Here is a 288,358-nt window from a genome sequence, read left to right on the forward strand (position 1 = left end):
ATGTAATCACATGTCAGTTCTAGTGTAATATATTGGTCCAATGAATACCCGTTTATCATCTGCATTTCTTCTTGGTGTAGCAATTTTGATGGCCAGTAGTGTACATTGTAATTTATTTGGTGTTTACTTTACTCGCTATCTAGTTACTAAAACAGACTACATGCTTCACATAAAATTGTACACTTCGCCGTAGAATTAATGGATTACATTTGAAGCCCGCTAATTCTCACGAAGTGCGACGCCGAACTTTGAAACTTGGTGCAAAGGTGCATACAACCTTCCACTGTAATGCTGCAAAGGTATGGCGCCCTGCGACATCACTCTCGGGTTCGACGACGCTTACAAACAGCAAGTAGCCGATATATGCGAAAAACTAGCCAGAGATCGGAAGTTCACGTCAGGTGTAAAGTGGTTAATGATGTCACATTGGAGTGAAAGTTCACCACAGTTCTCCAGAACGCCGCCGTGGACGTGTCACACGGCGGAAACGTCGTCACACCCACTCTTACCCACATTTCATCCCTTGTTTGGACGCCTCTGCGATGGAGGTCAGAACGACGACGTAAAGCTTTGAACTTACGCTGTTTTCTTACGAGTGGCGGGGTAAACGTTTCAGGCACACCGTCGCTCAGAAGCGACACGGAAAGGTCTCAAGGGCTGGCACAAAAGGGTGTCAATGAAACCACCTCTTTGCTTGCGACATTGGTTACAAGACATTTCGCAATCCAGAATGACAGTTTGCAGTGCGTTGTGCGACAGGAAGACGTTCTGGACAATCTTTGATACTGCTGACATCTGCCTGACGCTTCACCTCTTCCCTAACGCCATCGTGGGGGAGCAACCGCATTTAACGTGATCTCACTCCTTTGATGTGCAGTGAGACTCCAATTTTGCTCTAGTGTACAGGCTGGAACCACAAGGGACCGTTCAAAACCATTCGACCACACCTTACTCCTCTCCACCCCCTCCTGTTTGGCAACAACCTCGCAGGCACCCACCCACATTTATGACGAAGAATTTTAAAAATGTGCCTTCACAAAGAAAACCTTCGAGCTGCTGCTAGGCACCTACATGTATGCAACCATTTGATACAGCTCTGGTGTCAGTTGTCTCCCTGCAGGCGCCTTGCACTACTATGAACGTTTTCCCTGCAAAGGCACATTTTCAAAATTCTCCATACATGTGGAGGAGGGGTGGGGGGCGGAGCTGCCATGCCACGGAGATTATTGCAAATCTACTGGACTTTAGAGGGACCCTTTGCCGTTTCTTTCATCTATGTGTCAGTGTGACACCCCTCTGTCTCACGCCACAGGAGGACGCGGAACATGAGCACTGAAAAATGACAAGATCACTTTGCTGCTTCAAATCACGTTCAAATGTCGTCGAATGGTTCTGAATGGTCCATAGTAGTTCCACCCTGTACATGAGAGCAAAAACTGCGGTCGGACGTTCACGTTCAATGGGTTTGCTACGCCACAATAGCCTTACAAGAGGGTTGACGCGTCAGGCAGATGTCATCAGTATCAAAGGTTGTTAAGAGCTTCTTCCTATTGCTCATCGCACTGCAAACTGTCGTTTTAGACCGCGAAATGTGAGGGGAATCAACGTCCCAGGGAAAGATGTGGTTACAGTGACACCCTTTATGCAACCCCTAACCTGAGGCATCAGCACGTCGATTCTGAGTGGAGTGAGTGTTTTAAATGTTTTCCTCGGCCAAACGTAAGGAAACAGCCCGATTGCATCGCTGGGTGTCGCAGGTCTGAGCTCCATCGCAGAGGCGGCAAAAGAAGGGATGCGAGTAAGAGGGGCTGTGACGATTTTCCCACCGTGTGACATGTTTGCGGCGGAATTCGGCAGATTCTTGGCGAAATTTGATGCCAGTGGCACATCATTAACCCACTTTACACCTCACATGAACTTCGGAGGTCTGGACTTTTTTTTCACACGTGTCGACACGCTGCTACCTGAAGCGTCGTCGAGCCCAGAGGTGACGTCACAGGACGCCACGCTTTTGCACCGTTACAGAGAAAGGTTGTCGGCACCTTTGAGTCAAATTACTAAATTATGCGTCGCAGTGAGAGATAATTACGGGGTTTCGAAAAAAAATTGCCCTTTAATTCTGTTGCGCAGTTTACGTACAACACTTTATATATTTACTTGACTAAAACGGTACACAAAAATATTGTTCTCCATTTGTTCTAGTGGAAAACTTTTGGTAGGTCAAGTTTTGTATACACACTTTAAGGTATGATCTTAGAAGTAACAGAAATCACAGATTAGTAAAAGTTGCTAAGAAGGTCAACAACTTCTCCTTAACACATTCTTCCGAAAGAAAATAAACAGGAAATTGACTTGGGAAGGACTACTTGTTACTGAATATGAATATACTATGAGAGCATTACGAAATTATAGTCGATCGTCTTAACCAGTTAAGAAATTCAATGTACAATGACTGAAAAGATCCCGGGGGATACAAACACAAAGTCAGAAATAAACAAACTCATCAGGCAGGAAATAACAACAGTAGATTATTTACTTAACAATAGGTAGGGACGCCTGAAAAAGTTAAGTAACACGTTTGACATGTTTGTCAAATAATACTTTTTTTTCCCTTCAGTCATCAGTCTTGCCGGCCGGTGTAGCCGTGAGGTTCTCGGCGCTTCAGTCTGGAACCGCGTGACCACTACGGTCGCAGGTTCGAATCCTGCCTCGGGCATGGACGTGTGTGATGTCCTTAGGTTAGTTAGGTTTAAGTAGTTCTAAGTTCTAGGGGACTGATGACCACAGATGTAAAGTCCCATAGTGCTCAGAGCCATCTGAACCATTTTTTCATCAGTCTTCTGACTAGTCTAATGCGGTCCACCAAGGATTCCTCTCCTGTGCCAATCTCTTCATCTCCGAGTAGCACTTACAACCTACGTCCTCAATTGTTTGCTGTCTTCCTCTACAGATTTCGCACTCTATAGCTCTCTCTAGTACAATGGAAGTCTTCCCTGATGCCTTAAGAGCTGTCCCATCATCCTACCCCTTCGCATTGTCAGTGTTTCCTCATATTCCTTTATTCTCCGTTTCTGCAAAGAACCTCCTCGTATCTCACCTTATCAGTCCACCTAATTTTAAACATTCGTCTGTAGCAGCACATCTCAAATGCTTCGATTCTCTCCTCTTACGGTTTTCCCACAGTTTATGTTTCACTGCGATACAACGCTGTGCTGCATTCTCAGAATTTTCTTCCTCAAATTAAGGCCTATGTTTGATACTTGTAGACTTCTCTTGGGTAGGAATGCCTTTCTTACAAATTCTAGTCTGCTTCTGATGTCCTCCTTGTTATGTCCGTTGGTTATTCTCCTGTCTAGGTAGTACAAGTCCTAAACTTCAGCTACTTCGTGACCATTAATCCTGACGTTAAGTTTCTCGCTGCTATTATTTCTGCTGCTTCGCATTACTTTAGTCTTTCTTCGATTTAGTCTCAATCCATATTCAGATCATGTAATTCTTCTTCAGTTTCAGTCGGGACAGCAATGTCATCAGCGAATCGTATCATTGATATTCTTTCAACCTGAATTTTAATTCCACTCCTGAACCTTCCTTTTATTTCCATCACTGCTTCTTCGATGTACAGACTGAACAGTACGGGAGAAAGACTACATCCCTGTCCTACACCCATATTAATTCGAGTACTTCGTTCTTGGTCGTCCATCCTTGGCTCTTGTATATATTGTACATTACTCGTCTCCCCCTGTAGCTTACCCCTATTTTTCTCAAAATTTCGAACACCTTGCACCATTGTGCACTGTCGTATGCTCTTTCCAGATCGACAAATCCTATGAACGTGTCTCGATTTTTCTTTAGTCTTGCTTCCATTATCAACCGCAACATCAGAATTACCTCTCTGGCGCCTTTACCTTCCCTAAAACCTAAGTGATCATCATATAACACATCTTCAATTTTCTTTTCCATTCTTCTGTATGTTATTTTTGTCAGCAACTTGGATGCATGCGTTTTTAAGCCGATTGTGCGATAATTTTCGTACTTTTCAGCTCTAGCAATCTTCGGAATTGTGTGGATTATATTTTTGCGAAAGTCAGATGGTATGTCGCCAAACTCATATATTCTACACACCAACGTGAACAGTCGTTTTGTTGCTACTTCCCCCAATGATTTTTATCTTAGGTCCCCCAAAGCTCTCTTAAATTCAAATTCTAATACTGGATCAACTATTTCTTCCAAAACGACTCCTGTTACTTCTTCTATCACATCAGACAAATTTTCGCCATCACAGAGTCCTCTTTACACCTACCCGCTCTCTCCTCTGCGTTAGCAGTGGAATTATCGTTACACTCTTCAATTTTATCACCCTTGCTTTTAATTTCATCGAAGATTATTTTCACTTTCCTGTATGATGAATCAGTCATTCCGACAATCATTTCTCTTCCGATTTTTTCACATTTCTCATGCGGCTATTTCGTGTACGTTTCTCTGCACTTCCTATTTATTTCATTCCTCAGCGACTTTCATTTTATACTCCTGAATTTCCCTGAACATTTTTGTAGTTCCTTCTTCTATCGAAGTTAAGCGCTATCGGGTTGGCCGGCACTTGAATTGGTGACCATCCGGGCCACCATGTGCTGTTGCCATTTTTCGGGGTGCACTCAGTCTCGTGATGCCAGTTGAGGAGCTACTGGACTGAACAGTAGCGGCTGCGGTCAAAGAAAACCATCGTAACGACCGGGAGATCGGTGTGCTGACCACACGCCCCTCCTATCCACATCCTCAGCTAAGGATAACACGGCGGTCGTATGATCCCGATGGGCCACTTGCGGCCTGGAGACGGAGTGCTTTCTCTTTCATCGATCAACTGAAGCACTTCTTCTGTTACCTATGACTTCTTCGCAGTTTTACCTATGTTTTTCTTGCCAACTTCTTTGGTTGCCCTCTTTAGGGATGTCCATTCCTTGTCAACTTTACTGCCTTTTGAGGTACTCTTTATTGCTGCATCTATAGTCTTACAGAACTTCAAGGGTATTTCGTCATTCCTTAGTACTTCCATATCCCACTTCTTTACGTACTGCTTCTTCCTGACTAATCTCTTTAACTTGAGCCTACTCTCCGTCACTACTACTTTGTGATCTGAGTCTATATCTGCTCCTGGATACGTCTTACACTCCAGTATCTGATTTCGGAATCTCTACCTGACCATGAGCTGCGCGGTCTGTGGGCGCCTTGCCACGGTTCGCGCGGTTCCCCCTGTTGCAGGTTCGAGTCCTCCCTCGGGCATGTGTGTGTGTGTGTGTGTGTGTGTGTGTGTGTGTGTGTGTGTGTGTGTGTGTGTGTTGTCCTTAGCATAAGTTGGTTTAAGTTAGATTAAGCAGTGTGTAAGCCTAGGAACCAAGACTTCAGGAGTTTGGTCCCACAGAAACTTACCACCACCTGACCACAATATAATCTAACTGAAATCTTCCCGCTTCACCCGTCCTTTTCGAAGTACACCTCCTCCTCTTCTGAGTCTTGCACAGAGTATTCGCTATTACTAGCTGAAAATTATTGCAGAACTCAGTCAGTCTTTCTCCTCTCTCACTCCTTCTCCCCAGCTTACATTCTCCTGTAACCTTTTCTTCTACTTCTTCCCTCACAACTGCGTTCCAGTCTCATGACTATCAGATACTCATCTCCCTTTACATGCTTTATTAGCCTTTCAATATCCTCATGTACTTTTTCTATCTCTTCATCTTCAGCTTGTGATGTAGTGATGCACACCTGATCTATCGTTGTCGGTGTTGGTTTGCTATTGTTTCTGATATAAACAAACCTATCGCTGCACTGTTCATAGTAACACACTCTTCTAGTCCTGTTACACAATCTTCTGTTGATGCTGATATTATCCTATTCTCATCTGACCAGAAATCCTTGCCTTCTTTCCATTTCACTTCACTGATCCCTTGAGCCTTTGCATTTCCCTTTTCAGATTTTCTAGCTTCCCTACTATGTTCAAGCTTCTGACATTTCACGCACCGTCTCGTAGAACATTATCATTTCGTTGGGTATTCAATCTTTTCCTCTTCGTCACCTCACGCTTGCCTGTTCCCTCCCGGAAATCCGAACTGGGGCTATTCCTGAATCTTTCGCCAATGGAGAGATCATCATGACACTTTTGGAATTACAGGACACATCTCCCGTGGCTTTAATGCAGTGGTTTCCATTGCCTTCTGCATCATCATGCCATTGATCATTGCTGATTCCTCCGCCTTTAGAGGTAGTTTCCCACCCCAAGGACAAGTGAGTGCCTCGAACATCTGTCCGTTCCTCCACCCTCTTTGGCAAGGCCGTTGGCGTGATGGGGGTGACTTATTATGCCGGAGGTCTTCGGCCGCCAATGTTTATTATTAATCAAAATGTAAGCCGTGGCGAGTTTCGAAGCCAAGACCGAGGACCTTTCGATCACTAATAAAAGACGCTACCACGTTTTTTTTTTCTTTTTTTTCATTTTGTTCATCGTTGATCGTTGTGTTTGTTCGTTGCGGACGTCGCATGACATCCGATAAAGTTCGTTCGTTGATGTTTCGACTCAGTTTTTTTATTACAGAGACCAACCGGCTCTCTGACCGAACAATCTGAGCTACCGTACCGGCTTACCACTAGACCATGTGCGCAGTGCCATACTGCTCCAACACCTTTTATAATTTGAGAACTTGCTTCTTTGTTTTTCTAATTTCATTGTTCTCTCTTGGTTACTGTATATATCGTGCATTACCTCTCTTTCCCTATAGCTGAGTCGTACCTTTCTCAGAATTTCGAACATGTTGCACCATTTTACATTGTTGAACGCTTTTTCCATGTCGACGAATCCTATGAACAAGTCTTAATTTTTTTTTCAGTCTTGCTTCCATTATCAACCGCAACGAGATAACTGCCTCTCTGGTGCCTTTATCTTTTCGAAACCCAAACTGATCGTCATCTGACAGGTCCTCAATTTTCTTTTCCTTTCTTCTGTATATTATACTTGTCAGCAACTCGGATGCATGACCTATTATACTGATTTTTCGATAATTCTGGCACTTGTCGATTCTTGAAATTTTCGGAACTATGTGGATGGTATTTTTCCGAAAATCTGATGGTATGTCGTCAGTCTCATACATTGTCACTTCCTCCCATGATTTTAGAAATTCTGATGGACTGTTATTTACCCCTTCTGCCTTATTTGATGTTAAGTCTTCCAAAGCTCTTTTGAATTCTGGATCCTCCATCTCTTCTATATGCCGTTTTTTCATCTATCACGTCATCAGATAAGTCTTACCCATCATAGAGGTCCTCAGTGTACTTTTTACCCTTGTCCGCTCACTCGTCTGCATTCAACAATGGAATTCTCATTCCACTCTTAATGTAACCACCCTTGCTTTTAATGCCACCGAAGGTTGTTTTGATTTTTCTATATACTGAGTCAGTCCTTCAGACAATCATTTGTTTTTAGATTTTTTCACATTTCTCAATTGGCGCTTTCACTTTAGTTTCCCTGCACTTCCTGTTTATTTCATTCCTAAGTGACTTTTGTTTCTAGATTTCTGCATTCCCCGGAACACTTTTGTACCTCCTTCGTTTGTCGATCAGCTGAAGTATTTCTTGTGATGCCATGGTTTCCTCGCAGCTACCTTCCCTGTATCTCCGCTTCTCTCTCCAGCTCCTGTGATTGCCCGTTTTAGAGATGTCCATTCCTCCACAACTGAGCTGCCTACTGAGCTATTCATTATTGCAGTATCTATAGCTTGAGAGAACTTCAAGCGAATCTCCTCATTCCTTAGTACCTCCGTATCTCATGCTTTGTGCATTGGTTCTTCCTGATACTCTCTAATGCTTCAGTCTACTCTTCATCATAACTAAATTGTGATGCGATTGTGAGCCTATAAATGCTGTTGGATACGCCTTACAGTCGAAGGAAAAAGGAGAGCAGGTACGAAAGTCAGAACATCCGAAATTGATTGCAAACCTTGTGTTTTCAGTAGACTTGATTGCACGTTGCCCACAGTAAGACATTGCAAGTTCAGAAGAAGCTTATTTCTGATTTGGTGGGGATGCATGTAAAAACCAAATCGCATTGTGGAAGGAACAAATTCTGACAAACACCATTCACTTCCCTAAGCTCACAGGCGTCAAAGAAAATTCGACGTTTGAAGAATTTACAAGGAGAGTTTCTAAACGTTTTGAGGTCACTGTCAATCTTATATCTGTTTACGATCTGTTTTAAGGACCGTTCAGTTGGAAGTGTCCCTGTGCACGAGCAGATGGAAATGATTGATCCCAGGATAGTAGCCCTTTAAAAGATAAATTCTTAGGTGTTAAAATTGTCAGGTAGGTCTGTGCTGTTTTCCTCAGGAAGAGTTCCGACATCACCATAACGAGTTTGTGAACGTGAACATATGTGTGTGAAGACGTCATGATTACGGGGCAATCTGAGTGCGAGAAACCTGTGAAATTGCCAGCGTCTGTCCGTATGCCGACAATGTGTAGGGGAGAGCGGGGCAGCGCCGTTCAGTGGGATAATACCGCGCATTGCTTTTTCCAGTTTTCTAAAGGGAGGAAAGAGCGCTGCATAGTGTTGCCGCATAGTTAGTGTTACTTAAATATCGATAAACTATTGATTAATCGATAGCATCTTCATTATCGTCACTATCGGTAGTTTGGTTTAAATATCGATAGTCCTATCGTTTATAACGTAATTCTTTTTTAATTGGCGCCTGAAACATTGTCGGTTTCTATTATCTCCATGGCGTTTGGAGTGTAGAGGGAAAGTAGACTGTATCAAGCGTTTAATCAACATCAAATATGGTGAGGCTTCAGCCAATCTATGTTGTTTATAAGCTGTGTTGCTCGCTGTGGTGGAGGGGTCGTGAGAGAGGGGATTTTGATCGTGTGCCTCTCGTAGCGATCAGATGCTTATGGCAAGACTACACACGTAAATAAGACGGATTCGTGAATGTGCGTTGTACAAATTGTCGTCTTCAAATGTTTGAACTTGCTTACTTGTAGCAAGGAATACAAATGCAAAGAAGACTGTTGTAATAAGACGCATTTAGCAGAGGAAAAAATGACATTTTAAAGATTTGTTATGTGTTTGTAGTTGCACTGTATAATGCATTTTAAAATAAATACAATTATTAACGTTATTAATTAAACACAACTGCTACTGTCCTCTTCTGTTACTGAGTCCTCGTTGTACTTACAAGTGTTTTCAGTTGTACATGTTACCCTGCAAGGTGATTCGAAAACGCAAAACACTGACGCAGTCTCAATGCCCCTATGTCATTTCTGCTTTTGTAGAATCACAGATAATGTTCATATGTTGGTTGCCGTGTTGTGTTCGAATAGCGGAGCTTCTTTCTCCAAGGACACACCAGCTCCCGCAAAACGGAATATACTAAAAGCATAACCCGTCGAGCGTCAAGTTTTTTTACTTGTTTGGTGGCTGTTTCACCCTGTTTTGCCCACTGCATCAACTTAACAGTACAAGATAGTTTCAAAGAAGAAACGTTTTCCAAAATTTTATTGAAAACAAAGGCTATTGTGACATCCTTTCATAACTCTACACTAACCAGTAACGAACTGCGCAATGTTCAAAAAAGAGCAAACCAAAAAGAACCGAGACTGATACAAGAGGTGCTGACCCGATGGAACAGCTCATGCCACACAGTCAAAAGAATTTTGGAAGTATACAGTGAACTTGAGATTGCGATCAATGAAAGTTCAAAAGCACTGCCCACCCTCACAGCAGAAAATTTCTTAGCTATACAAGTGATAATAGTTCTTCAGCCTTTTGAAGTAGCAACAACAACAATCTCAGGGGAGTCATATACTTCACTGCTTCCATAATTGTACCTCTTGTACGAGGTATTGCGCAAAGTTTTCAGGCTTGGAAAGCACCTTAACAACTAATGAAGGACGAAGTGTTCTGGATTCCTTGATTAAATCAGTTAATGAAAGAGTGAAACCATTTAACACATTGATTGTTAATATCCTTGTGAAATCATAAAATCTTAGGTTTAAAAAACTTGTTTCAGGAAATTTCAAGAGGCATAAGACGCTGCACAAGTACTTCAGAAAGAGTATGCTGCTATCATCGCATCAACTACAAGACTAATACCTGAAGCACAAGCTCCGTTGAGCAGTGCTAATACGTCTGCTGATACATCTACAGTTTGAAACTGGATGATCATTTTTTTGCCGAGTTAGCAACAGCGCAACATCGATGTTACACTAGTCAGTGATTCCATAACTGAGCTGCATCATTGTTTTGAAAAATCTGTAAAAATCTGTAATAGACCTACATGTTTGTGTATTAGAATATTATGCAAAATCTAATAGTATGTTGTGTATAGTGGCCACTAAACTTTTGTGGTGTCCAGCGACTTCGGTTCCTGAGGAGAGGCTTTTGTCCAAGGCAGGATAAATAATTACTGAAAAACGCAACAGACTAAAGGAGAAGAATTTAAACATATTTGTATCTTTTAGTGTTGTATTTTAAACAACAGATTATAGGACAAGGATTTAAATACCTCACTTTTTATAAAAGAATATTTGCTCATCTTGTATTGTTGTATTTTAAGAAATAAAAATTCTTAGGAAGCCAATTTTCATTTGAAATATGTGCACTAAACAATCGATAGTTAATCGATACATCGTTTGCTTTTATAAATAATAATGATAATATCGAATGAATCGACTATCGATGTTTAAGTAACTCTAAGCAAAGTATAATGAACTACAATGAGATCCAGAGAGGTTGTGAGGTTTAATGGCACAGTCGTGTTCGACAGTTGGTTTCATTTGATTTCGACTGCTTTGTTATAGAATCAGCAGATCACAAGCGTAGCCGTAAGTAACGTATTTTAGTAGTAACAATGTTTAAAGTAGCTCGATTTAATTGCGCATTTCCTGGTTTAAACATCAAAACTTAGCAGTTAAACATCTTGATTGTTGGGTTAGAATTAAAAATGCTGGGTATGTTGTCATGGGGCAATAACGCGCAGGATGCGCGTTATTGCTCCATGATTCATGCTATTGGCACATGTGGTAATTTGTTTTAATATTTCCATGAATTATATTTTTGGAAATGTGTGCCCTCTTATGACAGATGGCGAGAAAAGAGGTGGAACAGCTGCAAACTGGTAAGAGTGGACGGAATATGAATTGAGCACTCCACGATGTTACAGAAATTGGAAAGCACAAAGAGGCGCTGTAAGATTGTATGGAATACCTTTTTCTACTTTCAGAGATAGCTTAAAAACTGGAGACTACGGTAGCGTAGGCTTAGGAAAAAACCTACATTTTCTAAAGAACAGGACAATGACGTAGTTAAGCGCTAAGCATATGCTTTTGTTAGCAGAGACATTTTATGGTACACCTTCAGTGGAGTTGAGAAAGTGTAGGAGTATGCTGAGGCAAGTAATATCCCGCAAAATTTTAATAAATCATCCAAAATTGCTGGAGAGGATTGGTTAACTGGTTATCTTATAAGAAATCCGTCATTTATCATTCGGAAACCTGAGGCTATCGGTCTTAAACGGATCTCAGCTTTTAATACAAATGAAGTTAAACACTTATCGAACATCACTGCTGTAACGGACGTCTATAAGTACGATGCCTCTAGAATTTACAAGTTTGATGAAACGGGAATATCAACCGTTCAAAAACCAGGAAATATTTTAGTGCCCAAAGGAGTTGTTAAGCAACAAGCTGGGAGCGTGGGAAGAACGTTACAGTGTGCTGTGCAGTGAGTGCCAGTCGACCAGATGTGCTTCCCATGTTTATTTTTCTCATCTTAGGATGACCCCGATGACCCCTGCCCTACAGAGAGGGGGACCACCAAATTCAATATAAGGATGACAAAAGATCTATATCCAAAGTGGTCGAAGCATTTTGCTAACTTTACGAAGGCTTCTAAAAACCATACCATTCTTTTGATTTTAGAAAATCACACTAGCCATGTGTCCCTAGAAGCCTACAACTTTTGCCCGGATAATGGAATAGTAGTGTTAATACTACCACCTTATTGCTATTACAGGCTACAACCTCTAGATGTAGCGATTTTCAGCAGGTTGAAGATTTCATTTAATCAAGAATGTGACAATTTTGTGGAATTTAACCTCCACGAGAGAATAACACTGTGTGACATCTGTCCTATCTTTAGCAAAGCCTTCAAGAGGATTGCAAATGTTGGAAACAGTATCTCTGGCTTCATCAAAACAGAAATTTTCCCTCTAGATCCTACGAAATTTAGTGACGACGACTTCATGCTTTTTTACCCAGAAGAAGAGACAGCTTTAAGACCACCAACTGATGAGGATGGCAGCGCTAAAAATGATGAAAGTGATGAGACAGTTGTAGTTTGTTCTTCAAGGAGAGCGACTGGTGTCCTCGATGATGTTGATAAAGAACTGCAGGTTCAGCCTGTGGACGGGCTACAATTCATCCTCTTAAATTTAAGAAAAGTGCCAGACAATATTATTCTCAATTTTCGCTTTGAGTCCTAACACATTTCGTTTAGAAAAAGCTGCAGAGAGTAAAAACACAAAATTAAGAAAGGAAAATATAAGAGAAGGCAAATTATCTTTAGAAAAATCAAAGTTACAGTCTAAGAGAAAAAGCAAGTTCAGAAAGGTTGCATCAAAGATAAGATCTCAGAAATCTGTCGATGGAACGTTTCTTTTGAATCTTCATCAGATGATTTAGACAAACTCTGTAGTGACGATGAGATGGACGACATTGATCCTTTCGGAGAAACTCCTGTTACAAGAAACAGTGAAACATTAACTGACAACGATTCCTTTTGCCTACTCTGTGGAGAGCATGGGAAAAACAGGGAGCTCTGGTTTCGGTGTGTTTTTTGCAGTGGATGGTTTCATTCAGAGTGTAGTGAATGTGCCACTGCTGAAAAGTATATTTGTGACTATTGCCGTCGAAATAGGCGTTAAATGAAACAGAGATATGTTGAGTCATTATGTTACAATGTTATTTTACCAGTAAAAGGATTTTTGATTTTTTGCTCTCTGTCGGAACTTAATAAATTGTGAAGTCCACATTTTTAGATTGTATAAGTAAATCGATTTTAGAGTTCGAATATTTTTCAAATGTTTTATTTTTACGGAGTTTCCGCCATTTTATGCGCTATACTGTGTTATTCCTTACTCTGCACGTTATTACCCCACCCCCTCGCGGTAATACGGTGCAACGTGACATTTTTGTAAAACACCTGTAGAAGTGTACATGGGTTTAAAATACCAAATATCGAAACATAAACATGACGGAATTGATTACTTGACAAACTAAGATGTTCACAATTCCAGTTTGGTTCGAAAAATAAGAAATATTTAAATGTCTTAAGTCCACAGGATTTCCCCATTCTACCCTACCAGATAAAATTTCAGTGCGACTGCATTGCCTTCTAAATAAGACCTGTTCGCAGTTTGCTCCTATTCCTGGCGGGAGTGCACAGCTAGGCTGAGCGCTGTGGCTTTCGTGTCTGGGCACGCCTCACGAGCCGAACTCTGTGCCATCCCTGATATAAAATGTGTGTCTCTTGTCGAGGTAGACAGACAGAAGTTTCTGAAATAGGGTTGTGACTGAATTATCTCCTCGCCCTTTACCTGTGTAAACTTCAGTGTGTAAAACATATTCTATTATCTAATCACTTAAGGTAAATAATTAGATACAACATTTACCAGATTTGTTTTTTATACGACATGGAAAATAGTTCTACCCCTAAATCCACATACATACTCATCACTAATAAGATTTTTTCAAGTGAAAAGAGATTCTGGAAACTAAAAAAGTAAATGGTTCAGCAAAGGTCTGATTTTATGTATGGAATTATGGTCAGTTTCATTTCTTGTAATATATGAGGCATCGTCATTTATAAGCAGGCAAGAGTGAATACTGGAGAATCTATTCGATGCCAAAACTGAACCTGACAACGGCGAGGAAACAAGGTTATTTGTCTACAAGAAATCACGGAGTCTATTACTCTTCTTTAGGCACATATAAATTATAACAGAAAACAACAAATATAATGAAACAAATATAATTCTGGAAACAAATATAATGGTTTCGAACAAGTTGCGACGGTACAAAATATTTCAGAGACAAGTTAATCCAACTGCGACCTTACCATACAATAGCATCACCAACGACGACTCGACCAGACACTTTGGTATGAGCGTGCACGGCCTAAAACTTTAGTTTTGCTTGCTTGAATTATGAAGAGAGTGGTTGGGCTTCTTCGCTTTTAAGCTAAAATCTTAAACCGTTATTCATTAAAACTTTTATTAGTAGAACAACAATTAGCGAGAATTAAATATAAATATTAAAATAATTGGAATATACAGCGAATGATTAAATTAAATCCTGTAAGATAGTAACATGTACTAAACCAGATTGTTTAGAAGTTCAAGGCAAACGTTAATTCCAGAAATAACTACATAAACATGCGAATGGTGTCCTTACACACATAAAATTCACAAATCAGTTGAATAATAGCTAATCTGGAAGAGCATGTATGAGTCGTTACATAGATAAAATTGATTAGCCACTTGAATAATGGTTAAACCAACAGTACCAAAATGCAGTTATGTACTGTACGCAGAGCATTTACACAGTGTGCATACATATAATAAGTTCATGCAGCAGTGCATTAAGTAACGAAAAACGCTAGCAAAGTTATGAACTTCGTCAGCTAATTCTTAAAGCTCATTAGAGCAAAATCAACCTAACAGTCACAGTAAAGACTCAAGTTCATTAATCACTTTTACTACCACGACAAACGGCTAACAGTTTCGTTATACAATTAGAAATAATGAATGCAACGAAATATTGAAGTTCACAGCCTTCAATCGTTTAAACAACGATAAAGTGCGTGTGCTCGCAGAAAACGATCACTGAAAGCAACGCCAACATCTGTAACTCTCGACAGAAATCCACGGCTCACTCCCATTAAAAAAGTTCAACTCGCGACCACCAGAAATTTACTAAATCCAACAAATCCTATCTTGGACCATACAGCGCTCTCTCTGTCCAAACCTAACTCTTCAACCTTACCAGACAATGTTCACCAACAAGAGACCACGAGCACTGCTCTGCACATTTAAATGTGTGTGAATTCCTAAGGGACCAAACTTGTGAGATCATCGGTCCCTAGACTTATACACTATTTAAACTAACTTATGCTACAAACAACACACACACACACCCATGCCAAAGGGAGGACTTGAACCTCCAGTGGGAGGGGCCGCGGAAACCATGACATGGCACCTCAAACTGCGCTGCCACTCTGCACAGCTCTGCATATTCCTTTATGCTTTTAGTGACGTTATTACTACTGAATAATTCAATACATATATTTACCAAATGACCACCACTCAATTTTATATACACATACACACACGCTAGCCTCTTCCCTGCAGCTGTGCATGCATATGTGTTCAACACTTACATTGAACACACCACCTCCTCCCCCTTTCTATATCTACCTCCTCTTTGCTGTCTGTCAGCCTCATACTCCCATCTCTACCTCTCTCTCTCTCTCTCTCTCTCTCTCTCTCCTCCAGCCCATTCCCTCTGTTTCTTTATTTCCTCCTTCTCCTCTTGTTGTACATTTTCTGAAACCCCTCCCTCTGACCATATCTTCCTCCCCCTCCCTCATTCCATCTCCTCCTATATCCATCTCAACCTGTCCTCAGCCATTTTTGTTAGCATGTGTAGCGTCTGCAATACAGTTTAATAAATCAGGCTGATACTACTCCCACAATAAGCTTCTAATGTAGGGTAGGCTACACATCAGGGGTTCGAAATTCATTTATTTGCCCCTGATATACAGGCTACTATGCAAAGCGAAGGAAGCTGGTCTTGCTGCAACACAACACTCCTGCCATGCAGGGCAGACTACCTGTTGGGGATCAGAGAGCATTTTCTTACCCCTGACATGCAGGCAGCACTGGAAAGCTAATTGATTAGTCAGGGGCTGTGTATATATGTATATATACACAATAGGAAGGACATAGATTTAATTCTCATGGTCGGTTTGTGGCCTCATATTGAAACATTTGTACTTTATTTCAATAGATATGAATAAAGTCACGTGTACTTCACTGCACCTAGAGATATAATGTGTTCAGATTTAAACACCAAACTATAAATCTATGCTAAAACATTGAACTATGGTAGGTTATAAGTAAGGATTTGTTCGAAAGAGTCTGGGATGCTCATGCTGAATTCATACTATGTTTATAAGAGAGCAAATCATATTTATAGCACAATTTCCAATATACATTCATTAAATTGTTTATATTTGTATGAGACTGTAAAAGTAACATGTTGTCATGATTACTGACATTTTCAGCTTTCATAAGATGTATAATAAATGCATATTGTGTGTTTGGTTCATCTGTTATAATTTTTACAAGCTATAATTAAAAACATCAGTAAATTTTAAAGTATTATGTTCAGAAACAAGATTAAATTTGCTATGTGCCCATCTCATCATTGCAGTTCATTTGGTGTATGTACTGTTGCTTTTTGTAGCATGTCTGTTAGGAATATCAAGTAGTTTTCATAGAATATTCATCTCCACATTCCTCCATACCGCTGCCCTTATCTTGCCTACTTTGTTTGCCACGTCAAGGGATCTCCACTTGTCTTCTAGCTCACAATCAGATGGTGCTCAGGCTGCAGCTGCACTTTCCAGACTGCTGCTCGGTGTCGTACCACGGCCGTCAGCCATCTTATCACATATACTATATACTCAATGATGTCAACGCAAGTTGCTTGTAATGCTAGAAAGTGAAGGTTGTCCTTTGAGAATGCCAAAATACTTTCAGAAATATCCACAGAATTGTAGAACCATGCAGAGGCCAGTTCAGAGCACACCAAACCAGAACAGAAGCCATGAACACAATGACAGCAATGTAAATGGAGGAAGATGAGAGGAACTTGGACATAGAATGTTGAGAACACCAGCACCACATGAGTTGTGCACATGCTTGGGTGCCAATGTGTTAGCTGTGCCAAACACAAAAATGAATGTCAAACTACCCTTGGAGTAGATTCTTTTGTATGTGTATTATTGTATTATTTTAGACTAATTATAATGGATTTTGCAACCTCCTTACAAAATTATTATTTTTTCTTCTGTTAGCCGTTCATGTGTAGCTGTACTAGAGGCAAACAGTACAATGTCATCAGGAAAACGAAGATGGTCCAAAAATACTCCACATAAGGTATTATTTCTTGTAAATGCACGTCAGGAATACGAAGTCCGAAAGGCTGAATTCAGTTTTCAGGTGTTGCATCACAAAGGAGAGTCAAGGGAAGCCTCAACCATTCACCAACTGTAATCCACACTGTATCAGGATGTGCTGTGGCATTACAATCCAAGCCAGCCTAATCACCTATTGAGACACGTACATGAGCACTCGAGAAGTGCCCATTAAGAAAGACAAGGGCTACAAATAATTAAAATCATATTCATAATACTACGAAATATCGATCCCTCTTGTGTAATTAACAGGCTGAGGTGCATCAAATTTTGGTATTAATTTTATTTCGATATATGCATAACTTTCCGTGCACATTAACACCTCTAAAAAATCATAGAGAAAGGAAACAATGAAGCCAGATTCCTTACATAATATAGATCAGTATTCCAGAATCAGATCTCGTATACGATCATTGTGAGAGAAGTTACTATTTTCATCAAAGTGGTGACAATGTTTAGAATATAAAAATCTGAACGCCTCCTTCTTCAGAGTGGCGTCTTGGTTTTTAAAAATCGTTCACTGAGCATCAGGCGACACAAGACATCTCTTGGGGCGCCAGATTCATAGGGGTGCTAGGGGCGCCACAACTGTAAGAGTATATACGGGAAGTAACAACTAGCAGTCTGTAGGCGCGAAGCTAAGATGGCTGTCCAAGTGCAACATTTGTATACAGTGCGTATCACAGTTCTTAGTGAAATCTGACACGGGGAAATTGTACTTGGAGAAAGGCGAGGAGAGGATAGAAAAACCGATTTTTCTCGAAAATGTTTGCGAACCGGCCCTACCTGCCGTCAGTGGTACCAAGGCAGTATCCGAAACATCTGAATAACAAAACCATTATCTCTTTCTGCGTCCCAACAGTAGAACTTGGCCACTGACGCTCTCAGCAACTGGCAGGAAACCTTATTTTAAGGCCAGAAACTTACTGAGAAGCTGTCACTTTACCAAAAAACTCTGGAGCATGGCCACTTCATCCCACTTTCTCTTCAGACAGTATTTGCAGTTTGATTGTGTTCACAAAAGGCGCCAATGAACATCGCTTTGGCACTTGCTATCTAGAGTCTCAGTCCCCCACCCCCCCCCCCCCCCACCCCCCACCTCACTCATACCATCCCGCACCTCTCTTCCCTATTCTTCGCCTCGAATAACCCCGCACCTCTCTTCCCTATTCTTCACCTCGATCACCTTTCTGTCATGTGTTCAGTTGTCTCTTTATTCTCTTCGTTTATCCAGCTATCTCTTTGTTCTCTTTTGTTTTACCTTGAAATCATTCCCCAGCAGTAGTACCAGTGCAGAGGTTCTATATTATCCGCCACCTTGTAACTACCTGCTGCTAGTATCAACAATGCCTCTCCTTTATGTGTTTTATAAGTGTTCACTTGTCACTTTCTGATGTGATTTCCTTGTTGTCTCAATACATTGTAAAGACTGATTTCAACAATGTGTAAGATCCTAATTTTCAGTTGATGAACTTTTAAACGATAATCTTTTTCTTTCTATATTGTAATCTGCCTATCCCCTCTGCCTATTAACTAATCAATTTGGAGCCCCCTGTAAGTAGGGCCGAATTCGACATATGATCAAGACAGATTTAAATTGATGAGTTGGCCAATGGACAGCGTAAAACGTGGAAGTTCTGTCCTCCCTCCCTCCCCCCTCCCCACACACACCAGGAAGATCATAAGTTCCCTTTTTCATGCCAGAGAGAAAATAATTACTTCATCCATCCACGTTACAATGTGCTCTTGCAAAGGAGTTCAGATCGCTTTAACTCGTGAAGGCTCGACAGCTAGATGGTGTACCTGCCAAGTTTTGCACGAAATTTGCAGTTTATTAGCTTCAGTCTTAATCTTAGTTCACTGGAGATACGTCAGGCAGAAAATTTGACCTACCAGCTGAAAGAGAACACGGGCGGAATGATAATCAAAAAAAAGGTTGAAGTCACAAAATTCTAGAACGTATTCTGGAATGAGACACAATGACTTATCTGGAACAATAAATTTCCATGAATTTTTAAGTGGCATATAATTCAAAACCCTAGTTATGTTCTTTGCACATAATATGTAAGAGATATTACTATAGGTCTTGTGGATTAATTCGATGTTTCTGTATCTTGGAAAAGTTTTTAATTCTGTATGGCCCTTGGCAAAGGAATTACTTTCATACAGACAAGAAGCTAGAATTGCTACTGGATCAGCACTTCTTAATAGTGTGACTTCGCTGTCACATATTTATATGTGATGTAGGTTCATTTTTGCCACCATTTTGTGGTTCATTTTATTTAGAGTATACAGGGCACGTTTGTAGGAGGAAAGATTTGTGTTTTTCTCACTGGGAAAATGTTCTCTCAGCATGGTTTCTGGATCCTCTTTGTCGGCAGGGGGCAGTCAGTGAATCTCATTACGAAGGCTAAAGGTCCCCTGGGAGCAGGTCAGTTTTCATGGAAGGAACGTTGTGGCCTGCTTCGTGCTTTTCTCTGCAGAGCCAGTGCCTCTCCTAACGCTAAGTGAAAGGGCTGTGCTGCCACCACCATCTGCAGAGAATAATTGAGCACGCCATTTTTGCCTGTCCTGTTCAGAGATCAAAAGACGAAACACCGAGATGGCACAAAATCAGCGTGGAAGGGACCATAGCTTCCACTACAAGGTTAAGCGTACCCAGTTGAACTCAGTCCCCCTGCCAGCATGCTTGGTGCGAAGAAGCTGACCAATTAATGGGACACTGCTGCATCCCAGTACCAACCTCTTATATGATAAGGTACATTTTGTATACCAAAAGTGGGAAGTTTCTACTGTTTTCCTCGATTTTTCATGAAATCAGCGATATTATAATTTGTTACATTGGCGACAGCATTGAGTTGTCCCCTCCAAATCGTTTTTTATTTAAACTTCAGAGTTATGGAGGGAGATCTATGTTCTGTAGTCAATCGATCACTGTCCACAGTAAGGGTCACTCATTTCTGGGCCACTGTTTGGTGCTGATGGGCCTGCAGAATGTTGATTTTTCAGGAAATCTCAGTGTCATAATTGTAGCAGTGCGTTCCATATTCTGAGCATCTCATTACTTGCTTGCTTTCCCACCCAACTTACCTTACTTAATTTGTTTATAATTTGTGGCATATTGTTGTAATGTGAACATTGATTTTGCGAGCCGATCTTCTTACGCTTTCTCCATACAGTCTTTTGCATTTTTTGGTACCTGTCACAGTGTTAGTGTCATTTTGCAATTTTAGAAATTTAGTACTTTGTTAATTTTTAATTGTGGTTTTTGTCAATCATTAGAGCAAATAAATATCTGTTAATCAGTCTTCACTTAGATTCCAATATCCTTTACATTGTCCTACAAATCGTCCATGGTTAGGCGACCCCCAAATAATAAATATAGTCTGGTGCACCTCACTGTGATGGCGTTACCATCGTGCAGTGACCAAACTCAACGATCAGTTACATTAAGAATTCAGAGCACTCGATTTTCCTGTGTGATCAAAAATTTGTTTTATAACGAGCTCTGCGCTTACTATGCTCCTCCATTCTTATCCAGAAGCGGGATGCTGCTTTCAATAGAAAGAACCTTGTCCTGGGCCTAGAGACTCTCCATGAATTGTAAATAAATATATATCTCAAGATGGACCCACAGGAGACTAAATAAACAAACAATGCAATAACAACTAATTGTGAGGTAATGCAATTTTATTTACTATTAAAAACAGTCTTGATCACGATTTATTTATCAAGGTGACCGGTTTCGACCACTACTGTGGTCATCTTCAAACCACTGAGTGGGAACCTCTTTCTGTTGGAGAATCACTCCAACAGAAAGAGGTTCCTACTCAGTGGTCTGAAGATGACCACAGTAGTGGTCGAAACCGGTCACCTTGATAAATAAATCATGTTCAAGACTGTTTTTAATAGTAAATATTTATAAGACATTGATCACTGCTGTTCCCGTAATGCATTCAAAAATAATGCAATTTTTATCTATACTTTCTGTATTAAATACCACATCCATATTTACATTTATTAATTATCAATAAATTACAGTGTAGCTTTTTTATCAGTATTGTTTTTACTTAATAAGAAACTCCATGCTTCCACTATTCAAGAAGTAAGACAGTGTGGATATCAACTTCTTATGTTGTCATCTCTTCTCTCTAGATTAAAAGAAATCATCTGAGTTCTCAGTAGCACATTTTACAGACACTATTCAGTAAAGTTTTAGAGAAACTATCTATAAACAGTTGCTTTACGATGTGAAAAGTTTCAAAATATTTGCATTTTAAACATTTTTAAAGTATGTATGATCCAACTACGACTTAAAAAATAACAGCTGGTTTTGTTCGTGTACGTAAAAGATGGGTGAGATGAATTTTAAGACTTTGTGGATGAAAGTTATTTTTATGTGAGGTATCTACAGCATTGGTGTCAGAATACTGTAGACATGGAGGGCGAAATGTGGCTGATTATCGGTATGTTGAATGGCTAAAGGTGGTGTGGAAGTTACGCAAAGGATTTTGTGACAGAAGAAAGCAAGGATGGTCACAACGGGGATCTCAAACTGAGATTTTGGTAAAAGAAGAAGAGGGAACGAGAGGAGCCCTGCTGTAGAGAGAAAAAACATGACTTTGTAAAAGCTGGAAGAATATCATAATTAAATAGGAGAAGGTGGTTAACGTTTTATAGGTAATGTGTTTATGTATACAGTTCAGGAAATGTATTGGTACAGATGAAATGACAAGTAGAAATCGCTGAGAGTAGAGATCATTTTAGGATTTAGAGAAACATAGTAACATAGAAGCATTAATTTTACTATGAATCAGTTGAAAAAGTTAAATCAATATTTTTAGCATTTGCAAATTAACAAAACGCTTTTTACAAAGTTTAATGGATTACACTCTTGGCAAATCTCTCATTATAATAGATAAAATACTCTGTATGACAGGTTAACTACAACTTCTGCAGAACAAAAGCTTGACTACAGTTCAAAGTGTAGGAAGACATGAAAGGCAGAAGTTGAGAACGAAGTGAGACATGAATGTAGTATGTTCTGCACTTAAGTCAATCTGTACACCGAGCAAACAGTAAATGAATCAAATAAGAAATGCGATAAGTGAACTGAATTTCAGAGAAAAAGCTTTAATGTTTGCTGAGAGAATTGTAATTCTGTTGGTTACAGAAAGAGATTTGGATAGCATCTCAAAAGGAGGCTAAAAACTAAACATTGATAAAAGTAAGACAAGGGTAATGAATTGTAGTCGAATTAAACTGTGTAATGCTGAGAAGACTAGACTGGGAAGCAAGATGCTGAAAGCAATAGGCACATTCAGCTATTTAGACAGAAAATATCTGAGAATGGCAGAAGTAAAGAGTGTAAAATGCAGACTGGAAATAGCAAGGAAACAATTTTTGAAAAAGAGAAATATGTTAAAATCGGATATTAATTTATGTGTTAAGTCTTCTCTCGAAGTATTTGTTCTTTTGGTCAAGCCTAATACAAAAGCGAAACATGCACAATAAACCATACAACAACAAGAGAATGGGTTCTGAAATGTTTTAGTACAAACGAATGCTTAAGATTAGATGGGTAAATAAAATAACTAAAAAAGAGATACTGAACTGAATCAGAGTGGAAAGATTTTTGTTGGAGTCAGGGGAAGCGAGAAAAGGAAGGTTAAAAACCGCAGTGGGAGACCAAGGTACGAAAAGAGTAAACAGGTTCAGATGGATGTAGGGCGCAGAGATAAAGAAACTTATGTGGAATGAACTAGTGTGGAGGCTTTGAAACCAGTTCAAACTGATGACCACAACAACATTGGTGCATTGTAGTACTGGATTGAAGATCAATAGGAAATGATAAGATGGTTGGTATCAAGTCTGTAGGAAATGTAAGACAACTTTGTAAGTTGTGTAGGAGATTTGTATTGGTTTATTTATCAGTTATGTGCATTTCCCCAATTAGGGAGACAGGCAGTTGCCAAATTGTCACTCTTCAGTACCTGATTTATAAATTTACAGCTCAGTCTAAAAGATTGAAGGAGGTAAAATAGCTGATTTTTATCAGAAGATGATGGTGATGTGCATTTTTTGCATTATGACTGTGGTATGATGGGGTTTCTGGTAGGTATGGGTGAGGACTGAGGTGTAAGTATTGGAGTGCGTATTATATGAAAAAGGATGTTGGATTTCTGTATGGTGAGGAACTGATTCGTCAGACGTAGGTGGGATGATACGAATGGGACACTAGCAGGGCAAGGATATGGAGAGATGTAGCCTTTTTTGGAATGGGACGGATAGGTTATGGTTGGAAGAAAGGGTATACTGAAGAGATGAGGTAAAGACTTTGGAGGGAAAATTGACAGAAATTATGTTCCACAAGGTGGAATGTTTGTAAATGAAGGGATGGTGGAATGTGATGACTGACATGTAGCAGGAGGCTAGTGTCCTCAGCGATAGGGGAGACTATGGGGTACTGGGACTCATGTTTATGGAAAATTTAGGAGAGCTGAAGGTGTTCTTAGTGTTTGAGGAGGTGTGCGTATTTGGTGAACTGGTACAGCATACAAGTGGGAGAAGTTAGTCAGGTACGGTAAGTAACATGGAGCGCATGTCATTCCAGGATCTCGTGCGACTGATAAAATTGGCAGAAACAGAAGTCCAAGCTACATTATGTTCATGGGGTTTACCATCCATGTCAACCTGATTACTTGTTTCAGGAGTTTAACATATTGTGGGCTTTGGGATTTTTAGTAGCCCAGGGTCCAGGTTAGTTTTTGAATAAATGTTTGTCCTAGAAATTTTACTGTTCTGGTTTGTTGGGTCAGGCAGTGGTGATATGAATTGTCAGACTAATGGGTGATTTTTCCTATAATTATTGCCTGGGGTTTTGCAAGATTGATGGAAAGGTATCACCGGTTACTCCACAAGGTGAAGTTGTTGGGATGGAGTTGAAGGGTCCATTGAGATGAATGGAAGGTAGGATGATCTACAAAGAGGGCAGCGTCTACTGGATATCGAAGCATGTACACAAGAGGGAGTTCATTTGGATCGTTGACTGAGTATAAGAGATAAAGGAGCGGTGATAGGACGGATCCTTGGGTCACACCTGCAGTTTGATGGATAGTTAGGGAACAGTGTCACTGATTGTCATTTAGGATGAATAGTTAGTTAGGAAGAATGCAATAGGCTGGATGTAATTGATTGGAAATGTGTACTGTTGGATTTAAAAGGTAGACCAAAATGTTAGATACAATGTCAAGACTGCCAAGATTGCATGTACTGACTATGGAAGGTCCCCTATTATGAAACGGTCGTAGAGGGTACAGTAGTACGTAGGGGTGTTTCCTGACAGTAAGCGGCAGCCTAGGTGCATCCCTTGTGGGCGTTGTCCTCCTGGAGGGGCTGTCTCTCGGTTGCGACGCCTCCCCCTGCACCTGCGTAGGGCTGCCCACAGGGTGGGTCCCAGGGCTGCTGCTGCGCCGTTGAGAAGAGCACGTACATCAGACCGGAGAACGACACCAGCGCCGCCACCACCAAGAACACCACTCGCCACTGTTCCGGCGTTTGCTGCACAAAGGGATGCACTCAGTCACATGTGTAATAACAGCCACGGCGCCAGCTCCATCACACGAGACCGGTACGTACAAAATACACACACCAGTCAAGTACACATTACTATTATTATAAACAACATCGAAGTTCAAGTACTATATAGTTTCTGCTCAGGAACAGGCCATGTCAACACCACGGGGTTATTCCAAGGAAGTGTACAACACAATGTGGACAAGATTATGTGTAACTGTCTGTGGTACGCCGCTTCAGTCTGCTTCCTGTGGTCGAGGACTGTGCTCTCTCAACAATTTTTACCCACAAATTTCCTTTCATTACCAAATTAACTGTTCATCCCCATCACTGAGTGGTCTGCACTGCAGAATGCCATATGAGATGTCATGGTTCGATTCCGGCTGCGTCGGAGATTTTCTTCATTTTTGGACTGGGTATTGTGATTGTCTACATTATCATTTCATCCTATGAACATGCAAGTCGCTGAAAGTGGCGTCAACTAAAAAGAATTGCACCAGGCGATCAGTCTACCCTTACAGGAGGCCACAGCAATACGTACATTTCATTTCACTAAATTAACTAGTCCTTGACACCCAGGCTGTGCCCTATCAAAGTGTCGCTCGTTAGTTACTCGATCTCCTATCTGATACTAAACATTCTTGTGTAATACCACACATTAAAAACTTCTAGCCTCCTTTCGTCTATACTGCTTACTGGCCACCTTTCACTTCCTCCCTAGATGAATCTGAATATATCAAATAATGTGTATGTGGTGGCTGTCCTTTTCGGACGTGTCAAAAAGAACAGACACCCCACATATAATTGAGGTATGATGGAAAATGATTCCTTCAGTGCAGATGCACGCAAAACTCGAATTCTTACAGGAATCGGCAAGATGCCTCGAGTTGTGAGGTTGATGAGCAGGGGCACTATATCAGTAGTGTGTGATATAAATTGACAGTTTGGATTTGATAGGAGGCGTGTAAGGATCGTCCATGCAGGTGTGGTGACCACTGTGTCCATGTCCAGATGGCGCAGTGATCAGGGCATTTTCCCACCAAGCAGGGGTCCTAAGGTCGAGTATCGATCTGGCACAAAATTTCAACTTGCGCCACTGATCTAATTCAATGCTCACTGGCAGCTAATGTCCTTAATTTCTTTGTACCTTTTGTACAAGCTACTACACATAGTTCAAGTACAACATACGAAAATCGGAATCAGTTGTGCTATATTTCAAAACTAGTGAGAAGAAGGATTTGAGAGTTCACGATGAAACAACGAAAAAGGGCTTAAGAGAGAAAAGGGTTCCCCAATGTTTATACTCTTATGAGAAATTGAATTACCTAGTATCACATAAATCCCCCTCCTCTCCTCAAATTATCCTCTGATGACTGGAGCATCGTGTCCTAACATGGACTCAACGATTACTGAATACGTTGAACAGTCTTCCTGATGAATGTGACCTCAACCGTCACCTGCATCTCATGGAACGAAATCAGGTGGCATATGGTACCACAGCAGCACCCTCACATCCGTGGAGAGCTCTTTGGTATTCTTCGGCCCCCCCCCCCCCTCCAGACAGCAATATGGAGTTGGCAATTATTCGCGCACACCACCAAGGGCTTTGAGAGCTTGCGACTCCAGATGTCACCATGAACATTGCCCTCATCGAGTGTCATGAGCAACACCTCTGTCAGTTTTGCTCACGAAGACTTATGCTCTGCAGATCATCTCATAGTCAGTACTCAGTTTTCTGTGAAGAAATACCATCTTGCCATACTAGTTGTCGCATACTCGCTAAAGACATGCTATCCTTTGGGCTCCACTTTGACTGTTTGTTTATAATCACAGACGTCCACTAACGAGCAGTTGCCTCCTCCTGGAATCTGAGGTGCACTTATTCACTATTAGCGCACTTTGTCCCGTGCCAGTTTCTTGGTTACACCTCTCCCTCATCATATGCACAGCGTTAACATAGAACCTGTGGTAGTACCCTAAGATACGCTGACAGCTGCGAACCACCTGCATCTCTTCATGCTTAATGTCTTCCCTGACGACGATGTCATCTTTCAGCAGTATAACTGTCTGTGCCTCGGAACCAGAACAGTGATACAGTGGTTTGAGGAGCATTATAGTGAACTCACTCTGATGTTACAGCGACCTAACTTATATGGGTGTTGCCATGTATGGAAGTGAAACATGGACGATAAATAGTTTAGATAAGAAGAGAATAGAAGCTTTCGAAATGTGGTGCTATAGAAGAATGCTGAAGATTAGATGGGTAGACCACATAACTAATGAGGAGGTATTGAATAGGATTGGGGAGAAGAGAAGTTTGTGGCACAACTTGACTAGAAGAAGGGATCGGTTGGTAGGACATGTTCTGAGGCATCAAGGGATCACCAATTTAGTATTGGAGGGCAGCGTGGAGGGTAAAAATCGTAGAGGGAGACCAAGAGATGAATACACCAAGCAGATTCAGAAGGATGTAGGTTGCAGTAGGTACTGGGAGATGAAGAAGCTTGCGCAGGATAGAGTAGCATGGAGAGCTGCATCAAACCAGTCTCAGGACTGAAGACCACCACAACAACAACAATAACAACAACAACTCATATGGAACCCATCTGGGCTGATATTGAGCGCCATCAACGCCTACGTATATCAGCGGCAGAACCCATTCCCAGTTCCCACAAGGACACACCCTCCAACCTCCTTGCCTATTGCACATCTAATAACAACAGTATTTTAGCTCTTATTGATACACAGGCCATGTTTGTGACAACTTGCGGAGAATTTGACATAGCAAAAAGTCTGAAGTAGACTGAAGAATATGGACATGTCCTCCTGTAGATGTGTTCACCCATGGATCATCTATGGACTCGAATATGTCAGTAAGAAAGAGGAAAGACCGGTTTTGCCTTCGAAGAGAGGGAAAAGAAGTGAGACATTTTGAAATCGAAATTTTACTGTCTCCAGGACTTGGCACTTCCCCTGATCTCTGCTTGGAGCAACACACTGAAACTTGCAGTCACAGAGTAACGAATTCTGCAGCCAAGCTGGAAAGACTGTACACAAATAGTTGAATCCTAGACTGTTAAGATTCAATCCTACCTGTGAAACTCAGAGTGGGTGTGAGAGGTTTTCCACACATCCAGTCGATTACTGGGCATAGGTGACCTTCGCACAAACGAGCCAAAACACGTCGTTCTACTTTAATTATGCCAGTCAACTTCAAAGAAACAGATTATTACACGTTCATTACGACCACTGCCCACCGCAATGTTGGACGCCGACTGGTGGCGTTGCAAGCACGTGAGGCAGTAACAGAAATAAGTATGCTGAGCAGACATGGACGGGGGCTCAACCTAGAGAAGATAAGGGCTGCAAACAGGGATGTAAATTGAGACAAGCGACTTAGATAATGGACAGATTATTATTACGCAGAGGCTATGATCTAGTGTCTCGAAAACGGCGAAGCTGTTCGAATGTTTGTGCACTACCTTCGTGAGCATCTACGAAAAGAGGTAGGATAGTGAATCTACCTATAGGCGCTAAATGGTTGGACGTCCACGACTTCTCACAGAACGTGTGGTTCGGAGGCCTATCTGCTCTGTAAAGCAGGATAGATGGTGATCTGTGGCATCTTTTCCAAAAGAGCACAATGATGGTGCATGCACAAGTGTTTCGGAGCACACCAATCATTGTATTATGTTGAACAGGGAGCTCCGCAGTACATCACCCCTACGTGTTCTCATGTTGGCGCAATGACTGTAGTGGCCTCGGGAACACCGGGATTCGACCGTCGATCAATGGGAAAGTGTCAGCTCTTCGTGTGAATCACATTTTTGTTACACTACGTCGATGGTTGTCTCCACAAACGCCGTCATCGACGTGCGCGGCGGCTCGAAACGTGCAGCGCGGCAGGTGGGAGCTGTATTATCCTATGGGAGACATTCTCCTACGCTTGTATGGGACCTGTGGTAGTAATCGAAGACATGCTGACACCTACAAACCACATGCACCCCTTGAGGCTTGAGGTCTTCCCTGACGGCAATGTCATCTTTCGGCAGTATAACTGCCTCGGAGCGAGAACATTTCTACAGTGGTTTTAGTAGCATTATAGTGAAGAGTGAGATTTAGGAACCAGGTTTTAATTTTAAGACGTTTCCAGGGGCAGATGTGGACTCTGACCACAATCTATTGGTTATGACCTGTAGATTAAAACTGAAGAAACTGCAAAAAGGTGGGAATTTAAGGAGATGGGACCTGGATAAACTAAAAGGACCAGAGGTCGTACAGAGATTCAGGGAGAGCACAAGGGAGCAATTGACAGGAATGGGGGAAATAAATACAGTAGAAGAAGAATGGGTAGCTTTGAGGGATGAAGTAGTGAAGGCAGCAGAGGATCAAGTAGGTAAAAAGACGAGGGCTAGTAGAAATCCTTGGGTAACAGAAGATATATTGAATTTAATTGATGACAGGAGAAAATATAAAAATGCAGTAAGTGAAGCAGGCAAAAAAGAATACAAACGTCTCAAAAATGAGATCGACAGGAAGTGCAAAATGGCTAAGCAGGGATGGCTAGAGGACAAATGTAAGGATGTAGAGGCCTATCTCACTAGGGGTAAGATAGATACCGCCTACAGGAAAATTAAACAGACCTTTGGAGATAAGAGAACGACTTGTATGAATATCAAGAGCTCAGATGGAAACCCAGTTCTAAGCAAAGAAGGGAAAGCAGAAAGGTGGAAGGAGTATATAGAGGGTCTATACAAGGGCGATGTACTTGAGCACAATATTATGGAAATGGATGAGGATGTAGATGAAGATGAAATGGGAGATATGATACTGCGTGAAGAGTTTGACAGAGCACTGAAAGGCCTGAGTCGAAACAAGACCCCCGGAGTAGACAATATTCCATTGGAACTACTGGCGGCCGTGGGAGAGCCAGTCCTGACAAAACTCTACCATCTGGTGAGCAAGATGTATGAAACAGGCGAAATACCCTCAGACTTCAAGAAGAATATAATAATTCGAATTCCAAAGAAAGCAGGTGTTGACAGATGTGAAAATTACCGAGCCATCAGTTTAATAAGTCACAGCTGCAAAATACTAACACGAATTCTTTACAGACGAATGGAAAAACTAGTAGAAGCCAACCTCGGGGAAGATCAGTTTGGATTCCGTAGAAACACTGGAACACGTGAGGCAATACTGACCTTACGACTTATCTTAGAGGAAAGATTAAGGAAAGGCAAACCTACGTTTCTAGCATTTGTAGACTTAGAAAAAGCTTTTGACAATGTTGACTGAAATACTCTCTTTCAAATTCTAAAGGTGGCAGGGGTAAAATACAGGGAGCGAAAAGCTATTTACAATTTGTACAGAAACCAGATGGCAGTTATAAGAGTCGAGGGACATGAAAGGGAAGCAGTGGTTGGGAAGGGAGTAAGACAGGGTTGTAGCCTCTCCCCGATATTGTTCAGTCTGTATATTGAGCAAGCAGTAAAGGAAACAAAAGAAAAATTCGGAGTAGGTATTAAAATTCATGGAGAAGAAATAAAAACTTTGTGGTTCGCCGATGACATTGTAATTCTGTCAGAGACAGCAAAGGACTTGGAAGAGCAGTTGAATGGAATGGACAGTGTCTTGAAAGGAGGATATAAGATGAACATCAACAAAAGGAAAACAAGGATAATGGAATGTAGTCTAATTAAGTCGGGTGATGCTGAGGGAATTAGATTAGGAAATGAGGCACTTAAAGTAGTAAAGGAGTTTTGCTATTTGGGGAGCAAAATAACTGATGATGGTCGAAGTAGAGAGGATATAAAATGTAGGCTGACAATGGCAAGGAAAGCGTTTCTGAAGAAGAGAAATTTGTTAACATCCAGTATTGATTTGAGTGTCAGGAAGTCATTTCTGAAAGTATTCGTATGGAGTGTAGCCATGTATGGAAGTGAAACATGGACGATAAATAGTTTGGACAGGAGGAGAATAGAAGCTTTCGAAATGTGGTGCTACAGAAGAATGCTGAAGATTAGATGGGTAGATCACATAACTAATGAGGAAGTATTGAATAGGATTGGGGAGAAGAGAAGTTTGTGGCACAACTTGACCAGAAGAAGGGACCGGTTGGTAGGACATGTTCTGAGGCATCAAGGGATCACCAATTTAGTATTGGAGGGCAGCGTGGAGGGTAAAAATCGTAGAGGGAGACCTAGAGATGAATACACTAAGCAGATTCAGAAGGATGTAGGTTGCAGTAGGTACTGGGAGATGAAAAAGCTTGCACAGGATAGAGTAGCATGGAGAGCTGCATCAAACCAGTCTCAGGACTGAAGACCACAACAACAACAACAACATAGTGAACTCATGTTGATGTCTGGGCAATCAAATTCGCCTGATGTAAATCCTGTGAAACCCATCTGGGTCGCTATCGGGCACCATCACCGCGCACTCAAATCAGTGGTCCGTTATTTACGCGAATTACATGACCCGTGCATAGACATGCTACATACCTCCACAAACCTATCAACGAACTGTCGGATCCGTGATACTCACAATCAATGATGCATTTCGTTCCAAAGCCGGACAAACAAGCTGTTACGTAGATGGTCATATCGTTTTGGCTCATCAAGTGTAAAATTACAGGGTCAGTCACCAACATGATCAGATGTGGAGGTTTGTGGGTGAAGTGTTACAAATAGCATCAAAAGTGAAACATTTTTAAATCTGATCAATTTTTCCCACTTTAACAAGTATTAATCAATGAAGTTTTTACTGGTTACTTTTGTCGACATCCTTCAGGAAGTTTTCAACAGTTCTGACTTTTCATGTTCCTGATTTTTAACTTTTAATATCAGCCTAACATTGTTATATGACTGAAATTTTTTGTGAATATTTTGCAGCTTTATTTTCTAGTTCATTCGATACTATGAATTTAATTACACCACTGGCCATTAAAATTGGCACACCACGAAGATGACGAGCTACAGATGCGAAATTTAACCGACGGGAAGAAGATGCTGTGATATGCAAATTACTAGCTTTTCAGAGCATTCACACAAGGTTGGCGCTGGTGGGGACACCTACAACGTGCTGACGTGAGGAAAGTTTCCAACCGATTTCTCATACACAAACAGCAATTGACCGGCGTTGCGTGGTGAAACGTTGTTGTGATGCCTCGTGTAAGGAGGAGAAATGCGTACCATCACGTTTCCGACTTTGATAAAGGTCGGATTGTAGCCTATCGCGATTGCGGTTTATCGTATCGCGACATTCCTGCTCGCGTTGGTCGAGATCCAATGACTGTTAGCAGAATATGGAATCGGTGGGTTCAAGAGGGTAATATGGAACGCCGTGTTGGATCCCAACGGCCTCGTATCACTAGCAGTCGAGATGGCAGGCATCTTATGCGCAGGGCTGTAACGGATCGTGCAGCCACGTCTCGATCCCTGAGTCAACAGATGAGGACTCGCCGGCCGGGGTGGCCGAGCGGTTCTAGGCGCTACAGTCTGAAACCGCGCGACCGCTAGGCCGCAGGTTCGAATCCTGCCTCGGGCATGGATGTGTGTGACGTCCTTATGTTAGTTAGGTTTAAGTAGTTCTAAGTTCTAGAGGACTGATGACCTCAGAAGTTAAGTCCTATAGTGCTCAGAGCAATTTAAACCAATTTTTGATGAGGACGTTTGCAAGACAACAACCATCTGCACGAACAGCTCGACGACGTTTGCAGCAGCATGGACTATCAGCTCGGAGACCTTGGCTGCATCGCAGACAGGAGCACCTGCGATGGTGTACTCAACGACGACCCTGGGTGCACGAATGGCAAAACGCCATTTTTTCGGATGAATCCAGGTTCTGTTTACAGCATCACGATGGTCGCATCCGTGTTTGGCGACATCGCGGTGAACGCACATTGGAAGCGTGTATTCGTCATCGCCATACTGGCTATCACTTAGCGTGATGGTATGGGGTGCCATTGGTTACACGTCTCAGTTATCTCTTGTTCGCACTGACGGCACTTTGAACAGTGGACGTTACAATTCAGATGTGTATTGACCCGTGGCTCTATCCTTCATTCGATCCCTGCGAAACCCTACACTTCAGCAGGATAATGCACGACCGCATGTTGCAGGTCCTGTACGGGCCTTTCTGGATAATGTTCGACTGCTGCCCTGGCCAGCACATTCTCCAGATCTCTCACCAACTGAAAATGTCTGGTCAATAGTGGCCGAGCAACTGGCTCGTCACAATACGCCAGTCACTACACTTGATGAACTGTGATATCGTGTTGAACCTGCATGGGCAGCTGTACCTGTACACGCCATCCACGCTCCGTTTGACTCTATGCCCAGGCGTATAAAGGCCGTTATTACGGGCAGAGGTGGTTGTTCTGGGTACTGATTCCTCAAGATCTATGCACCCAAATTGCGTGAAAATGTAATCACATGTCAGTTCTAGTATAATACACTCCTGGAAATTGAAATAAGAACACCGTGAATTCATTGTCCCAGGAAGGGGAAACTTTATTGACACATTCCTGGGATCAGATACATCACATGATCACACTGACAGAACCACAGGCACATAGACACAGGCAACAGAGCATGCACAATGTCGGCACTAGTACAGTGTATATCCACCTTTCGCAGCAATGCAGGCTGCTATTCTCCCATGGAGACGATCGTAGAGATGCTGGATGTAGTCCTGTGGAACGGCTTGCCATGCCATTTCCACCTGGCGCCTCAGTTGGACCAGCGTTCGTGCTGGACGTGCAGACCGCGTGAGACGATGCTTCATCCAGTCCCAAACATGCTCAATGGGGGACAGATCCGGAGATCTTGCTGGCCAGGGTAGTTGACTTACACATTCTAGAGCACGTTGGGTGGCACGGGATACATGTGGACGTGCATTGTCCTGTTGGAACAGCAAGTTCCCTTGCCGGTCTAGGAATGGTAGAACGATGGGTTCGATGACGGTTTGGATTTACCGTGCACTATTCAGTGTCCCCTCGACGATCACCAGTGGTGTACGGCCAGTGTAGGAGATCGCTCCCCACACCATGATGCCGGGTGTTGGCCCTGTGTGCCTCGGTCGTATGCAGTCCTGATTGTGGCGCTCACCTGCACGGCGCCAAACACGCATACGACCATCATTGGCACCAAGGCAGAAGCGACTCTCATCGCTGAAGACGACACGTCTCCATTCGTCCCTCCATTCACGCCTGTCGCGACACCACTGGAGGCGGGCTGCACGATGTTGGGGCGTGAGCGGAAGACGGCCTAACGGTGTGCGGGACCGTAGCCCAGCTTCATGGAGACGGTTGCGAATGGTCCTCGCCGATACCCCAGGAGCAACAGTGTCCCTAATTTGCTGGGAAGTGGCGGTGCGGTCCCCTACGGCACTGCGTAGGATCCTACGGTCTTGGCGTGCATCCGTGCGTCTCTGCGGTCCGGTCCCAGGTCGACGGGCACGTGCACCTTCCGCCGACTACTGGCGACAACATCGATGTACTGTGGAGACCTCACACCCCACGTGTTGAGCAATTCGGCGGTACGTCCACCCGGCCTCCCGCATGCCCACTATACGCCCTCGCTCAAAGTCCGTCAACTGCACATACGGTTCACGTCCACGCTGTCGCGGCATGCTACCAGTGTTAAAGACTGCGATGGAGCTCCGTATGCCACGGCAAACTGGCTGACACTGACGGCGGCGGTGCACAAATGCTGCGCAGCTAGCGCCATTCGATGGCCAACACCGCGGTTCCTGGTGTGTCCGCTGTGCCGTGCGTGTGATCATTGCTTGTACAGCCCTCTCGCAGTGTCCGGAGCAAGTATGGTGGGTCTGGCACACCGGTGTCAATGTGTTCTTTTTCCATTTCCAGGAGTGTATATTTATCCAATGAATACCCGTTTATCATCTGCATTTCTTCTTGGTGTAGCAATTTTAATGGCCAGAAGTGTACATGACGATTCAGTCTAAATCATAACCCCAAAGAGTTGGCATCAATACTTGTGTTAATAATCTAAAAACATATGCTTTACATATGCTAGTTAAGTGCTGTCGTGATTGGCTAGCACTTTGACGGAACACCGTCTGGGTCTGCCGAGTGCTGTTGCCCTTTTGAGGCCAACTAAGAAGATACTTTATTGAAAAGTAGCAGCACCGGTCACGAATACTGACAATGGCCAGGAGAGCGGTGTGCTGGCCACATCTGGTGACGCCTAAGTGCTGAGGAAGACACGGCGGCCGGTCGGAACAGTTGGGCCTTCAAGTTCTGTTAGGACGGCATTTGCTTGTTTACAGATGCCAATGATCTTTGGGCTGCGAAGCAATCTACGTGTAACAATAACTGAGTGGTTACTGACGCAACACGTTTTGTGTAGTTTGTGTCAAATCTAATGGCGTTCCACTTTCTCAGACTCACTGAATCATAAACCTTAAAAGTGGTAATTTTAGAATATTACCCCTCTTTGATAAATTTCTCCAGATAACCTCGTTTCTGACCCTGTTACTCTAACTTTGTCAAGGATTGGTCTCTCTTGGAACGCTCCTACACCAGTTGTTCCTTTAGCCTACGACAGCGTCGCTGTAGGCTTTACGATTTTTGTGTCTGTATTCGGTTTGCTGCAGCTTCTACAGTGCTACTGTAATAAACCTGTGTTCGGACAAACTACGTCTGCTATTTCCCGTGTGGGATTACAGGCCCTCATTATGATTGTAACTGCAAAGATAAAACTACAGCGTAAAAACATTTCACAAGCTTATCACAACGTAACCTAGTTCCACTAGACCTAATGCACGCATTACACTTCCCAGAACCGTGAAACGATTTACAGTAACAAAGCTAAAAGATGTTTACTACGGAGGAAAGTGTCTTCATTTGTTTACTGCCTTCTGTAGGTCGTTCGTAATAGCAAAGAGCTCGCAGTAGAAGAGGTTTTTCACAGCAGCGAAGAAAATCTAGTGTTCGTAGCTGTTAAGGTTGCATTTTAGAACCCATATTTACTGGACTTTTTCCTGGTTTTGGTCCATAGTTTTACTTCTCAGTATATGGAATACCTTTTTACATCTTGTCTATGTACAAGCATCAGCTATTTTACTAAACTTCCACCCAATCTTACGAAATTAACGACGCATTCTGTATGTGAAGATATCAGCTCTGTCAAGTGACTGCTTCTGCCTTGGGGAGATGTTATTAGAAAGTAAGACACGTTTGGATTGGAGAAAACTTGAGAAAGAAATTTCTCTTGTCTTTTCCAAAGGACTTTTCTCGACATTTGTCTTTAAGTGCTAAGGGAAACAGCAGAAAACTATGTAAATCTGTGCTGCGGTCAGTGTTTGCAGGACATTCTACATAACAAGGTAGTGTAACTAGATTTTTAAGCTCGGCTTTAAAACGTTTGTAATTTAATTCGTAATAATTTGTGAATTTGGTTCATAACACCTAATTCGGATTACAGGGTTGTCTGAAGATGATGAATGAGAATCATAATCTTGAAAAGTATCACGACCTGTCGCATTCGCTCCAGCATACCAGAAATTGGCGCACTCATTTGGTGCTGCAACAGTTCTACAAGGGTTTTTCATCGAAACTACGACAGATACCGAAAGCGATATAACGTAGATGTCAACTACATACTGTCATTTTTCTCTTTATAAGTACTGGGGAGCCTAGGAAACGTTAGTATTTTCAAGACTCGAATAAGGGAAAATCATCATGTCTCCTTGCCTTGATGGAGAAGGGGCAGCGTCTGTACAGATATTGTACATACGGCCAGCGTGGCAGGGCCCGAATATCCACACAAAAAGAAGACTCGTTCCGTTGCAAACAACCTCTTCAAGGGTGGGTGATAAGGAGGAAACTTGGGCATTCTCATGACCCTTTCCTACAGGCGGGTGAAACTACTATGGTCAACGGCATAGGACGCGGAAGGCGGATCGTTGTAGGCCCTAGTGGTGCCCCTTTTCGGACTGGACGAATCTAGAGTGGAGAGCCGCCAGTCGAAAGCTTTCGTAAGACAAGAGATAGAATAGAAGACTGTAATTTTTCCACGGTGTCACCACCATTCGCTACACAATTTTGACAATGATGAACAAGAGCCGGCATGCCGTGCCCGTAAAAACCGGAACCAGCTCAGGCTACCCTCTGCCTTAAAGGCTTGATGATGTCACGTCATCGAATATGTTGGCCTCGGAGTCCATCTTTCGTGGGCCCAAAGAGACGGAAATCTGAAGGTGCTAAATCAGGATTGTACGATAAATATTGCAGGGCACTCGAGCCGAATTTGGCAGTCAGTTCCATGGGCTTAAAACTGTTGTGGCGCCTACCGTTGTCGTGTTACTAGTGGAAGTTTCTCTTCTGCTTTGTCATGACTCTCGAATTCAACATAGTGAGTGTTGTCTTGTAGCGTTCTGAAATGACACATGCTCAGGAGCCAAGAGATCCTAAAGAACCATATCCTTCTGGTCCCGGAAGGCTGAACACATCACTTTGCCTGCAGATGGCAAACTTCTTTCTTTGAGAATTCGCATCTCAAATCAAAGGACTGTCTTTTGGATTCTGTCTCCTACTGGTGACACCGAGTCTCGTCTCTGGAGTTAGAAAATCGTCACTTTCAGCCTCATATTCATCGAATCAATTATTTTTGTTATGGGTAAGAATGTGCAGGACTCATCTTGCACACACATTGCGATAACGAAAGCTGCATAACACCTTGTCTAAGCCACTGCAGGCAACATTCAGTGGTGTACACAATTTCTTGGACGTAATTGTCGATCGTCACGGATGAGTTGGTTGATACACTTCATTTTGAAGGATGGCCGGTGAGAGGTGTCGGCCTTGGCGTGGCCTGTCGTGCACATCCCTTTCATCACTACTGAAACGCAGTACCCTCCACGTTACATTGCGCATGTCTGCTCGAGTCTCTCCACACACTTTTAACAAGCTTCGATGGATTTGCGTTGGCGCAGTTTGTTCAGCAGTGAGGAATCCAATAATCTAGCGACTCATCTCTGTTTTGTATGCTCTTCGACGTTAGACGCCACTTTTGAACGCTCCCCCATTGCTCTTTTCTGTCGCTTGGCAACGAAAAAGACATTACCCTTAACGGAAGATTCAGAAATTAGCTAAACCAATATAATCTGGTTCGTATACTCAAAATGCACACACACACACAACCACACACACACACACACACACACACACACACACACACACACAAAGGAAGCATTAGTTACGGAAAGGTCCTCGTAGAAGTGTCGACTGACATTCAGAAAGATGTGTGAACTAACTCTAAGTGAAGGTAATGGATTGTGTTCAACAGTTTTGTTTAAAATTAGTTATAGTTTTTATTTAAAAGGTGAAACAAGGTAAAAATACTTTAAGACATTTCTGTTTGAATATATACGATGACAGAGGTCAGGTATACCTTTACTCAGTTTACAACATTTAACGTTTACGGAGATCGCTTTCATTGCACACAATACCCTTTAGTTCAAACTTTCATGAAACAGGATGGGCATGAGGAATGTGCAGTTTTATTTCATGATAGTCTCGGGATTCATGACCAACAGGTACGCCCCAGTGGAAATGTTAACCTTATTAGAGAGTTCTGTATTCAGATCTCCGAGTCCTCGAAAAGACTGTACCGAAACTATGGCCGTTGACTCGTCTTCCAACAACCTGACGGCTAAGTGGTGGTAACCATCTTAGGCCGCGACAGACCGTCGCAAGGTAGCCTAGCTACTGGACACTGAATGAGCGATGAACTTAAGACTGCGGCAGACATTAAGGAAATAACGTGTTTCCAAAAGTACCACTTGACGTACTGCTTCAATACTGGATAGTATAGATGTACAAGCGTCAGCTATTTTACAACACTGTAAAACAAAACGTTAACCTTACCTGAGAGCTAATTAGCATTCGGCAGAACGTTTTCTGGTCATACTTTTATCTGCTTTTGGAAAAACTGGTTTGGCTCGTCGGCAACTTAAGTACTACAATTACAAGACCAGTAATAAAAAGGACAGTTAAATGAGATATAACGAAGCAGTATGCAACCTGAAAGACTGCCACCCACCTCTATTATGAGTTCAGTGTCCCAAGTTTTTGCAGTTCGAGTTACTGGAGTTCTCATGAATTCTTTAGTAAGTTTTACCGTGTTGTTATTATGTAATTTGTGTCACTGCCTGAGTTCATCGGCGAAATAGATGATAACGGTGTTCTAATAGGACACAAAAGATTATATTGTTAACAAATAATCCACTCTAAATCAAGTTTACGTACAGTTGTTCATGATGGAAACTGAACTAAATGTAAATTTCTGAGCGAGCATTCTTTCGAACAATGCTCAGATGAAACGGCCCTCAGTCAGTTGGCACAAGATACTGACAGGTAAAATAAATGCATAAATAAATATTGATCTCATTTTCAAAATCATCTGTATAATTTTAAACAGAACCAGTTCTTCGATTAAGCGAAATAGGGGAAAAATAATTTTTAGCCTTTCAGAGCGAGTGAATATTGAAGGCCCAACAGTACCGACCGGCCGCCGTGTCATCCTCAATACTTAGGCGTCACCAGATGCGGACACGGAGGGGCATGTGATCAGCATACCACTCTCGCGGCCGTTGTCCGCTTTCGTGATCGGTGCCACTACTTTTCAGTCAAGCAGCTCCTCAATTGGCCTCGGGCTGAGTGCACGCCGCTTGGCAACAGCAGTCGGCAGGCCCGGACGGTGAGTCATCCTAGTCAAGTCCAACGGCGCCTAACTTCAGTGATCTGACGGGAACGGTTGTTACCACTGCGGCAAGGCCATTGGCTTGACAAAAAAAGTTATGTGATTAATGTACATATCGTTTGTAGATACTTGTCTGCAAGCGTGATACACACTGAAATCCCCGCGTCACAGTACCAAAGCACGCCGCCACAGGAGATAAAGCAAAATGGCTGTGCTCATCGATGGAGTGGTGTAACACCTGGAAATACGTTTTAGGCGGCAGCGAAAATATTGTAGCTGTGACATGCCGATCAGGATGATTTGTTTAGTCATCTGTATAACTACCCCTTATACATGTCATCTTCAATAAGTACGTCGTCCTTCACCGGCCACAGAGGAATTTTGCCAATGGTTTGCTACACTAACTGCCAACCTATTATTTCTTCCGTCTTGTCTACAGCTGGGGCTGCATTTTAATGACACGATACAGCAAATTTTCACAACCATCATTTATGGGAAGATGAAGATCCTTAGGTGTCAGTTAAGGTGTTGGAGGTTAATATATGGGTTTGGGTTGTAGGTGAGAGTCTGGTTGGTTCGCACGCTCACCCTGCTTGTCTAACAAGTGCCATCACGAAGGATTTTTGCAGACCTGCTACAGGATGTAAGTCTACAAATAAGAGGAAACAAGTGGTTTATGCGTGATGGGCCACGACCACGTTTTACATAACACAGGTGGAGTTGCACTGGATGGTACTTCCGAGCAGATGGATAGTTTGGAGGTGTGTGGGAGGAGGGTCGCAGCACATTTTCGCAGTTGGCCCCAAGACACTGGGGCGAGACAAGCAAGGTTCAAATGTTCACTCAGGCAGCCAAATTAAATCCTATACAGCAAGTCTTCATGTATGATGGGAACTGCTAGTTTTGTCCGTAGGCGCAGTTCGTCGATGTGTCCAGGAAGTGGAGGAACGAACGCTGTCTTTGTCTTTAACCAAATACTCAGAAGTTCATTGGAGTTACATCGCGTAGTCATGGAGGCCAAGATATAGTTCCACCATGTCCAGTCCAAGTCGGCACATTCCTACGGAGATACGTGACAGTTTCTTGATGATAATGTGGTGGCGCGCTATCTTGCTCTAAAATAAATTCTGTGCCCATATCCTGTTGTACTTGAAGCATTAGATAATGGTCAAATACGTCCATGTACGGTACAGCTGTTACAGTTGACTCAGTAAGAAAGAAAGTACTGTAAATCTTGCTACAACTTACGGCGTAAAAAACACTTACCTTAGGGGAGTCCCGTACATGTTCGAAACAATTGTACCAATTAATAACAGTTTTTCTCTGAGGTAGTAGCTTGCGATATTTAGTGTCTGAAATGTAGTGGCGGGTTTGGATTCACTGCGTACGCACTGCACCGTTATACACCTGCATGATTACTGTAGCAATAAATCCTTACGCATACCACTTAGCGGAAACGTCGAGAACTAACAGCGTTCGGCGCGAATAAAATTTGAAGACGTTCTGCATTCTGTGCTCTATCAAACATTTCTGTAACTTAATTTATCCTTTTCACAATGGAAGGTTACTTTTGCACAACTAATTTATAAACACCTTGTATTCACTATAGTATTCAACCGTTCCGGCCACCCACCTTTACAAATAGCCTGCATTCAATGAGATTTCGTCTCCTTCTGCCCTGCAGTGATTAATGTTAAATGGCTGGTCTTCTCAGGAATCTGGTGCCAATGCAGTTTTATTCATTGTTGTCGGTAAGAACACTTCTTAGTGTTTGGCAACATGGAAAATATCTCCGCACCTCCCTACCTATCCCTACCTCTTCCCTGCCCTCATGTATAAGCTGATCTCATCCTTCCCCAAATCTCCCAATCTCTCTCTCTCTTTTCCTCCCTCTCTCCATAGATGACCACACTACACAGAGGTAAAAGGTGTCATTGGACAACGATATGCACATGTACAGATAGCGGTAGTATTACGTACACAAGGTATACAAAGGCAATGGATTGGTGGAGCTGTCATTTGCACCCAGGTGATTCCTGTGAAAAGGTTCCGACATAATTATGGTCACAGGACGGGAATTAAGAGACTTTGAACGTGGAGTGATAGCTGGAGTTACATGCATGCGACATTCCATTTAGGAAATTTAGGGAATTAAACATTCCGAGATCCAGTGTCAAGAATGTACCGAGAGTATCAAATTGCAGGCACACATCTCACCACGAACAACGCAACGGCAGCCGACGTTCACAAACGACCGAGGGCAGTGACGTTTGCGTAGAGTAGTCAGTGCTCACAGACAACCAACACTGCTTGAAATAACGGCATAAATCAATCACGGACGTACGAAGAAGATTTCCGTTAGGATAGTGCGCAAAATTTGGCGTTAATGGCCTGTGGCAGCAGACGATGGACCCGACTGTCTTTGCTAACAGCAGGACATCGCCTGCAGCCCCTCTGCTCTAGACGACTGGAGAACCGTGGGCCGGTCAGATGAGGCCCGATTTCATTTGGTAAGAGCTGATGGCAGTGCAGCAACTCGACGTGGCATGGACTCAACAAGTCGCTGAAAGTCGCCTACAGAAATATTGAGCCATGCTTCCTCTAAAGCCGTCCATAATTGTGGAAGCATTGCCGGTGTGCACGATTATGTCTCGTAAACGTTCAAAACTAAGCAAAACTAAGTCCGACACGTTATTTGGTGGTATCCCATCACTCTTGTCACCTCACTGTATATAAAGGGCGTTTCAATATTTGTAGCACAGATTTCTAGGGGTTGCAGAGGATACTTAGTAGATAAAGTTTTAATAACTAATCAACGTCGAGAAAAATACCGTCTGAATATAAAATAAATTTACGGATAGGTTCATTCTCAGATCTCCCACTTCACGGTATGCGCAAAAACTGAGAAGACGGCGCCGCCGTCAGTCACTGTTGTAATCGTGGCATCACACACCATTTTCATCATACTACAACAACGATACGAGAAACTGGTACGTTGCAACTAGGAGGGCTGAGTGTGGTGCTCCACGGAGGCGCCGCACTTTCAAGAGCACGTCCTTCGTGACGTACAAGAGAACCCGACGACGAGTATCCGAAACGTTGTCTCTATCATGCTGTTGGGCAAACAAATTAAAGCTCGTTGTCTCCGCTGTGTGCGTACCGCGAAGTGGGAGATTTGAAAGTGATCCGATCTTCAAGCTCATTTCATAACCAAACAAGACGTTTCTGAACAAGGACTCCTTACCAAAACTTCGTATACTAACTCCCCTCTACAATTCCTAGCAGTCTATAATAGGAATTGTGAAACACCCTATAAATTATACACTGCATACACTAATGGAACGCTATCCATCACTTAGCCTTAATATTCTAGAATAACTAAACCATTCAGCGATAGAAAATCCTTAATCGCTTATCTTATGACATGAAGTGCCTAACATGTAATTAATATAAGTTGAAACATCTTAAATTATATCTACTTGCCCATTCATCCTGCCAACAAAGAAAAATTGCAGAAAGTGAGAGATATCGCAGTTAGGATCCATGGAACACGCAAAGAGAGGTCGACATTGTGAAGTGCAAGACCTCTCGTTCGATGTAAAAAGATACCCTAGAGGCCCTAAATTTGCAGATTTCAATTACAGAATAAATACAGTAATTTGTTCTTACATGCAATTGTACTTACAGCCTGGTACGTAAGATGGCCCACCATGATTGGCGAGATGAAACCCGGTGTCACACATATCATGTTCGTGAGAGCCAGCAGGATTCCTGCAACACAACGCCAAAGGTGAACAGACTAAATAAAAAAATCTTAATTCACAATGGCGCAATGTTACAATTTAGTAACTGTATACAAGGTGACTTCTTCCATCGTGTTCAAACTCTAGGAATAGATGGATGAGAGGATAGGGAAGTAAAAGGTCTAGTGAACTTATGTCAGGAAATACATGGTTTCCATGCTAGTGACCATTTATTCAATCATACATCGTTACAGAAACTGATCTAATAGGCGCTGTAGCATGCAGTATGCACAGTTTCCTCCTAGAGGGTAGTACTGTGCCTTATACGTAAAGCCCAAGCGCCCTTTCCTGCCACTGTAATTGGTAATGTTGTGTCTGAATCACTTCTCTTGCTGATTCACTTTGTAGTCGATGTGATACAGTGTTGTACACAATGGTTCCATATTCGAATCGACAGCTTGCCAATATGGTGCTTACTTACGGAAAGGAAAATGGCAACGGGTGGCGGGCAGTAAGGTTGTATCAGGAGATCTATCCCGGCCGACGACAACTACAGCATTCAATGTTTGCAACAGTGTTTCGCCTTTTGTCCGAGACAGGGTCGTTTCAGGAATCAGGAAGTCGTGAAGGATGTAACCGAAATGTTCGGACATCAGACTTGGAGGAAAATGTGATTAACACTGTGGCAGGAGACCGCCGTGTCGGTGGCAGGCAGTTGGCCCAACAGTACAGGGTAAGCCAGACGATCGTGTGGAACATTCTCCATGACAATTGTTACTACCGTTATCACTTACAGCTTATTAACGGCAGACTTTCCATGTCGGGGGCAGTTTTGTCACTGGTTACTTCACCAGGCGATCACGATTCCGGGGATTTGTGTCATCCACCCTATTCATAGATGAGGCCATGTTTATAGGAAATGGTATCTCAAACTTTCATAACAATCTGTGCGATAGCATACAGAACCCCCCGTGGTATAGTGATGGTCAATCACCAGCGTCGGTGCAGGCGGAACGTGTGGGCCGGAATAGTTGGCGACCGTATTTTGGGACCAGTCTTCCTTCCACGCCGTATAACATTGTGAACTATCGGTGTTTCTTGCGGATGACTTTGCCTGCCCTGCTAGAAGAAGAGCCACTGATGATTCGAAGGGTTATGTGGCTGCTACATGATGGTGCTCCAGCTCACTTCGCCGTTAACGTGCGGTTGGATCTAAATGGTGTCTTCCCTGGTCGATGGATCGGATGACGGAGGCCTAGTTTCATTGCCTGCTCGTTCACCGAATCTCAACCCATGCGATTTCTGGTTATGGGGCCATCCTAAGAGTATCGTGTACGCAGAGGCCATTCCAGATGTGCAGACACTGGAGAAGGTTTAAAACAGAAAATCACAACTACACCTGCGTATGAACATAACAGTTGGTAGGAACATACCTGTAATATACTATTTACAATGGTAGGCCCTGGTGTCAACGAGCTAAGAGCGATTACATAAACTGAGGCCGCTGTTTACATGCACTTGTTCAGCAGACCTCGGTGTGACAGGGCTTGGAACGCCCTCTATGTGACATGTGTCACGCGAAGACTTAACATTACTGGTTTTATAACTCTTGTGCATTTGTGAATGCCGTGCGGTTAAAGGCGCTGCAGTCTGGAACCGCAAGACCGCTACGGTCGCAGGTTCGAATCCTGCCTCGGGCATGGATGTTTGTGATGTCCTTAGGTTAGTTAGGTTTAACTAGTTCTAAGTTCTAGGGGACTAATGACCTCAGCAGTTGAGTCCCATAGTGCTCAGAGCCATTTGAACCATTTTTTGCATTTGTGAATCATGAAGTAATTCAAATTTAAAATGTACGTAAAACACATAGCAGACGAAGGGGGAAGGAAACATCTAAAATGCATTGGCGTATTGCTTTTAAAAAACAAACTTACAAAACATAAAACAGATCGATAACAAGTTGTCAGAGTGCAGGACAGGTAAAAGAGAAAAAGACAATGAAAAAGAATAATATATGAATATCATGAAATGAAGAATAACACAGGTTTTTTAAAAAACGTAATACCCACCATCTGGCGTGGGAAGTTAGAATGAGACAAGCGGAACTAAAAATAAAAAATTTATCACTTTGCCTTTCTATGGTCCCATTAGCAATAAAATTGCCAGAGTATTCAAGAAGAGAAATATTAATGTAGGTTTCTCGACGACGAACAGACTAGGCGTGCTTTTAAGGAATCAGGTGCTTTGCATGAATCAGGTGTTTACAAACTTATGTGTGCCACGTGTAACGCAGGTTACATAGGGCAAACCGGAAGAAAATTAGAAACAAGGTTCAGTGAGCACGTTTCACTTGAGAGGAAAGATATTGCGGAAAAGTCGAATTTCGCAGCCCATCTGGTAGCTACTGGTCATACAACTCTAGATTTGACATCGAAATTGAAGTTGTTGCACAAGGGTAAAAAAGGACGCTTTCTCGACCTTATGGAAGAGATGGAGATCTTTTGCCATCTGAAATCTCCAGATATCGAGAAGCACACATTTTTGGGAATGCTTCTCCGATTTCCTACGAAAAAAAAGTCAACAACTTGTTGCCAATTATCACAATTAACAATTCGTAGTCATTTTTTTTTCTTTATTGTGATTTTAACACCTTATACAAAGGCGGACTGGCAGCAGCACAATACGCCGCTCTTCAGCCTTGAGTGTTGCAACAAGTAGTACATAAAGGTGGCACAGAGTAGACAGTAATAACGGTGGGCAAAAAAAATGTAGACACTAAAAATCGAAAAAACATGTAGCCGTTCACGCTGGACGAGAAACATCACTAACACTGGGCGACACGATGCACAGAACATGGATGATGGCGACGGCACGTGAACGGTGGGGGCGTGACGGCGAACAACACTACACACAAACGAAGGCACACACACGAAACACTGACGGCGATGATCTCCGGCGCGCGAATGTTCACTGAGCGTGTACGAGTCCGGGGACCTGCCAAGAGAGGAGGTGGAGGAGGAGGAATGGGAAGGGGAATGGGAGAGGGGGGAGCAGAGATGCCATGGGCAAAGGAGAGAGGGGGAGGGAGGAAGGGGGAGGGAAAGCCTGGTGGAGAGGGGTGGAGGGAGGGGGGAAAGGAAAGAGGAGGGAAGGGAAGGGAGGGTGCCTAAAGGAAAGGACACAGGAGGTGGGGGGGAGGATCAAATTTGATAAGAGGGGTAGATGGAGGGGACAAGGACATCATCAGGGAGGGGGAGCTGGCGGAAGCCACCTTGGGAGAGGGTAAGGAGGGTGGAGAGATGGAGACCGGGTGGGACGTGGGAATACAGGCGCGGCAGCGGGCGGGGGTGGGAGAGGATCGGGGACACGAGCGGGTGAGGAGGATCAAGTTTACGGGAGGTGTACAGGATCTGTATCCTTTCAAGGAAAAGGAGGAGGTGGGGGAAGGGGATGAGATCATACAGGATCCGCATGGGGGAGGGGAGACGGATGCGATAGGCAAGGTGGAGAGCATGGCGTTCAAGGATTTGGAGGGATTTATAGAAGGTAGGGGGGGCGGAGATCCAGGCTGGATGGGCGTAACAAAGGATAGGGCGGATGAGGGATTTATAGGTGTGGAGGATTGTGGAGGGGTCCAGACCCCACGTGTGGCCGGAAAGGAGCTTGAGGAGACGGAGTCGGGAACGTGCCTTGGCTTGGATTGTCTGGAGATGGGGAGTCCAGGAGAGGCGACGGTCGAGGGTGACGCCAAGGTACTTGAGGGTGGGAGTGAGGGCGATAGGACGGCCATAGATGGTGAGATAGAAATCAAGGAGGCGGAAGGAAGGGGTGGTTTTGCCTACAATGATCGCCTGGGTTTTGGAGGGATTGACGTTGAGCAACCACTGGTTGCACCAAGCGGTGAACCGGTCAAGATGGGATTGGAGAAGGCGTTGGGAGCGTTGCAGGGTGAGGGCAAGGGTGAGGAACGCGGTGTCGTCGGCAAACTGGAGGAGGTGGTCGGGGGGCGACGGCGGCGGCATGTCCGCCGTGTACAAAAGGTACAGAAGGGGGGAGAGGACGGAGCCTTGGGGCACACCGGCGGAGGGGAAAAAGGTGTAGGATTCGGTGTTATGGATGGTGACATAGGAAGGACGGCGGGAGAGAAAGGAACCGATCAGACGGACGTAGTTAATGGGAAGGGCAAAGGTTTGGAGCTTGAAGAGGAGACCGGAATGCCAGACGCGGTCATAAGCGCGTTCGAGGTCAAGTGAGAGGAAGATGGCGGAGTGACGGGAATTAAGCTGTTCGGAAAGGAGATGAGTGAGGTGAAGGAGAAGATCGTCGGAAGAGAAGGATGGCCGAAAGCCACACTGGGTGACGGGAAGGAGGCGGTGCTGGCGGAGATGCTGGTGGATGCGGCGGGTGAGGATAGATTCTAGGACCTTGCTGAAGACCGAGGTAAGGCTGATGGGACGGTAGGAGGAGACGGCGGACGGCGGTTTGCCAGGTTTAGGGAACATGAGGATACGGGAGGTTTTCCACAAGTCGGGGTAGTAACCGGTGGACAGGACTACATTGTAGAGCCTGGCCAGGGTGGAGAGGAAAGAGACAGGGGCTTCACGAAGGTGACGGTAGGTGGCACGATCGTGACCAGGAGCGGTGTTGCGTTTTGTGCGGAGTGTATCAATGAGATCCTGTGTAGTGATAGGGGCATTGAGTTCCGTGTGTGTAATGTTGTCCAAGTTCTGGAAACCAGGAGCGAGGGGAGGGACAGAGGTGTCAGTTCGATCGCGGATATCCAGGAAGAGGGAGTAATCGAACTGGGGATCGTCGGGGACGGAGAAAACATCGGAGAGGTAGGAGGCAAAGTGATTGGCCTTACTAAGGGTGTCAGGGAAGGGGTGATCATCGTGGAGAAGAGGGTAGTAGGGGGAGGGTTTAGTCCCAGTAAGGCGACGGAAGGCCGACCAGAACTTGGACGAGTTGATTGGTAGGGTTGCATTTAAACGGGTGCATGTCTGTCGCCAGTCCCGGCGTTTCTTAGCCGCGAGCAAATTACGAACATGTCGCTGGAGTTGTCGGTGGCGTCGTAGTGTGTCCGGGTCACGCGTGTGGAGGAAGGCACGGTAGAGACGACGAGATTCACGGAGGAGGAGAACGGCCTGTGGGGGTAAGGTAGGACGGTGGGGGTGGATGGCGACAGTAGGAACGTGGGCCTCCACGGCCTCAGACAAGGTCTGCTGGAGAAAGGAGGCGGCATGGGTGACATCGTCAGGGTGGTGGTAGGTGAGAGGGTGGCTATCGACCTGGGTGGAAAGGGTATCCCGGTAGGCATTCCAGTCGGCTTGGGAATAGTCGTGGACATACTTAGGGGGAGGATCAGTACGAGGGTCGGGGCGAGGGCGACGACCGTCTGAAATGGTGAGGAGGACAGGGAGATGGTCGCTACCAATAGGCTCCAGGACCTCCACCGTTATGCGGCCAAGGAGGTTGGGGGAGGAGAGGACAACATCAGGAGTGGAGTTGGATTCGGGACGGGTGTGCTGGGGGATGGGAATGAGGTCGCCTTGAAGGGAGGAGAGGAACCGATGCCACCGCCGTAACTGGGCGGCGGAACGACTATGGATGTTGAGGTCGGCGGCAATCACGTAGGAGGAGAAGGTACGGTCAATGTGGGAGAGGAAGTCGAAGGGAAGAGGAGCGTTGGGGCGAACATAGATGGTGGCGCAGGTAATGGTAAGGCCGGGGAAGAAGACACTAAGGATCAGGTGTTCAGTGGGGTCGGGAAGGAGAGGTTGGAGCCGAACGGGGATCTGGCGGTGGTGCCCAATGGCAACTCCGCCACGCGCAATCGGGAGGGGATTATCGGAGCGGTGGAGGAGGTAGGGCGAAGTGTGGACTGTGTGGTGGGGTTGCAGGAAGGTTTCATTGAGGAGGAAGGCATCCACGCGGTGGGTGGCAAGGGTGTGCAGGAAGAGGTTTTTGTTGGCGGGAAGGGAGTGTATGTTGTTGAAAAGGATACGTTGCTGTCGCGCCATGACTGGGATTTAAACGAGGGTGTCAAGACGGGAGAAGGTGAAATGGGCCTGGTTGTTGGAGTAGGTGGCGTACATCTTGAGTTGGAAGATGGAACGGGCAGCAAGGGAGATCTGCTGGAGGGTGTGAGGGCGCTGAAAGGGATGAACATTCTGGAGGACGATGGTAAGGAACCTGATGACGTCCTCAGCGGTGGGGGGGGGGACGAAGGGAATTGCCAGGAGGGGTGGGGGCGTCCAGGGGACGGACAGGGACGGTGAGTTCAGGAGTGGTTGGAGGGGGTCGGGCTTTACACTTTTGGGAGTAGGTGGGATGGGGGAGATTGCAGATATTGCAGGAAGGAGGGGATTGGAGGTTAGGGCACTGCCGGAGGAAGTGCACTTGCCGACAATGCGGGCAGGTGGGGGCCTCGCGGCACTCAGCTGTGGGGTGCGCGTTATAGCGCAGACACCTCTAGCAGCGCAGGGATTGAGGAGGGAAACGGGAGGGGTCGACCTTGTACCGCTGGTTAAAAAGGAGGGCACCCTCCTTCAGGAGACGGTCAATGGAGGGGGCGTGCTGAGAAAAAACCCGCATAAGGCGGGTGGGGCCGGCAGCGTTATGTATGCGGCGAACCGCACGCACCTCCAAATGGGGATGCGCCTGGAGCTCCGCCAACACCTCCTCCTCCGTGATCACTGGACTAAGCCAAGTGATCACGGCGGTGAGAGTGGGCGGGCGACGCGGAGGTTGGGGTTGGCGGGAGGGAGGTGGTGAAGGAGCAGGAGTGAGAGAGGCATGAGGGCCAAAGCGGGTGACAGGGATGCGGGAAAGGAGGTATGTGTGGAGGGTGGGGCTGGGGGAGGAGATGAGGACCGAATCACGGCGAGGAGTGAGGAGGGAGATGGGGGCACCAGGACAATGCTGGCGAAGGAAGAGGGTGAGGTTCCGGGCTTCAAGGAGAGAGGGATCAGGACGGGAGAGGAGGTAGCGGTAGGAGGAGGGGGTAGAGGAGGAGGATGAGGGGGCAGGGACAGGCGGGGAGACATCCATGGCATCATGGGTGGGGGAAGGAGGACGAGGCGAAGCCTTTTTGGAAGCAGAGGGAGCAGGGGTGCCACTGGGGCGCTTGACGGCGGTGGAGGAGGTGTGGGGGATGGGAACAACGGGAATGTGGCGGGGAGGGGCAGGTCCCGGGGCCGGAGTCGGCGCCGGAGATGGTGACGGTGACGGCGAAGGCGAAGGCGACGGCGACGATGACGATGACGGTGGCAGTGGCGGCGGTGAAGGTGAAGGTGACGGGGAGAGCTGGGCGTGGACAGTGGCCCGACGGGCCACCACCCGAGCCGGAGCTGCAGTGACAGGCAGGGGAAGTGGGGGGAAAGGATCAGAACGAGAGGAGCGAGAGGAAGAAGCGGGAGAGAGGGCGACAAAGATAGAGGGTGAAGGGAGAGTGAGGAGAGGTGGGATGGAAGAAGGGGGGTGGGACTGGGCACACCAAGTTATAGTGGTGGAGGCAGCGGAAGGGGAAGTATAAACTATTGCGGCGGTGGTAGTAGTGACGGTGGTGGTGGGGGCGGACATGACGGTAGAGAGAAGCAATAACGAACAGAACGAAGAGGAAAGGACAGAAACTGGGGACAGACAAAGACGAAGACGGATGAAGACGAAGACGGCCGTAGACCAGGGTCAGGACGGCGGCGATGGCGGCGGCGGCGGCGGGCACCGGCGGCGGCGGCGGCGGCGAGCCCCGGCAGGCGGCGACGGCGGCGGAGGCGTCGGCGGCGGCGGCGTCGGCGATCAGCAGGCGGCGGCGGCGGCGGCGGAGAGCACCGGCAGGCGGCGACCAGGCGGGGGCGGCGAGCCCCGGCAGGCGGCGACGGCGGCGGTGGCGAGGACCGGAAGGCGGCGACCAAGCGGCGGCGGCGGCGGCGGCGGCGGCGGCGGCGAGCACCGGCAGGCAGTATGGACGGCAAGCAGACGACACGGCAGGGAAACGGCGGGGATCTTCCACGTCGAAGGTGCACCCTGAGAGTAGCCCAGGCAGTGAAACTCTTCGATGAAGAAGAGAGGGAATCCAACCCTCGAATGTTTTGTAGTCATTGCTTGTTAACCCTTATATACAACGCCCCAGTCATAGTTGCTACGAGAACACTTACAATGGCCGCTATTCCAACTATCTCAACGCACAGACACACATGTTTCGGTTTGTTCTAATAACATTACTAATTTCGGTTTTTAAAAAGTATGCTCCCTTTTGTTCCTTAATTTTCAGAACTTATGGACGCCTACTGAACATAATTTCACTACAGTCGACATCTCTTAGGCGTTGACACAAAGTGATATGAACCGGTTTTCACTTTTACGTAATTATTTTAATGTATGTTAACAATTCCTTTTCTGTTTGAATAAGTGCTGGTTATCGTGCATAGCCTATTTTTAATTTCTCTAAAGTACGATGTATATTTCTGGTATAAGTGGCACTATTACCTGTCCTTCCTCATGATGGTTTCTCGATGTTTGATGTATACTACTTGTTCGCACCTTATATTTTAAATTTATTTCAATAACACAATTAGAATAACAGGTACTTCTTAAGTCTGCTTTTATTTCATGTGGGTCCCACTGCTACTATAAGTTATGTAAAATCAAATTATTTTATTAATATTCAAAACCGGTTGCTTGGCAATTTTATTACTGTTGTATCAACCTGCGAATGTACGTATGGGTTCTGACCCAGTGCTTATGCGGAAGCGTACAACCAGTGATGGGATGAATGATATGTACATTATCACGTCGTTAAATATGATAGCAAAATTGTTACTCTACACCCTCAAACCTTTTTTGTTGTTGTAATGAATATTGTTTAATGACATTTGAATTGTTACTTAGTGGTATTTTCGTACTATTACTATTTTTATATATTTGACTTCTCAGTTTTAACGTAATATTTACGTAAATCGAGAACGATATACTTCTAACTTCCCACGCCAGATGGTGGGTATTACGTTTTTTAAGAAACCTGTGTTATTTTTCATTTCATGTTATTCATATATTATTCTTTTTCGTTGTCTTTTTCTCTTTTACCTGTCCTGCACTCTGACAACTTATTATCGATCTGTTTTATGTTTTGTAAGCTTGTTTTTTAAAAACAATACGCCAATGTATTTTAGATGTTTCCTTCCCCCTTCGTCTGCTATGTGTTTTATGTACATTTTAAATTTGAATTACTTCATGATTCACAAATGCACAAAAGTTATTTTGTGTTAATATCTCGCAAAACCAGTAATATTAAGTCTTCACGTGACACATGTCACATAGAGGGCGTTCCAAGTCCTGTCACACCGAGGTCTGCTCAACAAGTGCATGTAAACAGCGGCCTCAGTTTATGTGATCGCTCTAAGCTTGTTGACACTAGTGCCTACCAATTTAAATAGTATATTACAGGTATGTTCCTTCCAACTGTTATGTTCATACGCAGATGTAGTTGTGGTTTTCTGTTTTATACCTTCTGATCGTTATGTGAAAAAAAAATCGATTTTGCGGATAATAAAACAAAAAAAAAAAACAAAAAAAATACGACCAATGCTGTTTCTCCTTCCAAGATTTCTGTTACGCTGCACATAGGCATGTCTGTGATATCGTGTCCGCATATACTCTTCATGTGTTGTTTTTGAAATACTGTTTGTCAGTGCGTTTAATTGTGCCCATTGTTCTTCGTCTCTTATTGCTGTGTATATATCTATGTACCTGTGGAATCTAAGTGTAGTGTGTATCTATTGTTCGCGTATTGCCCGCAGAAAAAGACAGTGTGTTCTGGGGAACCTTCTTCCCCGCATGTGCAAGTAAGTGTCTGCCTCAGACTCACGCGAATTAAGTGCGTGGGATAAGGTCCGTGTCCGGTTAAGAAATGTACCATACCGCGGCTGGGATCGATATGTCTATTTCTCAACCGCTCCATTATGTAAGGGAGGAAGTCGTGCAGTCTACGTCCCTTATCACTTACATCCCACTCACCTTGCCATGTATCCAAACGCCAACTTTCAAGGTGACGTATCGTCTCTATGGGCACACCGGTTATTGTGTGTACCTTATCTAGTCTCCCCACCTTTAACCAGTACCTTGCAGCTCTGTATTTGATCGTGATATCTATGGGGCATATTCCGAGCACCACACACAGTGCATCCGCTGAGGCGGTACCGAAGGCTCCAGATAGCCTAAGTAGTACACTTCTCTGCCCTCGTCTGACGGATACTTTGTTGGTGACCACGTTCAGTCTATGTGCCCACGTGCTAGCTGCAAAGCTGCGTACTGATTCGAAGAGCGCACAGTGGTATGTACGTATGACTGGTAGAGGTAGTCTGTACTGTTTTGAATTTAGCCTCACCAGTTTGTGGAGTATTTTTTCTGCTTTGTCTGTTGTTAGCATTATGTGTTCGTGGAAATTCAGTTTTTTATCTATGTGTACCCCAAGATAGCGCGTAATGCGTGCTCGTATGTTGTTTGTGTCCCCAGTTTTAACCGAAGGATTCCTTTGGAGTGATCCTTTCAGTAAAGTGTATGTTGTTTTGTTTTCGGCTATCCTGAGGTTGTTGTTGTGACACCACTGATTAATTATTTGTAGTAATCCATTGGCTTTCTCTTCTAACTGGGCTCTGTTGTTTGCAGTGACTACAACTAATAGGTCATCTGCGTAGGCGACAATTCCGTCTGACCTGTCATCCCCATCCAGAAGCTGTAGGAGGGGTTCGATTGTTATGTCCCAGAAGATGGGGCCGCAGATTGACCCTTGAGGACAGCCTTTGGTAATTCTTTTAACTACTTTCCGGCTGTCCATCTGCCATTCGACTACTCGGTCTTTACAGTAGTCTAGAAAACTGTTGTACAGTGATTGCGGTACCTCCAGATGTCTTAGCCTCTGAAACAGTGCTGGCCACCAAAGATTATCAAATGCTCCGGCAATGTCAATCATTATTGCCATGGCGTATTTCTGTTTTGTGGTGTTAACTATGTGCAGGGCCTGGTTGATGGTATCATCTATTGATCTGCCAGATCTGAAGCCGAACTGGTGTTGGCTCATACCCCTGAGAGCTCTGTGTGTTAGCAGGCGCTTACACAGTAGCTTCTCCTGAATCTTTGCTAGGGTGTTTATTAGGCATATTGGCCTGTAAGTCTTTGGATCTGAAGGATCCCTGTCCGCTGATTTCTTAATAATGACTGCTTTGGAGGTTTTCCATACTGTAGGTACCCTGCCCAGCCGTAAGGGATCGTTCAGTAACGTTGTTAGGAACGGGGTGATCTGCGGTGTTAGTTTTTTCAGTGTTTCCGAGTGGATAACATCTGGTCCAGGTGCTTTTTTGTTTTTGAGCTCTGAGATTGCTAGCGCAACCTCTTCTTGCGCAAAAGGACAGGTGACAGTTGCAGTGTTGTATGGTGTGTGTAGGTTTTCTCTTAGTGTTGCATGATATTGTGTGTCTGTATCGATAACGTCATCAGGGAGCAGTTTATACAGCAGAAACTCCGCTGTATTCCTCCATCCCCTAGTCATCGTGCCGTCATCCTGCCTTAGCGTTCCCAGAACTAGTGGGGTTATATCTTCTCTGTCAGTATTTTGTATGGTTCCCCCCATACATTATGCTCTGTTTGTGTTGTTACAAAAAGCTCCCATTGTCTACGCGTGTTGTATAGGGTCTGTCTATATGTCTTGTGCATGCATATATGCTTCAAGTCTTATTCGTCTGTCCCTATCTGCTATCGCCCTTTGATACAATTTTCGTTTGCGTCTTGCGTCTTGTTTGAGTCTCGTAAGTTCGTTGGTCCATGGTACTGGTGAGCAATTTGTGTTCTTTGCTGTCGGTATTGAAGTGTTTTGTGCATGTTGTATCACCTGCGTTAACTTGTGTGCTCTATAATCGATACTTCCATCGATGTTTTCTAGATCGTGTCGTTGGATAATTTCCGTTAATTTGTTCCAGTCTGCTTTGTGCAACAGCAAGTGTCTGGTGTGTGATTTGGTCATTGTGTTCTGAGTGTGAGTTAGTGTGTATGTTATGACATTATGATCACTACTGGTTATGTTGTCGTGTACAGTTCAGTTTGTTACGTATGCCATTGCTGCATTATTTGCTAGCGTGAAGTCGATATTACTGCTCGTACCATCGAACCCTGCATATGTTAGTATAGGTCCTTCCGTATTCATTACACGTAATTGTGTTTCTTGTATTAGATCGGTGATTATGCGTCCTGTCATCCGTTCTGAGTTCCAGAGGGTCGATCTGTAATTAATGTCAGCACTTATCACTAATTTTTTGCCTCTGGCATACATTACTAGGTCTCTGATGTAGTCTGCATACGGCTGTATTGGGCGTACATGGATGCAATAACCCATGTGACGTTCCCGTTAGTTATCTCTATGGTAACCAAGTGTTGATTGCATAACTGTGTTACCTTAATTATTTTGTAAGTTCTATTTAGAATTACTATTGCAGCCTTACAGTCATTGCTGCCTGTTATTGTGGTAGCAGGTTTTGGTAGACATATCAGTTGCCCGTTTCTATTATAAGGTTCTTGTAAGCACATGTCTGCCTGCAGGTCTTGTGCTATTTTAGGGATTTCCGCGCTGACTGTCGTACTGTTTTTTGTATTATGTAGTAAGATATTCATTTTTTGTCTATGTGTTCTGGGTGTTTTACGTGTACAAAACATTTACTGCAAGTCTGTGAGTAATCAAAATATGTTCGTCCGTGTGCTCTTACATGATCTATATATATTTTGTCCAAGTCGAAAGATTCTGACCTGCGCAGGCAGACCTGGAGCATGAGATCGAGCAGCGGCTCTGCTGATGCAGGAATATTTTCTGTCTTTAGGATGATTCTGTCTGTTTGCTCTGTTACTGGAAAAAAGAGAGAATCTCCCTTTGGATGGCACAATCTAAGTAGCATCTGCTGCGCTGTCTGCAGTATCTCTTTTTTCTCTAGCCTACTTAAAAGTAATTTAAGTTCTAAATTATCATAATCAATTGCTGTTGGTGCTGGTTTCTGTTGCGGTCTCTGAGGTGGTACTAGACGGATTGTGGCTTGGTGTTGGCCGCTGATTGCGGGACATTTTAAGACCTCTTTGGGATGTCACGCAGTTACTTTTCGTTTTGTCACACGCCTCTTCAATGCTGTCTGCCTTCACACGTTTTTCACTGATGTTGGTGGTGCTTGCTGGCGTGGTGTCGGCGATGGTGGTGATTTGTATGGGACTGATTGTATGTGCTAACCAAATACTGACAATAAAAATTGCTGCCAGCAGCAGGATTAGAAATTTTTGTCTTGGGTCGAGCAACACAGTAAACGCGTTAGTGACCTCGGCCAAAAAAGGCGATGTTTTTTTTTTTAATTCATTTCCACGATGACATAATACATATTCGAAATGATTGCAATTTATACGGTATCAGGCATACATCTCATGCAAGAGGAGGGAGTGTCACGGATATGACACAAGAGATGGGGTGGTGGTCATTAAAACAGACTTTTTCGTTGCGGCGTGATTTTTTGCAATATGTCAATCAGTATCTTTCTTCTGCGAATGCGAAAATATTTGTTTGACTCCGACTTACATAAGGAGAAGTGACCATCTTAATAAAATAAGAGAAATCTGAGGTCTCGCCGCAAAATTTAAGTGTTCATTTTTCCTACGTGCTTTTTGGGAGTGGAACGGCCAAGAAATTGTTTGAAAGTCATATTTCTTCCGAGTACTTGCATGTGAATTGTAGAATAGTGATGTACATATGGAATGACGAGACAGAGAGGTTTACAGAAACGAATGCCTGGGCCATTTCGCGGTCATTACGCGTCGCATTTTTCCCTAATGAATGATTCACATTTTAATTTTACAGGTGATAATTAAAATAAGAAAATCAGCCAATAGAAACAATAGTCTGTAACGACGCAAGGCACTGCTTATCACAACAGACATAGGTAATGGCCAGCAAACTGAAGTTAGACGTAGCCTTGCATTACACACATATCACACTTGGACAAAATAACAAGGCACGGAACAGCAGTAAGCGGGCGAAAGCAAGCAGTAATTTTTCCAAATCTCAACGTGCAAGCGACATAGAACTACTGATAATAGACAGAGGCCTGCGTAATATACACAGTTTCAGAAGTGTGTTAGGCAACTACCCTACCTGACTGCCAAGACCGATGGCGGGTGATTCATCAATAGCTGTATTAATTATTCTTGACAGTCAGTTAAGCGCATGCAAAAGAGATAATCAGCTAAATGAAGCAGGTTGCTGTTCCTACCCTCAGACAGATAGCCGCTGAAGATCGATACAGAGGTAAATGCTCAGTAGTTAAAATAATTCAGATATGAGGAAATCTACTGGCGGTGGCAGAGATTGGTTTTCGGGGCAAGGGCGGATGCACTCATCCCAGCAAGCTCTCTGAAAACTTTTACAGATGAGAATTATACGAGGGTTGGAACTTTAATAGTGGCAAATATTTATTTACAGCTCGTACAAAATAGATACGTGTTTCAAAGCTTTACTGACCTTCAAAGTAGTCACCAGCATTGTGTAAAAACCGTTGCCAGCGATGTGGAAGTCGTAGGACACTCTTAGCAGTGCCAGTTGTGTCGACAGTTCGAGAGGCGCCTTCTATTGCCTGACGAATTTGTAGCAGTTCTGAAGCCGTGATGTGTTTTCTTCAGTTTAGAGATCGAGTTGAACTCGCGAGGGTTTAAGTGAGGGAGCACTTAGCAGCCTCATGAGTCAATCACGTCAGTAACAGCTTTGCTTGGGCATTGTCCTGCAAAATGATGGTCAGGTCCTGCAGAAATTGTCATCACTTCTGTCTCTAAGCTGGTCATAGGTTGTATTCCAAAAATGAACAGCAAAGAGACAGAAGTGATGACACTTTTTGCAGGACCTGACCATCATTTTGCAGGACAATGCTCAAGCACGTACAGTGCAAGATGTAACTGATTTGTTCGACTGATGAGGCTGCTAAGTGCTATACCACCTACTGCACCCCCCCTGTCTAAGGCCATCGTGAGTTCAACTCAATTTCTAAACTGAAGGAAACACTTCACGGCATTCGCTTCAGAACAGCTACAAATTCATCCGGAAATAGACCGCGGCGCTCGAACTACCAACACAACTGGCACTGCTAAGAGTATCCTAGGACTTCCACATCGCTGTCAACGGATTATACACAATAATGGTGACTACTCTGAAGGTCAGTAAAACTTTGAAACACGTATCTATTTTGTACGAGCTGCAAATAAATAGCTGCCACTATTAAAGTTCCAACCCTCATATATATATAATGTTTTCTGCAATAAAAGAAGGGCAATAGCAATGAGTTACAAAGGAAACTAAAATAGTTACAGGAAACGGAGTGTTAAAATAATAAATGTTGGTAGTTAAGAAGAAAATAATAGAAAGGTAGGAAAGAGATTATCTCTTTTAGAGTTAAAGCAAAATGTAACATATAAATTCTGGTTCATGTTGTTGCTATTCCTGGTGGAAGGACCTCGGCAGAAACGTCGAACCTGTCGCACCTGATGAAGAATACAAAATTATGTCTTATTTTGCTACGCATGACTGTATTTGTTGCAGCTATCTAAGAAGTATTACTACTTATTACATCTTTTAATTGCTGCTGTAGGGCATGCCCATTGCACTATTTGTAATAGTATACCTACACGTAATTCTATATGTTTGAACATGTGATTTTATGTTGTATGATTGTGCGCATGATGGTATTTCCCCTGACTAGTGCCACAGGCGTGAGGGAAGCCTCGGAACTTCGAGCCTCACATCCCCGTACGGCGTATTCCTTAGAAGTAATGAGTGTCTCTATTCCTATATTAGTCATTTTCCTTTAGATTCTTTTTCAAGAGAAGCTTAGATACACGAACCAGTCGCATGCTATGTCTGCTTTGCTTATAATTACCTTATTTATCTACTTTAGGTGTCGTACTGCTTGTGTGTGGCGCAGTGGTTAGCACACTGGACTCGCATTCGGAAGGGCGACGGTTCAAAAAAAAAATGTTCAAATGTGTGTGAAATCTTATGGGATTTAACTGCTAATGTCATCAGTCCCTAAGCTTACACACTACTTAAGGTAAATTATCCCAAGGACAAACACACACACCCATGCCCGAGGGAGGACTCGAACCTCCGCCGGGACCAGCCGCACAGCCCATGACTGCCGACGGTTCAATCCCGCGCCCGGCTGTCCTCACTTAGCTTTCCCGTGATTTCCCTAAATTGCTTCAGGCAAATGCCAGAAGGGTTCCTTTGACAGGGCACGGCCGACTTCCTTCGCCATCCTACCCGAATCCGATGAACTCGCAGTTTTGTCTCCTCCCCCAAATCAATCCAATCCAACTCAACTCCTTGTGTTATGAGTATGTATCAAATGTTGTCGTCGTTGTTGTGTTTGTCATTTTCTGTATCTGCATCTACATCAGTTTCTATGACAGTGTCTCGATCCCGTCGTCGTCTGACTGTTTCAGATCTGCCGTATGGATTACCGGTCTGAAGACGTCATGCAATGTTCTTGAAATCATGTCAGAGATACTGCCTAGAACACACCGTTTGTCTATGTCTTTGATGTCATTATATTCTGTCTCAGGTCGTACTTTTGTAAGTGTGTTGCAGTGTAATGCCGCGCGTTCAGGAGACCCATGTCTCACATGTGCATGTAGCGCTCTGCCTAAGGCCTGTGCGGTTCAAATGTGCTGCGTACGGGCTGCGGCCGATCAAACAGTGGACCATGCAGCAGCTTGGATCCGGATGCTTCAGCTTCAGCCGTTCCCGTGCACTAGAGAAGGAGAAAATGCGACGGTCTTTGTCGGTCGTTCCCCAGTCCCTTTGCCATATGTTAAGGCGCTAATGTTTAATTGACACATATATGTGATATTTCCCCCCGTTATTTCTCGAACATTGTCGTGCCACCCCTCTTCAGCCAGTAAGCCGCTTCTATGTGGCGGATAGCGACGTCAATGAGGCAAGTCCCCAGAACCACCAAAGGCTTTTATTGATGTGGTGCCAAAAGCACCCTACATTCTCAGTAGTATGCTCATGTGGCCCCTGCTCTCTTTGTTTCTTTAGGTCACAAGACACACACAGTACGCCTACGCACTTTCTGCAAAGCATACTATGCCTTCATAGAGAGCTGTGTGATATGTTCGTAGCGTCCTCAAACGTAGTCTGTATTGTGTGACTTTAGCCTTGCAAGCTGGTGCGTTAGTTTCGCCACTTCGTCAACTCTGTCTGATATGCACATTGAAAGGAAGTCGTTCGTTATTATGTATTCCTAAATATCGCGTTATTTGTTTCATTTTTATTTTAACGCTATCCATTTTAATAATTGTGTTCCGTTTCAGTGCCCCTTTGAGTAATAGATATATTGTTTTGTATGCAGTTATTCTGAGTTTGTTGCTACACCAATTACGTATGAGAAGTTATGTAGTTTTGTTTCCTAGGTGTATTGGTGAGTTTTCTGATATAACAACTAATAAATCTTCTGAATAAGCGACTACCCCGTTCATTCCGTCATCCGCATCCAAGCTGTTTAAGACTGGCTCGACAGCAATGTCTCAAAATACTGGTCCACAGGGTGAGCCTTGCGTGCGTCCTTTCGGTATTTTCTTGACTATATTTCTGGTGGCAATAATCTAGTAAGCTGTTATACGTACAGGGCAGTTGGTAATTGCATCTCCCTCAACCTAACGAACAACGCAGACCACCAAAAGTGTCATGTCGATTAAAGTTGCAACTGCATATTTATCGTTTATCGTTTGTACTGTTTCTAATGCGCGGTTGACTGCCTCAGCTATTGATCTTTTTTCCGTAAAACAACACTGGTGTGGCCTTAGGCCAAAGAGCTGCCTGTGAGATCGTAGTCGATTGCAAAGAAGCCGCTCTTGTACGTTAGCCAATGTTCTTAGGAGGCAGACTGGTCTGTATGTTTTGGGGTCGTTGGGACCCTGTCCTCTGACTTCTTAACAATGACCACGTTGTCTGTTTACCAAAAAGCAGAGACTCTTACTTGCTGTAAGGCGTCGTTTGGCATGTCCACCACAAACTGAGTGAACTGTATGACAGTATTTTTAAGAGTTCCCGAAAGTATTTCGTGTGGGCTGAGCGCTTTTCTACTTTTTTTTAGTCTGTCTATCGCTAGTCCTACTTCACGGGCGAAAGGGATGGTAACACTAACACTTTCGTAAACATTGGTCATCTGGTCACTTCAAGGCCGCATGGTGGTGTTGATCGTGTGTTTCTTCATCAGGAAGCAGCTAGCTGAGCAGAAACTCTGCCGAGCATCTCCAGCCCTGTGACGTCAAACTGACTGCCTTTCTTAATGTTGACAGAGGTGTTGGGGTCTTCATTCTTTCTGTCTGTAACTTAAACGCCCCCCCCCCCCCCCCCTACGTTGTCCTCTATTTGTGTTTCAAAAAAGTAGTCGCAATGGTTTTGTCTTGTTATGTTTAGTTCTTTTTTGTATTTTTGTTTCTCGTCACTGTACACCTAAAGTCCGAGTTTTCGCTCTTTTGTTGTATCGGCTCTTTGGTAGTATCTTTTTATCATGTGAATCTTTCGTAGTCTTGTCCACTCTGCAGACCATGGTAATTTATGTTCCGTCCGGCTTTTGCTCGCGGAATGGCTCCTGACTGCGCGCTCTCTCTTTATTTTTTTATTTTTTGGTAAGTCTATTAGAACATGGGTGTTGTAGTCTGCGCTACGTCGGATATCGTGTAGTGGAAAATCTTCTCTGTGACTCTGATATTCTGCCAATTTCCCCTACCTAGACGTAATCCCTGATGTTGTGAGGTCGTGGTGTGTGTGTGTGTGTGTGTGTGTGTGTGTGTGTGTGTGTCCATGTACGTGTCTGTATGTTGCTTCGTCCAGTACTTCCCATTTTGTTTAGTGTACTAGCGAGTTTTTGTTTGTTAGTCATACATTACTGACTCCTGCAGCGTTGCTACAATGTGTTGGTGCTTGTACTTGCCTCGTAATACAAAGAGGTTGCACTCATTTATGATGTCAACTATTACATGTTCTCTAGTATTTGTTCTATCAGCATTGCAGAGTGTAGAGCGGACGTTAATGTCTGTGAGTATTAGTAGACCTATGGAAAATTTTGCATCTTCTCTGCTTAGGTCTGCAAACGGTTCGATGTCGTACAAATTCTGTGCGTGCACTGAAGTGTCGCGACCGTTTGGCTGTGGCTTTGTGCTACCAACAGTGCTGTGTAATGTTATCATGAAGGTCGTGTTTGTTACTGCTATTGCAGCCTTTGCGTGCTTTGCCCTTGTGACGGTCGACGGTCGTGTAATGTTTTGGCAGCCCTGTAATTTTTCCACCACACATGTATTGTTGCCGGAGACAGAGTATATCCGCTCCTGCTTCGTCCAGAAACCTACCAAGTGCGATGCCTACTAATGAATTCCTCATACAGTTTAACTGTATAATCTTGAGAATGGAGATTTCGTGTTAGAGAAACACTGAAATGTAGTCTCCTTGGCGTTGAGGTATACGCGTCTGTGTGCTCTTACAAAGTAATTTTGGACTTTCTCTTAGATCAAGCTCTCTCCCTTCCGTGTACATGTTACTCCCAAGAGATCGCAGAGTTCAAGTTTGTCTGTTGGGAGGTTTACATTTCGGAGAATCGTGAGACGTGTAACTAAGCTCAGTGCCGTTTGAAATCTATCTCTGTTCTCGAGCCTACAGACACGTATGTAGGTTTTGCTTAGTGTCGTCATAATCAATTACACTGGTTTTGTCACGTCCATGTTTCTTATCTGCGTCTGGTGGTACGTCCTGATGATTGTCCTTATTAGTTAACAGTGGGCCTGTAGAATCTATATCTGTTTATTTGTTTGTGATACTCTGCATGTGCTGATAATATACGTAACACAGATGGCTGCAAAATGGTTCAAATGGCTCTAAGCGCTATGGGACTTAACATATGAGGTCACCAGTCCCCTAGACTTAGAACTACTTACACCTAACTAACCTAAGGACATCACACACACCCATGCCCTAGGCAGGATTCGAACCTGCGACCGTAGCAGCAGCACGGCTCCGGACTGAAGCGCCTAGAACCGCTCGGCCAAAGCGGTCGGCACAAATGGCTGCAGATTGTCTGTTTGCATAGAGTGTATTTTTATGTATTTATATGTCTGTGTGGATCTCGTGGCTGCATGTGTGTTTGTGGCATCTACACTGCTGTTACCTTCGTTCCAGCTAACAGTTGCTGGCGTTTTATTAACCTTTGATTTGTTTGTATACTGCTCGCATGTTACTGATATGTCTATTACAGGTATCTGAATGTGTTGGATATCTATAGATCCTCCGTAAGCAAAGCGAACTGGCTTTATGTGAGTCTACATTTATATATACTTATTATACTTTATTATATTATTTATATATACTTATAAGAAGTCAAAAGGCATAAGATTGCATGCTCTGGCAGGCCATTCCTCGTTGCACGCAAAAGGATAATTTTTTGAGGAAACTTTCCCATCAGCACAGCAATCGTTTCACGAGATGTGCGACATCCCGCACCATCTTTTTGAAACCAAAAATCGTCATTTTCATCAATAAGAAGGAAAACCAGATCAGAAAGCACGTTTCGGTAACGGTCGCTGTTCTCATCATTTTCAAAAGTGTACGGGCCGATCACTCTTCCTGCCCAGGGCCCACACCACACACTCGTGGGTTCTGGTTGCATCTCATCTTCCACAGTCACTCGCAGATTTTCATTACCCCAAATTCAACTGTTCTGCTTATGGACGTACCCACTAAGGTGTAAGTGTGCCTCATCTAAGAAAACTATTCTTTTTTGAATTTCTCGTTCTCCGATTGTCGAACCAAGACTCATTGAGGAAACTGATGTCTCTTTCCATGACCTGCAGGCTTCAACTCTTGTGTAAGTTGGATCTTGTACGTATACATTTTCAGATCCTTTGAAAGGATTTCATGCAGTGAACTTGGTGATAAATATAATTGTGTGAGCTCGTCAGCGAACCGATTTTCTGGGGCTTACGGTCACATTGTCACGCACGACACCAATGTTTCCTTGGGTTCGAACAGAACGTTGTCGTCCTGTTTTCTTAACGTTTGAAGCCGAGTCCGTGGTCTCCAACTTCCGGATCAAATTCCGAAATGATGGTCCGGTTGGACGAGCATTACGTCCGAGTGTCGCAAGCAAATCACGAACAGTTGCGGCGGGGTTTCACTGTTTTCATAACACCTTTTTTATCATCTGAATACGTTGCTCAGTTCATCTGCTGCAAAACGAAAATAAACATCAAACAATAATGCTCACCAGACAAAAGCTATCAGGCTACTAATGGGAAGGATCGCAGATAACAAACGAAAAAACCACGGCTGCCAACGATCATATGACAAAATGGCGCACAATTCAAATTCGTTCTTACTTGCCGGACACCCGTTATTTAAGTAGAGTTGCGCTGTCCCCTCCTGTCCTTAATTCTAAGTCTGCTTCTCCACCACGACCGTCATTAAGGGGGAAGCCGAGGCGAACTAAGGCTGCAGTAGAAAAAGAAACTGACTTTAGGCAAAGGTTAGCATACCGAACTGGGTCACAGGGCTACTCGTTTTAAGCCACTGAATACAAGTCCAGTATCTTGGAGGATGCTGTTCATAAACGGCCATTTTTCATCCTCTAAAATATGAGTGCGAGCCGTGGGGGAAACGCTGGCGCCAATGATTCTCTATCAAGTCGGGACAGCAATTCAGGTCGTTTTAGCATGCGTGTTTTCTCTTTGGTTTTCCTCCTTTGGCCACTACTTAAGCGCGGCGCTTCCGACGATGTGGTCTTGGTTTTCCGCTCCGGGGCGCTAGAGGTGGTGCTTGCCCGTGGTATGGGCATGGGTTATGTTGTGGAGTCTCGCACTGAGCGCTACGTGGAGCGTTGGTTCCTCGCGGCGCTGTGTTACGATTTGAGAAGTGAGTCGGCGCCTGACTGGTGGTGATGGACTCTAATGTACTAGCAAGAGTTTATATAGTACAACTTGATGCTGGATGCCTATGTACTCTATGTGGAGTCTCGTCGCTTGCTGCTACTAACGATGGGCACCCGCTATTTCCTTTGAAGTGGCATTAGAGGTCAATCTGGCCGTAATTTGTGTTCACAGCCGGAAACAGTGTGTGACTGTGATTATTCCCGCTGAGGCGGAAATAAGGAATCCACTCTTAGTTCTGGTAGAAATATTTACTTAATAGCGGTGTTCAGAGCATAAAACACTGCCCAGTGACGAGAGTACAAGGCGTGAGTAGTGTGAAACCTGCGTGAGTCATTCCAGCACAGTGCGCAGGCCATGTCTTGTATTAAGACACTGGGTTTCTAAAGTACTTAAGCATCTTGTGATTTATACTGTGGTCTCCATTTGAAGGGGCCGTCACCTCCGTGTCTTGTATTATAGTTTTAATGTTCTTGGATTGGCAGGCCGTTAACTTCTCCTGAATTTATGTTCGTTAATGGGAGGGTTGGCTGTAAAAATTTCAAATTATGAACTGTAAGAAGTGAATAATTTTCCAAGTCATTTATTTGAGGTTTTCTGTCTGTTAAGGGTGTTAAATTTAAGGGGTCATAACCTTGGAATTAGTGTTTTGTGTTGCCTCTTTTCGTTTGGTTATCTGCCCCTGTTTTGTTTTAAAAATGTCCCAACCTACAACCAACCACGGGCACAACCAGTTCCGGACTCACCGATACACGTTCAAAAAAATGGATCAAATGGCCCTAAGCACTATGGGTCTTAACATCTGAGGTCATCAGTCCCCTAGAACTTAGAACTACTTAAACCTAACTAACCTAAGGACATCACACACATCCATGCCCGACGGAGGATTCGAACCTTAGCGGTCGCGCGGTTCCAGACTGTAGCGCCTAGAACCGCTCGGCCACGCCGCCCGGCGACGGTCTATCCATCTGAGCCACCGAGGGCACAGAGGATAGCGCGACTGCAGGGACTTATCCCTTGCACGTTTCCCGTGAGACCCACATTCCCAACAGTCCACAACCTACATTCATAATGTACCTAAAGGATATTTGCCCATTCACTCATTACTCGCGCCAACTAAGGTGACGACACCGGTTGGCAGCTGAGAGCTTTGATTAATTATCATTTCTTTCTACAGAAACTGCATGGTCATAATTGGTATCTGTCTTTCGGAACAGTTACTATCTTTATATAGTTAAAGGCTGCCCGGGAATTGACCTTCTCCTGTGCGAATGCGCACACTTTGCTCGAACTCTTACGGGAATCGTCACCTTAGTTGGCGCGAGTAATGAGTGGATGGGCAAATGTCCTTTAGGAACATTACGAATATGGGCTGTGAACAGTTGGGAATGTGGGTCTCACGGGAACCGTCAAGAGACAAGTAACTGCAGTCGCACTATCCTCTGTGCCCTCGGTGGCTCAGATGGATAGAGCGTCTGCCATGTAAGCAGGAGATCCCGGGGTTCGATTCCCGGTCGGGGCACACATTTTCAGCTGTCCACATTGAGGTATATCAACAACACCTGTTGGCAGCTGAGGGTTTCGATTAATAATCATTTCTTGCTCATATGTTGCAAGATTGTGCTTGATGTCTATCTTACATCAGATCATTACGTAGATGGTTTCGTTTGTAATGAACCTGCGACTCTGGCGAGAAATTCAGTTCGCTTTACATCCGCTTCAGGCAGCAGCGGTGGCTGCCCCCCTGGTGGGTACATACCGCAGTAGCTGGGGCTGAGGTCTATAATGGCGGCCAGGGGCCCCGTGGAGATGGCGCCGCTGACGGCGACGGCGGCCGTGATGCAGGCGGCGGCAGCCACGCCACTGCAGCCGGAGCAAGCCACGCCCACCAGCAGCGCCCCCTGCCCCAGCAGGTCTGCAACAGCAGCAGCGCGCGCCGCTGCGTGTCAGCTGCCGAGGGGGGCGTAGCAGTGCTCCAGACTGCCGTCCGACTCTTGTCAGCTACGAAGCAGTGCTGAAAAGTGATGTCTACGAATTGTTTATTCTGTTCTCAACATCAGGTGAGGTACTGCATGTCATGCATGTTATTCAGTCGGCTTTTCCCGTTTCGCTGACGCAAGTTGCAACCCTCTGTCGCAAGACGGCTTCGAATTGCAGATTGTTTCATGGCGGTGTGTGACGTAAATATGTTGGGTGGTTGTTTCAGCTGTATACTAATATACATTGATAACCTTGCACTAACCGAGAGTCGGAAAGAATTACAGGACGTACTGAACGGAATGAACACATGTAATGAGCACAGAATATGGACTGAGGCGAAAATAATGAGAAGAAGAAATCACACAAGCGGTAAACTTAACACCAAATTTTGTATCACTGTAATGGACGAAGTGAAGGAATTCTGCTTTTTTGGAAGCAAAACAGCCCATGACGAACGAAGCAAGGAACATTTAAGGAGGAGACTAGCCCAGACAAAGGACAAAGAGGACATTCTCGGTCAAGAGTATTGACAAAAAAACGGCCTTTATTTGAGGAAGACATTTCTGAGAACGTGCATCTGGAGGACACTATTTTATGAAGGTGAATCGTCTGTTTGATAAACCGAAAAAGACGAGTTTTTTTATTGTCTTCCACAGCTCTGATAAATATTAGCAACGGCATACAGGGACTGGACAAATATGTGGAAATACCACAACCAGAAAGCCTAACACGGTATAGGAAACATTTCGAGACTCAAAGCAGCTTCCAGTCGTCTCGGAAGGGATAAATGCAATTCCTGTATGGTTTTTCCTGCAAAACAGCGGCACGTTCTGGTAACAATGATGAAGGTGGATGGTGACCACGCGCCATTCTCTCCAAAGTAGACCACAAAGGGACAATAACACGGAGATCTGGTGACCATGGCGCCAATGAGAGATGCGGCAGTTCTTCGTCGTGCTTACAAAGCCAGTCCTGGACCAAACCAGTTCTGTGAACAGGGGTCCTGTAGTCTTGGAACACACCATCGCCATTGGGGTAACAAATGGCATGAACCTCATGAGCCAAATCATCATCATCATCATCATCATTATCATCATAATCATTTAAGACTGATTATGCCTTTCAGCGTTCAGTCTGGAGCATAGCCCCCTTATAAAATTCCTCCATGATCCCCTATTCAGTGCTAACATTGGTGCCTCTTCTGATGTTAAACCTATTACTTCAAAATCATTCTTAACCGAATCCAGGTACCTTCTCCTTGGTCTGCCCCGACTCCTCCTACCCTCTACTGCTGAACCCATGAGTCTCTTGGGTAACCTTGCTGCTCCTATGCGTGTAACATGACCCCACCATCTAAGTCTGTTCGCCCTGACTGCTACATCTATAGAGTTCATTCCCAGTTTTTCTTTGATTTCCTCATTGTGGACACCCTCCAGCCATTGTTCACATCTACTAGTACCTGCAATCATCCTAGCTACTTTCATATCCGTAACCTCAACCTTGTTAATAAGGTAACCTGAATCCACCCAGCTTTCGCTCCCATACAACAAAGTCGGTCGAAAGATTGAACGGTGCACAGATAACTTAGTCTTGGTACTGACTTCCTTCTTGCAGAAGAGAGTAGATCGTAGCTGAGCTCTCAGTGCATTAGCTTTGCTACACCTCGCTTCCAGTTCTTTCACTATGTTGCCATCCTGTGAGAATATGCATCCTAAGTACTTGAAACCGTCCACCAGTTCTAACTTTGTTCCTCCTATTTGGCACTCAATCCGTTTATATTTCTTTCCCACTGACATTACTTTCGTTTTGGAGATGCTAATCTTCATACCATAGTCCTTACATTTCTGATCTAGCTCTGAAATATTACTTTGCAAACTTTCAATCGAATCTGCCATCACAACTAAGTCATCCGCATATGCAAGACTGCTTATTTTGTGTTCACATATCTTAATCTCACCCAGCCAGTATATTGTTTTCAACATATGATCCATAAATAATATGAACAACAGTGGAGACAGGTTGCAACCTTGTCTTACCCCTGAAACTACTCTGAACCATGAACTCAATTTACCGTCAACTCTAACTGCTGCCTGACTATCTATGTAAAGACCTTTAATTGCTTGCTGAAGATCTGGTCCTGACAACCTCTAAGAGGCCTAAACCCACACTGATTTTCATCCAATTGGTCCTCAACTAATACTCGCACTTTCCTTTCAACAATACCTGAGAAGATTTTACCCACAACGCTGATTAAAGAGATACCTCTGTAGTTGTTACAATCTTTTCTGTTTCCATGTTTAAAGATTGGTGTGATTACTGCTTTTGTCCAGTCTGATGGTACCTGTCCCGACTCCCAGGTCATTTCAATTATCCTGTGTAGCCATTTAAGACCTGACATTCCACTGTATTTGATGAGTTCCGACTTAATTTCATCCACCCCAGCTGCTTTATTGCACTGCAATCTATTGACCATTTTCTCCACTTCCTCAAATGTGATCCTATTTCCATCATCAATCCTATCCAATTCTACCACGAAATCTGAAACATTACTGATCGTATTTTCACCTACATTGAGCAACTCTTCACAACATTTCCTCCATCTGCCCAAGGCATCCACAGGATTCACCAGCAGTTTTCCTGACCTGTCCAAAATGCTCGTCATTTCCTTCTTACCTCCCTTTCGAAGACTGCTAATTACACTCCAGAATGGTTTTCCAGCAGCTTGACCCATAGTTTCCAACTTGTTTCCAAAGTCTTCCCAAGATTTCTTCTTGGATGCTGCAATTATCTGTTTGGCTTTGTTTCCTTGTTCAACATAACTTTTTCTATCTACCTGAGTTCTAGTATGTAGCCACTTTTGATACGCCTTCTTTTTCCTTTTACAGGCTGCCTTGACTGTGTCATTCCACCAAGCTGTTTGCTTCATCCTACTTTTACACACTACTGTTCCAAGACATTCTTTAGCCACTTCTAGTACTGTGTCCCTGTACCTTGTCCATTCCTTTTCCAATGACTGTAATTGACTACATTCAACTAACTGGTACCTTTCTGAGATCGCTGTTATGTACTTGTGCCTGCTTTCCTTATCCTGAAGTTTCTCCACTCTTATCCTCCTACATATGGACCTGACCTCCTGCACTTTCGGCCTCACAATCCCAATTTCACTGCAAATTAAATAATGATCAGTGTCATCAAAGAATCCCCTGAATACACGTGTGTCCCTCACAGCCTTCCTGAATTCCTGATCTGTTATTATATAGTCAATGACAGATCTGGTTCCCCTGCCTTCCCAAGTATACCGGTGAATGTTCTTATGTTTAAAAAAGCAGTTTGTGATTACTAAGCCCATACTGGCACAGAAATCCAAGAGTTGTTTCCCGTTCCTGTTGGCCTCCATATCCTCTCCAGATTTACCCATAACCTTTTCATACCCTTCTGTTCGATTTCCAATCCTGGCGTTAAAATCACCCATGAGCAGAACACTGTCCTTGTCCTTTACTCTAACAACTACATCACTGAGTGCCTCATAAAAACTATCCATCTTACCTTGATCTGTCCCTTCACAATGCGAATATACTGACACAATTCTAATTTTCTTGCTAGACACTGTCAAATCTATCCACATCAGTCGTTCGTTTACATACTCTATTGCAACTGCGCTGGGTTCCATTTCTTTCCTGATGTAAAGCCCTACACCCCATTGTACTATTCCTGCTTTGACTCCTGATAGGTAGACCTTGTATTCTCCCACTTCCTCTTCTTTCTCACCCCTTACCCGAATGTCACTAACAGCTAAAACGTCCAGCCCCATCTTACTTGCAGCCTCTGCCAGCACTACCTTCTTCCCAGAGCAGCCCCCATTGATATTAATAGCTCCCCATCTCATTACCATTCGTTTGCCAGGTCGTATCTTAGGAGTCCCTGGTTTGTCAGTTAGAGGTGGGACTCCGTCACCTCCAAAGGTCCGAGGCATTTTGCTCTGATTGTTGCTGCATCATATTTAAAGTACCGGGGAAGCAGGTTGCTAGCCTTACTTGCCCCGGGTCCCATTGGGTTTTACCCCTAACGGTTGAGGGACTAACCGGTGGATTTGGTAGTCTTTGCCGTATGAGCACAAAGGTGACCACGACTCAGAATATGTCCGAGATGCCCAGCCTTATTCCAAAGTAACTGGTATCCCGACTGTCGGGACCACTTACTTGGCCACTCATACGTTGCCCGTGGTTCATGAACTAGGACATGACTACAGGAACCCACACCATGAGCCAAAATGGTCACATAATCGTTGGCAGTAATGCAACCTTGCAAAATAACATTGGGGCCCATAGAATACCACGTTATTGCTGTCCAGACCATCAGCAAACACCCGACATTTTGCACTCTTGAAACAAAAACGCGGCCAGAAGTCTTAAACAATGTGAAACGAGTCTTCCCGACATTGCTCCACAGTTCATGTTTTTTGCCTCCGTCACCACGTTTACTCGTTGCTGGCATTTGTATAGTTGATGACTGGTTCTGGAATATCAACTTGCCCTGCAATTTCCTGCCTACGGAGCTCCGTTCGTATTGTTTTGGTGCTAAGAGGTCTCGCGAGTGTGACATTCAGTACTGCAGTGACTTTTGCAGCTGTCGTCCTCTTATTTTTCATCAAAATGACCGTCTGTCACGATCATTGAAAACACACTTTCGTCTGCATTGTGGCTTATCAGATATAGTTTCTCTGCTTTTCGTGTGTGCGGTATAAATCCTCGATGTGGTGCCTAAACACCAAATAGTCCGTCTCCCTTCGTTGTGGAATCACCGACCGTACGAGCAGCAAAGATTTGCAAACGTTCGAGTTCCGACATGATGCGCTCACAACCACACAGAAAACTGTTCTGACTACGACTAACACTTACAAGGTGTTGAGAACATTGTGCAGATGTCAATGGTGGTCAAACACAACAGCGCAACCTACAGGCATCACTAGCGTCTGCATTTATGTTCAAGCACACATTTCTGGCGATGATTCCAGAATGAGATTTTCACTCTGCAGCGGAGTGTGCGCTGATATGAAACTTCCTGCCAGATTAAAACTGTAAGCCTGACCGAGACTCGAACTCGGGACCTTTGCCTGTCGCGGGCAAGTGCCCTACCATCTGAGCTACCGAAGCAAGACTCACGCCCGGTCCTCACAGCTTTCATAACAGCGCTCATTCCGCTGCAGAGTGAAAATCTCATTCTGGAAACATCCCCTAGGCTGTGGCTAAGCCATGTCTCCGCAGTATCCTTTCTTTCAGGAGTGTTAGTTCTGCAAGGTTCGCAGGAGAGCTTCTGTAAAGTTTGGAAGGTAGGAGACGAGATACTGGCAGAAGTAAAGCTGTGAGGACCGGCCGTGAGTCGTGCTTCGGTAGCTCAGATGGTAGAGCACTTGCCCGCGAAAGGCAAAGGTCCCGAGTTCGAGTCTCGGTCGGGCACACAGTTTTAATCTGCCAGGAAGTTTCATTTCTGGCGATGTTTCCGTACTAGGGCTATTCGGAAACTAAGGTCCAATAGGTCGAGAAATGAAAACCACTGTGAAAATTAAAAAAATGTTTTATTTGCAGCAGTTACTACACGTCCCAACTATTCCTCCAACTTAGACATTAATTGTCGCGTTGTACCTACGAGTACTTTCCAATACCCTCGACACTTAAGCCAAGCGCGCCGCTCAGAATGGCCGCGCGGTTTCAGGCGCCCTGTCACGGATGGCGCGGACCCTCCCACCGGAGGTTCGAGTCCTCCCTCGGGCATGGGTGTGTTTGTTGTCCTTAGCGTAAGTTAGTTTAAGTTAGGGTAAGTAGTCTGCAAGCCTTGCGACCGATGACCTCAGCAGTTTGGTCCCATAGGAACTTACCAGACATTTCCAATTTCCTAGGCATCTACACGTGCTCACTCTGTGGTCAAACCTGAAAAGAGCGACGTGACGAGATCAACGGGCGAGCTATAGACACTGCCAAACGCATCTGTGCAGAGTTTTACTGACTTTTCGCTGTGGTTTCCATTTCGCGCCAGATCGTAACTTACTTTTCGAATAGCCCTCGCACATTTTGTCCAACCCCTATGTTGTAATAAGTGAAGCCGCTCTATAATTTTTCTACGTTATTTTAATATCAGCTTGACTTGTGGAATATGCCGTTCCTACGCAAAAGAAAAGAATCGAAGCGTCTGAGATATCGTGGTACAGAACAGTCTCAAAATAAAATCAGGAGGTTATCCGTAGAATCGGCGAATGAGAAAAGGAATATGGCTAAAACTCTAAGGAGTGGTCGAGTGATTGGACATGTGTTAAGACATCAGGGAATAACCTCCATGGTACTAGAGGAGACACAGAGGGCAAAAACTGCTGAGTTTGACAAACATTGGAATACTAGTATATCCAACGAATAGTCACGGACGTGGACTGTAAGTGCTACTGTGAGATGAAGACCTTGACTTAGGAAGGGACTTCAAAAAATAAAAAAACAAAACAAAAAAAACAGTGAAAGAACCTTGCGCCTTGCTTCCTTCCAACGTCTGTATTAAACAATATGCTGTGTAACTACAGATAGTTGGGAGAATATACACGCCATACTCCCGCTTACACTGAACGTGAATACATTATGTTACGTCATCTCATGGAGAGGTTGTTTTCCGCTTTGACCTCGGGTCCAATTATGGTCAATTTTCTACAGGAAAGACGTACCTGGTGCGAATTGTCCGCGGTGCTGATAGTGCTTATCGGAATTTAAATGTTTTAGTGAAAACTATATGTTGAGGATACCAATTCGTTTAAAACAAAATTTGTGGACTCAAGAGGCAGCTTAGTGCTTGTTTGTATCAATAACAGAAATAACTGGAGGAGGAGAAGGGAAGAAAAGAAATGAAAAGGAGGGGATCGCCGCTGTCAGCTGCATCGGGACATTACGTGGAATCAGCGGCGACGAATGAGAATGTGTACAAGACCGGGATTCGAACCCAGGATCTCTTGCTTACTAGGGAGGAATTAGGCTACCGTTAATAAGGATACATAAATAATGAAGAGTAATCGGAGCAGCGAAGACGTCCGCGGTGAAATTTAATTAACTGAAAGAACAGACACCATGCACTCATATAATATCAAAGGCGCTAATACCACAGACATCGTTACTAAGGATACATAAAGAATTAAGATTAATCGAACTAGTAGAGTCGTCCGCGGTTAAATCTAATCATCTGAACACCTTAGTTCCTGTTGGCACAGGAATAATTTTTGTGCTGATGTGAAATATGCTCGTGAGTTTAGCGGTGGCGATTGGAGAGGGGGGAACGCGTGCTGCCTGCTGATGAAGTGCGTCTGTTCTGCACTTAACAATGGATAAAAAAGCAGTTTGTGCCTGTTTTATACACAAATTATAGGAGAGGGGTAAGTAAAATATACCGTCCTTTAACAAGACGGTAGACATTCGAGTTGCCTCAAACAACAAAAATCGAACCACCAACGTCTGTCAACAATTGCTGCTTCATAAACTGCCTATGTAGAACTGAGATTTTATCCATTATGGATGTGGAACACTGCGACTGTGACGAATAAAGCTTATCAGAAATGACTGTAGCCAATCACCTATTGTTATGGCAGAAACAGCTATCGGTTTCGAATCGCCGGCCGCGGTGGCCGAACGGTTCTAGGCGCTTCAGTCCGGAACCGCGCGAATGCTACGGTCACAGGTTCGAATCCTGCCTCGTGTACGGATGTGTGTGATCTCCTTAGGTTTGTTAGGTCTAAGTAGTTCTAAGATGTAGGGGACTGATGACCTCAGAAGTTAAGTCCCATAGTGCTCAGAGCCATTTGTACCCTTTTTGATTTCAAGTCAACAGCGATTCATCATCAGATGGTATACAGGCCTTAAAGTTCGTTTGTAGTAGTGAAGGGGTCGTGGTCTGGCCCTGTTTGCAGCCATGGGGTTAACCTTGGTGCACAAGTCACTTTCCAAAACATACTATGCAGTGATGTGTAATTACCATAACTGGAAAACAAACTATGTTTCCATAGTTACTTGTGCACCAAAATTGTCCCCATGGGTGCAAATAGCTCTACACATAAACTTCCAAAATGTTAGACATATGGCACAGATGCAGAAACTGCAATAGTGCAATAAAAACAGTGACAGCTACAAGCGAATATGACATTTGCAAAATTTATAGAAGCTTTGGCACGTAGTACAAGAAATTAATAATTTCATTTAATGCGGTCTGCTTTATACCACTGATAGATTTACACATGTATTGTTACTAATGAAAATCGGTTGGCGCTGGGGCCACATGACGCGGTAAGAGATGTATATGAGCGGAGCAGAGACGAATGGGATATCATTCTAGCGACGAACGACAAGTGACGCAAATGCGAAAATCCGCCGACTTAAGCGACTTTGACAAAAGCCAGATTCTTGTGGCCCAGTGATTCGGAGCGAGCACCTCGGAAACGGTGAAGCTGGTTGGCTGTTTGTGTGCTAATGTTGTAAGTATCTATGCAAAGTGGTTGAAGAATGCTGAAACCACGTGTAGGGGACAAGAATTTAGACGTCCATACCTCAGAACATAGGGATCGGAAGCTTTCCCGCTCTCCAACGCAGTATAGGCGACAATCTGTGGCAGATTTGACGAGAAAGTACAGGGTAGGCGCAAGCAAAAGTTTTTTGGAGCACACCGCTCAGCGCACAGAATTGAACATGGTGTTCTGCAGCAGAGGACCGCCACGTGTTCCCTCGTTGACCCAAAAGCATAGTCAGTTATGATTACAGTAGGCATTGGATCATCGAGATTGAACCACAGATCAATGGAATCGTGTCAGCTGGTCGGATGAATCCCATTTATTGTTAAACCAGGTTGATGGTCGTGTCGAGAGAAGTCGTCATATAGGCGAACGGCTGCTTGAAACATGTAGTGCACCACGGACACACGCCGATGGGAGCAGTGTTAGGTTATGGGGGACATTCACCTGGGCTTCCATGGGACCTGGACTAATCGAAGGCACCATGAGAGTAGTGGACTATGTGAACCTGTAACCCCTTATGCTTGATTCCTTCCCCAATAGCGATGGCGTCTTCCAGCAGGATAACTGTTCGCCTCAGAAGGCCAGAATCGTGCTGCAATGGTCCGAGGAGCATGATGGTGAAGTCACGTTGATGTCTTTGCCATCAGATTTGGCTTATCTAAATGTGATCAGACCCAACTGGGATGCTATCAGGTGCCAGCTATGTGCCCACAAACCAACTGCCCGTAAATTATGGAATGTAAGCATCTGGTGCCACAAACCTCTGGAAACCTATCAAGTACTTGTCAAATCCATGGCATGCAGAACCACTGCTGAATTGCGTTCCAGAAGTGGACCAACAAGCTTTTAAGTAGATGGTCGTCAGGTTTTGGCTCGTCAGTGTAGGGGGGGGGGCGGGGGGGAGGATAATCAGTGAGAAATAATTTCTCGAATTTCCGCAGAGAATCATAGGTTGACTGCGGTCTTGATGGGGTTCCTGAATAACAGTGTCACAGTGGTGCTGTTGGATGCTTGAAGTTTAGATGTGTCTTCTGTTTTGATGAGGAGTCAGAAGAGCAGGGAGCTGTTGATTTAACAATGTCATTTCTGTTTCTTTATGCAGTTTGGTAAAACGATAACACATATCACTTGAAACGCTTCTATGAGTAGGCAGCATGGTTAGCTTATGTCCTGTGGCTTAAAAAATGTGGAAAAATTAAATTACTTACCATAAAGATACACTTTTTAAATAGTAAAAACTTAAAATGAGAACAAATGTTTTCTGTAATGTGTAAATGCACTAATACATACGTAAAATTTAATAGTATAATAAACGTGTAGTTATATCCACCGCGAGCTGAACTTGAATGGTGAGTGTTGACTGAAAGATTCAAGTCGAACAGCAAGATGAATTCGTGAACGTGCTAAGAATGCTATGAGCCGAATGTAGTGAGTGAACCAAGAATGAAATGATAAAGGCGACCTCTGACTTGCTCCACAAGAAGTCTGGAGCCATGAGTGGCTGCTGGGAGCCCCAATGAACCAAGACCACAGTAACTCGTTCGTCATCTAGATCCAAATCAGTGAGTGAGCCAAGAGTGCAATATCTCATGAGCCATCTGTGATCTACTAAATGGTGAGTCGGGAGTAGTAGGGAAGCCAAGTACTTTCATTTAGCAGAGCATCTGTCATGGTGAAGGGCCAAATGAGCCAACACAGCACCTTCATCCCAGCTGTCGTTTCAAATCAAAAGCAAAAATAAGGGTGGAAAAGTGTTTTCTGCATTAATGCAGTGCTCTAAGACCTTTGTTTTCTACTGTTTTTGTGACTAACAAAAGCTGTTTACAGCAGTAAGGTAAATAAACCCATACATAACCCTTCGAATGTACTGTATTTTCCTGCACCACAGTCTGTCATGGTGACTAAAGAGCTGCCACTCCTCTTTTCTGAGTCATTGATCACTCAATCCTAGAAGGGAATAAGTTCAGAACTGGATGTCTAGTGCAGGATTATGGTGCAGGCTGCACAATTTGTTTCCATGTTATTTGGTGAGGTAGGTGTCACCGTCAAACACTGGAACACGAGAAAAGGGGTTTGATATCTCGGTGTCTGGAAATAATATATAATATATGAAAGAGGTCAGAGTCAGTGCGAGATCTTTTACGCAGAAATACGGTGGGTTTGTTCCTGTCAAGAAGTTAAGACGTATTGTGGGCTGAGATGGGTCAGTAAAGAGCGTGAGTGCCCTGCAGGTATAAAGACGTCAGCCAAGCATCGTGTGCACCATGATCAACAAGGAATTTCATGACGGTTCACACGACAGGTAAAACAAACGTCCATCATCCACAGGCACCGCTCTAGTACGTTACATATGACGACTGTGGTTTACTAATCAGTAAACACAGACTAAGAGCGTGACAGTGTTGATGACAGATCGTAACTGATGTTTGACGCGACAGTCACGTTCCTCCATCATCGTAAATCTCAGTGTTGACCGCACAATCACGTTCATCCAATATCGTAAATTTCAGTGTGTTACGAATAACATCGCTACAAAGGATCAATCACAAAGCCAAGGGAAAGGCCGCACAATGAGGACGAATGTGATATAGTCCTCACAGTTTGTGAATGTTTTCTATAGAACCAGCAGCGTGTAAATTGGCCCTAAATTGTTGTTACTACGGTAATGAGGAAGACTCTTTGTGAATTATTTGAATGAAAACTGCAATCCGATGACAAACCGACGAGTTGTGCCCTCTTGTGTATTTTACGGCTGTCGACAAATCGAAAAAGCTTTCTTTGTACACTGAGATTCCCGAAGTGAAATTTCAGTTACCTGAAAATGCCAGCGTGATGATTCGAGACACCCTGCATTTTTACTGAGATCGAAAACTACTGTCCAAAAGTGTCATACTGTTTCTAAACGTCGTGTATTGTCAATATGTTTTTGTTAGCTTAGCAAGGGCAACATGCAACAAGTTAGTATACAAAGTACTTAAATCTCTTGCTGGATACGCTGTTGATACGATGTTCTTATTTAGAGGCAACTGTGGCACTCACTTGCGAGAAATGAACACTAAGTCGTTATATCAGCTTTCATGAAATCTCAAAGAAAATAAAAGCTCTCAAGGATGACTGCCAAGTTTTCACAACCAAAATGAAAACATTTCCGATGACTAACGTCCTTCATCTCACGTAAAATTATCTCAGACCTGATTAGTACAGTGCAACAAATTGTGTAATTGCTCTGGTTTAAGTCGAATATATTCTTATGATTTAGCACGGTTTTCAAAATATGCTACTGGTATTTAAATGATGCATTCGACGGGTACTGATTTATAACAACACAGCCTAATGGAAATCAAGAGTGAATTCGTAAAATAAAATTTAAAAAAGAATGCTGACTCCTTCCCAATGATAAATAACTACCTTAAGGCATACTCACATTGAGGATTTATCAGTTGGCTCTGTCAGTTCCTAGCAGTTTCTACCCGATATCCTAACCTAACAACACCAAAGAAAACACTACAACTACACGCGTTTGAATTGTACTCGTAAGAGTTTGCATAACGTTTTGTCATATTACGTTAACACGATGTTCGAAAAGGAATTACGTTACTTACCATTTTGCAGGTTGAAGACTGACTGACGGAATACACGAAAAACACAGCCACAAAACAGACGAATGAGGACTTACATATAACGGCGGCAGACTTCCTGAGCTTAGTCCTGGATAAGAGGCCCCTCTTGAGCAGGCAATCACCAACAGAGGACACGACCAGCGAGAACATCGTCCTGCAGACGTGTGGCAGCCCTGTCAGAAGACCGACCTGTGGAAAGTGAACACACGAAATGTCTACAAAAATCATAAAATTAACAGTGTAGTAAAGGCAGATGACTGACGTGTACTAACGTCTACGAACAAAGAATTAGCCACAAGATCAGGACGAACAGATTACTAATCTGATGAAAAAGATTTTATGTAAATTAATAACACATTCTAGCGGACAGCTCTAAATTACCCGAAGGAACTCCCATGGAGAATAAAACGGGTATGCCAAAGGTACCCTTTAAACATGAATTTGAAAATTTGAAGTTTATCTCTCACATTTTTTTCAGCTCTTCTTGAAACCTGTTGCAAATGGAACGTGTACACATATAATTTTTTTTTTGCATCACCTCGGTTCCGAGAGTTTCGAAAGCTATACAGAAAATTGGGATAGAGATCAACATAAATATCATTTCCGCCCTTTTCATTGCTCATGGAAACCTCACATTGCATATTGTACCATCATACAGCGAGACATGCAGAGGTGGTGGTGATCGCTGTACACGTGGTACTTCTAATATGCAGTAACACGTCCTCTTGCATTGACGCATGCCTGTATTCGTCGTGGCATACTATCCACAAGTTCATCAAGGCACTGTTGGTCCAGATTGCTCACACTTCAACGGCGATTCTGCTTAGATCCCTCAGAGTGGTTGGTGGGTCACGTCGTCCATAAACAGCCCTTCTCAATCTATCCCAGGTATGTTTGGCAGGGTTCATGTCAAGAGAACATGCTGGCCACTCTAGTCGAGCGATGTCGTTATCCTGAAGGAAGTCATTCACGAGATGTGCCTGATGGGGGCGCGAATTGTCATCCGTGAACACGACTGCCTCGCCAATATCCTTATTTATTTATTTATTTATTTATTGTTCCGTGGGACCAAATTAAGGAGAAGTCTCCATGGTCATGGAACAAGTCAATACATGAAATTATAACACGATATTAGAAACAGAATAAAATGAAATATAAAAAAACATATTCAGGTGACAAGTCGTAAATTTAAATAAAGAAAATCAACAACGTAACACTGGAATTTGCTTAATTTTTTAGCTCTTCTAGGAGCTCCTCGACAGAATAGGAGTGAGCCATGAGGAAACTCTTCAGTTTAGACTTAAGTGTTTGGGGTACTGCTAAGATTTTTGAGTTCTTGTGGTAGCTTATTGAAAAATGGATGCAGCAGAATACTGCACTCCTTTCTGCACAAGAGTCAAGGAAGTGCATTCCACATGCAGATTGGATTTCTGCCTAGTATTAACTGAGTGAAAGCTGCTAACTCTTGGGAATAGGCTAATATTGCTAACAACAAACGACATTAAAGAAAATATATACTGTGAGGGCAATGTCAGAATTCCCAGACTATTGAATAGGGGTCGACAAGAGGTTCTCGAACTTACACCACATATAGCTCGAACAGCCCGTTTTTGAGCCAAAAATACCCGTTTTGAATCAGAAGAATTACCCCAAAAAATAATACCATACGACATAAGCGTATGGAAATATGCGAAGTAGACTACTTTTCGTGTTGAAGTGTCACTTATTTCAGATACTGTTCTAATGGTAAATAAAGCAGCTTTGAGTTTCTGAACAAGATTCTGAACATGGGCTTTCCACAACAGCTTACTATCTATCCGAACTCCTAGGAACTTGAACTGTTCCGTCTCGCTTATAATATGCCCATTCTGTCTGATCAAAATATCGGTTCTTGTTGAATTGTGTGTTAGAAACTGTAAAAACTGAGTCTTACTGTGATTTAGCATCAAATTATTTTCCACAAGCCATGAACTTATTTCATGAACTACGTTATTTGATACTGTTTCAATATTACACACAAGATCCTTCACTATCAAGCTGGTGTCATCAACAAACAGAAATATTTTTGAATCACCTGTATTACTAGAAGGCATATCATTTATATAAATAAGAAACAGCAGTGGCCCCAGCACCGACCCTTGGGGAACGCCCCACTTAACAGTGCCCCATTGGGACTGAACATCACTACCACTCTCAATATTGCGGAGAATTACCTTCTGCTTTCTGTTCTTAAGGTAAGAGGTGAACCAATTGTAAGCTACTCCTCTTACTCCATAATGGTCCAACTTCTGCAGTAATATTTTGTGGTCAACACAGTCAAAAGCCTTCGTTAAATCAAAGAAAACACCTAGCGTTCGCAACCTTTTATTTAATCCGTCCAAAGCCTCACAGAGAAAAGAGAATATAGCATTTTCAGTTGTTAAACCATTTCTAAAACCAAACTGAACATTTGACAGCAAATTATGTGAATTTAAATGCTCCAGTAACCTTGCATATACAACCTTCTCGATAACTTTAGCAAACACTGATGGCATAGAAATAGGTCTATAATTGTTAACATTATCCCTGTCTCCATTTATATAAAGTGGCTTCACTACCGCGTACTTTAATCGGTCAGGAAACCGACCACTCCTAAAGGAAAAGTTACATATATGGCTAAGTACTGTGCTAACATACATAGAACAATACTTCAGTATTCTGCTAGATACCCCGTCATATCCATGAGAGTTCTTGGTCTTAAGTGATTTAATTATTAACTCAATCTCCCTCTTGTCAGTATCATGGAGGAGCATTTCAGGTAACAGTCTCGGAACACTTTTTTCTAAGAGCGCTATATGATTCCCTGTTGGGACTAGGTTTCTATTTAGTCCACCTGCTATATTCAGAAAGTGATTATTAAATACTGTACATATATGCGACTTATCAGTAACACGGACATTCCCACTACGCACTGATTCTATATCCTCGACCTGTCTCTGCAGACCAGCCACTTCCTTTACGACTGACCATACGGTTTTAATTTTATTCTGAGACTTAGCTATTCTATCTGCATACTACATACTTTTTGCCTTCCTAATAACATTTTTAAGCACCTTACAATACTGTTTGTAATGGGTTGCTGCATTTAGATTTTGACTGTTTTTAAAGTTTTGATATAATTGCCACTTTGTTCTACAAGATATTCTTATCCCTCTAGTCAGCCACCCAGGCTGCCTGTTTGTGCTAGTACCGTGTTTTGAACGTTCTAACGGAAGGCAACTTTCAAAGAGCACGAGAAAAGTCTTGAGAAAAGCATTATATTTATCGTCTACTGTATCAGCGCTATAAACATCTTGCCACTCTTGTTCCTTGATAAGGTTTACAAAGGTCTCTACAGCAACTGGATCAGCTTTCCTAAACAGCTGATGACTATATTTAACACGTGTTGCAGCACAAAAATCTTTGAGTTAAAATTTGTGCATCATGATCTGAAAGGCCATTCATCTTTTTGCTAACAGAATGCCCTTCTAGTAATGAGGAATGAACAAAAATGTTGTCTATGGTTGTTCTACTGTTCCCTTGCACTCTCGTTGGAAAGACTACGGTTTGCATAAGATTATATGAATTAAGGTCTACCAGCATCCTCTTCCTTGCACAATCACTTATACAATTAATATTGAAGTCACCACATATAACTAACTTTTTGTATTTCCTATAAAGTGAACCAAGAACCTCGTCTAGCTTTAGCAAAAATGTTGTGAAATCGGGGTCTGGGGATCTATAAATAACAACAGTTAGAAGTTTAGCTCCGTTAAATTTAACCACACCTGCCAAAATGGTTGCACTATCGGTCGGAGGATGGTATCCACGTATCGTACAGCCGTTAGGGCGTCTTCCATGACCACCAGCGGAGTACGTCGGCCCCACATAATGACACCCCAAAACAGTAGGAAACCTCCACCTTGCTGCACTCGCTGGGCAGTGTGTCTAAGGCATTCAGCCTGACCGGGTTGCCTCCAAACACGTCTCTGACGATTGTCTGGTCGAAGGCACATACGACACTCATCGGTGAAGAGAACGTGATGCCAATCCTGAGCATGTTGCATGGTGTCGTGATTGCACAGATGGACCTCGCCATGCTCTGAGCCATAATCCGTAGGCAGCGGTCATCCACTGCAGTAGTAGCCCTTGGGTGGCCTGAGCGAGGCATGTTATCGACAGTTCCTGTCTCTCTGTATCTCCTCCATCTACGAACAACACTCTGTGACGCCTGGACACTTCCCTTGTTGAGAGCCCTTCCTGGCACAAAGTAACAATGCGGACGCGATCGAACCGCGGTATTGGCCATCTAGGCATAGTTGAACTACAGACAACACGAGCCTTGTCCCTCCTTCCTGGTGGAATGACTGGAACTGATCGGCTGTCGGACCACCTCCGTCTAATAGGCGCTGCTCATTCATCGTTGGTTACATCTTTGGGCGGGTTTAGTGACATCTCTGAACAGTCAAAGGGACTGTGTCTGTGATACAATATCCACAGTCAACATCTATCTTCACGATTTCTGGGAACCGAGTTGATGCAAAACTTCTTGTGATGTGTGTAGAATCCTGCACACTTATCTACAAAATGGCTAATAAAGTGTTTGCTCTGGCGTAACCACAAGGGGCGAAACGAGGAAGAAGAACACAAGAGAAGAGAAGGTGGTGAAACGACGTTGGCCAATGGTGCACTGCACCACGACAGGAGCGGCCTCTAGAAGAGGAGAATATAAGCGCCGCTTCTGCCAGCCTTGACCGCTCAGATTGGCTCAGTATCCGGATAGTATTCGCACAGGCCTAGCAGAGAGTGCTACAAATAGTTGTTAGTAACCCATATCCATTGTTATAGCGAAGATCATTACTGTTTGCATGTTGCCCATCGCTTGTGACACCACTGTTATTTCAAAGTTAAGTATTAAGTATTATTGAAATAAAACTACTAATGTTATTTTTTTAAATTGTTGTATAGTATTCTGAGAACGCAGCATCCCTTAGGAACCCTATACGAGACGAGTGGGCAAGACCCTACAGTTTTATTCAGGTGAAAAAGATTTTCTGTGTACTGTCCACTGACTGAATACTGCAGGTCCATTTGAATGAATCGTATTATTAACTGCAAACTGGTAACGTAGTATATGCACAGTGTTGGCAGAGCTACATTTCCGAGGAGCTTAAATATCTGCACATACGGTGTTAACGAGCTAACACCGAAGTTTGTACCTTGTCGCAAAGTACGTCTTGAACAATGATCTATCTGTAGATGGTGATTCAACACTTACAGCTTGCAGCGTATCTGAAAGTTATTTTTTATCACGTCTTTCTGATCGCTTGATATAGTCAAGAAATGTAGCTCGCGGTTCAGTTTAAAAGTTCTGGCAGCAAAAATAAAGATAATATTGCCAGCTCGTCTGTACTTGATCGCAGTACAAGAATTGAGAGAGACAAGAAAGCGGCCGCCATAAGACACTACGAGCTGGAAGCGAAATACTATGGTGTCCTGCTTTAATTTTGAATTTTGGTGCAGCATTATTTGTTAATAAAATATAATTCTCCTTTTAATAATTTTATATTTCTATGTTCGAATGAAAAACTAATACGTTCATCTCTTACATCATAATTATATACTGTACACCAAATCAGTATGTCACTAAACAATGTTCCTTTGTACTTTTGTCCAGTCTTTTTAACACCTAATTTTAGACTGTCGTTAGAGTTATGCTACTATATGTAACGCTATGAAGATTGCTTGTCCGTTGTTGATTTGTTTGGTGTTACTCTGCTTCCGTCCATATTATTGAAACTACGAATTAACAGCAATGTTTTAAGAAAAGAAGCTTATGTTTTAGTGTGGGTAAGGAAGGAATTATACAACGGCAACGAAAGCCGTCATTAAATTATTCGATTGACATGGTGAAGCATTTAAAAAGCCAATCCCTGTATGTATACTGAAGAGCCAACGAAACTGTATTGAAATACAGAGATATGTAAACACTCAGAATACGGCGCTTGGGTCGGCAACGCCTATTAAGACAACAAGTGTCTGGCGCTGTTGTTAGATCGGTTGCTGCTGCTACAATGGCAGGTTATCAAGATTCAAGTGAATTTGAACGTGGTGTTACAGTGGATGCACGAGCGATGGGACACAGCATCTCCAAGGTAGCGGTGAAGTGGGGATTTTCCCGTACGACCATTTCGCGAGTGTACCGTCAATATCAGAAATCCGGTTAAACATCAAATCTCCGACATCGCTACGGCCGGAAAAAGGTTCTGCAAGAACGGGACCAGTGACGACTGAAGAGAATCTTTCAACGTGACAGAAGTGCAACTCTTCCAAAAATTGCTGCAGATTTTGATGCTGGGCCACCAACAAGTGTCAGCGTGCGAACCATTCAACGAAACATCATCGATATGGGCAGCATGACACAAAGCTTTACGCCTCGCCTGGGCCCGTCAACACCGACATTGGACTGTTCATGACTGTAAACATGTTTCCTGGTCGGACGATTCTCGTTTCAAATTGTATCGATTGGACAGTCACGTCAGTAGGGGACTGTTCATGTGATGGAGGCTTTGTAATGGTGTGAGGTCGGGGCGTGCAGTTGGAATGATAAGGAATCCCTGATACGTCTAGATACGACACTGACAGGTGACACGTACGTAAGCACCCTGTCTGATCACCTGCATCCATTCATGCCCATTGCGGATTCCGACAGACTTGGGTAATTACAGCAGGACAATGCGACACCCCACACGTCCAGAATTGCTACAGAGTGGTTCCAGAAACGCTCTTCTGAGTTTAAACACTTCCGCTTGCCACCAAACTCTTCACACATGAGCATTATTGAGCATGTCTTGGATGCCTTGTAGAGCGCTGTTCAGAAGAAATCTCCACCCCCCTCGTGCTCTTACGGATTTATGGATAGCCCTGCAGGATTCATGGCGTCAGTTCCCTCCAGTACTACTTCAGACATTAGTCGACTCCATGCTTCGTCGTGTTGCGGCACTTCTGCATGTTAGCGGGGGCCCTACACGATACTAGGCAGGTGTACCAGTTTCTCTGGCTCTTCAGTGTAAAAGGCAATGTCCTGACTGACTGTCTCATCATCGACCAGCCCGAACCGCTAAGGATGGCTGCTAAGGAAGGCGTCATTTATGAAAGGATTGTTCGAAATTCTAACCCTAAGAGAGTGAAATAGAGGATGAAGAGTTTCTTGAAAAATGTCGGTATTAAGGCAGTTTTGAAGCTAGATCTACGAAAATTGGTATTTGGTTCCTCTGTCAGAAATAAAGATATACACATGTCAGCATTTTTGGAAATTTAACCTTCTGGTGGTGAAATAGTGAGTGAAAGATTTTTTGAAAATATGTCAGTATTAAAGAACTACTACACTATTTTTAGAGCCACATCTATGAACATTAGTATTTGACTTCTCGGTTACCAATAAAATAAAATACGGGTTTCAGTATTTCTGGAAATTCAACCCCTAAGAGAGTGGAAATGGCGATGGGAATTTTTTACCAAAATATTTCTTTATATTCAAAAAATTTTAGAGTGTAATTTTTGAAAATTGGTATTTCACTTCTCGGTTAGATGTAAAGAAATAATTGTTAGGGAATGAAAGATACTATGGAAATATCTCCGCAAGAATGCAAGAGGTATGATCAACAAAAACTTTGGACTCTAGCTTCCAGAATAGCAGAAAAGCAGTAGAAAGTATGGAACTGTAGTGGCAACTTGTCCCGAGAGCCTGTGCTTGGCCACTGAAAGCAGTAGCTGACAAGTCTCAGTGTGGCAGTGCGGCGCTTGGGGCCTAGCATGGTGATCTGGCTGAGCTTGTTTTACATCAGTGTGGTTGGCCCATGAAGTTGCTGCAGTGAATACATTTTGGTGTAGAAGAGTTGCACAACTGGCAGCCAGCGTCGAGTGGCCGTGAGAAGCGGTTGACAAGTGTGTGGTGCATCACCGAGGCTAGGCATTAGCGCAAAAGTTTAGCTTCTTTGCTGTTGATGTGGGTGGCCCAGGATGTGCTGTGCTATTTGCCCTTACGTGTAATGGAGGACAGGTGATCACTGGTCGGCCAGAGGCAGCCACTGTGGAACAAGCTGGAATCTCCTGGCGAAAGTGAACTCATCTGGGAGGAAGCTCAAGAGGGCCACATGGAGTCTGAGCTGATAGGATAGACGCAGCAAGGCAGTCAGGTTGCAGAACTACAACACTGGATGCGACCTGCTGCTGACATGAGGAATAATTTTGCTGGAGTAGCAGATGGTGTTTGCCTCTGTATATCCGGAACATATGGCAGCCGGGAGCCAGGACGTGTTTCCTGAAGAAAGAGTTCATTGCAAAAAGTGGCAGGCTGTACGTAATCTGTTTGTGGTGACCTTTGAGTCTATGGTGGCATCGGTATATTGCGAAGATTTTAAATTGGTGAAACAGTGGGACCACTATGGAATCTGTAATTTGAGTAGCAGTGCCTTGCATAAATGTGCTGTATTTCGATGAAACCTGGTGGGGCCATGTGGGCCTGGATATTCTAAAGCAGTGAATTAGGTGAGAACCTGTGTTTTAGTGATAAGCTATTAATCATTCAATCTGCCTTTCTTTGTGCCTTGATAACTGATGTACATTTAGTTATTGTGTGACTGAAGATTGTACATGTTGGCTGTGTTATATACCTGTTTCTGCTTAAGGTTTTGATCCTAGTTGGTGTCCTTGTGCTATTTTCTTGATAAATTTGTGTTGTCCAGCTTATACTGGGTGCCCTGTTTAAGTTGATCTTTGTGTGATGAAGCATTTGTATTGGATAATATATTTTTATTATATTAAAATTTTTCTGATTGTATATTCATTTGTCTCCTCTTAAAGTTTATATCATTACTGCAAGGCTATATCTTATTTTCCTGATTTTTATATTATTCATATTATAAATATTTTGACGGAAAGTAAAACAGAAGTGGCTTATGATGTTACTCAAGCTAGTGCAGAGGCCCTCTGCTGTTCGTTATCTACATAAAAGGTATAGGAGACAACCTGAGCAGCCATCTTAAGTTTGTTTGCGGATGACTCTGCCATTTATCGTCTAGTAAAGCCGTCAGAAAATCAAAACCAATTGCAAAACGACTTAGAAAAGATAACTATATGGTGTAAAAATTGACATTTGACCCCAGATAATGGAAAGAGCCAAGTCATCCACATGACTGCTAAAAGGAATCGCTTAAACTTCAGTTACATGGTAAAGCAATCAAATCTAAAGAACGTAAATTCAACTAAGTACCTAGGAACTACAGTTACGAACAACTTAAATTGGAAAGAACACACAGAAAATGTTGTGAGGAAGGCGAAGCAAAGAATGCGTTGAACTGGCAGAACACTTAGAAGCTGCAACAGATCTACTAACGACACTGCCTACACAAAACTTGTCCGTCTTGTTTTGGAGTACTGCTGTGTGGTGTGGGATCCTTACCAGATAGGATTATGGAGTACATCGAGAAAGTTCAAAGAAGAACAACATGTTTTGTATTATCGAGAAATAGGGGAGAGAGTGTCTCGGACATGATACAGGATTTGGGGTGGACATCATTAAAACACAAGCATTTCTCGATGTGGCGCGATCTTCCCACGAAATTTCAATCACCAACTTTCTTCCCCGAATTCGAAAATATTTTGTTGACGCAGACGTACATAGGGAGAACCGGTCACATAATAAAATAAGGGAAATCAGAACTCGCTCAGAATGATATGGGTGTTCACTTTTTCCGCGACCTGTTCGAGAGAGGAATAAATGACAATTATTGTGAATGTGGTTCGATGAACCCTCTGCCAGTCACTTACGTTTTATTTGCAGAGTATCCATGTAGACGTAGATGTAGACTGTTATATACGAGGTGTTAAGTCATTTGTAAAACTGAGCATGAAATCCTCGTTTGTTTTTTCTGTGGCATGTGCTTGGGAAATTGCGTGGTTCATTCTGTTTATAAAATTAAATTTCAGTTGGTTATGAGTCCGCAACCCCAAACCAGTCTTCACTCCCACCGAAATCCCGTCCCACATACTTTATACAGTCAAACCGCTGTATAACCATTACCAATACAACGATTAACCCGGGTATAGCGATGATTTTATATGGCCCCGGCTGGTTTCCTATGTGTAGCATGTTAATTATCCCTCATTACAACGATGAAGTAAATTTAGGAACGTCCTATTACAACGAAAACAAAATTTCGAAGAATTTACTATTTCCTACTTCTAAGAAGCTCTCTGTAGCGGTAGGTATTGTTTATTTAGCTACTACACTTCCGTCGCTTCATTTCCAGAAGCCTCGCTACATACTGCAGTACTGTATTTATTCTAGCGATAAAGAGAATAGCGAACAGCCGCCGCGAGCTGTGTTAAGCGTCAAACGTCAAAGAGCTCCTTTGTTTGAAAGAGTGTTTAGTTTGTCCGTTGTTGAGCTTCAGTAGCAGACAGAAGTGTTTTGTCGGGCTCATACGCAGCTCATCTCCGCGATTTTTGCAGTCTGTGAATGTTTTTAGTTGATGTAAGCGCTTTGGACTTCGCTAAGATTTGGACAACGCCTGGAACTCGGAAACAAGGTTGGAGACAAAAATGGAGGTTTTCAAAGACATTGATAACGGAATGAAACAAGTAGACTTAACAAGGAAGTATGGACTTGAAAGATCAACGTTAGCTACATTCCTTAAATACGAAAAGAAATTGAAGAAAGTTTTGTAGGTGACAAACGTAATCCTTCAAGAAAAAGAATGAAGACGGCTGCTGCGGGCGATGTGGACAGTGCTACACTGCAGTGGTTTAATTAGATGCATGCACAGGACGTAGCAATTTATGGTCCGTTGACATGCCAAAAAGCCTTAGATTTCACTAAGTTGCTTGGCGATTCCAATTTTAAAACAAGTAACGAATGGTTGCAAAGATTTAAGCATAGGCATGGGATCATTTTTAAAGTGATTTCAGGAGAAGAAAAATCAGCACCTTAGGTGATGCAGAATTTTGGAAGAAAAACCCATGTGTCAACTGTCAGAAAAATACAGCCTTGAATACTTGTGCAACACAGACAAGACGGGATTGTTTTATCAACTGGTGTCAGACAAGACGACTGCCTTTAGAGGAGAAAAGTGTAAATAAGGGAAACAGTCTAAAGTACGCCTAACTGTTCTTCTTTGCACCAAAGCAAACGCTGCTGTTAAAGGTTTCAGTCAGCACAGTGATTTAGGCACCTTCTTTCCTCTGAGTTGATATCACTGAGTGATGGCCGCGTATACGTCAGAAGCAGACTTCAAATCCTCGATCAAACCCATTGGTGGTTTCTGTAAATCACTCAGAATGAGCCGGCCGTTGTGGCCAAGCGGTTCTAGGTGCGTCAGTCTGGAACCGCGAGACCGCTACGGTCGCAGGTTCGAATCCTGCCTCGGGCATGGATGTGTGTGATGTCTTTAGGTTAGTTAGGTTTAAGTAGTTCTAAGTTCTAGGGGACTGATGACCTCAGATGTTAAGTCCCATAGTGCTCATAGCCATTTGAACCATTTTGAACTCCGAATGAATTTTGGGGTAGGTCTGTAAAACAAGCCTCAAATGTTTCCTCCACTGACCACTCACCATTACAAACCAATGTTCCCCAGCTACTTTCTACCCCATTACACGACATTTAGGTTCCAAAGCAGCATTCCGCCCCCTTAATGCCAATGGCTTCGCCACAAACTACGGAAATCATGAAATAATTGTATAAATCGTCTGCTGAATAATTACTAGCAGCTTTGATGGAAACAAAGATCCCATGAGCGTTAAATTTAGTTCGGTTTGTCCAACAAAGCTCAGTACGGTGTACCAAAATTTTTATTTACTGTGTGATTATTATTTTGCCTACTATGAAATTAAGACTGTGTACAACGCCCAGTTAGGACATATAAGTATCTAATGTTTTGGTTAACCTATCTGTTAGTGCTAATATCAGCAAATATTTTAAAATGGACTGTACTTGAAACACATGTACCATGAACTGAGCAATATTTCACATCCACAAACACTGAGGACCAAATTTTTGAACAGTTTCAGGCAAGCTGCACTTCTTACAATTTTGGTAAACATTTTTGGAAACAGTGATCAATAGAGTATTATGTTTTAACTAAAAGTCAGTCTTGATCACAACACTTATGTCTCAATAACATAGTTATTGTTAATTAAAATATAAGCTGCACTTCTGTTTTCAAGAGCTCTACAGTATGGTTGAGCGGTATTAATACTACTTTAACACAGACCTAACAGCTTCAGTATGTCAGTAGCTATTATGAACACTGGTCATAAAGAATAATACCCCTTTACATGGTATTACTTTTTGAAAACTTCATTAGCAATCTTCAAACCTGTATCAATCATTGTTATTCGCATTGTGTGAAGCAGCTTTTCATGAAGGTGTGTTAACTCTATTATTGCACATATCTGTCAATATATATATCATGCAAAGCATATGTGTGTATTTGTGGGATCTACTCCCAAATCCCTGGATCGATTTCAACAAAATTTGGTATAGACACAGTAGGCCCCACGAGTAAGAAAATTGTGGGAGATACAACCTCCGAGCTGCAATAGGAGCACACATATGGGCAAAAGCGTGTGTCTTCCAGCCCCTGTCATATACTCTGCCCTGCATGACAGGCAGGTCACGTAGGTGTGATATCGGTCTGCCAAATAAACATGCATTGCAGGCCAACCTACATGTCAGAGACAAGAAATTGTTTTCCAGGGCGTGACATGTAGGATGCCTGCACGACACACATGTTGTGTTGGAGTAGTATCGGCCTTCTTCATCGATGGCTTTACATTGCAGCCTGTATGTCAGGGGCAAATATGATTCTCAAGTCCATGAAGTGTAGCCTGCCCTGCATAACAAGCATGTTGTGAGAATAGTATAGGCCTACTTTATTGAACTATGTTGCAGGGGCTACACATGCCACTGAACATGGCTGGGAACATATTAAGATGTATGGAGGAGGGGATGGACAGTGTGAGTAGGTGGAGGAAATGAACAGAGGGAGAACAGGAGGGGAAGATTCATGTGGCAGGTGGAAGGTGTAGAGGGGTAGTGGGCAGGAGGAAAAGGAAGATGGGGAGGCAGAGATGGACAGATAGATGGGGAGGAGAATATGTTCAGAGGGAGGGGGCTGTAAGATATAGATAAAGAGAGGGGAAGGAGGATGCAAAGAGACAGAATGCAAAGCACAAAACAGACCGATAGAGGTGGAAGGACAAGGTGGGCAGACAGAGGGAGGAATATGTAAATACAGAGAGGGAAGGAGGAGGTGTGTTCATTGTAAATATAAGACAGGCTATGTATGAAATTACGTATGTCCAGGATCTTCTCCCAAAATCTTGGATCGATTTCAACCAAATTTGGCTAACTAACTGCAAACTTCATTAGTATCAGCACTGTGAGATAACTCATAGCTCCAATTCAATTGAAGAAACCACCAATCAAGTTTTTTTTTCCTCTTTCATTTCTTCAGCTTCTACATTATAGGATGATCTACATGACATGTGTCTTGTGTGGGAACAGTATCGATCTGCATTATAACTTTGCACTACAGCCTACACATCACAGGCAAAGAAACTGTTTCCAAGCCTCTGCTGTGTAAGATTCTTGGCACAACATATGTGTTGAGAAGTAGTATCTGGCTGCTTTATTGACCTGATTTCAAGGGCTGTTTGTGTAGCCTTATCAAAGAGGGCAGAGGAGTGGACAGAGGTTCACAGCACTCTCCTCCAATTCTGCCCTTGGGGTGGGAAACTGCCCCTAAAGATGGAAGGGTCACCAATGATCAATGGCATAAGGATGCACAAGGCAGAAACATAATGTGTATTCACAGGAGATGTCGCCTGTAACTGAAAAGGATATCATTCTATTAGTCAGGGTGCGGAATATCAGAAGTTTAAACGTGGTAAGGAAGCTATAAAATCTGAAAAGGGAGATACTATTGTAGGTGTCAATGAAGTGAAATGGAAAGGAGCAAGGATTTGTGGTCAGATCACTATAGGGTAATATGATAGCAGCCGAAAATGGTATAACAGGTGCAGATTTCTTTAGAAATAGAAAGGTAAGGCAGAGAGTGAGTTACTGTGAGCAGTTCAGTGGCAGAATTTTTCTCATCAGAATCTACAGCAAACCAACACCGACGATGATAGTTCAGGTATATATGCCAACATCGCAAGCTGAAGATTAAGAGACAGGCAAAGTATATGCGGATATTAAACAGGCAATTCAGCACATAAAGGGAGCGGATGAAAATCTAATAGTCATTAGAGATTGGAATGAAGTTGTAGAGGAAGGAAGGGGAAGGATTACAAGAAAGGGTTACGGGAGAATATGGGCTTGGCACTAGAAATGAGAGAGGAGAAAGAATTGAGTTCTGCAGTAAATTTCAGCAAGTAACAGCGATTGCTCTGTTTAAGAATTTTGAATAGTTGGAAAAGGCTGGGAGATTCAGGAAGCTTTCAGTTACATTACATCATTGTTAGGCGGAGATTCCAAAATCAGATACTGGCTTGTGAGCCATACCCAGCAGCTGATGTAGACTCACAAATTAATAGTGATGAAAAATAGGCTGAAGTTTAAGAGACTACTCAGAAAGAAGCAATGAACAAAGAAATGGAATTCAGTACTAAGGAATGAAGACAAACACATGAAGTTCTCTGAGGATATACACTCCTGGAAATGGAAAAAAGAACACATTGACACCGGTGTGTCAGACCCACCATACTTGCTCCGGACACTGCGAGAGGGCTGTACAAGCAATGATCACACGCACGGCACAGCGGACACACCAGAAACCGCGGTGTTGGCCGTCGAATGGCGCTAGCTGCGCAGCATTTGTGCACCGCTGCCGTCAGTGTCAGCCAGTTTGCCGTGGCATACGGAGCTCCATCGCAGTCTTTAACACTGGTAGCATGCCGCGACAGCGTGGACGTGAACCGTATGTGCAGCTGACGGACTTTGAGCGAGGGCGTATAGTGGGCATGCGGGAGGCCGGGTGGACGTACCGCCGAATTGCTCAACACGTGGGGCGTGAGGTCTCCACAGTACATCGATGTTGTCGCCAGTAGTCGGCGGAAGGTGCACGTGCCCGTCGACCTGGGACCGGACCGCAGCGACGCACGGATGCACGCCAAGACCGTAGGATCCTACGCAGTGCCGTAGGGGACCGCACCGCCACTTCCCAGCAAATTAGGGACACTGTTGCTCCTGGGGTATCGGCGAGGACCATTCGCAACCGTCTCCATGAAGCTGGGCTACGGTCCCGCACACCGTTAGGCCGTCTTCCGCTCACGCCCCAACATCGTGCAGCCCGCCTCCAGTGGTGTCGCGTAAGGCGTGAATGGAGGGACGAATGGAGACGTGTCGTCTTCAGCGATGAGAGTCGCTTCTGCCTTGGTGCCAATGATGGTCGTATGCGTGTTTGGCGCCGTGCAGGTGAGCGCCACAATCATGACTGCATACGACCGAGGCACACAGGGCCAACACCCGGCATCATGGTGTGGGGAGCGATCTCCTACACTGGCCGTACACCACTGGTGATCGTCGAGGGGACACTGAATAGTGCACGGTACATCCAAACCGTCATCGAACCCATCGTTCTACCATTCCTAGACCGGCAAGGGAACTTGCTGTTCCAACAGGACAATGCACGTCCGCATGTATCCCGTGCCACCCAACGTGCTCTAGAAGGTGTAAGTCAACTACCCTGGCCAGCAAGATCTCCGGATCTGTCCCCCATTGAGCATGTTTGGGACTGGATGAAGCGTCGTCTCACGCGGTCTGCACGTCCAGCACGAACGCTGGTCCAACTGAGGCGCCAGGTGGAAATGGCATGGCAAGCCGTTCCACAGGACTACATCCAGCATCTCTACGATCGTCTCCATGGGAGAATAGCAGCCTGCATTGCTGCGAAAGGTGGATATACACTGTACTAGTGCCGACATTGTGCATGCTCTGTTGCCTGTGTCTATGTGCCTGTGGTTCTGTCAGTGTGATCATGTGATGTATCTGACCCCAGGAATGTGTCAATAAAGTTTCCCCTTCCTGGGACAATGAATTCACGGTGTTCTTATTTCAATTTCCAGGAGTGTAGATACTATGATAAGGAACAGTTCAGTAGCCAGTACAGTTGAAGTGGAAAGGACATCTCTAAAAAGGGTAGTCACAGGACTTGGAAAGAAAAATATAAGTACACAGATGATAACTGTGAAGAAACTAAGGGTAACAAGAGAAATACTTCAGCTGATTGATGAAAGAGGAAGTACAAACATGTTCAGGGAAATTCAGGAATACATAAACACAGGTCGCTTAGAAGTGAGACAAACAGGAAGTGCAGGGAAGCTAAGGCGAAATGGCTGCATTAAAAAGAAATCGAAAAAGAAATGATTGTCAGAAGGCCTGATTCAGTATACACTGATATTAAAAGTAAGGGTGACACCAATAAGAATGCAATGGGAATTCCGCTGTTAAATGGAGGGGATAGAGCATATAGGTGGAAAGAGTATACTCAACGCCTCTATGAGAGGGAGACCAGTCTGATGACGTGATAGAAAAAGAAAGAGGAGTCGATATAGAAGAGAGAGCGGATTCAATATTAGAATCAGAATTTAAAAAGGCTTTGGAAGACTTAAAATCGAACAGGGCAGAAGTGATGAATAATAGTCCGCCATAATTAGTAAAATGATTGGAAGAAGTGGCAACAATCCAACTATTCACGTTGGTGTGTAGAATGTATGAATGTGGCTATATATCACCTGACTTTCTGAAAAATATGATCCACACAATTCTGAAGACTGCAAGAGCATGCAAGTACGAGAATTATCGCACAATCAGCTTAAAACCGTATGCATTAAGTTGCTGACAAGAATAACATACAGAAGAATGGAAAGGAAAATGGAGGATATGTTAGCTAATGATCAGTTTGACTTTGGGAAAGGTAAAGGCACCACAGAGGCAGTTCTGACATTGAGTTTGATAGTGGAAGCAAGAATAAAGAAAAATCAAGACACGTTCATAGGATTTGTCGATCTGGAAAAAGTATTCTACAATGTCAGATTGTTCAAGATGTTCGAAATTCTGAGAAAATTAGGGATATACCACAGGGAAAGAAGGGTACCATACAATATCTGCAAGAGCCAAGAGGGAACAATCAGAGTGGAAGACGAATAACGGAGTGCTCGGATTGAAAAGGACGTATGACAGGGATGTAGTCTTTCGCCTCTTCTGTTCAATCTGTATATCGAAAAATCACTCACGGAAATAAAAGAAAGGTTCAAGCGTGGAATTAAAATTCAAGGTGAAAGGATTCAATGATAAGATTCGCCGATGAAATTTTTATCCTCACTGAAAGTGAAGAATTAAAGGATGGGTTGAGCAGAATCAACAGTCTAATGAGTGCAGAATGTGGATTGAGAGTAAATCGAAGAAAGACGAACGCAACGAGAAGCATCAAGAATGAGAACAACGAGGAACTTATATCTGGATTGATCATCACAAAATCCGTGAAGTGAAGAAATTCTGCTACCTAAGCAGGAAAGTAGCAGATGATGGGTGGAGCAAGGAGGACATAAAAAAACCAGATTAGCACTGACAAAAAGAGCATTCCTGGCCAAGAAAGTCTTCTATTGTCAGACGTAGGGGTTAATTTGAGGAAAAAATTTCTAGGAATGTACGCTTGGAGCACAGTATTGTATGGTAGTGAAACACAAACTGTGGGAAAACCGGCACCGAAGCGAATCGAAGCATTTGAGATGTAATGCTACAGAAGAACGTTGAAAACTAGGTGGAGTGATAAGCTAAGTAATGAGGAGGTTCTCCACAGAATCGGCGAGGATAGGATTATATGGAGAACACTGACAAGAAGAAGGAACAGGATGATAGAACATCTGTTAAGACAAAAGAGAATTACTTCTATGGTTTTAGACGGAGCTGTACAAGGTGAAAACTGCAGAGGAAGACAGCAATTGGGATACATCCAGCAAATAATTGAGTGCGTAGGTTGCAAGTGCTTCTATGAGATGAAGAGGTTGGCAGAGAAGAGGAATTCTTGGAGGGCCACATGAAACCAGTCAGAAGGCTGATGACTAAGAAAAAAAAGTGTGAATGGGTGTGGCGGGGCAAGTATGAGATGTACTGAGGAGAGGATAGAGCAGGAGCAGCAGGATAGGAAGGGAGGCAGGGACAGGAGTGGATAGCGAGACAGGGAACAAGGAGAGGAGGTATGGGGAGAAGAGGCAGGAGGAGGGGCAGAGAGAGGAGGAGGAGAAGAGACATATGGAGGTGGAGACGTAGACATCGAGGGGGATAGTGAAAAGGAGGAAATGAATACAGTATTATGGTAAGAAGGAGGTGCAGTGAGAAGGGACAAGAAGAGTTGGACAGAGAGATGGGGGCAGGAGAAGATATACACAACAAAAGGTGAGGAAGAAATGGACTAAGAGAGGGAAGGTAGGAAGAAATGAACTGGGACTGGGGTGGATGAAACGGACAAAGGGAGAACTGAGAAGAGGAGATGGACAGTGAGAGGTATGGGGGAGGAGTAGATGGATAGAGAGGAGAGGGAAGAGGAGATAGACAGAGAGCAGGGAAGAGCAGAGTGAGGGGAGCAGGAGGAGACAGGTACAGAGAGGGGACAAGAGGGGATTGGCAAAGGGAGGGGATAGGAGGGGATTGGTAGCGATTGCGGGCAGGAGTAGATGAGCAAAAGTAGGGGAACAGGAAATGAGAAGTGAAATGTGGAGGAAGAGAAAGGCACAGAAAGAGGAGAAGGGCAGAGAAGGGGGCGAGGAGGAGATGGACATACAGAGGGCAAAGAGGAAATGAGTCAGTGGGTGGGGGAGTGAGGAGAAAGTGGACAGATGGAGGAAATAGATGTTGACAGAAACGTGGGGAAAGGAGGAGATGGTCAAGGAGAGGAAAGGAGGAGATGGGTAGAGTGGAGGACGAGGGGATGGACCAAGTGTGGGGGGAGGAGGTTATGTGCAATATGTGCGACAATTACACATGCATGCGAAGCCATGGGGAAAAGGCTAATATTATAATAAACTGACAAGGCCCTCACAGTATAGCTCACACAAACTCTCAGATGCCCACTTATTTCACATTCGACATATGAAATGACATTGCCCAACATTTTTATGCGGATCTGTAGCAAATCCGTGTGTCAGGGTAGGGGTTTTCAGAAAATGGCTGGTGAGAAACAGAGAGCCAGTAAAGCAGCAATGTGCTTCGTTACAAGAATCTGCCAGTGGTGGACAACAAGCAGAGTGCAGCCTCACCATGCCGATACCCCAGCCGTGGATGTTCCTCATGTAGGTGGGCGCCTGCGTCAGCACCGTGAACAGCCCCCAGAAGCCTCCCCACTGCGTGTAGACGATCAGCCACACTTGTGGCGAGGTCAGGATGTGCTTCCAAGGCGTAGTTGGCTGCAACAACACCAGCACTCTCCTCACGTAGATGCTCAAATGGACAGCAAAAGTCATTATTCATATTTAAATACATCTTAAAATATACGCTTAAGTTAGATCATCGCCACACGGGGTGGTAGTCTGCGGCAAACAGACAATGAAACCAAGCGCTACAAAGATAGGAATTCCTAGCTCAGTCCCGGAAGTTCACATCCCCATCCGATCGCCTCAGAAGTGAGTGTAACAGAACAAAAAGATTCACTGGTTCTAAGAGCTGGTAGTGAATCCGTGTTACCCAACTGAGGACAAGAGCTGAGTGCTACATGTAGAAACATCTGCATACTTTTTCACACTTCTTCCTCGTGTAAGACATTGTCACATAAACAGTAATTTAGGGTAATAATAACAATACATAGCGTTTACAGAATTGCTGCAATGCTGTAAACATATATAACAGAAAATAATCCATTTAATCACATTAACGTATGATACACAGGACATAAAATCCCGTTTGAGTCAATTGAACATCTCATGACTTTATTGATTGTACAACACTGGTTGCCAATTATTAACACATTAACATAGACTTAGCTTACTCGTAATTTTATATATTACCTTAAGACATTGTTATGGTTTATTAATGTAGGGATGTCACCCGTAACGTATTGAGTAGAATAGGCGAAAAGATACAATTAAAATTATAATAACATATTAACACGACCTACGTTAATATTGAGACAGCAGGAAAATGTCACTGGCAGAAATAAATAAATAAATAATGTATTTCTTCCTTTTACATGGTCACTGATATCGTCCTTATGGCTCAGACAATATGTTTCGTGATTCCCTGCAGTAAAAGGAAAAAAGGTAAGCCAGTATCACCCTCCTTCATTATAATATTCCTCACATTGTTTTTACAAGTGACTTAAGTCTTGCTGTCATCATTTAAATGGAGTTATTACCAAACCAAAGGAGAGAACAACGATTCGTTACGCGAGAACTGAATCAGAGTATGAAAGGACCGAGCATAACATTCTCTGTATCTAATCTGTGGAGCTAGGAAATGATGATTTCGCTAAATACTGAATGTTGCATTATAATCCATCGATTGTTGTTACCATGTATATGCCCTCTGGTTCTGATGATCGTTCTCGGATTTCTAGAGAGAAGAGTTTCAGAATCACATTTAATAGCAAGATAGTCCATTGTGTCTTTAAAGGAAACTTCTAACTCTACACAATAATATCGTTTTAAGTGACCTAGTGAAATCTGTTCCCTGAACAAAAGCTTGGCCTTGATGGCCCTTTGCAATACTACTTACGATAAGGCTAACGCTGAAAAGATGTCTACATTTCAGTTCTAGTTTTTCGGTGGCTCTTTCCACATTCGCCACATACAACAGGAATAGAAACTGTGACTTCTTGTACTTTCTCACACTCATCCCGATACTCGTCCCGGCCCTCTGTAAGTTGTGACACTCGAAATGCTGTGCAGTCCTCTTCTCCTCCCACAGAGCGCCCGTCCTATACAGTGCACTTCACAAACCAAGTGAGATTACCTGGTGGCAAGACAATGGAATAATATTAGGAGGGACGGCAGTTGATATCCCTATCCTGTCCTCTAGATAGGTGTTCCATTGTTTTCCTAAGTCGCTTAAACTTTCCATTACCACTGGACGGAATGCGTTCCTCGAAAGATTATCAGAGAACCAGTAGGAATTTTCTGCATGTTGCTAATATGTATCGGTGTCCTATTGGTAAAAGATATCCTGCTCATGGTTTGCAGAATTCTTCTAATTATGGCTTGCACCCGTACATTCCGCTGTCTTCAAGTTTGAGTTTTAATCCTCTGCAGGTAGGCAGCCTAATCGTGTCAATTAATGGCGCACAGATTTACGTTTGCTGCGTCAAAAACAGTGTCCATACTGAACACCTATAACGTGAGCTAAAAACTTGGAGCGACTCTCCGTCCAGTGATGCGTATCTTTTTTCCGAACGCCTTGTAGTTTTTGCGCAGTCCTCTTCTGAGACTCCGAAGGTACTTATGAATAACCACGTGTGCCCCACTCCTCCCGTCATTGGAAAACGAAATGGTGGGAAATGTTTCTTCACACTGTACTTCTACCTACGACAGTAAATAAAATATACATACAATAATGTCTTCACCCTAGAAAAAAATCGGTTGTGAAGGGGTTAAGGTGAATGGTACTTCCGATTATCCTTCCCCCATCCGAGCTTGTGTTCCATCTCCAATGCCATCGTCGTCGATAGGACGTTAAACCCTAATGGTTCTTCTTTTTGTACTTCACAAGGCCCTGCGCCTGATTCCTCCTATCTCGTGCCCAGTCAGCTTCCCACAACTGATCAGCACAGCACCGTGTTTACAGATTAATCGGCTTCAGTCGTGAATATTCTCTTTAGTACTTGTTTTGTAAATAAAACCGCCTTTTCCTGCTGCAACTTAATTTATTTTTCCCAAATGCGTTTTTCTTGCTCAAAGCATCTTCAGTGGGATAGTTTGCTCTGATATGGGTTTCCTCTTATCTGGTCTGGAAGTCGCACTATCCCTTTATTACCGAAACATAGGTACAATTTTGTATTCCGAACTTTTTCACACTGTTTACCATGTTTCTCCTTTTTGTAGTGTGCTATTATTCTTTTGCCATTAGATATAGTTATTTGTTCGAACACTGTGGTTGTTAAAAGCACTCAAGAAAACCAGCTACTTCAGAACATATCATGCAAAAAATTTAATAGATATGTATTGGTAGAACAAAAGAGGGTTATTTACATAACTATTTTTATTCGCCAAACGTGTTTTGACGACGTTAGCCGTTATCAGTAGATGCCCTTTTATGTACACATACGAAATTTTGTTCCAGTATGGTTAGTGAGGCAAAAGCCGAAATGTTTGCATAGAACTAAAATTTTATTATTTTTTTAAACATATATGAGTTTCAGTTGGCACCTCCAATAACTGACAGGTTCTGCGTACTGACTGTACACAGATTTCTTAGCATTACACCATGCCATCTTGAAGTAAGTCACTTTTGTAGATTTTTGGCCTAAATTCCATTTTGCACTGGTAATGGAAACTAAAAGTCATGAGAAGATTTGCCCTAATTACGAGCACGTTGGTCTTATAGGAAATTTCATGACTGTATTATGCTCTCAATGAAACTGCACAAAAAATACTTTTCTAGCAATTACGTTTGAATTTTCGGATACTCTCAATTCAAAAGGTATTGTCAATTCAAAAGGTATTGTTTGCTACGGAGTGTACTTGTGCCAAAGCTTACTTCTCCGGTTACCGATTTGCTGTCACTAGAGAAGTACTCGACAAAAATTTACATACCTCTCGACGCGGTCGACCTAGGTTGTCGATCTTCTATTATTTCGCCGTCTCTCTCTCTCTCTCTCTCGCTCTTTCTCTATGTGTGTGTTTTGTGACTTTTTATTTTCCAGCTACTAATTAAGATGAGTTATTAGACAAGTAATAATATCGTTAATACTAGATTTTCGACGAATAGTTTCCTATTCACCATCTCGAAGAGTAGAAAGACTGTCGATAGTTTGCCGCAACACAATGGTATTCCTTAGTTAGTTACCAGAAAATATTTTATGAATGGCATTCGACAAGAATAGTTGCATTCATGGTACATTCATGTTTGTTACTTATTTTATTGTATACCGCCTTTATTATTTAAGAATTACTTACAGTAGCAGTAGGTTAACTGATAAATGCCTTATATGTTGCATTTTTCAGCAGATGCTTCTGTTAGTGAATGTTTCTTCGGTAGCGAACTGTTTGTTGTTGTTCTTCATACTATATTAAATAGAAGTTTTTAGTAGTTATTATGTCTAACATTCTCCAATGGACAATCTTGGTCTTCCGCCTTCTGAGTCCATGTATCCGGTATCTGTTAGTTGTCTCGGAATACTCTACATAAAAACTGATCGCTTTAAATGTTGACATGTAACACAGAACGTACAAAGAATACTGGCAGACTACCTTATTGACAGCAGTATCTTCTCCCAAACTGGCGTGGAGGTTTGCTAGCTCGGAGGTCGAGATACGGGGATGCTTGTGCGGGTGGTCGAAGATGAGGAGCCACCAGGCGAAGAACCAGACGGCCGCAGCCAGTGCGGTGGCGTAGAAGACGGCGGGCCACCCCAGCCAGCCAATCAGGAGGCCCGAAACAAGGAACGTCAGCGCTGCGCCCATGCTGCTGCCTGCAGCACGTGTCATCTTTGCAGTACTCTTTTGACAGGTTTCATATCGACGCTGTTCAAAGCAGAGACTTAGACAGGGGGAGGCAGTTTTAACAGCTGAACGATGCGTAGCACGCGCCTGAGCGCATCACTCGCCAGGAGGCAGCAACTTGACGTTGTCTGCAAACCCCAGCAAACGGTAACTTCAGATCCTACCATTGGCGGAAGAGAGAGACCACGTAGTAACATGTCTAGCAGAAAACAGCAGGTAGCGTGATGCGTTACTAGGTTTAGTTACTGCCGTTGGGAAAACCCAGATGGTCGACGGTTGCAGGAAGCCGGCTGTGTGAGATACCACTACGGCACGAACTGAGCCGCTGAAATATCGTTTTATGGCAGCAAAATAAAAAAAAACTAAACCAATACAGTGTCTCCCAGGAGATGATCAGTATTCAGGGAAAAAACTGAAACAAAAAAAAACCTTCATACAGGCATATGCCCTATACTGAATGGTTTCCGAAATAGAACACATTTGAGCCCAGATTACTAAACTATCGTAAAATTTACGACTGCTATAAGCGTAGGGTATAAAACACGACATTTTCTTATTAATTTGGTATTTAACATACCCTTGGAGATTTAATAACTGTAATTAACTAAAGCATAACTTATACTTTATGACTTCCTTTGAATAACATGTCGTGTAGTAAACTTCGGTAACATTTTCCCCCCTTTAGTGTTCTAGGGTTAATGTACATTTGTTTTTGGGCTAGTGGCGCAATTGCCCTAATCACTTAATTAGTCGTGATAGTACGATAAAATGGCCACCAAAATCGCCAGACCATGCGCCGTTAGACTTTTTTTATGAGGTTGGATGAAGTCTGAGGTGTACAACAGAAACGTGAATTCGCGAGGTGAACTGCTTGGCATCATGGTCGCTGCTGCCTTCATCAGGGAACGTGCAGAGGCCGTCAATCATATTCTCCCAAGGGTGCTCAAATGCATTGAAGCTGACAATGGTATATTCCAGCATTTATTGTGAACTGTACAAAGGCTGTACTGTGAAACGTACGACGATGCTTAGAGATGAATGTGTTAAAAATACGTAATTTTCCATTTATTGTTTGTAAAACGCATGTCATAATGTTGACTAACTCTTATACATGTGTGTATCTGTAAACCCGACGATATAGTAACAAACAGAAGAAAAGAAAGACGTACATTAAATATGTTATATCTCGGAAACCATTCGGAATAGGGTATATGTCCAAATGAAGTCTTATTTCAAATGACTGTTTCTATCATATCCGGGAATATCCATCATTCGTCTAGTGGCACCCAAAGTTACGCGAGTATACGGAATTAAAGAGAAAACCGAGACGACAACGCACAGCCAGAGGCGCTCTCAATACACCTACCAGAAATTAAATTATTCAATACGAAAGATTTGCAAACACATATGAATTTAGAAAATTAAGAACCCCAAAATGCCATTAGCGGTTCTGAACGTCCAATAGCATAATTTTGATATGTACAATATGTTTATATAATATACCGAAAATGAGCGTTAAGGGGAGCAATGAGAGAAGCGTTCAATGATTTTGAAAGTAAGACGTTGTCAACCGACCTGAGTCAAAACCTTAAGAGATTTTGGTCGTATGTAAAATCAGTAAGTGGGTCAAAATCATCTACTCATTCTCTCGGCGATCACACCGGCACCGAAACGAAAAATAACAGAGAGAAGGCCGAAATACTGAATTCAGTCTTCCGAAGTTATTTCACCGCGGAAGATCGTAACAGCGTCCCTCCTTTCAGTCGTCGAACGAACATCGAAATGGCAGATATTGAGATAACCGATCGCGAAAAGACTTCAGGACCTGATGAGATACCTATAAGTTTCTATAAAAATATCCGAAAGAAGTTGCTCCCCTTCTGGCAGTAATTTATTGTAGATCGCTTGAGCAACGAAAGGTACCTAACTACTGGAAAAAAGCGCCGGTCATTCCCGTTTTTAAGAAAGGCCTTAAGACAGATCCACGCAATTATAGACCTATATCGTTGACGTCAATCTATCGTAGAATTTTGGAACATGTTTTATGTTCAAGAATTATGACGTTTTTGGAAAAAGAACATCTCCTCAAAAATCAACATGGATTCCGCAAACAGAGATCCTGCGAAACTCAGCTCGCTCTGTACCTCCATGAGATCCACAGCCCAGTGGACAAGGGCGCTCAGGTTGATGCCGAGTTCCTTGATTTCAGTAAGACATTTGACACTGTCCCCCATTACCGTTCAATGACAAAAAAAAACGAGATTACGGAGTATCAGAACAGACCTGCGATTGGTTTCAAGACTTTCTTGCAGACGGAACTCAACTCGTCGCTCTTACCGGAACAAAATCGACAGATGTAAAGGTAATACCCGGAGTACCACACGGATATATATATATATATATATATATATATATATATATATATATATATATATATATATATATATATATATGATCTAGTAGAAAGCGTCGGATGCTCTAAGATAGTAAGAATTTGCTGAACGACCTGCAGAGAACTGATGAATGGTGCAGGCTCTGGCAGTTGACTCTGAACGTAAATAAATGTAACATATTGCGCATACACAGGTAACGAAATCCGCTACCGTACAGCTACACTATTGACGAAAAACAGCTGGAGACAGCGTCTAGCGTAAAATATCTAGGCGCAACTATCCAGAGCGACCTTAAGTGGAATGACCATACAAAACAGATACTGGGGAAAGCAGACACTAGACACAGATTCTTTGGAAGATTCTTAAGGAAATATAACTCATCCACGAAAGAAGTGGCTTATAAGGCGCTTGTTCGCCCGATTGTTGAGCACTGTTCATCTATCTGGGATCCCTACCAGGTAGAACTGATAGAGGAGATAGAGAAGATCCAACGAAGAGCGGCGCGTTTCGTCACAGAATCGTTTAGCTGGCGAGAGAACGTTATGGAGCTCCTAAACAAACGTTACAAGAGAGATTTACTATTGAAATTTCGGGACAGTACTTTTCAAGAGGTGTCGGACAACATTACTTCTGCCCACATACATCTCACATATTGACCACGAGGAGAAAATTCGAGAAAATAGAGCCAATAGAGAGGCTTGCCGGCAATCATTCTTCCCACGTACTATTCGCGATTGGAACAGGCTTGGAGGGATCTGATAGTGGCACCGAAAGTCTCCTCCGCCACACACCATTAGGTGGCTTGCGCAGTATGATGAAGATGTCGATATAGATTTTGATTTATAAGCCAGAATGCTCATTCCGACAATTAAAAACAAAATTTCAAATGAAATATATTGTAAATTTTAAAAGAAGAGGCATTAAGATAAGACTGCAGTAGCTATCTATAATTGTGCAAATTTCACAAGATCTAAGAATAATTAATAGCAAATTAGTGTACATAAACTAACCCACCTTTTAGATTGCAAATATTGTAAAATTACGAAAGCCGGTCAAAATATAAGGGCACTATCGGAAAGGTGGTAAAATTCTGGTCTGTGATGGTATGTCATACGTATTCTACCAGTAAGAGGAATGTATAGTTGAGAATTTGCATGACGAGATGCTGATGCTATAAATAGGTAGTGACCATGTTAGTTCAGTTTGAGACTTGATGGAGGTAGGATCTATGTTTCCATGACCAGCGAGGGGCCTACGACTTTAAGGTGATCTACATTTTTGAGAAGTCAGTTTTCGAGGACTTTTAACACTTTTAGGAGGCATACTGAGAACTTAGAAATTTTTCGGTCAACATGTCTGTGAATTTGTAAAATTCCGTGCTGCAGTCGCGTGATACTAAGAAAAGTTGCTTTAGTCACTGTTGGCCTTTGAACAAAAGTGCATGACTTGTAATATTATACTCCAGTTTCTGAAGAACTTTAACATTTGAGGATAGGTGCTAAACTTGAAAAAATTTCTATAGATAGGCAAACACACTCACTATTCAACATCAACGTGGCATGCTGCATGTAGGATTTTTTCTTAAGCAACTAAATCTGTTGTGCTGCTTAACAAACTTAAAAGATCCAATAAACTTTCTTCAATTTAAAAATAAACTAGTGACTGTTTAGACCATTATTATTTCCACCAGTGTCCACAATCCTGCCTGCAATTATTAATTTATGAAGAAGTCAGTAGAACTATTTATTGGGTGATGCAATAGGTATGCGACCATTCCCTAGATTAAAACGCAGCCAAGGAACATTAAAATCGGTCACGTGTCTGATAAACCCTACCTTGATGGGACTTCGACAGATGGCAAGTACACCGCACTGTACTGTGGAGAACAGTCTCCACGACAAAGGCTAGTTCACTTGTAAAGAGCTGGACAGGGATGGTATTGCGAGATTTTAAACAAATGTTTATTTTGCGACATGAGAACAATATTTGATAAAGGAAAGAACATCAGCCTTCAATCGTAAATGTGGATTTTATTTAAGGTACGATGCATTTTGAACCCAGAAAGTCAATCTTAAGTTGCTTCGCATTTTGTTCCAACATTCTTACATGAAAATACCCACTGGCCGTATTAAATAAATGCATTTCAGATTGAAGAAGAAATAAATGTGACTAAAATAAAACGCTTGCCACATTTCGCTTGCAGTACACATGAATTATATTCGATTTCAGTTCACACTTTCATATTTTCCGTATCTATGCAGGTTACAAAAACATCAGCATGTTTATATTTTTTAAATACACTGCCCGTCGTGTTTCGCTAAATAGGAAGGCGAGGTAAAGACGGAGTATGCTCCTGTATTGTTACAAATGGAGGGCTGCTGGTCACGCGATACACGTCTATATGCCAATCCTCTGCACTACACAACAATTAAACAATGGCCGGTACTTTCATTTGGCAATACTCCTCGCATACTATCGCTGTGAAACACTCGTTCACAATGCCGATGAGTCAAGAACTGGTCGCTTTAATTCTCTTGCTTCGTTTCTTCGTAAAAATTTAATTCAGTATGCCTTATTTGAAACTACGTCGTCTCGCACCCGCATGACGATCCGTTTATTTTCACACCTTATAACACCGCTATCAGTCGACAGATCACTTTTCTCAGAGTTTCCTAGGCAGCCTTGAGGTCCCATTTGTCTGCGACAAAGCTGTGAAGTTTCCCAGAGCTAGTATGTCAACGGTCGTGCCGACGTGGATACACTGGTTCCCAGCAGATCAGCCTCATTCGTCAGCTTCGTGATTAACTGCCTATCATTTCGTTAACGGTCACAGTTATTGTAGTACTTCAATAGCAACTAAGGTACTGTGCCAAGTTGGAATAGTTTGCAGTAAAAATTGTGATCTTTATGAATTTGCGTTTGATGTTTGTTAGGCCACATACCGCTATGTATAAAATAGAGATAACATATTGAATTTATCTTAAATTTGAGACGTTGCCTGCGTATATCGCTAATCTCAAGAAAAAGGGTTTATGTAGGGCACTCACTTTTGATTGGGTGCAAAAATGCTAGAGTGAAAGTGAAATATTCATAACATCCATCATGTGCCATAAACGTTTCGAGATACAGAAATGAATTTTTGGCAAAGGATAGCATGGGAAGTGGAATATTTTGTCGTATATATATAACGTGCGGAACTTTCCGATCTGTTGCTATATACCACTGACTACAGATTTTTTCAGTGAAATAGTGTAATTATTTTTAAGGACCTTCGATAACCCGCCAGGGTAGCCAAGAGCGCTAATGCGCTGCTTCCTGGACTCGGGCAGGAGCGCCAGCCCGTGACCGAAACCGCCCGGCGGATTAACGACAAGGGCCGGTATGCCGGCCAGCCTGGATGTAGTTTTTAGGCAATTTTCCACATCCAGCTAGGTGAATACTGGGCTGGTCCCCAGGTTACGCCTCGCAGACAGCTGGAGTACACTAATTCCGTCCCAGTGGGTTTGGGGTGACGGCAGGAAGGGCATCTGGCCACCCTCCGCAACTAACACTGCCAAATAATAGTAACAGGCCGACTGCGCATTGAAGTGGGACACAGGACCCACAAAAGAAGAAAGAAGAAGAATATTTTAAGGACGTCGATAACTCATGAAATATTAATTAATAGGGGTTTGTAACAACATAACTCAAGGAATCACTCTTTTATTTCTATACTGAGCATGAGCTTTTCATAACCTATTGATCTTTCTTACCTCACATGTCCTCAATTGTTTTATTAATAATAGACTGTTTCAGAATTCTATAGCAATTGCAACTGCATTAACATGTCACTGAGGTGAAATTGTGTAAACATCGCTGTGCTTTGGGAAAATGTGCTAATTTTAACATAGCAGCAAGAGCAACAATATACGACGCACAAGACAGGCGAAAATAAATCACTCCATCTATTCCAGCATAATCCTAAATCCATTGTGTTTTCAGTAATAAACGGTAGACTTGTCGAATTACTGGTCGTACTAGCATGACCTGTTAAAACGATCGTTTCTAGGCTCGCTATCTGTAACTTAAAAGTACTGCAAGTCAGGCGTCTGCGAGAAGGTTTCAGCTGTAGAACTACATCACCCCTGCGTGCTGTTCTGTCTGCAAGGGAGCCCACACCACTACCGTTGCTCCCTCCCCCACTACGCCTTCTGTGCAGCTAGGAGCCATGTAGAATTGTATGCACTCTACCTGCAAGGATATTTCCAGCTGTTGTTGTTGTTGTTGTTGTTGTGGTCTTCAGTCCTGAGACTGGTTTGATGCAGCTCTCCATGCTACTCTATCCTGTGCAAGCTTTATCTCCCAGTAACTACTACAACCTACATCCTTCTGAATCTGCTTAGTGTATTCATCTCTTGGTCTCCCTCTACGACTTTAACCCTCAACGCTGCCCTCCAATACTAAATTGGTGATCCCTTGATGCCTCAGAACATGTCCTACCAACCGATCCCTTCTTCTAGTCAAGTTGTGCCGCAGACTTCTCTTCTCCCCAATTCTATTCAATACCGCCTCATTAGTTATGTGATCTACCCATCTAATCTTCAGCATTCTTCTGTAGCACCACATTTCAAAAGCTTCTATTCTCTTCTTGTCCAAACTATTTATCGCCCACGTTTCACTTCCATACATGGCTACACTCCATACAAATACTTTCAGAAACGACTTCCTGACAATTAAATCTATACTCGATGTTAACAAATTTCTCTTCTTCAGAAACTCTTTCCTTGCCATTGCCAGTCTACATTTTATATCCTCCCTACTTCGACCATTATCAGTTATTTTGCTCCCCAAATAGCAAAACTTATTTACTACTTTAAGTGTCTCATTTCCTAATCTAATTCCCTCAGCATCACCTGATTTAATTCGACTATATTCCATTATCCTCGTTTTGCTTTTGTTGATGTTCATCTTATATCCTCCTTCCAAGACACTGTCCATTCCGTTCAACTGCTCTTATAAGTCCTTTGCTATCTCTGACAGAATTACAATGTCACCGGCGAACCTCAAAGTTTTTGTTTCTTCTGCATGGATTTTAATACCTACTCCGAATTTTTCTTTTGTTTCCTTTACTGCTTGCTCAATATACAGACTGAATAACATCGGGGAGAGGCTACAACCCTGTCTCACTCCCTTCCCCACCACTGCTTCCCTTTCGTGTCCCTCGACTCTTATAACTGCCATCTGGTTTCTGTACAAATTGTAAATAGTCTTTCGCTCCCTGTAATTTACCCCTGCCACCTTTAGAATTTGAAAGAGAGTATTCCATTCAACATTGTCAAAAGCTTTCTCTAAGTCTACAAATGCCAGAAGTGTAGGTTTGCCTTTCCTTAATCTAGCTTCTAAGATAAGTCGTAGGGTCAGTATTGCCTCGCGTGTCCCAACATTTCTACGGAATCCAAAATGATCTTCCCCGCGGTCGGCTTCTACCAGTTTTTCCATTCGTCTGTAAAGAATTCGCGTTAGCATTTTGCAGCTGTGGCTTATTAAACTGATAGTTCTGTTAATTTCGCATCTGTCAACACCTGCTTTCTTTGGGATTGGAATTATTATATTCTTCTTGAAGTCTGAGGGTGTTTCTCCTGTCTCATATATCTTGCTTACCAGATGATAGAGTTTTGTCAGGACTGGCTCTCCCAAGGCCGTCACTAGTTCTAATGGAATGTTATCTATTCCCGGAGCCTTGTTTCGACTCAGGTCTTTCAGTGCTCTGTCAAACTCTTCACGCAGTATCATATCTCCCATTTCATCTTCATCTACATCCTCTTCCATTTCCATAATATTGTCCTCAAGTATATCGCCCTTGTATAGACCCTCTATATACTAGTTCCACCTTTGTGGTTTCCCTTCTTTGCTTAGAACTGGGTTTCCATCTGAGCTGTTGATATTCATACAAGTGGTTCTCTTTTCTCCACAGGTCTCTTTATTTTTCCTGTAGGCAGTATCTATCTTACCCCTAGTGAGATAAGCCTCTACATTCTTACATTTGCCCTCTAGCCATCCCTGCTTAGCCATTTTGCACTTCCTGTCGATCTCATTTTTGAGATGTTTGTATTCCTTTTTGCCTGCTTCATTTACTGCATTTTTATATTTTCTCCTTTCATCAATTAAGTTCAGTATTTATTCTTTTACCCAAGGATTTATACTAGCCCTCCTCATTTTACCTACTTGATCCTCTGCTGCCTTCACTACTTCATCCCTCAAAACTACCCATTCTTCTTCTACTGTATTTCTTTCCCCCGTTCCTGTCAATTGTTCCCTTATACTCTCCCTCAAACTGTCTACAACCTCTGGTTTAGTCAGTTTATCCAGGTCCCATCTCCTTAAATTCCCACCTTTTTGCAGTTTCTTCAGTTTTAATCTACAGTTCATAACCAATAGATTGTGGTCAGAGTCCACATCTGCCCCTGGAAATATCGTACAGTTTAAAACCTGGTTCCTACATCTCTGTCTTACCATTACATAATCTATCTGAAACCTGTCAGCATCTCCAGGCTTCTTCCATGTATACAACCTTCTTTTGTGATTCTTGAACCAAGTTTTAGCTATGATTAAGTTGTGCTCTGTGCAAAATTCTATCAGGCGGCTTCCTCTTTCATTTCTTCCCCCCAATCCATATTCACCTACTATGTTTCCTTCTCTCCCTTTTCCTACTACCGAATTCCAGTCGCCCATGACTATTTAATTTTCGTCTCCCTTCACTATCTGAATAATTTCTTTTATTTCATCATACATTTCTTCAATTTCTTCATCATCTGCAGAGCTAATTGGCACATAAACTTGTACTACTGTAGTAGGCGTGGGCTTCGTGTCTATCTTGGCCACAATAATGCGTTAACTATGCTGTTTGTAGTAGCTTACCCGCACCCCTATTTTTTATTCATTATTAAACCTACTCCTGCATTACACCCTGTTTAATTTTGTATTTATAACTCTGTATTCGCTTGACCAAAAGTCTTGTTCCTCCTGCTACCGAACTTCACTAATTCCCTCTATATCTAACTTTAACCTATCCATTTCCCTTTTTAAATTTTCTAGCCTACCTGCCTAATTAAGGGATCTGACATTCCACTCTCCGATCCGTAGAACGCCAGTTTCCTTTCTTCTGATAACGACGTCCTCTTGAGTAGTCCCCGCCCGGAGATCCGAATGGGGGACTATTTTACCTCCGGAATATTTTACCCAAGAGGACGCCATCATCATTTAACCATACAGTAAAGCTGCATGCGCGCTATCACTTCTCATTCATGCACTGTGAAGGAACACCACACGACACTTTGAAGGTTGGACTGAAATATGAAAGTATCAGCTCATGTTCCCAGTTTATTTACCACTAGGCCCGGGACTATGGGTCACTTTATCGAGTAATACACATATACCGACCGTTATAATTAAATTTCAGCTACCCTCAGAGGTCCTGTGTGGGCTGTAAGCGGAACCGATTTATGCTGGAAAAACTTAGTTCTAGTTTTGGCCGACAGGTGCAAATCTAGCGCTGTGAATGCAAGAAAGACGTATATAAATATTTCCACATGCAATGGTTTAGGAATGGGACGTGGACAGAAAATGTCAACGGGTGAGAAAGACATAAATGTTGATTTTATTATTAACCACAGTTCACAATTTGTTCAGTATGAGCACCAGAGAGGTCTACGAGATGCTTAATCTGCAAAATGACATGATCACCAGTTGCTTATACAAATTCATTGGAATCTGAGCACTGTGTTCCTGTTTATTAGCCTTGAGATCAGGTATAGACCGAAAGTGTCTGTAGTAAATGCATTGTTTTAGATATCCCCAAAGATAAAGTCACATGGATTCAGATCAGTTGATCCTGCAGCCCACACATCTGGAAAACCTCTGGAGATAACGCTTTCATTGAAGTACGCAGTAAGCTGATCTTTCACTGGATGAGACACATGAGGTGTTGCCCAAATCTCATGACAGCAGTGATTTCCACACAGTCGTGCTTCTCCAAAGCAGGAATCACAAGGTGGTTACGATAACATGCTGACATCACGGTATGCCTGACACGCCCTTTGGGTGTATTCTCGTCAAAGAAGAATGGACCGGGAGCGAAGCTGATTGGGTATCCACACCAAACACTTACATACGGAGAGATCAATGGCTCTTCGTGTGCAACACACGGTTTAACACTACCCCAATCTCGACGGTTCTCTGTGTTGACTGCACCCTGTACTGTGAAATGTGCCTTGTCACTGCATAGAATATTGCCTGGTCGCGTCATCAGTTTCGATCCGTCCCAGACACCGAAGAGCAAATTCAGAATGCTGCTGTAGACCATGAGGTTTCAGTTGTTGCACGGTCTGGGTCTCGTACGGGTACCGGTGTAAAATAGACCACAAAACTTTCTGTACTGTGGGCGATGGGATGGACAATTTTCGCGACACTGCATGAGCAGTAGCACTACCCGGAATAAATATTGCATAGTCAGTTACAGCAACAGCAAACTCATCAATAACTTCCTCCAGGGTAGAACGCCTTCCTCTTCCAGGCGTCATATCAAGCCCACTTCTGTTTCAAAATGTCATTATCATCTTCTTTAATCCATTTGAACGCTGCACCTCTCCTCGGACCTTCCAGGTGACAATAATCTCTCAATTCAGCACTTTAATTGCTGCTATTCACATGAAACGGTTTCACTAACAGCACACGGTCTCTCTTTCCGACAACTATACTCGTTACTCGCGTTATGGCTTGTCAAATACCAGTGTGTCTACCATATCTCCATATAGTGACAGCGCTAGATTTGCACCTGGTGGCCACAACTGTAACTCATTTTTTTTCCAGCGTAAATTGGTTCCACGTTGACGCAGTCCCCCCATGAACCATGGACCTTGCCGTTGGTGGGGAGGCTTGAGTGCCTCAGCGATAGAGATGGCTGTACCGTAGGTGCAACCACAACAGATGGGTATCTGTTGAGAGCCCAGACAAACGTGTGGTTCCTGAAGACGGGCAGCAGCCTTTTCAGTAGTTGCTGGCGCAACAGTCTGGATGATTGACTGATCTGGCCTTGTAACACTAACCAAAACGGCCTTGCTGTGCTGGTACTGCGAACGGCTGAAAGCAAGGGGAAACTACAGCCGTAATTTTTCCCGAGGGCATGCAGCTTTACTGTATGGTTAAATGATGATGGCGTCCTCTTGGATAAAATATTCCGGAGGTAAAATAGTCCCCCATTCGGATCTCCGGGCGGGGACTACTCAAGAGGACGTCGTTATCAGAAGAAAGGAAACTGGCGTTCTACGGATCGGAGAGTGGAATGTCAGATCCCTTATCGGGCAGGCAGGTTAGAAAATTTAAAAAGGGAAATGGATAGGTTAAAGTTAGATATAGTGGGAATTAGTGAAGTTCGGTGGCAGGAGGAACAAGTCTTTTGGTCAGGTGAATACAGGGTTATAAATACAAAATCAAATAGGGGTAATGCAGGAGTAGGTTTAAAAAAGAATAAAAAAATAGGAGTGCGGGTAAGCTACTACAAACAGCATAGTGAACGCATTATTGTGGCAAAGATAGACTCGATGCCCATGCCTACTATAGTAGTACAAGTTTATGTGCCAACTAGCTCTGCAGATGATGAAGAAATTGATGAATTGTACGATGACATAAAAGAAATTATTCAGGTAGTGAAGAGAGACGAAAATTTAATAGTCATGGGTGACTGGAATTCGAGAGTAGCAAAAGGGAGAGAAGGAAACATAGTAGGTGAATATGGATTGGGGGGAAGAAATGAAAGAGGAATCCGCCTGGTAGAATTTTGCACGGAGCATAAATTAATCATAGCTAACACTTGGTTCAAGAATCATGAAAGGTTGTATGCATGGAAGAAGCCTGGAGATACTAAAAAGTATCGGATGGATTATACAATGGTAAGACAGAGATGTAGGAACCAGGTTTTAAACTGTAAGATATTTCCAGGGGCAGATATGGACTCTGACCACAATCTATTAGTTATGAACTGTAGATTAAAATTGAAGAAACTGCAAAAAGGTGGGAATTTAAGGAGATGGGACCTGGATAATCCGAAAGAACCAGAGGTTGTAGAGAGTTTCAGGGAGAGCATAAGGGAACAATTGACAGGAATGGGGGAAAGAAATACAGTAGAAGAAGAATGGGTAGCTCTGAGGGATGAAGTAGTGAAGGCAGCAGAGGATCAAGTAGGTAAAAAGACGAGGGCTAGTAGAAATCCTTGGGTAACAGAAGAAATATTGAATTTAATTGATGAAAGGAGGAAATATAAAAATGCAGTAAGTGAAGCAGGCAAAAAGGAATACAAACGTCTCAAAAATGAGATCGACAGAAAGTGCAAAATGGCTAAGCAGGGATGGCTAGAGGACAAATGTAAGGATGTAGAGGCTTATCTCACCAGGGGTAAGATAGATACAGCCTAAAGGAAAATTAAAGAGACCTTTGGAGAAAAGAGAACCACTTGTATGAATATCAACAGCTCAGATGGAAACCCAGTTCTAAGCAAAGAAGGGAAACCACAAAGGTGGAAGGAGTATATAAAGGGTCTATACAAGGGCAATGTACTTGAGGACAATATTATGGAAATGGAAGAGGATGTAGATGAAGATGAAATGGGAGATACAATACTGCGTGAAAAGTTTGACAGAGCACTGAAAGACGTGAGTCGAAACAAGGCTCCGGGAGTAGATAACATTCCATTAGAACTACTGACGACCTTGGAAGAGCCAGTCGTGACAAAACTCTACCACCTGGTGAGCATGATGTATGAGACAGGCGAAATACCCTCAGACTTCTAGAAGAATATAATAATTCCAATCCCAAAGAAGGCAGGTGGTGACAGACGTGAAAATTACCTAACTATCAGTTTAATAAGTCACAGCTGGAAAATACTAACGCGAATTCTTTACAGACGAATGGAAAAACTGGTAGAAGCCGGCCTCGGGGATGATCAGTTTGGATTCCGTAGAAATGTTGGAACACGTGAGGCAATACTGACCTTACGACTTCTCTTAGAAGCTAGATTAAGGAAAGGCAAACCTACGTTTCTAGCATTTGTAGACTTAGAGAAAGCTTTTGACAATTTTGACTGGAATACTCTCTTTCATATTCTAAAGGTGGCAGGGGTAAAATACAGGGAGCGAAAGGCTATTTACAATTTGTACAGAAACCAGATGGCAGTTATAAGAGTCGAGGGGCATGAAAGGGAAGCAGTGATGGGGAAGGGAGTGAGACAGGGTTGTAGCCTCTCCCCGATGTTATTCAATTTGTATATTGAGCAAGCAGTAAAGGAAACAAAAGAAAAATTCGGAGTAGGTATTAAAATCTTGAGGTTTGCCGATGACATTGTAATTCAGAAGGATGTAGGTTGCAGTAAGTACTGGGAGATGAAGAAGCTTGCACAGGATAGAGTAGCATGGAGAGCTGCATCAAACCAGTCTCAGGACTGAAGACCACAACAACAAAAACATTGACGCAGTAGCATATCCACCAAGTTTCGCTGCCATACGACAATTACAGTGCACACTGGATCTCCGTGAGTAGGTGCACTTTAATTAATTATAACCACTTCGTATACAACATGTTACTGCAGCGTACAGCTGACGTCTGATGATACAGCTACACGCCACGCAACAAAATCTTGCGGGTTGCCGCCCTGTGAGACGCCTGCCTCCGATGCAGCTCCACTTCACTGCGGCATTGGCTGCCGTAATGAGGTCGCCACGGTGACGGACACAGCCGGTACTACCTTGCATTCGCTAGCTACGCCATACGGGCCAAATGCCTGGTATTAATGCGCCGAGTGGAACATATAAGGCCGCTTGTTGCAGCTCTTGACCAGTGCGAATCCGGCCTCTGTTACCAGGAATCTCCGTACCCAGACAACAATAGTGCAACAGATTCCGACCCAGCATAGGGCAGTGACACCAACTGTGACAGATAGAGTGCTGCCTCTCTCTCTCTCTCTCTCTCTCTCTCTCTGTCTCTGTCTCTCACCTAATTCTAATGTATGAGTGACATTTCTTTTAATAGATCAGGACGATCTTTACGTTATTTTCACTGTGAAACTGTTATGTTGTTCATGTTATTGTGTGTTTCTTTGTACAAATGAAGTTCTAACTTTCGTTACTACCTGGGCACCCTTCTTGCTTTCTACGTGCACCATCCCACAACAGGATACTTTACTTACCCATGTCTATATTAGGATAGGACTTCTGGCCCTTGCATGCATTCCACATTAAATAAAAATCTTGTTTGTAATTGAAGACTGACGTTCATTCCTTTGTATTTTATGAATACATATCACTCACAATAGCTACTGTGGGTAAAATTATGAACCCAAGATTTCTTTTCTAGTAGAACCTAGTACAGTACACAGGATAGAAAACGTTGAAGTGCCAACATATTAGAACTACAAAGGTTTTCAAGACACACACATAAACAATTTATCTGACAGACTCAGCTCTATTGATGCGACACTTAACTGGTATTCGAGAAGAACATGGCTCAAATCTTCATTTGCCCAGTTTGATTTACATTTTCCATTTCCCCTAAATCACTTCTAATGAACCCTGGAGATTACTCAAACACTTCTAAACACTTCTAAAGTTTCTCTTCAGTAACCTTGATTTTGAGATAATAATTTGAAACTTTGCTTCCCTTTCACATTAGTTTTATTTGTCGATTACAATTCAAAATTTCATTCATTTGTTATTTTGTAGTGGCTAAAAACTAGTTTTTTGAGAAACTACAATTGTAAACAGCGTGAGGAATATTTCTGTTGTATTCCAATAACTCATTATACATAGCAGTCCCCTGATGGTGACAAACCACTTTGTAACTTTCAGCACTGTATCGGGTTATCTATGGTAAGTGTTCTGCAACATTTACCACTGGCTGCTCTCTTGGACTAAACAACTAAATCATTTTAAATCAAAACTATTTTACAACGTTACGTGCTTTAATGGAAAATTACAGCACGGCGTAGCAAAGTGCATGTCAGACGACAACATAGTGATTGTGTGTGTGTGTGTGTGTGTGTGTGTGTGTGTGTGTGTGTGTGTGTGTGTGTAAAATAGATACGGAAAAGAGAGAGGAAGACGTACAGTATCTGGTTGTACCGGACGCGCTTCAACACTACACAGTCTGAAAATGCACCACTCATGCTCCAAGTACATACTTGAATTGCTCATGCTGCACAGCATATTTTTCTTTTTACTTTGCAATGGAAAGAAAATATATACAATCGAAATGAAAATTTCTGACTTACTCCTTTGTTTACAACAGCACATACATTTTCAGTTAATACTGAGAGTGCGGTTCATATTACGAAAGCAAAGAAATGAACCCATATAGAAAGCGCCATTGCATTGGAACAGAAGCCTGTAAATCTTACAATGATGCATTTTCCAAATGTTTTCAAGTATTAATTGTGCTCATATACATTCCATTGTCTTCACATATACTGTTGTAAAACAACTGTCCTCTCAATTTTTTGCAAATATCCGTAGTCCTGGTTTACAAAGTATGCCAAAAAGAAACGAGATTGCTCGCATTATTAACAAAAGACACTAATATTAGTGTGTGAGGTTTTTCGATGTTTACTGACTTTACCCTGTGCCACAGTTCATCAAAATGGTCCGTCTCAGCGACAATGAACATGCAGTTTGCTATAAAACAAATTCCAAGAAATCTGCATGCAGAAATCCTTCGAGTAGTGAAAGGATGTAATGCAGAATGTGGACTCAGCTGGGTGCTACTTCGAAGAAAGTCATCGCTAGTAGAACATATTTGGTGTATACACAAATTTACAGCCCTCGTGTCGATTGTTTCGTCCCAGACACTGCACAAGACATTTTCCGGCAGTGCGTAAGAACTGTCTTACAGCAAACTGCTCGTAAATAGCCTCTGAGTTCGTCGATAACGCTGACACTTGACACAGATTGACAAAGTTTAATGTTGTTTCGCGTGCACTCATACCTTGTAATGCGAGCACAATTTTTGGGAATTTGAATACAGCACATTTCTGTAAAGCATGTCTGGGAACGTGCGAAAAGCTTAAAGGTAGAGACCTAGAAGAAAATCTAGAATAAAGTTACGGCACTCACCCAGGTAGGCGCTGACGAACTTACTCCTGTCGTTGGGAGGCACCCACCGCGCTATCAGGCAGTGCATCGCCGGCCACGCCATACCCTTTAACAGACGTCGTGTTCGACAGCATACGATTATTTACCACTAGACTTGCTTTTAAATTTAATTTCATTGCCTTTTCGCCAGAAACAATACACACATTAGAACCGCTTACTAGGTTCAGTAAAGACAATTAGATTTTTAAAATAACACAATACATGCACAGCATATACAATCGCGATTTATTAAGCAAACTCTGTGAAGCAAGCATACAATAGGAATACCTAAGGAGTGAGCGTTCAGATGTGCAAAACAGGATTTTCTTCATCAATATTTTTTGCCTCCCAAATCACGTGGCTCATGTATGACGTAAGGTTTGTCTACATTGTTTAAACTTAACGTAGTTTCCCTCACGTCTAACGGGTCAGGCTCACGGAACACGAAACAATTTTTAACGACTGGCGGATTTCTTTTTTTTTTTTTTTACAGAAATTGTTAAGTTCTTTCCTACTGAAAAATCCGCCTTCAGTTACACGTTCATTGATCATGGCTCACTGTTCGCTCAGAAGTTGGCAGACCGACGATACTTGGATTGTCGAGTCTCGCTAAACGAAAGTAAAATTAGCTTTCAGTTTTTAGTGTGTTCGTTGCGTTATGTCTTAAAAATCTCTAAAGAACAATACAACCAAAAGTTTCGCAGCGAATTCTTAGAATCATTTCAGAGTATAAATTTTGTCGGTGTAGCAATAACAAATATTCAGTTTTAAAAGATCACATAATTCCAGTGAAGCACATTGAGAACTGGAAATTGTTAGAGCCAACGCCCCGAAATGTTAATGATTCGCCAAAAACGAACCAAGTGAAAACGAAATCATGTGAAGCATAAACCTCCCTTTTTCTTGCTGAGCACTGCAGCCTGTTAGCTGAGGATCATTTAGGACAGTTCTTAAAAACAGTGAGTGGCGATTCCGAAGGGGCTAAAGACGTGCAACTGTACCGGACCAAATGTTGCATGATTATAAAAAATATTTAGACATTGAATTTGGAGATGGAGAATTCAGTCTATTGACATTAGCGTATCGAAGTTTCTTGGTATTGTGGTAACGTATATTAAAGAAAGGAAACACTTCATTTTTAAATCTCGCACCCTTAAGTGAAAGTACTGCAAACCGTATTGTTTGTGCAGCAACAGACACCTTAGAGGAATTTGATTTGGACCATAAAAATATTATTGGCATCGAAGCAGACAATACTTGTGTTATGATGGAAGTAAATAATGGTGTACATGCAAAACTAAAAAAAAAGACATTCCAGGACTTGTTCTTGCTCGATGCATGTTTCCTCAGAAGCGACTTGGCCCATAAATCTATAATTTATGGTTTCCGAGACATATAACTAGTTCGCTCAATCATCGGTTCGCTAGACTGAGTATAAAGAACTGTACGGAACGATTAATGAAGGTCGCGATCCATTAAAAATCGTTAGGAGCTTGTGCAACTGTGGCGATGGTGTATTCGGCTATAGGAAGGATATTAAACCAGTGGAGTGAACTGAGAAACGTTTTGAAATTATAATAGTGAATTATTATATAACACGTACAAAGATGAAAGCATTATTTTAACTTTTATGCCTTATATTAGAAGAGTTGTAAGTGTAACAAAAACTTTGAAGCTAATGCTGATTCATATAAATCGTTCATGTATTTATGGACATTAATCGTGTTCTTGGTCTCTATAGTGCTCATCGCGTCCGAACATTTATCCCGTAACTATAAGGGTTCAAAATTAGTAAGACCCAGAACTCTCCCTTGGTTTCGGATTCGAATAATCATAACATATTACTGATTTATTTTCAGCGTCAAGCTATTAACTGCGATATATTTTTTCTCTTTGTTCCACATTACCTGGTAATGCTGAAGTTCATCGGTACTGTCTTATAGAAACAGACTGAAAGCTCACAAACGATCTTTAATTTCCCTGTTGTCCAATTTGCAACTTTTACTTAAATAAATATGGCTTATAGGAATGCAATGGCAAGCTATAAACCTTACGATGTGGAAAGAAGTAGAGAACGCCTTAGAAATCTGGTCAGAGGTTAAACAGTATGAAGATGCAACTGCCAAAAATCGATTCGAGTAATTGTGTGATTTCGCTTTTTCGATTTTGTTGTTACCTTATTCGAATGCTTAAGTCAAATGAGTTTTTACAGACATGAATGTTCTAAAATCTAAACCAAGAAAGAAAATTAACATAAATACGTAAATGCAATTTTAAATATACGATGAGTGCTAAAGTGAAGTGGAAAAACTTGTTATTCACACGAATTACCTCAAAATAAGAAATAAGGTTGGAAAAAGCAAAAGTACTACTACAGCTCCTACTGTAAATCAATATTCCAGTATTGAATGTGACGATGATTTAGATTTAGTTTCACGATAAATTTAAAGTATTAGATGTGACTAAAAGTATATAAAATCCCTGCAAAAATTTGTACCTATTATATTTATATTCTGACGGATTTAACTGACGCAAAAGAAATATTCTGATTTTTTATGGAAACTTCCAACATGATTAACGGAACGGTAAAATTTGCAAGCTTCCTACTTTCAGTCCTAATCAAGACTTTACGGCAGCCTTCTGTTATTAATGGCACGCGTCCGAAAAAATGCAAGTACGCGGTCTTGCGTTCGGCTAATTCGGAATGCAGGCACTTCCTTATGAGCTTCTGAAACCCTGGTGGATCCCAGTGTGCAGATGGACCCATTTGCTGGTCTGCCAAACCAATTTGACTCCGTGCCATGATTGCGCATGACAGAATATGTCAAATGTTTAGACGGCCGACTCAAACCAAATAAGTACACCGACGCATCACTCGTGTGTGTGTGATGCTAGAAGAAGTACCTCTGACAGTTCAGATGGTGACTGGCACAGGCTCTAAGTGGCACATTAGCAAAGGGCACAAGTGTCACCATTTAAGGAAAAGACCTGCAGTCCATTACTAGCGAAGTGCCAGTACACGAGACCTCATCTCTTTCTCTCTGCTTTCCTCGCCATCTCGGTAGCCTAGCACATTTACATCTTACAAGGGGAAGGCCTCAGACACGGCCAACCGATTCGGCTCAGATTTGGCAGGTCGCTTGTGTACAACCTAAAACGAAGGGCTCTAAGATGTTTTGGGTCAACACCCCCGCGTTTTTGAGAAAATCACCCCCAAAGGTTATGACGAGCAATCGACTCTAAATTGGCGGGATCGATAGGTAATTGTTAATAGAGCATTTTTCATTACCAGGTATGGGGTCCGAAAACGCATACTTTTCCAGAAATCGAGGTAAGAAACTTTTACATCTGCCGTTCTGTAACCACATGGTAAACGCTTCTCGCCGACAGCACCGATATCGCCGGCACGGTAGCTCAGCGTGTTCGGTCAGAGAGCCGGTTGGCCTCTGCAATAAAAAAACAGAGTGGAAAGATCAACAAACGAACTTGAACGGATGTCATTGTGACATCCGCAACGACCAAACACAACGATCAACGACGAACAAAATAAAGAAGAAAAAGAAAAAAAAAGCGTGTTCGGTCAGAGGGTTAGCTGCCCTCTGTAATAAAAAAAACTGAGTTAATCGATCAACAACGAACTTAAACGGATGTTTTATGACGTCCGCCCCTATCAGATTCAACGAACGAAAGCGAACAAAATGAGATTAAAGAAAAAAAGATAGCGCAACGGCGAAAGTAAGTGGCTGGGAATCTGAGAAATCTAGCGGATGTTCTTCTTTTCGTTTTTATTTTTCCATATCTCAATTGATAGGGATAGGAGGGTTGATAAGGTAAGTAAATCAATAAGGAATAATAATAATAAGGTAGGCAAATAAATTTCTCATTCCTCTTGGGATAGTCAACAACTAAAATGTTTCTCCAGATCACTTTACAATGGCTCTTCCAGTCACTGTTATGTGTCCTCAGTTTTCTTCGATCAACTAGATGGATGGTAGTTGTCATATAAACATTCGAAACAAATATACTCACGGAACCAAGAACATCTAATGAATGCAATCTTTCGACAGCTACACTGTTCCTTCCGAAGAGTCGGCGAAAAGCGCTTACCATGTGGGTACAGAAGCGGCAGTTGTAAAAGTTTCTTTCCTCGATTTCTGGAAAAGTTTGCGTTTGCAGGCCTCATACCCGATGATGAAAAATGGTCTATTTACAATTATCTATCGATCCCTCCAATTTTGAGTCGATTGCTCGTCATAACCTATAGGGGTGATTTTCTCAAAAACGTGGGGGTGTTGACCCAAAATATCTTAAGAGTCCTTCGTTTTAGGTTGTACACAAGCGACCTGCCAAATTTGAGCCGAATCGGTTGATCATGTCTGAGGCCTTCCCCTTGTTAGACTATTCCCACTTTAGCCCAAGCCAATCACGAGCTGGAGCGCAGCACTCGAAGCTGGGAGACTGCCCCTTGCTCTACGTACGCAGGTTCGACCAATCCGTAGCTTTAAAAATTAATTGCGAGAAAAGGAAAAAAGATTCAGCTTCATGACCTCTTTCCCATATGTTTACGCCATGTCTTTTGCTAATAGCATGACCTGGATGGAACCACAGCCCTCCATAAAAAGATCGTTATCTCCCTGTTGCGTCCATTTCGGACTTTCCAAAGAACGGCGATAAACCCCCTAAAAGCCTCGTGCCTTCACAAATGTGTTTTGTACCGGAGTCTGTACGTCTGGGCGCCACTGATCTGTCCCACGGAAATTCGCAGAAAGACACAGTCGGCTCATCGGCTCCCTGCCTAACAAGGGCCCATATTCTGCTTTATTGCCAGTCACCAATGTTCTGGCCATAGCACAGCGACTCCTCAGCGCTGGTCAGCCTACCTGGACGCGGCTACCGACCGACCGCCGCCGTCCAACGTCTGTGCACAATGAGACCGAGGAACTCGGCAGTCCGCACCGTTTTCACCCAGGTTCCGCAGAAAAAACGCTCCCCTCGGCCCTCAGCCGCCAAACGCTTTTACTGCACTCATTTAAATCGGTACCCTCTTCCTTTGAACGCAGCTAAAGCTTACCGCTATTCCTTCACTAGAGCACACAAGCAAGAGCGGTAACTAGTGCCAACCATTTCATCATATGAATGAAGTCACATCGTATCCAGGTATAGCAACCAAGTAATAAAAATCAACTTCCCTAAAAGCATTACACAGCATAACACCATATCAGAAGTGAGAATGTCCTGCAATGTCTCAAATTACCATGTTTGTTCGTAAGCTCTCTGCTAATTTTGAATGTCACTCATCACATTACAGCATTAGTACAGGCAGATTCTGTTTAGGAGTACTGTGTATATGGTACACAAGTTTCACACGCAGTTTAACAATTTGTTCCTGTATGTAAAAGGAACTGGTGTAAGGCTTCAATGTGAAAAATGCAGTGTTTGTGGGACGTGTCACAGGTCAGATTTCGCTATTTTTTTACTACAGGAATACAAGGAATATTATTTATTTTATGTACTAGACTTCATTGTATAGTTGGGTATCGGTTTTTATAAATTATGCTGTGGCAGACCCGTGCAATTGTTTCCTAATACCCCAAACAGGAAATATCCCAAAAAACATTGAACTTTGAGTTATGGCATGCAGTAATTTTACTACACAAGCCTACAATAACACAGTATTCTGCATATTACCGTATTTATTTGGCACATTAATTGAGAAAATCCAAGGAACTGAATAAGTTTTAAACATGGCTATTTTTCAGCAACCGCATGTTAGTTTCATCATAGGATTATACAGCCAACCGGTTGCAAATAACTGTTTGGTACACTGACTTATGTTTCGACACCTGCCAAAGGCTTGACTTGTTTTTCCTTATTGGTTGGCTTGAGCACATCTGCTCTTAATTCTGACCATTGCTTTCCCACAATGTAATTTTACGGTTTCTCAAAATTTCATTCTGACGAAGACTTCGCCAGAGGTACCAGAATCTACGTCAATGTACCAAACAGTTATTTGCAACCGGTTGGCTGTATAATCCTATGCTGAAATTGAATAAATGTACTACAATGCCGTGCGTGGTAACCGCGTAGTCCGAGGCCGCCTGCCACAGTTCGTGAGGCTTCCCCCGACAGAGGTTCGAATCCTCCCTTGGGATGATGGGTGTGTGTGTTGTCCTTACAAGGGAACCTCCCCATCGCACCCCCCTCAGATTTAGTTATAAGTTGGCACAGTGGTTAGGCCTTGATAAACTGAACACAGATCAATTGAGAAAACAGGAAGAAGTTGTGTGGAACTGTGAAAAAATAAGCAAAATATACAAACTGAGTAGTCCATGGGCGACATAGGCAACATCATGGACATCGTGAGCTCAGGAGCGCCGTGGTCCCGTGGTTAGCGTGAGCAGCTGCAGAACGAGAGGTCCTTGGTTCAAGTCTTCCCTCGAGTGAAAATTTTACTTTCTTTATTTTTGCATAGTTATTATCTGTCCGTTCGTTCATTGATGTCTCTGTTCACTGTAATAAGTTTAGTGTCTGTGTTTTGCGACCGCATCGCAAAACCGTGCGATTAGTAGACGAAAGGACGTGCCTCTCCAATGGGAACCGAAAACATTTGATAGCAAGGTCATAGGGCAACCGATTCCTCCACAGGCAAACACATCTGATATATTCTATACGACACTGGTGACGGCATGTGCGTCACATGACAGGAATATGTTGTCGACCCACCTAACGTGTACACTTGGTGAATGGGTAAAAAGATTCTTCTACCTTGCCCGATTTAGGTTTTCTTGTGGATGTGATAATCGCTCCCAAAAAAGTGATGAAAACATAAGAGTTTGTCACATAAACTGAAAATAAAAAATTAAACTTTTCACTCGATGGAAGATTTGAACCAAGGACCTTTCGTTCCGCAGCTACTCACGTTACCACGAGACCACGGCGCTCCTGCGGGCCCAGTGTCCTTGATGTTGCATATCTTCCCATGAACTACTCAGTTTGTATACTTTGCTTATTTTTTCACAGTTCCACACAACTTCTTCCTGGTTTCTCAATTGATCTGTATTCAGTTTTTCAAGGCCTATCCACTGTGCCAACTTATAACTAAATCTGAGGGGGGTGCGATGGGGAGGTTCCCCTGTTAGTGTAAGTTAGTTTAAGTTACATTAAGTAGTGTGTAAGTCTAGTGACCGACGACCTCAGCAGTTTGGTCCCATACGAACTTATAACAAAATTTTCAAATTTACTACGATGCCAAATAACATTTGTACACACACACACACACACACACACACACACACACACACACACACACACGTACACACCGTCCATAACTGCCAAAGTGTTGCCGATGCAGGATTTTGTCCACGAAGTGACCTCTCGATTACATTGCAGATATGTTCGATGGGATTCATGTGATCTGGATGGCCAAAACATTCACTCGAATTGTCCAGAATATCAATCCAAAGGCGGACAATTGTGGCTCATTGACGTAGCGTACTATCATCCATAAAAATCGATCGTGGTTTGGGAATATAAGGTCCATGAATGGCTGCAAATGGTCTCCAAGTAGCCCAACCTAAACATTTACAGTCAATGTACGGCTCAATTGGATCAGAGGACCCTGTCCATTTCAAGTTAAGTCAGCCCACACAACTATGTAGCCATCCCGAGCTTGCACAGTGCCTTGTTGACAGCTTAGGTTCATGGCTTCTTGGGATCTGCGCCACACTCTAACCGTAGCAACAGTGTTTACCAAATGTAATCGAGAGTCATCCGACATGTCAATGTTTTCCAGTCGTCTAGGATCCAACCGTTATGGTCAGCAGCTCAGGAGAAACGCTACAGACGATGTTGTGCTGTTAGCAAAGGCACTCGCTTCGGTCGTCTGCTGCCACAGCTCATAAACGCCAAATTTCGCGGCACTGGCCTAACGGATACGTTCGTCGAACGGCCCACATTGATTTCTGCTGCTATTTCACGCAGCCTTGCTTGTCTGTTAACAATGATAAATCTACGCAAACGCCACTGCTCTCGCTCGTTAACTGAAGGCAATTGGCCACTGCGTTGTCCGTGGTGAGGGGTAATGCCTGGAATTTTGTGTTCTCGGCACATCCTTGACACTGTGGATCTCTGAATACTGAATTCCCTAACCATTTTCCGAAATGGAATATCGTGCGGCCATAATCACGTCGGAAACCTTTTCACATGAATCACCCGAGAGCAAATGACAGCTCCACCAACGCACAGCCCTTTTATACCTTGCGTACACGATACCACAGTCATCTGTATATGTGCATATCACTATCACATGACTTTTCGCACCTCAGTTTTTTATGAACACTGAAATATTTTTACGTGCGATATTCTTCCATTTTTACTTTCTGGTACCATGTGAGAGACGTGCACTTAAGTGGTATTTATGAAATGAGTGGAGCTCTGAGCTATATCCAGATGGCTAAAAGAGCCACACGCAAGTGGAAATGCTATCTGACATTAAAAGCTAAGTAAAAGATTGGGTCGCCACCAACTCCAGCCACACGGCTAGTAAGAGGTTCGACTGAGTTGGAAAGTTAATTAATTTAGTAATAAGAAAAAACTCGTAAAAGAACATTCATTGTAATGTCACTCATAAAGAATGTGATGTAATTATAAATAATCCAGGGATTGTTCACATGAATCAAATATTAATATAAAGTAAAAAGTGCGTGAACACTGTGCATAAGAGCAGCTTGCACCAACATTCTTGGGAACAAGATCTACTCTAAAGAATTTGTTTTAAATAAAAAAGGAAAACTAGTTATTGGACCTGTGAGGATGAAAACGCTACGGATGGGCTAGCAAGGAAACTACAAAGTGAATGGCGTAGGTAAAGAAGACGCAACATCGGTCACTGGATAAGACTTGAAACAAAATTATTTATTTCATAAGATATTCATATAAGACACCTATATAACTACTGTTGCCTGGTAACTACGTACGATTGCTTGTGAAACGCCGTACCATTTATAACAGAATCTCTTAATACGTTCTTCATACGGACCAAAGTCTGCATTAGGAATCAAACTGAAAGTCTGCAAAAGTCTTGGATTCCTTGCTGCGACCCAGCAAAACAATTTTTATAAGACGAAACGCGAGGCCAAAATCTAAAAGCTCCCCCTCCCTATCAGACAACGCGACACGCGGTTATATCAACTCAGCCTTCTTCGAAGAGACCTGGGCTGCAGACCCTCGGAGAGCTGGAAGCGGACACTAGAACTTTTCCCATACGACCCCATGGCCAGGAAAACCCAGAGATGAGGCTTCCGCCACCAACCTAACACCGGTAACTTTCACAAAAAGGGAACAAACCTCTTTGCCTACCTGAAAACTACAAAGGGTGGGCCATTCTGTAAGACTACTGCTGATTCTCTGCAGCAGACTAACCCCCCGTACAGCAAAATGAAACACACCCACATTCATTCACTCACGCATTCCAGAGAGTTTTGGAATAGGAGAACAAGGGATAAACATTTTATAGAATCATAGTGTGAGTTGGGTTATATATGAAATATGGAAGACTTATAATGGCGTTTTATACCCATTTGTAAGTCTGAAAAGAACCAATATAACAACCATATGATGTTTGCAAATCGTAGAAATAAATAGGCTATGGCTACGTTGAATCAGAGCTCAGTGTTCTCTGGTACGAAATTTAGGCAACGAAAACACCCGAATTGTTTTCTAGGATTCAAAGTGCACTGGAAAGCAAATACAATGATAATGAAAGGGCACTATAGGACCCTTTCAACCATATCCCTTATTTTCGATCATTCTGAGCGATACTAAGATATTAATCGTACATAATAATTTTCCACGTCATATGTAATAGTAGTATATATCCTTTTTGTGACTACTTTAAAATAATGACAATAGTTTAGAAATCTATATCACTCAGTCTGTTGCCAGCGGCCTTGCTGCAGTGGTAGCATCGGTTCCCGTCAGACCACCGAAGTTAAGCACTGCCGAGCTGGGTGACCATCCAGTCTGCCGAGCGCTGTCGGCAAGCGGGGTGCACTCAGCCCTTGTGAGGCAAATTGAGAAGCTACTTGACTGAGAAGTAGCTGCTCCGGTTTCGTAAACTGACAAAACGGCCGGGAGAGCTGTGTGATGATTTGCACCTCCATGCGTAATAAGTCCGCTGTTTTTTACGATTTACACAAACGGTCTGGTTAATGATGTTGACAGCGGCATTAGACTGTTTGCCGATGATGCTGTAGTCTACAGGAAAGTAGGATCATACGAAAGTTGTGAACAAATCAATGAGGATTTGCAGAAAATAAATGCCTAGTCTAATGACTGGCAGTTATCTCTCAATATTAATAAATGTAACCTACTGCGTATAACAAAGCGAAAATCCCCATTAATGTACGAGTACAAAATAAATGCCCAGTCTTTGGAAGCGGTAACTTCCGTCAAGTATCTGGGTGAGACTATTCGAAGTGATCTCAAATGGAATGATCAGATTACACAAGTAACGGGTAAGGCGAACTGAGCGCTGTCGGCAAGCGGGGTGCACTCAGCCCTTGTGAGGCAAATTGAGAAGCTACTTGACTGAGAAGTAGCTGCTCCGGTTTCGTAAATTGACAAAACGGTCGGGAGAGCTGTGTGATGATTTGCACCTCCATGCGTAATAAGTCCGCTGTTTTTTACGATTTACACAAACGGTCTGGTTAATGATGTTGACAGCGGCATTAGACTGTTTGCCGATGATGCTGTAGTCTACAGGAAAGTAGGATCATACGAAAGTTGTGAACAAATCAATGAGGATTTGCAGAAAATAAATGCCTAGTCTAATGACTGGCAGTTATCTCTCAATATTAGTAAACGTAACCTACTACGTATAACAAAGCGAAAATCCACATTAATGTACGAGTACAAAATAAATGCCCAGTCTTTGGAAGCGGTAACATCCGTCAAGTATCTGGGTGAGACTATTCGAAGTGATCTCAAATGGAATGATCAGATTACACAAGTAACGGGTAAGGCGAACTCTAGATTGCGGTTTATTGGTAGAATCCTGAAGTGATGCAGTCCTTCAACAAAGGAGATTGCTTACAATACTTTAGATCGTCCAGTCTTAGAGTATTGTTCGTCTGTATGGGATCCTTACCAGTTGGGTCTGATTCAAGAGATTGAGAAGGTCCAAAGAAGAGCGGCAAGATTCGTGACTGGTACATTTAGCCAACGCGAGAGCGTTACAAATCTCATAGAAAGTTTGAAGTGGGACACACGTGCAGACAGACGACGCGCTAAACGGAAGGGGCTGCTCAGTAAATTCCAAAATCAGATCTTCGCCGAGGATGTAGAGCATATATTACACCACCAACTTTCAAATCGCACAATGACCACTATTCAAAGATAAGGGAAATTAGAGCTCGTCTTGAGGCGTTCACACAGTCCTTTTTCCTTCGCCTCCGCCACAGTGTATATGTAGATGTAGACATCCGTATCCATTGACGCCTGTGGTCGGAGGACGACATGGCGGCCGGTCGGTACCGTTGGGCCTTCATGGCCTGTTCTGGCGGAGTTTAGTTTTTATCACCTCAGTCTGTTATACTGAGGTTGTTCTTACATTTAACGGATCGACTGGTAGCGCACTCAGACATTACTAAAACACTTGCCTTCTAAAAAATATGGTCATAAAGCAACACAAATGATTCCTACTACATTGACTCTTAATTGCAGCGTGTCTGGATATTTCTCAACTAATAGAACACCTCCTACTGAAGGAAGTGTCTCATTTGTATCTGTGGCAGCAACAGTTATTCGTCATTGCCGTTACTAATAAATAAAAGAGCAAAAACAGAGTAAATAAATCTAACAGATTAAGGTTTCGGCCTTAGAAGCAAATATAACGCGGGTGTAAAAAATTATGTCCTAATTCCCATTTCCTGTTGGCGACTCCATACATATACTTCATGAGCGTCCGAATGGAGCGAGGGTTCATTTTTTGTTGGCTACTCGATAGATATACCTCACAGGCATCCACAGGGGAGGAGTATGTCCCTTGGTCATCAATACAGACTTTCAATCTACTGCGGATTTCTGGCGCATTCGGATAAATGCTTCTTGCTCTTCTGTTAAATGGCAGATTCAACATTGCTGAATCCTTCACAAATTGCTATGCAACCTGCGAGACCATTTTGCCCAAACTGTCCCATTGTTAATGTAAAACCAGGAATAATAAGATAAAATAGTAATAAAATGTGTATCAGTACCAGTGATTGCCAGTACTTAACTAATGTTGATAATATTTGCATATTGAATGGTATGTTCATGTTGTGTTGGCAGAAGAGCCAACACCGTGTTACTAGAGGAGCTCACGCAGGCTGGAGTGAGGAGGGAAGAACTATACTGACGTGAGGTCTGGAACATGACAAGGAATGAGAATTCAGAAAGCGGACGTAATTAGTTTGATACTTAACTTTAATCCATTAATGATGAACGTCGCTCTTGACGGTACATGAGTCACAATATTATCTGTTCAGAAGACATAGTAACTGAATATGGCGCCTTGCTAGGTCGTAGCAAATGACGTAGCTGAAGGCTATGCTAAACTGTCGTCTCTACAAATGAGAGCGTATTTAGTCAGTGAACTATCGCTAGCAAAGTCGGCTGTACAACTGGGGCGAGTGCTAGGGAGTCTCTCTAGATTAGACCTGCCGTGTGGCGGCGCTCGGTCTGCAATCACTGATAGTGGCGACACGTGGGTCCGACGTATACTAACGGATCGCGGCCGATTTAAAGGCTACCACCTAACAAGTGTGGTGTCTGGCGGTGACACCTCAGTTTACTCAAATAAGAAGCCTTCATGAACGCAAGTTGTCCTTAGCTGCGAGCGAGCAGGCACTCTGCAGGTCATAAAATCCGCTGAGGGAAGCAGCCCTCGGTCGAATTCGCAGGAGGCTCACGGACGGGTGTCCTCCCCAGATGACCAGACTGGCCAGTGCTTTGAAGAGCTGTTCTGGGCACCGGACACTAAAGGTCACAACAGAGATAGCTTCTCCCGTGGTGCCAGAACACCGGAGTCTGCTTTTAATGAGCGCTGTGGGGCAGAAGCGGAACGTGCCATTTCGGCGAACACCTAGAAGTACGCTTTTGCGAACAGTATGGTAGAAAGCAGGACTTCTTCGAAATATACACACAACTGGCTACAACATCCATGAATGGAGCGGGAACAGAGACGCCGCCACTGCGCTCAGACACTGCTAAACAAAATGTTTAACACAATGTAGAAACAGCTGCGATCGGGTAACGTAAGCAATTTAAAAATTGGAGAGAGAAATACGGCTGTGCTACAGATGTCCATCCTCATTGGCCATAGACAGACACACAGAGAGGGAACAGGACACAGTTTCTCAGCACCACCTGTTAGGTAGAGTGTTACTGGTTAAATGCCTCAAGTGAGAGTAAGAGAAGGAGGCCAGCTTCTTTTAAGGTAAGTTTTCACGCTTTGGCGCTCATAGCGTATACCACTCAGCAAATCAAAATGGTACTATTTGTAGTGTTTGTGTTCAGTGATGACTTGCATAAAGAGGGAAATCCAGACTTACACATTTTTTCCCGATGATTTGAACTTAGATGCATATGCAAGTTGTCAATAGAAGTCAATAGCTGAACCTGCACTCACTTCAGCCTCCTCTTGTAGATTAGCATGGTGAGATCGAGCCGCATCAGCGAGACGAATTGCAGGGCAGTCGAGTCAGTTTCACGGAGATTGAGTAATTTCAGCCTTCATTCTGAAGACTAGCTTCCAGTTTGCCGTTCAATATGCTTTCAACCCCGGCCACAGATGCAAATGCACACCCTCCCATAGAGCTTTCACTTTTTCAAAACACTAACCCTTCGGCAATATCGGTAAAACTTCCGCGTATATAATTGTTTTATTCTGGGATGCGTTTACCTGAATCATCTTCCACATTCCTTGTCCAGGGTACCAAGACATTAGCTTATCACTGTCAACGTTTGTCAAACCATTTATCATGCACTTTAATGTAATACACTGTGTTAATTGTGATTCTTGTTTAATTCTGTAGATAACGAATCGTTGATCACTATTTTGGAGGGCCATAAGCAAACGAAGTTTACTAAGCAAACGAAGTTTGACATTAAAGATGAGCAAGCGTTTTAGAAAAGATTAAGTTATGTTTCATCGTATTCCAAGAGTAATAATGAATGGAAGTTTTTGTCAGTTATTTTAGACGGTATGGTTCAAGATGCGCACATTTTCAACCTTATTTCCTAGCTCGTTCGGAAAACTGGATGTAGTGATGTGTGGGTTGTAATGGTACTTGAATTACGTAACCATTACGACACCTCACCTGAACCTGTCGATACCAGTAATATTCTACTGTGTTTCATGAAGTAGTTAACATATTTCTGAGACAACATTCAGATTTGAATTCATCTGTGATACATCGAAATGTTTATATTGCAATGATATTATTCTTATGTGTATTCTTTCTTTTGTCACTGTTATCTTTGACGTACCTGTAACTCTGATTTTTGGGCGCGTAAGCGATTATTAGTTAGTTGTTAGAGAGTCGGACCTTGAGACGGTCAAGTCTTGGAGTCATGTTCGAAAGACGCATATTGTAGTCAGCTTATAAAATGTGAACTTTAACAGTGACTGTGAGGAAGATGTTTTCAAGTATATTTTGTATTGTGAAGTGATGTTTGTGTGTCGCGTGATATTGCAATAAAAGCAATTAAAAGGAAGTGTAACTTAAATTCGGAGTGCTGATTTTTTTTTTTTTTTTACATCACTATTGTGCTAACTTTGAAAGGTTTAATCTCCAAGAATGGTTTGTGAAGCGTATCTACAAAACTTTTGAATATAGCAGAATACAACCTAGGCCTCTTTGCATCCGAGCTTGGAATCATCACTACCTAGATTTTCGACGATTGAGCCATGATTTTACGACGAGACTAGCGTGGGAAACACGAAAAGATGAGTGTCTAGTTTTTTTTTCATTATTACATGAAATGACTTTATGAACTGTGCTCTAATAACACCTGCCACATAATAACTTAGTTGTTGCCCGGACATGCAGTACTTAGCAGCGTGAGCAACACCACAATCGTGATTAAATTCTGACCTATGTTGTGGTAGGGTTGTTAGAACGTGGGTGCTCCAGCCGGGATAGGCAGCACTAAATATTCAAAAATTAACTGTAGACGTGTTTCAGGAAAAGTACGCTGTGAACCTGTTATGAAGAATATCGACAAAAATCTGACAATCAAATATTAAAGAGACAACCACAGGACGAAAAATGGACGCAAAAAACAATGGGACGACAAAGGATTTAAAATAAACACTACGACTGGATTCCGATGGAGAAGACATCAGCTATAAGTTCAGTAAAAACTCTAACGGATTTTGTAATTTGGTATTGTCATTTCTAGTGGTTCATTTTCTGTTAACAATTAATAATGGATAAAATTAATGCAGGGGAAGATATAGTGGGGGGGATCCAAAAATTGATAGGTTAGAATTAATTATGCTCTTGAGCAAGCAGAATGAAAACATAAATAATTTAAGATCTGAAATGAGGGCTGAAATTGACGAAAGGTTAGGGGAGAATTTGAATAAGTAATTAAATGTAATAAAAACTGAGTTAACTGAGGTAAAAAATACACTGAAAGGTAACTTAAAGGTGATAGAATCGAGGGTAGACAATGTGGAGAAAAAAGTAATTGTTTTTGAAAGTGAATTCATTGCTGAAAATAGTAACAGAGCCAGGGAAATTCAGGAACTTCAAAATAAAAATGAATCACTAGATGAAAAATTGAATGACTTGAAAGTAAACAGTGTTAATGCAGTCAGTAATGTTGAGAAAAAGGTTGACAGTTTAGAATCAAATCTTACCAATAAATTAGACACATTAAAAACTAAAATAAATCAAGTTGAAGAATATGTTGTTAACAAGAATTTGTACAGTCATGGACCAGCATGGTCGAACCTGTTAGTGAAAAGTTTTCCTTGTGATAATTTACACCCAGTTGATTTTTTGCACCTTTGCAAGGACAATTTTGTGCCAGGAATGTCTGATAATTCAAAAATTAAATTTGTCAAAAAATTTCTTGAAGGGGAGGCCCTATCCTGTGCTAACCAAAATTTCGATCAGTGGGAAACCTTTGCAAATTTTGAGAAAAGCTTCTTGAACAAATTTTGGTCAGAATCTGAACACGGGAGGATTAAATCTGAATGTTTAAATGGATCTATTTTCAGAGGGAGAGTGGGCACCATGAAAGCATTTTGTAAAGATCAATTGAGAACATTAATACATTTAGATACACCTTTTGATGAAATGACAAAAATAGATGTGCTGAAAAGAAGGCCACCTGAAAAATTGCAATGGGATTTAGTTCATTGGTCTGATGATTCTTTGGAAGAATTTTTAAAATATGTGGATAATTTGGATAGGGCTTTAGAAAGAGGGTATATTCAAAATTTTGACAGTGGTGAACACTAACAGGAGGGGGGTGGTATTCAAACACGTATGGAGAGAGGAGAGACTACAGAGACAATAGATATGAACAACACAGGGGAAACAATAGGGATCATAATGGTAATGACAGAGACAGGGATAGAAATTTTGGAAATAGAAACAGATGGGGTGACAGAAACAGAGGGGAACAAAATTGGAGATCAAACAGAGAAAACAGGCAGGAAAACTCCGGACCGCCTCAATGAGTGTCTGCAGTTTCGGGGCGAGAAAATTTAATCACAATATGACCTAAAATAACAACTGATAGAGGAAGAAGGAGAAATGTAATTTATTATTATAATAAAACCAGTGGGAGACAAAACAAATACACACCACAAATAACAGACACTCATGTTCAAAACCAAATTAATACTTTAAATTTTGATCAGAAATTTTGGGATACAATAAGAGAAAATAATCATGTTGAAAGCAATAAGGTAACTACTTCTGAGAACAAGCCAAATGAGGATATTGCAATTGTACCAGAATTTTATAATTGGGTAGAGAATAATAATCTATGTAATTCTGAAGTATCTGACAAACATTACAGCTCTGATTTGAATAAGTTATTTAATGAAAATGAAAAGTTATGTGAAGAGAGAGAGATGGAACTTAATGTGACTGTGGGTAGGATGCATGATAAGGAAAGTTTTGATTTTGATGAAAATATGGAAGCTAATGATGTTGTTGAGAGTTGTACGGAGGTAAGTAACGGTGAGATTAATGCTGTGGGTGAGTATCAAGTATTCGTCGAGATTATTTCAAGTGAAGTAGTGAAGCTATGTGATAATGAAGTTGATAATTGTGGGCATTATGATGAGGTAAGTGTGGTTAGTAATGAGGAAGAGGACACTCATTCATCTGAAGAACAGGTAAAGTTAAGTCAGTGTAACCAATTTAATGTTGCAGAGGACTGTAATGTTGTGCCAGCTAATAGTATGAAGTATTTAAACCCACATACAAGTTCTGAAGGAATAGGTGAAAAATTTTTAAAAATATTATGGAACAGTTGCAATTACAAAACAGATAGGGACGAGTTGTGGAACCATTTAGCTAAAATTTGTAGAAGGTTAGATCCTCACTGGTGGCAAAGTGTAAAATGTAATGAATATCTGATGTATGCTCAACCTGTTGTATCCATAGATGATGTTAATGAAAGTGTCAATGTGTGTGAGAAGCTATTAAAAACTGATCAGGAAAATAATGACGGTAATTTTAGAGAAATTGAAAATCACCTGTTACATGATCCGTTAAAAGAAAGAGTAGAACAATGTGAATTAGGGTGTCCATACAGTAAAGTTAAAGTAAAAAATTTGGAGGGTAAATGTCTCATTGATATAGGAAGTCCTATTTCAGCTATTTCAGAAAAATTCAGAAATAAAATTAAAAACAGTGTTGATTTTGTTGAGGCTCCTGTCATGGGAGTAAAGATAAGAGGAGCTACAGACAAACACAGTAAAGTCATCAAAAGTCAAGTATTTTTATCATTTGAAATAGAAGATGTAAAATTTGAGCAGGGTTGTCTTGTTATTCCAAGTTTAGAAGAGAACATATTGTTTGGCATGGACTGGGTGTTAAAGGTAAGTGCTGCATTTAGCTGGAGTGAGATGAAGTTAAATGTGTGTGAACCCAAAAGCAATATTACTGTGTGTACATAACTGTTTATTATAGACTGTGGAGAAGGTTGCAATCATGTCAAAAAAATCATAGACTATGAAGAGAATTTGTACTGTTTTGATAACAAATCTGAGCTAAATTTTTCTGGTCAAAATTATGAAAGCCTAGTTAAAAGCAAAGTAGAGGAAGCAATTAATTTGGACAGTGATCAAAAGAGACAGTTGGAAAATCTATTGAGGGAATTTCAAGATGTTTTAAATGAAAAACCTGGAAGAGTCAGGAATTATCAATGCACTTTACACCTTGAACCTTTTTTCTTCAAGCATTATAGTATTCCTTTTGCAAAAAGAAAAGAAGTAGAGAGTGAGATACAAAAAATGGAAGCATGGGGTATAATCGAAAGAAGTAACAGTGATTATAATAATCCTTTGGTGGTGGTTTCCAAACGTGGAGGTGGCGTTAGACTTGTACTTGATTCTAGGCACGTTAACAAATTTTTGAAAAGAGAAAATGATCATCCAGAAAACATAGATGAACTGTTACATAAATTGGAATGTGTGAAATTCATGAGCAGCTTAGACTTAACTTCAAGCTTTCACCAAATTTCTTTAGAAATAAATTCTAGAAAATACACTGCATTCTTGTATGGGGGAAAAAGTTATCATTACTGTGTTCTACCATTTGGACTAACTGTTTCTGTTGCTGAGTTTATTAGAGCATTGGATCTTGTTTTGGGGGATGAATTACTGTCTAAACTTACTGTATATGTAGATGATATTTTGATTTCTGGAGAAACGTGGGAAGAACATTTTGAATTGCTAATACAGGTGTGTACAAAATTAAGGGAAGTGGGTATGACCTTAAAGTTAGAAAAATGTAAATTTGGAGTAAGTGAACTGAAATTTTTGGGACACATTATTTCGGAAAAGGGGATTAAACCTGACAGAGAAAAAATTGAAGCTATAGAGAATTTTCCTGTTCCTAAAAATAAAAAACAATTAAAATCTTTTTTGGTCTTGCTGGATTTCACAGAAAGTATGTCAGTACTCAAGCTATGAATACTTCTTGTTTATGTGATCTATTAAAGAAAAATACTGTCTGGGATTGGTCATCTGATTGTCAAAAAGCATTTGATGAGATAAAGAAACAACTTTCACAGGGCAGAATTCTATATAGGCCTGACATGTCTTTACCCTTCTGTTCAATGATGGACAGCAGTGATATAGGATTAGGAGCACACTTATTTCAGGAAAAAGTTGTAAGAGATCATATTGAACACCATTCCATTGCATTTGCTAGTAGAGTATTACAAATGTATGAAAAGACTTACACTGTGACTGAAAAAGAATTTTTGGCTACACAATGGGCTTTCAACAAATTTAAAAATTATCTTCTTGGACACAAAGTAATTGTTTACTCTGACCACAAAGCATTAAGTTACTTACAGGAGTGTAGGCTTTACCATAGTAGAATCACCAGATGGGCATTATTTTTACAACAATTTGATTATGAAATTAAATATATTAAGGGGAAGGAAAATGTTATTGCTGATGCACTTTCTAGCTCACCTATTGGGCTAAATTTTGATTATTTATTTATTTATTTATTTATGTCCTTAATCTTTGTGGTACATATACCATACCTTAGATGTTGGACAAAATATTACATTAATATACTTTTACATTGGTGTATACATTACATTTATAAATTGTTACATTTTTATATTGCTATATTGTTACATTACATTTTTATATTGTTACAACCAACTTATTTTTTCAAGATACTGTGTAACTGAGTAAAAACAGTTTTCCAAGAGATATGATGTTACAGATTTTTTAAAGCTATGGATTTTGTTTATGGCCTTTAGATTACTTGGCAGCTTATTAAACAAATGTGAACCTGAGAGTGATATACACCTTTCTTGCACAGTGTGGTATAACAATGATGTCTGTGTATGTCACTGTTTGCCCTTGTATGGTGTTCGTGTACAGATTTATTTTGAATAAATACATTTCCATTTTTTAGCGTGCTTTTTTTTAGGAACATTACAACTTCTAGTATATAGATACATGGTAGGGGTAGAATCCCCAGCTCTTTAAAGAATGGTTTGCATGATTTTCGGCTGTTGGCATTTTTCATTACCCTCACAATCTTTTTTTGTTTCCGGAATGCGGTTATGCAATGAGGAGAATTTCCCCAGAATATGATGCCATATCTTAATAGGGAGTGTATGCAAGCATAATACACTGCTCTAACTGTTTCAGGACTTGTGTTGTTCCATATAATCCTCATCGCATAAGTCATTTTGGATAGTTTAGAATTTAATGAAGTGATGTGGGAATTCCATTTAAGATTGTCTTGTAAGTAGATGCCAAGAAATTTTGCTTCAGTGACACTGTTAATTCTTTGGTTTTCTATTGACATGTTTGGTTTTAAAGGGTTTTTATTTTGTTGTGTATGGAAGTGTAAGACGACTGTTTTTTGAGGGTTTATCAGTAATTTATTCCTCGTAAACCACTCTGAGACATTTTCACTTGTGACTTTAGCATTTAAACTTAGAGCCATTTCATTTTCACCTTCAATTAATATGCTTGTGTCATCTGCAAATAGCACTGGTTCGGAGTGTTGATCGTGTAGGGGGAAGTCGTTTATGAAAATTAGGAAGAGAAAGGGACCTAAAATTGAGCCTTGTGGTACACCGTGGGTTAATGTGGAAGGTTTCGATTGATAAGCTTGAAGTTCGTTTTTTCCCATGTGTTTTACGTCTGTTATCTGAGAACGATTTTCTAGGTAGGATTTCAGCCACTCGTGTGGCAGGCCTCTTACACCATACTACTCTAACTTTCTTAGGAGAATTTCATGGTCTATTAGATCAAATGCTTTTGTTAAATCCAGGAAAATCCCCGAAACATTTTTGTGATTATCCACTGAATTTAAAATACGATTTATGAGGCTAAAAGTGACTGTTTCAGTACTGCACTGAGGCCTGAAGCCATGCTGACATCCTGAAATCATATTTTTTTGTTGAAGAAATCAGTTAGTTGTAGCAGAACTAGTTTTCCAATGATTTTTGAAAAACCTGATAGGAGTGACACAGGCCTATAGTTGACCATCTGCTGCCGATCGCCCTTTTTGTAAAGGGGTACAACTTTTGCAGTTTTTAACTGTTGTGGGAAAATACCACTTGATAGTGAAGAATTGCATATATCTAGCAGTGGTGCGAGTATCTGATCAGCTGATTCTTTTATAATATAGTCTGGCACATCATCGACTCTGGCTGAATATTTATTTTTTAATGACTTTATACTGTTTAACAGTTCTTCCCTACTTATTGGATGGAGGAACATGGATGTATTTGTTACACTATTTCCAGAAATTTCCTGTAATCTTTTGTTTGATGTTTTTCCCATTTGTTCCTTCGCTAACTCACGAGCAATATTGGTGTAGTAAGAATTGAAGTGGTTAGCAATTAATTTTGGATCAGTGATCTTGCTGCCCGCCTGTGACAATACAATATTTTTGTGTGTTTCCACCTTTCCAGTAAGTCTCTGTACCGTATTCCACATTGTCTTAGCTTTGTTTGATGATTCCATAATAAGTTTGTCATTTTCCCTTAATATTGCTTCCCTTATTACACGACTCAGAGTTAACTTGTATTTTTTGAAGTGGTGAGCAAATTCAGGGCTGCTATTTGTTTTTGATAGTGCAAAAAGTTCCCTTTTTCTTCTACATGATACTTTGATCCCTGATGTAATCCAAGTTTTGGGTTTGCTGGGGCCTTTACAAATTATTTTCTTTTTTGGAAATACAATTTCGAAACAATGTCTGTAAATTTCCATGAAATTATCTAGCTTTTCATCTGTGTTGTAACTGTTGTAGATTTTATTCCACGAGTGGGTACTTAGCATATGTTTAAAGTGCTCAATATTTTGCATGCTGAATTTTCTCTTGTAGATAACACTTCCATTCGTAGACAAATCAACACTTCCGCATACGGCAAGTAGCTGTGCATTGTGGTCACTGTAGCCAGTATTAAAGTTTTCTGAGGTGTGCATGTCAGTGTTTACAAAGATCGGATCAATAAGTGTAGCACTGAAACAGGCATTGATGATAAAAATTTCAAAATCATGGATTTGAAGGGGATAAAAGAGGAAGGAGAAATTTTAAAAATTTGTAATGACATAAGGAGACACCAAAATCATGATGAAAATTGGAAATTGGTATAAAGTTATTTGGGAGTTAAGTAAAAGGTAGATGATTATTATAAGGTACACAAAGGGATTCTGTTCAGAAGATTAAGACCTGATTTGGATGACTGGAAATTATGTTGGCCTGAGCAGCACATAGACACATTAGTTAAGTGTATACATGAGAGCTTTGGACATTGTGGTTCTGTCAAATGCATACAAAAGATTCAGGAAAACGTCTACTTTTATAATATTGCCAGAAGAGTGAAGAAAAAATTTGCAGCCTGTGACCGAAGCCAAAGAATAAGGTGACTAATCAAACATGCATAGGGATGATGCAAAATATTTTGCCCAGCACAAATTTAGAGCTGACAGCTTGTGACATTTATGGACCACTCCCCAAGTCAAAGGAGGTTACAGTTTTATCTTTGTGATTGTTGATATATTCTCAAAATTCATCAAATCGTATCCATTAAGGAAAGCCACAAGTAAACAGATTACATCTAAATTAACCAGTGATTATTTCAACAAGGTAGGTACTCCACAAGCAATCTTGTCAGACAATGGCTCACAATTTACATCAAAAGTATAGAAAGATTTTGTTGAAAATGCAAACATAAAACATATTTTGATTTCAGTTTATCACCCGTCTAGTAATCCAGCAGAGAAGTACACGACAGAGATAGGGAGGTTCTGCAGAACATATTGTAGTAAGAACCATGTAAATTGGATTGAATATGTAAATGATTTCGAAGACATAATGAACAGTTTGCAACATACACCCACTGGCTTTTCACCATTCGAAATTATGTTTAACAAAAGACCCACTAGCTTTATTTCTGAACCCATAGATTTTCCATTTTGTCAAATTTTGTCACCTCAGGAGAGAGAACAAATTGTAAAAGACACCATGAGAAAACAAGCAGATTACAGAAAGAGAAGACATGATGCAAAAGGCAGGTTTTACACTTTAATATTGGTGATTTGGTTTTGGTTAAAATGAAAGAAAAATCTAAACTTATGACTTCAGAATTAAAGAAATTTTTTGACATTTATATAAGTACCATTTTTGATGGAAGAAAATCCTCACCCAAATGCATACAGATTGATCTATCCAAAATCCAGGAAATTATTTATTTGATTTGAGGAATGTAACTGAATTGAAACCTTATAAGTGTTATACCTAGAATGAAATTTGCAAATCTCAATAACCTCGAATACAAGGAAAATTTTTCATATTTAATATTGTTTATGAAGTTTGTTTCCTATTATGTGATATGGAAACTATATATGGTACTGAAGCTTACTTATTGCTGAAAGGAAGTGTAAAAATATTTTGCTTGATGAACCACATACACATGTAACATACTTACTATTCATTGAATATATGCCTACATATAAGAAAATATTTTGATGGTTGCTTCTGCATTTTATTTTCTTTGTGTGGTAGGACATGTGCTATTTTAGTTGTAGTTTACTCATGTCAGTTATTAGACATTTTGACATTCATATGTTGTGCTTACTACTATTTTCTTCACGTGCTGATGTCATTAATGCTGAAAATACTTTATTGCTGTTATTATATTTTCTGAATCTATATGTTGGAAAAGACTGAAATTGGAATATTATGAACAGGCTATGCCTGCTTATTTGCCTACTTGACAATTGGGAAGTATGAAATTGAGGACTTTCCACACTGTGGAATTAAATCATTCTTTTGTGTATTATTGGTGAACCATTGTGTCTGCCTATGGAGGCAACACACAGATACTAACAATTGTCATTTTTCTTAACTTTGTCTTTCTATATAACATGTTTAGGATTAGTGTGATACCTTTTGATATTTTGCATATTATGTTGATGAAATTAAGAGGATGCTTGTTGTAAAATCCAACCTCTACTTTTGTCACTTTGATAATATTCCTTCTGTTTTTGTAAGACTCAGTGTAGCCCTGAGCACTTTTCTTCCTTTGTACACGTCATATTGTAGGTTTTTATGCTACAGTTAGATTGGATCTGTATTGGGGGGGCGGGGGTGAATATTGGGATAGACAATATCTATCAGTGATGGGTTTCTTAAGCTACTGTAGGGGGATTATAACAGTCGTCCGTTCTGCCATGTCTGCATTGTATTTTATATTGGTGGGTGGCTGTTGATATTCTGCTCTCAGTTATATTTTTTGAGCCCTCCCCTTTTATCTTATCCTACTGCCTGTCACTGATTCTATTATATTTTTCTTCTTCTGGTGATGAGAGAGCACCTATTTCTATCTTTCTTTTCCATCCACGTATTTTGAGATATCGCTCCTCCCTTGTTGCAGTGTCTGTAATTGTACCGTGTCCTCATGCTCTTCAATACAGATCAACAAGCAATTGTTTTCTTAAATGCTGTCTGGTAATACTTTTCTTTGTCACAAATTTCCATGTTAATGTAGTAAACTGTATCTGGTCGAATAACTTTGAAATTAATTTCCAAATTTATTTATATACTATCATACCACATTGCAGTAGAGTAAAAATTCCCATTACTTTGGTGACACAATATAACACTGAATATTTGTGTAGGAACTTTTACTGAAGTGAAGAATAAAGCCTATGTAATAATTTCAGGTCAACTACCTGTGTAGATAAAGAACCCACCAGCTAAGAGAAACTATGTAAAGGGAATACCTATGGACCTGCTATTAGAGGAAAAACTTAACTAGGAGAACAGGAACTACAGTGGTGAAAGGGACAGTGAGTTATACACTCCTGGAAATGGAAAAAAGAACACATTGACACCGGTGTGTCAGACCCACCATACTTGCTCCGGACACTGCGAGAGGGCTGTGCAAGCAATGATCACACGCACGGCACAGCGGACACACCAGGAACCGCAGTGTTGGCCATCGAATGGCGCTAGCTGCGCAGCATTTGTGCACCGCCGCCGTCAGTGTCAGCCAGTTTGCCGTGGCATACGGAGCTCCATCGCAGTCTTTAACACTGGTAGCATGCCGCGACAGCGTGGACGTGAACCGTATGTGCAGTTGACGGACTTTGAGCGAGGGCGTATAGTGGGCATGCGGGAGGCCGGGTGGACGTACCGCCGAATTGCTCAACACGTGGGGCGTGAGGTCTCCACAGTACATCGATGTTGTCGCCAGTGGTCGGCGGAAGGTGCACGTGCCCGTCGACCTGGGACCGGACCGCAGCGACGCACGGATGCACGCCAAGACCGTAGGATCCTACGCAGTGCCGTAGGGGACCGCACCGCCACTTCCCAGAAAATTAGGGACACTGTTGCTCCTGGGGTATCGGCGAGGACCATTCGCAACCGTCTCCATGAAGCTGGGCTACGGTCCCGCACACCGTTAGGCCGTCTTCCACTCACGCCCCAACATCGTGCAGCCCGCCTCCAGTGGAGTCGCGACAGGCGTGAATGGAGGGACGAATGGAGACGTGTCGTCTTCAGCGATGAGAGTCGCTTCTGCCTTGGTGCCAATGATGGTCGTATGCGTGTTTGGCGCCGTGCAGGTGAGCGCCACAATCAGGACTGCATACGACCGAGGCACACAGGGCCAACACCCGGCATCATGGTGTGGGGAGCGATCTCCTACACTGGCCGTACACCACTGGTGATCGTCGAGGGGACACTGAATAGTGCACGGTACACCAAACCGTCATCGAACCCATCGTTCTACCATTCCTAGACCGGCAAGGGAACTTGCTGTTCCAACAGGACAATGCACGTCCGCATGTATCTCGTGCCACCCAACGTGCTCTAGAAGGTGTAAGTCAGCTACCCTGGCCAGCAAGATCTCCGGATCTGTCCCCCATTGAGCATGTTTGGGACTGGATGAAGCGTCGTCTCACGCGGTCTGCACGTCCAGCACGAACGCTGGTCCAACTGAGGCGCCAGGTGGAAATGGCATGGCAAGACGTTCCACAGGACTACATCCAGCACCTCTACGATCGTCTCCATGGGAGAATAGCAGCCTGCATTGCTGCGAAAGGTGGATATACACTGTACTAGTGCCGACATTGTGCATGCTCTGTTGCCTGTGTGTATGTGCCTGTGGTTCTGTCAGTGTGATCATGTGATGTATCTGACCCCAGGAATGTGTCAATAAAGTTTCCCCTTCCTGGGACAATGAATTCACGGTGTTCTTATTTCAATTTCCAGGAGTGTATATAAATGATGGACTGAAAATAACAATTGGACTCTTGTTTGAAAAAATTTTAATACTTTTCTTATTATATTGCCAGGAGAAATATTCAGTGCTCATTTACATAGTTTTAATTAAAATTCAAATATTTTATGAGTTTTTCTATGCATATAATATGTTATAGATTACATTTTGATATTTATGTGTACTGTTGTAAAGAGAGTGAAGGGCAGTCTGTTGTAAAATTTAGTAATTTTTGCAATTTGAAAAGATATGGCTAAAGCAACTTTTAATCTATTACATTACATTTCTTTAATATTATACCATGAGGATCAGTAATCTCTATGTACTGTTTCAAAGATACTATTACTTTATATATAATGATTACTGTAACTTACTACCTTGTTATCTTGCTGTTTGGGACCCCCAATCCCATGCAGCTTGTGCATGGAATTGTGTGTGTGTGTGGGGGGGGGTGGGGGGTGTTGTAATGGTACTTCAATTACGTAACCATTACGGCACCTCACCTGAACCTCTCGATACCAGTAATATTCTACTGTGTTTCATGAAGTAGTTAACATATTTCTGAGACAACATTCAAATTTGATTTCATTTGTGATACATCGATATGTTTATATTGCAATGATATTATTCTTATGTGCATTATTTCTTTTGTCACTATGATCTTTGATGTACTTGTAACTCTGATTTTTGGGCGCGTAAGCGATTATTAGTCAGTTGTTAGAGAGTCCGACCTTGAGACGGTCAAGTCTTGGACGTCATGTTGGAAAGACGCATATTGTAGTCAGCTTATAAAATGTGAACTTTAACAGTGACTGTGAGGAAGATATTTTCAAGTATGTTTTGTATTGCGAAGTGATGTTTGTGTGTCACGTGATATTGCAATAAAAGTAAGTAAAAGGAAGTGTAACTAAAATTCGGAGTGCTGATTATTATTTTTTTTACATCACTATTGTGCTAACTTTGAAAGGTTTAATCTCCAAGAATGGTTTGTGAAGCGCATCTACAAAACTTTTGAATATAGCAGAATACAACCTAGACCTCTTTGCATCCGAGCTTGGAATCATCATCACCTAGATTTTCGACGATTGAGCCATGATTTTATGACGAGACCAGCGTGGGAAACACGAAAAGATGAATGCCTAGGTTTTTTTCATTATTACATGAAATGACTTCATGAACTGTGCTCTAATAACACCTGCCACATAATAACTTAGTTGTTGCCCGAAAATGCAGTATTTAGCAGCGTGAGCAACACCACAATCGTTATTAAATTCTGACCTTTGTTGTGGTAGGGTTGTTAGAGGGTGGAATTTTTGATCTTTAACTCAAAGAAATGGTTTCCATAATCTTATTTATAACACCAAAAATGCAAACATAAATGTAAACACCACTCATGTATTAAGCCTTAGGCCTTTTTCGACTGGATGATTGTTGGTTGCTGCCTCCAAAGCAGTAAGAGGAGTGATTTATGATTGCTGAATATGTGACCAGTATGTCGCCAGTCCCTCCAGCCGTTATGGCCAGTAGATGAATGTTGATGATACTGCTGCTTTTTTTTTCCAAGCAGCTCCTCATTTGGCCACGGCAGGCTGAGTGAGTCCTGTTCCAAACTTTTCTATTCCAGAAAAATCCGAGGAGATACCAAGAATCGAACCCGGGTCCTTTGCCACCAAGGCGGCGACTCTGACCATTCAGTTACAGAGGCGGTCATCAGACAGATATGCTTCGTATATACTAATGAAATACGTTTCAAGTATGATAGTAATCTAACTGTAAACATATTCTGAATGGATCACAATTCGTGGTCATTCCACTTATGGTCGCTGTGGATAATTACTCCTAGATATTTTACGGTAGATATGTTTCAAGCAATTTGTCATCAACAGCGTAGCTATACAGTAGTGTCTTTGACATAAGAGTCTTAATCTATGAGAATACAAGCGTGATTGCTGGTATTAATCATGTATTAACTGTGACTGTGTTTACTAAAGTTTATCATGACGGTAGTATTCTTTTTATTGAGGCTCGAGTCACTTGCGCCCCAGTAAACCGCGCGACATCGGAAAAACCACCAAATTTTGAGACGATGGGAGAAGCTGACAGAACAAGAGTACATGCCGCTCACAACTCACTCATTTACTTAAGGAAGAAACTAATCACCACACTAAACTTAATGCATTCATTTGACAGTTAACTTTCACGGATAACTTTGTAGTTATTTCACATCCTACGGAAACAATAGCCACGTCGACCAACCCACGGGAATAGTGATTTTTTTTTTCCCTGGAGTAAAAGATGCGTATGTGTCAATTCAGGGTATAGGCTAATTCCATTCCAGAGTTCATCCAAAGGGTAACAGCCGTAGCAATTCGACTAGGAAAGAAAATAAACAATTTCTAAATTTCTAGTTCGTTGCAGTGCAAATTTTATAATATTTGTGGGTGCAACATCATCTGCTCTCATGTTTACCACCGGATACGCTCGCATATTATAATCAAATCCTGTCTCACTAAAAGCCTTAGACGTTCTACATACAAAGGCACGACATCTTTCTGTATTATACCATTTAAATATGATACCGCAGTTGTGAGTCCTCAAGAGTTTCACAAGATATACTGGTAAGATACGCCACACGCTCAGCGGCTTGCTTCGAAGTATGAATTAAACACTTTGAGGATTGTATAAGCATTGTCTTCATTGCGTTGAATCGTATTATGTAGGACGTATTAAACAATAAAAGCATTTTCACAAATACGATTCAGTTCGAAAGGCAAAGAGTAAATAGCTTCTTCGAAGAGTAATTATTGTTCCACATCTCGGGCTATGTTCTTCATATCAATAAATATCTTGTACTACACAGTTTTAAAAGTAGCCTAAGTGTTAATTTAAGGTATAAGCTAATTCCATTACAATTTTCATACAAATCTGTCCAGCTGTTTCAGCGTGAAGGAGTAACAAACATGCTCACACACAACTTTCGCATTTATAATTCGTATATGTTGGATTCGCATTTATTCTTTGGAGACCAGTTGTATGCTGGGTGTTTTGCAATTCCTATTACAGGCTGCTAGAGCTTGTAGAGGGGACTTAGTACACGAAGTTCGGATAAGGGTCCCCGGGCAGGAAATAAAGCGGGGGATTTAAAAGCGAGTTCATCTTCAAACTTATTTTGCAAGCAAACGGTACATTTCCCGACTGCGTTCCCTGTCAAAACTTTATCTACTAAGTCCCCTCTAAAACCCTTAGAAGCCTGTAATAGGAATAGTGGAACATCTTGTACGTTTTAATTTTACCAAAATTTTATATTATCTCACATATTATTTGCCAGAAAAGTGGGAAAGGTGAATGCTTTACAGCATTAGCAATAATTAATGCTGTATTATAAATTCGATTAATATGATTTTATTGTATGACCACTCCATATACTTACAGTCGTTACGAACGCAGGCACATGAGCATATTTGGTATCAGTGGCAATAATTATTGCTGTATCGATAGGAATAATGGATTAAGTTGACTATTAATTATTTAAAACTCAGCTGTAGCCAATGTTATGAGCTCCAAACAATCTGATCGTTCATATGCGTTTGCTATAGTTCATGTTATTATCAAAACCTGATAGTAAAACCTCTGACGGCCGTTCTGCAATATCTTCAACAACATAACAATGAAATAAAATTATTGCTCATGATAATCTTTTATACCCTCTCTACATACCCACTCCGCAAGCTACTGAACTGCATGTCAGCGCAGTCAGATTAGATTTCTCTGGAGTCTTAAGACATATATGGTGACTAAGGCTGTAAACAATGGTAAGCAACAGCCGATGAAAAACACGACTATTGCTTGTAAAACATGCATCGAGAAGCGCTTTATTCACATAAGCTGGTATGTCAACGACAAACCGAAAAATGGCAGCTCTGATTTCAAATTCTCGCTAAAGATAAATTTGTGACGATGTGAATATGCAAACAATGGTAAGTTCTAAAACATGGCTGACACTAGTAGTAACACGAGTGGTGCACGTGTCAAGAAAATGATTTTCAGAAACGATTTGCACAAATTCGAAGATGATATAACTACAGCCCAAATAAAGATCAGAATTCGTTCCTGAACCCAAATGGGCTTCCAAAGCTGTTGATAATCACGTAAATGTGAACAATTATTTACGCAAGTTAAGCAGGTGAACGATGTTAAGCTGTGTCCCTTACCATAGTTTGCGTCAATTAACGAGACACTGTAATGGCTTAAATATTAAGGGCCATCGTTATCATTGTTTATGTGCTGTAGTAAGACGCCAATAAATTTTTATATTGTACTGAATCATAAAATAATGTTTGAAGTTTTAATACTTCATTGTTGTAAAAATCGGTAATGCAAATTTTAGTATCATTAACTGAAACAATTCGTAACTTTGGAATTTGTACTTTGGAGAGGTTTCACAGTAATGTTTGATTAACTCGCCAGCAAGTTTGCTTACAACGTCCGACATCTGTTATGGGGGGGGTGGCCGCCCAACTCCATGGCGTGTGGACTTTTCAGATTGGTTTCGCCATGCACTGAAAACACTCACAAAACGGCTAGTTGAAAAAGGGAGGCAGGGAGAGAGAGGGTTATATATAAACTCTCTCCCTAGAAAATTTATCTCCTTCATATCTCCTCTGTTTTACCACAGATGACGAGTCACTGATCTCACTTGCTCTAAGATTGCAGCACGCGAGCTGCCTATTTGATTCCACCACCCTGAATGAAATGCATAACTTCTAATAAATGTTCACCAACCTGGACTTCTTCTCCCCTGTCCAAAAAACAGCATACAGGTCTGGGATCCATTGTCTTGAGGCTGTAACAAACTCTTAGCGAGGAACTGGTATTATGTGAACGATTAAATTTCTAATTAGGTTGGATATATGGGATACCACTCGTTTTTTATTGGCAAAACACGAGAAACTGCACAATTACATTACACTTTAGAGTCACTAATAATTTCCGTTCTTCGAGAAAATAACGAACTACGCATTTCCGTAAATACTATCACACTGTTCTCAACTACATGTCTATATAACCATACATTGCTAATAAAGTCTTAACCTGATGCCGAGCACAGCAGACAACTTGTGTGTCCTCCGAGACTGCCGAACCAGCTATCACATTTACAAACCATAGATGGCTAATAAAGTCTTAACTGATTTAACAGACCCTGACAGCGGCTGAGAACATGTCTGTTCTCCGACACTGCCGAAGCATCTCTGATCTTAAAGCCGATCCACTTCATCCGCCATCCAAGTCAGGCGCTATCCGAAGATCACCGAAGTGCTTTGTCTGCCTTTTCGTTTAGCTACTGTTTATTATTCTGCCGGTTATTAGTACTTGTGAAATAATGGAATGATAGCACACTACTGAGAGATGCTTTAATATGAAACGCAAGTAAATACGCTGTTTAGTTCCACTAATTTTAATAATAAAAGTTTATTATTTTCGCGCGCAACTACCAAACGCAGCAACCAATTGCGGAGGACTACAATTTAAGCTGTCTTTCTCACAAAACCCGTACAGAAAAAAACCATGTCATCGGTACCTTGCACCACATTACGTCATATTGCCACTGTTGCTTTCTGAACTGCTCCAAGAAGAGGTTCTTGTATCTGAATATGATGGCTGCAAAGACAGAAATTTTACAACAACAGCACTTCTCGAACACCCGAAAATTCGTGCAGTTTCCGAAATGCTTGTGCCGAGCCCCTGGATCATCACAATTGCTCTCTGACAAACTCGGATACATCGCGAGGCTTTTCCATTCTACACACGAACAGCACGCTCACTGATAACTGCATGCACCGTGCGTGTGTCTGACTAGCAGTCATTCCTTGCCAGGTGAGGCTGCTATCGTCTGGACGAGATTATATCGATAGTAGCTCGGTGGCCGTAATGTTCTGGCTGATCAGTGTATGTGCCTGGGCGGAGTTCCCTTCCGCCTCTGAATTACGTTAAGTCTCTCAAGGGGTGATGAGTAAAACGCGCATATGGTACAGACGATTCAGAACGAACTCCTCATTGTTGTTTGTGGCAATCGCCTCTCGCGCAGGAGGAGCTCGAAGTGCTGGAACGTCATTTGAGATTACACAGTTCCAGTATTCGCTGTCTACTCTATGACAGTGAAATACGCTAGTCATGTTGGAAGAGATTTTGTTTTGTCTCCGCTTATGCTAACTCTCTCTTGCTTGCTCCAATATTAAATTTCATTGGACCAAGGAGAAAAAAATCGAAGAAAAATGATAGCTGGTTCCCGATTTGTTTTGATATGTCATTTGTATAACAAAGCCGAGGGCCTGGACTCAAAATCGTCTCCAAAACCCTTCACTGTCTTCGTAAAGCGGCGTGCCCCATTGCGTTTAACAAAGTGAAAGTAACTTACTGCAACGATGCCCTGAAAGACCCTGACTGCGATGAGGGCTCGATAGTCGACGCTGGCAGCCAATGGGATGAGAACGGCGAGCAGGCAAGCTCCCAGGTTACTCAGACCGAACACCAGCTTCGGGCTGAAACGCCTCGCCAGTATGCCGCCTGGGATCTGCAATAATTTCATATCTCACTAGCTAAGCAACTAATTCTTTCGTTTGTACACAAAACTAAATATATTTCATACTGACATACGCTACTGTGGCTGTTCATGTAAAATTTTATGGGTCTGTGAGTGTGTTGTCTTCTCTCAACACTGGTCAATGTTTCGACCACGTTGATGGTTCAAATGGCTCTGAGCACTATGGGACTTAAAATCTGAGGTCCCCTACAACTTAGAACTACTTAAACCTAACTAACCTAAGGACATCACACACATCCATGCCCGAGGCAGGATTCGAACCTGCGACCGTAGCGATCGCGCGGTTCCAGACTGAAGCGCTTAGAACGTCTCGGCCACAGCGGCCGGCCGCCCACGTTGAGAATGACATTCATCAGCATGGTGTTTCACTACTGTAACAGTGCCATCTGAGTTCTTATATAAGAACGTTTCATTCTGTCCCAATTATCACTTGACAAATACTTGTGGCAGTTACGAAATGTTAATTATCATCTAGAAAAGTTGAAGGTATATCATTGACTGTTGTTTCTTGCGTGGAGAGGGACGGAACGCCAACTGCAGGCCTTGGCCCACTTCTGGAATCTGGCGGTATGGCCCGTTCACTTCACAATTCTTACGCCTTACTAGCAATCACTGCGGTTTTCATGAGAGCGTATTTAGCATTATCCAGCGGTAACCGTAAATACTGTGACAACATTTTCAACATTTGTAGTCCTGTCGCCCTCAGTTGCGTAAAATATCGTGGTATGCTGATAATTGGAGGGTTCAGATGCCAGTCAGTGTAAGTCAGTCCACAATGAAACTGAAGATAATTAGATGTTTTCAAAAAGTAACACAGAGAAATACAGGTGATTTATACAATAAGACTTTCTTTGTTATTGAAACCCAATACAACAACTCGCCTATTGTGAGAATACAGAAGAACGTAACTTACATAATTTACTACATAAGTACAATTTACCAAAAAACTGTAACTTATGGTCACTGCCCACTGCACTTTTTGATGAATTTAATCTATATATTCATCATTATCGCCGCCATACTCAGTAGGATTTTTGATTTCTTTTGTCTTTGAGGATGATACACGTGTGCTTTGGTTTATTGAAGGTAACCATCGATAAAATGAGTGGTAATGTCGAGGAATATATTTCAAAAGTTCCAACATATGCTTTCTTCAGCTCTTTAACAAGTCGACGATCTGTGTACAGGGGATCTTGAACAATATTGATCAAATGAGGACGCCTTCCTTTTGAATTTTATGGAATGTTCATAGGAAACAGAATTTTCTTGGTCTTTGCAGTATCTTGCCCATTTCATTTTCAATCAGTTTACTTTACCCCTCCAGTATTGGTTTTTCTATTGGAAACTAAATCTCCCAAGATTTTGGTTGACAGAAACTCTTCTCTCTTCATCTCTGTTAGCAGAAATGGATTTTTGCGTTTGGCAATTGTTACCAAATCAGGCCAATCTCTTGGACCAAAAATAAATTATTTCTTTTTTTCTTTGGATTCGATAACGTCAAAATCTGCATCATTTGGGAGGTAAATGTGTCCTGATACCATAAATTTGTGGTCAATGTAATCAGCTACCATCCCTGGATCTTGCAAAAGTTTATGCAACTATAAGCTTAGTTTGATATTCCTGTTTTGACTTGTGCAAGAATCTGAAAACAGGATAATACGGCGATGAGATGAGGCATGCCGGTCGTGGTGGTCTAGCGGTTCTAGGCGCTCAGTCCGGAACTGCGCGACTGCTACGGTCGCGGGTTCGAATCCTGCCTCGGGCATGGATGTGTGTGATGTCCTTAGGTTAGTTGGGTTTAAGTAGTTCTAAGTTCTAGGGGACTGATGACCACTGATGTTAAGTCCCATAGTGCTCAGAGCCAATTGAACCTAGTGTTCAGAGCCATTTGAACCATTTTGAGGCATGTTGTTTAAGATGTTTAACATGACACGCTCCAATTTCGTGTGACCCTCGAGATCCTTCTGTCTCATCCCACATGTACATGTAACCATTAGAAAAATGGTTCAAATGGCTCTGAGCACTATGGGACTTAACATCTGAGGTCATCAGTCCCCTAGAACTTAGAACTACTTAAACCTAACTGACCTAAGGACATCACACACATCCATGCCCAAGGCAGGATTCGAACCTGCGACCGTAGTGGTCGCGCGGTGCCAGAGTGAAGCCCCTAGAACCACTAGGTCACACTGGTCGGCTAACCTTTAGAGCCATTAAAACTGTGCACTCCTAGGTTATATACATACATATTTAGTTTGTAATAGGCAAAAGATGTGGGAAGTTTTGTGGAAGGTAAAGCTTTTTCTACATCAAAAGTAAAAACGTAAACATCCTCTCCTGCAAGCAACTTGTCAGAATTCAAAGAATCTCTAGTTTGTTGTGCTCGCCGAAGATGAAGTTCTTTTGTAATCTTTGCCTCGTACTTTTCTGCATCATCATTCTCAAAAGTAAGAATGTTCTGCAGCGAATCGCATAGCTGGCATGTATCTTTGGACGGGGGTTTAAAAAGTAAATTGAAATTAGTAGAAAACACGTGATAATTCATCTTTTCTTTGACAGTTTCGGTACCTTCCTGCGCACATTTCTCCATGTAAAGGTTGTACATCTTTCTGATATTCAGATCAGACTGCAAATATCTCCGATTTGGTGCATCATAGAGGGTATAATTACTTTTATAAGAGGGAAACGATTCGATGTGTTCTTTCACTTTTGTCAAATCTGTTTTATTTGTTGGCGGCCTGTGGCCTCTTTTATCAATACATGCGGATGGTTCTGTACTACCCGCTATTTTATAAAGACGAGCATCACTAACTTGAAATGTGTCTATAAAAAACTTTTTACGCAATTTAAAAAAGAATTCGAACAACGATCACCGTTCTGTGGGATTTACTCAATCGAAACACTTTCGTTAACATTTACAGTTCACATTTTTAAAGGATTTTGCAGGCATATTTCTCCCACTTCTATTCACATAAGCTTTCCCAGAACATCTTTTGGCAGAACTGACTACCCTTTTTCCATGAATATTGCTTCCTTTCTTTTTTCTTCCTTTCGTGTATCATCATATTTTCGTTTTCATTGCTTTTATCATGGTTGCCTAAATGGCGATCATCTTCTTCAGTGAATCTACAAATAAATAAAATATTCAGGAAGTCATTCAATGTAACTCAGCACACAGTTCACAATTCAAAAAAAATATTCCAAAACACGTGTTCAGCAATGCTTGTAATGTAACATTCCCGTTGGAAGGTTTCAATATCAATGATGAGATAAACAGTACACTAGTTTTGAGAAAGAACCCTCTCCTGAGTGGTCACATGAAATTACGACACATTTTAGAGGTTAGAAAGTACATACCTGAATAGGACGAATTATTATCATTGTCTGGTACATATTCAGAACCGCTTTCTGAAAAAGGAGTATTTTCAGCGAGTGGAGAGGGCATCCTGATCGAAAAATCACGTATTGTCTAACAACAGCAGATTACTATTTCTAGCAGTACGCCAAGACAAATAAACCGGTGTTGCAAATTGACTTACACTAAATGACTTCGGAATATCTCGGCTCAATTACACCGTGGTCAGTACATTTGCTGCCATTTAGCGTAAGAAATGTCAAATTGTGACTTACTCGTCACGGCAACTGAAAGATTGGATACTCAGGAATCTGTTACGACATATAAGTCACTGGCAGAAAAACGATGACTTAACACTGATTGGCTTCTGAGCCCTCCAATTATTACTTTGAGACCATCCAATCACAACTGAATAAAACATCATTTGTGCCGTACGCGTTGCGCCTTTATTTTTTGCAAGGCATCTACACTGGTCTGGAATGTGTACATATTTTAGTTTATACTATTTAGTTTGCATTTAGGATGTTTTATATACAGGTTATGAACAGTTCTAACGCTTTTTGCTTTTATACACTGAAGAGCCAAAGAAACTGGTACACCTGCCTAGTATCGTGTATGGCCCCTGCGAGTACGCAGAAGTGCCGCAGCACAACGTGGCCTGGACTCGACTAACATCTGAGGTAGTGCTGGAGGCAACTGACACAATGAATCTTGCAAGGCTGTCCAGAAATCCATAAGAGTATGAGAGGGTGGAGACCTCTTCTGAGCAGCACGTTGTAAGGCATCCCAGAAATGCTCAATAATGCTCATGTCTGGGGAGTTTGGTGGCCAGCGGAAGAGTTTAAACTCAGAAGAGCGTTCCTGGAATCACTCTCTAGCAATTTTGGACGTGTGGGGTGTCGCATTGTACTGCTGGAATTGCCCAAGTCCGTCGGAATGCACTATGCACATGAGTGGGAGCAGGTGATCAGACAAGATGCTTACGTACGTGTCTCCTGTAAGAGTCGTATCTAGACGTATCAGGGGCCCCACATCACTCCAACTGCACACGCCCCACACCATTACAGAGCCTCCACCATGCAGGGTACATGGATTCATGAGGTTGTCTCTGTACTCGTACAAGTACATCCGCTCGATACTATTTGAAACGAGACTCGTCCGACCAGGCAACATGTTTCCAGTCATCAACAGTCCACTGTCGGTGTCGACGGGCTCAGGCATGGTGTAAAGCTTTGGGTCGTGCGGTCATTAAGGGTACACGAGTGGATCTACGGCTACGAAAGCCCATGTCGATCATATTTCGTTGAATGGTTCGCACGCTGACACTTGTTTATGGCCTAGCATTGAAATCTGCTGCAACTTGAGGAAGGATGCACATCCGTCATGATGAACGATTCTCTTCAGTCGTCGTTGATCCCGTTCTTGCAGGATCTTTTTCCGACCGAAGCGATGTCGGAGATTTGAAGTTTTACCAGATTCCTGATATTCACGGTACACGCGTGGAATGGGCGCGTGGGAAAATCACCACTTCATCGCTACCTCGGAGATACTATGTCCCATCGTTCGTGTGCCGACTATAATACAACGTTCAAACTCACTTAAATCTTTAAAACCTGCCATTGTAGCAGCAGTAACCGATCTAACAACTGCGCAAGAAACTTGTTGTCTTTTATAGGCGTTGCCGACCGCAGCGCCGTCTTCTGCCTGTTTACATATACCTGTATTGGAATACGCATACCTATACCAGTTTCTTTGGTGCTGCAGTATGTCATGTAGTATTGATTTAAAATTGTACTTGCAGGTTTCGTGTATGTTAATCTACATGTTGTATTCTTTTTCCTTTGTTACAGCTGTTCTTCTTCTGATAAATGCTATCTGAAATTTCATTTTCACTCCTCACAACAGCAGGAACTGAATACTCCGATCTTATGTTTTGGGTGGTGTTGCGAACTATCGAATGTAATTGCAGGTATTGAATGTGTTTTCTGGGTATCGGTGATCTATTTGTGTGTTTGTGTGTGTGTGTGTGTGTGTGTTCCACTACCCGCGAAAAACAGTTCCAGGAGTCCCGCAGCGTTCTTTATTAGGAGTAAAAGTAGCTTTATCCAAAAACAACTAACTACAACAGAAATTAGTCCACACCTTAAACAATAAGAAACAGAAATTCTCAGACTCAGGGACATACAAAATCACGTGTAAAACTTGATGAAGCTCCTACGTAGGACAAACTGGCACGAACTTTCAAATTAAATCCACTGAATACATCAACAGCTGTTGTTATTGTTGTTGTTGTTGTCTTCAGTCCTGAGACTGGTTTGATGCAGCTCTCCATGCTACTCTATCCTGTGCAAGCTTCTTCATCTCCCATTACCTACTGCAACCTACATCCTTCTGAATCTGCTTAGTGTATTCATCTCTTGGTCTCCCTCTACGAGTTTTACCCTCCACGCTGCCCTCCAATACTAAATGGTGATCCCTTGATGCCTCAGAATATGTCCTACCAACCGATCCCTTCTTCTAGTCAAGTTGTGCCACAAACTTCTCTTCTCCCCAATCCTATTCAACACCTCCTCATTAGTTATGTGATCTACCCATCTAATCTTCAGCATTCTTCTGTAGCACCACATTTCGAAAGCTTCTATTCTCTTCTTGTCCAAACTAGTTATCATCCATGTTTCACTTCCATACATGGCTACACTCCATACAAATACTTTCAGAATCGACTTCCTGACACTTAAATCTATACTCAATGCTAACAAATTTCTCTTCTTCAGAAACACTTTCCTTGCCATTGCCAGTCAACATTTTATATCCTCTCTACTTCGACCATCATCAGTTATTTTGCTCCCCAAATAGCAAAATTCCTTTACTACTTTAAGTGTCTCATTTCCTAAACTAATACCCTCAACATCACCCGACTTAATTCGACTACATTCCATTTTCCTCGTTTTGCTTTTGTTGATGTTCATCTTATATCCTCCTTTCAAGACACTGTCCATTCCGTTCAACTGCTCTTCCAAGTCCTTTGCTGCCTATGACAGAATTACAATGTCATCGGCAAACCTCAAAGTTTTTATTTCTTCTCCATGGATTTTAAAATCTACTCCGAATTTTTCTTTTGTTTCCTTTACTGCTTGCTCAATATACAGATTGAATAACATCGGGGAGAGGCTACAACCCTGTCTCACTCCCTTCCCCACCACTGCTTCCCTTTCATGCCCCTCGACTCTTATAACTGCCATCTGGTTTCTGTACAAGTTGTAAATAGCCTTTCGCTCCCTGTATTTTACCCCTGCCACCTTTAGAATTTGAACGAGAATATTCCAGTCAACATTGTCAAAAGCTTTCTCTAAATCTACAAATGCTAGAATCGGAGGTTAGCCTCTCCTTAATCTAGCTTCTAAGATAAGCCGTAGGGTCAGTATTGCCTCACGTGTTCCAATATTTCTACGGAATCCAAACTGATCTTCCCCGCGGTCGGCTTCTACTAGTTTTTCCATTCGTCTGTAAAGAACAGCTGTTATACACATAAATTCAGCAACAGAAACACACATAAATAAAACACTGGGCACCCATTCGAAAACAGAACAAAATCTTACGTTGCTACACCTCCTCCCGAAAATCACATGCAATTTATTTAATGGGGAAGTTCGAATTTTTGTACACAATAAAAACGAAAGCAAGATGAAAAAGTTCTCAGTGACAAACTAGGTAGCGATCCAGTAAATTTTTTCAAATGTTTCTCCTGCATATGATAACTGATGTAACTGTCATAAATATAAACATTTCCTCATAGAGAGAGAGACAGAGAGAACAATCGCCAATTCAATAGTCACTAATGGTAAAATAAATTTTATAAGGGAACTTTGTTACATCATGTGGTCCACAGGAAATGCAACACCTCTGATAGTGTACAAACTCTTTGTGAAACAATAGTGTTGTTACATCTTTGTCACATGTTTTGATTACAACAGCAAACAGTGTTGAAAATGAAATGTGTGTGAATTCCTAATGGACCACACTGCTGAGGTCATCGGTTCCTAGACTTACACACTACAGAAACTAACTTATGCTAAGAACGACACACACACACATGCCCGAGGGAGGATTCGAACCTCCGGCGGCAGTGGCCGTGCAGTTCGTGACGTGACGCCTCAAACTGAGCGGCCACTCTGCGTGGCCAGCAAACAGTGTAAGTGGTAATTTGCCTGTGTGTGATATTCTGTGTTGTGGAGGAGGCACAGTACTTATAAGCAGAGAAACCAAAATGCTATCTCTAATATTAGCATATAAAAATATTTCAAGATTCATTTTGTGCGCTTTTCCGATTACAGTATAACCTCAAAACGACAACTACAATGCAAGAGAGGCAGAAAATCACACATGCAAAGGTCACAAAAGATATTTATGTAAGCATATGCACTTAAAAGTGAGAATAAATTCTTGAAACGCGTTGTGCTAAGCATGAAAAATAAGTAAATGGTGCACTTTTTCGTTATTTAAATCATCAACGTAAGCAGAGGTTCGTATAACATTCGGAAGACTTAGCGCAGAATGGACAGATTGTTGCGAGGCGAGTTACTTCGAAAGAAGAATCACGCCACATCCTAGCACTTTTTTATATGCATCTACCATTTCCTTCTTCGCGCAGAGTATATTGCTTTGTTTATTAATTTTCGAATTACTTGTCTTCCAGAAGTGTTGATTGATAACATTGTAAAAAATTTTTTTTGTAAAATCTGTAATTTATTGAGCCGCAGAGCTATGAGTTTACTCAGACCATAGTAATTATTTTCTCTCTGTTTTGCACGTCACTCTTTAACAGCAGAGTTAACCACTTCGAGCAACGAAAATTTCTTCTCTTGAAGCCATGTTTAGGTTAAATGAAAAAGTGTCGTGGCCTTACATTTCACAAATACGGATTTGGAGAACTCAGAATCACAATTTGTGTTATTTTGGCACTACAATAGGCAACGTTCGAGAACACGAATTATACCGAGCTAGTCTTCGTCATTTTGTTTCAGTGTCCTACGCAAACGATTCCATGGTGTTGCGTAATAAGACCCAATAGTTACCGCTTTATTCTTCCCTAAATAATAATTACCTGTCACCTGTCGGAACAAGAAATGAGACGCCATCGCTTTTCTTGGATTTTGTCAGTGCTCTTCATTTTCGGGAACCCAATCTTTTGACTGCAGTTAAGCTGTGATGCGCAAAGGTACATGGACGCTCGACAAGCTTAAATTCATTATCCCGTAATCAGTGACGATAGTTGGTGCACTACTTCAATTACTTCTCCCTTTCCAGTTTCTGTCTGGCTAGTAGCCCATCTTTTCAAACGATATTTGTCTTTATTACCATTTTAAAGGACAATATGACCCTCATCACTTAAGATAGCAGTTAGTAAATAACAACAAGAGCATCTACTTGTTGAACAGAACCATTACAGTGAACATACCTGTTAATAGTTGTGTAGCTTACCAATGTTGACAACTAACTCGTAGAAATTACCGCATTTATCAGTCTACTCCAGTACAATTGTCGAATTTTAAACGGCATGATGCTTTGAAAACGCGAAGTCCTCTGTCTGTGTTAGCATGCAGTATCGCGCTACTCACTGTTTTATTGTTAACCTGCATGACTTATAATTAATATTTGCCATGTTTTACACTATTCTAATGGGTATTTACTGAAAAACGTCTTTGTAGCGAAGCTTCAGCTATGGACGCTTTTCTGTTGTTCTGCATGAAGCTGAATCTGGACATCTTTTCATGGTGACGTATAAGTGGTCGCTAACGATTGAGTTTCCTGTGTATTGGATAATCAGTAGAGCAGCTCAGGTATATGTTACAAAGGTCAGTATCTGCTGTAGAGTGGATCTGTAATCACGCATAAACCACAGACGTGCATCAAGCTCCTCTGTTAGCCCTTCAGCAGTTGCCCACTTAACACCAGCCGACAGCTTACCTGTGTGGACCAGTGCAGCCAGAAGAAGGAGCCCAACACCAGACCCTGCTGCTTTTCATCCCAGTCAAAGAGGCCATCCTGCAACAGGGCGTAAGTTGAATCGGGGTCCAGGTGTGCCTTATGGAGGAAACAGGCATCAGATTATTGAACCATACTAGAAACATTTCGTACGAGTGACATTCATCGAGAATGTCAATACGTTAAATATTACAATTAAACATTATAAGTATTTATATGTAGATAAGTATTTATTATTGGAACCTAAGTCCTTAGTGGATGCCTCATGTTTGCCATCATAAAGGGCTGTACAGACTTGATGAACATTAATAAAACCGACAAACGGCAGGGAATGATTCCTGACTGGATATGAAGGAAAGGAGGTCCTATGAACATATGTCCGGCAATGTATCGTTGCCACGGTAGATGATGCTGACTAATGAAGTTCCTCTAAACACGTTCCGCCTGTTCGTTGCGTGTTGCAGGCTGTTTGATTGACGGAGCGTACTATAAGCAGCAGAACTGTCCGGTATTCATGCCAGGAACAACCAGAGATGGTGTCTACTGGTCCTTTCAGATAGACGAACGTGCAGGGAGTCAGCGGACTGTGCGAACACCAGATTTGGAGCACAGGGTTCTACAGGATTATTAGACGAATCCTAGCACATGCTCCAGGCAAGTGGCCCGCCAACATGCTGTAAGCCAAAGTACGACAATCCATGATGTGACGTGTGAACGGGTTCATTGCATCCCACGGACGCCACTTTGAACATCTATTGTGACATACAGCGCTCTACTTCCAGCCAGGAATCCGTCCCTGCAGTCTATCGTTTTATTAGTGTTCACCCTGTATGTATACTAGTTCACGACACTTGTTCCACAAATATTCATTGCGGAAATGAGTTTTTACACAAACATTATTTATGCAGTTTAATCTGAAACATGATACGCGCTTGATTTCTCAGTTGCTTTGCTGTTTGGCTCTATTTTTGTCAATTTCCACGAACAAACGGTTAGAGGCGGGCCGCCATCAGATCAGCGAGACAGGCCGCATGCGGCCCGCTGGCCGAGGTCTGTGCATCACTGCCTTAAGGTCTTGATCAAATTAACATATGATATACACTATGTGATCAAAAGTATCCGGGCACCTGGCTGAAAATGACTTACAATTTCGTGGCGCCCTCCATCGGTAATGCTGGAATTCAATATGGTGTTGGCCCACCCTTAGCCTCGATGACAGCTTTCACTCTCGCAGGCATATGTTTAATCAGGAGCTGGAAGGTTTCTTGGGGAATGGCAGCCCATTCTTCACGGACTGCTGCAGTGAGGAGAGGTATCGATGTCTGTCGGTGAGGCCTGGCACGAAGTCGGCGCTCCAAAACATCCCAAAGGTGTTCTATAGGATTCAGGTCAGGACTCGGTGCAGGACAGTCCATTACAGGGATGTTACTGTCGTGTAACCACTGCGCCACAGGCCTTGCATTACGAACAGCTGCTCGATCGTGTTGACAGTCTCCCTCCCCGAATTGTTCTTCAACAGTGGGAAACAAGAAGGTGCTTAAAACATCAATGTAGGCCTGTACTGTGATTGTGCCACGCAAAACAACATGAAAAACACAACCACACCATAACAACACCGCCTCCGAACTTTAGTGTTGGCACTACACACACTGACAGATGACGTTCACCGGGCATTCGCCAAACCCGCACCCTGCCATCGGATCGGAACATCGTTTTTCCACTGTTCAATCGTCCAATGTTTACGCTCCTTACACCAAGCGAGACGTTGTTTGGCATTTACCGGCGTGATGTGTGGCTTATGAGAAGCCGCTCGATCATGAAATCCAAGTTTTCTGACCTCCCACCTAACTGCCATAGAACTTGCAGTGGACCCTGATGCAGTTTGGAATTCCTGTGTGATGGTCTGGTTAGATGTCTGCCTATTACACATTACGACCCTCTTCAACTGTCGGCGGTCTCTGTCAGTCAACAGACGAGGTCGGCCTGTACGCTTTTGTGGTGTACGTGTCCCTTGACGTTTTCACTTCACTATCACATCGGAAACAGTTGACCTAGGGATGTTTAGTAGTGTGGAAATCTCGCGTACAGACGTATGACTCGAGTGACACCCAACCACCTGACCACGTTCTAAGTCCGTGAGTTACGCGGAGCGCCCCATTCTACTGTCTCACGATGTCTAATGACTACGAAAGTCGCTGATATGGAGTAGCTGGCAGTAGGTGGCAGCGCAATGCACCTAATATGAAAAACGTATGTTTCTGAGGGTGTCCGGATACTTTTTATCACATAGTCTATAATGTGTATGAAGTCGTTTAACAGCTGGACGTCATAAAATGCGAGTAACGAAAGGGCGCAAACCTGATCTTATGGCTGACTATTGTGGAAACTGAACATGTGATCATTGTGAAATACACAGCCATCTTCTCATTGTTCCCATACTGGGAAAACTTGAAATACAAAGTGTCCCTAAGCGAATGTCCCAGTTTCAGTCGTATAACAGTCAATTTACTCTACTTACTGCAAATCATACATCAAATAGAAGACAAGGTAACCTAGTTTTTCCTGCAAATGTTCAGTATGTGCACGTTCATTTATACGGCAACCATTCAGCCTAAAATATAAATTTTGCCACACCTTGGCTAATATGTACGTAGTAGTGGAAACAATAGATTCTGTTTCTCACCTTTGGAAAATCATTAGATAGTGGCAGATCATGACACCATCTTTTATAAAGCCCCAAAGGAAAAAATCGCATAGTGTAAAGTCAAGTGAACGTGCAGGCCACGCAGAAAAGAGTTTTGTCATATTAATTATTACGACAAATCCAACGGTCACGAACCTCCACATTCAACCCCTCTCATACCAAGAGGTACCAATGGGGAAGGGCTCCATCTTTTTGCTAAATAAATTTTTCGGTTTGACCTTCTATGGGGCAAGGAGCCATTCTTGCAACATACTCAGATAAGCCACCCATGTTAGGGTAACTTCATCAAGACAAAAAGAAAAAATGGTTCGTACGTTTGACGTCGGGCTCAGAACAGAAACATTTCATTTTGAGAAACTCTTTAATTTTGTACAAGTTCGTAAGGATGTTCTAATTCCCAGATACGAATATTACGAGTATATACCTGCCAACCTAGATCAAAAGTTGCCCCATCACTGAACATCACATGATCAAGAGAGTCATCCCCCTACTGCAACACTTCATTTGAAAAATTACAACGTACACAGTACATGTACCAACTGTAATCGGTATAGACGTGTATGTAAATGTTTCCCTAAAACCTTCCACACTGTCGTCTTTGGCAACTGATGTTCAAGACTTGCTTCCTCTACGAAGGTAAGATGCTGTGACACCGTCAACAACACTTTTGGTGGTTCTGTCCTTTACACTCACATCTGGTCGTTTCGAAATGACTGCATTGTCGGCGGATCTTTTCCCACATGGAAGATCACTGTTAAAATTTAAACGAAACGAACGTTCAACTGGAATTATAGATTCACTCCTACCAAACTGCGGAACACAAAACACTTTAAGATCTGGGGTCGGCAGTTTGCTTATATTGCATAAGTGACACCACAAGCGGGAAACAACAGAGCAGTACTCAGGCATACGCTTATCTTCACAATAAAGGATGGCAGCCAAAAACAGTTGCAGAATAGAATTTTTTTATTAAAATTCTTGACCAAGGTTTCGGTACATATAAATATACCTTCATCAGAAGTACAACTTCTAAAATTACATCACGCACTGGAGGATAATAAAACAATTATGCCAAAAGGCGTCGTCAGTAATTAAAATATCATCTCCATTTGTACAACATGTGTAATGGGCACAGGATCAAAGCGAACAGTTTAACATTGTTACTTCGCCTATGAACTTGGCTGCCATCCTTTATTGTGAAGAATTTTAACAGTTGCTGCTGCAGCCATGTTTAAAATCTTGAAATACGCTTATCTGAAAGTGTTGTAGTTACTCTTTAATTGTTACCTTGAAACAACACTCTAAAACAGTATCAGTTGACGCTATTAAAATTTATAACTGGTGCCTACTTTATGGACAACCTGTATTTTCAGGCTACAGAAACATGTGCGTATGTGAGAAAAAATTGTCACAAGAGAGGACATCGTGGCGGACCGCATCAAATCACTCAGGAGACCGATGCAGATTGGTTACTTCGTTTTTTCACGATGAATTAGGAAGTAGCAATTAGCGTCGATTCCGAAAGCAACGACCGTACACAACTGACTTGTGCTCGTTGTCCATGATATCCTTCGAGCAAAGGACAAGGGTAACCAAAGTGTATTCAACATTTCTAGGTTTTCAGAAAGCCTTCGATTCATTATCATACCGACGCGTAAGAAAGGAAAGACACTAACATTTGGAAAAATTGTAATACCGAAAAAGAAGGGCTCCATTGAAACTAAAGATGTGTAGAACAGTGTACCAGCAAAACGTGATTAAAGCTTCACAGATATGGCGTACAAATGAGGCCAACAGCGCCCTTTGTTTGTGTGACCAAAAAGGTCAGCAGTTTGATGCCATGCTCATTCAGTGAGAAGCCATCAAACAAACTGGAAACGTGACACAAAATGGCAGTATAGCTCTTCAGCGTAACACGTTATCCAGAGACGATTGCTTAACTTAACTACAAAACTATTATCACAGCCATTTTGTCTGCGTGGCAATAACGACCGTACACTTCCGTCCACAGTGAGAACTCCAAGCTGGAGCATTGAATCCCCTTGCATCGACGATTCGACCCCGTGTATTGCAAGCTGGACAGGTTACACGCATGCCATTTCGTTGACTTCCTTTCTTCAAATATCACAAGCGCCTCTGGTTGCAACAGATAAAGTGTAGTCCTTGGAACAAATACAACCCCAGCCGGTTCGACAACCACAGTTGGACAATGACCTTGTGTTGCCGAGGGGCATTGGATACATAATGTAATCTCGGCTGCTACTTTCTGAGGGCACTCTGAAAGAGGAAGGAAAGTCAAATAGAGTTTAACGTCCCACCGAAAGCGCGGGCATTGGAGACAGACCACTAGCTCGGATTACGAAAGGACGGAGAAGGAAACTGGCCGCGTCCTTTTCAAAGGAACCAAGCCGGCATTAGCCTGAAGCGATTTAGCCAAATCAGGAGAAACCTCAGCCTAGATGGCCGTGCGGGGCTTTGAACCGTGGCCCTCTCGAATGTGAGTGCAGTCTGCTAACCACTGCGCCACCTCGCTCGATGAATGGCTTCCGAACTGCAGCTGCTAACTATGGAAGATTTTAGAACGCTATGCACTGACCCTTTTCAGATTTCTTCAGGTGCCATAAGTCCGTGTCACAGCATGCGATGGCGAGGTTGTACATGTCTTCGTCTAAGAAGATTCCGGAGGTAGAAGCTGAGAAGATGGAGATAGAATAGGAGGATAGAGGTAATTCAGGAATCAGTGACCGTGAATGTCAATAGAAAGCCCGTTAGCACATTCCACCAATTATCTCGAGACACCAATTAAACCTGGGAGTAGTAAATCAAACATTGTAGAGAGAGGGCAGCAAGACATGTTTTTGACGATATTAGAAAAGATTGATGCCACCAATCGGAAAATGGAGGAACCCAATCAGAAAATGTAGGAAACCAATCAGAAAAGTGAGGAAACCAACAAAACAACCCAAGAAAAGATTAAAGCCAGAATTGAAGCCAGCAATCAGAAAATCGAGGAAACCAATAGAATAACCCAAGAAAAGATTGACGCCATCAGTGAGAAAATACAGGTGGCATTACAAGAAAAAGAAAATTTGGAAAGAGAATTACAGGATTATAAGGAAGAGGTGAGGAAAGTCTGCGAGGAGAGAGAAGGCAGATTCCAGAAGAACATAAACTTGCTCTGAGGAGAGCAGATAAACGAGAAAGCCCAAGAAGTTCAACAAGTTAATGAATAATTAGGGGGAAGAATCGAAGAGATAAGGCAGAAGCAACAACAATGTGAAGTAGCTATTACGGGATTAGGCAACAAACAGACTGAATTAGCTCGAAATATACAAAACGCAATAGCAGTGCAGAGGGAAGAAGATAATAGGAGGATTTCACAGGATATGCAATCGAAGAGATAAGGCAGAAGCAACAACAATGTGAAGTAACTATTAAGGGATTAGGCAACAAACAAACTGAATTAGCTCGAAATATACAAACCTCAATAGCAGTACAGAAGGGAGAAGATAATAGAAGGATTACACAGGATATGAAACATTTACAAGGCGAAATCCCAAAATTAGAAACGAAAACTGAGGAGACTAACAGAGAGATTGGTAATGCAACACTAGCTATAAGGGAAGGTAAGGTGATAACATTAATGAGTGGTGATACAGGCATCCATAAGGTCATGTGGGACAAAAATATAAGCTAAAGGGATCACTGCACCCTATGATTTTCATGAAGTGGCTGAGAGGCATTTTTACAACACATTTTCAAGACAAAGACGAAATTCAATTTGCGACAGATAGAACGGAAGGTGAAGCTTTTGCGTGGGGAGAGAAGAAGAAAGACGAATTTCGTAGTTATGAGCAGTATGAAGGAGAGTTTTTAAAGAAGCACTGGTCAAAGAGCCATCAACATTGGAAAACCTGCTCCATCACAAGTTTGTTAATAATTGGAGAGGTACCTTGAGAAAATTTGCTGAGCATTTATGAGAACTGAATGAAACTTCAGAGCAACCCTTAAATGATGAGATAATGATTTCTGCAATTAAGAGAAGATTAAGTCAAAGGATGCAAGAAACCTTGTCTGGAAGTCTGATTAATGATAGAGAGCAATTGGAATACACACGTGGGCGAGAGATTAGTCAAGCAGGTGAGCAGGGCCAAACAGAAGACAACTACCAACGGAATCGCTTTAATAACCAATCATTCAACTGGGAAAGAAGAGACTATCATGGGAGTAGGGGCTGCGGAAATGGATGTTGGTTCCAAAGCGATTCCAGAAGAGATAAAAAACAAGGGAATATAAGAGAGAAGGTGACAGGCAAAGAAATGGTGAGGCCCAAGATCAGGAGGAAAGGGGTTCGGTAAATTGATTAGGTCCAGTTGGGAGTGCGACACATGAGGACCCATATAAATCTGATTAGGGATGATGATGGTGATCTGAGAGAAGACCTCATGAGGAAAAAGGAACAGAGCCAGCCGGAGTGGCCGTGCGGTTCTGGGCGCTACAGTCTGGAGCCGAGCGACCGCTACCGTCCCGGGTTCGAATCCTGCCTCAGGCATGGATGTGTGTGATGTCCTTAGGTTAGTTAGGTTTAATTAGTTCAAAGTTCTAGGCAACTGAAGACCTCAGAAGTTAAGTCGCATAGTGCACAGAGCCAAAGATGTGTGGAATAAATGTTGATGCCCTAGTTGACACCAGGAGGGAAGTGTGTGCTACATCTCAGAAACTATATGAACAGATACTGAATACCAACGCCAGCTTACCTGTCTCCCTGTAAATAGTGTCCAAGTTGTAAATGCTGTAGGTGCCAAAAGTAAGCCAATTAAGGAACAAGCATTGACTGGATTTGAAGTAGAGGGAGAAGTATATGAAGCAACGTTTTTGTTGGTATCACGTCTTAACATGGCAGTTATTTTGGGAACTGACTGGCTGAACAAAGTAGAAGCAACCATGAATTTCGATGAAGGCACAATGAGTGTATAAGGACAATGAATGCACAATGAGTGTAAAGGGATGTGAGGGAGAAAGGAGAGAATTGACCCTGGTAGAAAGTAAGAATTCAGATGAGGAATAAGAGTTCCGACAGGTGAATTTGTATTATGTGGAGGGGCCTACAGAAGAACATCCGGAAGATGAGGAAGTATTGATACTCTACAAGAGATTAGCACAAGTTTATCAACTTATTGAAGATGCTATAGGCAAGAAATTAGAAGATATGACACATTTGGATGAAGAGATTTGGAAGAGGTTAACAGAGATCTTACATAAGCACAGCAACGTCTTCTCTCAGCAGTCAGGAATCATGAAAGGGGTACAATGTAAATTGAAAATTAAGGAATACAAGCCTTTCAGTGTTAAACAATACTCCATCCCTGAGGCTAAAAGGCAAGTGGTAGAAGAGGAAATACAAAGAATGGTTGACCTTGGGTTTATTGAGAGAGCCAATATAATAGGCCATTATTTGTGGTAGACATGGAAGGTGGGAAGGTGAGAATAGTTTTGGATGCACATACGATAAATAAAATCATTGAACACGAGACAGACAAGCCAGAAATGACAGAAAAATTAATTCAAAGGTTTCAGGGTATAAAGATACTTCGTAGCATTGACCTGACTGCCGGCTATTGGCAAATACCTCTGGCCCCTGAGTCACATCTGTACACTGTCTTCACATATGGTGGCAGAAGTTATCATTTTATACTCTTGCCATTTGGGCTTAACATGTCAGTCTTGAAATTCAATAGAGAATTGGACAAGATTTTGGGTGAAGAATTATTTAAGAAGGTTACTATTTACATGGATGATATATTAATTGCAAGTGAGACTTGGGAGAACATTTAGAGAAACTCGAGAGAGCCTTGCAGGTGTTTGAGGAATCTGGGGTGACAGCAAACTTGGATAAGTCAGAATTTGGTGAATCTCAGATAAAATTCTTGGGCTTCATAATTACAAAAGAGAGTATTTACCCTTACCCAAGTAAGCTCAAGACAATTAGGCAATTTCCAGTTCCTTGTAACAAAAGGCAACTGAAAGCATTCTTTGGCGTCTGTGAGTTCTATCGAAAATTCCTGAAGGAACCTGTACTCACTGCCCCCAAACTGAGAACACTTACTAAAGCCAAAATAACCTTGCACTGGAATGGCGAATGTCAGGAAGAAATTGAAAGGATTAAAGAAGCATTGTGTAATGCACATACATTATGCCATCCTGATTTCTCTAGAGATTTTTATTTGGGAGCAGATAGCTCAGATTATGGACTAGGCATACATTTATACCAGATCGAGAAAGAAGGAGATGCCGAGGTGATAAAGACCACATCCTTTGGTAGCAGAAACTTGAATGCACAAGAAAGGAGATATAGCATTACTGAAAAAGAGGCACTGGCTGTCGTGTGGGGTTTTGAGTGATTTTGTTATTATCTAGCAGGACGATATGTAAAGGTAGTCACGGACCAGAACGCCCTAACATTCTTAACTACAAGTAAACTGAGACACAGCCGCTTGATGAGATGTGCATTGGCGTTGCAAGATTATGACTTCGAAGAGATATACAAGCCTGGTAAATCACACACCATACCTTATGCGTTATCAAGGTTGCCACTCGATTCATGGGGAACAGCCATGAGCGGATCGGAAGGGGGAGAAGTTTGGATAAATTTAATGGAGTATAGCAGGAAGATTTTGTGAAGAGGTTCTTGAGCAACATATTGAGAGAGCAGAACTAGGACGAGAAACTAAAACTAATCAAGACTAAGTATAGATGTGCTGGTGAAGAAAAGATTAGGAAACACTATTATATACACCAGGGAATACAGTACAAGAGAAGAAGAGAGGATGAAGAGAGCTGGAGATTACATATACCAGATCATATAACAGACAATCTGGTACACATTATAGCAATGCCCATTATAGACCTAAGAAATGCCTTGAGAAACTGGAATTGGACTGCGCCTTCAACAAGATTGGAAGGCTTATATGCAAGTTGCTGAGCACTTGTGATACCTGTGAGAAAACTAAAACTATCAGTGTTCAACATAAAGGTTACCTGCATCTGGTCATACCAGAATCAATTAGAGACATCGTGGCAGTGGACTTATTCGGCCCCCTTGCCAGTGGCAAAAGGAAATTACGCTCAAATCATAGTTGCAGAAAAATTAATATCTAAATTTGTGGAGTTTTATCCATTAAAGAAAGCAAGCAAGGCCATTATTAATAAGTTAGAAAAAGATTACTTCAGCAATGTGTGTAAACCGAAACAAATCCTAAGTGATAATGGATCCTAGTTTCGATCCAAGGAGTGGAGGCAAATTTCGAATAGGCATCTAATAGAACAGATTGACATCTGTATATACAGACCAGCCTCGAAACTGGCTGAACGGATAATGGAGTTAAATCGTTTGTGTCGGACCTATTGTGACAAGAAACACGGTACTTGGAAGGAATACCTAGGAGAATTCGAGAGTACTCAGAACCACCTACGGCATGATTCAACAGGATTTGCACCATGTGAAACCTCACTTAATCAGAAACCAAACTGTGTTTTTCGTGAGTTGATCGAATATGAACAAGGAGAGAAGGTAACTTGGGAGAGGAAACTCGAACTAGTACAAATGAACATGAAGGAGAAGGCGAAAAGGAGACAGGAAAGGCATGATAAATTGGTGAAACTTATAACGTACAGTGTAGGAGACCTAGTGTTGGTGAAAGTACACGCTAAGTCGAAGAAGATAAATTCTGAAATACATAAATTTAACCATGTGTACAAGGGACCACATAGAATTATCAAGATCGAACACCCCAATACTGTGGAGCTGGAATATGCTCAAACCAATCGAGTGCATGGCAAGGAACATGTTGAGATTATAAAGAGATACTATCCGCATGAAGATCGGGGAAACCCTGAGGAGAGAAGTAATCAGGATGATGAAGTAGGGCCTACCCAGGCATAAACATAAATGTGTATGGGTGTTTTTTGATTATTATGTGTATTTGGAGAATAAAGGTCATGTGAACTGGTGTTCAAGTGTCAGCCATTGTCTTTTATTAACTATATTTGTATCTATTCAGGATTATGGGTTTTCATGATGAGAAAAGATTTGACCATATTTAAGGGACGAATTGCACATAAGGACTGAGATACAGCTATCTTTTATAGTGTGAGAAGTTTTAGTATTTAGAATATTGTAGTGTTTATTAATAGGGACCTAGATATGGACAATTCTGTGAACTATGTTAATAATAGATGCTCAAAAGCAGGAAAGACAATTAGTAACCAACAAGAAAGACTTTTCTTTAGAGATTGATTTTTTAATGACCACACTGACAGTGGATTCATATATGTATTATTGAGTAGAGAATAAATTATTGTCATTTATCTGCATTTGTAATAAGTATTATTTGTTATGTACTATGTTTTTGGTCACTGATGTATTGGGTTAAGTAGATATTAGTCTAATTAGAGATAGTTATTTCCTGTAATGTGTGGTGCTAATACAGTAGGATTTTGGTTGTGTCCTGGACGCAAACCTCGCTGAGACGAACCGAAATGGAAATAGTTTTGTTACACTATGATTCAATAGATATCCAGCGTTGTATAGTTTATCAATTGCGGTAGAAAGGAGCTTTGTTATAATCTATATGTGATAGTATTGTTTCAATAAACTACAATTTTGAGTTGTCATAAAGATAGATTGTAATTTAGATATAATATGTGTTGTAGAGGCAGTTTACGTCCGGAGTCAGAGGATTACCATTCAATTTGTAAATTTCATTGCACTTGCATTTATATGTGTATTCTCCTTCTGTTACTGTGAACTCTGTCTATATTCCTTTCCACCTCCGGTTTCAAAGCAGTCCTTTCGGGGGGAGGGGGGGATGTAAGGGGTCAAGCGTCCCTTACGTATTGTGAACAATATATCTTTGCCTCACGCAGGTCGCAGTAGGTACTAGCGATAGGCGAGCGCCGAGTGCGCCAGAAAGTAGTCAGTGTTGAGACTCTGAGCAAGTAAGTTGTTGGCTGCTGACAGGGCAGGTCGGATTTCGGCAGGGCGGCCGACCTCGTTTCGAGTTGTTTAATCGCCTTGTGTGTCACCAAAAGTCGTGGGACTGACCTCCAGCAAACACGTAAATGGTGTTGGTTCAAATGGCTCTGAGCACTATGGGACTTAACTGCTGAGGTCATCAATCCCCTAGAACTTAGAATTACTTAAACCTAACTGACATAAGGACATCACATAAATCCATGCCCGAGGCAGGATGCGATCGTAGCGGTCTCGCGGTTCCTAGAGCTGCTCGGCCACTTCGGCCGGAGTAAATGGTGTTAATTGAGTGACTTGTTTGATGTGTTTATGTGTTCAGTTGTACGCGACAACCACGCCGGACACCCAGGATTTGGATTGCATTTGAGGATTGTGCATTCAGTGCCACATGAAGAATACTGGCATGTGACGGCCTGTGATGAGTTAACCGTTATTACTTTGTCAGACGAAGGAGTAACTGCCTCACTTGTGTTGTTTAGACAATAGATATAGAACATCAACAACAAAGTATGTACCGATTATTGCTACCTGACCTCCTAATTAGTTTTGTTGGATTTGATACGAAACAACTCCCGTGCAAATATTAACCAATCAGCCTTTATCAGTTACACTAGTCAATAACGGTGGGTTAATAGGGAGTGTTTCACAATGCCAATTTAGTGACCTGAAAACAGTTTCACGAAATTACTTAACAATCAGCCCTATCAGCCAGTCATAGTCAGGAACAGAATGTAGGCGATTTCATTGGCCATATGCTGCTCCCGCTAATGATGCTTCTGCAAGGTGCTGCTTCCTGCCAGGACTTTCAGAACTACCTTTCCAAGCCGGTGTTGGAAACATCGGCCTGCATGCCAAAATTACTCGTCTTCATCTCAGCCATACATGATCCGACCACTATCTATTTACGAAGATTGGGAAAAGACCGACTCATCGCTTCCATGCAGGAGAAACCCCCTTCCCCCCAATACGAGCTCTGGCGTACACAACAGCCACAACAGGAGCATACAGCTGTGGCCAGGAAATTACAGTGAGATCACAAAAGTCATATGATAGAGTTTTGCAATTATAGAGACGGCGGTAGTATCTCCTGCACGAGGTATAAAAGAGCAGTGCACTGGCGAAGCTGTCATTTGTATTCAGGTGATCCACGTGAAGAGGTTTCAGGCGTGATTATGCCCTCACGACGGGAATTAACAGACTCTGAACGTGGACTGGCAGTTTGAGCTAGACGCAAGGCACATTCCAGTTCAGAGATCGTCAGGGAATTCAGTATTCCGAGATCCACAGCATCGAGAGTACCGAGAATATCAAATTTCAAGCTTTACTTCTCACCACGGGACAACGCAGTGGCCGATAGCTTTCACGACAGAGAACACAGGTGTTTGCGTAGAGTTGTCAGCACTAACATAAATGGAAATAGCCGCAGAAATCAAAGTGGGACGTACGACGAACGTATCTGTTAGAACTGTGGGGCGAAATCTGGTGCTAATGCACTGTGGCAGGAGACGACCGACGCGAGAGCCTTTGCCAACAGCACGACATCGCCTGCAACACCTATACTGGGCTCGTGACCATATCGGCTGGACCTTGGACGACTGGAAAACCTTGGTCTGGTCAGATGAGTCCCGATTTCAGTTTGTGGTTGGGTTCGATTGAGGCGCAGGCACCACGAAGCTATGGACCCAAGTTGTCATCAAGGCAGTGTGCAAATTGGTGGTGGCTCCATAATTGTGTAGGCTGTGTTAACATGGATCACTGACTGAAAATGGAAATGGAATATCTAATCAAAACACCTTTAAGCCGTCTAAGTTACCAGTTGTTATTTTATTGAGCATCCAATTTCGTCATCTTCAGTTCCCCTGACCGACACGTAGGAAGATTCCCAACAGTCAAAATATGGGCTAACATTCAGTGACTGATGTATCTGTAGATTTCTACTTGACACAGCGATCCCTTCGATCATGTTCGTCTAATTAAGGACCATTTGCAGCCATTCATGTTCCCAAACAACGGTAGACTTTCTATGGATGATAATACGCCATGTCAAGAGACCACAATTGTTCGCACTTGGTTTTTAAGAATATTTTGGACAATTCAAGCGAATTATTTGGCCACCCAGATTGCCCGACATGAATCCCATCGAATATTAGTGGGACTTAATTGAAAGGTCAGTTCGTGTGAAAAATCCGGCACTGGCAACACTTTTGCCATTATGGATGTCTATATAGGCAGCATGGCTGAGTATCTTTGCAGGGGAGTTCCAGCGACTTGCTGATCCATGCCACGTCGAGTTCCTGCACCACACCCAGCAAAGGGGTATCCCATAACTTTTGTTAGCTCAGTATATGTCGGTATAAGGGCAGATATTTTTGTATGTTGTACCTTAATATCTACACACATGAGTGTGTTGGTTGTTTCTTCTCTGCATTGAGCCGTCTTCCCACAAACATGTCACATAATTTGCTGCCTGGTGTTTTCTCCATGGTCGTAACCGCACCACTAAGTACACTACGCCTGTCAGTATACACTAACCGTTTTGCATCCACGCATCTATACTTCGACACCTTACCTGCTGTCCAGGGGAAAATAAGCAGTAATGGCTTGCTCATCCCACATATACTTGGAGGTACTACACTACCTAGAAACATATGACTTGTAATAGCTATAATTATCAGTCTACAAAATGACGCAAATACTGATGTAATGTTGTTCAGTACACCGTCCTCAGTCACAAACAGAAATATCCGCACGTATACCCGTTACACTATGTATGTTACGAACCTATTATCTGAAGCTCTGGAAAACCTCCCAAATCATAACTTTCCTTCCGAACAGGTAGATTCACTTAAGTGTTCAGGTTCATATCTTCGAATTCATGCTCCCCCAACAGATCTACACACAGTAAACCTTCTCCCTATTAAGTGGGATTGCTGTTGTCTCAACTTTTTTCTGATGACCAACTTCTGTACCTCACCCATCTCCTGTCCCATTAACTTAACTAAAAATCCGCTATATTGCTTCCTTCAGCGTAGTGTAGAGCATTCACCAGTCTCCTGTTCAGGCTCTAGACAAACGCACTTCCAGTTAACTATATCCAACCTGTTGTACACACTTCATATCACATGTCATACCGTTTGTCACAGTTAACGATACCTGTTGCCGAGCCTTCCATTACACTTGTAAGTAGGCTGTTTATGTTTTCTTGTTGGCAACGTTACGTAGCGCTCTGTATGAAAATCACTGGCTGTGCTGTGTGCAGTCTGTGGCCAGTTTGCATTGTTGTCTGCCATTGTAGTGTTGGGCAGCTGGATGTTAAAAGCGCGTAGCGTTGCGCAGTTGGAGGTGAGCCGCCAGCAGTGGTGGATATGGGGAGAGAAATGGCGGAGTTTTGAAATTTGTAAGGCTGGTTGTCATGAATTGCTATATATATTATGATTTTTCAACACTATTAAGGTAAATACATTGTTTGTTCTCTATTAATATGTTTCATTTGCTAACTATGCCTATCAGTGGTTAGTGCCTTCAGTAGTTTGAATCTTTTATTTAGCTGGCGGTAGTGGCGCTCGCTGTATTGCAGTAGCTTGAGTAACGAAGATTTTTGTGAGGTAAGTGATTTGTGAAAGGTATAGTTTAATGTTAGTCAGGGCCATTCTTTTGTAGGGATTATTGAAAGTCAGATTGCGTTGCGCTAAAAATATTGTGTGTCAGTATAAGCACAGTCATGTATAATTGTTCAAAGGGGACGTTTCACACTGCAGGTGGCCCCTAGGTTCTGCGGTATCTTCTCTCCTATATGTCATCTACACTAATGAAGCGCGTAAACCATAATCTCTAGGGATGGGCAAACTCGTTCATTCTTGGGAAACTAGTTCAACAGTGATCGCTCTTTTTTGGGAACCGTTCATTTTTACTCGTTCATCATTTATATGTGCATGACATATGGTTCATATGAAAAACTGAAAATTAGTGGCATAGGTGACTGAAGATGAAAGGCGCCAAGGTACTTGCCTCCCCCCTGGAGTACAGAGTTTTTATTCATTACAGGATTTTCACACACGTGTAGAAGTAATTTTCGTGATCCGGCAAAACCTCTCGTTTAGTCAACTGTAGCGTTATGCATCTAATCGCAGTGAAACAATATAAGGTGGTGCACGAAAAACGGCTCCGAGTACAGACTGCTCGCCAATTACGCACGATTTGTTGCCGATATGAGCAGAATACACTCCTGGAAATGGAAAAAAGAACACATTGACACCGGTGTGTCAGACCCACCATACTTGCTCCGGACACTGCGAGAGGGCTGTACAAGCAATGATCACACGCACGGCACAGCGGACACACCAGGAACCGCGGTGTTGGCCGTCGAATGGCGCTAGCTGCGCAGCATTTGTGCACCGCCGCCGTCAGTGTCAGCCAGTTTGCCGTGGCATACCGAGCTCCATCGCAGTCTTTAACACTGGTAGCATGCCGCGACAGCGTGGACGTGAACCGTATGTGCAGTTGACGGACTTTGAGCGAGGGCGTATAGTGGGCATGTGGGAGGCCGGGTGGTCGTACCGCCGAATTGCTCAACACGTGGGGCGTGAGGTCTCCACAGTACATCGATGTTGTCGCCAGTGGTCGGCGGAAGGTGCACGTGCCCGTCGACCTGGGACCGGACCGCAGCGACGCACGGATGCACGCCAAGACCGTAGGATCCTAAGCAGTGCCGTAGGGGACCGCACCGCCACTTCCCAGCAAATTAGGGACACTGTTGCTCCTGGGATATCGGCGAGGACCATTCGCAACCGTCTCCATGAAGCTGGGCTACGGTCCTGCACACCGTTAGGCCGTCTTCCGCTCACGCCCCAACATCGTGCAGCCCGCCTCCAGTGGTGTCGCGACAGGCGTGAATGGAGGGACGAATGGAGACGTGTCGTCTTCAGCGATGAGAGTCGCTTCTGCCTTGGTGCCAATGATGGTCGTATGCGTGTTTGGCGCCGTGCAGGTGAGCGCCACAATCAGGACTGCATACGACCGAGGCACACAGGGCCAACACCCGGCATCATGGTGTGGGGAGCGATCTCCTACACTGGCCGTACACCACTGGTGATCGTCGAGGGGACACTGAATTGTGCACGGTACATCCAAACCGTCATCGAACCCATCGTTCTACCATTCCTAGACCGGCAAGGGAACTTGCTGTTCCAACAGGACAATGCACGTCCGCATGTATCCCGTGCCACCCAACGTGCTCTAGAAGGTGTAAGTCAACTACCCTAGCCAGCAAGATCTCCAAATCTGTCCCCCATTGAGCATATTTGGGACTGGATGAAGCGTCGTCTCACGCGGTCTGCACGTCCAGCACGAACGCTAGTCCAACTGAGGCGCCAGGTGGAAATGGCATGGCAAGCCGTTCCACAGGACTACATCCAGCATCTCTACGATCGTCTCCATGGGAAAATAGCAGCCTGCATTGCTGCGAAAGGTGGATATACACTGCACTAGTGCCGACATTGTGCATGCTCTGTTGCCTGTGTCTATGTGCCTGTGGTTCTGTCAGTGTGATCATGTGATGTATCTGACCCCAGGAATGTGTCAATAAAGTTTCCCCTTCCTGGGACAATGAATTCACGGTGTTCTTATTTCAATTTCCAGGAGTGTAGATAAACATGTAATAATTAAGCAAAATAACCTAATGCAAACAACAACTTCGAAACCATAGATGACGATTGGTGGGCGACAATGACAGTCTAGTGCTCGCGGCCGATTTTTCGTGCACCACCGTGTACCACTGAAACAAAAATGGCTCTGAGCACTATGGGACTCAACTGCTGAGGTCATTAGTCCCCTAGAACTTAGAACTAGTTAAACCTAACCAACCTAAGGACATCACAAACATACATGCCCGAGGCAGAATTCGAACCTGCGACCGTAGCGGTCTTGCGGTTCCAGGCTGCAGCGCCTTTAACCGCACGGCCACTTCGGCCGGCTACCACTGAAACAATGTTGTAGAACTTTTCGTATTCTTTTTACAGAATGTGACACCAGACACGCTATTATGGAGCGCGGGCTTCATTCGGTTATAAGTCCATCTGCCTTCCACAACAATAGACATCCCGTTATGCCTTGGATCAAAAAAAGATGGAAAATGGCCACTCGTGTGTGCCGTGCCGACTTCCTTTGCATGTGTAATAACAAAATATCTTGCCTTTTTATAAGTATGCCTTCTGCTGTTTATCGAAATAGTGAAGTACGCTGATATGCCCTTTTGTTACCTGAAGAGATGTATGTGTTACATACCACTTAATTTTTATGTAATTTACATAATTATAAAATACATTTTAATTACCGATCGTGGACGCTGAATAGAATACGAAAAGAACCAGAAGTCCAGATTTCAAAAAAGGTTTGAAACAGATCTAGAATGGACGTGCGCAGCGAACGAAAAGAACAACTCGATACTGAAGTAATTAGGAGCAGGCGGCAAAGGAACCGCGACGAGTGGTCACGCGAAGAAGGACGAGTCCGGCCGAGGGAGACCGAGACCGAGACAGACGGGAACGGGACCGAGGCTGGAAAGAGACCGGCCGACGTGCCGTTGCGCCAACGAGCCCGCCATTTCCCGTTCCCAGGAACTACAAGTAGAAAGGCGCGACCGAAGTGGACTACGAAAGACCGTTGCTTAGAATTCGTTCATCACTCTTCCGTTCATCTTTGTGCACAGTTCCTTTGGAACCATTAGTTCGCTTACGACCAATCTCTAATGGTCTCCTTCTCACATTCTCCAGTACACTGTCGACGCAGGTTTCGTAGTTTTTTCAGATATCCCAACTGTCCCTCCATCTCCGAGAGTTTACCTCCTGGTGCGAAAAATGACTTCCCAAGCCAATAATCAAGGGACACATGAACGGAATGTATTTAAGGTACAACAAAATTAATCCAGCTCTAGTTTCCAAAATATGAAACAACAAGAAGAGCGTAGCGTTCCAAAGGATTGGAAAAGGGCACAGGTCATCCCCGTTTTCAAGAAGGGACGTCGAACAGATGTGCAGAACTATAGACCTATATCTCTAACGTCGATCAGTTGTAGAATTTTGGAACACGTATTATGTTCGAGTACAATGACTTTTCTAGAGACTAGAAATCTACTCTGTAGGAATCAGCATGGGTTTCGAAAAAGACGGTCGTGTGAAACCCAGCTCGCGCTATTCGTCCACGAGACTCAGAGGGCCATAGACACGGGTTCACAGGTAGATGCCGTGTTTCTTGACTTCTGCAAGGGGTTCGATACAGTTCCCCACAGTCGTTTAATGAACAAAGTAAGAGCATAAGAACTATCAGACCAATTGTGTGATTGGATTGAAGAGTTCCTAGATAACAGAACTCAGCATGTCATTCTCAATGGAGAGAAGTCTTCCGAAGTAAGAGCGATTTCAGGTGTGCCGCAGGGGAGTGTCATAGGACCGTTGCTATTCACAATATACATAAATGACCTTGTGGATGACATCGGAAGTACACTGAGGCTTTTTGCAGATGATGCTGTGGTGTATCGAGAGGTTGTAACAATGGAAAATTGTACTGAAATGCAGGAGGATCTGCAACGAATTGACGCATGGTGCAGGGAATGGCAATTGAATTTCAATGTAGACAAGTGTAATGTGCTGCGGATACATAGAAAGATAGATCCCTTATCATTTAGCTACAAAATAGCAGGTCAGCAACTGGAAGCAGTTAATTCCATAAATTATCTGGGAGTACGCGTTAGGAGTGATTTAAAATGGAATGATCATATAAAGTTGATCGTCGGTAAAGCAGATGCCAGACTGAGATTCATTGGAAGAATGCTAAGAAAATGCAATCCGAAAACAAAGGAAGTGGGTTACAGTACGCTTGTTCGCCCACTGCTTGAATACTGCTCAGCAGTGTGGGATCCGTACCAGTTAGGGTTAATAGAAGAGATAGAGAAGATCCAACGGAGATCAGCGCGCTTCGTTGCTGGATCATTTAGTAATCGCGAAAGCGTTACGGAGATGATAGATAAACTCCAGTGGAAGACTCTGCAGGAGAGACGCTCAGTAGCTCGGTACGGGCTTTTGTTAAAGTTTCGAGAACATACCTTCACCGAAGAGTCAAGCAGTATATTGCTCCCTCCTACGTATATCTCGCGAAGAGACCATGAGGATAAAATCAGAGAGATTAGAGCCCACACAGAAGCATACCGACAATCCTTCTTTCCACGAACAATACGAGACTGGAATAGAAGGGAGAACCGATAGAGATACTCAGGGTACCCTCCGCCAGACACTGTCAGGTGGCTTGCGGAGTATGGATGTAGATGTAGATGTACTGATAAAGAATCGTCACAATACTAGCAGTAAAGAATCTGTTTCACGTAACGGATTTCACAACCTGCAGGTTGGTACTGCCAATCTCCAACGACGTGTTGAAGCTGGTACTGTTTGCGCCAGTGACGACATTCCAGAGGCTGCCTTGATCGCTGGTGATGCTAACGTCGGAGGTATTTTGAAGAACAGCTCCGGACTGCGTGCAGTATCCGACGTCCTCGGCCTCCCTATCAAGCGGCGCGCTGCCCTTCACCATGGCAACGATGGCGATGTTGAGGTTGACTCGAACAGAATAATTGATAGCGAAGCCGCAGAACGCCAGTAGCCACAGCACATCGCGAGCTAGCAGCCAGCCTGAAATATTAAACTCTGAAGTACTCGTCTGAAAGTAAATCCCACTTAATCATACGCGCAGTCAGTCCCCTTTACACTTGAGTGAATGACAGCGAACTCAAGCGAATGTGCATTCTCAGACAGTTCGCCAAGTTCACCACCATTCGCTTGTATCTGTGAACAAGCTTTCACACTACAGGAACAGAAGAAAACACGACATAACTAACACAGACTATGAATGCTGCGTTATTTTTTATGAAGAAGTTTAAAATATTTTTACACAATATTTCAATAGTCAGGATAGCAAATAAAAACATATTAGATGATGATTAGTTTCGGCTGTTCGTTGCAGAATCTTCAGATCTGGAACAATAAGCACAACAGAAAATTTCTTTAATGTAACAATCACTAAAAAAAATTGCGGGAAATATTTTAACCAGAATTATGCAATTAAATCACTGCCGCATCATTCATAAAACCAAGCGTAGCTTCAGCTGGTAAAATGAGGTTAGGACACGTCTGAACATCGCAATACATGCTCATATAAGAGTCTATCTCAATACAGTGTTGGCTATACCAATAAGGTAAACGTTCAAGACCGAAGAAAATGAATAACCGACCTATTAACAAATATAAACCAATATCACACTTCAATGTACAGAGTATTAGGGGCATTAGTACAAATACTTTTATTACCGGACTTCAGCCGCCTTACAGGCACTGAAATAAGTCAGTGGTGAATGTTGAAAATTTGTGTTAGACAAGGACTCGAAACCGGACGCCCCGTTTCTATATATTGGTTGCTTACCTTGTCCGCCATCTGAACACGCTTCGCGACCGACACAAATTCTCAACACATCAAGCCCAAATAGCGGATTGATGTAGATGTTCGTTTTTGTCCGCATGCTCTTCGAGAGGTGGTTGGATGAACCCTCTGCCAAGCACGTAAGTTTGATTTGCAGATTAGCCATGTAGATGTAGAAAGAAGATAAAGTCAATAAAATATGATTAATGAAACGTGAAATATACGTATAACTTGTACAAAGACTACTTGATAAAATCCGCAGTACAGTAGGTTAGAGAGCAGACAGTGTGATTCCGAATACATTACAGTTACAAATATCATGAACGTAAGCAGCAAGAGTGATCACGTCTTTCGTACATCTTTAATATTAATCTGCTTAACAGATATGCGCTTTCCCTTCTTAATAAAAAGAATTACAAACCTTGTGCTCATTCACTCAGCTCCTACCTGATGCAAGCGTCCAATGTATTTATCGTCTTTCTCATGCCCACAGCTGGATACTGGACCTTTCAGTGCTTCGGCAGTTTTCCACCAGCCATATTTCTTTTCCTTCTGCATTTGTGCTGTGGATCTCTTGGACCGCAGAACCACATTTTATATCTACATTGTTCTGTCAACAACATTATATTCTCTTCGCACCACTCCATCGTTCAAGCAACTCCTGTCTACAATCAGAAATGTAGACAAGATTGCAGACGAAAGTTTCCTATAGTATTAGGGCCGAAGCAGAGAGGATACGAACATCCTCTGATGGTTCGCTAAGAGACTGAGAACCAGTGGAACACGAGCGAACACAAGCGAATGCGAACCGAACACGACCGAATGTAGTTTGCTCACGCGCTCCTAGCGTTTACGCCGTAGGGTGTTCTCATTTACGCCGTGGGGTGTTCTCATTCTCTCTAGGACGTTTGCTTGTGTTCGCTTCGGTGCAAAGGTAGCTTAAGATCACTTCTCCGTTGTGGATTCTTTTTACGTAGACAGGATCATAGACTGACGTGCTAGAAGTCAGTTAACGCGCAATATTTGTCCGTCCCTTTCAAGACCACTGAATGCATCACATAATTTAAAAAATGTGAGGAGCCGATTTTAAAACATACGCCGACGTCCTCGTTCGTAGCACCTAAGAGCAAGGCTGAAAGGCAAGTATTGCATCAGTGCGTGTCTACACATACCGGGTACTCCAGGAAGTAACGACCTTTTAGCTTTCATAAACTGACCATATATTTAATTCCATTCGTAAACATTTCATTTTACTTTCTCACATTTCTTTCGTTCGTTATTTTATCAATGTAGACTTCCTTTAGACCGAGCACACTGGACTCGCATTCGGGAGGACGATGGTTCAATCCCGCGTCCTGTCATCCTGATTTACGTTTTCCGTATTTCCCTACATCGCTTCAGCCAAGTGCCAGGATGGTCCTTTGAAACGGCACGGCCGACTTCCTTCCCCATCCTTCCATTACCCGATGAGACCGATGACCTAGCTGTTTGGTCGCTTCCACCAAATCAACCCAACCAACTTCCTTTAGTTGACGGTAAATTTCTGCAAGTCTTAACTTCTGAGCATTCAAAAATCGAATACATGTCTAACCTAACATTCGGCGGGACTTTATATCACACAGCCATTTGTGTACATTGTGTGTGTGTGTGTGTGTGTGTGTGTGTGTGTGTGTATGGTGTGCGTGTGCGCTCGCGCGCGCGCTGACACATAACCGTAACTCTGTAATGCTTGGAGATATTTCAACAAAGCTGGCCATTAACTCATTAACATGACGTATTATCCGAAAATATGTAATGTTGGGGTATACAGCACTAGATCCTTTACGGACAGTCGGACGTATGACGTAATACCAAGAAACAGACTCATGGGTTCTCTGCCTCATGTCTTCAGTTTCAACACCAGATTCATCCGCTAGAGACTGAATGGAAGGTTTGGATTCGTTAACTGACTTTGAGCATAACGAGGATTTCCGCGGATTTTCTGATCGACCTTTCGCTAGGATCCAACTGTGGAAATTATAGTATGTTTCCGCAACGTCCTCCTTACAGATTCTCGAATTATCATTAAACCTTTCAGTTTCCAGACTCCCTCTTTTTTAGCGGCAGTGCAGCACTCTGTTTTCGTAACATTATCCAAATGCTAACGTTTTCACAGACTGTCGTTAGTTTATTCGGTACGTATTTACCTAGATCGTAGTTTAAAAGTCTTTGATCTTTAACCACAGTTGTTCCGTGTTGGCCAGATTTCAACTGTTTTCAGTTCATCCTTTAGCATAATTAAAATGACTGTATATTACTTCTGCCTATCACAAATCCTCTCCAAGCTCTTTTGATGATCACTTGGTTTTTGGTGACAATGTCCTTGCAGTAGCATAACGATCGCTAAAACATCTCGAAATGATTGGCTCTACCTTACGAGTAGTCATTATGTCAGTCGCACTTCTTGGCATGTGGGCTATAGGACTAGTTTTCTGTATTGCTTCGCGCGACGGTTTGTCCTTGTCGTAGTGTTTCACAGTCGATACTGCGCAAATCACAATCATCATCTACCCACAGAGTACGGTCAGGTTATTTCCATTTAATTGCATTTGGGTTTTCTTTGTATCCCATTATTAATCTGTCTACACTATTCTTGTCGATAGGGATTCACACATTTTCGACCTCGCCTAAGGTAGATGTTATTACAACTCTCTATCCTTGCGAGTATAATCTTTCTTTCCTATATATTTAACATGTATAAAATTTCCCTACTTTCCGTTTCGGGTTTCAACCCACTCTCAGTTTGAAAAGTGGCAATTTGCTGTGCACGAATGACCACACTTCAGATAAGCAATAGTTTTAAGAACTTCATTCGATAGCTAAGAATATGAGGTGGCTTCAGAAAAAAATTCGTTTGTTGTACAGGCAATGAAACTAAAGTTTTGGCCTTTTTAATTAAGCGAGCGCCAATTAGAATGCAGTGGGATGGCAGACAGACGGAGGGCCAGGGTGAAGGTAGCCTGCCCGAATGGTTACGGAAAGAGCCGAGGCGGGCGTGGTAGGCCAGCAGGGTGACTTGCAAGAATGTGAAGGCGGAAGGGCACAGAAAAGCCAGGGGTAGCTTAGAAACACGACGCAGCATCCACAGGCGGATACCCCTTGGAAATGGAGAAGGTGGACTGTTCCAATCAGAGGCTGCCAAAGCGTAAAAAAATAGTTCGCTTGAAAAAACTAAATTAGAGCAGAGGGCCAGAGTAAAATTTGCAGACGAGTGTAAATCAAAAGCGTATATGCGCAGAAAGCAACAGGGAAAGTATGAGGTAAAATGTGTCTGTTTTAAGGGAAAAGATGGTAGCTGATGTCACGAACGGTTTAGTGGGGGAGAAGGGCGCACAGCACGCCACTATTGAGGACTAGCGGTTCGACCGGGGAGCAGGCAGTTCCGCTCCCCCAAGATTCCAAACTAAGCTTTGCTTTTTGGATAAATCTGAATAAGACCGTAACCAAATTACGTTCGCACGGGTGGTGAAGTCATTTTGATCGTGAATGAATGTTTACCTTAATATGTGACAACACCTGAGGCATAGACGCAAATAGCTAATTGAGCAAAACTTCGTTTGGTTTGGTTATGTCATGTTCCGTAGATCATTTTCACGATTATTTTATCGATATGATGTGGAAAAAGTCAGATTATAAGATATATATACATTTTTTTTGCCAGTTATGAAACAGGAACTCGTCCATGGAATAGAAGAGTTGTCCAAAAGAAATGATTTTAAGATAGATTTAAAACTTGATCTGCTACCTGCCAGACACTTTATATTGGTGGGCAAACGATCAAAGATTTTTCTTGCTGAATAATGTACTCCTTTTTGAACAACTGACAGCTTCAATAACGGATAGGAAAGGTCATTTTTACCTCTAGTGTTGTACGTATGAACATCATTGTTCTTCGCGAATTGAGATGGATTATTTACAAAGAATTTCATTACCGAATACATGTACTCTGATGGTGCAGTTAAAATACCTAACTCCTTGAATAGGTGCCCACATGGTTCAAAAATGGTTCAAATGGCTCTGAGCACTATGGGACTTAACTGCTGTGGTCATCAGTCCCCTAGGACTTAGAACTACTTAAACCTAACTAACCTAAGGACATCACACACATCCATGCCCGAGGCAAGATTCGAACCTGCGACCGTAGCAGTGGCGCGGTTCCGGACTGAGCGCCTAGAACCGCGAGACCACCGCGGCCGGCTGTCCCCACATGACGTCCTTGGGTGAACACCACTAATTATTCTCACTGCTCTCTTTTGTGCAATCAGTAGTTTATGTCCAAGTGGTGAGTTACCTCAGAAAACTATTCCATAAGACATTACTGAGTGGAAATATGCATAGTACGTTAGGAGGCTTATCTGTTTATTACCCAGAATAGCGATTATATAAAGAGCGAAAGAAGCTGAACGTAATTGTTTGATAAGCTCAGTAATATGTTTCTTCCAGTTCAAGTTGTCACCAATGTGAACATCCAAAAATTTGGATAAATCTACCCTGTTAACTGAGCCCTGTTCATATGCTACAATAATTGTCTGTATGACTCTATTCGGTGTACTGAATTGGATATAGTGAGTTTTTTTCAAAATTAAGGGAGAGTCTATTTTCTGAGAACCACTTCATAATTCTTTGAAAGACATCCTTAACAATATCTTCAGCTGCTTTTTCTGGAATGAGATTTATTATACCACTCGTGTCATCTGCAAAAAGTACTAGTTCTGCTTGCTGAACGTTAAGTGAGAGGTCATTCACATGGATAACGAACAGCAGAGTACCCAAAATTGAACCCTGTGGGACTCCCTTTGTGATAACTCCTCATTCGCTAGAATTTACCACCCTCCTAACGTTATTTGTGTTTTTCAGCACAACTTTTTGCTTTCTGTTCGTTAAGTATGATTCAAACCAGCTCTGTGTATAGCCTTCAGTTCCATAAAACCTGAGTTTTTCTAAGAGTGTGACATGATTCATGCAGTCAAATGCCTTAGAAAGATCACAAAAAATACCAGCTGGCGATAATTTGTTATTTAAGACTTGTACTATTTGATGAGTAAATGTGTAGATAGCATTCTCAGTCGAATAATCCATCTGGAATCTGAACGGTGACATGCTGAGTGAATTATTTTCACTTAAATGTGAGACTAATCTTGAATACATAATTTTTTCGAATATTTTAGAAAATGAAGTCAGCAATGAGATTGGTCTATAATTATTTAAGTCACTCTTGTCCCCTTTCTTATGAAGAGGTTTGGCAATCGCGTATTTCAATCTGTCTGGAAAAATTCCCTGTGTCAGCGAAGCATTACATATATCACTAAGGACTCCACTTATTAAATTAGCACAACACTTCAAAATTCTGTTAGAGACTCCATCAATACCACATGAGCTATTGTTTTTCAGTATATTTATAATTCCCTCAATTTCAGTGGGAGATGTTGGTGCTATTTCTAAAGGCCTAAAGTCCTGGGGAATTACATTTTTAACTTTTTTTTGCTTCTTCAACTGAACCCGTTAACCCTTTTTTTGCTGCTACATTCAGAAACTGATTGTTAAAAATACAAGCAACATGTGAATTATCAGTCACATCATCATCATTTAGCTTTATTGCCAGGGTATGCTGTGCACTGTTAGGCTGTCCCGTCTCCTGTTTGACAATATTCCATATAGTTTTAATCTTATTATGTGCAGTACAATTTCTGTCAGAACACATAAGTTTCTCGACTTCATAATGACTTTCCTTAAAATATTACAGAATCTTCTATACTAAGCAACTAACGTCGGATCCTTACTTATTCTGGCCTGTCCATATATTTCCCTCTTCCTCTTACACGATATCTTAATTTCCTTAGTAATCCATGGCTTACTTGATTTTGCAAAGGCTTTTTTGAATAACGTTTCAGGAAAGCACCTCTCAAATATTGAGACAAATTTACAGTGGAATAAATTGAATTTGGCATCATCATAATTCTCTGTGTATGCTTCATCACATTCTACCTCTTCCAGGCTACTCTTAAGACTCTGTACCCTGTTCGCATCAATAAGCCTCCTTACCTTGTATGAACCTGCCTGAAGCCTGTAAGGTGCTATATGTGTTATTTCCATTAACACATGATCAGATAGCCCATTATCAACTGGGTGCACATTAATTGTTTCTGCCTGAGCACTGTCTACGAAAATGTTATCGATAAGTGACCTACTATCCTGCTGCACACGAGTTGGAAAATTTACAACAAATACTAGATTGAAACAACCAAACAAAGATTCTAGCTCATTTTTCCTATCCATATCTTTTAAGAAATCTACATTAAAATCACCACAAACCACTAACTGCTTGTTTTTGTCTCACAGGTAGCTCAATAATGCCTCCAGATTTTTCATGAATAGCTGAAAGTTACCTTGAGGGGGTCTGTAGATTGTTACAGTTACTATAGAACAGGGCTTCCCAACCTTTTCAGCTGGCGGACTCCTTCTACAGTCGAAAATCCAGGGCGGACCCCTAGTCAGTCAAGAGCACAGTAACTTTAAATTTCAGAGCGAAACCCATGGGAACTGAAAGCTTCTTAATGCAAGTGCCATGTTCCCAATGACCACCCCCCTTCTCCCCCCCCCCTCCTCACCGAAGTATCAATAGTCTTTGGAGCTTCTTGTGATTGTTCTTCCTTTGGTCGTCCTCCCTCCTCATTCATTTCAACCGGAAACTTCCCCTGTTGTGAAGGCGATGGAGAAACCGCACCCCTCTTCAATGATCCTAACTTCAGCCAAACCGAGCGAGGTGGCGCAGTGGTTAGACACTGGACTCGCATTCGGGAGGACGACGGTTCAATCCCGTGTCCAGCCATCCTGATTTAGGTTTATCGTGATTTCCCCCAATCGCTACAGGCAAATGCCGGGATGGTTCCTTTCAAATGTCACGCCGACTTCCTTCCCCGTCCTTCCCTAATCCGATGAGATCGATGACCTCGCTGTCTGGTCTCCTTCCCAAAAGAACCCAACCCCAACTTCAGCCAACGATCCACGTTAGAAGTAATAAAGAATATGATGAATTTGATATTCACATTTTTATTCAATAACTTTACTCATTACTTTACACGATGTGGTGAAATGTGGCCGCGGACCCCCTAGAAAGAGCCGGCGGACCTCCACACATTGGGAAGCCCTGCTATAGAAGTATATTGCAGTAGCAACTCACAAGCACATGCTTCACGGATCTGATTTACACAAAAACTATTTGTTTCAATTATATTTGTTTTATTGCGTGCAACAACATGACAGTCATTAAACATGGTAAGTCAACTGCTGTGCTCGCTCCTGCTGTTGCAGTTCTGCTTTTATTTTCTACCAATGATCATTATGACCAATTGGATGTGATCATGCTGATTTTTATGTGGGGTATCAAATGTAAGTATAGACTGAGTTCCGTGGCATCCAGTAATACAACATCTTAAAAGGCCCGTGTGGCTGCTGAGTGAATTATATTACTACGATCACAACTGGGATTACCCTGATTGTGAAAACAACCAAATGCAATCGGTATCCGACAGCGGTCATAAACCCACTTAGAGGGGTATATCCGTCTGACAGCTATCTGGCTGGATTCGGCCGTGCGAAGTAAGTTTTTGCAATTTGTTTGTAATAAATTGTATCACAGGATTTTGAGGCCAACCTATCTCTAGAAAAATAATTGCTGTTATCAGAGCTGCGTTGCATTATTTAGTAACATCGGAATTCCTCTCCAAAACCTTAGTTCTAAGTATTTACTATGTCCAAAATCCACAGAGTAGGGAATAACGTACGAGCAGCTGACCTGCAAGTAAGATTACAGATCGAGAAAGGGCGGAGGCTGACTACGCTGCCACCGCGCAGGTAAGTCACAAAGAGGACCTGCCACGCACCCCTGTAAATCTACCACTTACTATATCAGGCAGTTATAAGTTAAGGTTTGTTATTCCGCAGAGGGGATGTTACAAGGTGGTACATCGGCCTAGCGAATGATACAAGTTTACTATATGATGTGGGGACCACTGCTTTCTAGGAAAGACATGGGTGCCAGGACTTCGTTACGATTCTCTGTCTTCACTTTAGTTTGGTAGAATGTTATCTTCTTTCATAAATTATTAGCCATCTGCCTGTTACGTCCACTGATCGGTGTCTCCCTTGTCTTTACCTGGTTGCTATTTGATAACCCCACGTCTTTCTTGGTCAGTCTCTTGATATCTTCCCTGATGGTTGGTAATTCATCATTATTTTAGGAACTGTATTTTCATTCATTCTTACTGCATGATCTCCCTATTTCTTTCTGTATTCCGTGTTCTGTTCGTTTAAGGTTTTAACTCCCAGTTCTTGTCCGATTGTTGTACTCCTTATCACATCAACAGTCTACAGCCAGCTGCTCTTCTTAAAAACCAAACCTCATTTCCGGAGCTTCTATTCTTCCATCGTTTCTAGCTTTTAGTGTACAAGTCTCACTGTCATAGAGTATTAACGGTACTACTGTTGTTTTGGAGCACTGTAGTAAGTTGTCTTGCCTCATTTTTTGGTGTGTCTTCTTCGCTTGTGAAGGAGAGGTTCTCCCCAAGAAGTTTAATTACTCACTCTCACTATTTTCCGGTCGTTTATTAAATATTTGCTTGAGATCGTGTCTGAAACATTAAAATCAATGACTTTTGATTTTTTGTGTCGACATTGTTACGTTTTAGCTCTTGGCAGTAGTGTTAAATTTATAGTTGAATTTTCGAAGGGTGTTCTCGATGTTAGCTATAGGAAGCAAATAGTATCATTAAATAATTCCATTGGTTAATATTATTGGTACAAAAGTCATTTGTTTTAGCCATTATCTAAACATATCATCAACATACACAATTAAAATGTATTCGACAAGCAGCATCCTTGTCGTAAGCCTAAATTTGTTGTTACGTTAATGTTATCTCTTCCGGCAATGGCCATTTTCGAGTCTTGGTGCATATGTTTGATTACTCATAGTAAGAGGTGTGGTATGCCTCCCCTGTGTAGTGCTTCCCACAACGTTCTCCTGCTTAGGTTACCAATGACCTTTCGCGTAGTCAAGAAATAGTAGATTTGTCTCTCTGCTAAATTCTATAAGCTTGTGTTATTTGAACATGACCTACACTCTTTCTAGAATAGGAACCTGGGTCCAGAAAGAGTGTAGGTCATGTTCAAATAACACAAGCTTATAGAATATATATATATATTGTGTGTGTGTTCCAGCTCTTCGGAATTTCCTTCATTGTCCAGCACTTTTTATGAAGATTTCATAGTTGACCAATTCGGTGGTTACGTTGTCACTTCCTTGTCTTCTTGGTTTCCATTTTTCTTACTACATCCTCTAATTCTGTTATTTCTGTTTTGTCTACACTTAAGTGCTCCTTCTCTCTCTTCTCTTAACTATTACAACTTGCACCTCTAATTTCCCAATGGCTTCATACTCTTTTCCTAAAATTTCTTCCTTTGTTGTAGTAATTGGTTTATCTGATGTTGGGTTTGTACTGTGGATATTGGATTTTCACTTAACATAAAATCCACGACGCGCATTCCATACATACTCTACCACCCGAGCGTAACGTTTCCGGTGTGAAATGCAGCCTTGACCTATTCAGGGTGGCTTTCCAAGTGATTTCTGTTAGCGAAGGTCAAGAGAGAGGAAATGAGTTCGTCACAAAACCGACGAAGTCCAAACGAAAGACACTACAATCGTCTGCAGACCAGAGGACCCGGACTATTCCTTGTGTAATGGGCAGTGTGACAAATTGCGGAAACTTCCTGGAGGTTGGTCAGCGTCCCAGGTCACTGGAAATCGTAAGAGATGATGCGGAAGTGGAGGGTTTTTGCTTAGCTGCTGTGTCGGCATGGGCGTTGTCCGTCAGCAACCAATGCCCGAGTCCCAGCATTCTGTCCATAGCTCTGGCAATATCTATCTCGTTACACTGGGAACAACGCTGCAAATCGAAAATTGATAGGTGCGCTGGGCCTACACGAGGGAGGCTGGTTATCTTTACCACATCCACCAGCCTTTGGAGAGAAGCGATACTGGTTCTGGTTCAGGCAACAGACATATTTGGTGTCGACGTGAGTGACGATCTGCAGCTGACTGCAATGTCTTCTCAATTGAGCTCAACTCGAAAGACCGATACCAATATGGAAAGCTAAACATGGATGCCAATAGAGAAAACGAAAATATATGTAACAAAAAAGTCTCGAATACTATCGAAACACGGTATGAAAAACATAACTTGAGCCATACAGCTCAACTGAAATGACCGGTACCAATACAGAGAACCAACATCTCCGAAATTAATTATAGTTGATATTACTTTGGTACAACTTTAACACACTTCATAAACAGCATGGAAGAAAAATCACGGTTTCATTAATTGACTGTTAAGTTGGTTCTTCGTAGAATATTTTATACAACGAACACTGACACTTCCAATTACCATATTAAAAAATCATAACTTATAAAACAAAGAGACTTAAAAAAACACTAACTTAGGAACGAAACGATAAAAAAACTGTGAAACGTAACGAACAAGGCAATTTAACAATCAATTTTAAAAACCAAAAGAATGAAAAAACTAAGTAAAAGAAACCAATGCCATATATGAAACAAACCCTTCCTGCCCAACCTCTTATCGAAACTACCCCAATGTGATAATGTACATTTATATCTACACCCATGCTCATAAATTAAGGACAATGGTGATACATGGTGAAACAACGCTCTGGCTGGCGGTTTGCGGGTTTAAATCACCTCGGGGTATGACCATGCGGTGTATTTGACCTGCGGTCGTCGCACGGTGGCGCTGGCAGCAGTCTACATACGCAGAGGTGTGTCGGTGCACGTCAGAGTATGGTGCAGCGGGTAAGTGTGCAGACGTTTTCAGGCAAGCTAATGGTGACTGTGTGTTGAAAGTGGCTGAAAGTACACATATTGATGACATTATGAGGGGTAGATTACTAGGGTGACTGGAGGATGGTCAAACAAAGCAAGTCGTAGCACGGGCCCTCTGTGCGCCACAAATTGTGATCTCAAGATTATGGCAATGATTCCAGCAGACAGGAAACGTGTGCAGGCGTTACAGCACGGGACGTCCACAGTGTACAACATCACAAGAAGACCGATATCTCACCATCAGTGCCCGCAGACGGCCAAGAAGTACTGCAGGTAGCCTTGCTCGGAACCTTACCGCAGCTGCTGGAACAGTTATCTCCAGACACACAGTCTACAGACGACTGAACATATATGGTGTATTCGCCTGGAGACCTGCAAGGTGCATTCCGCTGACCCTTGGTCACAGGAGAGCCCGTAAAGTCTCGTGTCAAGAACACAGTACATGGTCACTGGAACAGTGGTCCCAGGTTATGTTCACGGACGAGTCCAGGTGTAGTCTAAACAGTGATTCTCGCCGGATTTTCATCTGGCGTGAACCAGGAACCAGATACCAACCCCTTAAAATCCTTAAAAGGGACCTGTATGGAGGTCGTGGTTTGATGGTGCGGGGAGGGATTATGATTGGTGCACGTACACCCCTGCATGTCTTTGACAGGGGTACTGTAACAGGTCAGGTGCAACGTGACGTCATTTTGCAACAGTATGTCCGCCTTTTCAGGGGTGCAGTGGGTCCCACCTTCCTCCTGATGGATGATAACGCTCGGACCCACCGAGCTGCCATCGTGGAGGAGTACCGTACAAGATATCATGTGAATGGAGTGGTCTGCCTGTTCTCCAGACCTAAACCCCATCGATCGCTGCACGTCGTCAAGTCCCTACGACACTTCAGGAGCTCCGACAAGCACTGGTGCAAGAATGGGAGGCTTTTCCCAGCAACTGCTTGACCATCTGATCCAGTGTATGCCAATCCGTTGTGCGGCCTGTGTGTGTGCACATGCTGATCATATCCAATATTGATGTCGGTGTACATGCGCAGGAAACAGTGGCGTTTTATAGCATATGTGTTTCGGGACGGTTTTCTCAACTTATCACCAATACCGTGGACTTGCAGGTGTGTTCCCTATGTGCCCATGCTATTAGCGCCAGTTTTGTGTAGTGCCACGTTGTGTGGCACCACATTCTGCAATTATCCTTAATTTATGAGCATGAGCGTACATCAATAGTCCGCAATACAACGTACGGCGCGTAGCAGAGTGTACCCCATACCATTACTGGTTATTTCCTTTCCTGTTCCACTTGCAAGTAGAACGAGGGATAAGCAACTGTCTGTATGCCTCTGCATGAGCGCTGATTTCTCGTATCTTATCTTCGCGGTTCTTACGCGCAATGTAGGTTGAAGGCAGTAGAATCGTTCTGTATGCAGCTTCAAATGCAGGTTCTCTAAATTTTTTCAACAGTGCGTCTGGAAAAGAAGGTTGCCTTCCCTTCTGAAATTCCCATTTGAGTTCCCGAACCATCTCTGTAACACTTCCGTGTTGTTCAAACCTACCAGTAACACATATCAGCAGCTAGCCTCTGAATTGCTCCAAAGTCCTCCTGTAATCCAACATTGTACGGACCCCAAACACTCGAACAATACTCAAGATTAGTTTACAATAGCGTCCTATATGCGGTCTCCTTTACAGATTAACCACTCTTTCCCAAAATTCTCCCAATACAACAAAGTCGACCATTCGCCTTCCCTACCTCAACCCTCAAATGTTTATTCCATTTCATATCGCTTTGCAGCGTTATGCCTAGATACTTAAACGACATGATTGTGTCAAGCTGGACACTACTAATGATGTATCAGAACATTACGGGTTTGCTCCTACTCGCATGCATCAGCTTACATTTTTCTGCATTTATAGCTAGCTGCCATTCGTCACACAAACTAGAAATTTTGTCTAAAGTCATCTTCTATCCTCCTAACAGTCACTCAACTTCGACGCCTCACCGTACATCAAATCATCAGCAAACGACCGTAGATTGCTTCCCAACCTATCCGCCGAATCATTTAGGTATACTGAAAATAACAGCGGTTCTATCTCAGCTCCCTGTGCCACTCCAGGCGATTGTTTTGTCTCTGATGAACACTCGGCGTCGAGGACAATATACTGGCTTTTACAACTTAAGAAGTCTTCAAACCACTCATATGTCTCCGAACTTATTCCATACGCTCGTACATTCGTTTACAGCTTGCAGTGAGGCTCCGTCTTAAATGCTTTCCGGAAGTCTAGAAATACGGAATCTGCCCGTTGCTCTTCATAAAGAGTTCGCAGTATATCATGTGAGAAAAGGGCAAGCTGAGTTTCGCACGAGCGACGCTTACTAAAACCCTGGTGATTCGTGCTCATAAACTTCTCTCTCTCTCTGAAAAATTAAATATATTTGAACTGGGAATATGCTCATGGATTCTGCAGCAGACCGATGTTAGGGATGTTGGTCTGAAATTTGTGGTTCCGTTCTTTTGCCCTTCTTATATACAGGAATCATCTTCGCTTTTTAACAGCAGCTTGAGCCATCGTGTTGGACGAGAGTTGCGATAAATGCAAGCTAGGTAAGGGGCCAAGGCAGTAGAGGACTCTTTGAAAAACCGAAAGGGGATACCATACAGATATTGTTACTTATTTGTTTTCAGCTGTTTCAGTTGTTTCCCTGCGCCAGGGATCCTTAATACTACGTGGTCCATACTGGAGTCTGTTCCATGGTCTAACGACGGTATGTTTGTACGATTCTCCTGCGCGAACGATTTCTTGAAACTGAAATTTAAAACTTCGGCTTTCGTTTTGCTGTCTTCTACTGCCACACCGGACTGGTAAACTAGTCAGTGGATGGAAGCTTTAGACCCATGTAGCGATTTAACATAGGACCCGAATTTTCTCGGTTTCTCTGCCAGGTCTTTTGCAAAGTTATCACTGTGGGAGTAGTTGTATGCTTCGCGTATAGATCTTTTCACATACGCACGAATCTCTACTAACCTTTGCTTGTTGTCGTTTGCGCGTTCTCTTTTGAATCGAGAGTGCAACAGCTCTGGCTTCCTCAGCATTTTCCGAATCTCAAATATAGTGGGTCTATTACATCCTTAGTCCACTTACTAGGCACGTAATTCTCCTCTACGTCCACCTTACTGGAGCTCATGCCTTCCCCGTCCCTTATTCTCACCAAAACGTGATCCATCAGTTTCCACTATCACACGACGCCTCCACTGTCACCAGCCCCCACCCTCCATATATTTAATAAATTCACCGCACACATCCCCACATAAAGAAAATAAACCTATTACCGTTCGTTCATAAGCACCGGTTTAGTGCATGGTGTATCTTACAGTGGGCACGTAAGAAAAATAGCAAGTTAACTCCACTTTAAGAGAGAGAGACTGAGTCTTTATCCCTCAACCGCGCCTGACTGACTGCCAGAAATTATCACGACGACACCTCCACATGTAACTGTCGGATGGCTGTTCAGACAAAATCTTCGTCAAACGAATGTGAACGCGACGTACATGACATCTACAATATTCTCCGATTACACTTACACTTTTACTAAAATTTAATAGTCTACTCCTAACTTTTCATATCTCACCACAACGTTAGACTATTAAATATTACGGACGGATACATTTTGCAAAAATACTGCTCGAGGTCAAGGATCAGTGAAACAAAATACTGAAACAAAGGAGTAAAACAAACAAATAAAACAAAACATTAATATGTTACATCACTATAACACACAAATTCAGACTAGATCTCTCATAGGATAAATACTTTGTATTCGAAAAGAAAATTTGTTCATAAATAATTCAAAGTTCACGAAAATTGTAATCATTCGTCAGTAGGACAACCAAAGATAATGTTTTATCTGTGAGCAATTAAGAGTGTAAGTTCCATGGTCAGATCCCATGGTTAGTTCCTTATCACATACCCACCGTCAGTTAAAAAAAAAATGGTTCAAATGGCTCTGAGCACTATGGGACTTAACAGCTGTGGTCATCAGTCCCCTAGAACTTAGAACTACTTAAACCTAACTAACCTAAGGACATCACATACATCCATGCCCGAGGCAGGATTCCAACCTGCGACCGTAGCAGTCGCGCGGTTCCGGACTGCGCGCCTAGAACCGCGAGACCACCGCGGCCGGCCACCGTCAGTTCGTTAACGAATGATGTCAGCTCGTAAAAGTGTCTATGGCCTGTATCGAGAGCTCAAGTTGACCCATTTCTACAGTCAATTTAGCTCTTATAAATACTAAAATAAGTTAAGAGTTTGAGTTAAATACTAATTGTTGCCTACTTCGAACAGAATAATTAAAAACATTGAACCCAACACACTGAAACGAACTTCAAATTGTGATTACTCCAGTTGTCGCTCCTAATTAGTGCTCACGCCTCAAGAACCTTGGCCAATACAGCTTGGAATTCAACACCACCAACAGATTACTACTTACCACAAATTCTACAATGCCATGCATTTTGCCTAATCTCTGTACCCATTTTCCCTGTCCCACACTTATCCTCCACCAGCTCCTCAGTTCTTCGAACATTTTCACGAATGCTGCACATCCCGTAAGGCTGACGAGTAAAAATCTGTTGTACTACCTGTAGTAACATATACCTGACACCGCCCGTCTCCATATTTCATCCCAACCTCAGCAGACTCCCTGTTCATAACTCGGAAATATGCGCTCACGTTCAACCATTTTTCTCATCCCTAGCCCCAGTATCCTCTCTTCGGATAAAGGCAAGAATGTCCCTCCTGACCACAATCAGAACCTTGTTCCACTTTGTTGCAGCCCCAACTTAGCAATGATGCAAATGGCTCTGAGCACTATGGGACTTAACTTCTGAGGTTAACAGCCCCCTATAACGTAGAACTACTTAAACCTAACTAACCTAAGGACATCACACACATCCATGTCCGAGGCACGATTCGAACCTGCGACCGTAGCGGTCGCACGTTTCCAGACTGTAGCTCCTAGAACCGCTCGGTCACCCCGGCGGGCCCCAACTTAGCGATCAGACATGTTCCAATCCATTCCCCCTCTCATGCATATTGCCTCTCGCCCATCCATTCTCACTTTTTACCCTTACGACTCTTTGGGGACGTGATTGCCAGAAACAGCATCGTCATCTACATCATAGCATCTGATACAACATCATCAACTGCATTTTTTGTGATAATTCCATCAAAATTAATCATAATGTATTGTATTTTAATCCTACAGTGTTATCCATTTTAATTATAAAATATTGTGTGTCCATTTTTTTAAGACCATTAGGCTGAAGAACAGCAGTATGGGTGCCTCCAGCTCGCACCTACATCCCCTCCCTCGTCCCAGGTGTGAGGAATGAGATGACCAGTAAAGAAGAACCCTAAACCATAATGCAGAAATTCCAGGAGTAACCAATTCTAAGAAACTGAGTGGATAACAGCAGCTACTTTAATATAGTGCCTGACAAAAAAGTGGAGCACCCAGAATACATGGTCAGATGTCAAAGAAATTTTGTATGTGTACACACCAATGGAAGGTAGGTACATGATTAGGTCTATGTGGTTAGTGTTCTTTACACCATTTTTATCCTGCAGCCTTACATGATTATGATCCGAAGGAAACGATGACATTACCTGCTAGTGGGCACTGAAATACATCAATTGGGACTCGTACACGGATTTTTCCATTTCTCATGAAGAACTGGCTTGCCCACCCTGACCATCCATCTCAGCCCACGATCGACCCAAAATCTTCAGATCGTCTTAGGAGGCGACCTGTACCTTGGTAGACAGCTGAGTGCTGTTCAGCAATGTGAGACAGGCGTGCAGCTCTTCGACGGTTTAAATGCTCCCCAGCAGTAGACAATCTCACAGCCTTTCGAGTCACGAGAGACAAGGCTCGACGCGTAATTAAGTAGAGCACGAAACGGTCCTGGCAAGTGTTCTCGGACTCCATCAACAGTTCCACCTGTTCTACAAAAGTATGGGAAACCACCCAGAGAATTTCTTGTAAACACTTTCGTCTGCCAATAGCAGTAGTGTTGAAATGTGGAGTATCCAAACAACGCCCAGAAACACCGCTCAGACGGTGGCAGAGCATTTTGTGGCGACTGCTGCCGATGACAACCAGGATCCGGCATTTCGCCGCCATGGTGCGACTGCACAGAGGGGCAAGTTGAACTTCAAATTCCACAATTCTGAGTCTTACAACTGACCTTTCTCCATGTGCGAGCTGGAGCTGGCACTGAGACTCGTGATGCTGCCCTGTCACGATCAAATCCAGTACTCCAAGCTTCGACATTTGCCAGCAGCGTCAAAGGAAATCCTCCTTGAATGCTTTAATCTTATATGGCAGGCAGACAACTTTCCCAGCTCGTAAAGAGAGGCAATTCTGATACCTCTCTTCGAACCAGGAAAGTCCGCACATGCTTCAGTAGTTACCTGAGCGTCGCCTTAATGAGCTATGTAGAAAAGACCTCAGAGCGAATGGTTAACCGTCATCTGGTGAGGTTGTTGGAGACCAGCCAAAACCTCAGCCGCTCTCAGTGTGGATTCCGGAGATTTCGGACCGCTGTCAACAACCTGACCCTACTAGGGGCAGCTATTCAGCAGGCTTTCTTACGTAAACATGGGATGTTAAGACGGGTTCTCAATTTTCTGCAGATAACAGTGTGTGTGTTTATTTTAATCGTTCTCGTCGTATTTTTAATTTAACTGAGTTGCATGTGAATTTAAACCTAAGGACACCACACACATCAGGCTGTTCACACCATGGATCATCAACCGAGAAACCTAGCACAGCTGCCTGTGGCACTGGAGTGGCATGGCTCCACATCCCTGTTAATACCATCCAGAGCCCCACTGACTCTCTTCCTGCACAAAAAAAATGGCTCTGAGCACAATGGGACTTAACATCGGAGGTCATCAGTCCCCTAGAACTTAGAACTACATAAACCTAACTAACCTAAGGACATCACACACACCCATGCCCGAGGCAGGATTCGGACCTGCGACCAGAGCAGCAGCGCGGTTCCGGACTGAAGCGCCTAGAACCGCTCGGCCACCGCGGCCGGCTCTTCCTGCACATCTCGCAGTGGTTATTCGTGCTTTTGAGCGGTGGCCCCATTAATGTGACTGCACAGTGTATTTCAACAAGATAACACAAGACAGCAAGTTGCCTGGCCTGTTCTGAGTTACACCGGTACTGTTGGCGTTGAGCCACAGGCATGAAACACTTAGAGCAAACGCCATTTGACTGTGTATTGTTATATATATCTTTTGTATTATCCGGATTTCTCCTTTTATGCCATTTTCAAGTACAATGTTAAAAGTTGTAAGACCATTATTAAGTCATATTTGTTAAGGCAGTCCAAAGCTGGTAAAAAAGGCTAACATGTGTTAGTCTTGTTCACTTGCAGTAAATTGGGACGTAGTACTTAGAATCCCTAGTTCCTTAAACAGCCCTCTGAAGGACTTCCTGGAGTTCACATCAAAGTAATTCGTATTGCACGTTTTTGGGCTCAGAAAACTACAGCTTGGCTTAATGAATTACCCCAGAAAATAATTCCACATGACATTATGGAATGAAAGTAAGCATAGTAAGCTAGCTTCTTTACTTTTATATCACCTATATCTGACAACATTCGCGTAGCAAATACAGATTTGTTTAGGTGCTTCAGCATTTCTGTGGCATGCTTCCTCCCACTTAAATTTATTATGAAGCTGTACTTTCAAGAATTTAACGCTGTCATCTTTTCTTATCTGCTTGTCGTCACATTTCAGGCAGGAAATTTTACAAGTTCTGAACTGCATATCGTACGTTTTTTCCGAGGTTTAGTGACAGATCAAAATGGTTCAAATGGCTCTGAGCACTATAGGACTTAACATCTGAGGTCATCAGTCCCCTACAACTTAGGACTACTTAAACCTAACAAACCTAAGGACATCACACACATCCATGCCCAAGCCAGGATTCAAACCTGCGACCGTAGCGGTCGCGCGGTTCCGGAGCGAAGCGCCTAGAACCGCTCGGCCACTCCGGCCGCCTTTAGTGACAGAGAAGGGGGGGGACCCATCAAATAATGTCCACGAAAATTTCCTTAGCCGACCTTTCTAAGGCTATACTTGATTTACTATGTATTGCAGTGTTTGTATCATCTCAAACAAAACGAACTTGGCATCTGGTAATATTACAGATGAAAAGTCATCGATATACCCAAGAAAAAATAAGAGCACTATGATAGAACCTTGTGTGACACCACATGTTACTGTTCCCAGTTGGATGATGCCTGATAGCTTAATACATGTCTTCCTGTTACACCATAATATTCTAATTTACTTAGTCAGATGCCTTTGACACATCACAAAATATACCAGTGGCCTATAATTTATTGTCTAATGAATTATGTACAAACTCACATAATGTGTAGATAGCCTTCTCGATATTGAAACCCTTTAGAAATCCGAATTGTGAATTTGATAATATTTTATTTGTGATCAGATGGTTAAGAAGACGACTGCCTATTAACTTTTTTACAATTTTTGAGAATGATGGGGGGGGGGGGGGAGTTCGGAGGGGGGGGGGGGAAGCAAAAGTGAACCTGGACAGTAGTTTGATGGCATTTCATTATCTCCTTTCCTATACGAAGATTTAATGTCAGCATATTTCAACAATTCAGAATATGTGCCACTGATAAAAGACTAGTTACGCAAAACAACTTGAAATGTCACTTAACTCCGAGGCACACCTTTGTTGATACTTTATCATAGTTTTTTTTTTTTTTAAGATTTTATGGTGGACATTACTTCTGATAGTGTTGTGATGATGGTGATGATGATGTCTGGTTTGTGGGGCGCTTAACTGCACAGTCATCAGCGCCTGTACGAAGTCCCAATTTTTACACAGTCCAATTTTTAACTCAATCCAATCTAGCAACTGTCACAAATGATGGTGATGATGAAATTATGAGGACAACACAAACACCCATTCCCTGGGCAGAGAAAATCCTCAACCAGGTCGGAAATCAAACCCAGGATCCCGTGATCCAGAGGCAGCCACACTAACCACCAGACCACGAGCTGCGGACTAGTGTTGTGATGGTCATACTCACATTATTGTAATTATTTTTGGTGACTGGTCTGAGATATTCCATGGCAGCATCTACTGAAACTGACAAACTCATCTTTTCAGTAGTCTGCACACATCTGTTACCTTTGTATCGTTTACTCTTAATTCTATGCGCTCTTCTTCATCTCTGGTTCTACCAGTCCCTTTCGTCTCTACATCCTATATTGTTTTTGTTTTGTTACCTGATGTGACTAACATTTTCTGATCAAGAATTTGCTTTGATATCCATAATACTATCTTCAACGTTTTGCAGTATGTTTTGCAATGATCCATACGAGAGCTGTTTCTGACTGATAAATATAGTTTCCTTTCCTATAGCAGATTTTGTACCCTGATCAGTATAAACATTTAGCAAAAGGAACTTCATATCATGGTCTGAGAGGCTATGTATTACTGGTTTTATAATATAATTTTCTTCATGAGACTATAAAAATATTTTCAATGGCCGCCTTTGTGGCTTTAGCTACTGTAGTTGTAAAGTTAACAGTATAAATGAAGTTGAATGACAATGCTAATGATTAAAATGAGTTCTTATTGGAAGAATTTTCAAGAAACTCTGCATTAAAATCACCAGCAACCACTAAGTCTTCCTCTTTTGTTGTTACATAGGCCAAAGCGATTTATGAAAAGATTAAAATTACCTGCTAGTACTCAGTATATTACTATTATGAGTGACTTATTTTCAATTTCTACTTCTGTTCCACATACTTCTATACGCGGCTCTAGCCAAAATTTATGAATACCTGTGTTATTAAATTTATAGCAATTCGTGACGAATGTGGCAACTCCTCCAACCTCCGTTTCTACCCTACGAAAGTGAGAAGCTAACCTAAGTCCTGCAACACTTAACACATCTATAACCAGTGATCACACGATGTTCAGAGAGGTAGATTATGTCAACTGGATTCGATGGCTCTGATTCATCAATGTAGACAATTGTATTGTATTGTATGGAACTGGAGACCTAGAAACGATGGAGAGGCTTCGTCCCTGCCGTAGCCCGCAGTGATACACACAATCCCACAACAGGCTACAGCAGTCCACCCAACCTACCGCACCGAACCCAGGGGTATTGTACGGTTCAGACCCAGTGGAACTTCCCCCTTCCCCCCTCCCCTCCCCCCCCACCCCTCCCCCCTCACAGGAACACACCCTCACAACAGACGAGCATAACCCCAATGTTTGCGTGGTGGAGTAATTAAGATGTACGCGTACGTGGAGAAAGTGTTCGCGCAACAATCGCCGATATAGTGTAGTTAGAGGCGCAAAGTTGTCTGACGAAGTTCTAAGCCTGTTACTTCTGTTACCTGTTGTCACTTTCCACCTCTTTTCACCCTTCTCCTTCGTTAATCTGTCCAAATCTTCCCTGGCCTGATCTAACCCAGCCCGTAGAGCAGCAATTTTTCCCTCCTGTTCCATCATCTTCCTATCTCTACTACATATTTTAAAGAACCACTGATGGGTCTTGATTCACTTCCCCAGTTCCCACGCCACTACAGTCACCCGAATGGAAAAAATTACTGTATCCATCACACCAAACCCAGGAGCTAACAATTCTACGGCAAATCAGGCACTTTTCACTCATGGAAAAAATAGTATTTTAGTGAGAATAAGTCAATTAAATTACCGAAAAACAAGAAAACACGTTTACGAAAAGTAGGTCTCGCAATTCTATGTAAATAAAGATGTTATGTTGAAACACGTATGTAACGCAGCAGCGATGGCGAGGCATTGTAGCATCTGTGACCAGAGAGTATGCGCTTGACCGCGCGAGTGTTGCGAGCGGTTCTCAGTCAGTAGTAGTCGTTGCTCAGTCTGTTAGTAGCTGTAGGCCAGTGCAGTACAGTCTGTCGTTGCGAGTCTGTAGCTCTGTCTAGTTGAGAGCAGTACTCAGTCTGTAGTCGTCATGCAGAGCGGTCGGTCAGTAGTAGCAGCCCAGTGCGGTTGTGTGATGTAGGCGGTCGGCAACAATGGTCAAGATGAGGAATAAGGTATACTGTTAATTAATATAATCATTAGATAATGAAAAATTTTATTTATTGTAATTATTCTCCAACAAGTCTCCCAATAATAATTTTTTATTTCAAAAGCATTTTCTCAAAAGTTTAATTTTTTTTGAACTAAAGATCTCGTTGCACTTCCCATTTCATTCCACTTCCTTTTGAAGAAAAATTTCACTAGAATTACAAAAAAAAGGAGAATATTATTATTTGCAATGTAGTTCCTCCAAGTGGTGCGCAACAACAAGAGCAGATATGTGACATCCATTTATTCTGAGGTAAGACTTTAATTCTGATTGTTTTTACACAGGGCCAAAGACCGATATTTCGGTTTAATTGAATTTTCTTGTCACTGAATGGACTTTAATTTTTTTTGAAGGATTTATAATTGAGTCAGATTGCGAATTTCACATTTGTTGCCATTGTCAGTACATTTGATTGTAGGCAGGTTACGCAAAGAGCCATGTCCATCAGCATTTCTAATTAGTATCGTTATTTTCTTTTAAAATTTTTGTGGGGAGGTTACACTTGGCTCCCATTTCTATTAAGTATTGCTACATCTTCTTTTAAAAATTGCGGTGGGGAGGTTACACTTGGCGACACCCAGTCCAGGATCGTATTTCGTTGAGAGTCTTTTGAGCGACAGTCAGATATCTGCTCTTATTTGCTTAGATAATTAGGATTTGGCGCAACGCTTTTAATAATATTGTGACTTTCTTTCTACAGGTCAACGGCAATTTGCTGCTTTGTTGTATTTGTGTGTTGCTTTTGCATTGTGCTTATTTGCTTTGTGAAAAATTTTGACTATTGTTAAAATGCCGCGAAAGACTGTGAATAGTGTATCGCGAGGTATTTTGAATGAAATTACCGACTTAAACAACGTGACCGATAGTAATTGTGATACGCAGCGTAATGATGACAATCCTGCGTTCACTAACAATCAGTGCATTCCAACCACTAATGATGACTTTTACCTTAATGATGAACAAACGAACTCAATTGTCTCGTCTGTTAAATTGACGACAATTGATGACGCGGAGCGGTCTACAGTAATGAGCGCTGCCCAGCCTAACACACCCGGTGTGAAAAATTCTCGTGACAAACAGACAAATTTGTCTAATGAAAGTGGTCAGTGTACCGAAAATATGACGGACTCGAGTGAGAAACGTTTTTGTAAATTACAGAATGACCAAATGGTCATACAAAGCGCAACAATTCCATGTACACGAGCAAACAGCACGAATAATAGAGTAGGGAAAGTTACATTGGATCAAATTGCGGCATTTGTACAACTAATGTCTGAAATACTGAGAAACGAGCGCAAACAACGTGAATTAATTGATGAAAGAAATAAACAATCGAATGAAGATCAAGACGACATTAATAAAAAAATCAAACAACTTAGTGAACGGAATGAACAGATTAATGAACAGCTTGATGCCATTGCCGCGCATTATTATTATAATACAAATCAATTACGTGAGGATACCAAGACTTGTGCTAATAACAGTAATAAAAAAGTTGGCACTGTTGCACAAGAATCAAGTAGCACACGTGTAGGTACAACAGAATCACATAAAGACAAGACTAATGAAGTCACTGAACAATGTTCAGCGAACGAAACACAGTTACATGAAATTAATGCAGTCACTGAAGAATGTCCTAAAAACGAAGTACAGATTCGCGACGAAATTAATTTAGAGTCAGTGGAAGTTTCACACACTCCGAATACGGAAGTTGACGAGAAATTTGCACGACAAATCAACCAAATTGACAAAAGTGTTACAGTAACAGAGTTGAAAACTATTTCAGTCACCAATACGTCACAGAATCCGCCACCTTGCGAGCATTTATCAGAGTCACGCAGCGTGTATAATGTGAGCAATTTACAGCAACTTCGCGACTTAAAATCCGAAAAGCCACGCGACTTAAAATCTGAAAAGCTACGCAACTTGAAATCCGAAATGACACAGACGAACAGATTCACACACAAACCTGAACGTGTTATCAAACTGAGTGACGAGAACGTAGATTTCGAGCAATTTGCATTTGTAAGCAAATGTAAAGAATTTAATAATGACAGAACACAGATACACGATTTGCACTGTATACGACAATTTATCTTTGTACATTCACCGCTATTATCGGTAATGGAGAAACTAGCTTTGAACCAGATGCGACAATTTATTTTTGTATTTACAACAGCATTGCCTGTAATGAAGAAATTTGAATTAGCACGAATACAACAATTTGCCTTTGAAATTTTACCGCTATTGCCTGTAACACAAAAGCTAAAATTTATTTGCAGTGCGTAAATGACCTCAGGGGATTCATTACGCTTTAATGAATATGTGCCGTAGCGAGCATAGGGCCCCGAGCTGTAGTAGTGCTGTTTCATCTTTAGTTTTCTGCACTGCTGCCTTTTCTTCTACTATCCTTTATATCTATCAAAACTGCTCTTTAACTATTGCTCTACCTAGTATTAAGAAACGAGTAATGAAAACCCGATGTGACAAACTTTTACGGAATGTGACAATTTTCATTAGGCACTCGAGAAATGACAACTACGAGAACTTTAATTACAGATAAAAATCGTAATCATCAGTATGTACAAAATTTTCGGCAGTCGCAACCACATTTTAGTAACAATAGACGTTTTCCACCACAATAGCATGAAAGTCAACCGCTCGGCATACCTAACCAACAATGCATTCTACAAGGTCAACCAAACTTTAATGTTTCGCCGCGTGCACGTATAGTCCCAGCTCCAACAAATAGTAACGCATGGCAGCAAAGAAATAACTACGTACAGACAACACTCTATTTCAATTCCTATCGCAATACACCGTATAGGAATGATTATTAGGACAGACGTAAAAAGAATGATGAGCACAATTTTCAGCGTACATTTAATAACAGTCGATCTTATGAGCAGCAACAACATCAGCAACAACAAATAATCATGAATGAAACAGACAATAGGTGTCATCCATAGCGTAACACGTCAGTAAGAAATAACAGAACAGTTCATATAGTGGATATGCCACAACATTCTCCCGTAAATAATAACACGTACGATAGATTTTAACCAGATACAGCACAGATTGCATATTACAGTAACGCAAACATTACTTTTGACACGCAGAATTTTGCTCACGAGAATGTTATTTGAAAAATGCTTTGTTGAATGCACCACTTTTATCGCACCCAGATCTTACTAGAAATTTTTCCATTGCCACCGACAGTTCTAACACCGCTTTAGGCGTACACATTTTTCAGGAAATAGAAGAAGATGGCTGTATAGTAATTAAAAACATCGCATTTGCAAGTCGCATTTTGTCACCCGCTGAACGAAATTATTCTGTTACAGAATTGGAAACATTATGTGTTGTATGGGCTTTTACGAGATTTCGGCACTTTCTTTATGGCAGACATACCACCGTTTACACAGACCACAGAGCGATACAATTTTTACTTTCGGCCAAATTCACGCACGATAGATTAAGCAGATGGAAACTTTATTTACAGGAATTTAATTTTACAATAGTTCACATTCCCGGCACACAAAATGTTATAGCAGACGCACTATCGCGTTCTCTCGGCAACAATCAGCAAGACGTAGCAACCAACTTCTGCAAAACAAATTTCAGTGTCATGTACATTCAGCAAGTTGCATTTGAAAACTTTATTTCATCGTCATTACAGGACATAGCACAAGAACAAAATAAAGACAACGTGTGGAAAGAAATTAAACACCTTTGGCTAGATAAGAATAATGTTACGATTAGAAACCACTACACTGTACGCAATGACATTCTGTTTCGCCGTTCTCATCCTGACAGCAACAATTGGTTATTATGCATTCCTGACGAACTGGTTAACAAATTAATTTGGTACACTCATTTAAGCTACGCACATTACGGAGCACGAAAATGTTTTCTTATACTGACACAGAACTGTTATTTTGCCAACATGGAGAAACGTATACGACGAGTTCTAGCGTCTTGTAAAATTTGCCAGAAAGCTAAATCAGACACCACTTCACATATTCCTCCTTTATATCCCATTATACCTGTTAAATTAAGACACATGGCCGCAGTAGATATTTTTGGTCCGATTCCCAGAACTAACAGAGGTTTTTGCTACATATTTGTCGCTGTTGAGCTCACTTCAAAATTTGTTACTTTCACTCCGTTACGCAAAGCTACTGCTAAAACTGTTTCGAAAGCATTTGTAAAACATTTTCTATCTCATGTAGGGCATGTAATGAAAGTAATTTCCGACAATGGATCACAATTTCGTAGTAGTATATGGACACGCATGTTACGAGCTAGAAACATCTCTCCGATTTATATATCCAAGTACCACGCTTCTTCGAACCCTTGTGAAAGATTAATGAAGGAAATTGGTAAGCTGTGCAGAATATACTACCACAAAAGACATATTGATTGGGATACACACATACTCTCATTCCAAGATGTAATTAATTCCATTCCAAATGAATCCACTATGCTATCTCCGACTGTTATACTGAAAAACGTTGAACCACCGAACAAAATTAAAGAATTAATAGAATTCCCCAAAAATCGTCGCCTACGACACCACGAAATAATTGACATTGCGCTGAACAACATCAAACGTGCCGCAGAGCGCCGGAGAAGACAGCAAAAACAGGTTTGTACACGCCGCGACTTTCACGTTGGACAGAAGATATTAGTACGTACACACTATTTATCCAGCAAATTAAAAGGTAAGTGCAGTAAATTTGAACTTCTATACGCAGGTCCGTATCGGATTCGCAGCATCCCTCACCCCAATGTTGTACACGTCGAAACTTTGAGAACCAGAAAATCGAAAGGCAATCACCATATCTCAAACATTAAACCGTTTATTGAGTGAAACCACTGTATGATTCAACACACTATGATGCCATTTACTAATGCAATTAATTCACCTGACTAATTATTGATGATTATCGTATTTTTTTTCTTGGCAAGTGCCCGGCAAGGTAAGGTTAGCAGGTCGCTCTTCTTGTCGTTACACATCAGACCGTGCATATTTTTCCAGATGAATTTACACATTTACGACTATTTCTGCAATTATATCTATGTGACTACTTATTGATGATTATCGTATTTTTTTTCTTGGCAAGTGCCCGGCAAGGTAAGGTTAGCAGGTCGCTTTTCTTGTCGTTACACATCAGACCGTGCACATTTTCCATTTTTCGTGTATATGACTGTACTCCAGTTTTGTTTGTATGCACTATGAAATAGTTAAGATATAACACACACCAGTCGACTTTGACATTTTTTTTTTGCCTTATGACATCTCAACATCGTGACTGTTTCACATTTTTTTTGCTACTGCATTGTATTATTCTGTGTACATTTTTTCGCATCCGAACACTGTCAATGTCTTGGACATATTACGTTTTCTGTCATGTTATGCTGTATGGTTAATTGTGTCACCATAAACCAGTCATTATTTAGTGGGTATAGGATTTAAATGCAAGACATTAATCTTTGTTCATCAATTTCAGAAAGGAATGATGATTCTAAGAAATAAATTAGCATAAATGGGAATTTCAGCTAGGGATAAACGAAAGGAGATGCAATAACTTTATGAGGAAGAGTAAATGGATCAGGATTAACAAACATTAACAAGAATATACTATACTCATCACAGAATAGCAGTCTTAACTAATTTTTTCTTTCAGAATACAAGGTGATTGATGCAGGCTGTCAGAGAGAACTACACATCTTAGTTTTAGTGATGAAATATGCTAGAGATAAGGAATAATTGTATAATGAGTAATGAAGTGAGTTTTTGCAGATGATAATGAATACTGATGAATAATGATGAAGGATATGGTATTATGAATAATGAAGTTTTTCTTTACAGGTGATGATAATGGTGAAGTTATGATGATATGGATAATGAAGTTTTTTTCTTTACAGATGAGGATAATGTTGAAGTTATGTATTTATGCTACGTAGTTATTTAAGTATTTGTTGCAGTTTGCTTTGACAGCAGGTGTTACATTGCATAGTAGGATGACGGAAAGTTTTGGAAAGGACAGCTTTGGAACACATTTTATACACATTTCACTACTTGTTAATTCGAAGTTCACTACTTTTCAGCATAGTGTGCGTTTCTTCTTTCAGGTCAATAATCCGTTTTTGTATTTTTTCCAGGAGAAGTTTTTCATGACACTTACTAAACCTGTTACTTATTATACCTGTTCTAGTACTTGCATTTTTATATTTTTTACCCATTTGTGTTTATCATTTATAAATGTGATCACATGTACTGCCTTGTTACATAATCTTGCTACAGCTGACTCATGACGAATGACGTTACCTATCCTCATTTGCAGCAATAGGTCAAAAGCAAAAAGTATTATGCCTCAGCAATTAATTATCGATCCCAACGGAATGCATTGCTACCAAAAAAATGTATTACCAGTCCCACATAATGTCACTAGTTTATGATAATTCTGAATAATACTGATCAACTCTGAATAGCATGTCACTCGAGTAATGACCTCTTAATGAGACTATATTCAAAATAATGCTTTGTCACTAGCTAATAACTGCCACTGTTTATTGTAATGCCTGTGATCACTAATGATTTGACTGTAATTAACTGATTTTTAATAATGACTTTGTAATGATCTGAATAATACTGAATGATGATTTTATTCAATACTTGCTGGCCACTGAGTGCCAATAATTAATGTCACTCCACGAATTGTTATTAATTATGCCATTGATTAGCTCTTGTTTCCAATGTTGATACTTTGTTGTTGGAAATGAATGTGACTGTTTCATAATGCTTTGTAATTAGGAAAAGACTAATGATTCTTAATAGATTGGAATGACACATAATTAATTAACTATGGTACTGTTTAATAATGCTTTGTAATTAATTAAGGCTACAAATGATTAATTAATTAACTGTAATTAGACAAATGATTAATTAACGACAAATGATTAATTAACTGTAATTATACAAATGATTAATTAACTGTAATTAGACAAATGATTAATTAAAGACAAATGATTAATTAACTGTAATTAGGAGAAGGTTAATGATTCTTGATTATACTCTGTAACTGAAAAGAATGCGATTATTTCATAATATTTTGTAACCAGGAAAAGAAGGCTACTGATTCTATGTAAAACAATTAATGAACATTTTTCTGTAATACTACATACTTGGTACAGAAATGTTCAATAACTGGGCTATGAATGCCACGAACTATCAATGAAGACTGTAATTGTCAATATTATGTGACTTGATGTCCTTCACCTCATAAGCTGACTACCCTGAATTACTGCAATGTCCATTTGTCCTGTTTATCCCAGTGATCATGGAGCACTATATTTGGTTTTGCACTAATTCTACGTTGGTGTGCCTTGTAAGAGTGTGGTGTTGACACGACATGCTGTCCACCACCATGAGCGATGAAGACATTATTATGGTCCCACTGTTTGGTGTACCTAATGTACTGCCAAAATGAAAACATGGAACATTACTACGACAGTTCAGTGTCTTGGCTACACTGATAAATTCTGATGGGAAAAGAACTTCAAGTTGTGTCACTTGGTGTTGTACTACTGTGGAAAGATATGGACTTTCAGAGCAGCTGTGTGCAATCTAAAGTGCTACAACCATGATGCAATCCTTCCCTTTCCTATCCTGATTCTTGTCACATAAAGAAAAAATTTTTTTTTGGTAACATCATTTATGTTCATAGGTTATACATTTTTCGATTCGCTAAACTCCAGTGTGAGTACACTTATGTCACTGGTCGACATGATGTTTGCCATTATGTTTATTTGTTGTGAAAATACTAAAGACATTTTTCAGTGCATGTGCACTTTGGACATGAATTTTTTTTTTTTGCCATTATGTTTATTTGTTGTGAAAATGCTAAAGACATTTTTCAGTGCATGTACACTTGTCAACATAATATTTGTTGCCAGTCTGTTTATTTGTTCTGAATATGCTAAAGAATTTTTTCAGTGCCTGTGCACTTTGTTATCTGTCAAATAATTTGTATATACTTTTCTGATTTGCTACTATGTTTTGTACTCACATTTTGTCTTTGTCTGATATATTTTGTACTTAGTGCGTGTGCACAACATTTACTTTATGTACTACATCTAATTATTCTTGCCAGTCTGTTTATTTGTTCTGAATATGCTAAAGAATTTTTTCAGTGCCTGTGCACTTTGTTATCTGTCAAAAAGTTTGTATATACTTTTTTCTGATTTGCTACTATGTTTAGTATTTACATTTTGTCCTTGTCTGATATATTTTGTACTTAGTGCGTGTGCACAACATTTAAATATTCTGTAAGTTGTAGGATTTTGTTAATTAAAGAAAAATTTTGCCGCGCTTGGCAAGTCCAAATGACTCACCATCGCTGCCAAATTTTTGCCCCCCGAGTGGAGGGTTATGAAACACGTATGTAACGCAGCAGCGATGGCGAGGCATTGTAGCATCTGTGACCAGAGAGTATGCGCTTGACCGCGCGAGTGTTGCGAGCGGTTCTCAGTCAGTAGTAGTCGTTGCTCAGTCTGTTAGTAGCTGTAGGCCAGTGCAGTACAGTCTGTCGTTGCGAGTCTGTAGCTCTGTCTAGTTGAGAGCAGTACTCAGTCTGTAGTCGTCATGCAGAGCGGTCGGTCAGTAGTAGCAGCCCAGTGCGGTTGTGTGATGTAGGCGGTCGGCAACAATGGTCAAGATGAGGAATAAGGTATACTGTTAATTAATATAATCATTAGATAATGAAAAATTTTATTTATTGTAATTATTCTCCAACAAGTCTCCCAATAATAATTTTTTATTTCAAAAGCATTTTCTCAAAAGTTTAATTTTTTTTGAACTAAAGATCTCGTTGCACTTCCCATTTCATTCCACTTCCTTTTGAAGAAAAATTTCACTAGAATTACAAAAAAAAGGAGAATATTATTATTTGCAATGTAGTTCCTCCAAGTGGTGCGCAACAACAAGAGCAGATATGTGACATCCATTTATTCTGAGGTAAGACTTTAATTCTGATTGTTTTTACACAGGGCCAAAGACCGATATTTCGGTTTAATTGAATTTTCTGGTCACTGAATGGACTTTAATTTTTTTTGAAGGATTTATAATTGAGTCAGATTGCGAATTTCACATTTGTTGCCATTGTCAGTACATTTGATTGTAGGCAGGTTACGCATAGAGCCATGTCCATCAGCATTTCTAATTAGTATCGTTATTTTCTTTTAAAATTTTTGTGGGGAGGTTACACTTGGCTCCCATTTCTATTAAGTATTGCTACATCTTCTTTTAAAAATTGCGGTGGGGAGGTTACAATGTGTAAAGTTTCTAGATCCAGCAATGTAAAATTTACGCTGCATTTCGCAAATGAGAATTAAAACAATGAAGCGATATGCTGTACTTAAGTTGCTGGAAAGAAAAAAGAACTATTAAAAGAGATTCTTTAAGTTTATTGCGCCAAAACGTAACAAAAATACGCTAATAACCATACTTTATGATATCTTTCCGTTTTCTGGACTAAACGCAAAGAAGAGTCAAACTAATACGCGTAAGAGGTCTTCCAACTATATCCGGAACTTCGCCCACAAAATTTTTCTACTCTTACCATTTACTTGCTTCTTCGAAATACTGTCCTCCACAACTGATACACCGCTCGCAGCGCCGTTTCCATTTCCGGAAGCAATCTTGGTACGCATCTTGCTGGATCGCGAGAAGCGCCGTCTACGGATTTCCTTTTATCTCGTATGCGTTGGAAACTTCGTCCTTTAAACGAGGTTTTCAATTTTGAAATAAAAAAAAAGTCCGCAAGGGCCAGTTTCGGAGAGTACGGAGAATGAGGCAGCAGTGATTTCGCTTTTTGTGCAATATTCATGCGCCAACAGGGATGAATTGTCTCCCCACATTTCAGGTCATTTCCTTCTCAAATTTTCTCGCAGGCTTCGCAACAAGTCCCGATAGTATCACCGATTAACAGTTTTCCCCTGCGGCACGAATTCATGATGAACTAATCATTCATAGTCAAAGAAAACTATCGGCATGGCTCTGACATTTGACTTGACCTAACGAGCTTTTTTTGGTCTTGGTGAACCTTTACCGACCCATTGTAAAGACTCAACCTTGTTCTTAACATCATAACCGCAAGCCCACGTCTTATGACCAGTTATGTATGATTCCCTTAAGAAGCATCTCGTTCTCATTTGCACGACACAAAACTTCTTCACAGATTGCGATGCGAAGGGCTTTCTGGTGTTGAATCATGAACCGTGGGGCAAACTTGGCGCAACACGATGCATTTCAAGAGCCTGTGTCAGGATTTCATAACATGATACAACTGAAATGTTACATTCTTCTGCAATCTCTTAAACAGTCAGTCTTCGATTGGCACGTATAATTTCATTAACGTTCCTGAGATGAGCGTCGTCGGAAGACGTCGAAGGGCGTCCTGAACGAGGACCATCTTTAACTTCCGTCCGGCCATTTTTAAACCGTGTGAACCATTCGTAACACCGAGTACGGCTTAAGCACTCATCACCGTAGACTTTCCGCATCATTTGGTGTGTCCCTGTAAAGGTTTTCTTGAGTTTTACGCAAAATTTAATGTAGATGCATTGCTCATCTAAGTCTGCCAGTTCGAAATTTGCTAACTTTGCGATACAACGTTCCACACAGTACAACTCTGAACAATAACTAACAAACGTACAAGGCGTGTTTTTTAAGTAAGTACCGTTTGGAAATTAAAAGAATACGTGCTAAGATACCTCAATAATTTTATTTTTAAATGAAAGCCTGTACCTTAATCTACGCACTGACGCCATTACAGTCTGATTCTTTTTGGTTTACGTTGTGTATTAAGTGTTTAAAATACCTCCGATAACCGTTTAGTCCCACCGACTGTGAAGTACGGGCTGTTATAAGATTGCTTAGTGCTAAAGGCCTAAAAGCGATCGATATTCATTGTGAGATCTGGGAATTTCACGGAGAAAACATTATGAGTGATGGAATGGTAAGAAAGTGGGTGAGAGCATTTAAAGATGGCCGCACAAATGTGCATGATGAACAACGCAGTGGACGTCCTTCGGTCGTTAATGAAAGTTTGCGCAGGAAGTGGACAATAAGGTAAGAGAAAACAGACGCTTTACGATTTCCTCCTTGCGGGATGGCTTTCCTAATGTTTCTCGTAGTGTTTTGTATGACATTGTGATCGAGCACTTCAATTGCCGAAAACTGTGCACACGTTGGGTACCGAAAATGTTGACGGATGTGAACAAAAGCAAACGTTTAGACAGTGCATTGACTTTCCTTGAGCGGTACCACAACGACGGTGATGATTTCTTAAGCCAAATTGTTACGGGCGATGAAACATGGGTGGCCTACGTCACACCAGGATCAAAGCAACAGTCCATGGAAGTTGAGCAAGGGCATCGTTTTGCTGCAAGACAATGCCCGTCCGCATGTGGCGAATCAGACCAAAGATCTTTCACATCTTTTCGATAGGAAACTCTAGATTATCCTCCTTACAGCCCCGATCTTGCGCCCAGTGCCTACCATCTGTTCCTGCACTTGAAGAAACACCGGGGCTGTCAGCGTCTTCAAGACGATGACGAAGTCAAAACAGTGGTGATGCAGTGGTTAACAAGTCAGGCGGCACACTTCTATGAGGAGGGTATTCAAAAACTGGTACAACGTTATGACAAGTGCCTCAATATTGAAGGAAATTATGTAGAAAAGTAGATTAAGGTACAGGCTTTCATGTAAAAATAAAATTTTAGAGGTATCTTAGCACGTCTTTTTTTAATTTCAAAACGGTACTTACTTAAAAAACACGACTCGTACAACAATGGAACTTCCGGCAACTACACACTAAACACAAGTGTGTGTGCAGGGATGCCAACCGCATTTCGCTCCAGCACACCATTGGGGTGAAATTACGAATGTTCCGGAATTTTTTGAACAAAGCTCGTATTTAACAAGATTGTTTGCGTTGCCATCCTCCGCAGCGAGCATAGAAATATTTCCTTTGAAAATAAAAACCACCTTGGTGCACTGCAATTTATTTCTCCCAGACTCGTTTCACCCTGTTTTAGTCTAAGGCATCTTCAGTGCGATCAAAATTGTATCGTTCTAGATCCCACTGAAGATATCTTAGAGTAATTAAAAAGGTGAAGCGCATCTGGAAGAAATAAATTACAGCACAGAATGAAAAGACGGTTTCCATTTACAAAACAAAAACCTCGTATTTAATTAGTTATCGGTATTAAACTAAGTTTTATTTCAGTCTAAATCACGTATTTGCACGTGAGCTCAATACTCGTGCGTCTCGCCTAGCGCAGGGCTACCAACTCCTCAACTGCTGAACAAACTATGTTCATCTTGGATAACTAACTACAACTACAAATAAAATGAAAACTTCTTAACAGTCAGAATACAGCACACTATCTTAAATGGTGAGCTATCGTCGAACACGGAAGCAATTTCGAGTGTGCTCCAGCGAAGAGTGATAGGACCATTACTGTCTATGTTACGTATTAATGACGTAACAGTAATAGCAAATGAAACTCGAGTTTTCCATGAGGAAATTCTATCAGCTGTATATTCTAAAGCCATAACTTGACAAAATATGAGCCGAGTGCAAAGAGTGACTACTGGCCATTAACCTAGAGAAATCTGAAGCTGTACATTCCACGGCAAAACCTACTCGTATAGGTCGATGTGCGCGCCAATTCTAGCATCCTACCAGAGACTCTGTCGCCAAACGTGTTCTTCGTTTGGTTTACTCAAACCGGACAAACGTAGCTTTCTCTCACCTACCTTAAATTTATCACTTCCGAAAAAGGCAAATTTTTGTTAACTGGTAATCAGCATTTCAATACGTGGTATCTCACAGACCCATCGACGTCTGCAATACCGCGATTTTAGCGCTTGCAAATGTTTGAAATTGTGCGCGCAATGACTCGATTGGCCAATTTCAACGCTTAATTACTCGGAAACGGCGCAACTCACAGAATTTTATTCCTAAAAATTACTTCGCAGCGCAACTTCCCCTGTCACACCCTTTACAAGCTTTTTAGACTGTTTCTGAACACTCTGTATAATAACCCGACCGCACAAAGTCTGGACTTTGGAAGTTGTTCCAAGCTTACCCATGATCTGAGGGCGCCAACACTTTCGAGGGGTCCACGTGTTTACCGAAGTAGCCTTTTGCGCACTGCCGCCGCTTTACCTGGAGGTGACCAGTCCGACCTACAGCCAGTTGCACCCAGCCTGTATGTTTGAGCTGTGGCCCGATAACATACCGCGCCTGCGCTGCGTGTAAACGCCGTCCCACTAATTTGCGCCCAGTTGAAACAGGAGGGATACATTTTCGTCCTTATCTCGTGCGCTCCCACAAAAGACATCGCTTTTGTTGACGTCAAGATAACCTCAAGCTGTAATTGCAACGTTCATGAGCCCAAGAGTGTGAACAAACGACGGTGCTCAGTTCGAATGTCACGGAGTAGTGTTGTGCTAACGCGTCTCTAAATTTTTTTCCGGCGGAGATCCTTCACATAAATCGAAACAAACGCCGTCTTGTTTCCGTCCCTTTCGTTGCTCTCGGTTCCTGGGTTCCTCATAGATTTTACTTTCTGGCTTACAAAGAGTCAGGAAACTAATTCACTTTTCGTTTTAAACCCAAATCATCAACCGATTTCATATGAAAAACAAATCACATCCAATGCTGTGACTTTAGTGAGCATCAGGCGGAACGAACAGTGTTTACGTCATACCCAACATATCACCACGGCACAGATTACACATCATGCAAATAGTACGTGATATACAAATCGCCAGTGTATCTACACCTACATACATATTCTCAAACCACCAGACGGTGCATTTCGGAGGCTACCTTGTACCACTACTAGTCATTCCTTTTCCTGTCCCACTAGCAAATGGAGTGAGTTATGACTACAATTAAGCATGCCAATTACTTGGGGACAGTTCTTATTTATATTTAAGTGCATTTGTGAGTTACTGAATACTGATTCAGCCAAATTCCAGGGAACTGTGAGCAGGCTGTTGCGGTTCCAAACTGTGAATACTTAGGATGGTTACCACTCTGGAATTTTCCTTACAACCAACGAAAGCCTCATATCAACCTTAGCCGGAACTGGGGCATTAAAGCTGTTTGACTTTTTCTCATTTCTCGAATCACATATTCTATAGCAAAAATTATGCCTAGTGTGTGCATGTATATGAATATGTTGATGTTAACAGAGTATAGTCAATCACCTTGACTAACACCTGCACAAACTGTCAAACCACCACCCGAGCCAGAAAAGAGGCATGATTAGTACGCTCGTAACGAGAGCAGGACGAATATGTGAGCCTCAACACCTCAAACGAGAAATGCAACACCTGGAAACTGTTCTGAGGAGCAATGGGTACTCCACAAATTACATTAGAAGTGTAACAGAGCCAAACACTCGGCGAAGTAAGGAACCAGAAAAAGAAATGTCGGGTACGGCCTTTCTGCCATACATTCCCAGAGTGACGGACAGAATCGGCCGTATATTGCGCAAACACGGCGTAAAGACGATTTTCAAACCGACAGGGAAGATCAAAGTGTGTCTTAGATCGGCGAAGGAGAAAAGAGACCCACTTGCAATGTCGGGAATATACCGTATACCATGCACATGCGGAAAAGTTTATGTCGGAATTACTGGACGATCAATTAACACCAGGATCAAAGAGCATAAGCGACACTGCAGGTTGGGGCAGGTGGAGAAATCGGCCGTGGCAGAGCACGCACTGAATGAGACCGACCACGTAATAAAATTCGCCGACACGGAAGTTCTGGCTGTAGAGAAGCACTATCACACGCGCTTGTTCAGAGAAGCTGTAGAAATCCAAAAACACGCGAACAGTTTCAACAAGAAAGAGGAAAGCCTTAAGGTAAACGGATCCTGGCTTCCTGTACTGCAGCGAACGACCGAGAGGAGAACCGCACCGGAAATGTCCGCGGAGAAGCCCTCGGACGTTGGCGCGCCAGGTACATATAGTCTGCGGCCGCGAGCTCGCCTCCAGTTCACCACCGGCAATGGAGGGTGAAGCTTTGACAATGCCAGCCACTCGTGCTGGCGAAACGTCAGAAAAATCATTAGATGAACGTCGGCCGAAGAACCCGAGACAGAAGCCAATAGGCAGTTTGTCAACAAGTGGCCACGAAAGCCTTAACAATTTTGAAGTACGGAATATTATAAAATAATGTGATCTACAAGCAAGGCAGGAGAGTAAAACGAGGTTATGTACTTGCTGCCTGCTGACGTATCTCTACGATCTGTTAAAAAGTCGAAAAGCGTAATTTCCACAGATATGACCGCTTTGCGCTTCTGGTAAAAAGCGTCCAAGGTGTGAAGTACATAAGCTTCACTATCGTTACTTGGGTATGGGTGTAATAAGAGACGTACTGTGTACATGTCGACATCACATTTTCACTGCAAGCTAGAAACAGTCGACAAGCGGTCACAAATAATGTTAAAACATTTCAGTTGTTGCTTACACATTATTAGCATTTATAAAATAATTATACAACAAGCTACACAAATAGAGAAAATGTTCGGTAGTATTACGAAAGTGTGAGTATCCTGAAAGAGTGTGGTCATCAGGCATGTCTAATTTGTTGAAATGTGTTGCTGACAAAGGCAGACCTACTTTCATGACAATTTTCTAGGCGCGACGTGAACTCCGGGTCACAAAGCACACAAACATTCCTGTCGCGCGCATTGTTCTCAACTTCTGACAACACACTGACCATTGTGTTGTGCGCCACATCAACTGTTTGTTTTTCTCAGTAAGAACTATTGTATTCGCGAATCACACAATGTCAGTTTGGCAAGCCGTAGGCGAGTAACCAGCATTTGGCATGTGTCTGTCATTTCGCTTGAAGGGAAAACTCGTCATTATTTTGATACGGCTCAGATAAAAAAAAGGAATAAAATCCTGCGGTAAGTTTTCATTCCAGTCGTTTAGTGTTAAAAACACGATGGATTACGAGGATTCAACCAAAATTCGTACAGAATTGGCACCACACGCGTTATACGAGTCCCCATTTGCGGCTAGCGTAAACCCGCACTCACTGCTCTTGTTAAACAGCCGTAATGACACGGCTAACGCCACTGTGTCGTTGTGTACTTCTTAGCGGACGTCTACATATCTTTTTCAAATCTAAATATTTTTCGTTGATTGTATTCCACAGCTTCGATAAATTGAAGAAATGACATTCTGTAACACAAGAAGCTTTTCATAACTTCGTATTTTAAATTATACGACCGGTTTCGGTCAGAGACCGTTTTCCAGTCAGGGAGACTGGGACTGGTTGATCCACGTTTGTTTACAACAAAGTAATTAATCCTATTGACTGCCTGTTCATAAAAAAAAATATTCAGTACAGTAACACTACCTGGCCAATCGGCCAATCTACGCCACCAATGGGGCAAATTGGCCCAAATTTTGGGGCCACGTGGCCCATATGATTTTATAATTTAATTTAGTTACGATAAACGTCGTTTATCTAAAATATACCGACTTTAATGCTTAAGATATACAGGGTGTTACAAAAAGGTACGGCCAAACTTTCATGAAACATTCCTCACACACAAATAAAGAAAAGATGTTGTGCGGACATGTGTCCGGAAACGCTTAATTTCCATGTTATAGCTCATTTTAGTTTCGTCAGTATCTACTCCAACGTGATCAAATTGTAAATTTTCACAATCAACATGTGTGGGCTGACGAGAATCCGCACGCAATTGTGCAATCACGTCATCAACACAATTTTCCGTGAACGTTTGGGCAGGCATTGTTGATGATGTCTTGATTGGGCCCCATGTTCTTCCATCTACGCTCAATGGAGCACGTTATCATGATTTCATACGGGATACTCTACCTGTGCTGCTAGAACATGTGCCTTTACAAGTACGACACAACATGTGGTTCATGCACGATGGAGCTCCTGCACATTTCAGTCGAAGGGTTCGTACGCTTCTCAACAACAGATTCGGTGACCGATGGATTGGTAGGGGCGGACCAATCCCATGGCCTCCACGCTCTCCTGACCTCAATCCTCTTGACTTTCATTTATGGGGGCATTTGAAAGCTCTTGTCTACGCAACCCTGGTACCAAATGTAGAGACTCTTCGTGCTCGTATTGTGGACGGCTGTGATACAATACGCCATTCTCCAGGGCTGCATTAGCGCATCAGGGATTCCATGCGACGGAGAGTGGATGCATGTATCCTCGCTAACGGAGGACATTTTGAACATTTCCTGTAACAAAGTGTTTGAAGTCACGCTGGTACGTTCTGTTGCTGTGTATTTCCATTCCATGATTAATGTGATTTGAAGAGAAGTAATAAAATGAGCTCTAACATGGAAAGTAAGCGTTTCCGGACACATGTCCACATAACATATTTTCTTTCTTTGTGTGTGAGGAATGTTTCCTGAAAGTTTGGCCGTACCTTTTTGTAACACCCTGTATTTTAATACAAGTTTCTATAGCTTTATGGCAAAAACTATTATCGTAAATAGTGTGTTGTCATTGTTATGGTAATAGTTTGCCAGAAAAGTATGTCCAAAATTTTTATCAGTCTTTGTCTGACTGCCGGATAAATTATGATCTTCACAGTTCGAAAATTTAAAAAAGTTACTTACGTTATTTTTAACATATGACACACCAAAGAGGAGGTAACACATTAAGAAGTCACAATATTTACATTGTTAAAAGCACAGTGTCCGAGAAATAGTTATATGGAGTGGCAAAAGAATGATATTACACCACTAAAAGGAATGAGAAACATGGTGAACGGCGTGAAAAAATTTGGAACTCAAATTTGTGTTCACAAGTCGGTAATACAGTGGTAGTGCGACAGCCAACCAGATGAGGGAAAACGCATATCACAGCAAACAGTAATTACTTTTTTACGTAAAGAATCGCGTCGCCCCTCGGACATGGGTGTGTGTGTGTGTGTGTGTGTGTGTGTGTTGTCCTTAGCGTACGTTTAAGTTAGATTAAGTAGGGCATAAGCGTAGGGTCCGATGACATCAGTAGTTTGGTCCCATCGGAACTTACCAAAAAACATCGACGTGAACTGTGAGATGACACCACAGGTGTTAGCTGGGATAGATACCGGGGAAAACATCAGACAATACCTTGAACCCGTGGAAGTTGTGGGGAGTAAGAGCAGGCACCATTTATCTAATAAAAGTTTTTTTTTACCTTTAAAATTATACATGAAAACTATGGCACGTGACATGGCGTATTCTTTATAGATCTCTTGAATCGTTCCGAACGTTTTCGTACCGGTCTTGTGAACGTTTTACACAAAATTTGAGCGAACACCGCTTCTCCATGAGGCGCTGCATTTTGGACGCTCCGATTTCTCGACGTGGTTTCGAACACACACTCCCTGCAATCGCAATGCTTTTCACTCCAGCGTTTCACCGGCGAACGGCGATACTTGGCTCGCTTAACCAATAGCCCCCACCATCTGGTGCAGGTGGTGAGACCGGTCTGCCCGCACCGCTACTCAGGAATAAATCAATTTAAAAAACTTTATTTACACGCCCTGTAGCATACGACGACATATCGCTCTGATTACACCAGAGCAACTGTCGACCATGACGTTTTACGGATGCAGCATGTTGCTGAGTCGGGAGGCCATATCGAACGTACGTTGTAACTTGTGGACATATCCCAATAAACGAGCGAGAACCAAAGCTGTCTCGTGTTTCATCCTTCTTCCCCCTTTTCCTGCACTCACAGCACACTCTGACTGCTTGTAGAACTGTTACTTTTTTTTCAGGGTTCTACACGAGCACACCGATTAATGAAGATACTTACAGTGTTTCAGAGTCTTGCGATATATACAGCTCGCACTGCAGCACTCAGAATACCGTCAGTTTAGTTATAACCGTCCGGTATTTTACGAAGTTGGAGAGAAATGAAGTACACTTCTCCATTTAATTTAAAAGATTAAAAACGTGAGGAGGCACAACAGACTTGTGACATCATATAAGGAGAAAATATTCTCAATTTTCCGTGAAAGAGGAGACAGATTTAATTGATTTACTTACAATTTTCTTGACGTGCTATAAACTGGCATAATGACTACTCCCTTAATCTTGTGTTTGCTTCAGGGTGAAAAACTGATGACATCCAAAAGTCACCACGCAGGAACGTCATCAACTTGTGACTTTCGCTCTCGCTGTCGCCACTTCTCTTTCCTTCGCTTTTGCAATCTTTGCTGGAAACATTGACGCCGACTTCTGCAGCGTCCTCAACCCCATACCGATGGTGATCTCCTACTCCTTCATCTTCATTAGAATTTTTCAGTCTTTTTTTCGAGGTCTATGTTAATTTCTGGAAGTAACAGGAATAAAAAGTCTAAAATCGGTTATTTCAGTAGTCGGTTATTTTGAGCGTTTTTAACTTTCAGGTTAAACTAGAGACGAAAAGAAGTGCTGCAACCGAAAGTTGGTTGTTACAGCGATAACCGCCATCCACAGTATGTCTGTGTAAGAAAATAAAGTCGATGCCTTGTTTCTGATGCAATATAGTATGTGTATACTCCAAGTGCATTTTGTTTTCAGTCCTTATCATTAGGTATGTTATAATGTTTGAGATTGTCTCAGTCATATTGTGTTGAACACTGGGAATGGTGCAGGGTATGCTGTTTTTAGGGCATTACGGTCCAGATGAAAATGTGTTCCGTGTCACAGCATTAAGTCGGCGGTGTACTCGGCATGTTCTCATTTGAAGTTTCTTTCTCCATCAACTCTCATCAACCCAAAGGGCTGGGCGGACTCTTCGAGATCCGACCTATTGCTGAGCCAAATACGAGATGGTTTTGTAATGGAGCAGAGTGAATATCAACTGCAAATATTTGGGGGGGGGGGGGGATTTGTAGTCCCAATATCCGAATTAGAACCAACAGAGATATGGCTAAAGTCTTAACTGGAACTGGAGGCAAGAGGATCCTTTCTTCACTATATCTGAGACAAGACATCCAAGCAAGAATTATACATTTAAATGATACTGAAGCATCTGATAATATGAGTAACCTTATATTCGTTCACTCATTGCGTGCATTTTACAAATTATTCTTTTACACACACGCGCGCGCGCGCGCGCTCGGACGAACTACGCGTACATTTCAACAGTATTTGATGTCTTCTATAGTCATCGTAAGTATGTTCACTAGTAATTCAAACTTAACTCTTAAGGTTTCTACCTTTACTTCTGTTATTTACTGCGAGCAGACGACGAACTGCACGAAGTGGTAAAATAGCTTCCTAGCCCCATGTATTCAACGTTGAACAGCCTTGCAGTTGAATACATACATTGTTTCATGAAAAATCTTCCGAGCTGAATTAATGATATGAATATCATATTAGATTTATTGTATAAGAAGAAGTGTTCAGCGTTCCATGGCCCCAAGCATGATTTGACAGAATGCTACTTCGCACAATTTCTTTCTTTCTGTCTTTCGCTTACGCCACAGTCCACCAGCGATCGCAGGGTCAGCGTGGTTACAACGGATTTGGCAATGTTAGTGTTAGGGATGGCCGGATGCCCTTCCTGCCGCAACCCCGTACCCCCCCCCCCCTCCCCCAGGACGGAATCAGTGTACCCCAACTGTCTGCATCTAGTGTAAATCGTGAAATAGTGCGGACGTGTAACTGAGGTGGAACGTGGAGACCAGTAGTCACCTAGCGGGATGTGGAAAATCGCCTAAAAACCAGATCCAGGCTGGCCGGCACACCGGCCCTCGTCGTTAATCCGGCGGGCGTATTCGATCCGGGGCTGGCGCGCCTACCCGAGTTCAGGAAGCAGCGTGTTAGCTCTCTGGGCTATCCTGGCGGGTAATGCTACTTCGCACAATAAATTAAATAAATCGAGTGTAATATACACCACGAAGGAATTATCCGAATGGGACGGAAATCGGCAGATGTGACGTACATGTACAGACAAACAAGTAATTACATCTTCACAAAAATTACATGATTTATTCAAGAGACAGGGTCTCAAAAATTTAGCAAGTCAATAACGCGTTGTCCCACCACCCCCCTGACCCTTACACAAGCAGGTATACACTTTGGCGTCGATTGATTGACGGAGTTGTTTGACATCCTCCCGAGGGGTGTCTTGCCAAATCTTTCTAACTGGCACGTTAGATCGTCAAGATCCCTCTCTGGTTGGAGGGCCCGGCCCAGTACTCTAAATGTTCTCAACTGGGGAGAGATGTGGCGACCTTAATAGCCAAGATAAGAGTTTGGCGAGCACGAAGACAGTAGTACAAACTCTCGCCGTTTGTGGAAGGACATTATCTTGCTATAATGTAAGCCCAGGATGGATTGCCATGAAGGACAACAAAACGTGGCGTAGAACATCGTCGACGTATCGCTGTGCTGGAATTGTGCCAGGCGAAGGGAAAAGTGTGGCATCCCAGACCATCACTCATGGTTGTCAGGCCATATGGAGGGCGACAGTCAGGCTGGTATCCCAATGCTGTCCGGGGCGTCATAAGATACGCCTTCATTGGTCATCGGGGCTCACTTCGGAGCAGGACCCATCACTGAAGACAATTCGCCTCCTCTCAATAAGATTCTAGGCCCAACTTCAGTCCATGTGACTCCTGGTTATGGGGATATCTGGAAAATCGATACCAACCTCGTTGCTGCTCGTCATACGACCCAACAACCGGGAGTGATGGTCTGGACTGCCATTTCGTTTCACAACCAGACCCCCCCAAGATGCGATGACATTTGGAAACTATACACCCTGATTGCAAAGACAAAAATGAAGATTTTTTGCTTATAAGATATAAAAAGTATTAAGAAGTAAAAAAACATGAAGTATGCGATCCAGCATATGAATGAAAAAGCCAGGAAGCAGAGTATTTGATGAGCTATCGCATTGCACAACCGGACGAAGCGCACACTATCGCTGAGACTTTAATAAAACCATGTGTGACAGACGTAATGCAATCTATGCTCGGTAAAAATTGTACAAAGGATCTTTTTACAGTGCCGCTTTCGAGCGATATTGTTTCGCGTCGAATTAACGGCCACACAGTCTATATCAAACAAGAACTAATCGGCCGCCTTCAATGCCGCAAATTCGTCTTGCAAATGGATGAGTCGGATGATATTTCTGGACTGGCAATCTTGCTGATAATTGTATGATGTCCATAGAAACATCGACTCGTAGAGGACTTGCTTCAATGCATATCGCTACAAGCTAACGCTAGCGGAAAAGAAATTCTGAACACGATTAACAATTTTTTTGAAAATGAACCATCCCGTTTGGGACGATTGTATCGACGTTTGTATAGATGGGGCCAAGACAATGACTGACACAAAGGGCGCTCAAAACGTTTTGCACAGTCATCTCTATTTTTTTTTTATTTTTTGCAGGAGGAGAATGAAATTTTTTGTGAATGTACCTGGAACATTTAGCTATACATTGTGCCTACTCAATGTAGCCTCCATCAGCTGTGACGCATCTGGCCTAACGTTCTTTCCATGATGTAAATGCACTTTGGTAAAATTCTGGGGACTGACTCTTACACCATCGTTTGACACAGGAAATAAGATCTTTCTCACTATCAAATGTTTCACCGCGCAGGTGGGCCTTCAGACGACCAAAGAGGTAAAAATCAGACGGAGTCAGGTCCGGACGGTAGGGAGGATGAGAAACAATTTTCCAACCCATTTTCCTGATTTTCTCCTGCGTCAGAAGAGCTGTATGGGGTTTGGCATCGTCATGGTGTAGTCTGATGAGCTGACCTTGAGGCTGTGGTCTGTGTGTGTTGATGGCACGTCGTAGCTTGTCCAATGACAAACGGTAACAGTCCCGGTTAACTGTGGAGCCAGGTTCCAAAAATTCAATGAAAATGACACCACACCGATCCCAGAAGGAGGAGGACAACACCTTTCGGCCTGCTGTTCGCGAAAGTTTTGGTTTGTTCTTCCGAGGGGAACCCGGATGACGCCACTCCATGGATTGGGTTTTGCTCTCAGGTTCGGACAAAAACAACCATGTTTCATCCTGGGTAATGACGCCGTCAAAACACTGTTTCCACTCTTCAGTAAAGATTTTCATGAGACCCTCGCACACGTTTGTCCTCATCAGTTCATTTCTCTTGTCAATAATCTAGGCACCCAATGTGCACAAATTTTTCCTTACCCTTGTGACTGTACCAGTGACACTACACTATCCAATGACAAACGAGTCATTTCAGCAAGCTGCTGTGTCGTCACACATCTGTCATTTTGGATGATTTGATCAATGGTCTCCTTATTCACATCACTCACTGCCGTCGACGGGCTAACGCATTGGGGATTCTCCAGTAGAGAGAAATCACCTTCTTTAAACCTCTGCAACCACCGCTGGATACTGCTGCGATCCACTGTGTCCTCCCCATAAACAGGGAGCAACTTCCTGTGAATCGATGTGGCAGATTCATTGCCGATCTTGAAGAGGAACTCCATCACCGACTGTTGTCGCAACCTAACATCTACTTCACAATCCATTAAGGCTCTTCTATGAATAAAAGAGAATACTTTTATATACCAACTTACAGCTAAATGTTCTAAGTATGTTCAAAAAAATTTCATTCTCATCCTCCAAAAAATAAAAAAATTAGAGACGACTGTGCAATCCGTTTTGAACGCCCTTTGCAAAACGGCGGGAGCAGTATCATTATTAAAAAGTGAAGCGCCGATCTGTGGTTCCAGCCATTGTTTCCCGCATAGAAAGCGCTCGCGATAAAGACGATTCCACCAGTTCTAAAGCTGGTTCTTGATGAATCAGTAAAAACAATTAATTACATTAAACCAGACCCTCTTCAGCGCCAGTTGGTTTTTGAACATTGTGAGATCATTGGAGTGGACATAAAACACTATTGCTCGACAGCGAGGTCAGTCAGTTGTCTCTGGATAATATCTCAATAAGATTATTCTAAGTAAGAGCTGATTTAGAAGCTTTTACGACTGACTTGGTTGAATGGCTCTAAGCACAATGGGACTTAACATCTGAGGCCATCAGTCCCCTAGACTGAGAACTACTTAAACCTAACTAACTTAAGGACATCACACACATCCATGCCCGAGGCAGAATTCGAACCTGCGACCCTAGCAGCAGCGCGCTTCCGGACTGTAGCGCCTAGAACTGCTCGGCCACAGCGGTCGGCTTACGCCTGACATTTCTCTAAAATTAAAGAGCGTTGAAGCGATGTGACTTGGTCGTTCAGACTACCTTTTTTGGGAGATATACACTGAAGAGCCCAAGAAACGGGTACACCTGTCTAATATCGTGTAGGGCCCCTCGGGCACACAAAATTGCCGCAACACGACGTGGCGTGGACTCGATTAACGTATGAAGCAGTGCTGGAGGGAATTGACACCATGAATCCTGCAAGGCTGGTCATAAATCAGTAAGAGTACCAGGGGGTGGCGATCTCCTCTGAACAGCACGTTGCAAGGCATCCCATATATGCTCAATAACGTTCATGTCTGGGAAGTTTGGTGGCCAGTGGAAGTGTCTAAACTCAGGAGAGTGTTCCTGGGACCACTCTGCAGCAGTTCTAGACATTTGGGGTGTCGCATTGCTGCCGTGCTGTAATTGTCCAGTTCCGTCGGAATGCACAATGGACATGAATAGGTGCAGGTGATCAGACAAGATGCTTACGTACGTGTCACCTGTCAGAGTCGTATCTAGACGTATCAGAGATCAAATACCATTCAACCTGCGCACGTCCCACACCATTGCAGAGCGTCCATCAGCTTGAACAGTGCCCTCCTTATATTCAGGGTCTATGGATTCATGATGATGTCTCGATATCTGTACACGTCCATCCGCTTGATACAATTTGAAACGAGACTCGTCCGACAAGGCAACATATTTGCGATCTTCAACAGTCGCATGTTGGTGTTGACGGGCGTAGGTGAGGTAAAGGTTTGTGTCGTGCAGTCATCAAGAGTACACGAGTGGGGCTTCGCCTCCGAGAGCCCACATCGATGATGTTCCGTTGAATGGTTCGCACGCTGACACATGTTGACGACCCAGCACTGAAATCTACAGCAATTTACGGAACGGTTGCACTTCCGTCACGTTGATTGGTTCTCTTCAGTCGTAGTTGGTCCCGCTCTTACAGGATCTTTTCCGGCCGCAGCGATGTCGGAGATTTTATGTTTTAGCAGATTCCTGATATTCGTGGTACACTCGTGAAGTGGTCGTACGGGAAAGTCCCCTTTCTTCGCTACCTCGGAGATTCTGTGTCACATCGCTCGTACGCCGAAGATACCACCACGCTCAAACTCACTTTAATCTTTACAAACAACATCAGATTCACGTATGAAATAATTGTTCAAAACAACGTTGCTTGACTCTTGGAGCAGGGTACGTGGTGAATATCTACAGCTTGCCACGGGGACTGTGATAGTTCTCCCGTATCAGCAACATGCAGTTACAAGGACAAAACATCAAACAGTTGATCAACAATAAGAAACAACGTCGTACCTGCCATTAAATTAGCAATTTATTGTGGAATCAACGCAGTGTTATTTTGTGTGTTTTATTACTGTTTGTTGTTTTGCATGCTGTTGTTGTAGAAGAAGTAGAGTACAATGTATCCATTTTTGTACGATTTTCATAAAGTTATTATAATTAAAGAATGAACATAAAATCAGGGTTTGCTTGTTTTAGGGCTCCATTAAGTTCCTTCGCTAAAAACGTTTGAGCGCCGCAGATGAAAACGAATGCTATATCTAACGTAATAGACTAATAACGGTCTGTTAAGTGGCAGTGAATAGATATACCACTTGTGGGCAGTATAAAATCTCTACCCTACTGTTGACTGAAGTGGGTAGTATCTACTAAAATGGCATTGGGGCTTGACGTGTAGAGGCGACAATACCTTCCAGCGTGCGTCAGTAAAACTGTACTCTGGTCTCGATAGTATTCCAAGTACCTCGTGAAAAGGCATTTTGTACGCTCGCCTCTCACGGCTAGCAGCTGACCTTTATTGACCTCACAGTCCCCTCGCAGCCTGCGAACAACCCCTTTTATCTCGTGTGGTTATTACCCCCCCCCCCCCTCCCTCCCCTCTCTGCAGTTTACGGCTCCTTACCATGGCGAGCTACATTTGTAGATCGTAAACAGGCGGTTCCGAGTCCAGGGTATTAGATTTAGCCTTCAAACTCCAAGTGGCTGTCTGCCAAAGCCTGCTAATTGTGCTGTTATCCTAGCACGGAGCTGGCTAGCTTCATACTCGGACGGTTACAGACAGAGCACTACTTAAGACGGACAATGGTGGGACAAAGGAGGCGAAGCCGTACGCGGCATTTGAACTAATAACCAGCTTAGGGAAGCTATCGTTCATGTATACCGACATTTGAACACACTTCTATGCATCTCTCAACCACTGCATTGTCTCCTTCTTAGTGCGAACATGTCAGAACAGCTTCGTCTCCAGATTACGGCCATCAGACCCTCTCTTACACACATTGAACTTTCTACATAGTTTACATTAAGCGGCTATAGAAGAAAAAAACAGATTATATTCATTCGTAAAAGATACAAAAATAAAGGCAAACTGAAGTCATATACATTTAAACTGAGGGCTCCGGCAGCCGGAGTAGTGAAAAAAGGGAGGGTGGGTGGCGGGGGAAGAGAGAGGAGGGAAAGAAGAACGTGATAGAACACAAATAAGGCTACACGGGTGTTTTTAACGCAGCAGTTTTAAGAAAATTACCGCAACGTTTTCTTACCGCATATACTTGGCTACACAATACGTTGAATAACGTAGTGTTTTATGCGGTAAATAAGGCAAGTTTGGGTACATGCTGGTTACACGATGTATTGTTAACGTAGTTTCCGTTTCAGCACAGTCCACCGTGCGCCTATTAGAGTGAAGTACAGGTCGGGGCAAATAAAAGTGGCCTGGTCTCATCTGAGTGGTTATGTCAACCCACAGAATCACAGGTTCTGGGCAGCGGAGAATCCGCGTAACTTCCGCGAAACACCGTTGCTTAATCAGAAGGTTGGAGTTTTGTGTACAATGTCTGCACGCTGCATTATTGGCCCCATATTCTTTCATAAGACGCTGACTTCAGCGCAATATATTGCCATCATTTTGAAGCCATTTGAGGCAGCATTAACGGAGGAGGAAAAGACCTATCCTTATGTCCGACAGGGTCGAACAACTGCCAATGCAGCCGGCCGAACCGTGGAACACATTTACACAATCTTCACGACTGACAAAGTTATTAGTAGAAGTCAGAATGGTCGCGGCCCTTGCTGGCCACCCGTATCACCTGCTCTATCAGAGTGCGATTACTTCGTGTGAGGTGTCTTCAAGTTTATGGTACATCGCAACAACCCTCACAGTCTTTAAGAACTGCAGTAGAACATTTCGGGCGAGACTGCAGCAAATCCAGCCGTCCAGTTTGAATCCGCCTTCAGTAACTTGCTGACCAGGGCCCGAAAGTGCCAAGAGTGGTCACTTTCAATATCTGCTAGAGTCAGGTTAGTACTTTACTTACTTTCCTCTACCGTGCTTCTTTGTACCCTGGAACTCTGTTCTGCGGTCCACATTTATTTACGCCACTCTGTACAGCCACAGAACTGAGCACAACATCAAAAGCGATTATTTCGTTATTGGTTGTCGTTATAGGTGTAGACAGCGGTAGACATATCCAATATTTGTAAATCGGCCTCGCAAAAGAAAGTTGGTATTCATAGACGAAAGATTGAAAAATTATCCAACCTTGTTTTTAGATTATTATCGTATGCCAGTACAATCATTTGAGTATCTGCTTTCTAAAGTACGTGAAAAAATTGCACGCAGAGATACTAACATGCGACATAGTATAGTAACGGAATCTTGTTTCTTATAACTATTTTTATAATCTATGTCATGAATATCATATAAACATTTGTGCTTTCCAGCCTCGATAATCGTTACTGTCAATAAACTTCATTGTGAATGTCGGGCTACCCACATGTAGTAACGTGAATCTGCAGCAACCCACAGCAATCTTGGCTACCAGTAGCCGTTGGCCACAACATCGCGTTATTTTAACGCACGTGTAGACGCTACCACGCAAGAAAATCGGCCCAGATCCATCCGTCTGTGGTACGACCTTGAGAACGCGTCTGTCCTTCGACAGTGTGCGATAATTTCTGTACCTTGTAGTAGGGCTGTCGTAAAATAGCCATGTTTTTCACATGAAACATCGATATTAACTGGCGATATATGTTCCAAGATAACGGATATCTCAATGGTAATATCGAGTGTCGATGTTTTTATTTCATATTATATTTATTTCACAATTTTCGGTAAATATTTGAAATTATTTGTTTGAAATTGTAGTAGGACGCAACTTTGCTTACTCTGTGTGAAGGAGTATTACTTATTTTTCAGCTTTCATCACGTCCAGCCCTCCTCGTTGACTGAAGGAAGTACAGGTGGCACAATCAGAGAGTCCGATTGCACTGAGGGATGCCAATGTAAATGGAACAAGAAGTTCTCCGATGTGAAGAAATAGCACACCACTTGCATTAAAAAACAACTTTTAACGCAACTAGTGTCTTATTTCTTCATGCTGGCATTCTTCAAAAACAGTTGCTGAAAATTATGAACAAAAATCTAAATGACAAGATTGGTCTTGGCGGTGGGCGTAGACGTGTGACGGTAAATGATTATGTAATCGGGTCCGGCGCTGCCAACACAAAGAGCGACGTTTAGCTTCACCACGCAATTTTGGCACTACAACAGCTACGTCGCTGGCGTTTGCAGAAATGAAAAGAACAATGAAGTCGACATGAGAAGTGTTCCGGACAAATCCGATATGTGATGAAATCGAACGACGGATCCTTTGGACACCTTTTACTGTCAGCAAAGTGGTTACCGCCAAGCTTGAGCGTGCATCGCTTCCCTTTCCCTTAGGGAGATAAGCAGGCTTGTCGATGTGAAGAATATCTGACAACAGATCAATACTTAAATATACAGCTCTAAAACCGGCAGTGTGTTTACAATGTGCAGCCAATGTTTTTATAGGCCAGTGCAGAGATATTATTTCCGACGATATATCGATAAATTTTCTCGATATATTGAAGACCGGTAATGGTATTTTTAAAATATATGCATATATTGGGTTCATCGGGTTCAACTGTCCTACCATGTAGCCAGGCCATATACAACAACAATGGGTCCATATTTCTTGTGTTATTTATCGCGCAATGTTCTATTAAAAGAAACTTCGTGTAGCCTTAACCTAAACAGTGGGGAAACTGAAGTATCCTGACCAATTGAGTTACAAAAGAAGAAGGAAAAGTAGCTGGGAGAAGATGAGAACATTTTGTGACAGATTACAATAACATAATCTTTTCTTACTTTACAAACAAGTACTTCTTTGACTTACCACAGGCAGTATGAGAACTTGAATGGCAGTGAGTTACAGATATTCCGATTTCTACCGTTTTTAACTGTTTTTCCGGTAGAGACATCGAAAACAGTAACGGCCTACAACTTAATGATTTAGTCTACTTCGATAGGAGGTACAGCTTGTTTACTTATGTCAAGAGACTTTTATTTTCAAGAAAAAATACTAGGGTTTGTTTCATTGAGTTTTTGATCAGCGGATCATCAGTAGAGACCTTTTTTCCAAAAAATCGATATATATTGAAAGGTGGCTACACTGAGCCACAGCGCCAGAGATCGCGCCAGAGAGTTTTGTTTCGCCGCCTCCACTGGCAGCGATTATTAAGAACTCGTAGTAGGCAGTGCTTATTGAGAAGTAGCGGAGTGCAGTGCTTGTGGAGAACTCATGGTAGGCAGTGATTATTGAGAAGTAGCGGAGGGCAGTGCTTGTTGAGAACTCGTGGTAGTTAGAGTGCTTGCTGAGATGTCGTAGTGAAGAGTTCTTGTCGAGAGGTCGTAGTAGGGAGTTCTTGTTGAGATGTGGTAGCAGCGAGTCGGTGTGGAGATATTGTAATGATTAGAGTGCTTTTCATCAATATAAATGAAGGTAAAAAAATTTTTTCTCTTCTCTCTCATTATTTCAGTGTCCTGAATAATGCGTCATTACAGGTTCAGTCAACAAAGCATCTGGCTTGTGTTCTTGTATTAGAGTGTAATTCTGGTTTCCTTACGCAATTACAGTATTTCTATTTTTTTTAATTACTTCAGTATAAATGGTATTTAAAATTTCTTGTCTTATTGAAGAAGAACCGTGCCAGATGTGTACGTTGAATCACACTTCCACACACAAAACAGTTACACTTCTGCTTTGTTGTGCGTTGGTTTTATAGTTGCTGGGGACTTAATTAATTAATTAATTGCGTTAACGAAAATTTTCATTTCATTCTTTGTTGTTCTATGCAGTCAGATTGCGTACAAAAACTAGTCAGGGCCAACCGTTTACGAAACAGCGTAATCGGACATACAGCTACCAAAAATAAAAATTATTTTCAAATTTAATAATTAAGCCCCCTTGCACGTGGCGACCGCTGCTTCGGATCGTCCCTTGGAATTCTTCTGATTGTAAAAATAGTAGACAGTAGTATTGTTGTAGTAATTTGTAGTTTAGTAATTGTAGTCTATTTTGCATGTGTAGATTTGGTGATTGTCATTCTTCTAATGGTATTTTTTCTCAGAATTTGATTTGTTGTCTTGTATACGCGTTTGACAATTTAGTGCAATTATTTCAATTGTTCGTTAATCGTGTTTGAGGGAAACATTTCGTGTGAATGGTATTGTTGGAGATAAAGTGTCATTGTGTGTAATTTTCATATAGTGACGAGTTTTGTATGTTTTGTAAATGATTACGCGATCGATGAAAAAGGCAAAAATGATGGATATGGGGAATGACAAAATTGTTAACATGACGAACTCGCCAACACAGGAGAACAGGATGATGAATAATGGAGTTGAAAACAATTTAATAAGTCGGGAAAATAGTCCGGAAACAGTTCAAAATTTTTCACAATCAAAAAATTTTCAGAATACGAGATTAACTACAAAAGATATGGAGCAGTTAATGAGTGCAATATTAAATTTGGGATCACAGTTGGAATCTGAATTACAAATAGTGGGATCAGAAATAGGAACAATAAGAACTGAGATGAAAGCAATGACAACACGGTTATGCTCACAAATAGGAACAATTAAAACCGAGATGGAAACAATGGAAACACAGTTAGGCTCACGAATAGGGACATGTTTCAAAAACATGAAAGATGAATCAAAGAAAGAAATTAGAGAAGAACAACAACCGATTTTGAATTCTCACAATAATAGATTAATTGCAGTAGAGATTAGACAAAGGGAACAGGATAGAGAACAGGAAGAAAGAGATCGCGTGATAATACAGAAATTTTCAGAGTTAAATTTACAACGTGCAAAAGATAAGGAAGAAATATTTGAGAGAATCGAGGAATCCGTACCAAATGACAGAATAAATAATCTAACACAACAATATGAACAGCTAACTACCAAATGTGTTAATACTGAAACCCGAGTCACGACACTTACAGAAGACGTAAATAAACAGAAAGAACAAATATGTGATTTATCGGAAAGAGTTGAGGAGATTTCAGATAAATTGACAAGTCCTAGTTTAAATGGGGATAGAGATTCGGATGATACAGCTCCATTACCATTTGCAGAAACCGAAGAGTACCAGAACATAAATAAGCATGTTGAAAATCAGGGAAAATTTAATGAACGCGTGAAAAGGGAATTTGAGGCATTAAAAAAGCAAGTCAAACAAATTGAAGGCGAAATAGTAGGAAAAGACAGCAGAAGAAATTTAGAATCACAGATACCAGAGGGGTTTGAAGAAAATAATTTCTTTCATTTACGGGATGCAACAAGAGAGCGCCCTGCGCGCGAACTTGACAATAATCGACATTGGGACTGGGACAGACGCGGTAGGTCTTTGTCGCCACGAGGCGAAAACTTTGACTATAAACACTTTTTGACTGTTCGGAAATTTAAGATCCTCCGCAATTCCAAGAATGACATACATCCATGTTCATGGTTAGATCAATTTATGTACGCACTTCCACCAGATTGGCCACTAAGTCACAAACTGGAAATTATATGCGGCTATTAATGTCCTCAGGGGATTCACTACTCTAAGTGACTATGTGCCGTAGCGTGCATAGGGCCCCGAGCTGTAGTGGTGCTATTTCCCTTTTAGTTTTCTGCACCGCTGCCTACTCTTTTACTATTCCTTTCATCTGTCAAAACAACTCTTCGACTATCAATCTATCTAAAGAATAACCGGATATGACTATTTTACCTAAAAGTGATTTCGTAAATTACCATTTGGACTTATTGTACCTTCAGCAGCATTCATTCGTAGTTTAAATGAAATTTTACCTGTTTATCTTCGTAACAATATTACTTCATATGTTGACGATATTCTTATTGCTAAACGTTCTTGGAGTGAGCATAACAAAATTTTGGATTCATTATTAGGTATTTTTGCAAGAGTTGGCATTACGGTGAACTTAGAAAAATCTGAATTTGGTCGTTCTCAGGTAAAATTTCTCGGTCACATTATTTCTACAGAAGGTATTCTTCCTGATCCAGAGAAACTAGACGCTATTCGTAATTATGCTGTTCCTACTACAAAACGTGATGTTCGTAGTTTTCTTGGTGTCTGTAATTTTGTTAGACGCTTTGTTAGATTGGACAATTTGGCCACACCTCGTTTTTGCGATCTATATGGAAAGTTCTTTTTAAACGAAAATCGGTCGACAACTCTGTTTGGTTAGTTTGTATTCCTGATGAGTGGGTTAATAAGCTCATTTGGTATACGCATTTCAGTTATGCACACTTTGGTCCCAGAAAATGCTTTCATAAATTACGGGAAAATTGCTACTTCAGTAATATGGAAAAACGTATTCGATTTGTTCTGGCCAAATGCAGTTTATGTCAAAAGGCTAAGCCGCCAACAATTTCTCACAGAGCACCGTTGTTTCCTATCATTCCAGCGAAATTAAAGGAGATGGCTGCAGTCGATTTGTTCGGTCCAGTGGTTCGTTCTACTAATGGTTTTGCGTACATTTTCGTAGCAGTGGAGTTGACATCAAAATATGTGTGTTTTACACCGTTACGCAAAGCAACAGCTCGTTCAGTATCTAATGCTTTCATTAACCATTTTCGTAAAGAAGTTGGTCATGTTGATAAGGTTATATCAGATAATGGATCACAGTTTCGCTCTAAAATTTGGCTTCATACTCTACGGCGTCATAAGATTAAACCAATTTTCATTTCACTTTTTCACCCTCAATCTAACGCTTCAGAGAGATGGATGAAGGAAATCAATAAATTGTGTCGTCTTTATTGTCATCAGAATCACAGAACGTGGGATCAGTATCTTCATATTTTTCAAAACATTCTGAATGAACTCCCTAATGATTCAACTTCTTTACCGCCAATACTGATATTAAAAAATAAAGCACCGACAAATCACATTTCTCAAATCTTTCCTTTTCCACCTACACGGAATCTGCGGCATTCTGAAGTTGTCAACCTGGCTCTACAAAATATTGCATCTGCGGCTGCTAGAAGAGAGAAATCAGCAAAACGTCCTGGTCGTTTAAAAACTTTTTCAGTTGGCCAAAAGGTATTAATTAAGTCTCATCGTTTGTCTCACAAAGGAAAGGGCTTGTGTCGCAATTTTTTTCTGCTTTATAACGGTCCATATAGAATTCGCAAAATTATACATGGAAAATGGAAATGTCGTGTGGCTAGGGTCTCCCGTCGGGTAGACCGCTCGCCTGGTGCAGGTCTTTCGATTTGACGCCACTTCGGCGACCTGCGCGTCGAATTATACATGATAACACTGTTGAAGTAGAAACTCTTAAATCTCGACGCTCTAAAGGAATACATCATATATCAAACGTTAAAATTTTTGTGGAATGACATACTTTAGAGAAACTAACAGCTACATGTAAACATGCAGAGAATACAAGGATACCGCGCTGTGTTTTGGCGGCGGCACATACTCAAAGCAACAGTCAAGTCTGCGCGCCGCACAAGGCAGTCGTTGACCGCAAACAATTGCTTCCTACGTCACGCGCCTACAGCTGATCGAGCGCTCAGTGCGAATGCACTGACAGCCGTAAACAAATACACAGTCTAATTTCTCCGACTAAATTCAGTATAAAGCTATAGTGACTTGATGAATTATGTTATTAACGTTCAGTATTTTTCAGGATACGGTTGTATAAAATATTTAAGAACTTCAGGTAAATTCTGTGTCTCCCCGACGTTAAGAGGACTTGCTATCGAGAAAATTTCAGAAAGAATGTAATTTCCAAGAAGAAATTATTTTTTCAGGTAACATATTTCCACTTAGGTACGTACTTTAGACGTAATTTGCTGCTCGCAGTTGCGTGATTCATACTTTGTGCTAAATTTCATGTTCTATTAATTTACTTGTGAAGCGACGTGCTTGCGTACATTTGGTGATTTTTGTCAATGCTTTATTAATGAACGGGGTTGTTATTTGTATATATTATGCATCGCTTGGCTGCACTGCTTTTTCACTGATGTCATATTTTTTTATTATGTGTCTGCTGTGCTTATTTATTGTAATTGTCACCTGATTAGTTGTGCTGATATGTATGTAAGTTATACTTTGTGATTTATCTGCTTACGCCTTCATGTTTACTTATTAAGATGACATATGAACATTTATTTGCTTATGCTGATATGATGCTAATGACCTGTTTATTACGTAAGATATATGTTTGCTGCTATGCATATGGATTGCATATTTATACATTTCTGTTTGTTGTCATAACTACTCTTTAATTTGGTATATAGAAATGCTGATATATTGTGTACAAACAGAGTTTAGGTCACACTATTGTATTAATTATAGATTGTTTGCTTGGCAGAGCCTCGTTGTAAGGATTGTGCTGCATCCACTTGTTGACATTCTGTTCTCTACTCGTATATTTACTCGCTATTGCATATTTTGCTTACGCTCAGTGCCTTATATTTTTAAGATAGGAAAATGAACTGGTATAATTCGACATAAACGACATTAGTACAAGAAACTTCATAGAAGTCACATGAGCTGGAGGTTTTATGGAAGCTGTATAAATTTATGCTAATAGCAAGGAAGCTAACGACATGACATACCAAAACTAGGTTTAGACCATTGACAGTTATTACACTGCATTTTTCGTGAGCAATTGAAATAGGAAGTGACACTTGACACAAGAAATACTCCACATGTTTGCTTCTGTTTGCGATAATTCTTGAAGTGGTGTACACACTGTGAAATTTTATGATCATTCACACTCCGTAATCGTACTTAATTACTGAGAATTATTCGAACTAAGTCTGTTAGAGGTCAGGTATGCATTTCTTTGTTTATAATTCATAATGAGTAGAAGATTTGGCTCAGATGGATTACACAGAGGTTGTGTGTTGACAGTGTGTCTTCGGATTGTATGGGATGATGAGGTTTGCATTAGGATTTTATCTGTACTTGTTCGAGGAGACTGACTAGAGGAAAGAGTTGTTATGGAAGTGAAATGATATTGGCGATAAGGTTTATATGTGTCGACGTATTGAAGAGGTATTATTGAGGTATTATTGAGATTATATGAAGTTGATGATTATTGGAGTTTTTGTGGACAAGAGGTAAGGTAAATGATATTGATCATAAGATTTATATGTATCGACGCAAGAGGTATTATTGAAGTATTGAGATTATGTGATGCTGATGATTATTGGAGTTTTGGTGGATAAGAGGTAAAGTGAGGAGCATATTTTTTTTTTGTTGGTCTATATGGAACAAGGAGGATGAAGATAGACTAGAACACTCAAGTAGAAGGAAGATTGTCTACACACACCTTGTTAAATCAATAAGCAATACATATTTTTTTTTGGAGAGAGGAAGTAATTGCATATCTTGGCACACTGACAGTTGTTCAGCAACCATACATTTTGATCTGGCTTGGCAAACATTGGTCTTGACATGATGACTATGACGTTGACTTAACTATTATTGACTGTTATACATTGCTGCCACTACTACTTGATACACATGATGAACATCAGACCTTTGACAGAATTGCATTACACAGTTAACACTATTCAATTACACAGTAGTACTTAATGTGGATGAAAGATGAGTGAGTGTGTTTTGTGTGTTTTCCTTTCCTAATCCTACCCACCTATCTCCTAAATATTATTTTATTTGTTTGTAGTGGCTTGCACTGACACCCATAAATATTATAGGTTTACTGATATTTGAGTATTTGTAATAGTTAATACAACAATTATCTGATATCATTTGTGTGTTTATTACAATGTTTAGTGTAAGAGCATTGAGAATAATTTTGTAAAAGCATTTGTATGTGCATTCAAACTATTGTTCATGCCTGAACTGTTGGTGAATATTATGAACTGTTACCTGCACTTGTTCAACATTGATGTGTGACACTTAGAAATGTTTAATTTCTGCTGATGAACTGTGTGATTAGTGATAGTGAATATTATGGACCGTTACCTGCACTTTCTCAACATAATGGGTGCCACTTAGAAATGATTAATTTCTGGTGATGAACTGTGTGATTAGGATAGTGAATATTATGGACTGTTACTTGTACTTTTCCTACATGATTGGTGCCACTAGGACATGTTTAATTTCTGCTTATAAACTCTGATGAACAGTGTGATCAGTGATAGTGAATATTATGGACTGCTCTCTGGACCTGCTAATCATTGCTAGGTCCAACTGATGGACTGCTTCTACTGAAATGAAGTCATTTGTTGGTGTCTGCACCTGTTCAACATTGCTGGGTGCCACTAATGGAACTGCTTCTACTGAGAAATGTGACTTGTTGCCGTGCGTACCTGTTCAACATTCCTGGGTTGTTGCTGTCTGCACCTGTTCAACATTGCTAGGTGCCACTAATGGAACTGCTTCTATTGAAATAATGTCACTTGTTGCTGTCTGCACCTGCTCAACATTGCTGGGTGCCACTGATGGACTGCTTCTACTGAAATGATGTCACTTGTTGGTGTCTGCACCTGTTCAACAATGCTGGGTGCCACTAATGGAACTGTTTCTGCTGAGTGATGTCACTTGTTGCTGTCTGCACCTGTTCAACATTGCTAGGTGCCACTGATGAACTGCTGCTACTGAAATGATGGTGCTTCTTGTTGTCTGCACCTGTTCAACATTACTGGGTGCCACAGATGGAACTGCTTTTACTAAAATGATGTCACTTGTTGGTGTTTGCACCTGTTGACCATTGCTGGGTGCTGCTGCTGGAACTATCAACTATTTGTTTTTTTTTTTAATAATTAAAAGTATTTTATGTGAACATTTGTATAAACTGATTTTTTGTGTATTGTGTAAACTATTATGTAAAGCCACATGTATGAAAGAATTTGTATTGCCTACTGTATTTTATATATTAGATTATTGAAAGGTCAGTGCAAAGCCAAAATTTTATCTAATTATGTGATATTTACGTATTAATATTATCTTTTATTTTTGTCTGTATTTTTTGACGAATTTGGTGGTGTTTTCACCACCAATGCTGGCAAAAATACCATCAAATTCTGGCCCGTGAAGGAAGGGCATATGAAAGGTGGCTACACTGAGCCACAGCGCCAGAGATCGCGCCAGAGAGTTTTGTTTCGCCACCTCCACTGGCAGTGATTTTTGAGAACTCGTAGTAGGCAGTGCTTATTGAGAAGTAGCGGAGTGCAGTGCTTGTGGAGAACTCATGGTAGGCAGTGATTATTGAGAAGTAGCGGAGGGCAGTGCTTGTTGAGAACTCGTGGTAGTTAGAGTGCTTGCTGAGATGTCGTAGTGAAGAGTTCTTGTCGAGAGGTCGTAGTAGGGAGTTCTTGTTGAGATGTGGTAGCAGCGAGTCGGTGTGGAGATATTGTAATGATTAGAGTGCTTTTCATCAATATAAATGAAGGTAAAAAAAATTTTTCTCTTCTCTCTCATTATTTCAGTGTCCTGAATAATGCGTCATTACAGGTTCAGTCAACAAAGCATCTGGCTTGTGTTCTTGTATTAGAGTGTAATTCTGGTTTCCTTACGCAATTACAGTATTTCTATTTTTTTAAATTACTTCAGTATAAATGGTATTTAAAATTTCTTGTCTTATTGAAGAAGAACCGTGCCAGATGTGTATGTTGAATCACGCTTCCACACACAAAACAGTTACACTTCTGCTTTGTTGTTGCGTTGGTTTTATAGTTGCTGGGGACTTAATTAATTAATTGCGTTAACGAAAATTTTCATTTCATTCTTTGTTGTTGTTCTATCCAGTCAGATTGCGTACAAAAACTAGTCAGGGCCAACCGTTTACGAAACAGCGTAATCGGACATACAGCTACCAAAAATAAAAATTATTTTCAAATTTAATAATTAAGCCCCCATGCAATATTTAATAATTAATAATTAATATTTATTAAGTTTTCAAAGAAGTACTTTTTTAACTTAAGGCAGGCTGTACTTATAGCATATAGCAATTATGGGTTCAAATGGCTCTGAGCACTATGGGACTTAACATCTGTGGTCATCAGTCCCCTAGAACTTAGAACTACTTAAACCTAACTAACCTAAGGACATCACACACATCCATGCCCGAGGCAGGATTCGAGGCAGGATTCGAACCTGCGACCGTAGCGGTCACGAGCAATTATGGGAGCTTTAATGTCAACGACTTATAGAGAACCCGATTGCTAACGTTTTTAAACGGTTTTTTATGTCAAAGGTCATAGAATTTTTTTTAAGTTCGTGAAAAAATGTCAGTACTTTCTTTCTCTAAAAGCTATTACCACTGAATAAAAATGCAGATGGTTAGTTGAAAATACGCATAACAGAAGAGCAAACTTTTCCACATCCATTTGATATTTACAATTAATAAAATCGTAAAAATTATTTAATAGCATGGTAGCACAACTCTTTGTGAAGAAAATAAGCCTTAAGTCGTTACTGTAGAGCCGTCCTCCAACAGGATCTAGCCAGTTGTCAGGGGCGAAATTTATCTTGGAAAATAATTTAGATAATATTGTTAGGGAAATTACTAAACTGATAAAAATCCCCTTTATAGTTTCCGTTACTGCAGTAGAGGCAGGGTGCAGCTTTTCAGCGTTAAAAAGAACAAAAAGCTTTCTAAGAAACACCACGGATTCCGAAAGACTAAATGCACTTCCAGTGTTATCAATGGATGAAACTTTCCTTGGTTGTCATCCAGGGACCAAGGAATACTTATTGATCGTTTTGAACAAATTAAAACAGACAGAATGGATTTCGTTTTTAAATGAATAGTTCGAGCATGAACTGTAATAGTTTAGGTTAGAGTATTTAAAAGAATATTTGATCCTATTCATTTAGGATTTTATAAAGTTCCTGATTAATTTTTTTCTTATTTGTTATATGCGCCCCTTAACACAAAGTCCTTTCCTGGGCCATACTTTTCATCGCAGAGTAGGTACCTCCTCAGTTATTTGCTGGATATATTCCAGTCTCTGTCTTCTTCTACACTTTTTACCCTCTATAGTTCCCTCTAGTACTACGGAGGTCATTCTCTGATGGCTTAACCCATGTCCCATCATACTGTCCCTTCTTCTTGAAAGTGTTTCCCATATGTTCCTTTCTTTGCTGAGTCTGCAGAGAACCTCTTCATTCCTTATCTTATAAGTCCATCTGATTTTCAACATCCTTCTGTCGCATCACATCCCATTTCAAATACTTCGATTCGCGCACATTTCGGTGTTCATGATTCACTATCTTAAAGTGCTGTGCTCCAAAGGCACAATCTCAGAAATCTATTCCTTTTACAGAATTTTAAAACAAAAGCTAAAATTTTTCTGGAGAAGCACCACCGCTAATTTTAGCTCCGAGCCGCCGTTGTTCAAGATGGATAATGTGAATATTGTAATGTATTAGTGATTCTATTTCAGCCAGCTCACCAACAGGAATGTGACGGGCCTGATTTTCCTACCGGGAGGGGACAGACCAAACCTGGACCCAGTGGCTTATCCAGAGCGCCAGCAGCAGCGGTCAAAGACTTGCCCACACAGCGTCTCCAGCATCAGCAAGGCTCTCCAGAGCCGTCTCCTACTGCGAATCGACGGTCGGGTCTGAGCAACTGATCAACGTTCAGGAAGCTTCAGTGCTAACCAGAGGGTTCATCGACACGAAGGTACATGGTCGATGTTCATCTTTCGGGTGTTCAGCACCAGGCCAGACAGCCGTATTTAAATCCCCCTTCCTAGGGCCAGGCAGTCATTGGCACAGCTGGGCAATGTTGTGACACCGTTCGCTACGCCTGCTGCTCCGACGCAGGAATATTATGGGACAGTGTCAGACCGCGTTCAGTACGAAAGCGCGCTCAAGCCGAAGAAAATAATGAACAACTGTTATGTTCACCGATTGTTTTGCTGCAGCCACCCAGAACGTCCTCCAGGCTCCCTCGCCATCGTCCAAAGCCAGGAAGACCCAGGTGAGAGTCGAGCGCCTCCTGACAGAAAGCAAGACTGCTCCCCACACATAGTTTCGTTTATACCCCACCAGCTACAATGAGGGTAAACTTCACCTGTAATACGGCTCCCATTCAACAGTAGAACATCCTTCATTCAGTACACATCCGTAGTAACTTCAACTTGTGGCACATAGTTGAATCCTGCGCTTTTGTTAGCGATCAAAGCATTGTAAACTCAATAGCGATCATAAGGTAACGAGCTGCTGGACGTGGACAAAAATATGGAAACACCACAAACGCAACACATTACCATACGTAATACGATGTAGGAAAACCGTTGCCGTTCACAACAGATTCCAGCCGTTTCAAAAATGGTTCAAATGGCTCTGAGCACTGTGGGACTTAACATCTGAGGTCATCAGTCCCATAGACCTTAGAACTACTTAAACCTAACTAACCCAAGGACATCACACACATCCATGCCCGAGGCAGGATTCGAACCTGCGGCCCGTAGCGGTCGCAGTCATGAACTGTGCGGCTGGTCGCGGCGGATGTTCGAGTCCTCCCTCGGGCATGGGTGTGTGTCCTTAGGATAATTTAGGTCAAGTAGTGTGTAAGCTTAGGGACTGATGACCTTAGCAGTTACGTCCCATAAGATTTCACACACATTTGAACATTTTTGTAGCGGTCGTGCGGTTCCAGACTGAAGTGCCTAGAACCGCTCGGCCACAACGGCCGGCTCCACCAGTTTGAAACTGGATAAATACAGGTCTTGTGTGGTATTCAAAGCAATGTTTTGGTGCAAAATAGTGACAATTTCAGGTAACGTAGATGGAGACGGATAGCGATCACACCCCCTTCTCTCCATAGTAGACCATAAAGACTCAATAAAAACTGAGATTTGCTGACTAGTGGGCAGGGGAGATGTGACAACCATCCTCGTGCTCACAAAACCAATCTTGGACAAAGCGAGCTGTGTGAGCAGCTTTGAATACAGTACCACCATTGGAGTACAAACATTGTACCATGGGATGTACCTGAGCAGCCAAAACAGTCACATTATTCTTCACAATAATGCCAACTTGCACAGTACCCATGGGGCCAATAGTATATTAGGATATGGCTGCCCATATCGTTACCGAACCCCTGCCTTGTTTCACTCTTGGAAAGTAAACTCGCCTAGAAGTTGGAAACAGTGTGCAACGTGACTCATCCGAAAATATGATTTTCTTGCATTGCTAAAGAGTCCATGTTGTACGGCTTCGGTACCACGTTTTCCTGCTACGGCATTTGGATCACTGATGAGTGATTTTGGAACTACTCCCTGCTTATGGAGCTCCCTCCGTGTAGTTTTGGTGCTGACAGCGTCCTTCAGTGACTTTTGCAGCTGTCGTCCTCTTTATCTTTCGTCACAGTGCTCCTCAACGACCGTCTGTCACTGTCGCTTTCATCCGCGTTGTAACTTAGTGGATGACATTTTCCCGCTTTCCCTGCATGTGGTACAAATGTCGATACGGTGCCTCTTAAAACACCAAACGCTCCGGCTTCCTTGGCTACGGAAGCACCCACCCATACGAGCACCAACAATTTGCCCACGTTTGAATTCGTTTAGGCCGGCCGCAGTGCCCGAGCGGTTCTAGGCGCAGTGTGGAACAGCGCGACCGCTACGGTCGCAGGTTCGAATCCTGCCTCTGGCATGGATGTGTGTGATGTCCTTAGGTTAGTTAGGTTTAAGTAGTTCTAAGTTCTAGGGGACTGATGACTTCAGAAGTTGAGTCCCATAGTGCTCAGAGCCATTTGATTTCGTTTAGTTCCAACATAATGCACTCACGGCTACACAGAATACTGTCCCGACCATGACTGACATTTGCAACGTATTGAGGAAATTTCATAGGCACCGTTCGTGGTCAGATGCAACAGCGCAACCTGCTGCTGCATTTATGATCAAGCACACATTTTTCGTGGTGTTTCAAAATTTTTGTTCTACCCCTGTATGTCCACCTCCCCAACCCCCTCTTCCCCACAAAATAATTTTTAGCGAAAACCGACGTGCGTGAGCATATACGATAGCAGAACCATAAATATTCTGCTAAAATGAGCCGGTTGCGAGATAACTGCGCAATAGTAGCTACGAGCCTCAGTATGAAATTTGTCCTTGTTGATTTTGGGGAATGTGGTACAGCAAGTGGAACGTATCCTTGAACAAGTATGCCTGTACAGTAAACCGTAATAGATAACGTGCTGACGCAAATTCTATCACTTGTTAAAGTAGTCCTTGGATGATACTGAAATCAGTGGCGGTTCTTATCACACATAGCAATTATCACCTTTACGTACGTTTACTGTAAAGTTTTTGCTTCTATTATCGAATACTTACACCAGAGTCGCCAACAGCCATGCCGCAGTGGTAGTACTGATTGCCCTCACATTGTCGAAGTTAAGCGCTGCTGGGCTTGGCTAGCACTTGGATGGTGACCGTCTGGTGTGACGAGCGCTGTTGGCAAGCGGGTTGCACTCAGGTCTAGCGAGGCTAAATGAGGAGCTACTTGGTAGGGAAGTAGAGGCGTCGGTCACGAAAACTGACAACGGCCGGGATAGCAGTGTGCTGAACACGTGCTCCTCTTATCCGCATCCAGTGACGCCTGTGAACTGAGGATGACACGGTGGTCGGTCGGTCTCGTTGGGCCTTAAAGGCCTGTTCGGATGGAGGGGTTTTTTTTCACCAACGTCAGTTTTCGCTATTAACTATGACACATCGTGTACACCTCGGTGGGGACACAACTAAATGAGGGATTACTGTTTATAACTAACGTGGTGCGATCCATTCCTCTGCTGTGCTGTTGGTTATTAAGCTCCAGCAGTTCCTGCTACAGTTCACACGCCATACAGTATAACAACGTTTCCCCCTACCAACCGACGAGCGAGACATTAAACAACGAGGTCCCCACCCGACATTACAACACAACTGCCGCGTACACACCTTCTGTTTGTAGATATTGATACATACAATGCATAATAAGGTTCATAATCGATGGTCCAGGGAATAAAGCTGTTGAGAGCTCCATAACCATTTTAGAACTATGTATCCTCAAAACAGACGAAAATAACCCCTGCAGCGCTACTGTAGGGTTATTCTTAGCCATATGTATCTCTTCAGTACTCTCATATTCTGCTCAGCGCCAAATTGCTATGACACCACAGTGCATACTGCTAAATAAAGTCCCTACTATGAGTGATCCGTAGAGAAAACTGGACAATGTAAAACCAGTTGGCTGTTTCACCGTCAATACAGATTTAGTAAATAGGTGTATCCTATTACAAGCATGAATATCCAATCTTTGACTCATCTACTCCATAGTCTTCAGGCACAAGACGCCAGTGCATATCCTGATGGTGCGAAGAACATCCTTCGGCATAGCGGGAGAGGACTGCAGCAAAGAAATGGTTCAAATGGCTCTGAGCACTATGGGACTTAACATCTGAGGTCATCAGTCCCCTAGAACTTAGAACTACTTAAACCTAACCAACCTAAGGACATCACACACATCCATGCCCGAGGCACGATTCGAACTTGCGACCATAGTGGTCGCGCGGTTCCAGACTGAAGCGCCTAGAACCTCTCGGCCACAATGGCCGGCGGACTGCAGCATCTCGACGATTCACTAATTACAAGGTGCACAGAGTTAGTAGATTGTCAGTTTTGGAGAGATCTGAGGCGCAAAGAGATATTTGCATAACGAGTAGTGAACCTGAAACATATAGCCGAATGTCGGAAGAGGAAACAAGAAGTCAGGGGGTGGTGAACTTTGCTTCCTACAATTTTTACTGCCTTGCGTCAATGCATAAAAAATTAAAATGAAAGTACGCGGAGATCACAACTGCCATTCTCTTTGTGCGTAGCCAGCCACTGTGGCCGAGCGGTTCTAGGCGCTTCAGTCTGAAACCGTGCGACCGCTACGGTCGCAAGTTCGAATCCTGCCTCGGGCATGGATGTGTGTGATGTCCTTAGGTTAGTTAGGTTTAAGAAGTTCTAAGTCTTCGGGACTCATGACCTCCGATGTTAAGTCCCATAGTGCTCAGAGCCTTTGAACCATTTTTTTCTTTGTACATCATATGTTTTCTAAATTCAATCCAGACAATGGTAGGGTAAGCTTTCGGAATTCGGCGTCGTGTCATGACAAGACCCAAGTTGCATTGCTGGAAATATGACGCGCTATCCGATCAAAAGTATCCGGAGATCTATTAGCGGACATTAACATGAGTTCGTCAACCCCTCGCTTCGGTTTTAACTCTGTCGGGAACACTTTAAATGAGTTGTCTCAATGTCCGTGGAGGAATGGCAGCACATTCTTCCTCAAGGGCAGAAACCAGATAATGCAATGATATTGGACGCTGGGGGTCTGGAGCAAAGTCATTAGTCTGATCCATCCCAAAAGTGTTCCATTTGGTTCAGGTCGGGACCCTGGGTAGGTCAGTCCAATTCGAGAATGTTATTCTCCACCAAACCACCGCCTCGCAGATGCTGCTTTATAATAGGGTGGACTGTGATGCTAATACAAACAGTCATCGTCTCCGAACTGTTCCTCTACCTATGCTCGCCGGTTCGAATCCTGCCTCCGGCATGGATGTGTGTGATGTCCTTACGTTAGTTAGGTTTAAATAGTTCTAAGTTCTAGGGGACTGATGACCTCAGATGTTAAGTCTCGTAGTGCTTAGAGCCATTTGAAGCCATTTCTTCCTCTACTGCACGCAGTACGCTATGGTGTAAAATGTGTTTATAGTCTTCTGTATTTAGCGTTTTATTAAGTGATATAAGGGTATCACAACCTGACCACGAAAAACACCTCCAATCATTAACAACACCTTCTCCGTATTTCACTGTCTGCATTACACACGATGCTCAGTAACGTTCACCAGGCATTCACTAATATCAAACCCATCCATCATACTGGCACAGGGTACAGTGTGATTCGTCACCGTGAAGCACTCGTTTCCAATTATCCGGTGGCATCGCTCTTTACACCTGCTCAAACTTCGCTTAGCACAGACTACAGAAATGGGCTGCTCTTGGGGAGTTACCCCACCACTTTACCCCATTCTTTTTAAGTCCCTACGCACTGGCACTGCTGGTAGCACTTCGGAACTTACGAGTGATTCCTTCCGCTCAATTCGTGCGATTTTTAACAACCATCCTCCACAGTGCTCGACGGTTCCTAACCATCGGTACATGAGGTCTGCCTAGACTTGGTTCAGCTGCCAGTGTTCAAAAATGGTTCAAATGGCTCTGAGCACTATGGGACTTAACTTCTGTGGTCATCAGTCCCCTAGAACTTAGAACTACTTAAACCTAACCAACCTAAGGACAGCACACACATCTATGCCTGAGACAAGATTCGAACCTGCGACCATAGCGGTCGCGCGGTTCCAGACGGTAGAGCCTAAAACCGAGCTGCCAGTGTTCCTTACACCTAAACCTCCAGATGTCAGACATTCCGATCGGTACCAAACGCTGTGTTTCGATAGGGTATCAACCAAAGAAACGATTTAGTTCGTGCTGTGGGCTGTCATCCAGTAGAAGATGCGTAAACGGTAAATAAAAGTAACACCAAACTACGGAGTACAGGAAAGTATATCTGTGAGGTCTACTGAGAAGACCTCTGTGGTGGCACGGTGGCTCAGAGTTTTTGGTCACAGGGTTAACTGCCGCGTGTAACAACAACAACAACAACAAAAAACTGAGTGAATGGGTCAACAATGAACTTCAACGAGTGCCGCGGGACGTCCGCCCCGAACAAATTCAACGAACAATAATGGACAAAATGAGATGAAAAAAGTTGGTACAGCGCTCCCTCGTCGTTGTAAAGGTCCTGAGTTCGTAACCCACTGATGGCGATGTTTTTTTCTAACAGTTTAGGCGTGAAATTGTTTTATGGGAGGACATTTTTCTGGTACCTAAAAGAAAGTTTCGGAGTTTGTAGCAATGTTCTTTTGGCAGTCTGTTTTCGCTTCATTAGTTGAAAGTAGCAAACCTATAGCGTACGTTTGTATAGATAACACCAAAACTATATATACAAATGTACCCCATAGTGTTCCTACTTTCAACTAACGAAACGAAATCATACTGCCAAAAGAACATTGCATACAAACTCCGAAACGTCCTTGCATATGTCAGAAACATGTTCTCCCATGTGCAGCGGCGCGGTTCCTTCCGTCCCTTTACGACGAACCTGCACCTACCTGCGAACATTGTCTCAGCAGATCATCAGTAGGAAAGCCGAGTGAAACCTACTGTTCTTCGACGTGAACCAGGCTGCAATTGAAGTCACTAATCTACGTTTCGGGAGAAAGTTTTCACACGAAATGAAAGGTTGGAAATTTTGTCCTCAATTAACATATTCTGAAACTTAGGTGATGAAGTATCACTGCCAAGCCCGTGCTAGTCTTAACACAGTCACTCACAATCCCTTTCACTCATGTTAGCAAGTTTATGGTGTTGCATTTCCCGAAAACGTTATAGCTACAAAAATACTGATTGTTTTTGATTGATAATGCTCGCCAAATATGAAGACTGTCGGTACCAAATGCAGTCACAGTTTTTAGCCACCGACCTGCTCAATACGCCACGCGGAATATATGTCTTTTCTCGTCACAAAATTCACTTAAAAATTCCGAAATTTCTACACGCCCATCGGAATAATTATGCCGTCACTTTACCACACTTTTGATGTATGAAACACTGCTAGATCGGGCAACTTCTCGTTTCCATCGGAACTACTACTACACACGTCCGAACTGTTTCACGGCTAGACTCCCACTCTTCCGTAGAATACTCTGTCTTCTCTACCAGCAGAGAAAGGCGCGCGAAGAATATTGCTTTACCATTGGTCAGTTTTCTCAACAGCCAAAAGCAAAACAACATTCTCCCGCGTCAATCCGCGCTTTTCATCAATAACCAATCGCAAAATAGTAAACCTAACGACTGCACTTTTTACCAACGTAATTATCTAATATGCTGAAGTTTTGCTTATGCATAAAGTCATTTACTATTATTATTTATACCTGAATTAACTTACCCTTTACCATAAACTTACTTTACAAATCTATTCTACAAAAATTCCCCTTGTCCATATCCATACTTCTTCGAAATGTTGCCACACTAAGTCCTACTACGTAACTCGTCAAACAATTACCTTCATATTAACCTTAAACCACACTCACGCATCATTCATACTGCTAAAACACATTTATAACATTTTACATACACAAAAAGAAATAATAGTACTTTATGACAATGCTAGAACAGTTTATGAAAAACATTCTATTACTTTAGTGCACTCTAGTGGACAATCGAAACTAAAACCACAGTCTCCCTATCCAATATTGTCCTCTATTGGCTAATACATGAACTACTTGCGCGTCCAGTCTCGCGTCACCATCTGTCACTATCCAGCTCAGACACATCTCCCACTTAACCGCCTCCAAGGCAGGATCGGTATACGGCGCTACGCCTCACATGCAACAATTTCAGGTGTAAATTGTTTAAAAAATCGCAATCAGTAGCTTTCGAACTCGAGACACTTTATGCGATATCTGACGCTATACCAACTCACCCAGCACAGATCTTCACAGTTACACTTCACAGATACGTTTTTCCCATACTCCGTAGATCTGGAGATACTTTCAATTACCGCTTACGCCTCTTCTACTGGACGACAGCACACAGCTCGAACTAAATCGGTATTTTGGTTGATACTCCATCGACATACAACATTTCGTACCTATCTAAGTGTCTGACATGTGGAGGTTTGGGTGTTAGGAGTCACCAAGATCTCCTGCCAGTCCCATTCTGCTATTCCTGCTTCACTACTGACAACACAGCGTTCCACGCCAGCCGGCCAGAGTGGCCGAGCGGTTCTAGGCGCTTCAGTCTGGAACCGCGCGACCGCTACGGTCGCAGGTTGGAATCCTGCCTCGGGCATGGGTGTGTGTGATGTCCCCAAGTTAGTTAGTTTTAGATAGTTCTAAGTTCTATGGAGCTGATGACCTCAGATGTTAAGTCCCATAGTGCTCAGAGCCATTTGAACCATTTCGTTCCCCGCCTCCTATTATCGTGGCTGGTCCGCCTCTCGTGCCATGTACTGGTCAGTTGCACATTACACCAGGCTGTCTTGATACTTTTGATCAGATAACGTATGTTGGGAGACTGATCGTTACGTTACAAGTACGTCGATTAGTGAAAACCGTCTTCTGTCACAATATTTATTGTTTGTGTGCAAGCGTTTCAGTGCTACGATTCGGTTTTTAAAAAACTGATTGACATTTTTAGGAGTTTCAACTGCTTCAGTTTACCAGTTTAGAGCAGCGGGTTAGTCACAGACTGCGTATAGTCTGCAGCGAACAACTTTCACATTCCTTCACATTCTCTTCGCTAAATTTGTCATTTTCGTTAACACTTGCTTAGTATTTCAGTAGAAGGTGAACTTTTAAATTTGCTAATTATGTTTTGACTCTGTTGTACTTTTTGTTACCCTCTTCTTTCTGTTGGGTTTTAGGCGCATTGTAATTTTTCCTATGTACTGCATTTATGCGGACAGCAGGTAGTCGGTGTTAACAACGGCACTCGCTTTAGTATTGTATGAAGGGAAACGAAGTGAATGTTGGTAACTGCGTACTGCAGATTACTCGGGTCAAATTTAGTGAATCACAACGAATCTTTTCCGTCGGGAAACAAAGCGTATGGAACAGCATTCTCGGTGAAGGTTGCGCTGCTAATAACGTAAGATAGCTCTGGAACATTGTTCTACTTGTGTGAGGGGAGCATACAAAACGAATCACTGCTACTAATTATGTGAGTACTGTTTTCAGTAACCTTAAGAGGGAAGCGAGTGCGCCAGCAGACATTTCGACTTCTAGTAATCTGCTGGTGTCCTTGTGCGAGGTAATCGGCTTTAATATTTTACCCTGTCCAATGACGGTAATTATTTCTTCCAGTTGCAATGTAAGGCCTGTAAATCATTCTAAAGTACGTGGCAGAAAGTACTTTCTAGTGCAGCACTAACTTATCCTTAGTCCACTCGCCGGCCTTGTCGCAGTGGTGACACCAGTTGCCTTCAGATCACCGAGCCTAAGCGACGACGGGTTTGTCTAGTACTTGTGGGCGGGTGACCGTCCAGACCTGCTAAGCCTATTTGCAAGTCCTTGTGAGTTCAACTGAGAAGCTATTGATTCAGAAGCAGCGGCTCCGGTCTCAAAAGCTGACAATGGCCGGGAGAGCGGTGTGCTGACCACATGCCCCTCCATATCCGCATCCAACGACTTCTATTGACTGAGGATAACACGACCAACGGTCGGTACCATTGGAGCTACCGAAGCCTGTTCGGATGGAGAGAGTTGGTCCTTTCGCGCATGGAGCATGGTTGAATAATTTATCTTCAGGGTGCCTATGAACGTCGTTTGTGAAAGACTTACGAATATTCAAAGACCTCGTTATGAAAAACTGTTCCCGGATATTTCTAAAGAGGTTTTTGCCACATACTAGCCGTTATCAAAAACTGTTCCCGGATATTTGTAAAGAGGTTATTGCCACACACTAGCCGTATTTTTCTGAGTATATGGCAGATGAATGTTTTATTAGCTATCTCTTTCCTAGACACTCTGCTGTTTGATCATACTATACAGCATTTCACGGCTAGTATTTACTCCCCTCATGATATCGTCTCCTGCAGTGGAACAAATTATCAGAGGCTAAGTGACTTCAAATTCCAACACTTTTTTAGTATCCGCTGATTACTAATATTTCAGTCATCTATTTAGCTGCTTTAAAGCAAATGACTGTTTTGGATCGAAGGTGGATCCAAGTGAGGGACCGAATCATTGCTTGTATTAATAAGAAACCTGAGTCGGCCCCCAGCGTGTTAAATTGTTAACTGCAGTTATAACGAGTAATTTGACACTCTGGTAGCGTCCACGAGTGAACTTTGGAGGTACTGTTAAGTGTTTGTAGTAATGGAAAGATTGACTGTGGAGCTTTTCAGTCAGACGCTTATGAATCGTGTTAATTGCAATTCACTTATGGGATTTTATGGTTCTACTTATGGCGAAATCGCCGATAGTATTTTCATAATTTAGCTTGGTTTGGTGTGGCGCTCCCAGGACTTTACAGCCCCAAATACTTTCTTACTGCCTTTGCTGAGTTGTTGATTTGTCTCTTGTCTACCCCACCGTACTGCTGTTCCGTGTGGTGCGTTTAGTAGAAGTGCTCAGTAGTACCGCATCTACTACCTAGCCCGTTTTAAGATGCGAGTCGCATCCATATCGACGTATAATCCCAGTGTGCAATTTGTATAAGTTGGTTGCGCCCTGTAAACGTTTTGTACATCGTGGAAAATCTTTCCCGTGCAGCATGTGATCCTGAAGGACAGCACTGCGCAAGACCACGACGAAATCAAAAGACGTTGTTGTTGTTGTTGTTGTTGTTGTCATCATCATCTTCTTCTTCTCCTACTACTACTTCTGTCCAGAGACTGGTTTGATGCAGATCTCCATGCTACTCTCTCCTGTGCTAGTTTCTTCGTATCCAAATAACTACTGTAACCAACATCTTTCTGAAACTGCTTAGTGTATACATATCTCTTGGTCTCCCTCTGTGATTTTTACCCTCCACGCTGTCACTCAATACTAAATTTCTGATCTCTTGATGCTTCAGAACATGTTAAAAGATAGTATTGTATATTCTTTTTTTTTTTAACGGATGTAACCACTGAGCTCAAGATTTAATTTGGGTGTTTTTTATTTATTTTGAAAAGAAAAGATTTATATACCTGGTTACTTATAACATTATGCTTAATTATTTGTCATAAATCGTTGAGTGTAGTATGCATCGCATGTATGAACTTTTATGGTGTAAAGTGTTTGAGAACAAGGGAAGTATTTTGTGATAGGTGCGCATCGTAGAGGCTAAGGGATTTGAGTGTACGTTGATAGTAATCAGATTTTATTGCATTTGAGTTGATGTTTTAATTAAAATTTTGTAATCAATATTTTAATCCCTTTATATATCTCAGGTGACGATTAAAAAGGGGGGATTTTAACTTTTAACACACACACACACACACACACACACACACACACACACACACACACACACACGTCTGAGGCACGGCGCGATTTTTTACGTAAAAAAGTAATTACTTACAATTTGCTGTGATCTGCGTTTTCTCTCATCGGGTTGGATGTCGCACTACCACTTTATTACCGACTTATGAGCACAATTTTGAGTTCCGAATGTTTTCACTCCGTTCACCATGTTTCTCCTTTTTAGTGGTGTAGCATTATTCTTTTGCCACTCGATATAACTATTTCTTCGGACACTGTGCTTTCAACATCGTAAATACGGTCACTTCTTAACGTGTTTCCTCCTCTTTGATGTGTCATATGTTAAAAATAACGTAGCCGGCCGGTATGGCCGAGCGGTTCTAGGCGCTTCAGTCTGGTACCGGGCGACCGCTACGGTCGCAGGTTCGAATCCTGCCTCGGGCATGGATATATGTCATGTCCTTAGGTTAGTTATGTTTAAGTAGTTGTAAGTTCTAGGAGACTGATGAGCTCAGAAGTTAAGTCCCATAGTGCCCAGAGCCATTTGAACCATTTAAACAAAAAATAATGTAAATAACTTTTTCGAACTGTGAAGATCATAGTCTATCGGGCAGTCAGACAAAGACAGATAAAAATTTTGAACGTACTTTTCTGGCAAACTATTATCGTAACAATCACAACACAATATCTACGATAATAGTTTTTTCCATAAAGCCATAGGAACATGTATTAAAATAAATCTTGAGCATTAAAGTCTGTATATTTTAGTTAAATGGCATTTATCGCTACAAAATTAAATCGCAGTGGTCAGCACACTGGACTCTCATTCGGGAGGACGACTGTTCAATTCCGCGTCCGGCCATCTTGATTAGGTTTTCCGTGATTTCCGTAACTCGCTTCAGGCAGGGGCCAGGATAGTTTCTTTGAAAGGGCACGGCCGACTTCCTTCCCCATCCTTCCCTATCCGATAAGACCGATGACCTCACAGTTTGGCCTCCTAACCCCAACCCAATAGCTTCACTAAATTAAATCATAAAATCATATGGGCCATGTGGCCCCAAAATCTGGGCCAATTTGCCCCCTTGGCGGCGTACGTTGGCCAGGTAGTATTACTGTACTAAATATTTTTTATGAACAGGCAGTCAGTAGCATTAATTACTTTGTTTTATACAAACGTGGATCAACCTGCCCCAGTCTCCCTGACTGGAAAATGTTCTCTGACCGAAACCCGGTCGTACAATTTAGAATACAAAGTTATACAAAGCTTCACGTGTTACAGTATGTCATTTCTTCGATTTATCGAAGCTGTGGAATACAATCAACGAAAAATATTTGTATTTGAAAAAGATTTGTAGATGTCTGCAAAAAGTACACAAGGACACAGTGGCTTTAGCCGTGTCATTACGGCTGTTTAACAAGAGCAGTGAGTGCGGTTTTACGCTAGCCGCAAAGCTGAACGCGTGTGGCGCCAATTCTGCAGGAATTTTTGTTGAATCCTCGTAAGCCATCGTGAAAGACTGGAATGAAAACATACCACAGGATTTTATTCCTTTTCTTCACCTGAGCAGTATTAAAATAATAACGAGCGTTCCCTTTTCAGGCGGAATGACACGCACTTGCCAAATGCTGGTTACTCACCTACGGCTTGCCAAATCGACTATGATGATACGCGAATAAATGGTTGTTATTGAGAAAAATAAACAACTGATCTCCCGCACAACACAATGGTCAGTTTATTGTCAGCAGCTGAGAATAATGCGCGCGACAGGAATACAGAAGCTAGCCATGTCTGCCGGGAGTTCACGTCATGCGAAGAAAATTGTCATGAAAGTAGATCTGCCTTTGTCAGCAATATATTTCAACAAATTAAATATGTCTAATCACCATACTCTTTCAGGATATTCATACTTTCGTAATAATACCGACCTTTTTTTTCCATTTGTGTAGCTTGTCATATAATTAGTTTATTAATGCTGATAATGTGTAAGCAAGAATTGAAATGTTTTTTCTCATCGCGGTGAGCTAATTAAAACATAATTTGTGACTGCTTGTCGACTGTTTCTAGCATGCAGTGGAAATGTGATGTCCACATCTACATAGTACTTTTCTCATTACATCCATATCGAAGTAACGATAGTGAAGTTAATGTACTTCATACCATGGACGCTTTTTACCAGTAGCGCAAAGGGTTCATATCTATGGAAATTACGCGTTTTCGATATTTTTAACCGATCGCAGAGATACGTCAGCAGACAGCAAGTACATAACTTTGTTTTACTTTCCTACGTTGATTCTAGATCACATTATTTTATAATATTCCGTACTTCCTAATTCACTATCCTCACGATGAATCATCTGCCCCTTCATACGATCTGAAAACATGTGGATGCAGAAGGTATAATTATAGTGGCTTGTGGCTCACCAGTTACTGAACTGTGAATTGTTCTTGACAAAAGAATACACAAAACAAAAAAAGTATACAGATATGAGTAACTGAAAACTCTAGTGTACTAACGAAAAGATATGGAGCGCTTACACGGCGAAAAATGAAACTTCTCAGTGACAATAAAAGTTAGTATACCGCAAGGCTGTATTTTTCGGATGGGCAACACTTCCACTACCCATATGCGCCATGCCGAAGTGAGCATATGGCAGGAGTACCTTCCCGCTTCCCGCCTCACCTCTCCCTCAGTGCTTGCGTGACGCGAGGCGCGAAAAACTCTGCCACAGCCACAACGCAGCGCAACCTGGCGCACGCGCGTGTCGCGTCCTAGTCGCGTCGCGTCGCAATTTGCGCGATCCTATTTGAACCTATGTAGTTAAAAAAAAAAAAAAAAAAAAACGCGCTGCCCTGCGTCATACGCGCCTCAATTTGCGCTGGTTATCTCGCACATAAACACCAGTCAATTACGGAAAATAGATATTGCTGTTGCGTTCACTACCAGGTTTTTCACACTCTGTAAGACGTGAAAAGTTGTCAAAAGCATTACAGGGCTATTACAAATGATTGAAGCGATTTCATAAATTCACTGTAGCTCCATTCATTGACATATGGTCACGACACACTACAGATACGTAGAAAAACTCAAAGTTTTGTTCGGCTGAAGCCGCACTTCAGGTTTCTGCCGCCAGAGCGCTCGAGAGCGCAGTGAGACAAAATGGCGACAGGAGCAGAGAAAGCGTATGTCGTGCTTGAAATGCACTCACATCAGTCAGTCATAACAGTGCAACGACACTTCAGGACGAAGTTCAACAAAGATCCACCAACTGCTAACTCCATTCGGCGATGGTATGCGCAGTTTAAAGCTTCTGAATGCCTCTGTAAGGGGAAATCAACGGGTCGGCCTGCAGTGAGCGAAGATACGGTTGAACGTGTGCGGGCAAGTTTCACGCGTAGCCCGCAGAAGTCGACGAATAAAGCAAGCAGGGAGCTAAACGTACCATAGGATGGTGCTCCACCGCACTTCCATCATGATGTTCGGCATTTCTTAAACAGGAGATTGGAAAACCGATGGATCGGTCGTGGTGGAGATCATGATCAGCAATTCATGTCATGGCCTCCACGCTCTCCCGACTTAACCCCATGTGATTTCATTCTGTGGGGTTATGTGAAAGATTCAGTGTTTAAACCTTCTCTACCAAGAAACGTGCCAGAACTGCGAGCTCGCATCAACGATGCTTTCGAACTCATTGATGGGGACATGCTGCGCCGAGTGTGGGAGGAACTTGATTATCGGCTTGATGTCTGCCGAATCACTAAAGGGGCACATATCGAACATTTGTGAATCCCTAAAAAAACTGAGTTTTTGTATGTGTGTGCAAAGCATTGTGAAAATATCTCAAATAATAAAATTATTGTAGAGCTGTGAAATCGCTTCAATCATTTGTAATAACCCTGTACTTGTATAATAAGTGGCAACAGTTCGTTATGTATGCACTCCTCAGTTTTCTACAGGGTTGTCACTCGGTAGGGTAACACTGTTCCAGAACTGTATTCCATTTTGGCAGCGTCTGTCAGCGCTGAGAGTAATTTTAGACGCACTTGTTCTCCAAATATAAAGAAAAATTCTGATTCTCTGCACTTGACGCTAGCAATTTGCAGATAGTGGTCACTTATACTTTTGTTATGGTTTCCCTTCATATACATTTAACATAACTCGCTATAAAGAAAGTGAAATGTTGATTTAACAAGTTGTGCCAATATCTGCTATATTTTTGTTGCATTCCAGTACAACACTGTAATGTGGCTCATGGCATACATGACAGTATATGAAGTAATTCCGTTTGCTGATGATTTATAATCTCCGAAAGGGGTGAAATTAACTAGCTGACAATATAATATAGTGTTTATTTTAAATAAAAACAGTCTCATTCAATAAAATTCTCTCTTTCAAGAAAGTACCTTAATGTGTCTGAGGACCTAAGCTTAAAAGACAGTATTGACTCGACTGACTGCAACATAACGCAGGCATTCCACTTCGCCAGGCCAGCTTTGAACTCTCGCTTAAGGGGGGTAGGACGTCAAACGGGCCGACTTGGAGCAGGAGAGGCACCACAGGACATTTTAATTTCCACTGTCTATACTTTTACAAATAAATTCATAAAACTTTGTCAGCGTGACCAGAAAGGACTCAGAATTCACACACATAGCAGTGGAAGTAATTTTTTTTTTTTTTTTTACATGTGAAATTTCATCACTTTTTTCACTTACTAATGGCAGCATTTGTTGCTATAGATACACTTTTCTTCATAAGTAAGAGATGGTTCGATGAATTTGGCACAGCATAGAAACCATACTTAGCCGGCCGGAGTGGCCGAGCGGTTAAAGGCGCTACAGTCTGGAACCGCACGACCGCTACGGTCGCAGGTTCGAATCCTGCCTCGGGCATGGTTGTGTGTGATGTCCTTAGGTTAGTTAGGTTTAAGTAGTTTTAAGTTCTAGGGGACTTATGACCACAGCTGTTGAATCCCATAGTGCTCAGAGCCAAACCATACTTAAAGGTGTATGAAACTCTAGAATTTTCCTAATCTATTAAAAACTGTGGTAAAAATTGAGGTAATTTATTACAAAATTTATGTTTTTTTCTAAACATGAAGTTTAAAATACAACAGATAATTCGTTTTCTCATGAATTAAATAAACTCTAAAGTTTCAGTCACCTGTAAGTATGGTACGTATGCTGTGCAAAATTCATCGAAGAATCTCTCTAACTTATGAAGAAAAGTGTACCTATAGCAACAAATGCAGCCATCAGTAAGTGAAAAAAAGATGACATTTCACACGTCAAAAAAATTATTTTGTCATGTTTTCGAACTTCCATTGCAATGAGTGTGAATCCTGATCCCTCCTGGTGATGCTACAAAGTTTTATGAATTTATTTGTAAAAGTATACACACTGGAAATTAAAATGTCCTGTGATGCCTCTCCTGCTCCAAGTCGGCCCGTTTGACGTCTTACCCCCCTTAAGATATTCGATGCCATGGCACGTATGCTGTCGTAAAAAAATTAGTTCGTGCTTTGGAAATCTGCCACTCCCGTTATGGTTAACACAGCCTATGCCTCAATCTTCGGGCGCTGAAACCAGCATGCGCATTCATCCCTCACATTTTCTTGTGTTGTCAGTTTATGCAACATCACTGCTGTTATGATGACGACGAACGAGTCGTCGCCAATGCTAAATAGAAACAAATCACAGCAGGTTTGTCAGTAATGTCGGTAAGGTGCTGGCTGCATGGTCTGGATCTACAACGACTAAAATAATTAGAAGTCGTTGGTAAAAAATAATATATGTTGTACTTAACTGGTTGTGCAGGATTGTTCTTGGCTGCATACATATAATTATAAACAGATAGCTATTGAGGCCTCACTTAAGCCATACGTTACTAAGCGCCTTGTTCGGGGTCGCTTCCTATCAGCTGAAGGCTATGCTACTTTACTACTTGACGTCCGGAGCAAGAGTGGACGAGAGCTCGCTAGAAACTTTATACAAGTCGCGGAGCGGCACTGGTCGCGACTCGCAGGTCCAACGATGCTAATACGGACCGCGGTCGATAACTGCAACCCCTAACAAGCGTGGTATTGAACGTTGATACCACAACTGCAACACTGCGAAAAAACCGGAAAATAAGTAACTTTGTGCAGCAAGAAACTATGGCATGGAGTAGAAGTTTATATAGTTCTTAGTTTTCACGTAAGAAATTCTATCGTTTCACGCTAAACAAAAGGAAATAAGTCCAAGTCATAGATGTGTCCATGGGAATCGCAGATCGCTTCGTCTCACACGTACACCAGCTGCTGAAATCAAATTAAAGTATCACAAAACCAGACGTTAGTCTATATCGTGCAGCCACATCTACAAGAATATCTAACCCGAAGAGAATACTCTGTTACTGCCTGGTGTCAATTAACAAACTCGGGCCAAATGAAACACACATGTCACAGTAAAAGGTGCCCAGACAACTGCATCAGTACACAGTTTAGCTCCCTATGGCGGCAAAGCTGGTGAGTATTCTGGCATGTAAACGATCATAACCGTGCCAAATGGCATCCTGCGATAGAGTGTCCCAGGTATCTTGCGCCTTTGGTTGCAATTCGGCAATGGCTCTTGCAGGCCCTGGAGAACCTGTAAGTTATTGTTTCATGGCGTGTTTAATTGGCCGGAGATGTGGAGATCTTACTGCTGTTTTACAGCACGTTGCGTTGCAGCAGCCGTATGTGCACGTGCACTGTTCCTTTAAGAACATCACCTTGCCTGTCCAATAAATGGGAGTAGGAAAGGCGTAACAGCCAGTGCAATGTGGGGCATACTGGTTACTTTACCCCGCAGAAAAACCAATACGTGGTCCCCCACACTGCATAACGTGGAATGGGGCCTGTGTGTTGCGCGAAAATCCACTCTTGAACATGCAGCTCATCAGGTCTATGCCATACACACACGCATATAGGCAGGACCTACTCTCATCACTGAAGACAACAGTCCCATTCCACTCTCCAGTCAACTCTTTCACGACGCCAGAGTAGCCATGCTTGCTGGTGTCTTAGTTTTTGTTTTGGGGCGCAAAACTGCTATGGTCATTAGCGCCCGGTCCGTTACTTAGGAAACAGTAAAAAACGAAGATGGAAACCAGCAGCAATGGGAACGAAACTCAAAAAATCGGAGAAACTAAAAGCAGAAGGAAAGCTTAAAATTCCACTACAGAAAGGGGTTGGTTGTCCCCAAAAAAAAGCTTCAAATGACTGACGTCATTTCACTGGCACTAATAAACTTGAGAACGCGATCGTCCGAGCGCGTGACATCTGCTAAAATTGACGATAGATCAGGCGACAGCTGTAGACGGGCGCGTAACGGAGTAAAATAGGGGCACTCAATTAAAAGGTGTCTTACCGTCCACAGCTGAGAGCAGTGGGGACAGAGTGGGGGAGGAGCGCCGCTTAAAAGATGTCGATGGCTAAAAAGACAGTGCCCTATCCGGAGTCGAGTTAAAATTACCTCCTCCCGACGACGCGTTAGGGAGGAAGAGGTCCAAGCACAAGGAAGAGCTTTCACGTCCCGCAATTTATTATGGGGAAGTGTCGACCAATGTGCGTGCCATAAAAGAACAACACGACGACATAAAACGCTCCGTAGATCGGCGAAGGGAATCGATTGAATAGCTGGCCGAAGAAGAGAGACTGCAGCCTTGGCCGCTATATCGGCCTCCTCATTTCCATATATACCAACGTGTCCTCGGAGCCAGAGGAACGCCACCGAGACGCCCCCCAGGTGGAGCAAGCGCAGACACTCCTGAATCCGGTGGAACAGAGGGTGCATAGGGTAAAGAGCTTGGAGACTGAGGAGAGAGCTGAGAGAATCTGAGCAGATAACATACTGTATCCGCTGATGGCGGCGGATGTAGTGGACAGCGTGGAGAACAGCGTAAAGCTCCTCAGTATACACCGAACACTGGTCGGGAAGCCGAAATTGATTTGGGGTGTCGCCAACAATATAGGCACTCCCTACACCAAACGATGTTTTTGAGCCATCAGTGTAAATAAATGTGGCTTCCGTCATTTGTGCACATAGAGCAGAAAATGCCCGACGATAAACAAATGAAGGGGTACCATCCTTGGGAAACAGACAAAGGTCAAAGAGCAGGCAGATCCGGGGACGGAGCCAAGGCGGTGCTGTACCCCAAGTTGTCAAGAAGGTTTTAGGAAAGCGGAAAGAAAGAGAATGGAGCAGTTGACGGAAGCGGACTCCCGGTGGTAGTAGGGAGGAGGGGCGGCCTGCATACCCTATCTCAAAGGAGGCGTCGAAAAAAAGGTCATGGGCTGGATTAGCAGGCATGGAAGACAGATGGCTAGCATAACGACTCAGAAGGACTGCTCGTCGATTGGACAGCGGAGGTTCAGCAGTCTCAGCATAAAGGCTTTCCACAGGGCTAGTGTAAAAAGCTTCAGACACTAAACGTAATCCACGGTGGTGGATAGAGTCGAGACGCCGAAGAATAGGCGGCCGGGCAGAGGAGTAAACCATGCTTCCGTAGTCCAATTTCGAGCGCACTAAGACGCGATAGAGGCGGAGAAGGACCACTCGCTCCGCTCCCCACGAGGTACCATTCAAGACACGGAGGGTGTTGAGGGATCGCAGACAGCGAGCCGAAAGATAGGAAACGTGGGAGGACCAGCACAGTTTTCTGTCAAACATAAGACCCAAGAATTTAGCGACGTCCGAAAACGGAAGGTTGACAGGTCCTAGATGTAAGGAGGGTGGAAGAAACTCCTTACGTCGCCAAAATTTAACACAAACGGTCTTACTGGGAGAAAAACGGAAGCCGGTTTCGATGCTCCAAGAGTGGAGGCGATCGAGACATCCTTGAAGACGTCGTTCAAGAAGACTGGTCCGTTGAGAGCTGTAGTAGATCGCAAAATCGTCCACAAAGAGGGAGCCCGAGACATCAGGAAGGAGACAATGCAGAATTGGATTTATGGCAATGGCAAACAGTACAACACTCAGCACGGAGCCCTGGGGTACCTCGTTTTCTTGGGAGAAAGTACGGGAGAGAGTAGTGTTCACCCGCACTTTAAATGTGCGTTCTGTCATAACTTCACAAAGAAAAAGGGACAGCCGACCTCGAAAGCCCCACGAGAACAGTGTGTGGAGGATGCCTGTCCTCCAACAGGTATCGTATGCTCTCTCCAGATCAAAAAATATTGCTACTGTTTGGCGTTTCCGGAGAAAATTGTTCATGACATAAGTGGAGAGAGCAACAAGATGGTCAACTGCAGAACGATGCTTTCGGAATCCGCATTGCCCAGGTGTTAAAAGACTTCGGGACTCTAGCCACCAAGCTAAACGGCAATTCACCATGCGCTCCAAAACCTTACATACACTACTCGTGAGAGAAATGGGGCGATAGCTAGAGAAGAGATGTTTGTCCTTTCCAGGTTTCGGAACAGGAACGACGATAGCTTCCCGCCATCGTCTGGGAAAAGTACTGTCAGTCCAAATTCAATTATAAAGGCGAAGGAGGTAACGCAGACTATGGGTTGGTAAATGCAGCAACATTTGGACGTGGATACCATCCGGTCCTGGGGCTGAGGAGCGAGAAGAAGAGAGTGCATGTTGGAGTTCCCGCATGAAGAAAACAGTATTGTAGCTTTCGCGATTTTGAGAGGAGAAAGCAAGAGGTCGCACTTCCGCTGCACGTTTCTTCGGGAGAAACGCTGGCGGGTAATTTGAAGAGCTCGAAATCTCAGCAAAGTGCTGACCCAATGAGTTAGAAATTGCGACGGAGTCCACTAATGTATCATGCGCGACAGTGAGCCCAGAGACCGGGGAGAAACTAGGCGCGCCTGATAACCGTCGAAGCCGACTCCAAACTCCGAGGAGGGAGTGAAGGTGTTAAATGAGCTAATAAAGAATTTCCAGCTTGCCTTCTTGCTATCGCGGATGACTCGACGGCATCGCGCACGGAACTGCTTATAGCGGATACAGTTGGCCAAAGTAGGATGGTGGCGGAAAACGCGAAGAGCACGTCGCCGCTCACGTATTGCGTCACGGCACGCCTCGTTCCACCAAGGAAATGGGAGGGCGCCGGGGCAATTCGGAGGTGCGAGGTGTTGAACGTTCCGCAGCTGTAAGAATGACGTCGGTAATATGTGTGACCTCATCGTCGACGCTGGGAAAGTGACGGTCGTCGAATGTCGCTAGAGACGAAAAAAGTGTCCAATCGGCTTGGGCAAACTTCCAGCGTCGCGAGCGCATATACGGCAGTTGAGGCTGCAGTCTAAGGACACATGGAAAGTGGTCACTCGAGTGTGTATCGTCAAGGGCGAACCATTCGAAGCGCTGAGCTAGCGGAACAGTACCGACCGAAAGGTCCAAGTGAGAGAAATTTGTCGTGGAGGCAGACAAAAATGTTGGGACCCCAGTGTTGAGGCAAACTAGATCCGCTTGGTGGAAGACATCTAGCAATAGTGAGCCACGTGGACAAGGATGTGGAGATCCCCAAAGCGGGTGGTGGGCATTGAAGTCCCCAACCAGCAAATAGGGGGGTGGAAGCTGACCAAGAAGATGAAGGAGATCAGCTCGTGCCATTGGTGTGGACGATGGAATGTATACAGTACAAAGAGAAAAGGTATATCCAGAAAGGGAAAGACGGACAGCGACAGCTTGGAAGGAAGTGTTTAAGTGGATTGGGTGATAATGGAGAGTATCATGGAGAAGAATCATGAGTCCTCCATGTGCTGGAGTGCCTTCAACAGAGGGGAGATCAAATCGGACGGACTGAAAATGGGGGAGAACAAAGCGGTCATGGGCACGCAGCTTTGTTCCCTGAAGACAGAAGATGACCGGCGAGTAGGATCGTAAGAGGATCGACAATTCATCCCGATTGGCTCGAATGCCGCGGATATTCCAGTGGATAATGGACATAGGGTGAACAGAAAATGGAGGAATGTGACCAAGGTTGCTGTCAACTCATTGACTGCTCAGAGCTTGCGACCGACAGCATGGAATGGCATTCAGCCGAAAGCAGAAGATCCTGATCCATAGGTTGTTCTGGAGCAGCTCCTGCCACCAGCGATCGGCCGGTTGATCGGCCGCCAGCAGTGTGCCTCGGCGACATAGAAGACGGCCGAGGGCGATTTCCGCCAGGTGGTGCTGTAGATGGGACACGCCTTGGCGGAGAAGGAGATGAACTGGGTTTCTTAGTAGCCTTCTTGGAAATAGGATGTTTAGATGGAGGAGGAACCGATGGTTGTGAAGTTGGGGTACGTAAAAATTCTTCACGAGGATGCTCTTTTTTCGAAATCTTGGTGTCTGAATTTTGGGCTCGAGATTTAGCAGAACCCGATGAAGGGTGAGCCATAGAGTGGGCAGGCGAAAGTGGTGAGGTTGAACGGGCGGTCTTTGCGCTGGCCGATCTGACGACCGTGGCACTAAAGGTGAGGTCGCAAGTCTGCGTGGCCGCCTCCTTTGTTGGCCGAGGAGAAGCAAGGACAGTGCTTTATTTTCCTGTCTGAGGCACGGTGGGCTGTCGACTGGCGAATAATTTTCGAGCAGCAAATGTCGACACCTTTTCCTTGACTGATTTCCTGGATGAGCTTTTCGTCTTTAAAAATGGGGCAATCTCGAGAGGAAGCAGCGTGGTCACCCATACAGTTGATGCAGCGAGGGGATGGAGGTGGACAAGCACCCTCATGGGCATCCTTGCCACACGTAACATATTTGGCCAGATTGGAACAGGACTGGCTGGTGTGATTGAATCGCTGACACTGATAGCAACGCGTAGGGTTTGGGACGTAAGGGCGAACGGAAATTATCTCATAGCCTGCTTTGATTTTGGATGGGAGTTGAACTTTGTCAAATGTCAAGAAGACAGTGCGGGTTGGAATGATGTTCGTGTCAACCCTTTTCCTGACTCGATGAACAGCCGTTATGCCCTGGTCAGACAGGTAGTGCTGAATTTCTTCGTCAGACAATCCATCGAGGGAGCGTGTATAAACGACTCCACGCGAGGAATTTAAAGTGCGGTGCGCTTCAACCCGGACAGGGAATGTGTGGAGCAGTGAACCACACAGCAATTTTTGTGCCTGGAGGGCACTGACTGTTTCTATCAACAAGGTGCCATTCCGTAATCTGGAACAAGACTTTACAGGACCTGCAGTTGCGTCGACACCTTTCTGAATAATGAAAGGGTTGACCGTGGAGAAGTGATGACCTTCGTCAGACCGAGAAACAACAAGGAACTGTGGCAACGATGGAAGAATTGTCTGTGGCTGAGACTCAGTGAACTTACGCTTGTGAGCAGACATAGTGGAAGGTGAGGAAACCATTGCGGAAGAATCCCCCATGATTACCGGCGTCTCCAATTGCGCGCTACTCCCTTGTGGGGGCCCTCTCTGAGGGCACTCCCGCCTTAGGTGATTGTTCACACCTCAGGTCACACATCCCGACAAACGGACGGAGGGACCAATCGGCACTTTCGGAAGGTATCAGCTCGGGTAATCACCCCTCCCTGGGCCTGGCCGTTACCAGGGGGTACGTACGTGTCCTACCTGTCTACCTGAGGCAGGGAATTACGCGTTACCCCGTCACCGGATACGCACAAAAATGCGTGGGTCGGCCTTCAGACACGTACAGGGAGGAAGAAACAGAGACGGGAAAAGCAGAGAGACGGGAAAAGCAGAGAGACGGGAAAAGCAGAGAGACGGGAAAAGCAGAGAGACGGGAAAAGCAGAGAGACGGGAAAAGCAGAGAGACGGGAAAAGCAGAGAGACGGGAAAAGCAGAGAGACGGGAAAAGCAGAGAGACGGGAAAAGCAGAGAGACGGGAAAAGCAGAGAGACGGGAAAAGCAGAGAGACGGGAAAAGCAGAGAGACGGGAAAAGCAGAGAGACGGGAAAAGCAGAGAGACGGGAAAAGCAGAGAGACGGGAAAAGCAGAGAGACGGGAAAAGCAGAGAGACGGGAAAAGCAGAGAGACGGGAAAAGCAGAGAGACGGGAAAAGCAGAGAGACGGGAAAAGCAGAGAGACGGGAAAAGCAGAGAGACGGGAAAAGCAGAGAGACGGGAAAAGCAGAGAGACGGGAAAAGCAGAGAGACGGGAAAAGCAGAGAGACGGGAAAAGCAGAGAGACGGGAAAAGCAGAGAGACGGGAAAAGCAGAGAGACGGGAAAAGCAGAGAGACGGGAAAAGCAGAGAGACGGGAAAAGCAGAGAGACGGGAAAAGCAGAGAGACGGCTGGGCAAAGAGACGGCTGGGCAAAGAGACGGCGAGGCGGAAAAGCGCAGAGAGACGGAACAGCGCAGAGAGACGGAAAAGCGCAGAGAGACGGAAAAGCGCAGAGAGACGGAAAAGCGCAGAGAGACGGAAAAGCGCAGAGAGACGGAAAAGCGCAGAGAGACGGAAAAGCGCAGAGAGACGGAAAAGCGCAGAGAGACGGAAAAGCGCAGAGAGACGGAAAAGCGCAGAGAGACGGAAAAGCGCAGAGAGACGGAAAAGCGCAGAGAGACGGAAAAGCGCAGAGAGACGGAAAAGCGCAGAGAGACGGAAAAGCGCAGAGAGACGCAAAAGCGCAGAGAGACGCAAAAGCGCAGAGAGACGCAAAAGCGCAGAGAGACGCAAAAGCGCAGAGAGACGCAAAAGCGCAGAGAGACGCAAAAGCGCAGAGAGACGCAAAAGCGCAGAGAGACGCAAAAGCGCAGAGAGACGCAAAAGCGCAGAGAGACGCAAAAGCGCAGAGAGACGCAAAAGCGCAGAGAGACGCAAAAGCGCAGAGAGACGCAAAAGCGCAGAGAGACGCAAAAGCGCAGAGAGACGCAAAAGCGCAGAGAGACGCAAAAGCGCAGAGAGACGCAAAAGCGCAGAGAGACGGAAAAGCAGAGAGACGGAAAAGCAGAGAGACGGAAAAGCAGAGAGACGGAAAAGCAGAGAGACGGAAAAGCAGAGAGACGGAAAAGCAGAGAGACGGAAAAGCAGAGAGACGGAAAAGCAGAGAGACGGAAAAGCAAAGAAAGGGAAAAGCAAAGAAAGGGAAAAGCAAAGAAAGGGAAAAACAAAGAAAGGGAAAAACAAAGAAAGGGAAAAACAAAGAAAGGGAAAAACAAAGAAAGGGAAAAACAAAGAAAGGGAAAAACAAAGAAAGGGAAAAACAAAGAAAGGGAAAGGAAATAAGAGGGGTTTCAAACGCCGCAGCGGAGAAGAGGGTAAAGAGAAGATGTAAGGAAAAGAGAAGGACAAAGGATGGATGAAGACATACAAGCAGAGAAGGCGAAGAATGCATTACATTTATGAGCGTCCGTCTCCGGACGTAGGCACAAACCATACTCCCAGAGGGGGAGAAAGGGAACGAAAGAGCCAGAGGTGAGGGGGGGGGGCGAAGATGGGGGATAGGGAAGGATGTGGGAAAGTAAGGTATGCAGCCCGGAAAGGAAGGAGGGTCACATTAGCTCGGGGTCCCGTGCTCGCTACGCACGTATCCACAAGAGAGTTGTGGACCCCCTGGGGGGCTGGTGTCTTAGTGTCAGTGGTAGTCAGGCTAGAGGCACATGTGATCTAAATTCTGCATCAAGCAGATGGTTCCAATGGTTCCTGATGACAGTGCAGTTGTAACATGTAACCGGATTTCCACCCTGGAGGTTGTTAGGCCGGCCACTGCTACTCCCACAATACATATCTTACCGCACGCCTGCACAACATGGACGTCCAGAAACTGGTCTACAAATGTGGTGATGTTCCACAGACCAATGTTGAAAGTGGCAACACACAATCAGTGCACTGTGCCCAACGTGTGCAGCAATCTCTTGATACGTCACTCCAGCTTCCCACAGGCCAACAATGTTACCCCATTTAAATTCCGGAAGCTGTTCAACAGGGGTACATACTCGTCAGTGGGGCATGGTTGTACCCTTGAATGAAAGTTGCCAAGATTGTTCAACTGTAAACTCAGAACAGTTACTGCAAAAGTCAAAACATAGGCTCCTGAGCGCCAGTGATGATGAAAAATGAATAACAAATAACAGCCCCTCAGTATGCACGTATCAATGTCAGTGAACACAGTCCTTGAGGGTATTGAAAAATGGCAGGAGATACGAAGCAGTTATGATCCACATTTCTCTTAACTTTTACCCACAGTACTGAAAATTCTAAAGCAAACATGAAAGAATTTTTTTTTTCACTCTCTCTCACTCTGCTTCCTCTGTAGTCGTGGATTTTAGGCACAGCCCTGTGTGTGAAAATCTGTATTGCTCCTAATAACGAGGTTCAGAATGATAATACTGTAAACAGAAATAGCTCACCATGTAAAATGTAAAATTTCACAAGATCATTCACGAACTAAGTGGACTCATATCGATTTTCGGAGACAAACCTTATTCTAATGAAAGTAGCCAGAACTGGTGGCCAGCACACTTCCCATCTGCTTTCCACTGACTTCGTTTCCCATTCATGCAATGCTGTGTTCCAAGCGTACAGTTTCATAAACAGGTGGAAGTGAGAGGGTGCCTGATCTAATATTTAGGCTGGACGCTCCAACAATTCGCAGTTCAAGTTCCCACTTTTCTCATTACGGAACTGCCTATCAGTAAGAAGAATCCTTGTTGTGTCCCAAAAAAGATCTATCGTTCTATTTGACCAGAGCCAGAGGGCTGTAGATTATGGCGCCCAGATTGATGCTGTGTTGCTTGGCTTCCAGAAGGTACAGTTTCACACTTTCGGCTACATACCGAAATACAGAATATTGGAGCAGCTTTCAGTTCAGGACTTTAAAGCAGACAGAAAACAAGTTGATGTTTTCAATGGAGCGAAACCATGAGAAATATCCATAAGGTATGCTGTAGGGCTGTTACTGTCTATGATAAGTATAAGTGACCTGGTGAATGAAGTTGGAAACTCAGTGAGACTGTTCGCGTATTGCGCTTTTGTACACATAAAAGTGACATCGCCGGAAGACTGTAGCAGAATGAAAGAAGACCTGCAGAGGATCGATGCTTGATGCAGTGTCTCGCAGTCGCCCAACAGCATTATCTAGTCACTTTATAACGCTGAAAGTTCCGTGAGGCTATTCGAGAATGATGCTGGTATCTAGAGGAAGGTTAGAATGTCAGAAGACTGTAGAGAAATACAGGAAAATATACAGGGGATTGACGATCTTTACAGGGACTGGAAGTTGACCTGAACGCAAATAAATTCAACGCATTGCGCACAAATGGATGAAGACATTTACTACTGGTCAATTAAACTAATGACGACAAATCATTTGAAACAGTACTTACCTTAGAAGACCTAGGAGCCACCATTCAGTTCAATCTACACTGAGGTAAAAATAGTCACGGGATGTACAGTTGGCGGTAAACGAGGTATAAACGGCCAGTGCATTGGCGGAGCTGTCATTTGTTCTCAGGTGATTCATGTGAATAAGATTTTTCACACGGTTTTGTCCGCACGACAGGAATAAACAGTCTTTGAACGCGGCATGGTAACAGGAGCTAGATGCAAAGGGCATTCCATTTCGTAAATCGTTAGAGAATTCAATATTCCGAGAACCACACAGCCGAGAATACCAAATTTCAGGCATTATCTGTCACTGGGGACACCGCAGTGGCCGTCTTTCACTTAATGGCCGAGCCCAGCGGCGTTTGCCAAGAGTTGTCGGTACTAACAAACAAGCAACATTGCATCAAATAACCGCAGAAATCAAGGTGGTGGTGGTTAGTGTTTAACGTCCCGTCGACAACGAGGTCATTAGAGACGGAGCGCAAGCTCGGGTTAGGGAAGGATTAGGAAGGAAATCGGCCGTGCCCTTTCAAAGGAACCATCTCGGCATTCGCCTGAAACGATTTAGGGAAATCACGGAAAACCTAAATCAGGATGGCCGGAGACGGGATTGAACCGTCGTCCTCCCGAATGCGAGTCCAGTGTGCTAAAAAGCAGAAATCAATGTGGGACATTTGACGAAAGTATCCTTTAGTACAGTGTGGCGAAGTTTGGCGTTAATTGGCTATGGCAGCAGACAACGATTCGCCTGGGCTCATGACCATACCAGTTGGACCCCAGCCGACTGGAAAACCGAGGCCTGGTCAAATGAGTCCCGAATTCAAGTTGGCGCAGACGCTCCGAAGCCGTGGAACCAAGTTGTCAACAAGGCACAGTGCAAGGTGGTGGCAGCTCCATAATGGTGTCGGTTGTGTTTACATGGAATCGACAGGGTCTTTGATCCAACTGAACCGAAGTAGAAGTAGTTAAGGAATTCTGCTATGTGATAGACAAAGCGAGGAGAACATTAAGAGCAGATTACAACAAAGAGGAGACTCCAGACAAATCTGGTTTTGCAGGACAGAGCGGATCAGGTTATAGTTGTGGAAAGGGGCCAAAATCAATTACTATCAGTTGCACAAAACATACAACCTTATTTTCCTAAAACACTTAATCACACATGCCTTTACAAGCATTCAAAAACAATACAGCTGAAGCCCCGAACACAAGTTATTAAAATTGCCTTAAGGAATACATATGACTGAAGGTCTTAGTTACAAAATTTTACATAAAAACTCAGCTGAAGGCCACACACCGGAGATAGAAGAACTGAGGGCTTAAGGCCTGGACAACAAGAATTTCAGATAGAGAAGAGAATTTCACCACGTGATTTTTCAAATTTTAATTTAAGACAGCTGAAGGCCTTATCTTAAAATATTTCACATAAAGTTCAGGTGAAGGCCACATACTGAACATAGAACAACTCAAGGCTGGCAGGAGATACGAAGCAGTTATGATCCACTGTTTCTCTTAACGTTTACCCACAGTGCTGAAAATTCTGAAGCAAAATAATACTGTAAACAGAAATAGCTCACCATGTAAAATGTAAAATTTCACAAGATCATTCACGAACTAAGTGGACTCATATTGATTTTCGGAGACAAACCTTATTCTAATGAAAGTAACCAGAACTGGTGGCCAGCACACTTCCCGTCTGCTTTCCACTGACTTCCTTTCCCATTCATGCAATGCTGTGTTCCAAGCGTACAGTTTCATAAACAGGTGGAAGTGAGAGGGTGCCTGGCCTGGATAATAATATGGATTTCCAAAGGGCAAAATCCCCTTTCTTGAAAAAAAATTAGTTTAAGCAAGAATCTTCAAAGTTTTCACTTAAGACAGCTGAGAGCATTATCTTAAGATTAAAACAAACTAAATTAATAGACGGCTGAAGGTCTCACATAGTACTTGAGACTAAAAGAAAATCACATCCTAACACAACAGAACAGTCGTGCTCAGAAGTGCTCCAATGATCGGCCTGAGGCGGTAACTCTAACATAAGTTTAGGAGAGACAGGCAGGCAAGCATAACACCAAGTAACCAGATGGCAACCCGACGCAGGGACGGCTGAAGGACCAACCAACGACCTAATCAATTCCCTTTTGCCTGACCAACAGCACAACAATGGAAAAAAAATCAGTGAGGACGAAGATACCAACAGTACTATGTCTTGAAAATTGGTGTCTAAATACAGTCAAGACACAATAACCACTGAAAAATATGAACAGCACCAAAGGCTATCGAACTACACACCATACCAGACAGCATCAATACGGCGAGGAAAAACACACTGTTGGGAAATTACGCTAACGACCAGGCTAGGTAACATACATAAAAGGCCACAAGGCAGAAGATACCGCTGGTGCACTTTACTAATAAGTATCAACCAATTCAATAATTAAACACCATACAGGAACAAGGCTGCAAAATTTCGCCGACTCCAACACACCATACGTTGCTGCTTGAGGGAGTGGAACAGAGAGCAACAACCAGCAATGAACGAAGAGATGTCACAGCAGTTGAGGTTTCGCAACAGGTTAACTGATCACTCAGCTTCAGTGTCCAGACTCGGTGGGCGACGAACTTTGTAGCTGTTGCAGTTAGTGTCTCACAAATCCGACCGCACGTTTACTCCGCCAGCGGCCCCGGCCTGACCTCGCGCCGAGGAGACTGCCTCGCTGCTCTGTCCCAACGAACCAACTGCCACACACACCACATACGGAAATGTAGCGGTCACACCAAAGTGGTATAGCAGTACTAGAATCGAGAAGCACTGCTGCTGCCACTGATGGAGGCAAGTCAGCAACTCATTATGGCAGTAACTCGGAGAGAAATAGGACACCATTCGATTGTGACACATGCCAAAGAACAAGGCATCAATGTGAGCCGGCCACAGCTCACTGATGAAAAGAAATCTGCACCATTGTATGATAAATAAGTGGAATAACCAGAAGGGGAGGAGGAAACAAAATGATACATCATGGGTTAAGAGGAAATGTGATGTTATTTCAGTGATTACAAAACTGGGTCAAATTTACAAAGAGTCCGCATATCAATATGCCATTGCATGCCCTGGATGTTTGCACATTTTCGGTTGAGAAGGCTGCCATAAAGCCACTGAAACATCTCCTGAGGCAAGGTGACACACAACTGTTGAAAATGGTCCTCGACATCTCTGGTACTGATAGTGAGATGGAGTTGACTTCCCAGATAGTTCGTCATGTGTCCTATCAGGAATCTTGTTGGTGATGCTGCTGGCCACGGGAGTACCTCAGCATCACGCCAACAATTCATACTGATGTGTGCCGTGTGTTGACAAGCATGTTCCTGTAGACAAATGTCATGAGACTGTCGCCAAAAATGTACAATATGAGGATACAGGACATTCATGATGTACAATTGTGCCATCAGCTTTCTGTCAATCACTACTACCCCTGACTTTGTCACACCAGATTGCTCCCTGCACTATGAAGCCAGGGTAACACCGCTTTGCCTCTGCTAAACATTAGGAAAGTGGGATCACTTCCCATACCTAAGGTAATGGGATCCAGAGTATCGGAAAACTGCGACTCATCGCTGAACAAAATTAGATCAGCAGTTCATGCTTCCCAGTCATGGCACCGCTCCAAATCCACGTTTGTGTTGTGATGTTGCTGGCAGCTTACAGATGGGAGGGTATTCCATTGTCCAACTGCTGCTAGTCTTCGACCAGTAATGTGAGATGATATATAATCCTGTAGGTAATACTGGTTCTTGGGTGTCAGGAACAGATTGTAAATATTTACGACTTGCCTGGAGCACAATACAACGGTTCTGCCTTGTGGTGGGAAGACATGGTCAACCAGACCTGTGACTGTGGGTATGCCTGCTTTCATGTTCTCATGCAGCCTAACATCAGGCTGGCGTCACAACTGGTTGCCTCTCTATTTGTGACAGTTGTATCTCCAACCATTTACATACCGACAAATGACGACTGACCACGACAGCTGACAATTTCTTACGAGGGCTTCACTTTTTTTGTCAGGCAGTACGATATTAAACATCGGCCTTAATTTGAGGAAGAAATTTCTGAGTCTACACACTTTGAGCACAGTGTTGCATGGAAATGAAGCAAAGACTATGGGACAAGCAAAAAGAAGAGAATCTAAGAGACTGTCATATGGTACTGTAGAAGAATGTTGGAAATTAGGTGGACTGACAAGATAAGAAATTGAGAGGTTTTCCGCAGAATTGGCGAGGAGCGGATCATACGGGGAAACAGTGGCAATAAGAAGGGACAGAAAGATATGTCGTGCTAATACATCACAGGATAACTTACAGGCTGTTCCAAACGAGCTCCAGGGAGCCGGAGCCCTCCGGAGCGCTCACTGCTGCAGCTCAGAGCCCGCGTGGAGGGGGAAAGCGAACTCACCGCCCCCCTGGCGGCATGCAGCCGCAACTGACGCAATAATGAATGTTCAATGACTCCTATGACTAGCCGCGGGAGCCCTTTACCTCTATTGGAGGATAGCTTTCCATTCATTGAGAGGGATGGTCGCCCGCAGTGTCTTGTATGTCAAAGTATTTAATTCTGCGAAGAGGTAAAATATACAACGACATTATACACGTCTTCACGCAGAGCACTACGATCAGGTAGAAGGCATTGCACGCAGAGAACTGATAGCCAGGCTTAAGAACGACATACCAGGAGAAATAAGTTTAAAAATGGCTTTGTAATACGGAGGGTATCAAAACATGCAACATAGTTCGTATTCTGTAATACGTTTATAATTTTCAGGTGAATGAGAGCGGAGAGAACACTACTGAATTTGCAATTCGAGCAAGCTACAGGGTCTCTGACATCACAGCGACGAGTGGCAAGCCGTTTTCGGTGGGACCACTCGTAAAATCGTGCATGGGAGCAGTTGCAGAATGTTTGTTTCCAAGGGAGGTGCAGGCAATTGAAGGGGTTTGCCTGTCTAAGCAAACAATATCTCGTCGAATCCTGGACATGGCAGCGGATTTAGAGACACAGCTCAGGATAAAAGCGGAGAGCTTTGTTGCATTTTCGCTAGCGCTTGACGAAAGCACCGACATATCGGACTGTGCTCAACTTGCAGTCTTTGTGCGTGGTGTCGACATGGAGCTGCAAGTAACTGAAGAACTCTTGGATGTGGTACCACTCGATTACACCGCAACAAGACGTGACATTTTTGAAGTTGTTTGTGATCAGTTGACAATATGAAATTGCCTGGGGATAAGCTCCATTCTGTAGCGGCAGACGGTGCACCACAAATGATCGGGCGTCACCAAGGTTTTGCTTCTCGTTTGAAAAATAAACTCAAGAACGAATTCGGGAAAGACATTTTGACTCTTCATTGTTTTATTCACCAAGAGGCACTGTGTGCTGAAACAGTAGAGCTAGGTGGCGTAATGAAAAATTACGTGAAGTGTGTCAATTTTGTGCGGCGTCACGGTATGAATCATCGCCAATTCAAAGGATTCCTGAAAGATATGGAAGCGGAGTATAGGGATATACCTTACCACAGTACAGTTCGTTGGCTAAGTCGGGGAAAAGTTCTTGATGTTTTCTTGGCCAATCGTGAGGAAATATCCCTTTTTCTCGAAATGAAAGGGGAAGAAATGCCTTGTCTGAAAGATATAAAATGGATATCAGACCGGGCGTTCCTAGCTGACATAACTATGCATCTGAATAATGTAAATCCGTCATTGCAGGACAAAGGGCAGCTAATCGTTGACATGCGCGACCAGATCAAAGTGTTCATGGAAAAGTTACGATTATTTGAGAGGCAGATGAGTAATGGACATTTAACATTCTTCAGTCGTCTTTAAAACTTCCTGAAGGTACTATTTTCGGCGATTACCAAGCAAAGTCAAAGCAGCTCATCACGTCATCTGAAACACGTTGTGAGACCTCACTAGTTTGGAAATGGAACTTAAGGTATTCAGCACTCCCTTTTCAGTTTCCACCCATGACTTGTCATCGTCACTTCAATTGGAGATTATTGATTTGCAAAATTCAACTTTGTTCAAAGAAAGGTACAACAACACGTTGGATTTGTCACAATGGTATCGTTCATTACAGCAAAAACTATTTCCCAAGCTTCATAACAATGCTGCTCAGATCATGTACACGTTTGTTGTGAGCAGCTTTTCTCAGCAATGAAAACAGTGAAAAGCAAGGAAGGATCGTTTCTTCAGGATGCAACAATGAAGGCCAGGCCATCCTCCGCATTAACGCTGGAACACTTTGACGCCTGATATTTCCGATCTTGTAATGGAAAGAAAATGTCAAGCTACAGAGGCCCGATAAATTTAGTATGCAATTTCTTGTAAAACATTTGGCTGGCTCTGAGCACTGTGGGACTTAACATCTATGGTCATCAGTCCCATAGAACTTAGAACTACTGAAACCTAACTAACCTAAGGACAGCACACAACACCCAGTCATCACGAGGCAGAGAAAATCCCTGACCCCGCCGGGAATCGACCCCGGGAACCCGAGCGTGGGAAGCGAGAACGCTACCGCACGACCACGAGCTGCGGACGTAAAACAGTTGTTTCTTATTTATTTCGTGAACATATTTTCTGGTTTTTTTGTGATTTTAGGGCGCACAACTTCAACGGTCATTAGCGCCCAGACTACATTAGGAATGCACCGCGAGGCACAAGTTTAAAACAGCAACTAAAAGGGAAAACACGAGAAAAGATCGACAGGCATAGGATTAAAAAAAAAAACAGCATAATTAAATGTCCTTAGACAGGTTGGTCAATTTGATAAAATGAAGAACGCGAGCAGCTGCTCCTGGGTCATCCGCTAAAATGGCATCGAGAGTACATGGCACGCCAAGATCAAGACGCAGTGGAGTAAAATCCGGACAGGACGTTAAAATGTGGCGGACCGTCAGCAAGTGCCCACATGGGCAGAACGGCGCCGGCGCAGCCGTCAGCAGATGGCGATGGCTGAACCGGCAGTGTCCAATTCGTAACCGGGCCAAAACTACCTCCTCCCGCCGAGAGGGGCGTCAGGACGACGTCCAAGCCGCGGGAAGAGGTTTCAAGTCCCGAAGCTTGTTGTCCGTAAGTGCAGCCCAATCGGCATGCCACAGCGATAAAATGAGCCGACAAATGACCCTCCTACAATCTGATAAAGGGACACAACAAGAAGCTGTCCGAGGCTGGAGGACCGCAGCCTTGGCCGCGGCATCTGCAGCTTTGTTCCCAGGGATACCGACATGGCCAGGAACCCACATAAAGCTAACCGGAGAACCGTCGTCCACCAGCTGCTGAAGAGAGCGTTGGATCCGGTGCACGAAAGAGTGAACCGGATACGGATCACTGAGGCTCTGGATGGCGCTCAGGGAATCAGAGCAGATGACATAAGCAGAATGTCGGTGGCGGCAGATGTAAAGAACAGCCTGGTAGAGGGCAAAGAGCTCAGCTGTGAAGACCGAACAATGGCCATGGAGCCGGTATTTGAAACTTTGTGCCCCGACAATAAAAGAACAACCGACCCCGTCATTGGTCTTAGAGCCATCTGTATAAATGAAGGTCATATTAATGAACTTCGAACGAGGTTCGACAAAACGGGAGTGGTAGACCGAACAGGGGGTTACCTCCTTTGGGAGCGAGCTGAGGTCAAGGTGAACGCTAACCTGAGCCTGGAGCCAAGGTGGCGTGTGGCTCTCGCCAACTCTAAAGGTTGCAGGGAGTGAAAAATCAAGGTGTTGAAGGAGGCGACGAAAGCGAACTCCAGGGGGAAGCAGGGCAGAGACATACAACCCGTATTGACGATCGAGGGAGTCGTCAAAAAAGGAACGATAAGACGGGTGGTCGGGCATTGACAGTAGCCGACAGGCATACCGACGAAGCAGTATATCGCGCCGGTAGGGCAGTGCCAATTCACCGGCTTCAGCATGAAGACTCTCGAGGGGGACTAGTATAAAATGCTCCGATCGCAAGACGTAAACCCCGATGTTGTATGGAGTTGAGGCGGCGTAAGATGGACGGCCGTGCAGAGGAGTATACGAAGCTCCCATAATCCAGCTTTGAGAGGACGATCGACCGATATAGGCGAAGTAGGACGGTTCGATCCGCTCCCCACGACATACCACTGAGAACACGGAGGGCATTTAGTGAACGGGTACAACGGGCAGCCAAATAAGACATGTGGAGACCAGCAAAGTTTCCTGCCAAATGTAAGACCTAAAAATTTTGTTGTCTCCACGAATGGGAGAGCAACGGGACCGAGTCGTAAGGACGGTGGGAGAAACTCTTTGTAGCGCCAGAAGTTAATACAGACCGTCTTCTCGGCAGACAAAACTGAAGCCATTGGCGACACTCCAGGAGTAAAGATGGTCAAGAGAACGCTGAAGACAGCGCTCCAGAAAACATGTACGCTGCGCGCTGCAATAGATGGTAAAATCGTCCACGAAAAGGGAGCCTGATACATCAGCTGGGAGGCAATCCATTATTGGATTGATCGCTATGGCGAAGAGAGCGACGCTCAAAACTGAGCCCTGTGGCACCCCATTCTCCTGGCGAAAGGTGTCCGACAGGACAGAACCCACACGTACCCTGAACTGTCGATCCATTAAAAAGGAACGAATAAAAAGAGGGAGGCGACCGCGAAGGCCCCATGTATGCATGGTGCGGAGAATGCCCGCCCTCCAGCAGGTGTCTTAAGCCTTCTCCAAATCAAAGAACACAGCCGCGGTCGGGCGCTTCCGCAAGAAGTTATTCATAATGAAGGTTGACAAGGTAACCAGATGGTCAACAGCAGAGCGGCGCCTACGAAATCCACATTGTACATTGGTAAGTAGGCGCCGAGATTCGAGCAGCCAAACCAAACGAGAGTGAACCATCCGCTCCATCACCTTACAGACACAGCTGGTAAGCGAGATGGGTCGATAACTGGAAGGCAAGTGCTTGTCCTTCCCCGGCTTAGGAATCGGTACAACAATAGACTCGCGCCAGCATGCGGGAACATGTCCCTCAATCCAGATGCGATTATAAGTACGAAGAAGGAAACCTTTACCAGCAGGAGAAAGGTTCTTCAGCATCTGAATATTAATAGAATCAGGCCCTGGAGCGGAGGACCGTGACCGGGCAAGTGCATGTTCGAGTTCCCGCATGGTGAAAGGGGCATTATAATTTTCACGATTCGAGGAGCGGAAGTTAGGTGGCCTAGCCTCCTCCGCCTGTTTTCGGGGGAGGAAGGCAGAGTGGTAATGAGCGGAGCTCGAAACCTCTGCGAAAAAGCGGCCGAAGGCATTGGAGATATCCTCAGGGACCACAAGGACGTCATTCGCGACCGTCAAGCCAGAAACTGGTGAGTGGACCTTAGTGCCAGATAGACGGCGCAGGCTACCCCAGATAACAGAAGGAGTAAAACTGTTGAAGGTGCTTGTGAAAGCAGCCCAGCTGGCTTTCTTGCTTTCTTTAATAATACGACGGCACAACGCACGTAATCGTTTATAATTGATACAATTCGCCACTGTAGGGTGGCGTTTAACGGTGCGTAAAGCACGTCGACGAGCACGTAAAGCGTCTCTACATGCTGCGGTCCACCAGGGGACCGGTACGCGACGTGGAGAAGAAAGGGTGTGAGGGATGGAATATTCAGCAGCAGTGAGAATGACTTCCGTGAGGTGTGCCACCTGACTATCGCAGCTTGTGAAGGTTTGATCCTGAAAGGTCGCCCTGGAAGAGAAGAGCCCCCAGTCGGCTTTGGAGATGTTCCAACTAGCTGAGCACGGAGAGGGGGTATGATGCAGGAGATGGATGACACACGGGAAGTGGTCGCTCGAATATGTATCAGAAAGGGCATACCCCTCAAACCGGCGTGCAAGTTGGGTAGTACATATAGAGAGGTCTAAATGGGAATAGGTGTGAGATGTGTCCGAAAGAAAAGTAGGGGCGCCAGTATTGAGGCAGAAAAGATTGGTTGAAAAGGTCTGCTAACAGGGAGCCCCTCAGGCAGGATGCTGGAGAGCCCAAAGAGGATGGTGGGCATTGAAGTCTCCAGTTAACAAAAATGGTGCAGGTAGCTGAGCAATAAGTTGAATCATGTCTGCCCTGGTAACGGCAGACGACGATGGAGTGTAAACGGTACAAATAGAAAATGTAAAAGTGGGGAGAGTAATTCTGACGGCAACTGCCTCCGGGCCGGTGTGCAATGTGATGGGATCGTAGTAAATATCATCCCGGACCAGCAACATAACCCCTCCATGAGCCGGAATACCTACCACAGGGGGTAGGTCAAAACGCCATCGTGAGAAGAAAAGGAAGATGAAAGAAGGGGTCACCTCGAAGGCCGCTGAGGGCCTGGCTTCGAGCGAGTACTGTCGCCGCTATCAGTAGGCGGACAGTCATCGTCCATTGGTTCTATAGGTTCATCGGCCATCTCGTTAAGATGGCCGGGAGGAGGAGCTTCCTCCGCCGGTGGACGGCCAGATGTTCGGCTACCAGCGGTGCGGCCAGGCGAAACGGATGACGGCCTGGGGCGGCAACCGCTGGGTGGCGCAGGAGAAGAAATGCGCCGTGGAGGAGAAGGAGAACTGTGCTTCCTATGAGCCTTCTTGGAAGGTCTTTTAGTGGAAGTACTGGGCGACGGCTGGGAGTGCGAGGTACATAGGAAGTCTGCACGGAACGGTTCCTTCTTGAAGGCCCGTACATCTGATTTCTGGGTCTTCGTCTTGGCAGAAGCTGATGAAGGTGCTTGTGTTGGAGAGGTGACGGGAGGACGAGGAGACGCCGACCGCGCGATCTTAGCACTGGCCGAACGGACGACCGTGGTGCTGAAGGTCAGATCGCATGTCTGCGTCGCCACCTCCCTGGTAGTCCGAGGAGAGGCGAGGACAGTACTGTACTTTCCCGCTGGGAGCAGCGCGGGCTTTCTACTAACAAATAGCTTGCGAGCAGCCGAGGTGGACACTTTTTCTTTGACCCGAATTTCTTGGATACAGCCTTCTTCCTTGTAGATGGGACAGTCGCGGGAGGACGCTGCATGGTCACCCCGACAGTTCACACAACGAGGAGACGGAAGTGGACAGTCACCCTCATGGGCATCCCTGCCACAAGTGACACATTTAGCTGCATTGGAACCAGACTGGCGAGTGTGATTAAAACGCTGACACTGGTAGCAGCGCGTAGGTGTCGGGACATAGGGGTAAACAGAAATAACCTCGTAGCCCGCTTTGATACGCGACGGCAGCTGAACACTGTCAAAGGTCAAGAAAAGTGTCCGGGTCGGTACAAGGTCATTGTTGACCTTTTTCATGACCCTATGGACAGCCGTCACGTCCTGCTCAGCGAGGAAAGACTGAATCTCCTCGTCAGTCTATCCGTCAAGTGATCTAGTATATACCACACCACGAGACGAATTTAAAGTGCAGTGAGCCTCCACCCGGACAGGGAACGTGTACAGGAGTGTAGCCCGAAGCAGTTTTTGTGCCTGAAAGGCGCTCTCAGTTTCTAGTAATAAGGTACCGTTACGCAACCTGGTACAAGATTTGACAGATCCGGCTATGGCATCTACGCCCTTCTGGATAACGAAAGGGTTGACAGAGGAAAAATCCTTTCCATCCTCAGATCGAGAAACGACGAGGAACTGTGGGGCAGGCGGTAGTACTTTTGCCACTGGTGGCTGGTCAAGTTTCCGTTTTTGGGCAGAAGTCGAGAGAGATGGAGAGAAATCCATTGCGGAGGAATCCCCCATGATTACCAGCGTCTCTGATGGCGCGCTCCTTCCTTGTGGGGACCCTCGCAGAGGGCACTCCCGCGTTAGGTGAATGTTTACACCTCAGGTCACACCTCCCGAGAAACAGACGGAGGGACCAATCGGCATGGTCAGAAGGTATCAGCTCAGGCAATCACCCCTCCCTGGGCCTGGCCTTTACCAGGGGGTACGTGCGTGCCTTACTTGTCTACCCAGGGCGGGGAATTACGCGTTACCCCGTCACCAGCTACGCGTGCGAACGCGTGGGTCGGCCTTCAGGCGCGCACAGGGAGGAAGGAAGAAGAGGAAAAAGAAGAGAGAGAGGGAGAGAGAGGACAGACTGTCTCAAACGCCGAGGCGGAGACCAGAGAAGGGAAGGAGAAGAAGGCAATGAGAAGGCAACGAGAAGAAGACAAGGGAAAGAGTAAGGAAGACAGTGAGATGGAGAAGAGCAAAGAAAGGAACCAACCAAAGGAAGGAAGGAAGAAACGAGAAGTGAAAAAGCAAAATGACCGCAAATAGAGGTCGTGGAACCGTCCGTCTCCGGACGCAGGCGCTAACTACCCCCTTGAGTGGGAGGGACTCCTTTTAGTCGCCTCTTACGACAGGCAGGAATACCTCGGGCCTATTCTAATCCCCGGACCCGCAGGGGGGATTTCCTGGTGTGCATGTCACCACGTCTTAGCAGCTAAGAGTGTGAGGTTGTAGATCTTATAAGACGCAGCTGGCACATCAAGACGCTTGCCTTGCCGCCTGCCTCAGACAGCGGTGCCACGTGCCAGCGTGCCGGCCAACTTGAATGGTCACAGCGAGCGGCACGGCTCCCTGGAGCAGAGAGCGCTCCGCGGCTCACAACGGAGCCGACGAGCTGAAACAGCCTGACTTACATGGTACTAGACGGAGCTGTAGAACGTGAAAACTAAGAGAAAGCATAGTGTGCTGTCTTAAGACTGCAAGCAGTCGTGGCTTTTTCAAATCCACCCCACCAGCGTGGCCGTGATGGCTGAGAAACTCCTTGGTGGGGCTGCGGCGCGGACGCCTCTACAAAGCGCCATCGCGATGACGAGTGTAGAGAAGAGGAAGCGGACCAGGAGTCTGCTGCTGGAGAGCGAGAAGACAACAAGCAGCAGGCAGACACCAATAGAGGAAACGGACGTTGGATCTGACTGCACGCCGTAGCGGCCATGATGGGACAGGTGCAACAAGGAAGAACGAGCTGGCCGATTACTTAATATAGACGAACCTGCTTCAGGGCTATCTGGCTGGTCTTTTTCGCAAACAGAGCCTGGCAAATGCTAAGGCAAACTCCTTGGCAGGTGCGTTTGCGGAGAATTTCACGCCGCTTGACTACGTAGTGGACGGAAAGTACATTCAACATGTGGAGGAGCGGCTTCCCGTCGTCTACACAAATAGAGACGAAAACGATCTCATTTACGACATTTCTGAAGATGAGGTCGCAAATCGCCTATCACACCTCAACCCTCCTAAGGGAGAAGAGATGGATAAGATTGGAAACAAGATCGTCGAACAATTGCCGCCAGAAGTAGTCCGGACCTTAACTGTGATATATAACATCATCTTGAGGACTGTGTGGAAACATGCGGAGGTGGTAATCATCCGGAAACGAGGTAAGGACTCTAGACTTTTGAGCAATTATACGTCTATAAGACTTCTGCAGTCACTTTCGAAACTGTTCGACAGTTTATATGCCAAGCAGCTGTGAAGACATGTTACAGCTGAGCGCCTCTTACAGGACGAGCAATTCAGTTTCTGGAGGGGGCACTCCACACAACAACAATCACTCTGGACAGTTGAATAGGGCATGGCGGCCACTAGACTGCCTTGGAGCAATACTATTAGGCATTTCGAAGGCCTTCAACAGTGTGTGGCACAACGGCCTCCTGTTCGAGCTTCTTGCCCAGGGGGTAGCGGTGTCACATGTCTCCCTGCTCAAATCATACCTCAGTAACAGAACATTCCATGCCAAAGCCGATATAGGAGTCTCGACAGCGCGACATATCAGGGCAGGAGTGCCACAGGGGTATGTACTCGTGCCCCTACTTTGCCATCTATAAACCGCCGGCACTCCGAAAACGTCCAGAGCTGATCTGGTGTTATACACCGATGGCACTGCACTGTTTGCGGCAGTTTAGGAGTGCACATAGTACGACATCGCGTACAGAAAGCATGTGACCCGCTTGGAACTCAGGCCACCAAGTGGCGGCTCAAAATGAGCGCTGGAAGAGCCTTGCTTTAATCACAATGAGAAAAAAGCTGCCAGCAGACTTTGACCAATTCGCACCATGGGAGGCCCCATCCGTTGGTCGCGATCCGGGAAATACCTAGATGTGACTCTCGATAGACATTCAATGTGAGGACTGTACGTCCGAGAGGCCGGGGGATAGCACAGGGGTGTATGAAGATGCTCTACTCCCTACTAAACCAGAGTTCGACTATCCCCAGACACTGTGGAATAACATTGTATCTGGGTCTTATATGGTTTGTTCTAGAATACGCCACCATAGTGTGCGTCAATGCAGCCAATAAACATATTAACGCACTACAGCGGATACAAAACAAAGTTTTACGCCTTGCTCCACATCACCTATAGTGAGAACCGACCACCAGAGAAGTGCACGAGATGGCAGGCGTAACATTCCTACGTGACAGATTTAAACTGATTGCTCGCCATTTTTTCGCATTGGCGCAGCAGTAAGAGAATTGGTACATTGCCGACTTGGGCGACCAGGTTCACTGGCGTGCGACCATTCGCTGGCCAGACATGCTACTTGAGCAGTAATTCTAGATTAGATTAATACTTGTTCCATAGATCATGAATACGACACTTCGTAATGATGTGGAACGTGTCAGGTTAATAAAAGGTGTCTATACATTACATTAGACAAATCCAAAAATTCATCTAATGAGTAGATGGAGTTGCCATTAAGAAATTCTTTTAATTTCCTTTTAAATGCTGTATGGCTATCTGTCAGACTTTTGATGCAATTACGTAAGTGACCAAAGACTTGTGGCAGCATAATTTACCCCCTTCTGAGCCAAAGTTAGATTTAACCTTGAGCAGTGAAGATCATCCTTTCTCCTACTGTTGTAGCCATGTACACTGCTATTACTTTTGAATTCGTTCGGATTGTTAATAACAAATTTCATAAGTGAATATATATATATATATATATATATATATATATATATATATATAT

At 42.7% G+C, this 288,358-nt stretch overlaps 1 protein-coding gene and 1 non-coding gene across 2 annotated transcripts; one reads left to right on the plus strand and one right to left on the minus strand.

The window, feature by feature from the left end:
* Nucleotides 1–21,348: 21,348 nt before the first annotated feature.
* LOC124594266 (sialin-like) lies at nt 21,349–218,865 on the minus strand. Its single transcript, XM_047132629.1, has 11 exons — nt 218,727–218,865; nt 182,294–182,583; nt 162,150–162,266; nt 152,642–152,797; nt 119,710–119,794; nt 102,933–103,153; nt 98,793–98,939; nt 79,511–79,643; nt 67,084–67,239; nt 43,283–43,368; nt 21,349–24,856 (listed from the first exon to the last, which is right to left on the minus strand). Exons 1-11 carry the CDS (start codon nt 218,863–218,865, stop codon nt 24,653–24,655), a joined length of 1,734 nt encoding a protein of 577 aa, XP_046988585.1. The 3' UTR covers nt 21,349–24,652.
* Trnat-ugu lies at nt 66,771–66,846 on the plus strand. Its single transcript has one exon. It is a non-coding gene; the product is annotated as a tRNA-Thr (tRNA).
* Nucleotides 218,866–288,358: the final 69,493 nt, after the last annotated feature.

This window comes from Schistocerca americana, chromosome 2 (genome assembly GCF_021461395.2).
Source record: "Schistocerca americana isolate TAMUIC-IGC-003095 chromosome 2, iqSchAmer2.1, whole genome shotgun sequence".
In the NCBI taxonomy this organism is placed as follows: Eukaryota; Metazoa; Arthropoda; class Insecta; order Orthoptera; family Acrididae; genus Schistocerca; species Schistocerca americana.

What these genes read in the sequence shown, in the direction of transcription:
- LOC124594266 (XM_047132629.1), bottom strand. Translation starts at nt 218,865, where the DNA reads ATGTATCCCTCCTGTTTCAACTGGGCGCAAATTAGTGGGACGGCGTTT. An exon ending in GGCTGCACTGGTCCACACAG is followed by an intron (nt 152,798 to 162,149) that starts GTAAGCTGTCGG and finishes AAATTATTGCAG; the next exon opens with ATCCCAGGCGGCATACTGGC. An exon ending in TCTTTCAGGGCATCGTTGCA is followed by an intron (nt 119,795 to 152,641) that starts GTAAGTTACTTT and finishes CGTCTGTTAAAG; the next exon opens with GGTATGGCGTGGCCGGCGAT.